Genomic DNA, 288,358 nt, shown 5'->3' with positions numbered 1-288,358 from the left:
AATGTTTAGCAGTTTCCTGACCTCAACCTAAGTAGATGCCAGAAGCACCATCCCAGCGGTAACCACCAAAATTGTTTCAAGGTACTCTCAAACCACTGCTGGTAGAGAGCCACTAATTTAAATTGATACCAAATATATAAGTAAGAAGTAGGAAGGAGAAAAAAAGTCAGAGGAGTATTGTTCCAGGAAGAAGAAACATAATGGGAAGTCCATGGTGCAGAAAAGAGCTCAGCATATTTAAATAAAGGAGGAAGGAAAATACTAAATGAGGGAGAGATCAGTGCAAAGTATGGCAAAAAAAAAAAAAAAGGCAGAGACAGGTTAAAAGAAGGGTCTTGTATATATTGTCAAGGAGCATAGAATTATCCTAGGAGAAACGGGAAGCTACAAGAAAGTTTTCAGTGGGAAAGTGGTAAGATCAAAAGATGCAATTCATATTTTTTAAAATTTTATTTATTTAATTTTTAAATTTTATTTATTTATTTTAAGTCATTTCTACATTCAACATCAGGCTCAAACTCATAATCCTGAGGTCAAGAGTTGCTTGCTTTTCTGACTAAGACAGCCAGGCACCCTGCAATTCATATTTTAAATTACCTTTCTAGGGGCTCTGAAAAGAATAAGTAAGAAACTGGGAATGGAAATGAGGAGTCTAGCCAGGGGCTATTGCCATTTTCTGGGATGGTGGCTAGAGTGGAGGATGCAGAGGTGAGGTGGTGAGAAGTAGACACAGCAAAGCTATACTTGGAAGAAGAAACACAGAACTTAGTGAATACATGATTGTTCAATGAAAGGAGGAATGAAAGGGAAGAAAACTATTTGAGACCTCCACTGATTTGTAAATGCATATATTAGATTTGTGTTACTTGCCTCAAGAATGATAAAGTTTTTGGTTGGTGTTAGTCCTATGCCTTTATTATATTAATATTAAAAATATTAAAAATTCAAACCTCTTCCATATGATAGTCCTGCAAATACAAATACGTATTTGTATTTGTAGGACTTCAAAGGACTTTGAATAGCTCAGTTCATGGCATAGCTTGTATTCTCTTAACCTACATCTGTGTGTCTATTCAGTCATAGCCTCTAAAAGAGATTGGTTTACTTTAGGTATTGTTCTAAAAAAATATAAAGGGCAGTAAAAATATTTCTAACAGACATACTGCACTATTCACACAACTTGAAGTTCTAATAATTAAAAAGTCACGATATTCAAACATGCTGTTAAGTTCTATTGTTCTTATTCTATAAATTTGCAATTGGAGCTAAGCCTCTAAATGTAATATTTCATACTTCTTATCTTTATGATATGTTGTTGTATCTGTCAGAGTTTAGTCACCAGGACAGAAACCCCTCTCTGCATCCCATGTATACATCATTATAATAAAGGGAATTGTAGATTTACATTAAATTGGAAGGATGGGAGAGTAAAGGTCAGCAAAGTCACCATTAACAAGCTAGCCTGCAACTTGCCCTCTGGAAGGGCAGAGAAAAGATATCATTATGTCCACCTAATTATTTAGAACCTCCTCTGAATTGGATGACTGTTATACATGTGCATGAAATATAAATATCTTCACATTCTGTTCATCCTGAAAAGTCCAATCATTTAGTAGATATAATTATCTATCTATCCCTCTATCATCTATTGATCAATTGATCTATATTTTCAAATATTGCTCCTTCCAAGTCTTATCTGAAGAAGTCAATATAAGATCATAGATATGGCAATTTCCCTTTCCTATACTCCCTTTGGCCAACCATGGAGCGCTATACTGCTGCACACTTAACTTCCAGGTGGTACTACTCTACCATATAGACTCTATATATCAGGCCTGATTTATTTTCTTCTATAGGTTATAGACCCCCTCACTATGTTTTTAATCATTCTTCTTTAAAAGAATCAATAGTCTTTTCTATAAATTTAAATAATAAGAAAAACATTATGTATATTCACAGTTACGATTTACTAAGTTCTTTGATCCTTTTTGTAGATCCATGTGTTCATCTGGTATTATTTTCCATCTGACTAAAAGAATACCTTTGTCATAGTGTGATCTGCTGCTAAGGAATTATTTTGCTTTGGAAATCTATTTTACTTTTGTTTTTTAAAAGATGTGTTTGATGGATATAGAATTTTTGGTTGACTTTCTTCTTCTTCAATACTTTACAGATGCTGCTCCACTATATTCTATCTTGTATTCTTTCTGATAAGAAATCACGATATGCCTTGGGATTTCTTAAGCCTTTTCAATCTGTTGATATATGTAATTTTCATCAATTTTTTAAAAATTACCATTATTTCTTCAAAATGTTTTTCCATCCTGTTTCCACCTGATGCTCCTTCCAATACTCTAATTAAATATCTATTAGGCTGTTTAAAGTTATCCTATAACTTACAAATATTCTGTCAATTTATTTTGATTCTTCTGAAGTTTTTCCTCCTCTACATATTTTATTTAAGATCATTTCTGCTGTTATATCTTCAAGTTCGGTAATCATTCCTTTATAATATCTAATCATCCTTTAAACTCATCTAGAATATTTATCCTCTCAGACTTTGTACTTTTCATCTCTAGAAGTCTGACGTGGGTCTTTGTATGTAAACCCATGTCCATATTTAACATGTTCAATCTTTTCCTTAACTTTCTGAACACATGGAACACAGTTATAATAACTGCTTTAATATCTTTGTCTGCTATATCTGACATTTATGTCAGGTCTGGGTTGGTTTTCAATTGACTTCAATTGTAAGGAATGTTTCTCTTCCTTACAGAATGAGTTTTCCTTTCTTTGGGCATGCCTCGTAGTTTTTGATTGGGTGTCAAACACTATGCATCTTACCTTACTGGATGCTGAATATATTACTATTTCTATTCTTGAGCTTTGCTCTGGGATGTAGTTATTTGGAAATAGTTTGGTTACTTTAGATTTTGCTTTGAATATGAGATCAAGACTAGTCCAGATCTAATTACTGTACATGATTAAGGCAAGCTCTTTCTGAGTTCTATCCAATGAACTATGACTTACGAATTTCCTCAGTCTAACTGATGGAAAAAATGCACCATTCTTGTCTGCAGTGATCCCTGGGTACTATTCTTCTAGCTATTTTTGGTAATTCTTTCCAAACCTTAGGAAGAGCCCTTATACAAATCTACCTACCAGTAATCTTCCAAATATTATCCAGATATCTGTCTCTATTCAAATTTCTACTCTCTAGTACTTTTCCAATGAACTCTAGTTCCCTTGGTCTCTGAAAATTCTGAGATTCTCTTCCTTAACCAGTGGGACTGCTGAGCCCTACTTAAATTTCCTCTTCTTGAGCCACAACTTGGTAAATATCTCAAGGTGGTATACTGGGTTAATCATAGGATTCATCCTATTCACTTCTCATGTCTTAGGTGTTATCAGCCTTTGTAGTCTTATCTCTAAAGTTTGGAAAATTATTGTTTATTTTATTATGTACAGGTTTTTACTTGTTTTAAGTGGGAAGGGAAATCTGTTCTCTGATGCTTTTCCTCTAAGATCAGGAATAAGACAAAGATGTCCACTCTTGCCACTTTTATTCAACATAGCACTGGAAGTCCTAGCCACAGGAATCACACAAGAAAAAAGAATAAGAGGCATCCATATGGTAAAGGAGAAGTTTTGACTGTCACTATTTGCATATGACATGATACTATACACAGAAAACCCGACTCCACCAAAAAACTACTGCAGGTAATAAATGAATTCAGTAAAGTTGTAAAATACAAAATTAATACCCAGAAGTTGATAGCATTTCTATACAATAATAGCAAGCTAGCAGAAAGAGAAATTAAGAAAACAATTCCATTTATGATTGCACCAAAATCAATAAAATACCCATTAATAAATTTAATCAAGGAGGTGAAAGACCTATACTATGAAAACTGTAAAACACTGATGAAGGAAATTGAAGACAACACAAACAGAAATGAAAAAAATTCTCGGTTCATGGATTGGATGAATGAATATTGTTATAATGTTCATACTACCCGAAGCAATCTACAGATTCAGTTCAACTCCTATCAAAATACCAATAGAATTTTTCACAGAACTAGAACAAATAACACTAAAAATTGTATAAAACCACAGAAGACCTCAAATAGCCAAAACAATCTTGAGAAGGAAAAATAAAGCTGGAAGTATCACAATCCCAAATTTTAAGATATTCTACAAAGCTGCAATAATCAAACTAGTATGGTACTAGCACAAAAATATTATACACATAGAAGAACAGAACAGGACAGAAAGCTCAGAAACAAACCATGATTATATGGTCAATTAATCTTTGACAAAACAGTAAAAAATATGCAATGGGAAAAAGAGCCTCTTCATAAACTATGTTAGGAAAACTGAAGAGCTACATACAAAATAATGAAATTGGACCATTTTCTTACACCTCGATTGTGCCATTTGTGACAACATGGATGGACCCAGAGGGTATTCTGGTAAATGAAATACATCAGACTGAGAAAGACAAATAGATTTCATTTTTGTGTGGAATTTAAAAAAATAAAACTAATAAACAAACTAAAAAGCAGAATCAGACCTATAAATACAAAGAACAAACTGATGGTTGCCAGAGAGGAAGATTGTGGGAGCTTGGGAAAATTGGAGAAAGGGGAGTGGGAGATATAGGCTTCCAGTTATGGAATGAGTAAGTCACAGGAGTATAAGGCACAGAATAGGGGATTTAATCAGTAATACTGCCACAGCACAGTATGGTGATGGAAAGTAACTATATTTGTGGTAACACAGCATAACATGTAGAGACATTGAATCACTATGTTGTACACCTGAAACAAATGTAACACTGTATGTAAGCTATACTCAAAGAAAATTTTTTAAAAAATCTATTCTCTGATACTCTATCTTGGTTAAAAGCAGAAGGGCCTGGGCTCCTTTCTCACTAGTAGTGACTGTAAGATATTGTAAATATTGTTCACCATTAAGGGAATTCCATCTGCATAATTCCTCTTCATCCATTTCACTCATAAAAATGCTGAAACATTCAGGACCTGGGACAAATCTTTGTACCTCATTAGTGAGAATACTCTTTCAAATGTTACATTAACCCATTACTCAAAGTTTTTCATGCTATAAATTAATACAATTGTCATATTAGCCTATACATTTGCACTTGCCATCTGTTTTTCATTAACAAAATTATCGCTTCACTCAATTTTTAAATAATCAAGTATACGAAAAATAGATAAATACACTCTGCTGTGTGGCAGGCATTAATGTTTCACTCTGAATATTTCTCATTCATCATGTCCTTGGCTTATGGCATTCCCTCATCCAATTATGTGTGAGTGGCACTCTATGATTATTTCAGGCATATTAGTGGTGAGTAGAACTGTTACATACTATTTCTAGGTTAAACATTTAATTGCCAGTGCAAAATCCAGGAAAGTTTCCTTTATCCTCTAGATTTTGAGAAAGTGGTTGTTCCATCAGCTGAAGTCCCTAAATAAATTAAATGAATAGTCACAGCTACCAACCCATGATAAACAAGCAACATGGGTATGAAATAAACCTTTGTTATTTTAAACCACGGATATTTGGTGTGTGTGTGATAGTATATTTTAGACTCTTCTTACTGCTTATAAAAAAATTGCAATAAAAGTTAAAGTTTTATTTGAATATCAAACACAATTCCAGTTTTCTCCCACTCTGTCTCTGGAACCATTTAACAATGGTTATAACTTTATGAGTCGTCTTCTTAGCATTTGTCTACCTTTATCTCAGTGCGTAAGAGGTATTTGATTAGTCTCATAAAAAATACTTAGATGTATTTCCACTGATACATAGAGAGCTAGTTCATCCCTTTTAACTGCCGTATAAAATCACGTCATAAAAATATGCTACATTTATTCTATCTTGATTATCACATATACCCATACCCTAAATGCCTATTGATAGACATGTAGTCTATTTTTTATTTCATCCCACTATAATAACAAAACATCATTCAAAATATCTCCTTGTATACACATGGAAACAGTCCAATTGGATTGTAGGGTGTACGTACATATATTCAGTTTTAAGGAATGCTGTTAAACTCTCCTACAATGTGACTGAACCACTTTATATTGCAACCACTTTTGTTAGGTTTACCCTATGCTTATTGTTCTGGTCTCCATTCTAGATAAGAACCTCATTTATTCCTCATACCAGAAAAAAAAGCAAATAAACCCTATTTCAATGGTGACTGCCACTGTATGTACACTGCAATACAAAGCTAAGTAGGGCACGGTTAAGGATCCAATCACCTCACAAACAGGATCATCTTGATTATTTGCACTATGATTTATTAGATAAAATTGGGCTATATTTTCCTTGAGTTCACTCATGAAAATGAGCTTTCAAATATGGTATAATTATCTATAATCTATTTTCTCCATCTTCAAACTGAGTAACACCTTATATAAAATGAGCCACTTAGTTGAAGGAGCCGTTCTGTATGCTACTTTGCATGAGCTTACACTTCATTGTTGTTGTATCGGATGATGGTCTTGCCAAATGCTAGGAAGAGTTCATTTTTACTGATAGAGTTTAATTTTACTGAAAATGGAGACCGCTTGGAAATATTCTAAGTTACTACACATGAAAAGGTATAGCATTACTGGAAATATTCTCTTATATTACCACATATGAAAAAGTACAACAGTATCTGAAGACAGAGTTGGATTAATTGAAAATATACAGTGTAAATGCTATGGTTTATATTTATTTATTTAATTTATTTATTTGATAGAGAGAGAGAGAGAGAGAGCACAAGCAGGGGGAGCAGCAGAGAGAGAGAGAGAGAAGCAGGCTCCCCACTGAGCAGGGAGCCTGATGTAGGACTCAGTTCCAGGCTGGGATCATGACCTGAGCTGAAGGCAGACACTTAACCGACTGAGCCATCCAGCTGTCCCTATAGTTTACATTTACAAAGTATTTTGAAAGTTTTAAAATGAAATATGAATGATAAGTCAATAGGTGAGATAAAATGGGATGGCAAGAAATACTTAAACGAAATGAGAGAAGTCAGAAAAAGAAGAAACAGGGACACCTGGGTGGCTCAGCGGTTGAGTGTCTGTCTTTGGCTCAGGGCATGATTCAGGGGTCCTGAGATTGGGTCCCACATCCGGCTCCCTGTAAAGAGTCTGCTTCTTCTTCTGCCTGTGTCTCTGCCTCTCTGATTCTCATGAATAAATAAAATCTTAAAAAAAAAAAGACAAATGCAACAAATAGAAAACAGCAAGATAGTAGATTCTAATCCAACAGTCAATAATCACGACAAATGTGAATGGTCTGAATGCACTTTGTTAAAAGATATTTTTAGATTAGATAAGAAAGCAAGACCTGAATCAATGTCATCTACAAGAAACTCACTTTAAATATAAAGTATACGGATTAAAGCAAAGGGACAGAGCTGCTATAGAAAACAGCTTAGCAGTTTCCTTAAAAAGTTAAACACAGAATTACTATATGAACCAGAAATTCCTCTTATAAATATATATTCAAGACAATAAAAAGCATATGTTCACCCAGAAAACTTGTAGACAAATGTTCATAACGGCATAATTCATACTAGCCTAAAGATTGAAACAATTCTAATGCCCAGCAACTGATGAATGGATAAACAATATGTGATATGTCCAAACAATAAAATATTTTTCAGTCATGAAAAGCAACAGAGTACTGAAATATGTTGGAAGTAGAAAACCCTACAATCAATTATGCTAAATGAAAGAAGCCATACATAAAATGTCACATAGTACATAATTCTATTCATTTGTAATATCCAGAATGGGCAAAACCAGAGAGGCTGAAAGTAAGTTAGGGATTGCCAGGCATTAGAGGAAATTGGAAGTTGGGATTGACTATCAATAGCTTGGAAGTTATTTTGGGGTAATGAAAATATTCTGGAATTAGATAATACTGATGGTCACACAGCAATGAATATATTGAAAACCACTCTTCGGAACACTTTGAAATGCTAGATTTTATGTTATATGAAATTTATTTCAAATAAAAAATGTTAAAGTATACAGACAGAAAAAGCTATACCCTGTAAACACAAATCAAAGAAAGCTAAAGTCCCTATATTAATTTTAGACCAAGCCAATTTCAGAACAAGGAAAAATTTCAGAGATAAAAAGGAACATTACCTAGTAACAGAGGCGTCAATTCTCCAAGAACACGTAACAATCCTAAACATGTATGCACCTAACAATATAGCATCAAAATGCATGAGACAAACTCTGATAGAACTAACAGGAGAAATTGGTAAATCCATTTTTATAGCTGGTGTCTTCACCACCACAAACAAGCAGGCAAAAAATCAGTAAGGATAAATACACTCTTGAACACCACAATTAACCAGCTTGGTATAATTGATATTCACAGAACACTCTAAACACCCACATCAAAACGCACACTTTTGTCAAGTGCATATGAAACATTCGCCAAGCTGGATCACATTCTGGTTCATAAAAATAAACCTTAAGCAATATAAAAGAATATAAATTATGCAAAAATGTTCTGATACCATAACAGAATTAAGTGAAAAATCACTACCAAGGCTAAAAAAGTACCAAAATACTTGGAAAACAAACAATACATTCCTAAATAACCAATGGGTTACAAAGGAAATTAAGAAAAGCTTTAAAATATTTTGAACTCAATTATAATGCAAATACAAATCAAAAATTGTAGGATGCAGCTAAAGCAAGTCCTGAAAAAGCTAGTAATAGCATAAAATGAATATATTTTAGGGATCCCTGGGTGGCGCAGCAGTTTGGCGCCTGCCTTTGGCCCAGGGCGCGATCCTGGAGACCCGGGATCGAATCCCACATCGGGCTCCCGGTGCATGGGGCCTGCTTCTCCCTCTGCCTGTGTCTCTGCCTCTCTCTCTCTCTCTGTGACTATCATAAATAAATAAAAATTAAAAAAAAAAAAGATCTTTATAAAAAAAAAATGAATATATTTTAAAAGAAGGAAGATCTACCAATAAATCATTATCCTAGGTTTCCATCTAGGAAAGCAAATGCAAGTTAATAAAAAGAAGTGCAAATTAAACAACACAAGCAAAAGAGAGAAATAGTAAAATGAGAATAAAAATCAATTACATTAAAAACAGGAAAATAGGGATCCCTGGGTGGCGCAGCGGTTTGGCGACTGCCTTTGGCCCAGGGCGCGATCCTGGAGACCCGGGATCGAATCCCACCTTGGGCTCCCGGTGCATGGAGCCTGCTTCTCCCTCTGCCTGAGTCTCTGCCTCTCTCTCTCTCTCTCTCTCTGTGACTATCATAAATAAATAAAAATTAAAAAAAAAAACAGGAAAATAGAGAAAATCAATGAAACTGAAATATTATTATCTGCAAAGAACAGTAAAAGTAAAACTGACTTCTAGTTAGGCTAACAAAGAAAAAAGAAAGAAAGACAAAAATTACCAATGTAAAATATAAAAGAGGGGCTATCACTGCTTATCCACAGACATTAAAATGATAATAAATATTAAGAACAATTCTATAACTATAAACTCAAAAATTTAGATAAAATGTAATTATTCTTTGAAAGATACAAACTACCAAAATTCGCTCAAGGAACAAAAAGTAACTTGGATAAGTTATCTAATTACATCTATTAAAGAAATTAAATTACTAATTAACAATTTTCTATTAAATAAATTAAATTTCTAATTAAAATTTTTCCAAAACAAATGAGAAAGAAGAAACATCAAGCCCAAATGGTTTCACTGCTGAATTTGTTCAAATACTTAAGGAAAACATAATACTAATTCTACATAATATCTTTTAGAAAATAGAAAAAAGAGGAATATTTTCCAATTTATTTTATGAGGTCATAGTTACCCTAATATCAAAATGGACTAAACCATTACAACAAAAGAAAACTAAAGCTAATATCACTCATGAGCATAGAAGCAAAGATCTCTAACAAAAATATGAAATAAAATTCAGTCATATATAAACAGAATAATACATCACGCCCAAATGGGGCTCATTCTAATAATGCAATGCTAGTTTAACATTCAGGTCAACCAATGTAATTCATTATATTAATAGACTGAAAAAGAAAAACCGTATTATTATATTAATAACTAAAAACAAATTATATTACAAACTTTAAAACTCTTTCATGATAAAAACTCCCCAAAATTTGGAATATAACTCCTTCAGTCTAACAAAGGATATATATAGAAAACCTATCATCATACTTAATGCCAACAGACTGACTGCTTTACCCTCGCCATCAGATCCAAGGCATAAATATCCTTTCTCACCACTCATATTCAGCATTGTACTGGAAGTCTTAGCTAGTTCAATAAGGTAAGAAAAAGGAAAAAAAGGTATACCTATCACAGAAGAAGACATAGACTCTTTCAGCAGACATGATTGCCTATGTGGAAAACACCAAAGAATCTACAAAAAACTTCTTGGAACTAATAAATGAGTTAAGCAAGGACTCAGGAAACAAAATCAGTAAACAAAAGTCAGTTGATTTCCTATGTACTAATATTAGTAATTTTAAGCAAAAAATTTATATTGTCAAAAATGAATTATATATAAATCTATCCAAGAACATACAAGTTCTATATGCAGAAGAACTATGATACTGATTAAATAAATCAAAGAACATCAAAATAAATGTAGAATAAATGTACATAGATTGGAAAAGTCAATATGGTTCAGATGTCAGTTCTTCCCGATTTGATCTATATATTCAACAAAATCCCAGTAAAATCCTTAAAAGCATATTTGCTGGCATCAACCATTTTTTAAAATTATGTGGGAAAACAAAGACACTAGAATAAAGAATTTTGAAAAGAACGATATTGAAGGACTTATTTTAACTAATCTCAAAATTTATATAAGCAACAGTAACATGGTGTGATATTACTAAAAGTATGATATGTATATCAATGAAACAGAATAGGAAGCCCATAAGTAGACTCCAAAAATACTGCCAACTAATTTTAAACAAAAGTGCAAAGGCAATTCAATGAAGAAAGGATTGCCTTTTCAACAAATAAGGCTAAAAAAAATCGAAAGCACATATCCATTTGGCTAGATTATGAAAGGCAGTTATTTAGCCAAATACCAACCTAGATGTTGCTATGAAGGTAATTTTTAGATGTGATAGACTTTGAGCAAAGTAGATTACCTTTTATAATATGGATGGGCTTCATCACTTCAGTTGAAGTCCCCTAAGAAAGAATTCTGCCTCTAGACTGTCTTCTGACTTAAAACTAAACATTAACTCTTCCCTGGATCTCCAGCCTGCCTGCCTTCTTTCCCTCTAGATTTTGGATTTGCTCATGTGGGCCGATTCCTTCAAATAAATCTCTTGATTGATAGATAGATACATACATATAGAAATATATGCATCCTATTGGTACTATTTCTCCAGAGAACTTTAACTGATATAGTTCACAATATAGCACCTGAGCCAGAAACTGAAAACATAATTTCTCACAATGGAACCCTAAGATTGCTATTTATCTGTACTGCTAGAAAAACACAAAAGTTTCTCAAATATGGGCAAGCTCTGAATTTCCTCAGTTACTCTACTTATTTTCACTGATTTCATATTCTTTCTCAGTCAGCTACCAAAACATGTGCATTTTTTTCTGTTGTATTTTGGTGAGAGATAAGTCAATATATTCCATCCAACTATTCATTTTACTCAAAAGCAGTAAGACTGGGTTGCTGGCTTAAATTTTATAAACGTTATTATGCCATATCCCTAGTGTTTCTGAATAAACCAGGAGTCAGACATATGCTACTAATGAAAGAGAAATGTTTGCCAAAGGTGAAAAGAGTGTATTCTCAAAGAATATCTGGAGGAAGAAACACAAATCTCTACTTCTCAAAATGTATATCAAAATCTGCATTCCTTAAACAGGTGTTAAGTTTCTAAATTCGTACTCTAGGTCTCTCCGAAAATATTTTATAGTGTTTTTGATTTATGCATTGTTAAGGGCAATAATATCTAACCTGCCCACTTCACACCTGGTGAAGCAGCTGCTGCAACAGTAAATGACATTAACTTCAGCTGCTGAATGGGCATTCGTTCTCAGGATGTAAATAAGAACAACCTAAGGAATAGCTACATACATACACAATGGGTCATAAAACTGAAGGAAAGTGATGGTCATCTGTTTTAACAAGATAATCTTAATCAAATTTCCAGAAAAGCCACAGCATAAGCAAACACTTAAAACCCTAGCAGAGACTGGGCGTTGTATGTGAGAGATGAATCACTAAATTCTACACCTGAAACTAGTATTACAATGTATGTTATATAACTGGAGTTTAAAAGTTTGGAGAAAGAAAGAAAAAGAAAAAGAAAAGAAAAAAAAAAAACCCTAACAGAGAAAGGCACCTTGCAACACTTCACATGATTGCTTTCTGAAGTCTTTAATCAAAGTCAAGTGCTAAAACTATGCAAGTACAGAGAAACATCATGACTGAACTACACCTACAGTTTCTAGATCCTCTCAGTTCTTGCCCCTCTATCTCAGCTTCTGACTTCTCCAAAGAAACTATACAAGACTTGGAGCCTGTTTGCTTTAGGAAAGATAAAATGAACCCAAATCCTAATCTATTTACAGTTTCCATAAAACCAAAGAGATAACAATTTCCCAAATTTAGATGCTACACTATAGAGATATAAAATATACCACATTGTCACTGAGGTGGTCAGACTTACTGGATAATAAGGCATGTGAGGCCAACACAGCTTTTTGGTCTTCCTATCATCTTTACTGAAGGAGTCCCAGAAGCCAGTCTGTGATCAGAGATGGGCCAGTGAAAGGAGGTACCCAAAGACTTTTCCCTCCCACACCTGGAACCCTGAGGAAGAATTAATAAAATTCACAGTAAGAAATCCAAATAACCAGGGAGCAAAAGGTGAAAGTTTGCATGCTTTTAATCGTGGTACCTGCATTCAATAACCCATCCAGGCTCATCATCCATTAGCGGGAAGTCTCAGGGCCTCCATTTCTTTATACTCTCATGTGGTAATTTCTTTGATGATTAGAATATGCACCCCAATGCCAGGCACTATTCCTCTCTCCCCAGATCTAGCCATCCTCCGTGCCTCACTGCTAATTTCTTCTATTCACTAAAAATGCCCCACCTCTTCATTACTAAGCTGGGCTTGCTTCCAAGCCCCGTTTTCAGTACTCTGTTCTTTCTCTATCATTTCTATTACTGAGAGGGGAAAGGATAATCTTTAGTTCTGGAGGAAGGAGACATAAAAAAAAAAGTCACTGAGCTGTCTGTTGGCAGCTTATTTTTTTCTTTCTCTACTGATAAACTCCAGATAGTTACTTTAAAAAAGAAAACATATACTTTATTTCAAGGATAAATCTTCTGCACTGTTTGCATATTTTTAAATCCCTATTATGCTCAGAGTTTTTTTTAAATTTTGTATTGTTCTTGTTTTGCCCCAGTGGGGAAGTGTATTATAAAGTTCATTTTTATTGCATCTTACTGATTAGGGGAATAATTTGTTTATTTGCTTGCTTGCTTGTTTATTGCAATTTGTGGGAAATGTGCCATTCTATCACATGTAGATTAATTAAATATCCCTGGACGCCTGAATGTGGCAAGAAACATTACTAAACAATGCGAATACTGAAATGTCAGATCCTTTGAATATATAGCAGTAATGTATCATACTGATAATTCCATTTTCCATACCTTTACTGGACAATTCAATTCATGACAGTGGAATTTTTTAAGACAATAATTCAAATCAGAAAATAAAATAACCAAGGTGATGACTGTAAATGTTTGCTGGGTAATGATTAGTGATTCCTGGCCAGCAAACAAATGTTCTCATCAGTATAATTCTCCTTTAGTATGGAACCTCTTTCAAGTTATTAGGATCCCTCGGTAAAACACAAATTGAGAAAAAAAAAAAAGAAAAAAGAAATTGGCCCAATTTAGCAACTGCTGTATATCATTATAGGCCTAGACAAAGTCATTAATCCAGAAATACCAATTATTTACAATTTTTCCTGAAATAATACTTAGAAGCAGGGCAACTCAGTTCTGAGACTCAGATTATGCATTTTACACATAATGATCATAATGACTGCTTACCTCAAAATTTATTTTGCAGATTAAGTAAATAAGCATACATATAGAAGAAACCAGAAATCATGGGGAAGTTATAGTATTTAAAATTATTAATATTATTCCCTTACTTTCCATTGAAATACTTATTTACTTTATATTTATACTATTTTTTACCATTAAGTGGAGTTTATTTTTATGCCATGCAATGCATCAACCCTTTCCTTTAGAGTTTATCTTAAGCTTTATAACTTATAATTATACTTGAGAAATACTTCCCTCCCAAAGCATTATATCATATTCCTATATATGTCATCCTAACTTTTTTCACTATCTCCATTTTAATATTTAAACCAGCTATAGTTTAATTTTGTTATGAGCTGTGTAGCTTTGTTATCTAAAATATTTTTCCCTGAAAATGATTAGCTAGTTGTCTTTTGTCAGGGCTAAAATGTGATCCCCACTTTACAGATGAGTAACAAAAGCTCAAGGAGGTAAAATGATAGACAGTGGTCTAAGAGCCAGCTCACACCTATTCTCAAGAACCAACTATAAGTAGCATTTCTAAAATCCATGTTCAGTAAGTTGGACATGATAGAAATATTTACACCAGGAAAATCAGTAAACACTACAAACCAGAGTTTTATTCCCTCCTTCCCTCCTTCCTGTCTTTTGACAGCCAGTTTATCAACATACCATTGGAAGGATCCTCATTCACAGTGGACCATGTGCTGTGCTAGGGCATTAACAAGATGATAATATAAACGTGGTTCATCTTCCTAAAGTATCATTTGATTTAATGGTAACTTAATTAACTATCAGAAATACAGTATATTGTAAAATAGAATATAAAGTTCATATAACTTTTCAAGATTTAGCTTGATATTACAAAAAGATAAAAATGTGTCCTTGTAGTAGACAGATTTCATTCAATAGCCCCAATTCACAATACAGAGATGAAAAAGAAGTGCTAACCCTCCTGTCCTTTAGGATATCTTGAGCAGAAAATTTGAAAACAGTAGACTAGAATATTCATAAAGACTAGTGCTTGTTCCTATAACCCCTAGCTTGCACTTCTATTATTTTAAGTGATTAAGCTGGAACAAAATTGCAGATCCTCTGGCAGCCCATTGGTCTTTGAAGCACAGTAGGCTATTTCCCATTGCCTCATTATCAGCATATACTTGATTTAAATAAAGCAGAAAACATATGCTGCTTGCCAACATACTCTAAATATCTAGAGTATTAGCAATCATCTCTGCAGTAGGCCACCTTTAAGATGACTGCCCATGATCCCCAACTCTGGATGTGTAATTGACCTTATGTAATTCCCAACTCTTGAGTTTGAGCTGGACTTATTGATTCACTTCTGATGGATAAAGTATGGCAGAAGTAATGGGATATCAGTTCTGCAACTAGATTTTTTAATAGTCTGAGGCTTGTTTGGGGCCCTCTCTCATTCTCTCCTGACTAGCTTTCTCTGAGATAAGCCATTTGCTATGTTATGAACTACAGAGAGATCCTTGTGGCAAAGAAATGACACCCTCAGATAACAACCAGAGAGAATCTAAGGTTTGCCAACAATCACATGAGTGAGCTTAGAAGTGGATCCTCCATGAATTGGGCCATGAGATGACTGCAGTCCAGCTGATACCTTGTTTGTAGCTGTGTGACAGACTTAAAACCAGAGACCCAGTTAAGCCATGTGAGAAGACTGCTGACCTGCAGAAACTAGGAGATAATGAGTGTTTGTTGTGTTAAGCCACTAAACTTTGAAGTGATTCGTTATACAGCAACAGAGAACTAAAACAGTCCCCAAAGGACTCAATTCATTGATGATAGTCTTGTAAAGCTTTACATATTAATAGTCTGATGGACTAATGATCCATCTCCCAAATGGATTCTAACATCATCCCATATACCACTTCTCTTTTGAGAGCTGTTTTTCATTTACTATTCTTGGTGCATAGAGATATCAATACTAACTTCTGGTTAGTGGATTCAGAATTTCATGTATTGTTTTTTTTTTTCTTCTGAATGATCCTATACCTTTTATCTTTGCGTTCCTCCTCGCATTCAAATACTTTCATTGGCAGCTTGAAACTGAACTTTTGTTCAGCCTGAAGCTATGGAACAGAATTATTCTTGGCACAATAGGAAATGGCCACAGGAAGACTGTATATCTGATGGAAATCTCATTAGCACCGAACTTTAACCAAACTGCCTTAGAGTCAGGAAACCAGCTATGATGGGTCTGCAAAGAGCAGGAAATTGTTTTACCTTGGCTGAAAATGCATTGGGCTGGGTGGGGGGGAAGGGGTTCCCAGAAAGAGAAATAGCTGCTCACAGAATGGATCAATGTATACATTGTACCAGTATGCATGATCCTACTCTTCAGAATTTTCATATTTTTAATCACTTTTTTCCTCTCCTATGTTTATTTTTTATTTTTTTTATTTATGATAGTCACAGAGAGAGAGAGAGAGACAGAGAGAGAGAGAGAGAGAGAGAGAGAGAGAGAGAGGCAGAGGGAGAAGCAGGCTCCATGCACCGGGAGCCCGACGTGGGATTCCATCCCGGGTCTCCAGGATCGCGCCCTGGGCCAAAGACCGGCGCCAAACCGCTGCGCCACCCAGGGATCCCCTCTCCTATGTTTAAAGGACTTTGCAAGTTCTCTCAGGTATACCTGGTTCTTCCTGATTTTAATGCTGTACACTTTGTGGTTTGGAATGTGGTTTTAAAAATTAACACTAGCCCAATTAAGAGTATACTTAGCTTGAGAAGCACTAAGAAGTGTGTAGAATTGTTGAATCATTACATTATACATCTGAAACTAATATAACACTATAATAATACTTGAGCAAACACACAGACACACACACACACAAACACACACACACACACACACACAAACTAGCACCAGCAGAACTTATCCAGTGGTGATTATCTCTCTTCTTGTACTATGCCACTCTGATTTATCACTGAGACTTACTGGGGGCACTGGAGGTTTGGGGAGTGCTTCAGGATTGGATGAGTGGATGCTAAGAAGGAAGTGCTGTCAGCTATTTCTTAAAGAGAAAACTGCTGTCTAGAACTTATTAAGTCATAGCTCACAGATTAGGAATATGGTTTTGGATTTAATATTTTCTGTCCCTGCCTTGCAATGAAAAGAGCATGCCAAGCATTTCCTTCCATTTTTTAATCCTTCACCAAATAGATTTTCTTCAGAAAGTCATCTCAACCCCCACTGACATTGATTGCAAAGACTGAAAATTCTGATCACTTTTGTCCCTCTGGCCTGACACTGTAGGACTGTTTGCTAAGCCCTACCCAGCCTCGGTGGCTGCCACATTTATTGATATTCTTATTACATAAAACAGTGCTATTAACCAGTCCCCTTGCCTAATAGATTCAAATGATCCTGACTCACTGTTGGTCATTATTAATGACCCTACCCTGGTCATTACTCCAGTGTGACCAACTTTTGCAAAGTGATCTTTAATTGTTACAGCTTGCCCTCTGATGTGTAAAGTTGAGACAGTGTTGAGAAGGAACATCTCTGACAATGTGCCTCCTCTTCCAGCTGAACTGTCCAGGACTAATACATCGTCTTCTTGTGAGTTGACAAAACTTTCTTGCATAGGAGGATAAATTTGCAGCTATTGCATATTCAGAGGTGTGTTTAAGCTGGATAAATGTTTATTAATATCCATTTTTACATAGGAAAGTTGGATTGTGGTGGAGAGAAGATCTAGGTTCTCTAACCACTGTATCCTTCTCCACCTTCAAAGCTCTAAGTAAATATCAGCTCCCTGTAAAACTGTACCAAATTTTCCTTGTTAGAAGCAATATCAATGTCTAAGAATTCCTTAACATTTTGGTTGTACCACTCTCATCTGAGAATACCATAGGCAGTTTGCATTTTAGCTATTTGTGGCATCATTACTTCCCTACTAAACCACTGATTCCTTCAAATCAATGACCAATATTTTCTTTTGTATTGCCCCACAGCTTCTCATGCAAAAACTTGTTCCAGAAGGCATTCAATAAATAATTCTGAATTGGATGAATGAAAAAAAATGAATGAAAAGAAGGAGGCTATACTTGACAAGGGAGGAAGGCACTGGGGAATGAGGACCAGGGGAATAAAGTAGTAGGTATTCTGAATTGAATCTTTGAAGGAGGAGTTGAAAATATCATATTAAGTGCCAGATGCTGGCAGAAAACAGAACCCAGAATTACACCTAATTTCATCAATTTAAAATATCTGATCTATTTAAAGTGGCGTATTTTGATATTTTTGCTTGTTTCATTTTTGTTACCAATAAAGCTGAGTGTGGCAGTTAATTCCTGGATCTGCCTAAGCCAGAAAGGGAAAAAGAACCAATTAGTAACTATAAAAACTATGGGTAATGGGTATTTATTTGACAGTTTCTGAGCATTAGAATTGAGCTAAGCTCTACAACAAAACCACAAAGTAGGTATATGATGTATTCCAAAGATTCCATATGCTATTATTATTAGCCTGTGAAAATAATACTGGAGATCAGTCCTTTCAACACTTGGATCTCTCTGGGGTTGCAATGTGGTGATGTCACTTCTCTACTGACCATCCCTCAGTTTCTAACAATGTAAGTTAGTGAATAAAGCACTGATTAGATTGGAGTATTACCTAATTGTGTCTCAGCTGTGTAACTTCTATTAAGTCCTTCTCACTTGTCTGCGTTTCATTTTCCTAGTTTCAAAATGAGGACTTAGGCTGGAAAATCCATTAATTTTTTTCCATCTAACATTCATTGGTTCTAGGATTTAGGAACATACGCACAAACGTGGACAAGACTTCTCACTCTATCTGGACGAGCCCCTTGGCTCTCCAGGACGCAGGGTTTATTCTGGGCTACCAGGCTTCCTGGACCACAGGAACCCCCTAGTGGCCATCTGGAGAACTCTCACTAGCCACCTCCCGGTTCCAAAACCTAGAGGGGGATTACTTTTTTTTTTCTTTTTTTTTTTTTTTTTATCTTTTTACTTGGAATTCAGTTGATATTGCTTTGTATAAACTTTTCTCACATATTTCCATTTTTTCCAACTCTTTTCCAATTTTCTTAGGAAAGAGTTTTCTTTCTTTCCCTACTCCCTATCCTTTATTTCATTTCCCTCGTTTTATTTATGAGATAAAAGAGGGTGACTGTTTCACTTTTTAAATAATGTCTTCTAAAACGTTTAATAACTTCCTTCTGATTATACAAATACATGCCTGTTTATTGTAGAAAATTGGGATATAATAAAATAAATTACCCACAATAATATTATCTACACCTATCACTAGAAGTATTTCAGGGTATTTCCTTTTACATTGTGTTTGTGTATATATATGTAAATAACTTTCAAAATATAATTTGATTATACACTTTTTTCTTTGTGACCACATTAATACTTTGTACTTTATACATAACACTTTATACATTTTTCCTGTTTTCTAAATCAACATAGATTCAACTCTGTATCTCATATCCCAAATATCTATATCTCATATCCCAAATCTAATCTAAATTTATCTAGGGGCACCTGGGTGGCTCAGTCAGTTAAGCATCTGCCTTGGCTCTGATTGTGATCACAGGGTCTTAGGATGAGCCCTGCATCAAGCTCATGGGGAGCCTGCTTCTCCCTTACCCTCTCTCTCTGCTTGCTACTTATCCTGCTTGTGTTCACTTCCTCTCTGTCAAATAAATAAAATCTTAAAGGAAAAAAAAAAAAAAGAAAGAAAGCCATCATCTTTTACCTGGATTATTTCAGAAGCTTCACATCTGATCTTCCTGCTGCAGATTGGACTATCCATAGTCTGTTTTCAGCGTAATAGCCAGAGATATTCTTTGTAAGCACTATTGAGTCAATTATTTTGTTAAAACTTCCAGTTGCTTCCATTTGATCCAGAATAAAAGCCAAAGTCTTCTCTGTAATCTGGCTGTGTTCACTTTTAATTCCCCCAGTCTTCTCCTTGCTTACTGGCTCACCCACCCCCACTCCTGCACTGGCCTCTTTATTGTTCCTAAGTGCACCACAGGATTTGCTCTTGCTCTTCTGTTTGCCTGGAATATTCTTCTCCAGGAGAGCCATGCAAATTGCTTTCTTACTTCCTTAAAGTTCTGCAAATGTCACCATCTCAGTAAGATTTTCACTGGGCATCATTTTTAATTTTTTCACCCTTATTGAGATATAATTTGCAAATAAAATTGTAAGAGATTTAAGTGTAAATGTGATGATTTGATATGCATACATCTTGTTAAAAAATTCCCACCATTGAGTTAATTAACAAACCCATCGCCTTGCATGTTTACCCTTTTTCAGGAGCCTCTTGTGTTACCATCTTAGTCCTTCATTCACCAGCCATTTTTTAAATTACAAGTATTCTCTCAATTCATCTTTGCTGTCCCTGGCAATACTATCTCTTCTCAGTTAATTTTTTGTTAGTTAATATAATAAATTAACGTTATCAATATAAATATAAATCTTTAGCATAATTATTATTCTTTGTTTTCTGTCTCTTCTGATTGGAAACAGGTAGAGAGAGAGAGAGAGAGAGAGAGAGAATGTGTGTGTGTTTTCCATTGCTTATATGTAAAAAATTTCTCATAGAGATGCCTGGATGGCTCAGGGGTTGAGCGCCTGCCTATGGCTCAGGTGGTGATCCCGGGGTCCTGGGATCAAGTTCAGCATCGGGCTTCCCGCAGGGAGGGAGCCTGCTTCTCCCTCTGCCTGTGTCTCTGCCACTTTCTCTTTGTCTCTCATGAATAAATAAATAAATAAAATCTTTTAAAAATTCTCACGAAGATTAGCTGATTTAGATTTGTATGTTATTCTTAAAAATATTAATACTTTAGTGCGTCAGGAACTTACGTTGCAGTATAATATGAAATAGAATCTTCCCTCAAACCATTTGATAATTTATCCCATCCACATTGAGTTGTGATACTTATTTTGCCACATAGTAACATGTGTCTTTTTGTTAATCTCTCTGGCCAGAATTGTATAAAGCCCATACTCTTAATGCTTATAATTGTAAAAAATGTTTCAATATATCATTGGGCAAGTTAACTCATCATTAGTGATAGTGGTGAGTTAACTTTCTCCTAAATATTTCCTCAGGTATTTTCATCACTGTATTCTTACAAAGTTAATTTGGAATTATGTTGCCTACTTCCAAAACGGCACTTTGATTAGAATTCCTTTAAAACTACAAATAATTTGCGAAGAATTGACCCCTTCAGGATTCAGTGGTTTTAACAAAGAATATGCTATGTTTTATTTCATTACATCCATTATCTGTTCCAAAAAGACTTTAGGTAGATTATATCAACTCAGAAACTATAAAAACATTAATAGGAGCATGAGGAAAATAGGACAAGAGGAAGAAAATAAAATATAAGATCTATTAGAAGTAAGTTCATGGCTCAAGATGCATTCCAAATGCTTCTGTCCTCTCACTGAAGAGGATTCACAAATCTATGTGTAAGCTCTAGAGAAAATATTGCAAAGGGGGAGGTCAATGGTTTCCCTAGTATTAAAAAAGTTTTGAAACCAGATATTAATTTCTCCCATAGAAGACATCTTTACTCTAGCTCTGACAGCAAAGGCTGTAGAGTTATAAATTAAATACCCTATATTGTAAGTAATCACATAGCATCAAAATTCACTTCACTTAAAGTTAACACTATTCAGACAGAATCAAAAGGATATGATCCACATCCAGAGCTCTTGGTGGGCTTTCTTAATACAGGGGAAGTTTTAAGATACCTAGATTATGAGGTGGCAATTAGTTTGAACTTATGTACAATATCTGATGAGTTATTGGCTGTAGCATAAACAATTCTGAGGATTCACAGAGACTTAATACAAAGGAGTTCTCAGATTAACGACTGATCGCTTGTGGGAGTTCAGGACTGAGTAAGCATCAGTCTATAAGCCACTAGTTCAACTTATAGGAGGAATGAGTATAGTTATAGTTTCTAGAAATCCTCTATAGGAGTAAGTTGATTAAAGATATAAATTTGCATATTAAAAAAAAACAAGGCAAACCCAAACTAGATAATTCAAAGAAATGTACACCTCGACATTTTATACTCAGAGCACTAGAAAATAAAGACAAAGAAAAAGTCTTGAAAGCAGCTGAAAGGGTGGGGATGCATTATATTATATATACTGGAATGATGATCTGAATGACTATGGATTTCACAACAGATACCACAAAAGACAGAAGACAAACATTTTTAAAGTGCTTAGTAAAAAGAACTATCACCTCAAAATTGTAGACATAGCAAAAAGAAAAAGAAAAAAATTCACCAAAAATGACAGCAAATAAAGACATCTTTCAGATAAAGAAAATTAAGGGAATTTGTTTCCATTGATCTTCCCTACAGGAAATGCTAGAGAAAGTTTTTTAGGTTGAAGGGCATGATACCAGAGGGAAACTTGGAACTTCTGAAATGAAAGAGGAATGACGGAAATGGTAAATATTTTGGAAAATGTTATATATTTTCTTTAGTTATTTAAAATATGTTTCATAGTTGTAACAAAAAATTATAATATCATCTGAGGAGAGAGTTTCAATGTATGTAGATACAAGACATTTGGAAACTATAATATAAGGGAGAGAAGTTAAGGGGCCTACAACATTATAAGCCCTCTATTTTTTGTTTGTTGTATTGCGATAATTTTATTATGACAAGTCACTCTTCCAGCATCAAGCATTTTATAAATTTATGACTATTCAGGTAACAGAAACCTTTGAAATATCAGTTCTTATGAATTATTGAACTACATTTGGAGGGAAAATAAGGATAACATTTGATTAGAATTCTGCTTGTTAATTATAAAAGGATGGGATCCCTGGGTGGCGCAGCGGTTTGGCGCCTGCCTTTGGCCCAGGGCGCGATCCTGGAGACCCAGTATCGAATCCCACGTCAGGCTCCCGGTACATGGAGCCTGCTTCTCCCTCTGCCTGTGTCTCTGCCTCTCTCTCTCTCTCTCTCTCTCTGTGTGTGTGACTATCATAAATAAAAAATATATATATATAAAAGGAAAGTGACTATCATCAATTTAGTGTTTTTTAAAGGTTTTTAAAATATGATAAAAACCACATGACGTTAAACTTATTATCTTAGCCATTTTTAAGTATACAGCTCAGTATGTGTTAAGTATATTCACATTATTGTGTAACAGATCTATAAAACTTTTTCATCTTTCAACACTAAAACTCTATATGCACTTAACATTTATTCTTATTCCCACCTACCTTTGGTAACTACCACTCTATTTCCTGTTTCTATGATTTTGACTGCCTTCATATGACATTTCATATGCATAGAATCATACAGTATGGTGTTTTGTGACTGATTTCTTTTTGGAGAATATACTAGTTTTGTCCATGTAGTAGCATGTGACAGGATTTCCTTCTTTTTTAAGTCTGCATCATATTTCACTGTGTGTGTGTGTGTGTGTGTATTACATTTTTAATCCATTCATCTAGATATTTGGGTTGCTTCTACATCGTGGCTATTGTGACTAATGTTATGATGAACACAGGTGCACATATATCTCTTCAAAATCCTGCTTTTAACTCTATTGGATATATGCCCAGAAGTGAGATTGCTAGGTCATATGGCAATTCTACTTCTAATTTCTTGAGGAAGCTCCATGCTGTTTTCCATAGCAGCTGCACCATTTTAAATTCTCACCAACTTTGTGTAAGGATTCCAACTTTTCTGCATCATCCCCAACTCTTGTTATTTTCTGTTCTTTGAAAGTGGCCATCCTATTAGATGTGAGGTGGGTTTTTTTTAAGACTTTATTTTTTAGAATAGTTTTTAAAAAAATATATTTTATTTATTTATTCATGAGAGACACAGAGTGGCAGAGACATAGGCAGACGGACTAGCAGGCTCCCTGCGAAAAACCCGATGCAGGACTCAATCCCAGGACCTTGGGATCACGACCTGAGCTAAAGGTAGATGCTCAACCACTAAGTCACCTAGATTCCCCTTTTTAGAGCAGTTTTAGGTCTATAACCAAGTTGAGGGGAATGTGCAGAGATTTCCCATATGCAGAGATTTCCCATATACCCCTGGCCCAACATATACCTAGGTTCCTCCATTATCAACATCACTCACTAGAATGGTACTTTTTTTTCTTTTTTCTTTTTCTTTTTTTAACCAAAGATGAATCTACATGGACATATCATAATTACCCAAAAGTCTACAGTTTACCTTAGAGTTTACTCTTGGTGTTGTATATTCTGTGGGCTTGGACAAATATATAATGACATATATTAGTCCTTATACAGAATATTTTCACTGCCCTAAAAATCCTGTATTAAGTAGTAAGATACTAACTTTAAGAAGACTATGAAAAGTTAGGTAAGTATATTTTAAAAATAAAGAAATCATTAAAAATACAAAGTGATATTATCTAAATTCCAACACATAAATTAAAATGTGGTAGTTTTTAAAAATTCAAGTATACAAAAGAAGATATGAGAGGCAGAACAGAGAAACAAATATCAGTGGAGAAAAATTGAAAAGTAACAAAATGGTCAACTTATTCCAACCACATAAATCATTACATTAATACAAATGGTCTAAACATTAAAAGACAAAGATTATCAGTCTGGATTTTTAAAAAGATTCAATGATAAACTGCCTATAAAAATAACTTAAATAAAACATAGATTAAAACATATATGTCATATTTATGGAAAATCAAAGGAACTAGACAGCCAAAAATTTTAAAATAAAGTTGAAGGATTCACAGTACTTGATTTAAAATTCATTATAAAACTGCAATAATAGAAAAAGTATGGTTTTGGCAAAAGAATGAACATATAAATCAATAAAATACAATAGAGAGTTCAAATATAGGCCTATATACAAAAGTACAACTAATTTTGAGGAAAGAACAAAGCCAATTTGATAAAGAAAGAACAGTCTCTTTTACAAATGGTGCTGGGACATTTTCTCCATATTCAGATGAATAAACCTTAATATATACTTATACCTTATACTAAAAAATGACTTAAAATAGGTCATAGATATAAATATAAAATATGAAACTCTAAAAGAAAATCTTTGAGATCTTGGATTAGACAATCATTTCTTAGACATGATATTAAATGTATAATATATAAGAGAGAAGTATGATTCATTGGTTTATTAAAACTAAATGTTTGGTTTGTGAAAGAGACATTCAAGGAATGAAATAAGAAGTCACAAACTCAGAAAATACTTTCAAATTATGTATCTGACAAAATATTCATCCAGAACATATGAAGAGCTCACAGAACTCAACAATAAGAAAATTCAGTATCAGTGTGCAAAATATTTGAACAAATAACTCACCAAAGAAAATATACAGATTGCAAATAAACACATTAAAAAGGTAATCAACATTATTACTCTTTATGGAAATACAAATTAAACCTAGAATAAGAATTCACTCCCCATCTATTAGAATGACCAACAAACACAAAGAAACAACAACAAAAACACCTACTGCTGGCAAGGATGTAGAAGAACAACTAGGTTTCTCATAAATCACTGGTAGAAATGCAAAATGGTACAGGAACTAAGGAAAATATCTTAGCAGTTCCTTATAGAGTTAAACATACAGTTACTTTAAACCCAGAAATGCCATTCATAGTATTTATCAGCATTTATGCAAATGAAATAAAAGCATGTTCATACAGAAACCTGCTGAGAAATATATATTTAGCAACTTTGCCGAAAACTACAAGCTACCCTCATGTCCCTCACCTGGAGAATGGATAATCAAATTGTGTTAAATCTATTTAAAGGAATACTGCTTAAGATTAAAAAGGTATGAAGTACTGATACCTATAACAACATGTATATATTTTAAATATATTATGCTGGGACTGAAAGAAGTTAGATTCATACTATTTGGTTCCTTTTATTTGACATTTTGGAAAATGCAAAACTGTATGGAAGAGAACAGACCAGGGTTAAAAAAGTAGGTCTGACTGTAAAGTGGCAGTCCAAGGACATTTGTAGGGGACAGTGTTGAGACTGTTCTGTTTCTTGATTATGACAGTGCTTACATGACTCCATGTGGTTGTCAAATTTCATAAAACTATGCGACATAAAGACTGAATTTTATTGTTTATAAATGTAAAATAAATTTTAATACCCCTCAAAATGTCTTGAGTCAGAAAATTGAATACATATTAATATATAGTGCTTCTTCTTAAAAGAGAATGAAAAATTCACTACCTTTAACCCTTGTTATTATTCTAACATTTCATCTTACTAAAGAAAAATAATAGGATTCTCATCTTCCTATTATAAAGACATCAATGTACATAGCAGTGTTGCTAAAATACTCTGTCAAAGGGATGGAGGTAGAAAAGATTATGTGCTTTTTGATAAATCTTTGCTGCCATGTGTGTGGTTGTTCTGTAAAGCAAGAGAATCTGCTATCTTGGTAGTTTTCTGAATAGAGTTGTCTAACAGAAAGAATCAATGAAGCTGCTGGCTGATTAATGAGCATGAAACACAGAATGCTGTTATCTTTATTAACAGTGAAAAAGTATAGACTTTAAGAATAAATAAAGCAAAACACATATATTATGTGACTTATTTTCTCTAGCCCTAACTCATTGTTTTTAGGAATCTACTTATATCTGCATGGTAATCAAAAAATAAACTTTAATAAATAATATATAGAGATTTTAGGAGGGGCTAGGAAATGAGGTTGTAGTATTATGGGGTCAGACTGAATCAAAATACTATAAACAATATCTGATATAATTAATGTTAGTCTTTGAACTTCTCAGTGTTTCTTCTCCTAAGTCATTATCTACTTTACTCCCATTTGTTTCTATTTCTTTTGTCCAGTAGAAGAAAATAAATACTTCCATTTTAGGTGTGTTATGGATTTTGTTAATTCCTCCCAAAAGCTACCAGTGTTAATGGAACAGGAAGCACCATCTAGGTCTTAACCAACTTGAAAGATATGCCTAAAATTATTTAGTCAGAAGAAAAATCATCAAAATGCATATATAAAAATAATACTCAACTGTTTCCCTACAGTTAATATTCTGTTCTCAATTCCTTTCAGCTCTTCTTCCCCTCAAGTCCAGGTTATATTGTTGAGGTCATATAAATATGAGAGATAAGAGGAATTGGTAGACTAAAACTTAAAACATAGACTTTGTATATATGCACAGGTGCATAATTTCTTTACTTTGCATCAGACCACTCTCTGTAAGCGCAGTTTATCTAGAAACAAACACAACATTATAATGACAAATTTTCTAATTTGAGTAATTTTCTGAGTACCTAAGTGCTGAACTCTAAATTTAGTTTGATGAAATAATAGGAGGATTTATTAAAAGTTGAACAACACGCCATTTTCTGCTTCTTTCTGATTCACTAGTGAGTGTCTCAAATATATTGACTCTTGTTTATGATGAATGTTAGTGTTTAGGATCCAGAACTCAAGGAGATAAAAATATGTGTGCCACAAGGGAGAGAAACATAAAAAGTAATGACCATGGAATGGGGGCACCTGGGTGGCTCAATGGTTGAGTGTCTGTCTTTGGCTCGGATCGTGATCCTGGAGTCCTGGGATCAAGTCCCGCATCTTCTCCCTTTGTCTATGACTCTGTCTCTGTGTGTGTGTTTCTCATGAAAAAGTGAACAGTCTTTAAAAAAAATAAATAACCATGGAATGGGAGAAAAGATGAATCCTTTAGGTCTAGGGGGATATGGGTTATTGGATAGCCAACCTAAAATCCAGTGTGCCCTGCAATGTCACCCTACCTTGAGTAAAAAACTCAAGTCTGCAATTCTTTCGTTCTCTAACTCCTGGAATTTCTGTTCACAACCTTCTTTCCTCAATCCCCTCATCACAGGGTCACTATCTTCTCTCACCCCATAATTTTGTCCCCAACCCCTATCCAGCTCCATGTTTATGATGGTGTATGTTAATGGAAAAGATTAAATATTTAGTGGGACATTTCTTTGATGGATAACTCTGAATATGTTTCCTATAGAAACATCGTATTCTTGTTATATTGATACAAAACTATATCTGGGATATTTTTAGACTTGGCCTCACCAAGAGATATAAATACCCTGTATAATATTTTCTCTCAAAGAAAAATGTCTTCCAACTTCTTTTTTTTTTATCTTCCAACTTCTGAACAACAAATTTACAATCAAACTTTTGGAACCCTACCCGTTATTATAGTAGCAATTTCAGGTAGATATATTTGTAACTGTGTTGTTTTCTTAATTACTGTAAATTTCTGGGCACTAGGGATAAGGCTAAACTTTGCATTAGATTAGTAAGGTCGAGTGTCTACTTTGTGCCATAAACCAGGCTCTAGATAAAAGAAAATTAATCACCATCAATTGTTTATTACATACAAATTTGACTGCGGTCTATACTGGTCCTTTTCCTCTGGCAACTTAAAATCAAATATAGGCTATCCTAATAAAGCCATAAAAGTCCATGAAACATGTAAACTAAATAAGAAGTATTTATCAGTCAAAATTGAACCTGAGTTAAGTGAGAGTTGATCTTCTCAGAAGAATAATCCCCAAAGCAGTCCAAAAGTTTACAATGTACCCCCTTACAACAGAGTCAAGGGCTGCACTGGGCTCTCCCTGAGGCACTTAGGTTTGCTCACCTCCCAAATAGGAGAGGACTTTGATCTAGAGCATCAGGAACATCAAGAGTCCAGTCCCAATCATAACTCTGCTCTGACCCTCTCACTATCCTCGACAGTCATTCCCAACTTGGAATTTCATTTTCCATTTTGGAAATAAGTTGTGATAGTTGATTTGACTAAAAACATAGAGAAAATCTGACCTCACACAAATATGTAATTGGAAAAGGGAGGAGTATTTTAGGAGACTTTTAAAGATAATTTGATGCCCACCAAAACTTGTAAGTGGTAGTTTCTTGAAACTTAGTTACAATATGGAATCTAAAACTGTATCATTATATACTCTATCACATTAAACTGATTTGTCTATCTTGAATCTTACATAAGTCTCTTATCCATTCAAGATTTGGTAACGGCACACGTTGGTCATTTGGAAAATACTGGATCGAGTTATGCAGACCTTCTATGCAACATTTCATCATACAATATAAAGAAATACATTTCTTAGTATTTCTACTATTTTTAGCAAAGTGTTTATGAGTTGGGAAGCTATCAAGTTCATGTTGGTAGATATAAATTTTCCAAAATTCCAATTCTCACTTAGAATTTCTAATTTTATCATTGACATTGTTTACAGTAATGTGCTGTAGTTTGTGCTGTAGTTTGTAATGGTTTGTGAGACCCAATTACCTATTCTCAACTCTATGTTTAGTGACATCAGGTTAGTAGCTTGAAATCAGACAGGTTCAGAGTATCCACGGCACAGAAACTGGCTATCAATCTACAAAATTGGGATCTTCTTTCTCCCACAAAAGGCTAGTTATTAAATATTTATCAGGACATTACTGGTTGTTTTCCTTGAGGAGACAGGTTTATATTTTATTGAAGATAAATTTCTGCCAAATATCCAAAATTCGAACAATGTTATGTTGTCTGAAAGTTGATATCTTAAAAAAGTTGTCCATGAAAAAGCCGTTCATTCATCTTACAATTCATACTATTGGGCAAATGCTTTTCCTCTGGACAACCATGTAATTTTTAGTATACAATATTATACTTTGAGAAGCATTATTTTAGACTAACAGAACCCTAGAAATTTTACTACCAATATACTATCACTTTCAAAGTCTAAAGAAAATAATGGCTAAAGAAGAAAATATTGACATTAGATGATAGAAGGAGAATTTAAGATGCAAGAAAGATAATAAAAAATAAAATGATAAGCATGTGTTAAGTGAAAATAAATATTAAATAATAAGCATGAAATAATTATGTATATGTTGAGGGATTAAATCAACAAGAGGGAACTAAAAATATTTAACTCAGGAGAGAAGGCAAATGAAAATAACATATTTGAAATTATTGATTTGTTTTTTTTCTCTGTCTGACTTATTTTATTTTACTTTTGAGTTTCTGTTTAAATTCCAATTAGTTAAGATACAATGTAATATTTATTTCAGGTGTGTAATACAATGACTCAACACACCCATTGCTCATCACAGAAGTGCACTCCTTCATCACCATTACATATTTTACTCATTCTTTCTTCTATCTCCCCCACTGGAACCATCAGTTTGTACTCTATAGTTAAGAATATACTTGTCTTCCTCTCTTTTCTTTTTTCCCTTTGCCCATTTGTTTTATTTCTTAAATTCTATGAGCTAAATCATATGGTATTTGTCTTTCTCTGATTTATTTCACTTAGCCTAATACTCTAACTCCATCCATGTCATTGCAAATGGCAAAATTTCATTATTTTTATGCCTGAATAATATTCCATTGTGTATATATACCACATCTTTATCCATTCATCAATCCATGGACATTTGTGCTATTCCCATAATTTGGCTGTTGTGGATAATGGTGCTATAAAAATTGGGGTGCTTGTAACTCTTTGAATTAGTATTTTTGTATTCTTTGAATAAATACCTAGTAGTTCAATTGCAGGATCATCAAGTAGTTCTATTTTTAACTTTTTGAGGAGTCTCTATAAATTTTTCTAGACTGGCTGCACCAGTCTCCATTCCCACCAATAGTGCAAGAGGGTTCCTTTTTCTCCACATCTTCACCAACACCTGTTGTTTCTTGTGTTGTTGCTTTTAGTCATTCTGTTAGGTGTGAGGGGATATCTCATTGTAGCTTTGACTTTCATTTCCCTGATGATAAGTGATGATGAACATCTTTTCACATGTCTGTAGGTCATCTATGTATCCTTTGGAGAAATGCCTGTTCTTCTGCCTGTTTTTAATTGGATTATTTGTTTTTTGGGTGTTAAGCCTTATAAGTTGCTTATATATTTTGGATACTAACCCTTTATTGGATATGTCATTTGCAAATATCTTCTCTCATTCCATAAGTTGCCTTTTAGTTTTGTTGACTGTTTCCTTTGCTGTGCAGAAGCTTTTCATTTTGATGAAATCCCAATAGTTTATTTTTGCTTTTGTTTTTCTTGCCTCAGGAAAAAAAATCTAGAAAGAAATTGCTATAGCTGATGTTAAAGAGGTTACACCCTGTGTTCTCTTCTAGGATTTTTATGGTTTCAAGTCTCATATTTAAATCTTTAATTCACTTTGAATTTTTTTTGTGTTTGGTATAAGAATATGGTTCAGTTTATGCATATGGCTGTCCAGTTTTCCCAACATCATTTGCTGAAGAGACTGTCTCTTTCCGTTTGGATAATCTTTCTGGCTTTGTCAAAGATTAATTGACCACATAGTTGAGAGTTCATTTCTGGGTTTCCTATTCTATTCTATTGATATATATATATATATCTATTTTTGTGTCAGAACCATACAGTTTTGATCATTACAGCTTTGTACTATAACTTGAAGTCTGGAATTGTGAGGCCTCTGGTTTGTTTTCCTTTTTCAAGGTTGCTTTGGGAAACTGTTGATTTGTTTCAGAAGACAGCAAGATATTAACTTTAGACTACAGTGTCAAATATGAATGCTAAAATTTTCTATGTAACCACTAAAATATTAGAAATAGTGTATATATTCTACATTCTACTCTAAGCGAAAGACATAAATAAAAAGAGAATAAACCAGGAAAAGGGGACTGAAAAAGAGTATAGCAATGTGCTTAAGAACATTTGTAATAAAAACTAATAAAAAATCAATTAACTTATCCTGTTAAAAGGAAATATTGAGGATTTTCACCTTTGTCTATGATAGATTAGTTTGTAAAAACCAACCTTTCCATGGAGAATAATTGCTGGATATAATAAAAATGAATGAACAACTGTTTTAACACAACAGAGAGCACTGTAGACACCTAGAGCTTAAGTAGCCCAGATTAGAGACAACGGAGACATGCTAATTTCTCCTTGAAATATTTTCCAGAAAGTAGCTGTCAAGCTAGAGACCCCCTAAAAAGAAGCAGCTTGAACCTTCAACATTCTCACAAGACTGGGGAAACAAATAGAGCTTAATGCTACAAAGACAAGAAGAATTTGAGGGACCAAGATCCTGGAGTTTAAGAAACTGCAAAGAATAAGGCTGATATTCTGCATTGCTTTTTCTCTTGATACATTTTCCAAATTCTATGCTTTACAAGAGATCTAAAAGCTGGGAAACCAGTTCTTCTGTGAAATTCACCATCTTGACATCTATTCTCTTAAATATATTGATCACAATTATTTTAAAGTTCATGTAGAATTATGATACTTGTGAACTCTAGTTCACCTGCAAGTCTTTCTATTAACTGATTTTCTTATTTGTTTGTTTTTAATCCTTTTTTGTCTCTTGGCTAGCCTCATACATTTTTATTTGAATACTGAACACCGTGTATGTAATACTGTAGGTTGTTGCTGTTTCTCTTCAAGGGGATTTAATTTTCTTTTGTCAGTCAGTTAGAATAGGGCCATATCCTACTTCTGACAGAAACATTTGCATATTGTTGAAAAATTTTAATCAACAGAAAGGTATAATTATAAACTCGCATATATCTAATGGCATTTTTTAAAATATCAAACAAAAAATAAACAGAACAAGGAAAATAAATCCATCATTTAACACTGTAGTTTATAGCTCAAGAAAACTAGACCCAGTAAGGACAAAAACTAAACAATAGAACTATTAAGTTTGAGCCATTAAAAATTATAAACATTGTGCCATATGTATAAGGAACCAGTACATGCACCTTAAAATTTTACATTTTTAACTGAACCTAGAAAATTTACTAAAATGACCATGCTTTAGGCCAAAGGCAAGTCCCAATAAATTTCAATTCAACAGATTATTTTTTTTATCAAAACACAAGTGATACAGAAATCAATAACAAATGTATCTTTAAAAACTATGCATATTTGGATATTTTACAACTTTCAGAGATAATTCACAGACAAAAAATCCATAACAAAAACTAGAAAACTATTCAGAGCTAAATAATGAGGAAAATAGAAAATCTCAATCTTCACACATATAAAATATGTAATAGTTAATTTTATATATCATCTTGACTAAGCTAAAGGATATTCAGATAGCTAACAAAACATTATATCTGACATTTCTCTGAAGGTGTTTTCCAGAAGAGATTAAAGTTTGAATTGGTTAACTGAATAAAGCAGATAGCCCTCTCTACTATGGATGGATATCATGCAATCCATTTCTGGCCCGAATAGAACAAAAAGGCAGAAGAGAGGGGCACCTCGGTGGCTCATTTGGTTAAGTGTCTAACTCTTGACTTTGGCTCGGGTCATGATCTCAGGATTGTCAGATTGAGCCCCTCATTGAGTTCCGGGCTTAGTGTGATCATTCTTAGTGCTTGAAATTCCTCTCTTCCTCTCCCCCTCCCCACATGCTCTCTCTCTCTTGCCCTCTCTCTCCAAAAATAAATAAATAAATCTTTAAAAAAAAAGAGGCAGAGGAGAGGTAAATTTGCTCGCTCTACTTGATCTGAGTCATCCACCTTCTCCCCTTGGACATGTAGTGCTCTTAGTTCTAGAGTTTTCAGACTCAACATCATCAGAACTTACCCCATCAGCTCCTCCCCAAAACACACACACACACACACACACACACACACACACACACCATTCTCAGGTTTCAGACCTGGTCTGAATGACACTTCTGACTGACTTTCAACCTCTATAATTGTGTGAACCAATTCTTTTTAATATCTGTTATTCTGTTTCTCTAATATATTATGAAGTTCATCCAAAGAAATTTAAGGAAGAAATTTTATAGACTTATAAAATAAATAAGATGTAATAAAACCTAATGAAATAGGAAAAAACAAAAAATGAATAAGATCAAGAAAGCTAAAATTTGGTTAATGAAAATCCCAGTGAGATTTATAAATCTCAAGCAATACTGATGAAGAAAAATTTAAAAACTACAAATATAAATATTTAAAATGAAAAAGAGAATAAACTTTTGTAGCAAAGATTTACAAAAGACAATAAAATACACTTAAAAATTCAGATCAAAATACATTCCTAGGGAAGAAAATAACTTCACTGAAACTAAGCATAGAAAAGGAGAGTCTTTAAACCATTTTTAAAAACTGAATAAGTAGTTAACATATACCCACAAATAAAACATCAGATTCAGATGATTTTAAGATGAATTATACCAAACTTCAAAGGCAGTTATTTCTATTGTCATACACAGTCTTCTAGAGGTTGTAAATTAAGGTACTTTTCACAATTCATTTTAAGAGGTTAGCATTATTTTGCCATCAAAATCAGATAAGTTTATAAGAACAAAAAAATTACAGACTATTCTTAATTACAAATATAGATTTGAAATCTAAATAAAATATTAATAAATATAATCCATAAGCATATTTGAAAAGCTGTATTTATTCTGAAAATGCAGATTTGAGCCAACCTTAGAGAATCTATATTATTCCTCATATTACATTATTTGATCATCTCAATAGATTCATGGGAAAATATCAATCCAATTAAACATTTGTTTCTGTTAAAAATTCTTACCAAACTAGGAATAGAATTTATTTCCTTAAACTAACAAAGGCTATCTTCAGAAACCCCAAAACAAACAGGATATTCAATATAAATGTGAAGGCAGTCCTTCAAAATCAGAACAAAGATAATAAGTCAACACCACATCCTACCCACATTGTATTAAAAATACTATATGGTTCAAAAGTACAGGAGAAGTCAGGTTCCTATAAGGAATAGAAGGGAAGTAAAGTTAAATTATTTGTAGTTGATATGAATTGTCTACATGAAAACCCCAAAAGAATAATATAAATGAACTATTAGAGCTAATAGTAGAGTTCGGCAGAAGACTAGACATAAGATCAATATATAAAAGTCAATTACATTCTTATGCCAATAGCAAGGTATTAGGAAATGTAATTAAAACAGAAGATATGATTTTCAATAGCAACAAAAGCTATAAGGTGTCTATGGTACCTAGGAATAAACTTAACAAAAGATAAGAACACCTTTGGAAGACATTAAAGACCTTAAAAAAAGAGAGAGACAGAGAGAACCAGAGCATGGAGATGGAGCTCAAAAAGATAAGGCTGGGGATGAAGTCAAAACCAGATCTTTATGGTTTGGGGGTCTTATTTAGTGGTTGCAAATCATTCTGAGGGCAATGAGTATCCACTGAAGGAATTTAAGTAAGGATAAATGAACTATGTTGGACTGTGATCATTCTGGCAATGGTATGAACATATTGAGAAGGGTAATGTTTGGGATAAGAAAGCAACTAAGAGGATTTATGAGCTAACCTGGTGAGATAAAGGGTGACCTAAACTAGGGAGCCCAGAAGGTCCTTCTTGGACTGGTCCTTACTGCCTTTCCAGCTTCATTCTTTATCAGCTTCATCTTGTACTCTATGCTCTGTTCTTGCACTTTAATGAGCTCTGCATGGTTTCGTTTTTTTAAAGATTTGTCTTATTTATTCATGAAAGACAGACAGAGAGAGAGAGAGGGGGGCAGAGACACAGGCAGAGAGAGAAGCAGGCTCCATGCAGGGAGCCTGATGTGGGAGTCGATCCCGAGATCCCAGGATCACACCCTGGGCTGAAGGCAGTCGCTCAACCGCTGAGCCACCCAGGCATCCCTGGTTTCTTATTCATCTAGACCTGTTATGAAATCCTGCTTGCAGGGACTCTTTTCAGACTACCTTTCCCTGACTTTGGTCTGACTGATCTTTGGTAAAACTTATCTCTCAAAGCTAAGCTTAGCTGCTACATCCAATTGAAAAATTTTCACTGCCCCTCCAAAGCTGAAGCAGTTTGTTCACATAATATTCTTTTCATATTTCTATTGTAATATTTAAAACAATGTATTGAGGGGCACCTCGGTGGCTTGGTCGGTTAAGTGTCTACCTTCGGCTCAAGTCATGATCTCAAGGTCCTGGGATTGAATTCCACATTAGGCTCTCTGCTCCGTGGGGAGTCTGCTTCTCCCTCTTTCTCTGCCCTTCCTCTGCTTGTGCACATGTGCTCTCTTAAATAAATAAATAAATAAACAAACAAACAAATAAACAAATAAAATCTTTAAAAAGTAATGAAATAAAATAAAACAATGTATTAAAATGGTCTCTTTATTCTGCTGCCTCCCGTATTGACTGAAAGCATCTCTAAGTCAGAAAGCTAAGTTTTAATCACCATTGTTTCTCTAGCATCTAACATACACTTGGGCTTCAAAAAATATTTGCTGATGTGTGAGATAGAAACTGGAATGAGCAGGGTTGAGCAGAAGGAAGGAAGGGAGGGAAGGAAGGAGGGAAGAAGGGAGACAGGCAAAAGGAAAGGAATTCTATCCATTGTTTGATATTTCAAGTCTTTTTAAGATCCCAAATAGAAGATTGGTGATAATTTTTTTAATGCCACTGCAAAACTTAATCCTGTCTGGAAAACATAGCTCAAGTGGTATATCGACATGCACAATATTAATCTTGGGTAGAAGAAGTGATAGGTATTGACCTGAGTGAAGGTACAAAGCAGAACTTGGCAAACTATAACCTATAGACTATATATGGTCTTCTATCTGCTTTGCATTTTAATAAAGTTATACTGGAACACAGTCACATTTATTCACTTATATATTACCTATGACCACTTTCATTTTACAACATCAGATGTTGTGATGTAGACCATATGATCCACAATGTCTAAAATATTTACTTCCTGGCCTTTTAGAGAAAAACTTGGACAACTCCAGAGTTCACATGAGCAATTGAGAGTTTCACAATTACAACTATCTCCTGATAGCAGAATAACACAAAAGAACTCCTGCTCTCTTTCAAGTTCAGTCCTTGGTTTAGTGGATTGGTTTATGCAACACAACAAAGCTCCTTGACGTAACAGATTATTTTATTTTAAAAAAATTAATGAGAGAAAACCATTGATGAGAGTTAATCGCTATCTTCTTGATATAGAAAAAGAATCTTTTCTTTCCACTGATGTAAAATAAGGTGTCAGATATAGTCATCCAACAAAGTCAACGGTTTTCTCTTGTCATTGTAGAATATTTTTCATGTTTATGAAAGATATGACTCGTAGTTCTAGAGGCTGCTTAATTTTTATTTTAGAAAAATAGCTGATCCTAGCTGAGGTTATAGAGTTCTTATTATCAAAGTGCTTCTTTTTACAAAGACTTTAAGAATATTTACCTTTTCTGGCTATGTCATATTTTTATCAACTATAGTCATTTCTCAAGGCACGTCTCATTACACAAATATTTCCTTAAGACAACTTGACTCAATCTAAATAAAAGGGCACTTCAAGAATTTACATATTTTATTGTGACTATAATTTACCATTTTCAAGAATTAATATAGAAGCCTAGGATGATTTTAAGATTGGAAAAGTCACACTTAGTACTGTTTATCAAAAATTGGAAAGTGAAGACTCTAGAAATATCATACTGATTAGTTTTACTTGGATGCTTCAAAAAATAATTGAGCAAACCATCAATTAATCATTCCAGTTACATAAAAAATAACTCCCTGGGATAAAAATTTTCATAGTTTTGTGATAAACTATTCCTTTTAGCTGTCCTTTTAGAGCTACAAAATTATATCTTTCAGTATTTCAACAAAAATATTGATATGTTTGTTCTTTATTGGGAAGATTTTACTTCATTTACAAATGTGTCTTTTTACATGACTTAAGGTCCTTCTAAAAAGTTGTGTATAGATAGAACTTCTTGGGGAACCTGGCTCAGTTAAGTATCTGTCTGCCTTTAGCTCAGGTCATGATCCCAGATTCCCAGGATGGAGCCCCACATGGGGCAACCCACTCAGTGGAAAGTCTGCTTCTCCCTCTGACCTTCCCCCTTCTCACGCTCTCACTATCAATCTCTCTCTCTCTCTCAAATAAGTAAATAAAATCTTTAAAGAATTTTTAAAAATAAAAAAATAAACAGAACTTCTAGTAACATCTGTCCAGAATACATGTGTTGTTTTTTTAAATCTTAGAAATCCAGATTAAAATCCTGGTTCATTCATTGTGTTTTAAGTGATTCCATGAGCTATTTAATCTCTCTGAATTTTAGTTCCTTGACTATAAAATGGGGATATTGATAGTACTTATCTCATAGAGTATTGTGAGGATTAAATGAATTAACAAATGTAAAACTGTATCACATTGTCTTGAATATGGTAAATGCTAAAAAATATGTTAATATTATTATGCTACCTGCTTTGGGAAATCTGACTATGTTTTAGCACAAGTAAAAAAATCCCCTTGGTAAAATCTGTTGTATCCATAAGCTTTCTCCTACTTGAGTGAGTTTTGGATTTTGTGTTTGGTATTCAAAATTTTTGTTTATTTTGATTTCTTGTTTTTAGTAAATTTGTGTTTTCTTAGTGGATTTTCTTAAGGTGAGCTAACTTTACTCAGTATTATCAGCAGACTGAGACTTGGACCATAATTACTTGGCATTACCTTTTTTAAAAAAAGATTTATTTATTTATTTATATTTTCATTCATGAGAGACAGAGAGAGAGAGAGAGAGAGAAACAGAGACACAGGCAGAGGGAGAAGCAGGCTCAAGGCTCCATGCAGGGAGCCAGACGTGGGACACGATCCCCAGACTCCAGGATCATGCCCTGGGCCGAAGGCAGGCGCCAAACCGCTGAGCCACCCAGGGATCACCCAGCATTACCTTTTAATAGAAATGTGAACCTACAGCACCCATGCCCACACTTCACTTTCCCATTTGGGGAAAGACATCCTTAATCAATGACAATATTTCTTTTTTTTAACCTAAATTCTAATACAAGCTCAAAATCCCTCTCAATACATCACCCCCAGAAGATAAGAACAGTAGATCAAAGATAATATATGAGCTGAAGTGTAGTTGGCATCCCTCATTTAGGAGACAGTTAAACTCATTATCTGTGTCTTTTATCTTCCAACATCTTCCATTCCTTTCAGTTCTTCTCTTGCATGTCTGTATTTTATCTGCCTAAGTCTTAGGTCTACCAGTGATTGCCACTGCCACTGATATTAAGTTGTTGCTCATTAAATCTCTATATTACTAGGAGCTGCCTAGAAAATCATAACTGTCCTAATGAAATTTATAGTTTAGTACACTAAATAAACATTAACAATTGTCACATTTAAAATTTTAAATTACAGTTGAATTAAATGCTATGAAGGAAGTCTATTAATAGGAGTCCTGATTAAAACTACTGAGTCAGAAAGGGCTTCCCTAAGATAGTTATGCTTGTGCTGAGGTGCAAAAAACGTATAGGACTTGAACAGAAGTAGGAGTTAGTGAGAAATAAAAATATTCTAGACAGAGAGCCCGGTATGAGAGCAGGTTTAGGGATAGGAGGAACCCAGCATATTTAGACCTGACAGGGCCAGTGGTAGAAACATGGATTGAGGATAAGAGGGGGAGATATGGTTAGACAGTCAGGCAAAGACCAAACCATTTAAGGGCACTGGGGATACATTAAGTATTTGTGACTTCATCATAACAAGTTGAAAGCACTGAAGGGGCTAAACTGGGGAATGGCATGAGTAGATTTGTGTTTCTAAATATCGTTATTTGAAGGTTACTTAGAAATTATAAATATTTTAAAGATTATTACCACCAAGGCACCATTTGGTAGACTGATTAAAAGTAGGCTACAAATACATGTAGAAACTCCAAATGGGAGGCTACTAGAGGAGTCCGAGTAAGAAATTATAGCAACAGATTATAGAAAGAAGTGGAGGGAGATGAAAGATATTTAAAAGAGAAAATCAACAGGACATTATTATATGTGACATGGATTGGTTATAAAAAAAAAAGAAGATTATGCATGAATCCTAGGTTTTGGCTTTTCTGGAATCAGGTACATGTGATGTCATTCACCGAGTTAAGAAACATTGTACCAAGATTATTAGGCTTAGGTGGAAGATGAATTCAGTTTGGAGCATGTTAGTTGACTACAGTTGGTTCAAGTGGTAATAAGCATGCAGCTGGAATACTTTCATCAGAAGCTCAAAGAAGAACTTTGACAAAGAAATATAACTTTGTTAGTCATTGATGTATAGTGGTAACTCAAGTCATATGTGTGCAAGTGATATTAAACAAAGAGAAAGTAGAATCTGGAATCAGAAATGGTCCTAGAATTCAAACCTGAGATTCCTGACAATTACAAGTCAGGGGTATAGGAAGAAGCCTATAGAAGAGATGAAGTATTTAAGGAATAGAAAAATAATTCAGAAGGAAACCAGAAATATTTAGTGTCCTGGTGGTCCAGAAACGACAGTGTTTCAGAAAAGAAAGCAAAGTTAAGAAGTGAGTTAAGGTGAAGGTTTAGATTTAAACATGGAGGTCACTGGGAGATCCTAAATGGGAGCTAACTGGGTTTGGAAACTAGATTAGGGTAGCTGAAATTTGTATGGTATGTGAGGAAGTGGCAATAAGGAGCATCAAGAAGAAAGGAATTGTAGGGAGGAAGAAGGCTCAGGGAGGCTTCGTTTGTTTTTTTCAGATGGGAAAGACTTGCACATATTCACATACTCATAAGAAAGAGCCTATAAAGTCAGAATATCTGAAAGTATAGTTGAAAGGAGAGGTATTAGATCACTTACGGTTCCTGGGAAGGAAAAGGCAGGTGTGGAAGTCGGAGAGAAGTGAAGGTGTTAGTTGTTGGGAGAAGGAGAGGTGCCTCCTCTAACATAAGATGAGAGAAAGAAAGGAGAATAGGACAGATGGAGGCAGATATGACAGCAAGAATCAGGGGTTACAGAAAAGGCGGAGTGTACAAATGCGAGATTTTCCTCACATGACCAGCTTGAAGTCATTATGGCTAAATTTGTGCTCCAGATATAACAGCATCCAACCCTCTACTCCTTTAAAAAATAAAATAATCAGGAGACTTGTTTCCTAATGTGCTCTTAGGATATCAGTAGAGCTAAAGAGTTTTAACATTTTGTAGATGCCTTAAACCCTCTACAAGGTACTCCAAATTACAGAGAAACTGAATCTTCTCCAAATTGGCAGAGAGGGGGACAGTGTTGGTATGGCTCTGCTTACTCTGTCAGCAGGTATAGAGAGTTTTCCTCCTTAAAGCAATATAGCTTGGGCTCAAAGGCCATATAAAGGTTTACTTTGCAGACAGCTTTTATGCAACAGTATTTTCCTTTGGAGTTAAAAAGATATGTACCTTTGAGACTTGAATAGAAATAGAGACATTATAGAGGCAACTTAAAACATTTCTTTGCATAGAGAGAAAGAAAGACGATAACACAAATTAATATTCACCTGAGCATAGCTATGGAAGAGTAACACCCCATTAATTTTAGGAAAGCTGGAAGTCACATCATTACCTCGTAGCTGCCATGCCAACATAGGACTGGCCTTAATAAGCACCACTGCAGACTCAGATTTCACCAGCCCCTCATGTCCTTTTACCTATCTCATCTCAAAATAACTGACCACAGTATGTTTCAATTAGAAAAACCTTCAGTGATCTCATTACCAACTCATTTCCTGCCATAAAATAGCTAGAAATTTAAGGAGAATAGTAATAGGTTTTCATATAGTAATCTCAGTGCAACCTCTAGAAAGAAAGGTCTCAAATATTTTTAATGCTAAGGAGATTTCTACAATTTTCATGCAAAGGAATAAGGGTGAGAGTTTCCACCTCCAAGAACCTGATGACAGAAACTTCCTCCTCTTCCTTCTGGAGTAGATCTTCCTTCAATGTCTAGTTAACACAAAAAATTGCATATTTATAAACCATTTTACTACATTATGGGCTATTCTCAGTACATAAATTAGATATTTAACTGATAAATAGTATCTCATTATTACTACATTCAGTCTGATGAAGTTTAACTCATTTAATTAGGCTCTTAATTTGTCTTTGCTCTGAATTTCAATCTCTGGTCAGCTAAAACTCGTACCAATTCACATAATCATTTGTTCTTGATGGCTCAATCTTGACTTCCTTCCCAACTTGAGATTGCTTGTTCAGTTACCCAGACCCTGACTTGGTTCTATCTACTTGATTTCCAAGTAAGTAAAGATCTTTCTGTTTAAGTTGTTTACAAATTACTTTTGCCTTCATATTGAACTGTGGGTCTGTGCAATCCCTAAGGAGTTGTATACTCTCCATTCTCTCTATTCTCTATATTGTCTCCAATTTGAAAAATGCCTACAGAGACCCAGTAGGTGTCATAAACAAGAGAAGTGGTCCAGATGAAAGGCAACAGAAGTCCAAGACAGCAGAGAGAAAATGTCTCCTGCACGTCACTCTCATTTCTTGCAGGGCAAGCATGAAAGCAACCTGCTCTGGCTATTTGGAATAGAATGCCACCTACTTACAGGAGTTGTCTTGGAATACTATCTGCATCCCAAAGAACTTTACAGTCTCCAGCGCAAAGCAAAAACCCCATGCTTTACTAGACCCAGCTAGCTCATTTTCAGGAAATCGAGATTAAGCACCTGGGGGCATTTTTTTTCTTGATAATCCCATTACTTATATTACACCAGAGAAGTTCCACCTTCTTTCACTATAATTGGCCCCTTGAAAAGAAAATGCCCATATTCTATACCGATGTACAGGCATTTGGCACCTTGTATATCTAAATCTGTTAATGAGAGTGAGGAAGTGCCAAGATCATTAAAATACACACGCAATCCCCAAATTTCACTTAGCATTTGCAGATTTTTCTGCTTGCTAAATCTGCTAAAAGTCCTATAGGCAACTTTATAGATCTGAGTTTTAGGTTTTGATGTCCATATATGTGCCTTCGAAGTGATAATGTGTGGTAGGATGATTCAAAGGCAGAAAGAGCCATAAAGATACCTGACTGACAGGTGGACATATCGCACAGAGGCAGCACCTAGTGTACTTCCCTAGGCAAATATTCAGGACCTTAAAAAGGCAGTAGGGACATTCCTCTAACAGAAGTGTATGGTTCTAGCTTTGCTTTTTAGATAGGAGGTGTCATGGTTCTTAAACTCAAAAAATCCAAAGATTATTTCTGGATTGTTTTCTCTGTCCTGAGATGGTAATTGAAATAGGCTCTGGACAAGGCAAATTTGACTGAAGCAAACTCCTGTCCTGAGTTTTCTTTGTGGAACTATTGAGCTCTGGACCAATTTATCAGAAGATATGTTCTTCAGCTTCATAGACATCTGTCCTATCCCTCTGCAGCCTCCCTCTGTCCTCAGGACAGAAACCTCAAGAGGATGAGGTACTCAGCTATCTGCCAGAACCAATAACTCTTCACATAGGTCAATGTTTTTCATATTATTGTGCCTCAGAGTTGTGGTGAGAGGGTAAATGTGCATTGGTTGCTGATTTTTCCTAAACTCATTTTATCAGTTAGGGATCCAAGAGAAAACAAATGACATAATGGAATTATACTAACTTAGGGTAACTTGAGAGTCTAATAAGAGACTTTTTTTTTTTTTACAAAATATGGTCAGGATATAGGGAAACCAGAAAGGATAGTGCAGGGCCCTGAGCCTAAAGGGGGAGGAGAACTTACCACCCTCAGCCCAAAGGCAGATGAAGAGAAGGAACATTTGTTCAGTTGGAAGGACAGTTAAGAAATGAGTTACCTGTTAGAAACTGAGACTTTAGGGGGCACCTCAGTGGCTTAGTCAGTTAAGTGGCTGCCTTTGGCTCAGGTCATGATCTTGGAGTGGTGGGGGGGCTCCCTGCTCAGTGGAGAATCTGCTTCTCCCCCTCCCTGCCCCTTTTTGTCACTCCTGCTCTCTCTCACATGCTCTCTCTCTCTCTCTCAAATAAAAATAAAATCTTAAAAAAAAAAAGCTGAGATTATAAATGGAGGTACCCACCAATTCCCATAGGAAAGAGATAGGGAAATGAATACCCTGACTTCACTTTCTTCCATGCCTCTCCTCCTTCCTTCTGGTCTCTTGCTGGTGCTACCAACTGGTAAAATCCAGTGTTTGATCTGAGTCCAGAAGACAAGAGCACAGCATGTTGGAGAATGGCAAAGAATGAATATGGAGAGGCAAGGAAAGACACCCAACACACTCACTCACTAAGCAGGGGGAATGGAAGTAATCTTACTCATGAAGGGTCAGTGTGATAATAAAACAAGACTGAAATTATAATGCCCAAATTACTTCAGAGCATTGGCAGTAAAATCTAAACCTAAACATGACCTTTCCAGGCTTTCTCTATAGGAAAGCCTTCAGAAAACTGAGGTCTCCTTTCCTTTGAAAACTGAGGTCTCCTTTCCTTTTGCCTTTGCCAAATGACTCCTTCAACTGGGACTGAGCACTTTGGGATTTTCTGAACCACATCAATCAGCACACATTAGTGACAGGTGTTGGATGGTACTTGGCTATAAGAAGAATATCCAGAGGCAGCTGATCTCCTCACATTGATGACAGAAAAGAAAACCAGGTGCACAACGTGTGACTATGGACAGTGATATATATTCTAACTTCTCTGTGTCTGACATTCTTTTTCACCTATTATGCCATCACTTACAGGTAATAATCAGTTTCATAACTTTATTCTTACATGATTGTTGAGTTTCCTATGAGTATTCTGGTTATTTTCAGGACATTTTTCCTTTCTTTTATTCTTTCTCTTCTCTACCTCTAGTGTTAAAAAGAAATGTTTCCTAAATTTTTATCTTCAAATAAAATAATGGGGGATGGCACTGACTGCCATTGGAAATTCTCACAGCTTTCCTTTCCCATCTCATAACGGCTCTCGTGCCTAACTAACCTCTTTGAGTTCTCAGAAAATAAAATGAGGTAATAGATGAGGACTAATTTTTTTTCTAATATTTTTTTAAACATTTGTCTTACTCTTATTCTTGTATTTACAGGTTTCTGTATTTTCCCACTATTTCTTTCAGAGAATTGACTGATTCCTATTTTATTTTTATTTGTATGTGAAGAGCTTCTTTTTTTATCTTATCTATTTTCATTGTTATAAAAAAGACATACAAGAATAAGCACATGTATGTAGTCACACATGTACATATATACACCTATTCACAGACAAGCAATATGCAGCCATTTGTATTCTTTCTGAATGTTCACACATAAACGTTATTGGAAACAAAGCCAATGAATTCACATCTAGAAGCAATGGTGAGAAATATGGTCACTGCTAATTTGGGAGGAAAAAATATAATCTGGCAATAAGTTCTCCTTAGGAAAGTAATGTTTTCTTTGCATTATTTTATTAATTGTCTCTTCATGAAGGATCTAAGAGTGCCTTACTAAATATTGCTCTCCTTCTCACTATAGAAAGTCTAACCATTTTAGAGGATTTGAGGGTTAATTTTCCACAATGCCAATTTATTTATTTTTTTCACAATGCCAATTTAAAAAGATAAATGACTTTCAAATGTATAAATTTCACTGTATATATTCTCTGTATAGTACAGAAGAAAATAATATACATTGAGTTCACATTAATGATTGTAGACTACTGTATCATTATGTAGTTTACCTATACAGGCTTTCACTAAAGATTGATATTTATATTTTTATTACTAATATAAACACCTGAATTTTTTTAAAGACTTTATTTATTTATTCTTGAGAGAGAGAGAGAGAGAGAGAGAGAGAGAGTCAGAGACACAGGCAGAGGGAGAAGCAGGCTCCATCCTGGGAGCCCGACGTGGGACTCAATCCCAGGTCCCCAGGATCACACTCCCGGTTGAAGGCAGGCGCTAAACCGCTGAGCCATCTGGGCTGCTCCAAACACCTGAATTTTGACTGCAGTGGCAAAGGCCATCTTCCAAGGTCAGAAATTTATCTACAAAATAATATTTAGAGCCTCTCTAAATATTAGAGAGGAACTCTTATAGTCTGCATCATCACTGAACCCATACTCTGAAGAGAGAACTATATTTAGTTCTCTACATTCAACACAGGCATAATTTTTATATAAAGTGATGTTTTGATGTTAAATTCCAATTTCCCCTCCCCAGGGATGGGTAAAACCCCTTGAGCAGGATACTTAAGAGCATAGTCCTTTTCTGAGCAAATAAGGATTCCTTTTCACATAGGTCTATTGATTCTCCTCCTTGTCTGTACTGAGTCTGTCTTAGGATACTGTCTTTTTATATCAAGTATCATTACCATCTAAAATAAATTTTTAATCTTTGCTTATACACTTCCTCAAAGCTCTTTTTTCAGTATAGAAACTTTTTTTTATTAAAAAGGTATTGCTTCCTTCCATTACATCCAAAATGTATACTTCTCATGACCCATTACACTGAAAATGCTACCCTCTTTGTGATGCACCGATGCTGTCTTTCTCCTCTTCACTTCGAATATTTTGTGTGCTAACCTATTTGAAAATTCCGTATTCTACTTGAAATTTCAAATATTCTGTCATAACATCTAATTAAAACTTGGTATCCATCTCACCTTCATCTTTACCTAATTGGTCAAAATTGTGAATACTGAAGTGTGTCTTACATCTGACACACAAAATCTATAGTACCGCAGGGAGGTATTAGCATTTGAATTTTATATATTTGACAGTATATCAGTATATACATTAAATTGATAAATATGTGGACTGAATGTCTCTTTTGCATTCAAGGCACAGATTTCCAATTGATCATTTTTTCTGTTAGATCCAAATATCAACTGATCAGAGTTATGAAATGAGACCCAGCTACAACCCAGATGTACTGGAAACACAATCTGCCTTGAGAATATTACATTTGTGACAAGAAATAATAAAAAGATACTCCATGTTACTATAAATACAACCATAAGGAAAACAATTAACTTGAAAAAAATATGGGGAAGGATAATAGGAGGAAAAAGATTCACTTCTATTACCCCAATGGATCTGCTACAGAAGACAGCTTACTTCAGGCTAAAAGTGCTATGTTAATTTATTATAATGAACCATCAATTTGGTCTAAAATTGCTTTAATGTGACTAAGGAAATATTATGGCTCATCACTCATTATGTCTAGCACTTAACATAGTACCTCACAGTGTATTTGTCAGTCATTATTCATTACTTCTGAGGTAATCATTTACATATTATCAACTGTAAACTCCAGTCCACTTCTGATTAAACTATGACTTCTCCCAGAATTTAGAAACTCAAAGATCCAGGAGTCTGAAATTGGACCAGAAATCTGTTGTGTCATAATTTACCCTTCAGAAGCTTTTAAAGTATAAAAGGGAAGCATATTTTTAATTTAAAAATTATTGGCTGCTTCATTGAATTAATAAACTATGAAGTTTTTGCCACCATTCAGACCACTTAAATGAATTAGCTTATGACAAAGTGATGATATTACCAAAAACATCTTGAAGAGAAAGATAAAAAAAGATACAAAAATTATCTATGTGAAGTTGTCAAGTGACCTGCCAGAACAGCAGAAATCTAAGTTCAGGATAGAAAGGAATTTCAAAACCTTTAACTGGTATCCTGAGATCTACTTTTCTACTTGATCTTAAAAGTCAGACTCCAGGGACACCTGGGTGACTCAGCAATTGAGTGCCTGCCTTCCACTCAGGTCCTGATCCCGGGATCTGGGATCGAGTCCCGCATTGGGCTCTCCATGAGGAGCCTGCTTCTCCCTCTGCCTGTGTCTCTGCCTCTCTCTCTCAGTCTGTGTCTCTCTATGAATAAGAAAATAAATCTTTAAAAAAAAGGTCAGACTCCAAATGATCAATTACTTGTATCCCGAAAAATAATTTTAATAATACTGATAGGAATATAAAAGAATCTAGCATCCATCATGGTAAAATTCAAATTGCCTGGCATTCAAACAAATGAAAATTATGACCCTACATGTAGCACAACTACACAAATAATTAAAAAGTAAGATAGTGGAAAAATATTAACATTAATCAAAAGAAAACAAGGTGGCTAACTTAATATTAGACAAAGTAAAGTACAAATTAAGGAATATCACCAGGAAAGAGGAAGTCACTTCAGAATGATCAAGGATTTGGTTCAATAAAACATAACAGCTGTAAACATTTATACACCTCATTAAAATGCATCAAAATAAAGCAAAGACTAATAGAACTACAAGAAGAAATAGACAAATCCACAATTATAGTTATATATATCAATAACCGTTTCCTAGTAATTAATAGAATGAGGGGACTAAAATCAGTACTGTGTAAAAGACTTGAAAAATTATATCACCTGTGACTTAATTGACATAGAACACCCCTCCCACCAACTTAAAACACATTATTCTTAAGAACACATGAAATATATTCCAAATAGGCCATGTTCGGGGGCATAAAAACATGTCACAATTTTTTTTAAAGGATTCATCTATGTTCTGTAACTACAATGAAATTAAACTGGCAATTAGTACTAGAAAGAACAATGAAAAATCCCCAAATACTTGGGTATGAAAAAAGGTCTCATGGGTCAATGAGAAATCAAAACTTAAAAGTATTTCTGAACTGAATATAAACAAAACATATCAAAATGTACAGGATGTCACTAAAATAGTACTTAAGGAATATATAGACAAGTTTAATAACAATGACCATAACTTGTACTACAGGAAATTAGAAAAAAAGATGAGCAAACAAAATACAAAGTTAGCAAAAGAGGGATGCCTGGGTGGCTCAGCAGTCGAGCATCTGCCTTCAGCTCCGGGCATGATCCTAGAGTCCCAGAATCAAGTCACACGTTGGGCTCCTTGCATGGAGTCTGCTTCTCCCTCTGCCTATGTGTCTGCCTCTCTCTGTGTCTCTCATGAATAAATAAATAAAATCTTTAAATAAGTTAGCAAAAGAAGTTTAAAAAAGAAAAATTGAAATCAAAATAGAAAATATAAAAATTATATAAGTAATAAATGGAAGTAAATCTGGTTCTTTCAGAATATAAATGAAGTTGACAAACATCTATAAAGTCTAATTAGGAAAAATACAGAGAATACACAATTAATAAGTAGGTGATATTTACGTATTCTATAGGTTGTTTTAAAAAAGGAAATACTAAAAACAACTTCATGTCAATAAATTCACCAAGTTAGATGAAATGGACAAATGCCTTAAAAATACAAACTGCTAAAGCTCACTTACAAATAAATAAACAACCTAAAAAGCCATATACTTATAAAAGAAATTGAATTTATAGTTTAAAAACTTCCTATATAGGAAATTCCAGGACCAGATGACTTTGATGGTGAATTCTAACAAATACTTAAGAAATAAATAATATCCATTCTACACAAACTCTTTGATAAATTCAAGGAGGAAGAATATTTCCCTACTCATTTTAAGAGGCCAGATTTACCCTGATAATCAACATCAGACAGATTACACAAGTAAGAAAACTACAAATAATAACATGGATGAATACAGATGCAAAATCTAAACAGAAAGTTATCAAATTGATTTGTATAACATACGAAAATAACAATACATCAGACCAAGCGTCATTTATCTGTGGAATGCAGAGTTGATTTCACATTCAAAAATCAGTTAATGGGGATCCCTGGGTGGCGCAGCGGTTTGGCGCCTGCCTTTGGCCCAGGGCGCGATCCTGGAGACCCAAGATCGAATCCCACGTCGGGCTCCCGGTGCATGGAGCCTGCTTCTCCCTCTGCCTCTCTCTCTCTCTCTCTCTCTCTCTCCCTCTCTCTCTCTCTCTCTGTGTGTGACTATCATAAATAAATAAAAAATTTTAAAAAATCAGTTAATGTGATTCATCATATTAAGTAACTTAAAGAGAAAAACCATAGGTCATTCCAATGGAAAATATCTACCTTATAGTGGTCATAAAAACCTCCAGCAGCTTGGAATAGAAGGAACTTATTCAATCTGGTAAGAGGTACCTAAGAAAACCTTGCAGCTAAATACTTGATATTTTTGTCTCAAGATCAGGAATAAGACAAGGATGCCTAGCTATGGCTGTGCTGCGGATTATAGCAAGTGCAACAACCGGGAAATAGAAATAAAGGGAATCCAGACTAGAAAAGAAAAAGTAAGATTCACAGATGACATGATCATCTATGTTGAAAATCTGGCAAGGATGAAGAGAAAGTAAAAACTTCATTGATTGCTAGTAGGAATGTAAAATAAAAATTTCTTTGATAAACAGTTTGAGGGGCACCTGGGTGGCTCAGTGGTTGAACATCTGTCTTTGGCTCAGGTCATGATCCCAGGGTCCTGGGTTCGAGTCCCACACCAGGCTCCCTGCATGGAGCCTGCTTCTCCCTCTGCCTGTGTCTCTGCCTCTCTGTGTGTCTCTCATGAATAAATAAATAAAATCTCTTTTAAAAAAGAAAGAAAAACAGTTTGAAAGTTTCTCTAAAAATTAAAAATAAAATTATTATTATTCAGTAATTCCATTCCTAAGTACCTACCCAAAGAAAATGTAAGCCTATGTCCAAAGACTTGCATGCAAATATCCATAGCAGCATTATACATTACAGCCTTAAACAAAAAGCAATCCAGTGTTCATTAACTGATGAATGGAAAAATAAAATATATATACCTATCAATAAAAACAAACTAATGATATAGACAACATGGATAGACCTCAAAAATATTACACCAAATGAAAGAAGCCCTCCATAAAATAGTACACCTTATACGGCTCCATTTATATGAAATGTCCAGAGAAAGCAAATCTATAGAGAGAAAGATTATTAGTTGCCTGGGACGAGGAGTGGGAGCCATGATTAACTACAAATAGCTACGAGGAAACTTCTTGGACTGATGGAATATTCTAAAATTGCATCATAGTGATAGGTGCACAACTCTGTAAGTTTGCTAAAAATTACTGAATTGTATCATTACAATGAGTGAATACTATGGTGTAATAACTACATTTTTTTAAGCCAAGAACCCACAAAATTGGGAGTAGGAGGTTTAGATAGATTAGGCTCAGCAGACTATTTATAATTGTTGATTTTAGATGATGGGCAATGGGGGGTCCATTCTACTATTCCTTTTACTTTCCTGTACATTTGAAATTTTTTAGACTAAAAAGTGAAAACAAAAAGACTAAATGATTAATAATTTGGTCTCTTGTGCAATTTATTTTATACAGTCTGACTGATCTGTTATTAGCATGTGCTATTCCTGCCCCTAAGTGCCCACATTCATTTTTAACCAATAACTATGTTGACTTAAACTTCCTAGTACTTCCTATTTTGGTCATTTATCATTCTTAATAAGTCTAGAGAGTCACTTTCAACTTAATTTCTCTCTTCAATTGTAAATGAGCCAAATGCCTGACTTTCATGCATTTCCATGTTTTGACAATCTCATTCAACATACTATGAGATTACTGGAGACTTGGGCATTGGATACTTTGTGCCAATGCCAAGGGAATGGAAACAAAGAAGCTGTTTTTCATATTGCTTCCTTGCTTTCTTCTAACTCTCCTTTTAGTCATTAACTACAAATTGTTTATGAAGTTATAACATACCTTAACGTAGGTTTGTAAGTTTTTTCCATAAGGAATTATGAACAGTTGATGCTACACTAGGGGCTCCTATGAAGAAGTGGCTGGTTTTTCTCAGTTTTGCCAGCAACGTGTACTGTATCCTTGAACAAGTAGTAATCTAACTTCTCTTTATCTGAGTTGTCTCCAATATTAGGACCACATTTCTTTCACCCTATTCCTCTTGTCTTGGAGATGAAATCTTAATAGATTTTTCTGGAGATATGACATTTATATCTAGGCTGTCACCTCGTTTCTGAAGTCCTCCATGGTTTTTTTTTTTTTTTTTCTGCAATTAGAATTACTCATTCTTTCTGAGTTTTAATATGACTTTGATTAATATTCATTCTCAAATCTATCTTTGATTTGTATTACGGGAAGATGATTTCATGCCTGTGTCTCCAGTTAGGATATGAACTCTTTGAAATATATGACTTTGGACAAACCACAATCTGTTAATCTTTGAATCCCAGAAGTTAGTTTAGTGATCTCTCAAAATGTTTGTTGAATTGAACTGGAGTTTCTTCTTGCCCAATGTTTACATTTGACAGATAAAGAAACTCAAGAGTAGGCACTATTTTTTCACCTTTTCCACATCATGGCACACACAGAAAATATTAACATTTGTGTAGCATACTAGGGTAATTGAATGAAACTGCTCCAAGGAAGAAGCTACTTTCCTGGAAGCTACAGCAGCCCCAGGCATCTGCGGACACTTAAAAGCTAAACAGATCATTATCTCAACTTGGTTATAACCCATTTACAGCATATCTGTGTGCCAAGGTATATCAGGAGGAATGGAGGTTCTGGTTACCTGTCTCAAGCTCATCCAGCTTCCTAGCTTCAATTTCCATGTTCAACTGCAGTTAAATGTGGAATTAAATTTGGATGGCAATAAACGCATTCCTGAATAGAACACTTCCTTTTTCATTCAGATGGTGGCCAACTCCTCCTGGCTAAGTTCTATGTAACACTCTGTGAACAAAATCATCTTAAGCTATGCTCTCCAAAACGCAAGTGGGATATTTTTAAATAAATATTGGGTTTTATCTTCTGTATCCCCAGATGCAATGCTTCCTTCTATCCATCCTAGTTTCAGCTCATGGATCCTTTCCTTCACTAAAAAGGTATTAATAAATTAAAATGATCTTTATGGCTGTGTTATATAAAGATGAATATAGTCCAGGCTGGATTCCTTTATATACCTTCATTATTACAATATATTTTTCTTACTTTAAAAGAAATTATAAATAAAATATTTTCCTGGGCCCTGCACACTGTGCCTAATGGAAAACTTGGCTCTATCCAGGCCATTAATGATTTCAGGCTTTGAAGTTCACCCACATGGGGACCCTTTAGTTAACCATCCCATGGGCTAAATTTCTGGATGTCTCCAGCAGCAAAACAATTGGTCTTAGCAATGATTAGACAGAAAGGTAGCAGAGTTGAATGTACAAGCAAGTACTGAAAATAATATATTCTAATAATCCTTACTTTAGGGCATATTAATGTGTCCTTGGGCAAGTCCATTGAATTTAGCCTAATTACCTTTGTTTGTTCACTTAAAAATAACTCATGGGAGGCTAAATTGGAATACTTTGAATCACTATATAAGGTTTCATATGGTGAATAAAGTTGCCTACCTGATTGCTATTGGGTAACTGACGCCTGTCACAGAAACTGAATACAAAATCTGAATTTACAGGCTGCATAGAATCTGATCTTTCATGCTTCCTACTTTCTAATTATTTTCAACTGGAAAAGGCTCTCATGTTTTCCAGAGAGCAAGTGGCCCTGAATTAGTGTAAGGCATGATAGACCAAGAGTAACACACTAAGTGGATTAGTTCCTTGTTCTTAGTTACATCATGAAGACAGAAAGCTCTTCCTTGCTTTTTCCTTTCCCATGGATTTTATTCAGAACTCTTTTCATCAGTGTGCCCAAGTAAAAACTGATGTTACATGAGGATTTTCTTACCTTCATTCAAATTCCCTTCTGAACTGTATTTCCAGGTGGGTTCAGATCTGATCAAATTCTAAAAGTCTGGGCTCCTGATAGCTCTTTTTCTTGCATTCTTTGATATGCATAATAAGGCCAAAGCTACTTCTGCTAGTTTCACAAACCACTAACCCCCATAAGGAATCGGATGATTGCTAACTTTTATGCCAGAAAGACTGAAGTATTTTTACACCAGCATTTAGCTCATTTATTTCAACGAATGAGCAGCTTTCCTCAGAGAATAAAGCACCTCTTCACTGCTGGGGTTTCAGATTAGGTAATGACTACCAGTGAGGCTTTCTCCACAGGAACTTTGTGTTTACTTCCTTTACAATGGCTCCCAGAAGCTGTTCAAGCAATACTTTTGCATTCGCATATGAAATTGGTACCGCAATCTCCTCTCAGGCTCAGCACGTGGGAGTGAGAGTGTGGGGTGGAACTGGTAATAAGAGAAGCAGCTACTATATTTGTGAATTTTAATTTATTCATTCAAAACATACTTATTGGATGCTTACTAAATACCAATCCTAGATACCAATACACAAAGCGGAAAGACAGTTTCTGTTCTGAGAGTTCACATAATCTGAGGGAAGAGACAATAAAAAATAACCTTTATATTGGAAAAAGATAAATGCTATGATTAAAATAATTAGAAAAAGATGTGTATGCTCTCCAGTAGAGAAATGTCAAGTTGGTGACAGTTTATGGTTAATATCCGATAAATTCAGATGATTTCCTAATTTGAGCTTAATATGTTTTCCTACTTCATGATTTCTATAGGTGGTAGACATTATTCTCTGACTCCTGCTTTGACTTCAGTCTTCTTGTTTAATATCATCTAAACTGATGTGTCCTAAATTCTGTTCATTTTAAAATTCATCTTTCCTCACCACCATTTTCTTACATTCCTCCTAGATTTCAAAAGTTAAACAGAAAAAAAAATGTGTATTTTAAAAACACAGATTCAAGGTATTATATTAGTTTCCTGTGACTGCTATAACAAATTCCCACCACAAACTTGGTAGCTTAAAACAACAAAAGTTTATTCTTTTACAATTCTGGAGGCCAGAAATCTGAAAGCAATTTCACTGCACTGAAGTAAAGATGTCAACAGGATTATGTTACTTCTGGAGGCTCTGAGGGAGAATTCATTCCCTTGCTTTTTCAGCTACTGGAGGCCACTTATGTTCCTTGGCTTGTGGCCTCCTTCTTTATCTTCAAAGTTCACCAGTGCAATCCCTTCTGACATTACATGGCCTTCTCTCCAGGTGTTTCTCCTACGCCCAACTAATGAAGACTACATGAGTCCACCTGGAAAATCTATAATAATCTCAAAATTCTTTTTTTTAAAGATTTTATTCACTTATTCATGCGAGACACAGAGAAAAAGAGAAAGAGAGAGAGAGAGAGAGAATGAGAGGCAGACATAGGCAGAGGGAGAAGCAGGCTCCATGCAGGGAGCCCGAGGTGAGACTCAATCCTGGGACTCAATCCCAGGATCACGCCCTGAGCCGAAGGCAGACGCTTAGCCACTGAGCCATCCAGGTGTCCCAATTTCAAAATTCTTAACTGCATCTACAAAATTCCCTTTGCTATATAAGGCAATATCCATAGGTTCCAGGGATGAAGCTGTGAACATATTTGGGGGAACAGTATTCAGCCTACCATAGGAATTGTAAACCCAAGGAATTCATGAAATGCATTCAGAGCTTGTTTCTGGGAGGCACATTTTATACCATCACCATACATGTTCCCAGTCCTCAGACTATTCCTGGACCTTGGTTATATATAAAAAAATATGCAACCTAACTAAAAGTGATCATTCTTATTAATATCTTGTAATGTGAAAATTCCACAATTTTTCCTTATTTTTATTTAAAATGTACATGAAACCTTCAAAAATGCAATTTGGGTGATTCTAGTTCATTGATGTTTAATTCATCTAAAATTTCACTTGCAAAAATGCTCATATTTTCACAAAACTATAGATGTTTCTTCCTCAATTCATGGTCTTAAAAAGTAAAGATGGTTGTTATTAAGTCATAGTTGAGAACCATGGAGAAACATATAGTTTCCAGTGTGTCATTTCTAGTGAGATTGATGTTTGCTCTAATTTTACATTTAGTCAGTCCTTAGTGAGGAGAATTTTTTTCTAAATTAAAATAATCTCAGAGTCAATAAAAGAGTGTTTGTGTGTGTGTTTTCAAATGGAAACAAAATGCCTCTTGGTTTTTCACTAAGCACTTGTTCATGAGGAAATGGATTTAACATGTTGAAACCAGCAGTGCTAAAGCTATTTATACTCCCTCCCTTCAGCATCTACATAACCTTGCAATGGAGAGATCAAGTTATGCAAAATGGTTCAGGTCTTAAGCATTCACCTTATTATCATTTCAATATCATTCCTTGTCTATTGATAAGAAGCATCAATAAAGGAGCTATGTATTTCTAGAAACTAAAATGTTTATTCCACACCACCCATGACAGAGAAACCTTAGTGACTTTTATATGCAGGACATTTGTCAAAGATTGGGATCATAAAAGGTCTCCAATATTTAGAATTAAAAATGACAAGCACATTCATGATTCCTTTAAGAAAAGACTGTTGCTTATATTGCAATACTTAGCATTTTCAGTCAGGAGACCCACCAATATTCAAAGTTTACTAAACATTGATAGTTTTAGAAATTTTTGAACTTTAATCAAAATTGACTGTTGCTATGACTATCTTAATTTTTGTCATTTTCTTTCTTGTATTTTAGTTCCAGTCTTTAGGGAGGCAATATTGGGAACTAGAGCAAAAACAGGAGGCTGGATGCCAGCTTCAGCTTACCTGACACCATCAGACAAGTTTTTCAGAAACAACATGGCAAAACATTCTTTCTTCCCAAAATCAATAATGTCTGGTGAGATACTATTCCCAGTAGGCTTTAAATACCTAGGGACAAAAGCCCTGTAAAAATGCAAAATATATGCATTTATATTTAGACTAAATTATCATATTTTCTTCATTTAATATTTCTTCTATTTTATTTTCATATATACATCAGTAAGTGATTTGTAAGGACCCATTAATATGGGGCCTTATAGTATTTTAAAAATAAGTATGCAAGAAAACACTGTATGGTTCATGTGCTGTTTTGTATTTGACTCATCAAGTCCTCAAATGAGTTGAGATGAAGCTTTACCCTCTTTTAGGTAATCAATTTTAGATGAGAAACGACAATAAAATCGCCTTGGCTTCAGATGTGAAGCCACAATTATTATTTCCTTCCTTATTACAATTTCATTATGGCTATCTATATCTTAAAAATCTGTCATCATAACACCAAGATGCCATGAAAGAGAATATGAGGTCTCTTCATTATTACCTATTATTAGCTCTATTGCCACCCCAACTCTTACAAATCGTATTGGTTGATTGATTCTATACCCTTAATTATGTGGTCACGTGGAGAAAAAATCATCATATGTATTTTTCTTTCACTACTCTTCCTACTTTCTTGCTTAATCCTAATTTAACACAGATTATGTAATTGATTAGATGTTTTAAGATGTTTAAACACACAACTAAGATTTCCTTCTCCCTCTTATCTCTTAAATTCTTCCTTAAGCAAGTATGTTTACATTGTTCATGTAAATACTTATATGTGCTAAGATAGAAGTATGGTGAATGTAATAATAGAAAGAACTCATGAAGAGATAATAAGAGAAAATGCAGCAAGGTAGTTACTTTCTGAGATCTGGGTTTTCAGATATAAGGAGGATGATATCTGCCTTATAGAATTGCTATGAAGATGAGATGAGATGTATTAAAATGCCTTATTAAAGTAACTGGACACGATCAAACCCTCAAAAGTAGTAACCTTGATTATTATATTAAGTGGTAGCACTATCAAAATCATTATTTTGGATTCCTTAAGTAAATGAGTGAAACAAATCTTGAGAGAGAAGGAAATGTGCCACCACCTAGCAAGTCTTTAGAACCTAATTATGATTGGGTTACAATAAAATTTATTAAAGTCAAGAGTCTTTGTTAACTACATGTACCATCCTTCTTTACTCCTGCAAAACTCAGATGTTTTCCCCCAAGACTCTGGGTACAATGGACAGGACTCTGAATTCGCTGGTTTTTATTTTTATTTATTTATAAAGATTTTGTTTATTTTTTCGTGAGAGACAGAGACAGAGGGACAAGAAGAAGGCAGAGACATAAGCAGAGCAAGAAGCACACTCCCTGCCGGTAACCTGATGTAGGACTCAATCCCAGGACCCTGGGATCACAACCTGAGCCAAAGGCAGACACTCAACCACTGGGCCACCCGGGCTTCCCTGAATATGCTGGTTTTTAAACAAACAATCACTGTCTTATGATAATCTTTTGGTCTTCTGTTAAGGAAACTGCAAGCAAGCATGTCACCTTGTCTTTTGTGCTTATTTTGTCTCCTTTATTTTTCAATTTTTCATGAAGGGCCTAGAGAAGGGCACTTGCACTTTTAGCCATTCATTATTCTGTAGTAATTTCCAAAACATTCATAGGAATATATTTAAGGAACTGAAGACAAGTGTGACTGAAGAAAGCCAGTAGGGTCACATCAGGACTCTTGGCTAAGAGTGAGAGAAACTCAAATAAGTTCTTATTTTTTAAAAAGATAATTTATTGGCTCTCTTAACTGGAAAATTCAAGAGCTGAATTTTGGAGTTGAGATTGTTATGGAAGAGAGAAAATTCTTATGGTGATTAAAAATGAGTATGAAAATCTGCATTAATATTGGAAAATAATTGTAAGCCAGTGAGAGTTTCTCTGAAGCAAGTAGGGTGGTCAAATTTGGAGATTTTTTTAAAGATTTTATTTATTTAAGAGAGGAGAAGAGAGAGCATGTTTGTTCATGAGTGGGGGAGGAGTAGAGGGAGTAGGAGAAGCAGACTCCCCACAGATCAGGGAGCCCACCACCAGCAGGGCTTGATCCCAGGACCCCAAGATCACAACCTGAGCCCAAGGCAGACACTTAACTGACTGAACCACCCAGGGGCCTCAGATATTTTTTTTTCAGTAAAGAAACATTGCATTTACTTAACAAATATTACTTTACAAATAATGTCCATGGCTGGACCATATCTGGTTGCCTCTCTCCATACAAGTCTGTGCCTTGTGCCTCTCTCCCTACTATGTGCATCAGGACTGACTCATATGAACTGTACTTCCTTATCTTCTACTTTCTGATTTGTTCAACCAATGTGAGGCACTGTCTGAAAGTATGAGTGTAGGAAGAGAGAATTCAGGGTATTTACTACTGCAGTTCTTCCATGGTCTGCCTTGAGTTGACTTAAGCTGTGTTCCTTGACCAAGACTTCAGTTTCTTTCAGATGAGTCTCTCCTACAGCTGGAGGTCTCAGAGGGTTCCAATAAACATGTAGCCTCTTTGTCTTTTCAAGCTTACAGATTATGGGAGCTTTCCACTTTTGCTAGCTTTTCAGTCTTTTGCCATTCTTTATTACTTTTCTTTAAGCCTGGCAACATATTTGTAAAGTACATTAATATGTTATTAACCTATTCTCAATAACCCTTTAAGACTGTTATATTTCCCTGCTAATTTCCAGTCTGACACAGTAATTTATACTAGGCCTAGGCCCTGAAAAAGAGCTTTTGAATGTAATTCTGTAAGTGGGTTGCTCTCATTGGATGGATACACTAACCTTATTGTAGAGATGGGCCTTACTGATCTAATAATGATGGGTGTTATTGATCTGTATTCTTCATATCTCTGCAATAGAATTGGACAGCTGTACCCTTGACATGGACTCCAGGTGAGCAGAGTGAACATCGTCATCTTGATGAAAGTATATGATGCTTCAAAAGCAGGGACCAATCACTACTGAAGCCACAGCAGTTTTGTGGGTTACATGTTTATAATCTTAGATCAAAGCTACCAGTATCACAGATCCTGCATATCACTTCAAGGCTCAAGAAGTCTTTAATCTCCAGGAGACTTTAGCCAACAAAATCATCAATTTTACATACCAATTCAATAAAGCAAGAGTTTTAAAAATTAAATAATTGCCCTTGTTCTGCAGTGGAGTGTATCTGAGTATGCAAAAAAAGATGAAATTTTCCAATGGTCAATTATGTAGAAAAAAGTGAGTCACATTTCTCTGAAAATGAGAGGAGAGGGATGTGAAGTGGGATGAACCTAAAAATCAGGTATAATGTCAACTTTGTTACAATCCTGATGTTTATATTTATATAACTTCTATTGGGCAAATCACTTAATTTCTGTCGTATCAGCTTATTTTTTTTAATTGAGAACTTAAAGAACCTGTAAGTTTGCTTTTGCCTTATACATTTCAAATTTCTAAGACAGTTCTTAATTCTTTTTGAAATTTCTGCTTTCTCAGTAAAGAGGTCTTCCAAAGCCTCAGGAAGTTGGTGAAGTCAATCAGGACTTTAAACACAGTGTTCCAAGTAGGAAATGGAATATAAACACAAGTTGAGTATCTCAGTGACCTTTGAAATAGTGGCACCATGCTGGTTGCAAAGTAATATCATATCACAGCACTGTCAAGACCATGAAACAAGACATTTAAGCTAAATACCAACAAATGAAAAAAAAAAATTAATTAAAAAATGAAGAGCACCACTGAGTAACTCCTGCACTACACTCAACTCAGAATCCAAATAGAAAGTTTTGGTAGTCACAAACTTATCACAGGCAATTTCCACCTCATGCACAGGGGAAGTATGAGTAGTCTACTGCAGGAATAGAGAAAAACAAAACATTTTTTCTAGCACACAAGTAGCTCCCAACATTGTTGGGAAACTCTCTGGGCCAAAAGAGAAAAGGCTGCAAAAAACGTAGGCCAATAGCCTTTATTTGCTATAGAATGTGCCAACTTCCCTTATTAGGAAGATGGTTTGATCAGGGCAAGTGTGTTAACCATCTGGGATCCCTTAAGGCCAATCCAGAAGTGGATGTTTTCTTCCCTAAAGTTAAAATACCTGGAGCTGGGCTACCAAATGGGTTATAATGGGAAAGGGGGCTTAAAATGCTTACCAGGTGCCAAGATATAGACAAAAATGGGGGCCAGAGAACCAGGATTATAGGGACAAGGAATGCTAGATTAAAATGGAGAAAAGAAGAGGGAATGTGAACAAATTCTGGAGTTAGAAAGTCATTACATGTGATAGACACTGGCATCATGTGTGTGTAGAACTCCGGCGTAAAGGGAAGGGATAAAGCAGTAAATATCACATCCCTTCACTATCCAAGTTTTGAAAAAGTTGAGAAATAAACTAATTCTGGGGGACAAATTATCACTTGTGTTAACCAGGGGCTAAGTTCTTTGGAGGACCTTTAGGTGGGATAATGAAGTAGGATTGCCAATATTGGACTCTCAAATTAGCAGACCAGGTACCCAGTTGCAAGCAATGCTAGACCACTGAGGGCCTCCCTGCATTGTGGAGATTTGCCCAAATAGTATGCACAGCATGGAGAAGTAGAAGAACTTGTCTTGTTATAAGTAGGCTTGGTCCCAGAGAGAGACAGATGGAGCAAAGCCGCTGGCCTATCTAGTTATCCTACCCAAGTTTGCCACACAGATAAATTTTTCTACTCCCTCAGGGCAGAGTGAGTAAAGCAGAGGAGAGAGATGTAGGTTATACTGATGGAGTTCTATCTATAGGAAGGAAACATTAGGAATAGTGACGGTACCTTCCCCAATGGCAGGGAGTGGCTGAGTTAGAATGCACTGGCTGGGGGCAAGGTAGAAAGAGCTCAGAAGATACAAGCATCAGCCAGGGAATGTAGAAGTCACAGTACTGTGCTCTAAAACCCGGAAGGAAACAGGTCTCATCCCAATCCAACATCCATGTAACTGACACTTTTTTTAAGAGCCTTGAAAACTGAACCAAGGATGAAAGAAAGAAAATGTCTTTTTCTTGGGAGACATTTTAGAAGAACCAAAACAAGAACATAAGTTTTCTAAAACTCTTATAACTAGAATATGAAACGTTTGGTTGACTTGATGTTTCAAGTAGAAGCTAACCAAGTAAATGAAGATCTGTTTCTTAACATATTGGCCTCAATCTGAGAATAATGAAATTCAGATACCTGGAGCTTCAGGCAAGGTCAAAGTTAGCATTAACCATCTTGTATGAAAATCTTTGACCCCTTTAGACCACGAGGTAAAATTTTACACAGTTTCACAGAGAAGAAAATCAGGTACTTTTTTTAAAGAAATATATTAAAGATAGGTATACAAATATTTTGTTTCAGATTTCTTTTCTGCTAAACTCACAGTAATACAGAAAAATCTGTATAACCATTCCTTTTAAAAGAAAAGGACATTTGTGTGTAAGTCAGTCACTTATTCACTATGCCACATGAGCAGTAAATACCAACCTCAATACTAGGTGCTTGTTTATACAAAGAAGGAAGAGTCTTATCTTTAGTTGAGCATATTCAAGTCAAAGAAATGGAAATATAAATCAGTGTAATAAAAAACTGCAGCTGAAATGATAGAGGGATATGTAGCATGCAATGGAAGCACAAAGAATAGAATAAAGAGAATTTATTTTAAAGTCTAAACTTTTAGAACTTTTCTTAGATATTTTATATAATATATAAATTCTTTCCTACCAGAATTTTATTTTACAAATCTTATGGGAACTGAGTTTACCCTATTTAGCTTGTAAATAAAAATTTATCTCTACCAACCATAATGTTTTTGAAAAGAAAGTGTAAATGATCGATATTAATTATAATTGCATGAATGATCACTTCAGCATTTCCCTGGGTATTACAGTATCGTGAAGTTAGGGATTAGGAGAGAAATACACTTGGATCCCAGAGCAATTAGAATAATATAACGATGGAATGATATGTTTCTGGAAGACACATGTTCCATTACGCTGGCTGAGAAAGAGTGACAAGTCCCTATAGAATCTCTACACTGACCTGGCAATAAGCTAATAATTCAATGAATCCACAGAAAGAACCTACTTTTATGATTTTCTTTGTGCTTTCTGAGGTATTTTCACTGAAATACAGGATGTCCCTAATCACATAGGTTCCTATGGAAATGACTGATACCATGACTGAAATACTGAGCCCATCTTTCAAAAAACAAAATTTTTCTTGTAGTGTCCACACTTGCAAGACTATTTATCTATGAAAACTTCTTTATAAAGGCTTATTCTGGATAGGAAAATGAATCTGTGTTAGTTTGCCTAATGAAGCATTCTATATGTCCCCTGTCAATTGAATAATTTATTCCATTCAAGCAGAGAAGATCCCATGGGATCTTGTTTGTCTTGTGATATGAACATAAGCCATAATTATGACACAATTGTCCAGTTCTGAAGAACTCAGTTCTAAAAATATTCATCTCTGTCAATAGGGGACCCACCTTAGGGCACAATTATCCAGCTTTATAAGGGCACTTTCATCATGATTCACTTTCTTTGTCCAAGTGGGTTTATACCCCACCTTTTAGTTTTGAAATGAATAACCTGCCCAATTGTGTGTTTCTTAGAAACAACTGAGATATAAACAGCAAGTAATCATCTATTTGACTTCCTTAGTTTGGTAAAATTCTGGAGACAATCACTGGCCTTAGTGTTAACAAATACACTGCAATATAGGGCATGAGATTGGAGCAAGCCCCAGTGAGGTCATGGGTGGCCCCACAAAGCCTGGTGTGGGAATAACTGTGGTACAAAGCATTCTTAAAAATGACAGGCCACTTGTCATATAGTTAGGACTAAACAGCATCAGGCTCTAGGTATAAAACTGGTGGTGAAAACAATTAGAAGCTTCAGCAAGAGCAGATAGAGAAAGAGGAAAGAATTCAGTCACAGGTTTGATTTGGGGCATTCATTAACAGTCAGTCTGATAAGGTCAAGCTTCACAGTACTCAAAAGAATTTAAATATAAGTAAACAATTACCAGTGTTGGCTGAAGATGATAATATGCTTCGAGGATAGAACAAGACAAAGGTAAAATTACTGTTGGTAGTACTGAGTATATAGGTAGTATTGAGGTTAGTAGTGAGAGTTCCAGAAATGAAATCTCTGGGACAGGAGAGAGGAACTAGGTCAGCAAATGTTATGGACTGAATATATATGTTTCCCACAAAATTCATATGTTGAAGCCATAATCCCTAGTGTGGCTGTATTGGGGTACGAAAGTAATTAAGGTTAAATGAGGTCCAATAGAGTCAGTATCCTTATAAGAGGCATCAGAGCTCGCTCGGACTTGTGCTCTCTCTCTCTCTCTCTCTTAACTTGTGCACACACAAGAAGGTGGTTGTTGCCAACTTAAGGGAAAAGCACTTACCAGACACCACCCCTGCTGGCACATTGATCTTGGACTTCTAGTGTCCAGAACTGTGAGAAAATAAATTTCTAAAAACCATCCAGCCTGTGGTATTTTGTTATGGCAGCCCACGCAGACAAAGCATTGATAGGCCAAGAACTTTATAAGGGGAGTTACATGATTTTAGGTTTTAGTGAAACCTGAAAGCTAAAGAATTTGATATTACAGCTTTAGATTTTATATTTCTCAATAGGATGTAAGCTGCAGGAGAGCAGGGACTTAGTCATTTGCTCTATCCTCAATACATAGAACACAGCAGGTGTTTAATAAATATTGGTTGAATAAATTTCACCTCACCAAAATTGGCTAGACCCACAATAAGTGCAGTTGGAAACAAAAGCAAAGAATAAAACAGCTCTGAGTACAGTATTTTGCACACAAAAGACATTGGACTGTGGATGTACCCCAAACAGAGACAGCTGCAGAAGCCATTACACCTTTTCCAAAGTTTAAGAATAAAAGTAATTCTCTAGAATACAAACAAATGCTTCTGAGCCCATTTGTTGGGTTTTGAAAGGCAAGAGGTAGAAAATGCTGTTGAAAGGCAGGATGAACACAATGGACTTCATTTTTCCGTGAAAATAGCCACTGAGGGATCATGACCCAACACTGAAAAAAAATGTAAATGGTATGTGGTATGTGTGCATGTGTGTGTGTGTGTTTCCATAAAGTGTTTATGAAACACCTCATAATTCACAGGTTGTTCACTGATGAAGCAAACTCAATCAAAATACAAATTATTAATATTGTGAATGCGATATGCTTTATGTACCTGTAAATGAATTTTTTAAGGAACTACAAAGGTTTAAGGAGCAAGCTCCACAGTATAAACCCAATTTAAGCCACTATTTATGTCCTGTATACTTACATTCCATTAGTCAAAGCAAATCCTAAACAATAAGCCAGAGTCAAGGTGTAAGGACATTTTACACATCAAGCCATGGGAAGAAGGCACATGTGCAATTGTATTATGGAGCAATAAAGTGTTGGAACCAATAATTAAAACTAACATAATTGGTATTTCCTGACTTACATTTTTTGAAAATCTTTATGATTAGTAGTGTTATGTTATTATAGTGTTATTTTATTTATCCTTGATTATTAAAGAGATTAACCACATTTTAATAGTTTCCTTGTCTTGTCGACAATCTCAAAACTTCGCGTTTGTGCTACTAAGTATCAAGTTGCTATAGATATTTTTATTTACATTAAAACCCATGGGCAACCCCGGTGGCTCAGTGGTTTAGCATCACCTTCAGTCCAGGGCATGATCTGGAGACCCGGAATCGAGTCCCACATCCGGCTCCCTGCATGGAGTCTGCTTCTCCCTCTGCCTGTGTCTCTGCCTCTCTCTCTTTCTCTGTGTCTCTCATGAATAAATAAATAAAATCTTTAAAAAAAAAAAAAAAAACCTCTTCCCTCTACCAGATTAAGGAACTGCTCTTTTTCTGTTTTCTAAAGTTTTCTATCTTATATTAATATTGGGGATTTTTGCAGATGTTGAAACAAAACTATAATTATTATCCTTTAAACTTTTAATGTGGTCAATTACACTGATATCCTAATATTAAGCCAAACTTTGATTTCTTAGATAAATTTGACTTGGCTGTAATTTCTTATTTTTTATATTTCTAGAGTATTTTTAATAATATTTTATGGAAGATTCTGGATCTCTTATTCATGACTGAAATTGGCCTGCAATTTTCCATCATCATTCTACACTTGTCAGGTAGTGGTGGCATCAAAATTATACCAGATGCAACAAACGACTTGAGTTTTTTTACATTATCTGGAAGATTTTGTATAAATTGGAATACTTTCCTCTCTGAGAATTTGGCAATACTCAGCCGAGAAATCACTGAATCTTGGATTCCCTTTCTGAAACAATTTTTGATTGTAAGTCCAATTCTTAATTCAAACTCAAGTTCTTTATTTCTTCTTAGTTGATTGTGGTAGCTTATATTTTTCTAGGAATTTATCTACTCTGTCTAAAATTTTAAGTTTATTAGCATAAAGTTTTCCATAGAACATTGTTACAATTTTTGAAGTCTGTATCATTTATAATGATGTCACCTTTTTTATTCCTGATATTTGTGCCTCTTTTTTTATCAGTGTCACTGGAATTTTGTCAGTTATCTTAGTTGGTGTTTGGTTTTGGTTTTGTTTTTTTTCCAGGAACCAACTTCTGTCCTTGCTGACCTTTTCAATTACAGGTTTATTTTCTATTTTATTAATTTGTCCTAAATTCCTTACTTCTATTAATTTTTAGTTATTATCCTAACATCATGAGGTAGATTTTAGTTATTTAATATTCAGCTATTCTTTTTTCATAGTGTATGCATTAAAGGTTATTTTTCTTTTAAATACTACCCCTTAATACATTTGAAAACGTATATTTGTATTTTATCCAATGTTTTGAGTAGTTTTCAAGCAGAGATTTAATATGAATCACTTGGCCCACCATTTTGCTTAAAGTAGAAATCAGTACTCCTATTGATGTAAGCACCACCTTGTTTCTGACATATCCTGTTCTTAAAATTGTTTAAAAATATAACATTCTTTTTCCAACCTTTCTTTATTTTTCCTAATGCCACTTTGATTTCAATAACTTAATATGTTCTGTTTCCACTAAGTAAGCCCATTACACTTCTTTCATGCTATAGAGTAGACTTCCTTTCTGATCAATTCTATCCATCAGCATGATCTTTTGGGATCATTACATAAAGGTCAGAAGAGAATTCTAGATTTCCTTGTACATATAAATCCCTTTAACATGTACAAATATTTTTGAATCCTTACATCCTGAGTTTGACTAATTCTCATCATCTTTACTGTGAGATTTGATGTATTTAATTTTAAATATAGAGCTTGCTTGGTTTTTCTTCTTACTCAGACTTTTCAAAGTCAACAAGCCATCATGCTTACCCAAAACATAGCAATCTGAACAAGTTTCAAAATCATTCTAAGCTAAAGATACAAGGAAATACAAATGAGTTAAACTACAGAATATGAATGTTCTTATCATTCTAGTGAGAAGAAGAATATCCATAGAAGAGGCAAGGAGAGGGGATCCCTGGATGGCTCAGCAGTTTATGCCTGCCTCAGCCTAGGGCGTGGTCCTGGTTCCTGGAGTCGCAGGATCAAGTCCCACATCAGGCTCCCTGCATGAAGCCTGCTTCTCTCTCTGCTTCTCTCTCTGCCTATGTCTCTGCCTCTCTCTGTGTGTCTCTCATGAATAAATAAATAAAATATTAAAAAAAGAAGAGGCAAGGAGAAAGAGCTGAGTTTAATAGTTGCATATTAAAAGCCTACTGTGACATACTTACATCTTAAGGAACCTCAGCTACAGATTGAATCTATTACCACCTGCCAATTATTTTCCTCAGATCTAAACCAATACAATACCAAACCCAGGGAACAGGGAAGGGGAGCTCAGGGAAAGCCTCCCTAAGGTGTGAGGAGCTTCCTGCATGTTCAAGGCAGCAACCTTCGCAGGTGGGACATCAGGAAAAAAAGATTAAAAAAATTATCAGTGGCACTTCACACTGTCAAATATCAAAAACTGGGACACATCAGTAGAACTGAGAGAAATATATCCAGGGCAATCTAAGTCTTCACAGTGTTGAGAGCAGCTGCTCTCTGCATGTCATGGTGAAACCTCAGGGCTCAATAATATCTACCAATGCCCAGAGAGCAAATGGGGTGATACTAGAAAGCTAAAACAAAACAAAAGCTCCACAGCTGCTCTAAACCCTAGCAGCTGGGACGTAAAGCAGAAAATTTCCCACATTTTCAAAAACTGGTAGTTCAATTGTAAAACAGGCAGATTTCCAGAATATCACCAGTGCTAGTATCCCAGATCTTATGAAAAGGAATGACCTGATCTTAGCTTCAGATGTTTAAAGTCAACGATCAATAAATCAAAGCCACAACACAGCTCAGATCCAACTCATCTATAGATTTGAATGCTTTAGCCACCTCTCTAGAAGACTGGAAGAAATGATGTGCCTATTCTACAGGTAAATATTATTTATTTCTGTCTCTACTTATATTTTACACAAAATTATTAGTATATAATAAAAAAGTATAGGGCATATGAAAAGAGAAGAAAATGAGACCCATGTTCAAGAGAAGAAATAGTTAACAAATATAGACCCAGAATTTCAAAGACGATGTAATTAATTGATAGGGATTTTAAAAAATGACTGATTAAAGTGCTATGGGAGCTAGTAAAAAATGTGTATAGGATGTGTAAAGAGGTAGATAATTAATCAAAGAGATAAAAGGTATATCAAAGCTAAATGGAAATATGATGAAAATTACCACATCCAAAATGAAACATTTAATGGACTTAACAGCAGAAAAGATCAGAAAACTTTAATACAGGTTATGTAAAAAGAATCCTAACTAAAACAAAGATTTTTTTTAAAGGAAACAAAACAACTGTGATCCCAAAATAAGTGAAAGGATGAGGGAGAAAATAAACAGTTGAGATAATGGTGAAAACTTCCAAAAACTGGTGACAGACATCAACCCATTCACCCAAAATTCTCAGTGAAGCAAACAGGATGAATACAAAGGAAAGCAGCATGATTACATTCATAAAAATTAAAGAACAATTCTTAAAAGTAGCCAGAGAAGAAAAAATGCAATATAAATGAAGAGAAGAATGTGAATGATGCCCACTACTATCAGATGACAATGGAATGATGTCTTTAAAGTGCTAAAAAGAAAAAAAAAGATAAAATTGCTGAATCTAGAATTCTATCTTCCATTAAAATATGCTTTAACTATGGAAACAGTATAAAGGTGTTATCAAGTTATCCAAGAACTAAGAGAATTTGTCTCCAGCAAGTTCATATTCTACAAAAAAAAATTGGAAAAAATTAAATAAGTTATTTAGGCAGAAAAGAATACCAGAGGAAATGTAAGATCTTCAGGAAGGAATGAAAAGTATTCAAAAGAATAGCTAAGTAAACATAAAACACTTTTTAAATTATCCTTCTTATATTTGTCTTATATTTATATATATTTTTAAATAGGCTTCACACCCAACATGGACTCCAATGTGACGCTTGAACTCATAACCCTGAGATTAAGACCCTAGCTTAGATCAAGAGTTGGATAATTAGCCAACTGAGCCACCCAGGTACCCCGATGTATACATTTTTAAAAGAATTGATTTTTTTTTCAAAGATTTATTTATTTATTTATGATAGACAGAGAGAGAGAGAGGCAGAGACACAGGAGGAGGGAGAAGCAGGCTCCATGCACCGGGAGCCTGATGCGGCACTTGATCCCGGGACCTCAGGACCACGCCCCCGGCCAAGGGCGGGCGCTAAACCGCTGAGCCACCCAGGGATCCCCAAAGAATTGATGTTTATTAAAAAATAGTGACAAAGATTTTTGGAGGTTAGAGTATATGTAGAAGTAAGCTGTAATAATAAAAAAAAAGAGAAAATGGTGAAAATAAATGGAATCATACTATCATAATTTTTATAAAATATAAAATTCTTATAAAATTCTTATAAAATATATTCTATATTCTGAAGTAATATACTATTATTATTTAAAGGTAGACTCTTACACTGAATGGTTCTTTTTGTAATTCCTAGAGCAACCACTAAACAAAATAAACATAGTTAAAAATGTCAGTACAACAGATAAAACTAGTAAAACAAAAAATATTATTTGCCAAAAGAAGTCAAGAAAAGAGAAACAGAAATAAAGCACAAATGAGATAAACAGGTAGTTATCTCTATCATACTAACATTAAAAGTAAATGGAATCACATTCCAATTAAACGACAGACATTACTACATTGTAGAAAGACAAGACCCCACTATATGCTGTTTACAAGAAATAAACTAAGTATTAAGGGCATAGACAGTTTGAAATTAAAAGTATGAAAAATACTCTCATGCAAACATCAGGCATAAAAAAGCTTGTAATTTCAGATAAAGGTGACTTCAAGACATGAAAATTCCTAGAAACAAAAAATGGGTATTTGATAACAAATAATTTATCAAGAAAACATAAAATCCCAAACATATCTGTATCAAATTACAGCAGGTACCCAAAATACATTGATCACATTTGATGGAACTGATGAAGGAAATAGATATATCCATAATCAAGGTTCAGAATTTCAGCAAATCTTTCTTAGTAACTATTAAAATAAGTAGACCAAAAAAAATCAGTTAAAATATAGAAGATTGCCAAAAAACTGTAAAACAATTTGACCCAGATTTGACAATTACAGAATACTACTCCCAACTGCAAAATGTACATTCAAGTACATCTGGAACTTTCACTAAGACCATACAGTGGGCCTTACACAAACTGCATTAAATGTTAGGTAACTGTAATCTCATAGGATGTATTCTAAGACTACAACAGCCTTATATCTAGAAATAAATTTATAATATATAGAAACTACATAAATTTTAATACCTAGAAATTATAATGAATGTGTATTTAAGTAACACATATTACTTAAAGTAATAAGAAGAAAGGTCTAAAAGCTAATATTCCACTTAAAGAAACTAGAAAAAGAATAAATTATATGCAAAGTAGAAGAAAAAAATTAAAATGACTGGAAACCACTGAAATAGAAAATGAACAAAAAAAATAGAGAAAATCAAGAAAGTGAAAGGTCAGTTTTCTGAAAAGATTAATCTAGGTAGAATGATTAGGGAAGAATAAGAGAAAATTCAAATTACTATCAGAAATAAAAAATTAAAATGATAAAGACATATCGTGGACAACAAAATAAAATGCAGACAAGTAAGATATAGCAAGCAGCAAATGGATGAATTTCAAAAACATTGTTAATTTAAAAAGACAGGCAAGTATGAATACTCTCCAAAAATTCCATTTAAATGAATTCCAAAATCACATAAAGTTAATTAATGATGACAGATATTAGAAAGTCATGGGGGTGAGGGGGAGGGAGAAATGATTGAAAGGTACATGAGAGAAATTTCTGGTGTCCTGGAAATGGCCCATATCTTGTTTTCTTTGGTGTTTACACAGGAGTATAGATTATCAAAACTGAGCAATTAAGGTACGTGCATTTTATGACATATTAACTATAACCTCAATTTTAAAAAAAAACTTAATCTCGGAGGTAGACTTCCTTATGTGCATCCTGGTGTAGAAGAGAGATTGAACTCTGTCATTGCCTTACTTTTCACCTCTTTATGATCCAATATTCCTCCTTTGCTTAGCTTTTCTCAAGCCACTAGCACTACATATCCTCCCCAAATATGATTTTCCCTCTACAGAAGCTTTTCCCAAAGTTATTTGTACATTCTGGAATACGGTCCTCCTTGACCTATCTAAATTCTTCTGATTCCTCCGAGCTCACTTCTAACCCCCCTTGAGTTGTACCCATCTATTCTTTCTGTTATTATTATTATGACTACTAATAATAATTAGCACTTATCAAGCATTTTGCATTGCTGCACCATTTTCCATTTCATGTTTAGTCACTTCTCCCAGCAAATATGAGAGATGCAACATTATCCCCATCCATATAGAATAAACTAATGTACAAAAACAATTTGCAGGGCAGCCCTGGTGGCTGGGCAGTTTAGCGCCGCCTTCAGCCCAGGGCATGATCCTGGAGACCCGGGATAGAGTCCCACATCCGGCTCCCTGCATGGAACCTGCTTCACACTGTGCCTGTGTCTCTGCCTCTTTCTGTGTGTCTCTCATGAATAAATAAATAAAATCTTTAAAAAAAAACATTTGCAAGATATTACACAAGAGAGAAGCAAAGCCAAGAATGTCTGACTATGAAGACTGTGCTCTTAAGCCTATTGTACTACACTCAAGCTTGTGCTCTTTTGGCACTTGAATACAGTGGGGCTTTTTTGTTGTTGTAGCTGAACTTAAGAACAGAAACCAGGGCTATTGTTTCTCTTTCTTCTCCTAAAATACTTGACATATTTGCAGTCACACAGCCAAGGAGGGAAATTGTTGCTGATTGATCGAAAATGAAGTTATTGTCTTAAAGGCTCTGGGGCTACATCTTTGCCTAATAAAGGAAACAGCCACAATAATTATGGCTAAAATAATGGGAGTTATGTTGACTTATAATTAAACTGCTGCCGATACTATCCACTTGGCTGGCATACCCTACATAAGGTATACCATGGTAATTATTAAAGCCAATATCTTACACATTAACATGAATATAGGATCATAGTTATTATCTGTACAAATATTTGGTATTCATTAGAGCTATAATGAAAGCAGGGCTAAATCACCTAGGTAAAAAGCTTTTAACACAAATTAAAGCTGGGGGTCTTTTATTATATATATTTCCTTGTATTTAAAAAAAAGTGACAAATGTTTCTTGTTGTAATTGGAGTTGGCTCTTGCCAAATTGGTTGAATGGAAATTCCGGGTCATCTTCTGTTTCTTTACTTATAAGATAAATATTGTCTTTCTGAATATCTCAAAGTGTTCTTATTTTATGCACCAGTGAATACTCATTGTGTGCAAGTTTTCTTCATCCGCCACTTCTGATGTTCTCAATATCAGATAACTACATTTATTTGTCTTTCCCTTGCACTCTGACTTCCAAGTAGCCATGGCCACTGAAACACTTACCAAAAGACTGGAGGGCAAAAGCAGAATAAAATCCAGAGCATCTCTATTCTTCTCTCTCTACTTCTAGTGACATCTCTGGCAAGGGTCACATATCCTACTGGCTCCAACTTCCTTCCAGCATCTTTCTACCTGCCCCCATGATTTTAATTCTCATAGAAAGATCTAGCTTCTGGTTTCCGGCAATAACACCTCTTCATCTTGTGTCTACAGCTCTGGGGTGGTGGTGCTATCCTGCTATTGCTCACTCTACATAGCTTCACCTTCTGCTTTTTGGTATCTTAGTTTATCTCTATATTTAAAAAATAGTAGATAACTAGGTTCCACTAGTTGTTCCCTACTTTAAATCTCTCCTTTTGAAAGACCTGGAAAGATGACTGTTTTCTCATTTGAACCTTGACTGATACACACATTAACTATTGCCTTTAAAATTTGTATTATTCAGTGTCCATATGTTACAGCAATACGTTTTCCAAAACTGCAAATATAATAGGAAAAACTTCTCAGAAAACAATTAAAAACATTTTATGTATACCTTTTTGTTTCCCGACTTGCTCATTCCAGATGTGATGGCAGCATCAACAACAACACAAGTCTCATTGTCCCTATTCTTGATAATAATACAAAGCTAAATATCATACTGATGAACATAATCACTAATTTCTCTATTTTGGTGCTTCCTCTTTACATGAATTTGTTAAGTATATTTCAATTTCTGATTGGATTTGCCAGGAACCTTAACTGATATGTTTAACACAATAAAGTATCAATTAATTAGTAGCCAGTAGAAGTCTTTCCTTAAATAAAATGAAATAGACATCTTTTCTTATGAGAGATGAAAACCAAAATAGTGCTTCAAAAAAGAAGTAGCCATACTTTTGAAAGATGAATCAGCCTAAAGCAGCATCTTTTTTTCCCTATGGATTTATCAAAAAATTAGAAAGCTCTGTTAAGTTATATAATTTTTACAGCATGAATCAATATTAAAAATTTGTACTTTTCTAAAATAATGTGTCATTCCTCTGTCTTGAAATAAGTCAGAATGTATTTTGTTAAATTAACAAATTGAGGACTCAGTAGGTCTCCTGGAGAGCTATGCCAAGAGGAGCCCCTGACACAGATACCTGGTGCTACACTGAATGATGTTGTCATGTCATAGATATGTGGCAATTCCAAGAAAGCCAGAATTGAAGTATCCTATATCAGCAGCAGCAAACTTCGAAGTGCTCTTTGTTTCTGCTCTTCTGGTATGAAGAGATGAGAGTAGCCACGTTTCCCACCAAAGCTAGCACATTCTCTGATAATCTGCCTGATGTATAGAAGTATCATTAGCCCAAGAGCAAGTTAAACATCCACAAAGTGGTCAGTGAAAAAAAGGATTGAACCCACTGCTACTATCCTTTACCTGAACAATTCTATCAATGTCTTCTATTGACAACCAAAAAAAGGAAAGGTAGCCTAACATGGACATAAGTGATGACTTGGAAAGAAGATTTAATGTCACTTAGGTAATAATGTGTGATCTTGGAAGACATATTTCATCCTTTGGACATGCAGTTATTCATCTATAAAGCAAAAAATCTATAGCAGCTGATTTCCAGGTCCCCTTTACCTCTAATATCTCCTGTTCTAAAATCTTCAATATTTTCTCCTTATTTACTGGCTAGACATGTGCAAAGGAAAATAAGAACAAGACTGTCAAGGAGTTATGATATGGAAAAAATAAAATTGTGGGTATTTTAAGGAAGCCAGAACTAATAGTGGAAACCCTAAAGGGGAAAAAAATGTTAAACCATGCAAAAGAAATGAAAGAAGAAGGGAGGAAGGGAGAAAGGAAGAAAGGAAGGAAACAAAGAAGGAAGGAGAAAGGAAAGAAGCAAGGGAGGGAGGGAAGGAGGAAGGAGGGATGAAGAATACTATTGGGATGTAAGATTGAGTGGGGCAAGAGTCAAAGTTGGTTCTCAGTCAGGTTGGGCAAAAAGAAAAGCACCAAAGAGAACTCAGCAAAAAGAAGATAATTTTCTAGTATTCTTTCTTAAGTATAATGGTCAGTATGGGACACCTGGGTGGCTCAGCGGTTGAGCATCTGCCTTCAGACAAGGGGGTGATCCTGGAGTCCTGAGATCGAGTCCCACATCGGGCTCCCTGCATGGAGCCTGCTTCTCTCTCTGCCTCTCTCCCTGTGTCCCTCATGAATATTAAAAAAAAAAGTATAAGGGTCAGTAAAGCCACCCACTTCATATTCAGTCTTGATAATGACAAATACATGCACAGAAGGCAATGACCTTTTTGTTTCTTTTATATCTCTCTATATTTTTTAAAGTTTTTATTTAAATTCCAGTTAGCATACAGTGTAATATTAGTTTCAGGTGTGCAACATAGTGATTCAACACTCCCATACAATACCCAGTGCTCATCACAACAAGTGCATGCCTTAATCTCCATCACCTATTTATTATGTTAACTAACTGGAATTTAAACAGGAATTTAAATTTTTTTCTTAAACAACAATGACCTTTTAAACCAGAACCAACAGTGACACAAACACTGTGGAATAGCTCCTTTTCCTATTTACTAAGTATATATTCTCATCCAGGGCCCATATTCTTTTCTTTCAGTCTAGTAGAAAGGAATTGCTTGAGCATCTCACTGTCACTCTCTAAAATATTTCCAGCCTCTTTTCCCTCATTTTTCATCTTATCTCTTTCCCAGGTAACTGGAAATTAACCAGCAGGAAAATCCATTCTTTTATGTAGTTTTGTTTAAAAAACAGAAAACAGTTTATCAAGTTGAGTAGGTTCCTTTGTACACTTTTATTTTATGAATAATTTACTCCTGAAGAATAATTGAGAAGTAACTTGTGAGAAAGAATGTCACACAATAAAGAAATCTGTATTTGGAGAGAAATTTACTTTGTAGTAGTGAGGGAAATTCGAGTTGTTCAGTATTTTGGTCAATGTATACAATTATAAAAAGTGTTATGGAAAAACCAAATAGCTTCCAAATTTCCCAGTACCAGCTCACTGTTTAATCTGTAAGGTCTTCTATGTAACCTTAAAACTTTGGGGGTCTTAACTTCTCATAATAGAATGGGGCAAGATACCCAATTATTTTGGCATAAATGGAGAACCCAAGGCTTTGGAAATAAAGTGGAGCTCCAAGATTCCAGTGAAAAAATGTGACTCTCCAGCATTTGACCACAAAGACCAAAGGAACATTCTATAGAATAATTTGTTATTTCTTCCCAAAACTTCTCTATCTCTTGACCAATTTACCAACCTTGAATGTAGAAAGTATCTGATAATTTAGAATCTGTCCCGGGAAGTATGGACTAATAACTAGTCCTGTAGGGTCAGGGATTGTCAATGCTAGATATATGATCATCAAAATAACAATTAAATATTTATATATTAAATATATGAAATATAAAAATAACCCAAAAGCAACAATAATAGATGTCATGACATCTAATACTTGAGAACTTACATGCATTACCTAATTTAATTTTCTCAATTTTTTTGAAGTAGGTATTATTATGGTACACATTTTATAAACAAGGAAGGCAAGACTTGGAGAAGTATAACAGCTATGAGTATGGTTTACTCCTTTCAGACCTCACTCTCTGGTATTGTTATTTTATCAATTATGTTATATTGAAAATTATTTCATATGTTTAGTGTATAAATAGAGGCAAGCTGAATATATTCCTGACTAGTCACTCTATAACTCAACTGAAAGATACCAGCTATCACAGTGGTGACTGATTTTTAAACAGCTTTGAGATATAACTTATATACCATACAATTCACCTATAAATAGGTATAATTATAAGTGTATAATTTAACATTTTTAATATATTCACAGGGTTATGCAATGGTCATCTCAATCTATTTTAAAATATTTTGACTTCCCTAAAAGGAATCCTATGCCCATTAACAGTAAATACCCATTCCTCTCCAACCTCCTTCCCCCACCTCCACCAGCTCTGAGCAACCACTATTTTATTTTATGTCTCTATAAATTTTCCTACCCTGTATATTTCATATAAATGTAAATATATAATCCACAGCCTTTTGTGACTGGTTTTATCTACTAAAAATATTGTTGTAAAGATTCATCTATTTTGAATTGTTTAATCACTATACTGTACACATGAAACAACATAACACTGTTAATTATACTGGAATTTTTTAAAGTAATAAATAAATAAAAATCCATCTATGTTGTAACATGCATCAATTCTTTGTTTCTTTTTATTGCAGAATAATATTCCATTGACTAGATATACAACATTGTATTTACTTATTCATTGATTAACGGGTATTTCAGTTGTTTCCATTTTTGACTATTATGAATTATGCTATTATAAACATTGTGTGCAAAGTGACATGGGTTTTCATTTCTCTTGGGTATATATCCAGGAGCAGAATTGCTATGCTATATGGTAACTCTATTTTTAAATTTTTGAGGGCCTGCCAAACTGATTTCCACAGCAATTGTACTATTTTACATTCCCATCAGCAATGTATGAGAATTTCAAATTCTTTATACCCTTGCCAAGAGTTATCATTATCTGTCTTTTTTTTATTGTAGCTATTGAGAATTTTTTCACATGCCTAATAGTCATTTATTTGTCTTCTTTGGAGAAATGTCTATTTAAATCTTTTGCCCATTTTAACAATTGCTATTTTATCGAGGTAAAACACAACATAAAACTAACCGTTTTGAAATGTATAGTTCAGTGGCATTTAGTATATTCATAATGTAGTACAAGAATGGTTTCTATCTAATTCCCCCTCAAAAAGCAATTGTGCAACATATATCATATTATTTGTATAAACTATGTAGACAAACTGGTATAGTATGGTTCAAGGCCCTAGTATACAAAATGTCCTTAACCAGTTAGAGCATTTCATGAACTCAATTGAAGAGCTGGCCAAAAGCCAGTAATGAAAATAGGTCCTTCATGGGAACATGTAAGATTTGAACAACTCAGCCCTGCTGGACTAATTCTTTCTCACACAACTTATATCCAAAATATATAAATAACTCTTAAAACTCAATGATAAGGCAAACAAATGGAAATGGTAAAAAGCCCTAAACAAGCATTCAGTAAAAAGATATATAAACAGATATATAATAAGCACTGGAAAAGATTCTCAGTATCTTTACTCATCATGGAAATGCAAATGAAACCACAATGAGATACCACTAGACATTACAAATAGCAAGTGCCAGCTTTAATAAGGAACACCTTGAAGTCTCATATATTGTTGGTGGGAATGTTAAATGGTGCAGGCACTTTGGAAAATAGTTAATATACACTTAACATAAAATCCAGCAATTCCTCTTTTAGTATTTACCTAAGAAAATTGAAAATATATGCCACACAAAGAACCCAATTGTTCATAACAAGTTGTATAATAGCCCCAAACCTGTCAATAATCTGAATGTCCATCAACAAGTGAATGGGTTTACAAATTGTGGTATGTTCTCACAATGTAACCCTACTCAGAAATAAAAAAGCTTGACTTTTACACAATACTGATACAGACAACATCATAAATGAATAACAAAAACATTAGGCTGAGCAAAAGAATACAGCCATGTCTGATAGCTTATGAAATTCTACAATAGGCAAACCAGTCTGTAATGTCAGAGAGATCAGTGGCAGCCTATAAGGCTGGAGATGGTAGACAGAAATTGACTGAAATACCAGAGAAGAATTTTGAGGAATAAACAAAATGTTCTACTTTGATTAGGGTTGTGGTTATACACATTTGTCAAAACTTATCAAATAGAAACTTTAAAATGATTGTATTTTTATGGTGTGCAAATATATATACAAGTACCTCACAAAAGCAGATTTGTAAAAAATGAAGCTGGATCACTAGATTAATGCTAAACTGCATTTTACCACTTGTCTTTGAATTATATAAGTAAATAAATCTCCTTACTTTTAAACCAATTAGGATTGATTTTCTGTTACTTGTTTCTGATTTTTTTTTTTTTATGATAGTCACACACACACACACACACACAGAGAGAGAGAGAGAGAGAGAGGCAGAGACACAGGCAGAGGGAGAAGCAGGCTCCATGCACCGGGAGCCCGACATGGGACTCGATCCCGGGTCTCCAGGACCTGGGCCAAAGACAGGCGCTAAACTGCTGCGCCACCCAGGGATCCCTGTTACTTGTTTCTAATACCATCTTTACTGATAACATCTCATCAATCATTAAGTAATATGAAAACATATACATATAGTCTAGTTAATTATTTTATGTACAAAGTTCATGTATATCAAACAATTAGGTCTTAAAAATAGTTTTCATATATTTTCACAGTTTCAACCAAAATTACACTTTAATCTACATTTTTTTAAAATAATTTATTTATTTATTCATGAGAGACACAGAGAGAGGCAGAGATACAGGGAGAGGGAGAAGCAGTCTCCCTATGGCCTGATGCAGGACTGGATTCCGGAACTCAGGCATCCCTTTAATCTACATTTTACCACATATTCTGTTCCTAACCAAAAAAGATACCTTCTTTTAAAATGTATTCTTTGGTAAAATATTAATTGTTGAATAGTATATATATGAAATTTGCCTTTAAGTAAATATTATGTAACTAAAAAAGTTACACATATATATTATGAATTTCATGACACTCTGATCTGAAATTCCAATAATATTTTTGACTTAAATATAATTAATCAAAATTACTAATTCTTAAAAATATGTAATATATAAAAAGATTTTACATAGATAATGATGGATAGATGGATAAGTAGAATTTGGGATAAATTTTTTTCTAAATTTGAGAAATGTTGATTTGTGGTATTAAAGAATCTAAGTATTATGGAAAAAAGTACATTGGGTTTTTTTTTTCCTTCCTTGATTGTTAGTGACAAAATGAAAAGACTGGAGCTCTTTCTTTTCACTCTTCCATCTAGTGCTCTTTGCTATCAATGAACTGCTTAAAGAAATAAGTAAAATGAAACATAAAATATCAATTGCGTAATCAACCCAGTAATGATTCATATAAAAGGAGTTTTGATTTATTCCTAAATGGTGTTCTTTATCTTTGAGTCTTTTTTTCCTCTTTTTATTTTTTCCCTAAAAACAGTACAATGGACAATAGCAACAAAGCTGCCATTTTGACACTTCATTTGAATTGGGTACCTACTTCTATTTCAACAATGTGTTAAAACACTTTCCAAACAAGTCTTAGAAACTGCTTCTTAAGTGATCCAATTTTTATCTAACCATGGGATCATCTTATGCACGAGAATAAAAGTTTTCTTTTTCCTTTTTCATTAATTAATAGACTAAGCAGATAGTCATGCCTGGCTAAACTAAGTTGCTTTATACTCTTCTTGTGTGATATAGTAATGGTGACGCTGAGTTCTAATTCAGTTGATTCATGCTATGAGCTGAATTATTTGTGTCTTCCCAAAATTCACATGTTGAAAACATAATACCCAAGGTAGACTGTATTAGGAAGTGGGGCCTTAGGAAAGAGACTAAGTCTTCTAAGAATGTAATAAAAGATGTCTGTCAGAGCTCCCTAGTCCTTCCAGCAGGTGGGGACACAGCTAAAAGTCAACACTATGCAATCCAGAAGAGGGCCTTCACCAGAAAGCTGACCATGCCACTCTGATCTCAAAATTTCCAGCCTCCAGAATGGTGAGAAATAAATTTCTGTTGTTTATAAGCTGCCCAGTCTATGGTATTTTGTTACCATACTAAGACAGTTGACATATTCCTACATCAATTCTCTCTTGCAGTAATTTTGCAATAGAGATCTCTGTACAACCACACAAAATAAATAAATGAATTCGTTTTTGCTCCATAATGTCTTTTTTTCCCATCAATAGGTTAAGGAAGAAAATTTTCTAAATATTCAGTAAAAACATGTCCTGAAATACAAGAAACTTACTAAACGAATATCCAATAAGTACTACAGAAAAATAAGAGAAAAAAGTGGTCAAAGTGTGGGATTCTGAATCAGGTATAGTTTTTTTTTCAAGTTAAAGGATCTAAGCTCAAAACGGTTTTCTGTGTAGTAGTAATATTACCATGGAGACACTTAACCTCTTTGAACTTTATCTTCCTAATCTATTAAGTAGACAAATGAGAGAAACTTTAAGGACAAAATTAAATTACAAATAAGAAAATGAAAATCTACTTAAGCAAACTGAATGAAATAACATGTTAGTGTTCAAAAAGGGGTAATTTTTATTCTAATTTTTATTCTTAAAAATTACTATTACTACTTGTATTTTTTTCTAGGCCCTAATAATACTATTTTATTTTCATTATTTGCTAAACTACTGAAGTGATGCATCAGAAATGGTCTTATGTGGATCACAGTCCACTGCAGAAATAAGAAGTGTTAATGGGTGTTTAGAATACAATGAGTGTATCTCTGTCACGGTATGAAAAATGTGCTGTGGTGTTTCAAGGGAAAAAGATATTATAAATGAGTTCTACCTCAGAGTGAGAGAAGGTAAAGGGTGACAGATGTTGCAAGGATGACAGAAAAATCTTCATTACTGTGAGAACATTCAAGTTTACTCATAAACTACCTGTATGGGTCTGTTCAATTGAGTCCCTCATTTTCCACAATCACCACTTTAAACTTTGTCCACCCCTCCTCACATCTATAGTGTCTCCTGTCAACTCCATATCCTCGACATGTGACAGTGCTTCATGGTTTTGGAGAAAAGAGAAGTCACCAGGTTAGAACCACATTAATTTCACTTTTCCTAATATGTGAAGCTGTATATATTGAACCTATCAATATTTTTTTCATTCCTGTTCATGTGTACTCTGGATCTCATCTCCCCAACCTTTTCAGGAAATTACAGTCTACTTCTCCTTCTCTCAACAGCTCTGTTCATTTGGATCCTTCTAGTTGGCTTTGACATGTTCAGTGTCTCCCATAGAAAAAATAAAATAAACCAACATCTCCAGACACTTTCTGATTTTCTCCCCTTTACAAGGAATCTTCTTTAGAGTTTTCCATGCTTAGTGATTCCTTTTCTTCACTTTTATTTGTCTTATTCTAGTCTGGCTTATGTCTCATCATTTCATGAAAACAGATCTTTTAAAGATTATTTATTTATTTATTCATGAGAGACAGAAAGACAAGGAGAGACACAGGCAGAAGGAGAAGTAGGCACGGAGCCCAATGTGAGACTTGATCCCAAATCCGGGATCATGCCCTGAGCCAAAGCCAGACACTCAATAGCTGAGCCACCCAGGCATCCCCAGATAACAAAAAAAAACTTTATTTGACTAAACCCAAGAAATATTCTTTATTTTTATTTTTTAAAGATTTTTATTTATTCATGAGATACACAGAGATAGAGAGAGAGAGAGAGACAGAGAGAGGCAGAGACATAGGCAGGGAGAAGCAGGCTCCATGCTGGGAGCCCAATGTGGGACTCCATCCCAGGACTCGAGGATCAAGCCCTGAGCTGAAGGCAGACATTTAACCTGTGAGTCACCCAGGTGTCCCACTGAGAAATATTCCTTACTTGACATCTGAGGAGCATTTGCCACATGGACAGTGCTCTTTTCCTTGAAACACTTGTTTTCTTGGCCTCCAGGGTACAACATTGCTTTTGTTTCATAGCTGATTACCTCTTTGTCTCCTATGTGGGCTTATTGTTGTACACTTACTTGGCCATTAAATATTAAGATTCTTGAAGTTCCACCCTCTTCTCATGTCACAATCCCCATAAGTGATGTCATTCATGTCCATGACTTTATCACCAATATAGCAAGACTCATATCCAACTGCATAGTCGGCATCTCCTATTAATTGTCTCAAAGATACATCAAATCTACACATCTAAAACTCAATTCATGTTCTTCACCTCTCACAAGTACTTTATAATCTACTTAGCATGGTGGTGTTCCAATGTGTGACAAACTATGAATAGCAATAAACCAAACACCTGCTTTAACTAACTCATCCTGTTACAAAATCAGAACAATTTTAGCTCCTAAATATCTCTTACTTCTGTATTTCTTTATTTCCACTGCCACCCCCAGAGTCCAAGCTGCCCTTACTTCTCACTCCAGTAACTATAATATCTTCTGTAGTCATTTTCTATTACCAAGTAACAAGTTAACACAAACGTAGTGTCTTATAACAACCTGAATCTAGTAGTTCATAACTGCATAGGTCAAATGTCCAGCATGGGACAAGAATAGATAAGTTCTCTGCTCATGGCATCAAAAAACTGAAATCAAGGTATCAAGGAGGCTGAGTTCTTATCCGTTGGCTCTGGGGGAAAACCTACTTTGAAGCTCATTCTTTGCAGAATTAAATTCCTTGTAGTTGTAGAACTAAGGTTCCTATTTCCTTGCTGCCTGTCAGCCAGGAACTGCTCTCAGCTCCTAGAGACTCACTTCATTCCTTTCCTTCCATCTTTACACCATCAATGGCACATAAAATCCTTCTTGTGCTTTGAATATCTGACCTCTTCTTCTGCAACCTGCTAGAGGAAATTCTCTATTTTTTAAGGTGATTTAAGTTCAACTCAGATCCACACAGATACTCTACCTATTTTAAGGTTAACAGATTTGGGGACTTAATTCATCTGTAAAATGTCTTCACAGGAATATCAAGATTAGTATTTGACTGAACAACTGGGAGAAGGTATGTGGACACCAGAGAACAAGAATTTTGAAGGCTGAGCTGCCTGGGTGGCTCAGTTGGTTAAGTATCTGCCTTTGACTCAGGTCATGACCCCAGGGTCCTAGGATCAACCCCTGCATCTGCTCCCTGCTCAGCATAGAGCCTGTTTCTCCCTCTCCCTCTGCCATTCCCCTCCCTTATGCTCTCTGGCTCTCTCTATCTCTGTCAAATAAATAAAATCTTAATAAAATAATAAAGGCAGTAGGGAATTTATATTTAAAAAAAAATAACATCGAAGGCCATTAAAAATTCTGCCTACCACAGTCTCTATACTTATTCTTATCCCCTCTTACAGTTCATTCATGCTTCAGCCAAAGTAGTCACTCAACACCCCATCCTTGACACTGAATATACTCCACGGGGATTTGTTTGTTTGTTGGTTGGTTGGTGGGGGCATCTCTGTAAAATAAAATGGAAAGTAAATATCTGAGTCTTTGTATAATTTTGGTCAAAGAAGCATAATATAATTTGCACACACATTTTGGATGATCATTTAGCCTAAGAGTCATAAGCAAGGATGAACTGCATCAGGCCCCCCAAAAATAGCCTCAAATATTAGACTACTCATTTTAGAATAACATGATAGTTCAATGATCTGAATTATAAATCTAATTTGAGCATTTAAGTAGACAGTTCTGGGAGCCACCTCAAGAAACAGTTTGTATAGACAACTCAGTGAAAGCTGAGTGGAGATTGGTAGAATAAAAAATATATATCGAACAAAAAGAGAGTTGAAGTTTTGCAAAAATATAAAAAATTCAAACATGTATATTTAGAGCTCTGTGATACAACAGACCTATTACTTCTCCCACTGACATAAGTTGCTTATGTCAATGTAAGTAAGTCATATTTTCATTAGCTAAACCATCAACCAATTGGTATGCTTACAAAGACAGTTTTTAAGATGAGGGAAAAAATATTTTACTTCTTCAAAAGGACAATTAATTGAAATGGGATTTTCATGTTATAGACATATAGCCAGTAGCTATATGGAACAGATCTGTTTAATTGTTATGGTGACCAAGAACAGTAGGGCTGCCTGCAAATGAGCTAGAACATTTACTGTCAACAGAAGTAATGAAGTATGGATGTGTAGAGTATGGGAAGAACAGCAAGCAGCTGGGATAAAATAGAAAAATATGAAACTTGGGAGGCTAGAAAGGCAGATTTGACGTGTATGGTGAAGAATTTCACTTTCCTTGAGTACTGGAAAGGCTTTAGTACAGGCTGAAACTTGGGCAGAAGTACAATGATTTCAAAGATCCACCACCTCTCAGTATGCTATGGCATCCTTTGCAGAGGCTCCTTGGGTGCAGAAGGACACACCATGTGGCTATACTTTAGTAGAGAAACCACACCTTCCTTCTCTGCCCCACTCCCACATTGCTCTTCTTTTTTTATGGGGGCAAATTGACTGAGCTAGTTTTTGTAGAATTTCGGTCAAAATGAACTGCTTTGGCATTAAAAAATCTGAGCTTTAGTTCCAGCTGCTCAGAAGAGTAGTAGAAAAGCCAAGAGCCTACCCCCTAGAGATACTGGTATTCTCTCCCACTGGGAAGAGGAGACCTTAGTCTCTTAGTTGGGCAGCCCAAAAAGATCATCTAAGTTGTTATCAGAGAAATTCTGACTACATTTCCTCATACCATGCTAACAGAAGTTTACTTTATTCTCCAGGTTAGGAGAACCACTGGAAGTTTCCAAACATAATCGAGTCTGTGTTTAAAAGAATAACCAGCAACAACATGAGAGGTGGATTTGGTAAAAGAACATACATAAGAGGTAGAGACACTACAAAATAAGCCAGATCGTGAAGTAGACAGATACACTAGAAAAACAGGATGGATTCTAGAAACATCCTGGATATCTGACAAAACTTGAACTCAGTCATCCTAATTTTCGTTAAACCACTACCCAATCACTCAATCAGTATTCCCATATATACTCTTCTAGAATTTACATTTATGCTTGTTGCCAGGACAGTAATATTATTAACAACCCAAGTAATTTTCTGGAACTCTTCCGCACCTAATTCCTTAGACATCAACCTACCCAGGAAGTATGTAAATAGAATATAGGTTTTATACAAGATCAACACCCAAATAAAATGTATATTAATTAAAGCATTTTGAAAACTGTAAAGCATTAAACAAATATGACAAGTTCCTGTTGCCTTATCTTCCATAGGCTGACTCAACCACCTAAACATGCAATCCCCAGAGAATAAGATCTACCTAGGGTGCTTTGACCTCTCTGAGTATCAGGATGGGCCCTGAGGTAGCCCAGAATACTGATCTTTATTGAAGGATAGTCTATTCTGTAGTCTTGTCCTTTGGTCATTCTACTTTCTTAGTAACAGGGGACTGTTCATTCTATTGGCAGGTTCCCAATCTGCTGGTAGAACCACAGAATCATTCAATTCAATCTGGAGAATTTTTATTAAGCATTTACTATCCATGCAGCATGACATACTAGACACAATGAAAGAAGTCATTGGTAAGTAAGTAACTATTATTATCCTCAAGTAATCCCTAATTCAGTTAGGAAGAGAGATATAATCAATTAAATGTAGAGTCAAAAGTGAAAAAAATTGAAAGTATATATCAAGTGCTTTGGGGTATAGTTTAGGTATCAATTGTTATCCTTTCTTTTTCCTGTAATAATTTTCCGGACAGCCTTATCAAAAACTAACATCTGAATTTTTATCAGAGGCAATTCATATTGAAATAAAATGAACTGAAGGAAACAGTGTAAGATCAGTTATTCCTAATATTATCAAAAACCAAAATTTCCAAATATCTCTATACAAGAGTAGTTTAATTTTACATTGTTTGAAAAAAATTTTAAAAATTACATTGTTTGGAAAACTAAGAATGACAAAAAAATTTGCCTTTAACTTGGTTAATAATTTACAAATTGAATTTTACATGCATCTATTAGGAAAAAAATGCACTGCAAAAAGTTTTTTTAATCGTTAAGGTATTTTCCTTAAAATAATGGACATTTAAAACTAATTACCTTAATTTTACTAATCATAGGAACATCTATTTATATTTGAGAAATCAAAGTACATGTATATGAGCCACTTTAAGTCTATAGAAAATATTTGATGCATTTAAGGGCTTACATTTTCTTTATAGCTTCAATGACTTTACAGGTTCCCAGAGATTTGAGGTATATAATTTGAGAGTCACTGGTCCAGGTGGCCTCTAGTTCTGAAAAGGAACCAGAACTCTTTGAATCTCTGGGGCACTGAAAAAGAATTAGAGGTGTAGGAAGCTAGAATTGAATTAAGAATAATCAGGTGTTTTATACTCAGGAAGTCTGTGTGGCTTACTGAGATGTTTTTCCCATATCTAAAGTAAGTAAGTCCCTAATGTAAAATGTTAAAATTAGGGGAGACATTAATGATTTTTTTCTTGGTCCTTCTTATTTTACAATGAGGAAACTGAAACTCAGAGAGGTTAAGATACTAAGAGTTACTACCAATATAACCAAAAGTATGAACTAGGTTTTTCTAATCTAAATATATTGTCTTATACAATAAACTAAATTAAAGGAAAATACTTTAATGGTTGAAAAGATTGGTTGTAGTGAATTTTTCCAGTAAATACATGTAAAATTTAATTTGTGACTTATTGACCAAACTAAAGGTAAATTTTAATGTTAATTGCACAGAAAAAAAGAGAAATTATAAAGAATATAAAATCTATATTGATAGCAATTTGTATACATATAAGTTTGGCTGGAAACTTGAAAATACAAATTAATACATTATCCTTTCCAAGAATGGGAACTCCAAATAAGCCACTAACAAATTAAGGCTTGTATCTTCCAAGAAAGATTTGTGAGTTCACTAAGTGTTTTAGGTCAGAATAATTATTCAGGAGAAAGGAATATTGGACATTACAGGGGCTGACACTTCATCCCTATTTCTACAATAATTACTTGGCTTCATTTCCTAAAGTCTTAGATGAGGAGCTAATTTCCTTTATGTTGTTCTGACCATAAACAAGATTGTCATTTGCTTCTGTTTAACAGTGATTAAAAGTAATAACCACTTACCTATGACTATTTAGTCAAATTTTGATCAAAATCACCTGTCACTGCCAATAATAGATTCAAAATATGTATTACATATTTTTACCCAGGATTCTATGTTGTGTTTTAAACAAGAAAAGAAGTCCTACTTTGCATGTCTTTAAAGAACACTCATATTCTTTTACAGAGTTGACCAATGCTAGGTTTTGTCACCAAGGGGCCAGTAAGTTCAAAGTTCAATAGGGAGAAGACTTTTGCATCATGCAAAAGAAAAAGTTGGGGCTAAGGGCCCTTTATAAAGCTGTGTCACTCGTTACAACACTGGGATGAGACCCTCCTTCCTAAAGCCCCCAGACATTGTAACTATTGAATAAAGATTACAAAATAAATATTTTAAATAAAGACATAATTTGAAATAGAACAGAAAAAAAACAACAAAAATTACAAACATAATAAATAGTTAAATCATAAATAGATACAGCTGAATAGTTTTAATTTTAGAAGCTAGATATTGAATTAGTCAGGTATAGAAAATATCTTGAAAATTAGGAAATATAGAATATATAAAGACAAAACCTATTATAAATTAGGAGGAGTCCCAAAAGGACTTGGCAGTGGGGAGAAAATGACAATGGGAAACAGAAAAATAAATAAATAAAACAAAACAAAGTATAGCTTTATCAAGTAAAAGTTCTAGAAATCTCAAGTTCAGACCTGAGAAAGAAGACTGTATAAAGGGGGAAATCATGGCAGTGTAAAAACTAAAGGAAAGAAAAAGCAAAATTCAGAGTATAAAGCACTGCCCAAATCCCTGCTAACAATGACACTATGAGCAATGGGATAGATCTCAAGGGACAGAGAGGAAAAGCTAATAGAGACATAGAGACCACAAAGGACCTCTACTCGACTTAGTGCTACATCCAAGAGTGTCAACGAACTCCAAGCAAGATTTAAAAATAAAAATAAAAGCTCAAAAAATAAAAAAATAATAAAAAATAATAATAAATAAATAAAATAAATAAATAAATAAATAAAAGCTCTTTTAGATATATCATACTTAAACTGCTGATAGCCAAAAATAAAGAGAAAATCTTAAAACAGCCAGAGAAAAATGGCATATTACATGAAGAATAACAATGATCATATAACATATGACATCAGAAACTCTCAAAGTCAAAAGATGTTGAAATGACATATTTATAGGCCTGAAGGAAAATAATTGTCAACAAAGATTTTTACATCCAGAAAAGATAAACTCTAAAGAATGAAAATGAAATGAATTAATTTTCATCTAAATAATAACAGATTTTATTGCTCACAGATCTACACTACAAAATATACTAAAGGAAAATAGTCTAGAAACAACTTGAGTCTGTAGAAAAAAAATTTTTAACCCAAAATGGTGAAGATGTGAATATATATCAATAAAGATACAGAAGATCAAATGACACTAGTAACCACATTTACCTAAATAGTAGCTATGCAAGGTAATAGATGTGTTAACTGAACTTATTGTGGTAATCATTTTGCAATACATTTGTATCCAATTATCAGGCTGTTTACCTTAAATTTACCCAATGTTATCTGTCAATTATATTTTCATAAAACTGGGGGAAAACTAACCACATTCACCTAATTGCCAATTATATAGCGCTATGCTCAACAACTGAAAACACATATTCTTTTCAAGTACTCATAAAATGTATATAAAAAGAGACCATAAAATAAATCTTAAAAATGTTTTAAAAGATTAAAAGTTTACACAATGTGTTCACCAAATGAAATGGAATTAAATTACAAATCACAAAAATGATACATCTAGAAAGCCCCAGATACCTGGAAATTGAACAACTTACATTTAAACAACTCAGCGATCAGAAAGAAATCACAAAGAAAATTAGAAGATATGCTGAACCACAATAAAAGCAAGACATATCAATATCTTTGAGATTTAGCTAAAGCAGTACTTAGAAGAAAATTTTAGTCATTGAATACTTATATTAAAAAAGTCTCAAATTAGTGATCTAATCTTCTCCCTAGAAAGTAGAAAAAGAATAGACAATTACACCTAAAGCAAGCAGAAAGGGGAAAAAAATAAATACAAAGGTAGAAACCCATGAAATTGAACACAGAAAACTAAAAACTAATCAATAGAATCAATGAAACTAAAGCTGGCTCTTTTTTATTTTATTTTTTCTTTTTCAAAGCTGGTTCTTTAAAGAGATAGTAAGAGAGGAGCCTGGTAACTCAGGAGGTTAAGTGTCTGGCTCTTGATTTAGACTTGGGTCGTGATCTCAGGTTTGTGAGGTCGAACCCCACAAGCCCAGCATGGAACCTGCTTGGGAGTCTCCCACTCCCTCTCCCTCTGCTGCTCCCCACCAAAATAAATAAATAAATAAATAAATAAATAAATAAATAAATAAATAAATAAAATTGAAGACCTCTATTAAAGCTCATCAGGGAAAAAATGCAAATTATCAATATCAGACATGAAATAAAGGAAATCACTACAGATCTTGAGACATTGTGAACAACTTTATACCAATTGATTAGAAAATTTAGATTAAATGAACAAATCCCTTGAAAGCCACAAATTATGAAAGCTCAATCAAGAAAAAAATACATAACCTTATAACCTGGATAAGTCTATACACATTAAAGAATGGAATCCGTACTTGAGAGCCTCACAAAGGAAATTTTGGCTCCAATAGGTTCACTGGTGAATTCTACAAAATATTTAAGGAAGAAATACCAACTTTACAAACTATCTTTATCTTTTAGAAAATTTAGAAAGAAATATATCCCAACTTATTTTATAAGGTGAGATTTTATCGTGATATCAAAAATCAAAGATATTATAAGAAAAAAAGAATACAGGACAATATCCCTCAAAAAATATAAATGCAAAAAATAAATATAAAATACACAAGTGTTTTAAAAAATTACAAAGGAACAGAAAGAATACAAATGAAATGAAGCTATTGGATGTCTAATTTCTACTGGAAGGAAGCAGGGTGATAAAATTACTCAGACACATGCACATGCTACCGTTCATAGAAAAGGAAATATGACTAAGAGGGTGAAACCAAGAGTGGATAGAACACAGCCAAGACCCTCTAGCCACAAATGAGCACTCAGAGGGCAGAACAGAAAGCTGTGAAGGATTATCTCCAAGTCTTGAAACCTCATCAAGGAACTCAGGCTAAATAGTTGTCCTGGCCAAATTTCAGAACTGCGTTGGACCAATGATTCCTTTTTACCTTCCATTTTGTTCTTTTTGATTTGAAATTCCTATAACTGTTAATAATACTCATCCTACAGTTATAGGTAGGGAGTGTTGGTTCATATAAGTTTTCTCTTTAGTTTCACAGGTCCACAGACAAAGATTAATTATGCCCCAGAAATTAAACTTAACGGATTATACCCAACAGCCTCATCTGCATATGATTTAGATGACTTAAATGTTGAGAATTTAGCCTTTGGAGCTAATGAGATTTAGAGGAGATTCTGGATGTGGGCCAATGCTGTAATGGGGTGAGACTTTTGGAATTCTTAGGAGGCAATGAATGTGTTGTGCATTTGGCAAGGGTTTGAATCTTTGGAGGCCAGATGGCAGACTGTGGTAAGCAGAATTCTAGGATACCCCCCAAGAATTTCAACCCCCCTGGTTTACATGCCCTGCATAATATTTGGGACCTCCAATATGATACATTTTACTCCAGTGACTACATTCTAGGCAGAGCTGACCTTAAGATAGGAAGAAGATATAAGTGGGTCTTGCCAAATCATATGAGCCCTTAGAAGTAGAGAGTTTTTTCAAGAATGTCACAGAAGAGACATTCAGATTGTCAAAGCATGAAAAGGATTTGAGATGTCATTGCTGGCTTGAAAATCAAGGTTATTAACATGCTTTACCTGGAGTGATAGAAAATGGAAATGGGGGATAGAATAGGAAGGGAGAGGAAGAAGGACAATTATATGATCCAATTACAGTAAAAGTATGTGTCTGAGAGTGTGGGTGAATGCACAAAAGATACATTAGAAAATTAACTAAAATCTTAGTAGTAATTATTTAGGGATGGTAAGATTTCAGGAGATTTTAACTTTCTTATATTTGTGTGTGTCATTTGAATACATTAATGTAAAGATATATTATTTAGGCACCTGGGTTGCTCAGTTGGTTATGTATCTGCCTTCATGTCAGGTCATGATCTGAGTTCCACATCTGCATCAGGCTTCCTGCTTAGTGGGGAGTCTGCTTCTCCCTCTGCCCTCCCTGCCCCACTCCTGATCTTTTTCTCTCTCACTTTCCTTCTCTCTCAAATAAATAAAATATCTTTTTTAAAAATAAGGTATTTATTTAATACTGAAGAAAATGTTACTGTTTTTACCATGAGGGAAATAAAATTCAAATATAATTGTTTTTAAAATAACCTACAAAACAGTAAATGTGATAGTACAAATAGTAAAACAAGATTGGAAGTTGAGGGGGTTAAGATGGGAGACAAGTTAAAACAGTTAAGACAGTTAAGAAGAGTGAAATAACAGAATTTAAGTATTCAAAGTAGCAGGATTCTCACTAATCAGCAAAGCAAATGCCATTCTGTATGAAATTCTGTAAAATAATAATAATAAAGTCAAACAAAAAAATTAGCAAAAGATCTAAACAAAAATTTTTCAGAAAAACAAAAACCAATAGCAAACAAACATAGGGCAACATGCTGGTAATCACATAAATACAAAATAAAACCACAATATGATACAATGTCATACCTGCAGACTAGCAAAAAATAAGTACAAATAAAGTCTAATAATACAAAATAGTTGATGAGATTGTAGAATAAGAACTCTAATACATGGCTAGAAAACGTGTAAGTTTAAGAACAATTTGGGGATAAGTGATACATTTGAAGAAGCATTTCCTATGATCTTGCAATTCTCTGTTAGAGACCATCTCACACATGTGTGCAAGGAGACATGTTCACAAATGCTCACAGCAGTACTATTTTTAAGAGAGACAAATTGTAAATAACCTAAATGTTCTTCAACTGAAGCCTGGATGAATAAATTGTACTCTACTCATCTATGTAAGAGTTGCATCAATATGGATGAATCTCACAAAATTTAATTTGAATTAAAAAACAAGTTATCAGAGAAACTACTATGAATAAATAAGAATGAAATCAGGATGGCATCCATAGGAACTTCCAACAATAGAGATACAATAGTATCTCTATATATTTTATAAAGATGTGACAAAATGTTATGATTGACAAACATGAGTGAAGGATAAATGATGATGAAGACAGCTCAAATTTTTCATGATGTAGAAAATCCTATAATATTATGAAAATGTATTTTCCAAACTTCTAATAATTTTTAAAATGGAAATATGTTTAAAACTACCTGACACATATTAGTTGATAAAGTCTCACTTTATTTTACTAATTGAGGATAATCTATTATTACTAAGCTGTCAAAGTTCTATTAGGAGTCATTTGTTGGATCATAATTTCACAAGGAACAGAACTAACACTGGGTCTGTACTTAACAATTGATCAAACCAAGGCACAGTTGAGCCAGTCATTTCAACTCTTTTCAAGATCAATACTGATCACTACCAAATTGATTGGAATACAAGGCCAGATATAGATTGTGAAGCTGGAGAAAACGACTGGTTCAATTTGATTCCATAGCAAGTATGGAAGGGGCCCAAGGTAAGTGAAACCACAAAAATCCTTCCAATGTGTCAGATGAATGAAATTAATTTAGATTCCTACTCTTCAACTTTTTTTTTTAATCCTCTACTTCTAGGGAAAAGTTTTGTTTTTAATTCCACCTTCTTGGGCTCAAAAATGACTACAGTATTTCTGAAGTTTTCCTGTACCCATTTTCCAAAGAGCAGGTCCAATCTATTTAGATAATACAATAATAGGGGTATAGGTTCTTCTATGCTGAATTAAGAATCAGAAAGTAAAATCTAGAGAAGGGAAATTTGGTAGACTCAGATGCATGCAAAGGGACAAGATTGTAATATACTGAAATTTTATAACATAAATCATATTACTATCAAATATATATCTTCTTGAAATCTGAAAGCTTTTATAATGAGTAGATACCTTTAAATACCTCATGATATATGAAAATGTTTATTTATTTCCATATTATTATGATTCATTACCAGAATTAGAATGCATCAACATTATGACTGATATATGAAGAGGAGACAACGAGTTTTTATGGACACTTAAAATGCAGAAGATAAAGATATTACTACTTAGACTTCTTTTGTTATCTTCTTAAGCCAATCCCCACATTGTCACATGTAATTGTGGAATGCAGTTAATTGGTGGTGAGTTAAGAGTGAAATAACAGAATTTAGGTATTCAAAGTAGCAGGATTCTCACAAATCAGCAAAGCAAATGCCATCCAACTCAAATAGTAGAGTTATACACATAATATCTGCTGTTACATCAAGTGTAGCAAGCAGCCTTCTGAAAGTCTTTTTGAAAACATCCTCCCATCCCTCAAGTTAGGGGAAAAAAAATAGAAGATCCCTACAGAGCTCTCACCATTATTAAGTCTCGGCACAACAGTGTGGGAGAGGTAATCTGATCACGCCTGCAAAGGAAAAGATGTAGAGCACATTATTCATGGATACCACCTGCTGGTAGACATGCAGAGTTGCTACACAGAGAAGGGCACAGAGGGGAAATACAGAAACAGAAAGACCAGAGGACAGTGAAGAGAGAAATTATATTTAGGAGAAAAAGTAATGAAACTGAGTAGGCTATACAGCAAGCTAGTGACAACATCCTATGCCTTCAAGAACTTTTTGAACAAATTTATGGATTTTAACTTTGAAATGTCTGTAGTGATATCTAGCAATTGGCTCCACTTTATTACTGTAGCTACTAATGATTACATACAACCCCAAGATTTATGGGCTATGAATTCTTACATGGAGAGCAATGATTCTCAAAGGGGACAATTTTGCTCCCCTCACCCCCATTGGGAAATATGTCAATGTCTGGAGAAAATTGTTATCACAATGCAGAGGCAGGGGTGAGGGTGGGGATGGCAGGACGAGGGCGGGGGGGGGGAGTTGTACTAATGACATTTAGTGAGTAGAGGCCAGGGATGCCACTAAACAGGACAGCCCCCACAACAAAGTATAATCCAGCCCAAGACAAAAACAGTATCAAACTTGAGACATGTTGACCTAGAGGAAGCAATTCAAAAATTAAAATATAGAAAAAAAGACTTTCTGGCCTGCTCTTTATTTAATAAACATTCATGTAGTGCTTATATGCATCCAGTGCTCTTCTAAAAGCTTTACAAGCATTAATGTATGTAATTATTAAAGCAATCCTAAGAGGTGTATATTAATAGCCCCATTTCTAAAATGGGGAAACCAAAACACAAAGGGGTTACATAGCTTGTGCAAGATGTGACAATCAGCAAGTGCTGCAGTCATAACTAGAATGCAGGGACTCTGGCTCCACAGTCCATTTCCTAGCTATGAAACTATGCTGATCACCTTTCCATGGACAAATTCTTTCAGCCTAAGGAGATAGCCAAAGATAGGATTGCCATTTCAGTTATTTTTCCTGCCCACCTTGGGGTCTTCTGTTAAAACCTGATGAAGTCAATGTATTGTCAGTCACTGTACTCTTTGGTGTCCCTGTTCCAAGGGAGGAGGATGGTATAGTGGCAGGAAGGAAGCCCTCTGGGTTTTGAAATTTAAAAGATTTCAGTTCAAACTCTACCCCTATGCCTTAACTCTATAGCTTTCACCACCTCTCTAAGCCTTAATTTCCTTCTTATACAACAGAATTATTAATACTTGCAGACTTTTTTCCAAGGAATAGTTATGTGCTGTGCATGCACGTAGAAGGAATTGATAGCCATAACAGTCAAAAAAAATGGTTATCATTATTTTTTCTATTTATTTATTTATTTTTAAAGATTTTATTTATTTATTCATGAGAGACACAGAGACAGAGAGAGAGAGAGAGACAGAGACACAGGCAGAGGGAGAATCAGGCTCCATGTAGGAAGCCCGACACGGGACTCGATCCCAGGTCTCCAGGATCACGCCCTGGACTGGAGGCGGTGCTAAACCGCTAAGCCACCCGGGCTGCCCTATTTTTTCTATTTAATAGACCAGAATTCCTTTCTAATATCCAACTGATTCCACATTCCTTCATCCTTATACTTCTCTATCTCCCTGCCCTTTCAAATCTGAATATCTTGTTTTAGAAAGTTTGACTCTCCTAGTATACCCCATTAAATAAAGTTAATACCTGCATTTTCTTGGCTATGTAATAATTGAAGTCACTAGGAAAATGCATATAGAAGTTCTGGTTTTGTGGCTATAGTTCCAGTCTCTTGAAAGCCTATTTGAAAAGAATATTTTTTTATTCACCTGTTGCTATGTTGATTTCTTTATTTTAGCCAGTTCAAATACAAATGCATGTCTCCTATATTATTCCTTTATCTGAAGCAAGACAACTCCCTGGTCTCAGATAGTAAATAACATTATAAGTGGTTCAATTTGTGTTTGCAATGTCAAATAGGACTCATTAGATTGCCAGTAGCAAAAGACCCACTCAAGCTAGCTTAGGAAGAAAAGGAGTTTATGCACAAATTCCTACCACTGGAAAGTTAGAAATATAGCTAGGTCCTAAGGTTTCAAGCATGGTTAGACAGAGGATATTGACTTTCTGGTCATCTCTCAGAACCTTCTGTGTCTACTGCTTTCTCTTTGGTTTCTTTAGAAAAGATAGGATTATCAATAGTTACCCTTATTAATGTTACCTACTTACAGACTAGTAGCTTTTGTTTTGTTTAATTTTGTTTTGTTTTGAGAAGCTTCCTTACTATCTCTGGCTGGAACTTGCCTGAGTCTCTAATTAGCCTGAATAGGTTGTCACCAAACATTAGTGGCCAGGGGAATAGATTACTTTGATTTGCCTAGCCTATGCCATGTTCTCTGTCCTTCCATAGCCAGAAAGGAGAGAGCTGTCCTCACATAATTACAAAAAAAAAAAACAAAAACAAAAACAAAAACAAACAAACAAAAAACAAAGAGTTTCCAACAAGAAGAAAATGTTTCATCACCAGAGGAGATTGCAAAACATGTGCTATCTGCTACCATCACCAGAGAGTTCAGGCTTGATTTGTAAGGAAATGAGGTTTGGTTCTGTATTTTCACACACTAGATTCCTATATCAGCGTTCTCATTCTCTCATCTTGAGAATTTTTCTTGATCCAAAAGATTAAATGTTGTACAACTACTTAAAGAACATTACTGAGAAAAATACATTTAACTGCTAAAACAGGGCTAACACTGATGGCAGAAATGGGAATGGATGGGAACCTTGTTGTCTAGAACAGCGGAGGATTTAAAAAATATGGTGGCAGGTAAAAAATTGTACCCAGATAAGCAGTTGCTATGGAAGAAGTTTAGTAAGACAAGAGTTGAGCAAACTGAAATATGTGTGTTGGCAGGCATCAGTAGTAAGACTAAACAAATTCAGTCATCCCACCTTTACTTGACTGTTTTCTTACAATGTTGCACCCACAATGGCTGGAGTAATAGAGGAAAACCTATAATCCAGACAGCAAAATTATGAAAGGAGGATATAGGAGGAAACTTTTGTCGTGCAGCCCAGAGTAGATTAGGAGACATTCTTTCAACATAAAAACATGGAAGAGAATAGCTCCTTAAGGGAAGCTGTATTTGTAAAGCTCTATCACCAGTTCTTTTATTGATTAACATAATAAAGAGATGAATGACAATCCCTATCTGGAACAGTAAAGGAATACTAGTCTTTCAAATCCCCCACTTGGGCAATGTCATCCTGGAGGTTTCTGTAGGTCCCCACCTCACTTTCAAGATCTGAAAACTCTTTCCCACTCCCTATCCAATGACTGAATTAGAAGTGACTGAAGAGCACTAACAACCCAGGCTAGATGATAGACTTTTCAGGAGGAAACCAAAAAGTTTAAAATCACAGAGCAGTTCTAGGGGCTGACAGAAAGAAAGGGTGATAAGGAGAATAATAAAACTAATAATGAAAGCCAAAAGACAGAAACATGGGAATAAGCTAAATGTGTGAGAGAAACCACTTCCGAAAATCCATCACCCTGTATATGTTGGAATATAACATTTGAACCTGAAATAGAAGACTATTCTCCTTAGACATTCTTCAGGATGACTTGCATATGCTGAGCTAAGAGTTAAGATGGTTTTGTGATCGATTTAGTCACTTGTCTTCCACAGTAAGGGAGCAGAGACCTAGGTGACACATTCACTTGAGACAAGTTTATTGAAAACCTGCTATTTGTGCATGCTAGCGTCTGTGTCAGCACCAGGAATATACAAATAATAGTACAATACATTGCTGACATTAGATAACAATAGCTCTGTAACAGTAGAATGGAAAAAAAGAAAGAGTGGATGAGACAATAGAGAGAAAGAGCTTGGAGAAGGGCTTTTGGCAAGTCATACATGGACCCTATGTTTTAGAAGCTAGGAAACTGGGAAGATGTTAGAACTCAAGTAATTAGGAATAAAATAAGGAGTTGCCATAAACAGGTGTTTAAAATCTAAAAACAGCAGAAGCCCAGGTACTAGAACTAAAGAGCCAGGGTCAAATCAGAACTAACGATAAAATTGACTTGATCTTTAGTGCCCCAGGCATAGATCTGTATTTCCTGAAATCTCTTCACTAATAAGATGCAGCAGATCTGAGAACCTAAAGATGAAGATGGCCCCACAGGTGATGATGGTATATGTAGGAGGAAAAAAATTGTAGAGACAATTACTAAGTATCTATTATGACTAGACCATGAATAGCTACCTATTCGTTTGGGTTCTTCTTTGATACTTTTTGTCTATATACTAATAATTTTTAAATATTAATCCTGGTGATCACAAGTGTGAAACTACTGAAATTCTTCATCAAATTCCCATTTTTTAGAGCATTATCTCTAAAGCATTTCAATGGAATTAACATAAATGGCAGAGAGTGTGTATCCATGCCTTTTGTTGGTTCTGATGCCCCGGCTCAAAGTGATCCTCTTAAGCATGAGAATTTTGTATTGCAGTTATTATTTATCCATATTTGTATAATTTGTGTTATTAAAACGTTTACCCCCAAAATATTTTAGCAACAGCTATACACTGTTTATTTTTTAAGATTTTATTTATTTATTAATGAGAGACAAAGAGAGAGAAAGGCAGAGACACAGGCAGAGAGAGAAGCAGGCTCCATGCAGGGAGCCTGATGTGGGACTCGATCCTAGGATTCCAGGACCATGCCCTGGGCCGAAGGCAGGCACTAAACCGTTGAGCCATCCAGGGATCCCTATACACTGTTTATTAAGCAACTTTGGGTACTACTGAAACCCTGCCATATGTCACCAGCGGAGACAGACTTAGTTTGAAAACCTGTTTTAGAGCAACAAAAAAATTATGTTTTGATCTCCAGGGGAATTGGTACAATGGCCACATTTGGATAACGTTACTACATGATGCTCCCTCCTTTTCACCTCCCTTTCACCCACACCATGATATGAACATTTTGAATATTCCTCAGAAGTTCATGTCATAATAGTTGTATGGGACCTTGATTCTACTGGTTTAAACAAACTCCTTCTCAAGAGGCTTTTGAATCTATTCTGATAATAAGTAAACTCCTTTCTGTTAGAGTTATGCCACAAATTTAAAGCATATCTTCCAGGAAAACAAACAAAAACTATTTTGTAATCTTGAAGGACACCTGGTTCTACTGAGATAAATTTTGTGATGAACGCTTTGAGGAAAAAAACGTCAAATGTGTTTTTGTCAATTATTAATTTATAAGACTGACTTCCATCTTGTATGCCAGACTGCTGAAAGAAGACTATAATTGATACCATGTAAGCTCAAGGAACTTTGCCTTCAGCCTCTGAATATACCATAATGCCTGGATTTCCCTGTCATATTTATAATTATGATTTCTTAAAGCCAAGAGATGAGAACCATTTTGACAGATGTTGGACTTTGTTGTAACAACTATCGAATAGAATGGTCTCTCAGCGGTCTTCTCGAAAAATTTGCCCTTCACTCTTTAATTTGGAGGCTAGGAGATAACAATAGATCATAAATAATTCCCACAAACCCAAGTTTTGAAAAATTATGAAAATAGCATGCAGCCATACTTTCAGCAGCTTACTGATTTCACTTAGGAGACATATCTCTGCATAAAGATTTCATGGAGTCAGTGCAATAGACTTCTCTAATAAAGCACTCATTTAATCGTGAGCATTGGTCATGAAGAAAGTTGGGACATGATACCCACAATATAACAAACTTCTTGCAGACTGTCACAACATTTCCCTTATCCTGTTTGCTTGAGAAATGAAGACAACCCTTCTGTCACAAAGATTAAAATGATCATTTTTATCAATATACACCCAAGTTTCAGTTAGGGATTGGATTCAGTGTACATATTTGAGACTTTCCAGTTCAAGAAGGGGATCCTGAGCTCACCTTCTCCTAGGGACACAGTGACTCTGCTGCTGCAGAACTACTTTCTCTGAAAAAACTACTAACCGAGCCACTCCTGGCATGAGGTACGCCAGCGAAAGTGCACAAAGATGCAGGTAGGAGAGGCTGAGACACAATCTTGCCATAACCCCACCACCACCGCGACCCTCTCCCGCAGCTCCCTAGCAGAGACCTACAATGGAGGAGGAAGTCACACCCCAGAACTTCTCACTGGGGAGCAAAGGGTTTGAACCCCACATCAGGTACCCTCAACTTTTAAGACCTGGCCCAAATGTCTAGTTTTGAAAACCAACGGGGGGGGGGGGGGGGGGGCGGGGAGGCTGAAAAGGGCCCACCCTGGGACTCACCAGCCTCAGGACCAGGTGTGGGAGTTGCTCTTAGGCTCTTAGGGAGAGGCTCTTAGGCTTGTCTGGGAGCATTGGCCTGAGGGACAGATGTCTGATTTGACACACTTTTGGGGGGCCTGCTGGGATGCTCTCCCGGAACAGAGGCCGGAGGGTGCCATCTTCAAGTTCTCCCTCCACCTTGCTCAAACAGGCTGGCACTTTTTTTTTTATTTTAACTCAAGATTTTTTTTTTTTCTTTTTCTTTTCTCCCTCTCTGTCCCATTGTTTGTTTCCAACATGTGTGCTCCATTTTCAGGCTTGCTGGCTCCCTCTCTCTGCCGCACTCCAGGGTGCCACTCTCCCTCGGAGGGGAGCTTTTTTTAAAGTATTTTTTTTATTTTTATTTATTTATGATAGTCACACACAGAGAGAGAGAGGCAGAGACACAGGCAGAGGGAGAAGCAGGCTCCATGCACCGGGAGCCCGACGTGGGATTCGATCCCAGGTCCAGGATCGCGCCCTGGGCCAAAGGCAGGCGCCAAACCGCTGCGCCACCCAGGGATCCCCAGAGGGGAGCTTTTACAGGTCTGGTGTCCTGAGCTTTATGGCTGCCACCTACCATCCAGGAGATGCCCCTTGCTCTCATAGTTCTGGTGGCCGAGGGGCTTGTAATCCTGGGTCCCCACGGGACTGTAACCATCAGAGACCATCTCGGCAGGCCATCACCTTTGGGGCACTGCACAAACTGAAACACCCCCACTCTTTCTGGAGAAAAGGCCTGTTCTCTCTTCCTGGAGCTTTGGCCTGGTGGGCAGGCTCCTGGTGTGGCACACCCCCAGGAACGTGAACATGAGCTGGTGCCCACTGGGCTTCAGGTTCTCTCTGCCTCTGGGCAGCTTGCCTTGGTCTCCTAGCCGAGAGCTTATGCACTGGTATGGAGACTCGATTTTTGCAACTACTGCCTGGGGAACACCTCTAGATCACCAGACACATCTGCTTGCAGTTGCACAGGACTATATACACTTGTATAATTTAAAAGCTGCTGTCTGACTGTCTGGCTTTCAAACACATACCACAATATAGTATATTTTAAAAACTCCAAATAAGAAAAATAATCTTCACCACTCTCAGTAGCAATCCTTGACTTTTTCATTTATGCCGCCCTCCAGTCTTTGTCCATATTCATTTTCAGAATATCTATTGGCTTTAATCTTCTAATATTGTAATTTCAAAATATAATATTTGCCTTAGAAAAGATCTCCCTTGAAGAGCTATGCGTAAGCTTTACCAAACACAGCATTACTTCCTAATATACATGTCATGAATAACTATGAATATCATAGGTTACCCTCCTTGTTTCTCTTGTGCTCTCCTTCAATATTTCATGGACTGACTTTGCTAATCAGTGCCCGACAAAATAAATATATTTATTTCTTCAATTGCTGCTTATCAAACTTAACAGATAGAATCACTGGTTTCCCATTAAGACCAAACAATTGTCATTTTATTTAAAAACAAACAAATTAAAAAAATAAAATAAAATAAAAACAAACAACTTTCTAACTTCAAAACCTCTGCATGCATTTCTTATAATCAACTGAGGATCTTTTAAAATCTCCTTTTCAATCTTCTGATTAAAACTTCCAAATATAGTATTAATACATCTTCGCAATAATTTAATTTAAACAACTTTTCCTTTTAAAATATACCACTACTTTTCCATTCCCATAAGACTTAAAGATTATAATCTTAAGGTAACATTAAAGATTTCTTTTAGTAAGCTGTACCTGATATCTATGTGAACATTTAACTTTTTCTACTTGGAGGCAGGGTAGGGATTGGTGAGCTGTGTGATTATTTATATCAGATTAATTCTAGTGTGTATCCTTCCTTTAAGTAAATGAATTAACCTTATTAAATCTTATTTTGTTTTACATGCACTTTGTGGTTTTGACTCTTTCAATTATACATACCATGTTATAACACATTAGAAAACTCTAAATAAGAAAAATAATCTCCCACACCAGCAATCCTTGACTTTTTCATTTACGCCCTTCTTCAGTCCTTGTCCACATTCATTTTAAGAAGTTGTCACAGAGCAGTGAACATTCCAGGCTCTATGGCAGGAATGTAAGGAAGTTAGTTTTCATCAGACTTCTTTGCATCATTCTGCTGAAAGTTCACGAATACATCTTTTAAAGACCTCTATTGTTCTTATCTAAAGAAATCTATTCCCATTACTGAAACTTACTTAGGAGGGCTCTTCACCCTTGGTTAATATCCATCTCCCCATCCAATGATGTCTCATTTCCCTTGTCCTGCATTTAATATCCTATCAGTTGAGTTTTTGTCTTTGTTTTTAAATAACATGGTTTGGGGACAGAACACAAGGATAAACAGGACCAACATGTTTTCAGTGATCGTCATTTTTCCCCCTATATTGTGAAGAAAAAATTCATGTTTAAAGGAAACTAATTTCATCTCTCCTGCTCTTGCCTGTGTCAGAAAGGGAGAGTTATAAAGGAAGATAGTTATTGTTATACCTATTAGGGTAACCATGATATCTGCTAGTCCTTTCTAATTATAAGTGGAAAATCCACTTAGATTTTAAACAAGTTCTATACTACAACTCTTTATGCCATCCTTAAAAAAAATCATATAGCAGAAGCAAATATCCCCTCAAAATTATTCAGACAAAGTATAAACCCAAGAATTGGTCACTATAATAACCCATTTTTTCTGGCATCTTAATTTCTCAATCAGATAGGACACAAAACAGAAAATATTATTAAGTACAACTCTAATTGCTTTTCACATATTGTAACTTTTTTAATATTCATAACAATCCAATGATGTAGATAATATTATTAATCTCACTTTGCAAATAATAAGGCTAAGGGAGAGGTTAGACAATTTTCCCAGTGCAAGTAATCTGGCTCCACAGTCTGTGGATTTAATCATTGCACATATTTCTTCTTTATATAATTAACATTATCTACCTTGTCTTCACATTCTCATTTACACATCCACAGGACTTGCTTGTATTTGAAAGTAGCTAAATATATATATAAGCAATGACACCTTAGAATTTTCTAAAATTTTTGAGCTAAAAAAAATTAAAGATTACATTTTCAATATTCTAGAATTTAAAAAGAATTTCAGGCAATTGTGATTCAACTTCAAACTTTTTGAGAAATGATCAAGGAGATTGATGATGTATAGAATAGTGTTTTTCTTTAATTATAGTCCTTCCTATACATGGTACAGCCGACAAGGAATTAAACTAGAAGTGAGAAGACTCTGCTCTAGCCTTGGTGTTGCCCCTAGATATCTGTGCTAGTTTAGATAAGTCACTTTCTTTTTAAATTAGTTTCTTAATCTAAAAAAAAAAAAAAAGTCCGTACAAAAATAAATGTTTTGCAACTTTAGCTGGATCCAGTTCACCATTGGATTTAAATATTTTAATGAGGAGTTCAGGTATTTTCCAAACACAGAAAGATGCCAAAGATGTCTCTTTACAGCTCAACTGCCAATATTATGTAGTACTGGGGAGTTTTCTTTACTTTCTAACTTTCTACCGTTCTTCCCTGGCCCGAATTATCCATGGTCTTATGCTTGATGAAGTTTACATCCACCTCATGGTCATGTCTCTGAGCTTTCCTACCCTGCTCTCAGGCTCTAGCAGTCTGCTTCCTTGCACTTTATGAGGATTCTATACACCTTGGGGCTATATATCTTAGCCTTTTGCCCTGTACCTAGCATTCATACACTATTGCTGTGTTTCACTGAAGGCCCCATGGGAAAGAATTTATGGCTATGTGTGGACTTGTTTTGTGACTCATGTGGATTTCTTTACATCCTCAGCTCTCTGAAGAGTTTCTGAAAGACTGACTATAATTTTATAGTAGCTTACATGACATGTTTTTGTTGTTAAGGATAGAAATGACGGTCTCTATCAATGCTCTACATCAGGAAATGATTTGGGATGGGAAAATTTTCCCTGCTATATATAGCATGACCTTACTCCACAATGTTAAGGGTCTGTGATGCAATTCTTCTATTGAGGCTCACTAGAGACTCTACACATTACATAGTTTGACAATATATCCCTGGTGCAAGGCTATAAATTGTCGTTCATCCCAAGTGAATGTGTATACTTCCAATCCTCTATCTGATTGGGATTGCAAGAAACATTCCTGTCAGGTCATCAGTCTCATACAATATACCCAAAACTGTATTGATCTAGTTTAATAAATACATTATCTGGCATAACAGCTATAATTAGGGCTACCATTTCGGTAAGTTTTTGGAAGTGTACCATTATTCACCATGGTTCATTCTGGTTTTTGCAGAGGCAATATCTGCATTCTTTAGTTTTCGAAAGTAACACCAATCTCTGCCTTTCTACCTAGGATGCTTCTAGTTTACTATCTTGCGTGGTGGGATAAAATTTCAGGGGCTTGCATGTGGCCTTTCCCACTCTAATGGATATTATTTCAAAGGCCAAGGATTCAATAAGGAAATTCTATCAACTACTAAATATATCCATCCTTTTAAGCATATAAATATTAGATAAACAATCACAAGGAGATCCATGGACTCATTGAATCTAATGTCAGATGGACTTAGGCCATGGTTCTATTGCACACATGGTCTCAGTACACTTTACTCAAACAAGAGAGTTGATATAGTGTTGCTGTGTCCTAGATGAAATCTCTGAGACTAGGTAAATTAGTTATTTTTGCTGTGCAACAAAATATTAGCAGTTTTAAGCAACAAGCATTTATTATTTTACATAATTTCTGAGAATCTGGAATCCCAAAGTGGTTTAGCTATGTGATTCAGCATTAGGACCTCTCAGAAGGTTGCAATCAAATATTGGCTGGGACTGAAGTAATCTGAAGGCATGATTGGGCCAGGAGATCTGCTTCTATGATGGCTGACTCACATGGCTGTTTGCAGAAGACCCCAGTTCCTTATAATATGGACCTCTCAATAGAACTATTTGAGCATTAACATAACATGGCAGCTAGCTTCCTCCAGATCAAGTGATTCAAGAGAAACAGTAAGGAATACTTTTACCCCTATATGCAAAACAGTATTTTTACCATACTTTATTAGTTAGAAACACATTACTAAGTGTAGGTGAATTAGGGGGGGGGGAATTTGGTTCCACTTCTTAGAAGGGGTATTTAAATGCTATGAAAGTATTTTAAAACTGCTCCAAAAGGATTTCAGTAGAAATAATTTAATTGGAAGACAATCTTAGGAAATACTGAAAAGAGAGAAGAAAGTAAGACAGAGATGGAGAAGGGTAAGTTACCACTGTAGGCAACAAAAGTGTAACAGCACTAAGAAAGTTGGGAAAATATGTTTCAGAGTTTTCCTACCCAATGTGTGAGAGAACAGAATATTTATGCAACAATTCTCATCAGTCATTGGTTGACATACATCATGTATGTTCACGATTCATGCCCAGAACTAGTCACTGGCCCCAACAAACTTTAAAGGAACAAGGTTGCCAAGAAGGGTGTTTCTGCCATATTCCAAGAAGAGAAATATCTGTCTGAAACAGAGGGTAACTAGATATTGGTGAACCTAACTGGTGATGACCACAGCTCTTAAAGATCAAAATCTAATCCTAAAAAGAGCAGGGCCTAGAGTTTTTGCCACAGTGAAAGACTGGAGAGATAATAGAATTGTAGGGTTGGTCCTGGGGGAAAGGGGATAAGGTTTAAAACTGGAGTTCACAGGGCCTGAGGGGAAGACATCAGATCTGGGAGTTTCCCTATGCCTCTGTCACCATTACCAGTGAGTCAGAGATCTAACACTTAATAGATTGACTCTTATCATCCTGGCACTCACTACATGTTTCCCATACAATTAGCCATATTATCTATTCATACCATTAAGTTGTAGTGCTCTTAATCCACAGCTGCATTCATTGACAATAGAAGAAGCAAGGCCTGCAACTCTGCCGAGCCTCTTCTGAATTCCCCAGGAGTATACCTATTTTCTATTATTAAGTGTGCATCCTTGATAATTATACAGGAAATGATAAGGAGGAGAGGAAGAGTTCCCAGCCATTGCACTTGGAAATGATTAAAGAGTGATGAAAACCATCTCCGTTATTTGCTATCTTTCTGCTAACCAATATATCTGGCTAATGTGATTCCCCATTCCCCACACCATGCTGGATATCTAAAAATGTATTATATCAAGGAAGTACATGTGTTAACCTTCTAATAAATAATCCCATTCATTTCCACCAATACTACTGGAGTATCTTCCAAATGAAATGTGAAGTGAAGATTCAGACCTTCTCTGATCATTAGAGATTTCATTACACTTGTCCATGAGATTGACATTGCTAACCCCAGTGCCTTGCTCAATTCAAAGGAAAGTAATTATATTTTGTCCCAATCCACCTTTTTGAATTTGTAATCTCAGAGGGAAAATGATCTCTTCTTCTCCACACATTGAGCAATGGTTTTGTGCATTTTCAGAGAGTTCCTATGTTTGTCAATCACTTCAAGTTTCACATAGAAGTCTTGACTTTTAACCAAGAGGGAAAAAAAAAAAAAAGATGAAGAGCATTTCCTTAAAGAAGCCATAACTTAGCAGTGTTGCCAAATTACATATTCAGTATTCATTTCTTTTTGTGTGTGCATAGATGGATATTACTAGTGTCCACATTACCATAGAAATAATTATCAAAATACAGTAAAAGATAGCATGTTTCTCTAATATGGGATACAGGGAATATTAGTCAAAGATCTAGCAGGTTCAGAGCATCTAGTCTTCTAATCAAAATAGAATTAGATCTTTGAAATAAAGTAGTGGGGCTAGACAGAAAATTGATCATTTTTAATTGACTACTTCATGACTTAACCTCAGTTTTTAGGTTTTGTCCAACTAGAAGTTTCCTAGAGAAGCTTCTGAGAAAGCAGAATTCATATTAGCCCATACTCTTCTCTGAGTTATTCCTCACACCATTTTTCATTTTAAAATATTATTCATCATATTAGGATGATAATCCTAGTTTAGGACGTATGGCATAGAGAGGGGAGATAAGGAAAGTTTGAAGATTGGCTATTAACCAGAAATTTTGCTTTCATATGTCATTAGATTCATCTTTTGTTTACATTATATTAATATAGGTCATCTCTTTTCTCTTGCCTGAAAACTTTCTTAAGACCAGAACTGTTTAGAAATATAATTTGGTGATGTGTTTCTAAAATTGGCTCTATCGTAAATATTCTTTGAATGGATCAACTTTTTTTTTGTTTTGTTTTGTTTTGTTGTTTTTTGGGGTTTTTTTTGTTTGTTTGTTTGTTTTCTAGGTTTGTAATGAGAGTGAGAATATAGACAGGGGAGGTGTTGGGGGGCATTCCTGGTTGGCTTGGTCACTAGAACATGTGAATCTAGATCTCAGGGCTGTGAATTCCAGCCCTGTGTTTGGCATGACCTACTTAAAATTAAAATAAGTATTTTTTTAAAAGGAGGGGAGATACTGGAAATATATGATAAGTATTACTGCCTGGGGTCTCACCAATCAGAATGCTGTTACGACCAATATAATCAGTCTATCTATATCTGTACCATCTGCATAACTATGCAGTTTGAAGATGGGGCCACCAGTATAAATTGTTAGAATGTAGGAATATTGAAGAAAACATGTATACATATGTTTTTAACATCTCAGCAAAGCTCTATACATGTAGGATTAAAAAGTATAATAATGTATTAAGATTCACATTCTCTTACCAAAAAGAAAGAAACAGTGAAAGAAAAAATGTTTTATAATTATTAACATGGAATAATGATCATTATTTCTAGTTCTCTTTAAACTCATGTTATAAGATTTTTACTTTGGGGGCATCTGGGTGGCTCAGTTGGTTGAGTGTCCACTCTTGATTTCTGTTCAGGTCATGATCTCAGAGATGTGAGATCGAGCCCCTTGGCAGGCTCCACACTGGGCTTGGTACATGGTTGAGATTCTTCTTCTCTCTCCCTCTTTCTCTGCCCCTGCCCCCAGCTCACACACACACACTCTCTCTCTCTCTCTCTAAAAAGAAAAAAAAAAGACCTTTAAAAGATTTTATTTTGTATGCAATACATATACCACTATGTATATGGTCCCATGTCAATAATCATTTTTCTACTGGATAACGGGATTTACATAGAAATGAGTTTCATATGAAAACTGATTTTGGTTTATTGCTAGCAATAGATAATTTGGTGAAGTCTCCAACTATGCATAGGGGCCACCCATGATGAAAAGGACTCATTAATGCCCCCTGAACAGTGTCTGAGATGTTTAGTACTTCCAAGAAACTATCCCAATTTCAAAACAGAAAAAATAAGGTGACCATGGAGGAATAAGATACATTTTGAAGCTATTTCAAAAGAGTAAGTGCCCTAAGCTTTCTTTTGTGTACTCAAAATAAAAAGAATTTATAGAATTTTTTAAGCTTTACATTGGATAAAAACAGGTCATAAGATTGCAAAGAAAAAAATGAACAAGAAATGAAAATGGTCACTCAGTAAACTCTAGGCAGTTTAAATTCTTGTTTGAGAGAGTAACCACAATTTCTCATTTGACCTTCCATCACTCTCAGTCACTCACCAGATACCTACAAGAAGAGAATATGCTTTGTCTAAAAGAGAATTTCACTTTGTGAGATCCTGAATAACTTGTGCTATATTCAATAGGCATGTAGAAGACAGAATGTGTATTCTGAAATAATGGCATATTTCATTTTCTTTCCTTCTTGGTAACTTTGATAGAACACTGGTGTATCAAACTCTTTACAAACAGGAAATTGATATTTACAACACTCTGGCACTTAGCTGTGTGTCTATCCAGTTAAGATGACAATTGATTTGAGTTGAATCACTGAACCTTTGTAAGGCATAACATTTATAGAATCATATTGCCATAAATACTGTTTTTCAAGACTTTTTTACTACAACTCAGTAAAAACTCCACTTCTCACCATGGCCCAGTAAACATATTCATATGCATGTATAAAACCAAAACAAAGACCCTTACTATACAGCTAATATTCTCTATTCTGTTGTAGTTGGGTCACTCTTTTTTGTTTTTTTTAAAGATTTTATTTATTTATTCATGATAGACATGGGGCGGGGGGGGCAGCGACATAGGCAGAGGGAGAAGCAGGCTCTATGCCGGGAGCCCGATGCAGGATTTGATCCTGGGACTCCAGGATCGCACTCTGGGCCAACGGCAGGCGCTAAACTGCTGAGCAACCCAGGGATCCCCTAGTTGGGTCACTCTTAAGCTGCTATATTTTATGTTTCAATTTTAATTGCTTGTCTAGACCTTACTAAATAGATATTGCAATCCATCTAAAGCTTGTGTTATTCAATTTGGGAAACACTGCTCTGAAGATCTCAAATTATTATCTAGAACTTTGTTCTGAATGGGAAGAAATCAAGAAAGGGAGCTTTCTCATAGAGACGATGAATTTTCTCTTTTAAAAAAAAAAGCACTCTTTCCTCGAAGATAACCTAGAAATCCAAGTGAATAGGTATGTTTCAGGCACAAGGACATGTCTAACTCCATGCCATTTGCCAATCTCTAAAGCTTGATGGCAAAAGTCCAGAACATCACAATGTTGTGAGCAGTCTACAGTACTACATTTGAATTTATCATGCAGTTCTTCTTTATTGCTTCTGGAAATGAAGTTATGCATTAAATATAGAAGGACCGAAAGAGGCAATTGCCTCTTTGCCTGGAATAAGGACTTGAGGAAGAACAAGGGGAATCTTAAGGTCTGGGAAATGCCAATATGAACCTGATATTGTGACATTATTATCAAAAGTGTGACATTAACATCAATGTCAAGTATGATAGGTGTTACTATAGATGGCTGATGGAGGCAAGATGATCTCATAGATCCATAAGCCTGCTTTCAGGACATACTTAGTACTATCTTTATGCCAAAAAAGCATATTTGGAGCATCTTCCTGGTGCCTAAAGTTGATTAGTATTTATTTCATTTGAATTTGCCTTTACTTTTTTCTAATGTTCTACTCTATTCTTTTTTTTTTAATTTTTATTTATTTATGATAGTCACACAGAGAGAGAGAGAGAGGCAGAGACACAGGCAGAGGGAGAAGCAGGCTCCATGCACCGGGAGCCTGACGTGGGACTCGATCCCGGGCCTCCAGGATCGCGCCCTGGTCCAAAGGCAGGCGCCAAACCGCTGCGCCACCCAGGGATCCCCCTTCTACTCTATTCTTATACAAGTTCCTAGGCATGCTGCCTCTGTTTTAATCATATATATATATATATATATATATATATATATATATATATATGCATATATATTCTTTTTTACTTACAAATTAAAGTTTTATGGCCTCTGAAGCCCTTCAGAAGAAAAAGCATGCACAGAAGACAATGTTTTTCTTCTCTTCCTAAAGGAAAAGCAACAAAACAGCATGACTAGAAGATTTTCCCCTCATTTAAAATATTTTTTTCTGGAAAAAATATTATTTGTAGGGTCAGTGTAAGGATTTGGTGGCATTGTTTATTTGATATGGTCTATTGTCTGGCATTACACATTATCTGCCTATGGTTTATATTCTAGTAAAAAGGGAGGAAAGGGATCAACTTTTTTTTTAAAGGGATCAACTTTTTAGAACTACATTATCTTTTTCAACCTTTTGAAGTTTTCATGCATATTGAAGAGAGAGCTTTTAGATCCCCAAAGGTTTAATGATGCACCCATATTAAATAAAAAGAGTCTTTTTCCTAGTAGGCTTAATGTGGAGAGAAAATGAAGAAACAAGAAAATTCAATAACAGAAGCTATACTGAATTTAATACAAACATATCCAGTCATTCCAAACAAATACATTTGATACACATGAAAATTCTAATCAACTGAAAATAGTTATGTGAACACTAAGATCATCTTGTTCCCCAACTTTATGCTGTCTTTGGGATAACCTAGGAAAGAATTAAAAAAGAAGGCACATATAGATAGATGGATAGGCTATGAATGTGCTCTTACCCCTCAATAAGATACAGAAACTGGATAATTTTACTCTTTTAAAATCATTTAGAAGACTGTCTCTGTTACAAATATGATTTATTTGCGATTAAAATTTTTATATCTAATAGGGTATAATTTGGTCAAATCAACCCTAAGCACATTTTTAAATAATCACTTATTCAACAAGTAACTTGATTTTTATCTCACTCTCACATCCAAATTTTTATTATACATTTGAGTGAAAGCTCCTCCTTATTGTAATAATATTGGAATTAATCTGGATAAGAAAAATATGTATTTGATGTGAATTTATACGTGAAATATATATATTCTATGGTGTGTGTGTGTGTGTGACTGTTACTTTTTAATGTGAAATGAGCAATCTTAAAAGATATCATTAGCAATTCTAATATTGCTGAAGTTAAATCTTCTCAATAGTAATATTGAGAGCCTTAGAGTTAACTGGATATTGAAAACAAACTTAATTACTTTAGTCTTAAAAGAGTCCCTACATCATTTCTCACAAAGACATTTCAAGTCATGTGTGACTTGGTTCCAAATACTATAGGTCTATATTATTAATCTTTGAATGCCAGACCAAAAATTAAAATTAAAAATCTCCCAACTGCAAACCTTTATCCTTAATCGTTAGCAAATATTTATGATATAAGCATAGTAGAATATCTAAGTTTGCTACCTGTTAAAATAGTTTGCTTAAATTATCGAAGTTTTGCTCATTTCCTTATTCTATGTAAACCAAACTGTTTATTAGTATCATCAAAAGACACCCATTGAATGAACAAGAAATATTAATATTCACATGCCATTTTGCCATAAAAGATCCATGGTCCAGGAGCTCTGTTCAGGCATTTCCATGTGATTTCTAAGAAGGCCTGTTTGAAGTCTAAGCAAATCCAAGTCAGTAGATATTAGAGTAAAATCTAAAATTCTATCTTTCCTAGTTTGTTTTTATTTGAGGCTAAGAATGTCATTTCAGTGCATTAGAGTGGCAGATTCTGGGAAGATGTAGAAATTGACCAAATAGGAACTCATAACCTGCTTTGACTTGAAGCTATTTGGGTCCATGGGGTTAGGAAAAAAGACTCCTTCATACAGCCCAGCCTAGCACTCTTGGATTTTGAGATAAAACCCTAAGTTACTATAAAATATCCCATTGCCTACTTTGTCTCCTTTGTGCTTGGATTCTTTTTGGGAGCTCAATGGGGACTAGGGATGTTTAGACTAAATATTATGTTTAGCATTGAACCCAAACATTATTATTCATCTGGTATTGTTTCAGTAAGACAGTAAGAACATGCCTAGGAATAGACATTTGGAAAATAAGTTACAGTGTAGAAAGACTCCTCTACCAAAAGTGGCTTCTTTTTAAATCTGAAAATGAAAATGTACTTTCCTAATATTAATAGCCTTGGGGATCCAGAAAATTCTGGGATTTTAAGATGTTAGATCATTTAAAAACTTGTTGATTGAGAGTCACTTGGAGGGAACCAGCATCTGGCCGTGGCCAGAACTAAGATTTACTTAGGGGAAATAGAGGAGACTTATTCTTAAGCCTCAGACCAAAGGGAAGCTCTTTTTCTTAGATCCCAAATCCCACAAGGAGTCAGCAGAACTCATACCAAATCCTCAGTGGGTATTGAAGGCTAGAATTTGTTTCTGGAGTGAAGGCAGCTTCAATCAAAATGAGGGGCATGGGCATTGGTTGGTGTTGGAGATTTTGCTAACCTGGTTTATTTTGTTTTGGTTTTCCCTATTTGTTCATTTAGAAAAAATTAGCCCTATGAAATCTCTTATTTCCAGACTGTTCTAATTACAAAAGAAGATACAGTAGAAAAAGAATATTGTGTTATAATGTTTTTTTCATTCAACAAATATTAATTGAGCACCTGGTACCTGCTAAAGTCAGAAATTCATTCATATTCCCAGAGAGTTTAGATGACTTCAGGAAATGAGAAGACAGGAATTCAGGAGATGCGAAGGAGTAGGGTTTCAACATGAGGCAAAGGATATATTGCTTCTCATTTGGCCCTGAGGAACTAAATGAGAAGCAATATATCCTGAGGGAAGTATCTAGGAGCATAGATTTTGGCAGCAGAGACTTGACAAGCTTCTTCAGGCTTCCAAAAGATTTTAGGGAAGGGCAGAAAATAGTACACTTAACCTCTTATTATCAGACTTCTCTCAAATCTCTCTCAACCTCTGGAAGATCGATAGCTGGAAAAGCTGAAACTAAAGGACTCTATATATTTTCTATATATTTCTGCTGTCTTAAATTATTTCTTAAAATAATACTAATGCTCTCTTAGCTATCAATTTCAGTCTGGATCTAAATTTTAATATGTACCAATTTGGGGAGATTCCTTTGCTCAGGGATTATTATTGTATAAGAGAAATAGTATTTAAAGTATAAGTTACAAAAAAAAAATAAAGTATAAGTTACTGCTTTTAGACTTTGGTGTCTTCTTGACTTCTGAGAATATTTATAGTTAAATCAATGTTATCATCCTGTGTTGTATGACATTCTGGAACCTAAAAAAGTTAGACTATATGAAAAACTGGTCCTGTTAGTTAACTATTGCTATACAACAAACAATCCTCCAACAACTTTTATTTGCTCATGACTCTGGATTGGGTATTTAGGCAGAGCTATCTGGGATAGCTTGTTTCTAGTCTATGAGGTGGCAGCTGGGCTCATTCGTGTGTCTGTGGTCAGTTGGCAGCAGGGACGTACACTGGCTGGTCCTGGATGGCCTCACTTTCACATATAGCTGTTGGCTTGGGCTTTCAGCAAAGGCATTTCAATTCTTTCCCACATGGCCTCTTCATATGGCTAATTCAGACTTCCTCACCCAGTGGCTGGATTTCAAGATGTGACAGCCCAATGCACAAATGCTCATCAAACCTCTGTTTGCACCACATATGCTGATGTTTAATGGAACAAAGTAAGTCATGAAGACAACTCCAGAGTCAATATGGGAAAGAAGACACAAGGGCATAAATGGTTAGAGGCATGACTCATTGGGGGCCATTAAAATAACAATATAGTTAACATAGTTGTTGTGGGAATAATTCCTCTTCAGTGACAGCAAAGAACTCAGATTATTTCTGTGCAAAATAACATGGACTAAACACACACACACACACATTCACTTGAATGAGGCTCTTTTAGGTAGAGCCAAATAGAATAAGAAGAAATGCTAAAGGGAAAAACTTTGAAATATCATTTCATTGTGAAAAAAAAAGAATGATGTGAGCAAATTTCTCCTTAGCAGAAAAAAAGTAAGAAAGTTGATTTGTCCTTCCCTATGGAAATAAGCATTTTCCCAATAATTAAAGAAGTTTGACAGTATTATTTGGCATGTAGTATTTATATCACCATGTATACCATTGTCTGGTGAGCATGACTGGACAGCAAGGAGAATTATTCAAGACAGGAGAGAAAAGAGATGACAGATTCTTGATTTGATGTCACCTTAGAGTTAACCTAATGTTTTATCTTGACTGATTGCAGAAACTTCTGAAAGAATTATAAAAGATTTGAGGGTGTGGTGTTTAAAATATGTCCACAAACTTTTTGATAGCCCTTCCTTCCAAATGGCAGTTTTATTTCCCTCTTCTTTAGTCTGGGCTGGATTCAGTGATTCACTTCTGATGAATGATGTATGGCAGAGGTGATGGTTTGTGATGTGCAAGATTGGGACACAAAAGACATTTTGGCTTTCTCCTCTTGGATCACACACTCTGGAGGAAGCAGCTGCCTTGTCATTAAGAACTCAAGTTGCTCTATAGAAAAGCCCATGTGGTAAGAGACTGGACCTACAACCAACAGCTATGTGAGGACACCATCATGGAACTGGATATCCCAGCTCCAGCCAAGCCTTCAAAAGACAGTCATACCACTTGTTAAGAGTGAGTGCAACCTTATGAGAAACTCTGAACCAAAACCACCCAACTTAGACATTTCCAGATTCCTATCTACCGGCGAGATAATAAATGTTTGTTGTTTTATAGTTCTTAAATTTGGGGGATAATTTGTTATACAATAGAGTAGGGAGGAGTTGAACTTCCTCAATCCATTAATCCCAAATGCATAAAATAAAGTACTTAAAAGTGCTCAAGAAAATAACCCCATGATGCAGGTAGGTCTTTGTTTTCATCTTTCCCCATGAGAGACAGCCTCTCCCTTAGCTAATCATAGACTTGATCTTTAACCCCAGAAATTAAGAGAAGAACTGATACATGCAGCATTTTGGGCTTATAGAGAAAGAAACTCCTCCTCAACCCCTCTCCTCCTTACTGTGCCTCAGTGATGAATCCAACTCTGGTGAAAAGTACTCTAGCGCCAATAAAGTGCATGTATTACACTGAATTCTGCAGAGAGGAAACACTGGTTAACAAATCTGGCACAGAAAGGGGTGGCCCCATTTAGATAATTCCCATGAAATCTAGATGGTGACCAGCTTGAAGCTTCTGCCACAAAATTGGGCCACGCAATCTGTTTCTTACTACTCTTTTTCTTTTCTAGCTACAAGTTTGAGATAAGCCCAGAACTTGTTTTCCTTCAAAAAACAAACAAATTCTAGCTCTTTCTCTCTCCTCCCTTTTTTCTTCTTCCTGCAAACTAGACTTGGCTTCTTGTTCCACCAGGAGAACACTTAGAATAGACTCTTTTGCACAACTCCATTCTAGGCAGTGGAGGCAAATACCAATCTCTAATCTCTTGCTCACTTGCTCATGTTCTCACACTCTTTTTCTCTCCCTCTCTCACTGAGCTTCTCTCTGACTGCTTTTTCTCAAACACACGCATGGGTGTTGCCATCAGTGCGATGTTCCTAGATTCCAATAGGAATCTGGAGGAGAAGTAGCCTACTCTGCATAAGGAAAAACAGCTTTTCTGTGAACTTTAGCTACCTATTTACAGCTTTACATTGGGTTCAAAAGCAAAAGCCCTAGCCAAGAATGAAATATCACTTTGCCTTCTTTCTGCACATATATGTCTTTGGGACTTTTAAGAAGAGGCAGAAACAGGGCTCAGATGTTACTTGGTTATAAATGACCAGGTTTCTTTAAATTCATATACAACTAAGTGAAGTGGTAATTGTTGGTTTGCATTATTTGGGGTATCAAATTAAGAAACAGAAATAGTGTCATCAGCCGAGACAGACTGCTTGTCATATAGTCAGGTTAATGCTCGTAAAATGTGAGGAAATACAGAATTATTCAAGCAAGAATTGGGCACTGTAATAGCAGGCAGTGTCAAGTTCAAAGTAAGGCACATTGGAAATAGCAATTTAACATCCTTTGTCCTGATTTTGTAGTTTCCATACCCAACTCCCATTATTTGAGGAGGCAGTTTTGCCTGAGTATGAACTGTGGAATTGGATCACAGCTGATAAGCTGTGAAATAATTTAACCACTTGGAGAAAGAAGAATAAAAAAAGACCCAAGAGTTATCACTGTCATGACAGCTTAACAAAATCTTCTGTTTGGTGTGAAAAGAACTTATAAAAAGTAAAACTCTAGTCAGTCTAAAGTGAGTATAATATATAATAAAAGTATGCTTTGAGTGTCTGGTAGATGCCAAATTCATTATATGATTATCTCATTTAATTTTCATTAAAAATGACTGTGAAGGTAGCAAATCTAGGTAGGCTCACTCCAGAATGTCCATTCCTAACCACCTCATTATTGTATCTTGAACAGGAAAGAATTCTGAAAATACGTACTATTAAATATAGCCAGATTTCACTCATGGGAATACTTAAGACCTAATGATTTCAAAGAAGAAAAATGAAGAATACTTATTTACTATGTCTTTTCCTGGCTACCAACCTAGTAATATAAGATTCATCTGTCTATCTCTTATTCTAACATCATGGATCACAGGAACTCCCATCTTTCCTTTGTGACTCAAAGCTGGGTTTCCAGGAGATAGTCTTCATGTAGATCAAAACTGCCACCTTCTTCCATGTTCAAAACACAGTCTCAGGTCACCATGGTCATTGTCCTACCTAGCAGTTCCCAGCGTCTAAGAGAAAATCTATACTCTGTACCCATCAATGTTGCCCAGTGAAGCCATTGTAAAATGCTCTTCCCTTACCTGCATCATGAGCAGATGGTTTTCCTATCCACATCAAATGTTCTGGCATTGAATCCACAAGATAACATTGCTCTAAGCCCTCAGCTTTGAACAGGAATATCAGCGACATCTGCTGTTTGACTCTGTATTATTTCCTTCTTGCTTTAGAACTCTGGCATTGAGCCTGAGGGAACTAGCTAGACAAATCTGAGTATCACCTCACTGTGACAAAATGTAAGTGTGCTCTCTTCATGTCATGAAGATATTTTTCCCTGGGCCTTATGAAAATCAGGGAAAGTTGAGCAGGCAGGTCAGCCCCCAGAGTGGATACTGGTTTTCTCAGGAACCAGGGTCCTTAGTACCTCATGGAAATAGCCCCTGGCAGGTCCATTAACCAACCCTCAAAACATGACCAGATAAAACTGAATCTGCAAGAGACAGAGGGTATTATTCTGGCATTCTGGATATGTTGTCATAGACACATCATCACTCAGTCATAGGATGGCCAGTATATTACAACCTATTCAAGTTTCCACTTATAAAATATATGCTCTAGGGGAACCTGGGTGGCTCAGTCAGTTAAGCATCCAACTCCTGATTTTGGCTCAGGTCACGATACCAGGATTTTGAAATCAAGCCCTGCATCAGGCTCCATACCAAGTGGAGAGTCTCTCTCTCTCCCTCTGCCCCTCCCTGTTCTGTGTGCTCACTCACTCTTTCTCCCCTTCTCTCTGTCTCCCTCTCTAAACAAATAAACAAATCAAATGCATGTTCTAGCTTTGTATCAGATAGTTTATGATAATATTGTTAAGTATTTTTTTATTATTAAAAGCTCAACAATTCTGTATAAATTACAATCTTTATATTTAGGAAATCTTCTAATTGAGCATATATTTGCAAGGCAAGTTTGTGGGGAAAGGATGTAAAATAACCTTTTTTGAATCAATTTGGGCTGTCTTTTCTGACATCCCTGGTACAAAAAACTCACCAGTAGGAAGAATGGACAAAAAACATAAGAAATATAACGCCCTTTGGGAAAGAAGAATTTGAGAACTTAACCTCTGTTCTCCAAGATTAAAATTAAGGAAAATTGGCAGGACAGACTGAGTTGGCCTCTCTGAGGTCCACTGGCAGTATGGATTCTAAAGATCCCCAAAAGAAGTGAACTAAGTGGGAAAGGGCAGTTTGGACTGTTGACATAGAACCTCGGGGTTCACAGGAAACACGCCAGGACTGGTTATAGCACAGTGAATCTGGAACTGGAAGCCCTTTGGGACTTAGCCAACTTGCTTTGGGAAAAAAATGGTTGAGCATGTCAGTTATTCTACATCAGAACCTCTTGGTACTGTGGTCACCACAAGGCTGGCAAGGATATATCTAGAGTGGAATTAGCATTCTAAGTCTTGTGTGGGACTTGTCCTGAACAGTGTCACTAGGTGCAACAAGAAGCAATAACAAGAGTAGACTCATAAACTTCCAGTTGTCTCTCAGTCAGTCTGGCATTTGGAAATAGGATTAAAATTTCACTCTATTAAAACTGAATAAATCCTAGGATTCTTGGGCAAATTTAATATAAAAGGATGCAAGAAACATTTAGTGGCTTTCTAGCAATTAAGAACATTTGGAACACAAATTTATAATAGGATTATTTATACATATATTCCCCCAAAATGATGAAATTTCCTTATATTGGCTTTTCTACTCACCTATCTTCCTGTCCTGGCTGCCTTACTCTTGTTCCTCAGGATCATCTCCCAAATGAACCACCTATACCCAAGTCCTTGTCTCAAGTTCTGCTTTAGGGGAACACAAACTAAGGCAAGGGCTTTGAGAAGCAACAGTGGAATAACCAAATTCAAAGCAGGGACAAAAGCTTGAGCAACAGCACAAAAGTGGAGTAGAGGGTGTTATCAAGATCATCTAAGTAAACTAGCATGGCTCTAGCACAGTCTTTGAAGTGAGGCAACAATGAAGAGTAGACTAGATAGAAAAATTTTGTGAGAACTCAAGCTAGAAAATTACAAACTGTAGAATGATTTGTATGTCAAACTGAAGAGTTTGGACTTTATTTTTTTAAACATGTAATGATTCATAGAAGGTTTCTGAGCAGTGAAATGGCAGTTCAGATGTGTATTTCAGGGAGACAGGTCCAACAGAGGTATGGAGGACAGAGAAAACTGGGGAAATAGAAAGACACTTTAGAAGACTACCACATGTTCCAGGGGAGAAAAAAAATAAGTCCTTGAATTAAGATAGTGGCAGTAAAAGTGGAAAAGAGGGTAAATATTTGAGAGCTATTTAAGAGATAGAATCAACTGGAAGGCAATATAATGTAATTGCTAATAGTGCAAACGCTGGAGTCAGAGTGCCTGAATTTCAGTCCTGTATCCATCACTGCCCAGGTTTCACTTGTGGCAGAATCTTAAACTTTCTAAACCCTAGTTTCCTCATACGTAGTGTAGGAATGTTAACACTAAATACCTGATAGGGGTATGGAGTATTAGTTGAAATAATGTTTAGTTCTGGGCAGTGTCTGGCAGACCATCATCATCAAGAAGATCATTATCATCATCATCATTATCATCAGCATTGACTGAGTATAGAAACCTTAAAAAAAATAGATGAGACAGTAGAGGATGAAAATCCAGAGGATAGGGCAGCCGGGGTGGCTCAGCAGTTTAGCCCCACCTTTGGCCCAGGGCATGATCCTGTAGTCCTGGGATCCAGTCCCACGTAGGGCTCCCAGCATGGAGCCTGCTTCTCCCTCTGCCTCTCTCTGCCTCTCTCTCTCTCTCTCTCTCTCTCTCTGTGTCTCATGAATAAATAAAAAAAAAAAAAAAAGAAAGAAAGAAAGAAAGAAAGAAAGAAAGAAAGAAAGAAAGAAAGAAAGAAAATCCAGAGGATAAAGACAGAGTTGTCATGGAAATCAACTAACCTGGGTCAAGTACTGGTTATTGAAAATGTGGGGGCAGGGTCTGTATGACAAAGGGTGGGGTATTCCATTAGAAGATAGACAAGTTTGGCAGGTTTGTATAAATAGTGTGATTTGAAAAAGGAATTATTTTTCTCAATGGCAGGTAACAACTTCCTAAACAGTTAGGGATTTCTTGCCATACTGCATTTAATCAATGTCTTTTTTTCTGAATTAAGTAGTCTTATAGATTATACTGCACTGAGTTTCTGCCATTGGGAAACCAGAACTTATATTATTTTGTAAATTGAATTATTTTCTGAAAGCACTAATTTGGAGGACTGAATACTAAAAATTCCCATCACTGGCTTGGAATTAACTTAGTAATTTTCTTATATTTTATATTAGTGTAACAGTGTGCTGGTATACTGACTGTGACAGCGTTGCTAATTGTCTTCCCCCAAATCCATTCTTTCCATTCACGCTTAGTAAAAAGAACCCAATTTTATTTGGATGACAATGTTACTAGCTAAAAGACAACATGTTGCATATTTTCTTGTGAAAATATATAGCTCAAGTTAATGAAATGTGAACAGAAGACTTGTGTCAGACTTCTGAGAAACTATAGCTTGCCGCTAAGGATGACAGAGCACCAAGATAAAGGGAGTTTAGATCCTTGATGATCCTGGAGTCATCACATGCCAGGCAGGTGCTGCCTACCTCTACCCATCACTATGAATGAGCTAGGACTTTCTTATGTGTTAAGGTCCTATTATTTTGAGTGTTCCCATTTTATATAACCAAATCTGACTCTAACCATTACAGGACAAATTAAATTGAACCATCATTGACTTAAGTTGTTGTCAAATGTTAAGTAATCTCAAGTTAAAACTGGAGTAGTTAAGTAGACGATTCAAGTAATTAAAATTTATAAATGGAGTTTATAGCTGAGTTTAATCCATGAAGATGAATATAATAATTATTTGAAAGCTGAGGAATGAATCAAAGTTAGGAAATAATAGGAAATTCAATTGTCTTGAATTTCGTCCACATTTCCAGTATTGTACACAGAGCATAAGGAACAAAGACAACAAAGTGTTTGGACTGTTTCCATACATAATTACCATTCTTAGGATAAACGGAAAATGTTCAAATGCAACAGAAGTGCAGAAATTCATTTTAATCTCCAATATGTACTGAAGCATCTATACTTTCCTTTTATCATTTTTTGAAGAAAGTGTGCCATTTCTAAGGTAATATGATTCTTAAAGATAAATCTTATGATAATCCACTATACATGCAATTCATAATAAAAGAAATAGCAGATTGTGAAAAAATCATGAATATGCTTGCTAAAATCTCTTCCCAGAATTTTGCTATAATTTGGCTATAATTTTTCTGTTTTATCATCTATGTGGGGTTTCTCACCTGATTGCATTAATTCAAGACTGAAAAAACATCGAGAGGTATTGATCACACAATATGGCATTTCCAGAAGGCAAGAGAGGGTAATAATGGAACAATAATAGGTGGGACAGCGAGTACAAATCTTCTTTGTAAATTGGAAAAAAATGAAAAAATAATAATTAATGAGATATAGGATGTAGGTAATCAGACTCAATTTCTGTCAGGAAATGGAGAAGGCAACTCCAAATAGCACGTTTCTTGGCAAAAAAAAGAAACAGATCCATTTCAAGTGTCACACTAATCAGAAAGTATCACTTGTAACCTTCATCTTATTTTGTTTTATGCTTTATTGCAGAGTAATTTATCTAACCCTACAACTTCAGTCATCACTTGCTTATAGATGAGTTTCAAATGTCTATCTCCAGGCATCACTTCTGCCCTAAATCCTAGATCTGAATACTTTTATCTTCATTTGAATGTCAGATAAGCATCAACAACACAAAGACATTAAAAATGGAAAGTAACTTTTTTTCCCCTGCCCTCCTCCCAACTCACATACTCTCTACGTTGGTTAATGTCATCACTTTTAGTATCTCTTTCTACCTACTGTCTCTCTCATCCCCAAATGGACTTAACCCTGCAAGGTTCCTTTTATTTATTTCCTCCTTTTCATTGTCATTGCTAATGACCTAAATTAGCCACCATTACCCCAATCTCTCAGACCACTAGATATCCTTATAACTGGTCTCCATCCTTTTCGTCCCTTTCCCCTTCAAGTACAGTTTATTTTCTAAAACCCAGATCTGACCATACTTAACCTCCTGAAAAAGCCTTCAATGACAATCCATCCCTTACCACCGTTATATTTTTACCTCCTGTCACTTATTTCTCATGACCTTATGCTGCGATGACATGAAGCAATTCACGTTTCCTCAAATAAGTTATGCACTTGGGGCCTTCATGACTTGCCTGGTGCTCTTTCCTCTGCATGAGATGCCTTTACTTCCCTTCTCTGCTGTTCATACTGCCTGTATATGTACATCTGTGGCACCTTCTTTGCACTTCCACATGACAATGAATTGATCTCTCTTCTTTGTGCTCTTAAAGCATTTAATATACACCTCTATTAAAACATTTATATCTTGTGTGGTACTTAATTGTTTACTTCCCTTTCCACCACTAGACTGTGAGCTCTTTCAGAGCAGAGATCTTATTTTATTCATTTTTATATCCTTAATATATAACACCCTATCTTGTACATAGAAGGTGTTTGATTTTCTGAAGTTGCTATAAAACATACAGTCATGTTACCCAAATAAAGGTTGTTTTTTGTTTTATATATTTTCCTTTCTCCCTGAAAAAAAAATTATCCATTACTATAGTTGTATTCTCAAAAGGTAATGATTTGAAATGAGCAGGGAATCAAACCTGGGAGATACTCAGATTACTGTTGCATTTACACAGCACATTTTAAGTTCACTATAGTGCTTAATAATCACCCTAATTATTTATTAAAATTTAACTCTCTTTTCCAGTTAATTAAACTTGCATTTGGTAAAGCTATCCAATTTTGGCAGATAAGCAGCTTTTCTATGCGTATGTATATGTGTTAAAGGCTGACTGGATACAATTTTTATAGCAGTAGAAGTTTCCAAATTCCTCATTCTTCTAAAATACATGGCAATATCACTTCTTTAATATAGGAGGGCTCTCCCAAGGAAACAGTGAGATCTATTGCCTCTAAAGGGGTAAGTCTTAAATAATTTAGAGAATTGTTATTTTCTTCCTTTATATATCCACATGCTTATAGATTAAAAGTACTTTAAAAAAACAAACACATAAATATTAAAAGACTTTAGCATGGGTTTTGGTCCTTCTAAATAATTTATCCTACTATGAGTAAATGATCTAGATTTTATCCTAACAACAAAAAAATGCAGAGCCCTTGTTACCTCAGACATTCCCATCTCAGAAACATACTAATTCCAACACAGTGTGTTCCTCTTTTAAGAGAAATTTGCCTTCCTCTCTGTTTTTGGATGCAGGTGCTATTTTTGGAGTACACAAGCAGAGGCAGACACATTTTACAGATGTGCAGAGTCTCTGGAACTGCTGATATGATTCTGGAGCTTCAATCACAAAAATATCACACTCCAGTAGGAGTCAATCTGCTCGTGCACCATTCTGTAAGTGGCTTCCTCTGGACATCCAAATTGGAATGGCATTGAAAGTCGATTACAAGTTCCCCTTTATTTAAGAGGGCTGTAATTTCTTTCTTTTTAAAATAGCTTTTATTATGTAATTATAGAATATTTTAAACATACCAGAGAAATACAGAAAATAACTTAGCCTTTCATATAACCATCATCTAGATTTGACAGGTGTTAATATTTTGTCATAATTTACTTTAGATTTTTTTTAAGAAATTAAACTGTTTGATATCCTAACTACCACTCCCCATCCTTTCTCCTTCTCTTTCATCTAAGTGGTAATACACAAAATAGTGCAATATCTAATTTATGAATGTACCTTATTATAATAAAAATATAAAGGGTTTCTTTTAACTAGGGACTTGACAATTACAAAAAAGAATGGATTCATTTAAATTTGTGAATCCATACTCTATAGTCTAGAGCAGGAGTTGGCAAACTTTTTAGGTAAACAGGCAAGATAGTAAATATTTCAGGTCTCTGTTGCAACTGCTCAACTCTGCTTTTGTAGTGCAAAAGCAGCCATGGATGACACACAAATGAATGAGCATAGCTGTCTTCCCATATACATTTATTTACAAAAACAGATGGCAAGCCAGATTTGACCTACAGAATGTTGTTTGCTGACCCTTGCACTGGATAGTCTAGATTGAGCTATTTAATCTTATTAAAGTTACCTAAAGCACAAGTATATTTAGAATAAGCCATAATTTTCACTGTAGTTCTTGTAATAACTTCTCCAAAAGAGATAAAAATTGTTTCCAATATCCATTCTCCCCTTCTTTTATAGCTATACAATTTTTAGTCCCTGGTGGTCTGGAATAAAGATTGATTTCCCCATTGGATTTTTCCCACACTTCTTTGTAATTTGTGGCCAGAGGACTAAGTGGTACCCAATAAGTACAAGAGTCACATGATAGCATCTGTGAACTTTCCTTAAAAGAAAGCTGGCGCATACTCTTTGATACTTTTTCCTATGCTCTCTGCATCCTGCTGCTTGAAATGTGGTTGCAATCACTGGAACGCTGTTTTAGCTTAAGAGGACACGAGCCTTACCCTAGGAATAAGAGCAACAAAATGAAAGGAACCCAGGTCATTGGGAACTTGATAGGACCAGATCCTATTAGCCATATTATCCTTCAGATGCCCATCTCATTACATTTTTTGATGAGAGAAATAGACATTAATATTATTAATCATAGTTATTTGAGGTTCATGCAGCCATACCTAATTCCTACTGATCACTTTCAGCAATAGACATCCTTAGATCCACCCAACATCAGTACTCTTGTCTAACAGAATCTCCTCCCTGCACATCCAGATTCTGCATTACTCACTTCTTTCACCATGGAACCAGCCTAGGGATTGATAATATTTATTTACTTTAGGAAGTTATACAAAATGTAAAGGCAACATCAGTCTCATCTCCACAACTGTTCAAAGCAAAGACCTAAAATGCTATACAGAAACTTTAGGCTTTATTTCCCTGATTCTGACTAATACTAATACCTTTGGTAGACTCAAATGGTAAAAATTTCAGCGTGCCTTGTTCTAAATGCTTGAACCTATTACCCTAAATAACAAACTTCTTTTAGCTATGTTGTCAGGTGTTATTTCTACACAGACTCTGCTATAATTGCAGTTGATGTCACTTGGGCTGCCATAGTTGTGGCTGAAAAAAAAAACAGATTCTAGAGTGAGCAAAACCTGTAAAGAGTTACCCCAATGCACAAAAACCATCTAATCTATACTTTGAACTTCCTATCATATGTCACCCTAAATATAACATCCTGGGTTTGGAGTAATTGACTTCATACCTGTTTTTTTATTATTCTTTTTTTAAAATTTTTATTTATTTATGATAGTCACAGAGAGAGAGAGAGAGAGAGAGGCAGAGACACAGGCAGAGGGAGAAGCAGGCTCCATGCACCAGGAGCCCGACGTGGGATTCGATTCCGGATTTCCAGGATTGCGCCCTGGGCCAAAGGCGGGCGCCAAACCGCTGCGCCACCCAGGGATCCCGACTTCATACCTGTTTTTATGTAAAACACTTTCACTCATCAGATCCTAGATGATGACTGGAAGAGGTAAGTTGCAAAGAGAATTACAATCCCAATTTAAATGTAATTTAAAATAAGAGAAAGATAAGCAGATACAATTAATATTTCAAGCATGGAAAAACTACTAGGGAGAAAAGAGCCAGAATGTTAATGTTGCTTATCTGTGACTGGTGAAGTTATAGGTGATTTATTTCTTCCTTTTTATTTTCTAAATATTCTACAACAAACATTTATTACTTTTGAAAACAGAAAAAAAAAGTATGATTCAAGTTCCTGAAAGACTCGATTAAATAAAGAAAACACGTAGAATGAAAAATATGAGGAAAATCAACACGGCACAGCAATTAAAAGCAAATAATAGATCAACAGTTCTCATTTATCCTCAATAATAGAAGACAATAGAGATTTAGCTCCCCTAAAGAGCAAATGACCCAATGTTCAATTTCACTTTCATTGGTTTTGGACTACCTGTGCAATTAACCTTCCAATCTTTTCTTCTCTGAGCCTATGAATCTCAGCTTCCCCCTCTGTGAAATTGTACCCATTGCTTAGAGCTGCCAAGGAACTGAAAATTGATATGAAAGCACCTGGATTTCAATTCCTAGCAGATGAATAATCAACTCCTATCTTTATAATAGCAGATGTTCAGTCAATTCATGAAATGCTATGTAAGTGCATACTGAGCATCAGTGCCCTATGGGAAACAAAGATAAATGGGAAAGACTTCACCCTGCACCCAAGAACATCACAATTGATTTAGAGGGTAAGAAATAATCCAAATAGTTACAATGCAATGCTCCTCATAAGAGAACACAGCACAGTGAAGTTCAGGGGCAAACTAAGAAAGTTTTTACAGAGCAGAGTATTCCAGTGTAAAGACATAAATAAACACTCTAGTAACAGGAATGAAAATTAGGAATTCTAAAGTTGGCTATTGCGCCAACCATGTGATCCAGGACAGGGTTACAAACCCTTTCTGAGTTTCAGATTCATCCTTTTTCCAATTAGGAGGATCTTCCCAGATGACCTCTAAGGTAACTTCTGCTTTTATAACAAACAACAAACACTGATATAGTATTTCATGTAAGAGTTGATCTAATTTCTTCATAGCTACCACTATAGCTACAGATACATACATATATATATGATAGTGTATGTGTGATACATAGTACAAGGACATATATATGTTTAATCTTCATATTAACCTTAAAATGCAAATGCAATTATTTTTTTGTCTTATTTTTCTGCTGAGGTACTGCATGAAGCATAGAAAGATACATCACCTAAAGTCACATGACCAGGATTCAAATCCAGGCACTTCCCAGTCAGTACCATCTGAGTGAAGCCTTGAAAAATGTTTATGGTTCTATTAGAAGTAATGAAAAAGGAGTGCTTTCCGGAGTGGAAACTCACCATGTTGCCAAGCAATAGAGCTTTAGGGAAGCAGCATGTGATCCAAAAAGAGTACACCCTCGGACCTAAACACAAGAGTTGGAATATTTGTTCATTTTGTGACAGTAATAAATTTCTTCAATACTCTAAGCTTTAAGTATCTGTAAATTAAGGATAACAGGATGTACCTTGTAGGGTTAAAATGAAGATTAAATACGATCATGTAAAATGCCAAACTCCATATCTGACACATAGTGGGTACGTAATAAATTGAAGCTATTACTACTAGTGGGTGAATAGCCGTGTGGCCAAAAGATGTCAGAATAGGGTTAGAAGTGGACAATGATAGGCAACAGAGGCTGGTAAGATCTTAAATGTCCAGAAAGTTTAGATTTTTTTATGGGTTACTTAAGTTTTCAAGGAGGCAGTTTTGTATGTCTACAGTCAGTATTAAACTTGAATTTCATGAGCACTCATGTGGTGGGCAGTAGGAAGATGGTCTTGAGAAAGGATCCTGTGCTAAATAATAAAGATGTATGGAAAATAATCCAAATCTATTCATGAGGACATTGACTCTGACCTCCCAGTTAACAGGACTGTTGAATTTTCTGGATAAAAAGATACATTATTATATTCTGGAACTGTCGATTCCTTAAAGGCTGAAATTATAGAAAGGAATTTTTATTTTATTTTATTTTATTTTATTTTTTTAGAAAGGAATTTTTAAATAGGAAATGATTGAACTGCCTTTATTTATTTATCATCTAAAAGTCAATGTCAAATCTATGACTTTTCATCTCGAGCAAATAAGGATGTGTCCAGGAAAAAAAAAGATGGGAGAAAAAAACCCATAAACTAAAAAAAAAAGAAAATAGTCTGAATTTAACCTACTTGGACAATCACAAGTTGAGAATGAATGTGGAGTCAGGCAATTCCACCAATAAATAATCAACACTTTCACTGAATATGGGCTATATGCCTTACACTTTGCTAAAGGCTTCACATGCTTTATTTTGATTAATTGCCACAGCATACTCATAGCTAAGTATTTTATTTATCGCCATTTTTCAAATGAGAAAACTGAGGCTCGGAAACAGTAATTTGTCAAGAATATTGAGATGTTAAATATCTTGAACCAGGTTTGAAAACCAATCTTGTTGCTTTATTATTTACTGCAAAATGATAACATCACTATCTGTACCACTTCTACCCACATCTTAACCATCACCACCACCACTGTCACAACCACTAGCAATATCACCATCACCATTATGACTACCACAACCACCTCTTCCTACATTATTATTACAATAAAGACTATCACCAATACACCTACAATCTCCATCACCACCAATACCACCACTAATACTTCACCAGCCATACTCCCTTCTTCTCTAAGGAAGACTACCTTTTTTAGACTGAATAGTCTTCCAGAAAAAAAAAGTATACTCATAATTTATATTACTTTATATATTTATATTACATCTCCTAAGAATAAATTTCTCTCCCAAATTTCCCCTACGTGAAGGGGCATGTCCTCATCAACAACACTCTTTTCTTAGAACAACTGTCCTATAAATGGTTGCTAAGATATTTTGAGATCAGGAAGACAGAATTAATCCTATTTCCAAAGCCATACAGTAAATGTATTCTATAGATAAAGAATATTTCTAAATTTTAAAAGAATAAAGTTTATAAGATGAAGGGCATACTAAAGGGAAATGATTCTGAAGCCTTACTACTCAAAGGACGATCCATATACCAGCATCATGGGCATGGGAGCCTGTTAGAAAGGCAGAGTCTCAGGCCCTGGATCTGATATATCGGAATCTGCATTTTAACAAGAGCCCCAGGTGATCCGTAACACATTAAAATTTTAGAAGCCCTGCCCTAAATCCCTTTAATCAAATCTATCATTCTGCATATAACAGTGGGTGATTTTTATTTGTCTGTTTTTTTAAATAGCTCAGTCAGCCTCATAAGAAGTAGAATAACGTTTATTTTTAAATAATAGTATACAGCTGTTTTTAAAAAGCTAAGAATCTAGCTGGCTGATCACTGATGGAAATAAAAACACATATTCTTTCTTAGAAAGGGGAAGGCAGGCTGCTATAAGAAGAGAAATTTTGAGTATATGGGGAAGCAGTATTAGAAAAGGGTTAAAAAAGCAAGGTAAAATATGAACAGTTATTTGAAAGAAACAATAACATAGAGAAAACATTCTTTAAATAGAACAGAAATAAAGAGGACATGGGAAAATGCTGCCCCCCTTTGAAGTAGAGAAGGGAAAGCTGGTAAAAGCTGACGCTAAAGTGGCAGAGGCTGTTAATGAGGTTCTAAAGACGTGTTTTTCACTCCCGCCCCGCTGTATCTAGTGATCTGTAATCAAATTAGTACTCTGTAGTCAATTTTTAAGAACAACAACCTCAGTGACTAGGGTAGCTTAAGAATCACCCCCGGGATGAAATACCTGCTCGCATAGCCCCTTCCTCTCTGTTAATCCTTGCTCCTGGCCATGCTCTTTCTCTTTATGCTGAAACTCGCCTTCATCTTTTTAGTTTCCACTTTTGAAACATGCGTGCACCCTCGTTATCATCTTCCTCTCTAAATAACATACGCAATTAAAATCAATTTTTGAAGTATGCTTAGATGCCTACCATGGGCCTATCCTTCTATCATTGAGAATCCAGATTTTAGGAAATTAGAGAGGCCCACCTAACCTGACGTAAAGCAGTCCATCAGATTCTTCATTCCTTAGAAATCGGCATCTCTATTGTCTACTCCTGTCTTCTCCTGCCACCCAGGATTGGTGCTCACCGGGCAGCAGATTCCAAATTCTATAAAAACATTGTCGTATGTTTAAGGCCTCAACGTTAGCAACTGGGTCAATTATTTTCTCTCCCTATTTTTATTTTGCCTTTAAACATCTTTTTCTCAGTGTTTTATCCTGATTTCATTTTATTTTCTACCCTTTACATGCCCTGGCCATGCAAATTATCATCAAAATAACATTTTTTGCTTAAACTGTGAACTGGAAAGAATCTGTTATAAATGGTTACACACAATAACCAAAGAAAAGTTGTGTGAACAATATATTCTTCTATTACATGATTTCATTCATGTATATTTACCATGTAATTTAAAATGTCACCTCTTATTTTATACTAAAAAAGGAAAATTCTATTTCTGGGGCACATAAAGCTCTGTATTTCTAACACTTGCCCACCCACACCAGAGTCTGTTAGTGCCAGAGTATTAGATTTCAGAGAGACGATAACTAGTAAAAACAAATCTCTTCCCAGGCAGAATTAATCCCCTCTCTTCTGAGCTCCCAGGGCACTGGAACATACTTCTGCTGCAGATCTTTGAATTATTATTAATTGTTTAAATGGTTTGACTCCTCTATTAGACTATACTGTGCCTCGAAGGCAAAAATCCACTGCAATTCATAAGGCTAGGTGTTCAGTTTGTGGTTGGCTGAAACAGAAATTAATTGTTGAAAGATTTTTTCGGCTGTCACTTAAAAATATGTGAATCTGTGTATAATTGCCTATTAAAATAATCTTATGCCTCACTATTTTTAATATATATGCATATATACATATATTATATATATATATCTGATACATATATATATCTGTGCTGGGTAATTACCGAATCAAGGCTAGTCAAATTGATATTAGTATATATATATATTTTTTTTCCCCTGCCTGTGTTAGAATCATTTCATAGAATCAAATCATTTAACTCATTGAACATCAGTCTCTGCGTCTATACGATAGGGATATTAACTGTACCTACTTCACAGAATTACAATGAGATAATGCATTAAAATGATTAATACAGTGCCTAGCATATAGTAGGTGGTAGGTGTTCAATAAAGCAAAATCAATAAAACTATTGATTTTTAATCAGAAAATGGAAATATAAAAATAGTAGATATTAAAGACAAGTCCAGTTTGGCTTTAGTTCTGAGACGAGTTGTATTTTTTCTTGTATTTTAGCACTCTGCCAACATATCCTGAGACAATCCAAGTCAAAAGGCTACTGCCTTTTGAGGGTCCTCTCTGATTTAACTTCAAATGGACCAGCCCCAGAAGATCTGAAATTACTATTACTATCCCACTTGGCACGTCCCAGATTCCTGATCACAGGCTAAATATGACTATTGCAGAGACCACTTGACAAAGTCATAAACACACACATATGTACACACACAGTTACAAAAAGAGTAGATTCCAGACCCCAGTGATATTTATTTTCATTTAATGGCTGGAAGGGGGAGTGAAACAACACTGTATGAGAATTTTAGAAGGGAGCTCAGAATGACTGGTTCCCTCCCATCTGCTTCGCAGTTCAAGGAAAGCCTTCCCTGAACATCCTAAGGCACCACCAACCCATGCCTGCCTTCTGCCTTTCAATCATCTTCTGTCCATGATTTGTATAGCATTGTCAGTATCTGAAATCAACAACTTATTCTTACTGTGTTTATTATCTATCTCCATCCTTCCATTAGAACATAAACTATTTAAAACTCAGTTATTCATTATTTATTACGTGAGTTAATGAATGGATATATCCATTGATATGCTTCTACAGTTTTTCTCTTGGTTCCTGAATTTACCTCTAGAATTCTCTCTAGAAACCAGAAAATATCTGGGTTATTTCCTGGCTTCATCAAAGATGGATCAGTTACTTTTCACTGGTACTACTGAATAGTGTATTCTCCTGCCATCCCCTCATCCCTTGAGTTATTTATTCATAAAGTTAACAGTTAACTCAAGTGAAGTTTTTGTAAATACAATCTAGAAAGAAGGAAGTGCTTGCTTAAACACTTCCTAGTTTAAGCAGAATTTGTTTTTTGTTTTTGTTTTCCCACCAAGAGGCGTATTTTGTAGAGAGACACAACTGTGTTACACCCTTTGAAAGATGAAAAGGGAAGAGAGACTTACAAGTGCATCCGCTCCTCTTTCTGGAAAAGAGGTGGAAAATCGAAGCAGGAGACCACCCTCTAGAGAGCTTGATCTATCCGGGGGAAGTTCAAATGGTTTCAAAAAGAAAATATTTGGTTTTTTTCTCCCATTTTTATTTATTTATTATTTATTTTATTTTTTAAATTTTTATTTATTTATTTATTTTATAAATTTATTTTTTATTGGTGTTCAATTTGCCAACATATAGAATAACACCCAGTGCTCATCCCATCAAGTGCCAAGGTAAATTATTATTCTCTCTGTGAGGATGAGGTCTGTAAATCTGCAAAGGGTAATATATAAAAGATAATCACCAGCTGTTGTCTGTTTGGAAAGAGGCTACAAGAGGAAGAAACAAATGCCCTACAGATTATGAGTTCCTTGAGAGCTGCAGTTTATAGATACATATATTTGGATCCCCCATGAGTGACTACCCCAAGGTGTTATGACATAAAAAATGTTAAACATGCATTAAATTGCCTGCATATACATGTGAGGGATTGGGCTGTATTTCAATGCAAGGAATAATCCCTGATTATGGAGTTACCTAAAGCTAGAAATCAGGTTCCTGAGAGAGGCTAGAAATCTTTTCTCCAAATTGCTTTTCAAAAGAGGAGAAACGCTAATTCAGTTATCTTGATAAGTGATTTCCACCCCCAAAATAACAAAATGGATACATTTTTCTATGCACGACTTTTCTCAGTCCCTCCAAAATATGACCTTCCCACACATTACCATATTTAACAAGAACAAGTTGTAGTAGACTTAGTTTTTAACAAAAAGGGCAACCTTCCTTCTACTCACTGCACATTCAAAAACATCACGATTTCATAGAAAAGTCACTGGCTTCAAGAACCAAAAGTGGAATTAAAGCGATATGGTCTGAACCCTAGTTTTGCAAATGAGTAACCCTTGTTTTGGAAAGAGAGCTGAAAGCCACACAATCTTTCTATGGTAAGTGGGAGGGCTTCACTTCCTCAGCAATGGGAATGGGGGGTTTGAGGATTGAAGTGGAGTTTGCATCTAAAGTTTGTTCTTTAGTTTCCAAACACGAAATACAAGGTTTACAACAGGATCCTCCCTACATTATTATCTGCCAAAAGAGGAAAATTTTTTAGAAGAGGGACAGAAGGGGCAATGTCTCATGAAGACAGAGAATTTTAAAGTCATAAGTGATCAGTGAAAAATATCAGAAATGTGTGTTACCACATTTTAAGTTGCTTATTCCCTGAATGTCCCTTTGAGGAAGTAATTTCATTTAAAGGCTTATCTCCAAATAAAAGGTATTCTATTTGAAGAGTGGCTTATTATAATCAAGAACCTGAGATACTTTTGATTGTGAGTCACAGAAATGTACTCTATTGTGCATGTTTGCACATACATACATATTTAGTACAAAACTAAGTTTCAAAAAACTGTGCTCACACTTGTCACAGGAAATAAACTCTAATATTTTCTGTTCTATTCCACTTCATTTAAAAAATATAGTTGTGCCCACTACATTGATTTCAGAACCCACGAATAGGCTCATGGTATTTCCAAAAATGCTGCTAATTACTCTTGCTAGACCATCCCCAGGTTAATACTTACCATCCAAGGATCTACAATAATGTTTCTGCATAGAAAATATTTTCATAGTGTTAAGACAGCTGTAGAGTTGAATTTCTGTAAATCCCAAGTGCTTCTAACAGGTGCAGACCTGCTTGGTGTTCAATAAACATCTGATACTGATAAAGTTAAGTTTGTCTTCTTCAAAGACAGGAGGGTCTCATCTTTCTTTCTTTCTTTCTTTCTTTCTTTCTTTCTTTCTTTCTTTCTTTCTTTTTCGGGTCTCATCTTTGATTTCATTTCTATCATGTCACCTTCCCTAAAATATCCTGCCTACAGAAAAACTCTCTTTTTTCTCCTTCTAACATTATCTCTAATAAAACTAGCACTTTAATCAGTCTAGGTCTTGGATGCTTATATGACACCCAGTTTAGAGTCATTAACGTACTTATGCCACTTTTCTCACGGATTTTTAGACCTTGCCTCTTAAGTTATGGTTGAGGGCCATGTCCCTCACATCTTCAGTAGCTTTACCAAACCGAGCCCATCTTGTTCTCAGAATACTGATTGTCAATCAGTGATGTAGGATGCCCTAGGATTAACCTCCAACAGAAAAATCTCTGTGCTTGCTCTGTCACACAATACAGAGGACAGCAGCATCCTCCACTCGGCATAAATCTTTCTGACTCAATGTTATTTCCATGATTTGGGCTACAGTGAAGAAATTCTCATCGGTTGGCCCCCAGCAATGGACTACAGTAGATACACAAACAACTTTAATAATTTTCTGCTTGTTTACAAAGTCATAAGTGATCAGTGACTTTGTTTTTTTGGACCAAAAACAGGGTAATTGATGTTCTGAAAGAGAATTCTTAAGGGAGGGAATACTCAGGTGTTGGCTGGTTAGTGGGAGCTGGAATGCAGGAATCTGTTGAACCCAGGACAGATGTCAAAGCACAGAATGAATATTCCTATCTAAATCCTGAATTCAGAGGTTTATTGCACAGGTTTTACTGTGTGTGTGTGTGTGTGTGTGTGTGTGTGTGTGTGTGTGTTTCTTTGCAAGATACTTCTCCCATTGCCTGGGTTCCTTTCCTAGTCACATTTTTTACTGCTAACATCATTCGCATTTAGATAACAGGAATAAAGGGACTGTAGAATATTCCCCTGCAGTGGGGCTGTGCTGTAGGGTTTGAATACATGGTGAGTCAGACACAGCCCTCTGGGTCACCAGACTGGAGGTGGCAGGGAAGAAAGGGGGGGGGGGTATGGAGGGAAGAGAGAGCCTGGAAAAACAAACCCCCTGGAAGGTCTACTTAGAAAGCTGATCTGCCCCAAACACTTCTATTGGGTCCCCTGAAGCCCCCCAAAACAAAAAGTAGGGCTCCCTGAAGTCCGCCTGGGATGAAGAGTGGAAGCTCAAAATAGGACAGAGACACACACACCTTTTGCCTATAGTGACTAACCTCTCCAGGGAAGGGATCAGACGGATGGGTGCAGGTTGCAGTCCCATTCACAGAGCACCTGTCTCCTGAGTGCTTAGGAGCAACTCGGACTGCCGGGCAAGTGTGCAGTACTGCCGTCTGGCTTTCTTCCCGTCCTATTATGTTGTTGTTACCATCATTTCTTTCCCCGAGCACCTGGTGACCTGGGTGGTGTACGGCCACCTTGCGGTCCCGGGCGCTTTCTTAGCCCAACACCCCTTCAACAGAGTTGGGGGAAAAAAGTGTCCGCTGCAGCCTTGCTCTGTCCGGAGGTGGGCTAGGAGATGCTAAGGGCTGCGCGTCCTCGGAGCCCACGTGCCCGCCTCCCTGGGCTCTCCAGCCAGCCTGGTTTGCGTCCTGCCTAGAATCGGATAGTCCCGGGCTCCTCCGGGCATCCAGGGCTTTAGGGGGGGAGAAAGGGGCGTCGCAGCCCCCAGCACCAAGTCTGGCGCTCCAGACGCCCGTCTTCCAGCGCCGTCCTCTCCGCGCTCACTCGCCCTGGGTCACTGCGCCCACCAGCAGTCCCCTGTGCGGAGGGCGCTGTTCTCCCAAATGCAGCCTGCGCCCCCGGCTCCGGACAGCTCTCCAACTCCCAACGCTCTCCCGGGGGGGCCGGGCCCCCACGGTTCCTCCTCTTACCTCCTGTCTCCCGGCTCCTTTTCTTGCCTCCTCTCAGCACCCCAGCTCCTACCAACCGTTTTCCCACCCATCCTCATCCCAGTTTCACTACCTCGCCCATACCGACCCTCTCTCCACGGGCTCTCAGGTGGCGCTGCGCCCCCCGACTAGCGGCCGAAGGCGCCGGGGTGGCACGGTGGCTGGGTGTGGGTTCTTTTGGAAACTCACCTCCCTCCGGGCTTTGCATCCTCCGGGGGAAGGGACAGGGCGCTCAGAAAGCTGCCTCCGGGGACCGGCTACGAATCTCCCATCCCAGACTGGCGCCCCCCACCCCCCATTTCTCCCCACCCAGGGTCTAACTGGAGCCCCTCTCCCGCTCCCCGCGTTTCCGCCGCGGTCTGGTCTCCGGGACTCGTGGGTGAGCCCCAGCGGGGACCCGAGCAGGGCAGCTGCCGAGGGCGTAGCCCCACTTGCGGGCCGGGGCGAGAGGGGCTGGCACCGAGGCGCTCGGAGCTCTCCTGCTCGCCCCTCCCTCTCCGGGGACTGGAGGGGGCTGGAGGGGGCTGGCGGGGGCGGGAGGGTTCGGGAGCGGGGGGGGGGGGGCTGGCGCTCATCAATTCCGCTGCCACCTCCTCTGCAGCCTGGGGGGAGGCGGCCGGGGGTGGGGCGGGAGCGCGGGCGAGGATTGAGACTTAAGTCAGGAGAAGTTTGCGCACAGCTCACAGCCGGGCGAGGGGAGCCAGGCGCCGGGAAGGTGAGCCTCCTGGACTTCGGGGAGGTGCACGGAGCGCACGGGGGAAAGCAGACACCTTTCCGCCCGTGATACAAGCAGGGTCTAGGCTTAAAGCATCACCTAGAGCGGGAGTGAAGTGTCAGGAGGTCGGGAGGGGGGCAGGAGAGAGAGGGCTCTGGACTAACGCAGTTTGCTCTCACGTCCAACTAGGTAGGAAAGCGGCCCCCAGACGCTGGGTGGGCTGCGCCGAGCGCGCGGACCTTCCTGGCTCGGAGAGGTGCGCCCCGTCCGCACCTCGCCCAGCGCCTGACATCTCCAGCTCAGGAGATGGGCGCCGTAGCTTGAGTTCCTGAGTCCCTGGAGCCACCACCTGCGACTGTCCTTCGCTTCTACTGAGCGGTGCCCAGCCGCCCTGTGAGACGATTCCAGGTAAGCAGGGTCTGGGGAAGAACGGAACTTAAAGCTTTGGGATGTTCCCGGGGCTGGTTCACATTGGGGGTGGGGCTGGGGGGGCACAAGGTACCCCCTGTGTTTTGATTGCAAAACTGGTTTGATTGTGGTGCTCGAGGTTCAAATGTAGGGTCAGCTTAGTCACAGTTTCCTCAGTTTACCCTTGATGGGAGAAAAGACAGTTGTCCTGGGAAGGTGCTACAACTTAGGATTTCATACTGAATACTTCAGGGGTTTTTTGTTTTCTTTTGTTTTTGTTTTTTGTTTTGTTTTGTTTTGTTTTGTTTGTTTTTTTGTTTTTTGGGGGGTTTTTTTTGGTGACTCACTGTGTTACCAATATCAGTTTTCTCTCAAAAGTTTTATTTTCCAACTTACTGGGTATGAAAATTAAGGGCTGAGAGTTGTGGATTTTTTCCAAAAGGTGTTTATTAACTAACAAACAGATAATATCGGCATCTATGTGATGTGTCGTGGTTGTTCTGGGTATTGGAAATGAGTACAGTGGTGAATGGCGTTGCTTGTTAAGTCATGTTTTACAGAGAATTATTTTCCAACAATCATTTATGCATAGCAGCCATTCTTCACACCTATTAGGAAAAATATGTTGTGTGCGTAGTTTCCAAAAGGGTACTCTTTTTTCATGATGCTCTTTCCAAGCCTGGGTGAAAGACATCAAGAAAAGCTCTAACAAATTAATTCTTCTCCCCCAAACAGTCATTTTTCTTGAGGTGCAAGGAAATCCAATCAAAGTCAAAAATCAACAATCCAGTTAAAATTTTAACCCATTATTCAGGCTTTACTTTGCAGACCTACCTAAGAAAAGTTCTATTTGAAAGCTCTACCTAACATTATATGGTATATACAAGACTAGAAGGCAGGGTTCCATTTGCCGATCTTCAGGAGACCCCCAACGATTTCGTGGCTCTGGTTAGCCTAAACCAAGAAATCTGTTCAAGGCTATTTGTTGAAATTATTGGGTGATGGAAGGTGAAATGTTCAAAAGAAATCAAAGTATGACCATGTAGTTATAGAAACTAACCTTTAAATAGCAGAGTCTCCAGATTTGAGTGTGTCTCAAATCATAAGAGAAAGCAAATATTGTATATATTTCAGCCACTTTGGCTTACCTGTGAAGACAAAGTAGGAATGCTTTTAGTATTGTGGGATTTATAAAACCTAATTTGTAATAGCATGTTGCTAGCCTACTATGTGTTCTGTTAAAGAATTCAGGTTTTAAAAGTGGAGATTGCTGTTTTCTACATTAGCAGTATGAAGGGAACTAAGGTGATTAGATTTGCAAACATCTTTGCAGTTTAAGTTGGTATTCTCAGTGGGCACTCATTTCTACTCAATATTTTAACATAGCCGAAAACATCCGTCAGCCGGGATTTGTTTTGGTTCAATGCCTCTAATCTACAGTTAATTTTAGGAACTATAGCCACAAGAATAATATTCAGTCATATTGTAAAATGCTCTAAGATTATTTAACTGACCACACCAATACCCTGAGTAAACATGAATAACTTATTCACAAGAATACATAAATAATCTTAAGAGTTGTATTGTTTTCATGATGCTTGGAGTTGAAGAAAATTAGCTGATATAAATACAGCTTCTGTTTCCCATTTTGTTATGTTTTTGAATTCCAGATAATGAATGATGATGGATGGATAAAGGTAGCATTTGCTTCGGTCAGTTAAAGAAATGGAGCTAAATCTTAGTTAGCATAGTAGTGTTGTGGCAACTCTGTTCTTGGTGAACTTCTTAGACTCTTTAAATGTTGACGTGACTGAAGATATTATCTACTGGTGGCTTTTATTACAGTAAAAATAAATTGGAAATAGGAGATGTGATATTTTCAATGATAACCTAAACCAGTGTTCTCAACTCAGGCTGCAAATTAGAATCAATGGGAGAGATTTCAAAAAAAAAAAAAAAAAAAGTCTGTCCAGACCCCTCCCCAAACCAATTAAATCAGAAAGAATATCTGAGGAAGGGGGTGGGGGGTCCATGTTTTTATTTTTATTTTTTTTCACATGATTTAATGTCCAGTCATGATTTGGAACCACTGATTGAAATGGTTCCCTTCGGATTTGGTAGAGCCTGTTAATTTGGGGGAGTCTTGGTGAAAATAAATGCCATATGTTCTATTGTCGGTCTAATCTTTTTTTCTTAAAAAAAAAATATATCTAATTTGATTTCCCAATTAGAAGAAAAAGAGGGTTGTTGTTTTTTGTTTTTTGTTTTTTTCCCCCTGATCGTAGATGTTTAAACCATAATAGCTTCCGGGAAAAACATTTTTTTTTTCTCCAGAAAGCAAGCTATTGAGCTTGAAGCTTACCTGACCATCCAGAAAATGCTTTAGTAAATTAGCTCTAGCTTTAAGAGATGTTGGGAATAATGCTTTATGAAATGTAGAATTTGATTTCATCTTTTCTAAGACCTGAATGATGTGTAACGTGCAAATATGTACCTTTTTGAAAGGAAAAAAGGAGAAAAATACTACCATTCTCTTTGGCACACCAACTAACATATCCTGGGTGCCAACTATGTTCTAGCATTTTCACATAAATTATTTTATTTAAGGCTCACAATAGCTTTGTGAGGTACCAGCTATTATTTTGATTTTACATAGGAGGAAATTAAGGACCCATTAGGTTAATGAACTTGCTCAAAGCCACAAACCAAACAGATTTAGCATGTATTTGAACCCGGGTCTTCTTATTCTAAGTTTAATACTGTTATAAAATATATATTTATATACTTTCTTTAAATTTAAAGGCAGCATTTTTTTAAAAAAAGCAATATTACTTAAGAGCACAGATTATAGAATGGTTCTGCTTATGTTTTACGCCTGGTTCCATCATTTTCTAAGAAGCTGTATGATTTGGGGCAAGTAATCTAACCTCCCCGTGCCTTTATTTCCTTTGTAAAAGGGGGTTTCTCCAATGATAATTAAATGAGTTAATATTTGTAAGTCACTATGGGTAGGTGCCTGGTACATAGTAAGTTCTATGTAAGTGTCATAGTTTTTTAAAATGTCACTCATTAAAAAATATTTTTGATTACTTATTATATTCCGAGCATTGTAAGCCTGGAGATACATAAACAAATAAGTCATTCCCCTATATTCAAGGATTTTGTGTCTATTAGAGAATGACCAATACATAAGTAATTGTTCCATTCTGGTGTGAGATTTTCTTCTAGTTTAATTATCATCAAAAGCATTATTTTGTGTGACAGTGGCATGCTTTTCAATGTTAATATGATCTTTCAGGGCTCCATATAATGAGTTTTATAAAACCAATTGATAATATGTTGTGTTGTCACAATGGTATTCATTTGTTTTCAATTCTGTCAAAACACAGGAATGAATATTAGCATCTGTTTCTGGCTCTACTTTATCAGTTCAGAAAACTGGTAATATGGAAAGGCTTGGGGTCTCTAAAATTTTATTTTAGAGATGAATAATTTAAAGGCAAAGAATTGATAGAAAATGTCCTCAGAACCTATTCTTCAATACTTCTAAGTGTCAATTTCTTGAATTGGTTTTCCCAAAAGAATGTTATCTGATCGGAATGTAGTTTGGATTTTTTTTTTTTTCAGAAAAATAATTTTAGGGTAGGAAGAGTTGATCAAGGACCACAGTGAGATGTCTGTAACACCAGGCTGGCTCGGCAAGAGTATCTCATCTCAATGGAGCTGGCTATGCTTCTTCTATCTCCGTGCCTGCGGCTCTACGCCGCTGCCCTGTGTTGCATGATACCTCCAGGGTACCTGTGAATACCCGAGGTCTAAGAGTCTGTCTTTGTTCACATGAAAAGCCTCTCTTTATTAAAAATAGTATATAAATTGGTATTCTTTGTAAAAGAAGAACACGGTATTCTAAACCTAAGAAGCTATTTCTCAAAGAAACAAAGTATCTAGCTCCGTGAAATATTTTTTTGCAATCAATATTTAACCATTCTATTTCATTGAAATTTCTGTTTGCAAATGTATGTCTTTCTTCTCTCTTACCAAGTCTCAAGGCTACTCCTAATTTTTCCTGTGGATGCTGCATTTTTCTTCCTCCTAGTTTCACTGCCACCCCTTTATTTTGAGCTTTTATTATTATTTTTAAGAAAATAATTAAATATTCTCCTAATATTTGGCCACAGTCAGCCTTTTTATGCATTCAGTGTTACACAACACAGTCAGTCTTATTTTCTAAGCTCCCATTTTGTCACTCTTGATTCATAATTATTCGGTAATTACTGAGGGACCATAAGACTTAGAGCACCTCTTTAGCCGGGCATTTAAGATGTTTCATGATATAATTCCATTTTCTCTTTCCCATCCAAGTAAAGTGGGAAACCATCGTAAAGTGGGAAACCATCACAACTCCTTATTTCCAGCTCTGAAGCTGTAATGATGCTGCAAAAATTGACTCCAGGTTTGGAGTCCATCCTTCACTTTCAACCCTTATGCCCTTGCCTGTCAACCTCAGTTTATATTCTGTTGCCTCAAAATTGAGGTGTGTAGTGGGGGGGGGGGGGTCCTTTACATCAGTGGTTCAGTGGTAAAGCTACATTGGTTTGGTTTTTACTTCTTCCCACAGCCATAGTCCCCCACCTTGCCTTCTACTTGTCTGCTGGTTCAAAATTCGACATTTCAAATCTTACCTTCCTCCAACCTGCAAAATGTCTCACTCATTCTCCTGTAGTACATCCAGCAAATTTCCATCCTTAGAGCTTTGTTCATATTTTTAAGTTCAGTATATTTTTACTAAGTGCCTGTTATGTCCTAGTCAGGGGATATTGTGATAAGTTACAGTTCCTGGCTTCCTGGGGACTGCAGGACACAGACAGAGCAAGAGACAGTTACACAACCGTGGGGTAAGTACTCCAATAATGACATGAATGTTCTGGAAGCAGGGAGAAACAGCACCCAGTAGGGCATCAGGAAGCTTTCTGAGAGAGGTGACTCTAAAAGAGACATGATTCGGCATTGATATAACAAGACAGAATGAACCAAGTAAAGAGATGAAGTGTGTTACAGGCAGGACATGAGACTCAAAAAAGTCCTGGAGGTTTGAAACAACATGGTGATTTTGGGAAGCCATGGGCACTTGGGTTGCCGCTGGCGAGGTTAGCAGGGTCACCAAGATCACCAACAGGCTTTCGAGCCTGTCTCTCTAAAGGATTTGCATTTTATCATGAAGACAGTGGGGCTTCTTGAAGGAGTTGAGGTAGGGAACTAAAAAATCCGATTTGCCGTTCTGGTAGATCACTGTGGCAGGAAGATAGGAGGGATATTAGATTGAAAGAGCAATGGATACAAATTAACTGGAAGCCGGGAGCCTTATTGCAGTAACTGAGGGGAGAAACAGTTGTGGGAGATAGAAAAGGAAAGAAAACAGTCGGGAGATTATTGTAGGGCTAGCTTTGGTGGAGGTGGGTAAATGGTAGAAATTGGAGGTTGCTATGAATGAGGGAAATAGCCAATAATATGATCAATTCTAGATTTCTTTCACAAATAATAGGAGAGATGGATGTCAGTCACATGGTCCAGACGAGGAGTATTTTAGGGATGGAAGGTAAAGAATTTAATTTGGAATGTGATGCGTTCGACTTACTCATGTGACAATTGATGTCCGGTAAAAGTAGAGACAGAAATTTGTGGCTCGAGACAGAATTAGAGATATGGATTTGGGAGACATAAGTCTACTTATCTATTTCAGCTGATGGTACAAGAATGGAGGCTTTCACCTTTGGAGAAGTAAAAACTGAAACGAAAGAGAAAGGAAGGGAAAAAAAAAAAGCCAGAAAAAAATTTTTAAAAAAGAAAAACTAGATACCTAAGAATTCCAGGAACACCAGTTTTTTGGTTTTTGTTTTTTGTTTTTTTAAATACAAGAGTCTGCAAAAAAGATGGAGATAAAAGGCTAGACAAAGGAAGAAACACAAGAGCAAGTGGTTCTGTGGAAGCCAAGGAGAAAAAAAATGGGCACCTAAGCAGGACATCACAAGTAAATCAAGTGGGATAAGAAGTGAGAGATCACAGTTGGATTTAATTAAGAACAATTTCAGTAGTGGGTTGAGGAATAAAGGAGAAGGAAGGAAATGGAGACACTGAGTGTCCACAGTAATTTCAGTCACTGTGACATGGACTGCTTACTTTATCTCCCTTCTTTGAAATTTTACAGTTCACTGGAGCTTAATTTAAATGCACCTTCCTTCTTTTAGCCTTACCTGGATAGCCAGTGACCGACCCGCCCCTCCCCAGGCAAGATATAGTATCACATCCTGATGTCTCTTTCCTTAGAGCTTCTAGAGGTACCATGCATACACACGTCTGTGCGTTTGTTTAAAGTATTCTTCCCTTTTGTCATTCATTCATTGAAAGAAACTCTCTTAAGCTCCTTATTAAAATAGCGTATTGAGGGAAAAGCTGGGTTTCATAAACCTCGTCCCTCTAGGATTACAATCTAGAAATCCCAGTATTTCAGCATCCAAATATTTTTCAGAATGTTTGTAGACTCAGAAGTTACATGGGTGAATTTTTTAGGGAAAAATACCACCTTTGAATCACAAATTATACTATGTTATACTTGTCTTTTGACCCTTTATTCTCCCTTTTCTATTGTGGAGGTCTGTTAATTTTTTTATTTCCTTACTAGGTTAAAAAGGACAGAGTCATCCTTTTATTCCATATTCCATAGCACAAAGGAGACTTCCTCTTAGTGAAATGAGTGAAACTTAATGTTGCCATAGATATGGTGCTTTTTTTCCTGAAATTATTTTTGTCACCTTAAGACTTAATTTTTTTCTTTTTAGGTATCAACTAGCTGTTAATCCAGAGATTTCAGCCCCTTCTCTCTAGTATCCTCCAAATCAGTAATCCAGCCACATTTCTTACACCAATACTCTTATTTCCGGCTTGAGTCCGTGTTGACTTGAAGAGCCGACTCTCTTTTCTTCAGCGAGCATTTAAAACATAATTTACATATTCAGAACGCAGGATTCATTTTAAGCATGTAGAACTGTTTTCCACTGCCCCCTTAACACTTTCTTAGGCACAAAGTATATACTCTATGTCTCCTGTGCCTCTTGTACTAGGCTGAAGCTAGTTAGCTCATATTTATACCTCTGTAGGCAGGGGGGCAAAAATGGGACTTTCCTTTTCATATTCCCAGTATGGACCAAAGCACTGGAAGCAATTAATCCTAAATTGTTTGAATAAAGCAAGCTAATATCTCTGAGACTTTAGGAATAAAACTAAAATAATAACAAAAACAGCTACAGTTCATTGAGCCCTGGCTGTGTGCTGGATACAGCAATGCTCAGTCATTATCATGATAATTTCATGGGATGGGATATTATCAAGCCCATTCCATGAGGAGAAAGTCTCAGAAGCTTCCATGATGCACCAAGGTTCACATCTCTGAAGCACCAGGGCTAGAATTCAAACCTGTTTACCTAATGCCAAAAGACTGTACTTCACTACTATAGTCAAATGACATTTTGAGGGTGATTGGGAGATCTTTTTATTATCATTTGTATATATTAATTAATAATTAATGATCAGAGCCTTCAATAACAGATAGGAGCCACTCTCTGTGGACTTTTAAGTGAATCTCTCTGGAACCTCTAAGTTCAGCTTCCCAATCCAGTAGGGCTGCAGGAGCTGTGGCTATAATACTGACAACGATGGCTCAGCTTTTTGGAATACCCCTGTAGTAGTCCAGGCCTATACCCTGTAATGAGAGGACATTCTACATGGCTACAGACATGTGCAGGAACATCCTCCACCACAATGAAAATGCGAAATGTGATGTAATTCTTGGGGTTTAAGCTTTCTCATCTGACCTAAACCTAGTTTTATGAAGTAGACATTAAATTAACTTATTATAAACAGAGATGAATTTGGTGTTAGCCAAATATGAAAGCTATATTTATCCTTTCCTGGAGCCCAAAAGTAATGACACTTATTGCAGGACTATCCTAGGGGGGGAAACCCACCAAACTCTTTGATAATAATAATTTTTAAAGGAAAGCTCTGCTCTTTGAGGAAATTTCCTCTCTAGCGGAATGTTCATAAAGTCAACTGGGGCAGCAAGGGGAAAAGGAAAGGCAAATCGCACTGCTGCCAAATTTAAATTTCAAATGGACGTGACTTTTACTTTAATTAACCCAAACTTCAGCATAATTATTTGTTTCTAACCTTAAGTCTGACAGACAGAATTCTTGCAAGCATGAAAGGTGTATTGTAGAAAATGTTGATGTTTACAGACATTGAGATGGGATCTCTTTAGCCCAAGATTCAAAGAAATTCATGACACAGAGAACACAATAATGCAAATTGCTTTAGCACCTCATTCCCTGGGCCTACTACAGGGCTAAAAGGTCAGGACAATATTAGAACACTTTTTCATTCCTAACATCATATAGACTGCAAAGATGGCATTAAGGCAAAATCCCAGCAAAGTGGTGAGCGATCATTGTTGCTCGAGGGCCAATTCAGGAAAAACAAGAATTTACTGGGTTGCTTTTCTTCCTATTCAAAATGAAAATAATTTTATTGCATCCAATGAGGAAAATGTATATTCTTGCAAATTAGATATATTATTTTAGTAAATAGAAGGTCAATGAGAAACTTGGCATTTCTTCTTAGCTACTAAAATATTAATAATCTGGGCAAATTTAAGGAGTAGCAACTTGGAGTCAGCAAATATCAAAACTGGAGATTATAGCCTCATGGAGCTGCATTTTAATTTGTTAAGGAGGCATTCCTCATTATGAGGTAATGTCACACATTTGTTTTGGTAACTCATATTTTATCCTTATTATTGATCAGGAGTCCAGTGCTTTCATGAAAGAGGAGACTGAGGTAGAGATGACATATTTCTCCATCAGCAGCTGACAGTGCTGCCTTGAGAGTTCCAGCTTTCGGACTCCAAGTCCAGTGCTCTCCTTGAAAGCCATGCAGAATTTCAGGGAGTCATGAAAATTTGCCAAATATATATATATATATATATATATATATATATATATATATATATTTGCATGAATGTCCTCATACATAACCACAAGGAAAGTTGAACACCTAAGAGTGACCCCCAAACTACATTGCAAAAGAGAAGCAGAGCCTATCCCTAGGGTCCCTCCCAAGCACTGCCTGCTTATTGTATTCCCATTTATTCCAGGAGCCTGCTTTCCTAGGAAAAGTCCCATTACTTGAGTCTTTTTCCACAACCTCCCCCTCGGCTCCTTTTTGCCTGACAAAATCAACTGCTTTTCTTTTACTGTAGTTCTATAAACACTTCTCCCTGCAGGTAATATAGGAGTGGAATAAACCTTTAATAAACCTTTATTCCCTTCAGGGGAATATATATATATATATATATATATATATATATATATATATATATATATATATACACACACACACACACACACACACACACACATATACATATACATATATGCATTATCAATGATTTAGGAGCTAATTCTTGAATCTGGCATTTCCTGCTGGGTGTTCTTTGATCAAATCAGTTTGGATTTTTATTCCCAAATTTGAAACTCTATACTACACAATAGCCTATTGAAAGTTGTGAGAAGTGGGCTTTGCTGCATACCCACCACCTGTAATGTAGCCCCCACAATGTCATCTCTTGCCCAGGCCACCCCAACAGACTCCTGCATCACCTGCTCACTAGCCCTTATGCCTCTCTCCCACACATTTTCTGCTCAGCACCCAAAGTGAATCCTCAGATGTAACCCAGATCAGGTTCCCCCTCTGTCCACAGCATTTAACAGCTTCTGGGGACACCTGAACCCATGCTCACACTAGTCACCATTGCCTCAGGTTCCTCTGTGACCAGGCAGCCACAGCCTCATTGTTCCAGCCTCATCTATCTGCACACTCACTCCACTATGCTGATCTTGATCCATCCACTGGAAGACATCATGACCTTTGCTTTCATCTGTGCCCATCCCTCTTTCTGGAATGTTCTTTCACCTATCTTCACAAGGCTACCTGCATCTCTTACCTCAGGCCTTAGATTAACTGTTACTCCCTCAACAAGGCCCACCACAGTCCCTACACTTTTTTAAATTATGTGTTGCCCTACTAATCTCTATCTCAACAATTTGTTTATTTCCTTCATAATAGTCAATAGAGTTTGTAAGCATTTACTTTTATGTCTGTTTCTTTTGTTTTTGTCACCTGCATTAAAATATAAGTTCCATGAGGTCTATCTTGTTGACTCTTAATTTCCAGTACTCTAAGTAGTTAACAAACTGAAGGACTACATCCTATCCACAGCATTTCTGAATTTATGTGACCATAAAACCCTTTTATGGTACACCAACTCTTGATATCCAGCTGAAAATCTTTGGAAAAACTGCGTTTTTGAAAGAAAGTGAAGATAAGAGCAAAAATTTTAAGGACTGATGCAAATGTAACTTGTAACCAATTTATACAAGGTAGATTCTTAGAAATTAAGTTATGGTGTTGAGATTGACAAGACCATAATCTAAGTAGAGCCCAATGTGAAATTTTGATCAATATCAGATTCCCAGCAGTGTAATTTCCAGTTTTTAAGAAGCGTATCTTTGAAAAACCTTCTAAGAAACTTGGATAAACAATAGATTTATTGAAATATTTTGATAATGGTGATAATGGTAATAGTAACACTTACATAGAACTTACTATGAGCCAGTGATGATCTTATATGTATTACGTAAATATATATAAAATATAAATGTATTATAGGTATTAATATATTTAATCTTTACAGCAACCCTTTCAGGTAAGTACTATTATTATCCACTTTATACAATGAAGAAACTAAAGCCCAGAGAGGTAAGTAACCTATGGAAGAATACACAGCTAACCCATGACAGCTTTGGAAATGAAATCAAGGAGGTATGGCTCCAGAGAGTAAGTAAATGCTAAAAGGCAAATGTGTTTATTATAAAATTATGTTAAAAGCTCAAAAGACAGGGGGTGCCTGGGTGGCTCAGTGGTTGAGCATCTGCCTTCAGCTCAGGCCGTGATCCCTGGGTCCTGGGATCAAGTCCTGCGTCGGGCTTCCTGTGGGGAACCTGCTTTTCCCTCTGCCTGTGTCTCTGCTTCTCTCTCTGTTTCTCATGAATAAATAAATAAAATATTTTTTTAAAAAAAAGCTCAACAAAGTTTGTTATTATGATATAAAATGTCATTCAATTTTGCATTTTTGCATATCTTTCAACAGCAATCCATGGATTTCTCTCTTTTTCTTAGAAAATTAAAAGAATTAAATAGTGGTTTTCCTAATTTATTTTAAATACGAATCTCTACAGTTGTCATGAGATGTACCTATGCTAATAGTATTCCACTCTGCCCTGTGGTTTACAAGAAGAGGAAATTGTACTTTGCCAAGTTGACACCTCATTCATAAAAAGCAGAGTCAAATTTAAAAACTTGATCTATTTTTATTATTTTAAAGGTGCAATCTCTGCTGCAAAAATGCAAAACAAGCCTTTTCACAAAATGTAGTTTTAAATTGAATTTCAAAACAATATTTTGATTACTTAACATGAAAACTAGTCAGAAACCCATGATATATATGGTCTTAATGATGTGGGGGAAAAAGTGGTCTAAAAATGGCAAGTACAAATACATTGAATTTTAATTAGTCTAAAAATGGTCAAGTTTCCTATTCACTCACTTGGAGATGATAAACTTTCCAAGATCTATTTTGGAGCATGCCAGTTCTTTTCCATGTGTTCTAAGTGGTCTCATTTCCCTATGCGATGACTATGTTGGCACTCTGAGTACTTGTGCAATGGGAGAGATCTGATCAGATACTCAAAAGGAAAATCTGTGTGTACTTCCATGTTCAAGACACTCAGCCATTTGCAAGTGGCTTTTATTTACCATCTCCAATCCATTTTAATTTATTTACCATATATGATGTTATTTTCTAATATTATAGTTTTCTTATTTACTGCTCTTTTTCATGCATTCTGTTGTGTAATGTGTTTTATTCTAAAGCTTTTCTCCCCTCCACTGTTACAGCTCATTTTAAGAATAATGAAAGAAAGAATGGGAAAACATGTGTGTCAAGGATATTTCACAGAATATTGATCTAGAACCTAACTGCTTCACATTAGGTTATCCAATTTCCCTGTGAATCAAGTCATTTTTCCAGCAGTAGAATATCATTTTAGAGGCCAGGAAATGAATGCCCCAGAAAGTGAGAAGCTTTTATCCTCCAAAGTTGTAGGAAAGTATAATCAAATTCATGGGGGAAAAAAAGAATAGAAGAAAAAAAATGTGTGTACAGCACAAAGAGATACTTTTATTTGTTTTACTTCAATCCAGCTGGGAAAAAAAATCTACTCTTAGCATTTCTTCTGTCAATTTGACATGATGCTATATTCTAAGCACTCAAGAAAAAAACACTTCAGGAGCTTTGTCCTTTCTCAATCTCAAAATATTACAGAATAATATTTATATTGACCTCAGTAATGCATAATATCCTCTCTAGACGGGAAAAACAAACAAAAATAAAAACAAAACAAAGGACTTGGTCTTTTTTTTTTAAGATTTTATTTATTTATTCCTGAGAGACACAGAAACAGAGGCAGAGACATAGACAGAGGGAGAAGCAGGGAGCCTGATGCAGGACTCAATCCCAAGACTCCGGGATCATGACCTGAGTCAAAGGCAGATGCTCAACGACTGAGCCACCCAGGCGTCCCAGCACCTGGTCTTTAACACAGAAACTCATCTTGAATGCTTTTGAAGATTGATCAGTATCCCTAATAGAAGAGGACGGGTCACCATTCCATTCAGTTTAGGTAACTCTCAAACAAGTAAATTAAGTCAAATCAATTCAGCAGAAGTCCGAAGTTTCATAAACATTGCATTATAGAATTCATTTATACCCTGCCTAAATTTTTCCCTTCCAGAAATCCAAAGTTGACAAACTTAGAAAAGTTATGATTCAGAGCAGACTGACTGGTGATAGCATGTTGAACCTCGAAAGATGAAACAGAGCCTACTTTCTTTGCTACTTCTCTCTTGATTTAACAGTAATGAATTTTTCTAAGTTCCTCCATGTAACAAGAACAATACATTTGAGCTCTTCTTCATATTTGTTAAAACAGCCCACCTCTTTTGAGGCACCTGGGTGACTCAGTGGTTGAGTGTCTGCCTTTGGCTCAGGGCATGATCCCTGGGTCCTGGGACAGAGTCCCGGATCAGGCTTCCCACTGGGAGCCTGCTTCTCCCTCTCCTATGTCTCTACCTCTCTTCTCTGTGTCTCTCATGAATAAATAAATAAAATCTTTTTTAAAAAAGAGCCCACCTCTTTTAACAAAGCTTCAGGATAAAACCTCTAGTTATAATAACACATCAAGGTTTGCCAATAAAAGTGATCTCTCACCATCAGCTTTACATATGCATATCCATTTCTAGCCTTCATCTGGATTTTTTAAGTTCTCCTCATGTTAATTTATGTTAATCTATGATTTACTTATAAATTTGAGGAATTTGAGGAAGAACATAATACCTCCCTATCATGTTTCCTCTTCTTCGTTATTTACTTGTAGTCTTCTAAAACAACATTGTACCATCCCCTACTCCACCTAGTACGCACATTCTTATAGATGATTAGAGCAGATTTTAGAGGTCCTAATTCAAGTCCTTCATCATATAAATGATGAGAGAGGACTTCTTCAGTATCATATAGGTATATTAGTTCCATCCCTTGGTGGATTAAGCAGTTTTAGATTTGAATAGAGAGATGTGTGTTAGAAAGAAAATAAGACATTCTTTATTGAGGAGCCACATTATAGCAATATAGGCTGAGTTTATCCCTCCTTTTGAATCTGTCACTGTCCAAAATCTCAGGCTCCACCCTAAATTAATTAAAAGAAGAGTCAGGATCCAGACATAACCACCATGGTAACTAGTGAGCAAGAGGTATGGGAGATACACAGCATCTTGGGTGACTCTCTGAGTTGTCCAGGCTGATGACCACCTAAAAATACAGATTTAGGTGGGAAAGAAAACAGGCTTGTCTGGTCTTAACATTACTCATTGTATCCAAGCTGGAGATTTTTTGTTGTAAAGCCTTCATCTTGTTTTCTTTGTTTTCTTTCCTCTTCATAATACTTTTAAGCAGAGCTCCAAAATAGACATCAATGAGTTTTTAAGTGACCATCATGCATGTGTTTTGCTTTTAGGATTTTTCAGTGTGCTTATTTAAAACTTAGCCAAGGTGATATGTTGATGAAATTGCCTTCAGATGCATTCAGGACTTTAAGGGACAAATAAATGGGACAGGTAACATGATAGCCTGGGACAGAGTTACAAGTTGGACACCAAATAGGGGTTGGGAGTAGTCAAAGATAGTCTGACAACTATGAATATGCTTTAGGGGAGTAGGCTGGGGAAATATCACAAGAAATAACAATGACTACCACTTATTGGGCTTCTGATAATATGCCAATCTGGTATAAACATGCATCATCTCATTTAAGCTCCAGAACAACCCTGCAAGCTAGTTATTTTTATTTCCATTTTGTAGCTGGGAAAACTGAAAATCAAATAAGCTAAATAAATTAATAATAAGAAATAAGAGTAAAATAATAATTATACTTGTTGATAACAATATGTTAATAAGAAGTTAATTTTAAAACTATAATTCTTGAGGGCTAATTATATTGGTTCCTGGATAAATTATCCCATTTAATTTTCACAATAATCACAGGCGTTATTATTATACCAATTTTACCCGGAGAGAATGGTGAGACTTAGGAACTTAAAGAAAGGTGACATATCTTGAAACAGAGGCAGGATCTAGGCCTGGACAGCCTAACTTTGGAGCCCAAGGTTTGAATTGTTCTTCTGAATGACAAAGAGCAAGCATGCATTCTCACCTAGGTCTCTTTGCTTCCCATCCATGATTTTCAGCATCCCACGTGGCTTTTAAGATAATGGTCTTCAAATTTGGTCTGATGACCCATGCTGATCTATGATGGAGTTTCACTGTTTGACAGAAAAAAAAAAATCAAAGATAATGTCAAGAGTTTCTCCTACTACTAAGTATATTTAGCTTAAGAGACCGCATTTTGTTCTGAGATTACATTCTTCCTTTTCTGGAGCAAAAATATTCCTTCTTTTTATCTAATGATGATGACAATTAATGATACTTATTAAAAAATTATTTATTCTAAAATTATAAGTTGATTGACCCTCTGCTCCCTCACATCAGGGACAATGGGCAAGGAATTGAATGTATTTACGAAATTTTGAATTGGGGGCTCTTTTAAGAAAGAAAAAGCATTTTCCCTAAAAGCTGTTAAGGAATGAGAGGTGGTACACAAAGCAAACTACAGATTTGCCCAAAACTAACCCTTATGTTAATATCACCTTATAGTTTTTAAAGAATTTACAAAGAAGCATGTTACTCTTAAAATTATCAGTGTATAAATACACTTTTCTAGAATAGCATGCTCTATATAATACCAATAAATTATTTTTGCTAAACCACAGAATACCCAAGCTTTGATGGACTAGTGTGTACACAGTCTAGGAAATGCTTTCGTATTCAGCATCTCATTTGATCTGTACACAAACTCCCAACACCTGTTGTCTTTGGGATACACAACAGGATATATTACTTATTAGTATCATTTGGCTTTTCTTAGCTTCAATTTCCTTTAAAAAAGGAATTATTTCTATCTCAGAGGACTATTTCATGGATTTTTTAGTGAAGTAGGAAAAGTTCCACACATGGTATAAAGTGTTTAGCAGTCAATAACTGCTATCTATTCTTATAATTATTATGATATTCATTTTATAAATGAGAAAACTATAACTCAAACTAAAATGAGCCAACGTGGCTCATCTGTTTAAGTAGTTCAGTAATGGAGATAGGCTTGAACCCACTACTGTCCATATCCCAAAGCATCTTTTGATTACTTCTCACTTGCAATTCTGTATGAATCCCAAACCTCCTTTTCACTATCCCACACCACAATTCCAGTAATGGTAAGAACCTAAGAAATCCCTTTGATTTAAATGTGCCTCCATCATTCTGTAGATGATGCTATCCATATGGACACAGCACATAAACTTCTCAGAAGGAAAATCAGATGAAATTTAAAATGATTTATTGTATATATCAGTCCAATAAAACTAACATTAGAACAAATACAAGTCGGAATGGAAATTGTAAAGATCATCAGATGATATGAAAAGTAAGATCCTACAGTGCATAAAGGAGGCAGTAGCTAAAGGTCATCAGTTTAATGGGAAGATAAAATTTGAAAGTGTATCCATAATTTTTATATCTATAAAAAGGGCTCACTGTGTGACTAGTGCACACCAGCAGATTTTTTTCCCTAAATAATAAGACACTGATAGTGTGGTGTTTTGTTTTGTTTTGTTTTGTTTTTGTTTTTGTTTTATTTAAATTGCCTGAAAAATGGCTACATCTCCCTGGGATAGAGAGCAGCTTTAATTGTCAATGGAAGATTGGAAAGGGGGCATTTGACTGATTCCTTAGTCAAAAAAGCTTTGTTTTCTTTACATTCCTAAAGAATAAGAAGTTTCGGTCTTTTTAAAGAGAAAGGAGAAGTATGACATATTTCAGCCCTCAGAGGCCAGCAAATGAGGAAGGAAAGCCAATTCCTTTTCTTTTCTTTCAGAAGGATTTTCTCTTAATATAGCACACTCTAATTTAGAATTCCATCTCATGTTTTGAGTTTATCAGAAATATGGATATTAAATAGCTTCTAATATATTCTAATATATTCAGAGACAAGTGTAGACTGAATATACACTGTGTTGTGAGAATGCATATCTTGACTTAAAGAATGTAACAATTGTTAACTGAGTTTCATATCTTCCTGTGAGTTAGGGTACAAATTTGCAGCAGAGAGCTGGTCACATGGTGTGTCAGCCACCAGACAGGGACGATAACAAGACTGTATCTCCATAGGGGAAGTTGAGAGTTATACTAAAGACAGGGATACCAATGAAAGTATGAGACAGCAGGAGATAATGTTTGAGAATCTAACCTGCTACACCAATTTATGAAAATGGCTTGAAAATATTTATATTCAAAGTCCAACATATTTCTTTAAAGATTAACATTTCTCCATTAAAAGGAATGAGTAGAAATATTCAAAAAAACCTTTATTTTCAAGTACCTGAGTATCTTGCAACTCATCATCTCTCCTAAAGTGACAAGGGGAGAGAGTCAGAGCATATGGTTTTGGGCCCTGCAGGCTAATTCAAGTAATGGAAATATTTTGGATGAAATAATCAACTTGACTTAAAATACCAATAAATTATTTTGCTAAGCCACAAAAGGATGGGGAAGGCACTTCTTTTTTGTTGTCTCTACTTTCATCACCTTTTCTTTACTCTTTTTTTTTTTTTTTAGAGAGAGACAGCGTGCAAGTACACATGCATGTGAGCTTGGGAGCAGGGAGGGGCAGAGGGAGAGGGAAGAGAGAGAGAATCCTAAGCAGGCTCTACTCCCAGAGCTGAGCCTAAGTCAGGGCTCAATCTAAGGATCCTGAGATTATGGCCTAAACTGAAATCAAGAGCAGGACGCTTAACTGACTGAGCCACCCAGGCACCCCCTACCTTTTTTAGTTTTGTAGTGAGAATGCTGAAGATCCACTTTTTTCACAAATTTCAAGTATATGATACCGTATTATTAACTATAGTTATCATGCTGTATGTTAGAAGGCACTTCTTAATAGGCAAGCTATGGAAAACTGTGAGAGCCTAGTTTTACTAAACAGCAATCATCAGGAATGGTTTATTGTCTTAGGGGCTGGGAGTAGGGAGCAGAAAAGTTTGGGTTTATTATAATCCAATTAAACAGTTCTGCTCTGTGGACTGTGCATGTGAATCCTGCTAAGAAGGAGGCACTATAGAAAGTACCTTTCCTACTAATTTTTAAAGTTACATTTTCTGCCACCCTTACCATATTTCTCAAATAATTAGTCTCAACTTCTCTTTTATCCTCATGACATGGAAGTTGATGACAGGGACAAGGATTTTATTAGTTGTCAGATTTTTTAACCCCCATCTCCCCTTCCTATTGCACTGAAACAGTAGTTCTCAAACTTCAGCCAGCAACAAAGACACATGGAGGACTTCCTAAAACACGGATTGCTGGCCCCAGAGTCTCTGATTCAGTCTAAGGTAGGGCCCCAAAATTTTATTATCTAATAATAACCAGGTGATGGGGATGATTTTGGTCCAGCTATCAAGCTCACAGATACCTCTCCAGTATCCATGTGTTCAACAGGATTTCTTCACCATCCCTTCCATAGTCAAAGGGTTTTCTTTCTTTTTTTTTAAGATTTTATTTATTTATTCATGAGAGACACACAGAGAGAGAGAGGGGGGGGGGAGAGAGGCAGAGACACAGGGAGAGGGAGAAGCGGGCTCCATGCAGGGAGCCTGACGTGGGACTCGATCCCAGGTCTCCAGGATCACACCTTGGGCTGAAGGTGGTGCCAAACTGCTGAGCCACCCAGGCTGCCCAGTCCAAGCGTTTTCAGTTTGACTATTTCATACCCATGTTTATCTAGCTTTACATCAGCCTAGGCATATCCCTGGCCAGTCTCAGCAGAGCATCAACAATATGAAGTTGTATTTTCAGTGAAGCATTTCAGATGTCTTACCTCTTCACTGTCCATGCTTCTGATCTTTTCTTTCCTTCCAATATTCCTATACTTTCCTTCTAATATTTCAGAATTCATATCAGAAATAGCTGGGTGAATAGGAAAAATGAGTTGTTTTTCTTGATTCCAGTTAAATGTTGATTAATATAATAAATCTAGTCTTATTTATTTAAAATACTATCAAGAATAGAAAGACCTATGAAATCTGCCCTCCCCTCTGAACATCTCACCAGAGTCTTTGAGTGATTCAGAAGGAACCTGAAGCTCTATTTATTTCAAATGGCATTTATATAGCTCAGTAAAGGTGAAAGTTCCAGGAAGTAGCTATTTGTTCTTCTTAAAACAAATAGCAGAGTAAATAATGTCCTTTTAACTAGTACAAATAAATACACAATTGCCAAACTTTTGTATACAAAGAAAAAAAGACTCTACCAATATGACTGTTTTTAAAACTACTACAGCTGGTGCAGTAATTATACAGAAGACAAGAACTGCTTTATTTTTTTCTATAAATTAGATACAGGATAATAGCTACAAGGGTGTTTATATTTTTGTTTTATGTTGTTTTCTATATCTGTTTAACAACAAAAAAGTTTTAAGGAAAGGCAAGAAGAATGTATGGCTGTAAAACAAACTACAGGTTTAAGTTTGTTTATTCACATTGCATATGTCGAGCGCCTACCTTGGACTAGGTGTTGTTTTAGTCAATGGAGACACAACAATGAAAGACAAACAAGGCAAGTATTCTAATGCAGGAGATAAGTGGTAAATAAATATAGCCAAAAGGTTAAAAGGAGTTAGGGTCTTGCCTTATGGAGACCAAAACATACCAAGAGACAAGTAACTAAAATACGATGGTATTGACACAGAAAATGATCAATCGGTAAATGGAATAAATGCAGAGTGCAGAAATACCGCGGAATGTGGGAGATGATGACATCTGCCTTTCACATAAGTGGTGATATAATGGGAAATTCAACCTGGCACCATGCTCAGAGACAAATAGTGATGCATTTCAGGTCTGAGCATAAAAATTAAAATTGTAAATGTCCTTGGAAGAATTTTAAGAATATATTTGTTCATAATCTAAGTAGTATTATTCTAAGCATTATGAAAAAGCCAAAAGCCCAAAAGTGGGGCAGGGGTAGTGAAAGATCTGATTATATCTAAATGCAAAATTTCTATAAAGCAGTAATTCCTTCAAATAAAATTATAAATAAACTAACAACATGAGAATAGTTTTTGCACCATATATTTATTTATGCACCATATATTTACTTATTTATTGCACCATATATTTATTGCATATGTACTCTGTACCAAGCACCATTTTAAAAATTAACAAACTATTATTTTTAAGACTCAAGAAAAACCTATCATGTATGTAGTCTTATTATCCTTATTTTATATATAAACACTCTGAGGATTGGAGACTTTAGATAAAATGTCAATGTCATCTAGTAAGAAAGAAACAAAACTGGGACTTAAACTCTGGTCTTCCTGATTCCATAGTTTGTTACTAAACATTGAGATACAAAGAGCTCGTATAAATCCAAAAGAAAAAGAAAGATAACTCAGTTTTTTTTAAAAAAATGACAAAATGTTATAAATCCAGGGAAGATGAACCAAATGGCCACGGTCATTATTGTAAGGCATTCAGCCTCACTAACGATCAAGGAAAAGCAGGCAATTCAGTATTACTTGTCAAAATTACAAATGCTCATATGCTCGGCCCAGCATTTCTATTTATTATCTACTGTAGAGAAATGGTCTTTCCGTATGTATCCTTCAGTACCTCTATAATGTTCCTTGCAATATTATTTGTAATACTTCAAAGATTGGTATTCCCTAAACACTAATCAATAGGGAATAGTTAAATATATTATGGCACAGCCATTCTGTGCAATACTACACAGCCATTAAAAAATAATGAAGTAGATCTGTATGTACTAACAGAGGAAAGTGTTTATCATATACTAAGAAAAAAGAAAGCTTCAGGAGAATATATCTAGGTATATAAATAGATCCTGTTTTGTAAAATTATACATTTTACTCACATATATGTGCATAGAAAAGTATGCAGAATGGTAAACTTCAAATTGTTGATAGTTCTTACTTCTGAGCAAGTATATTGGAAAAGTAGGATGGTTATAAGGGAGAACTTCAACTTACATATTTTAAAAACAAATCTTAAAAAGTAAAAACATACCAAAGACATTCCAAGTAAAAGAGCATATAGACTATTTCTTTTTGAGCAAGATCACTGAATGCAAGGAAAATATTTCCGATTTATATCTGACTGAAAGATTCCAATACACTTGAGTGCCACGTTTTTACTTTTATACTTTTCTAAGCCACTGATAATAAGAGCCATCCAAATTCCATTTCCATGTTCATCCTCCATCCCTACTCTGCTGTTTCAAAACAAGAGCTTGCCCTGAAAAAACAAAAACAAAACAAAATGAATGTAAGTATCCCTAAATATCTTGATGACTTAAGGATAACCTTAATGGATTCAGAAAGAATTACATGCCCGTGTTCATTTTCATTTGTTGTTTGCAGGGTATAGTGTTTGGTTAAGGTAAGCCATGCAGTATGAACTATCTGCTCCTAGCATTTGGTCATTCACCTCTTTTTTACAGATCAATTTGATTCTTTTCACCATCAATGAAAAGGACCCCAGTGAATGTGAGATGTTTTAATTAGATTAAAATTGAGCAGAAATACTTGCTCGTTCATTAATGAATAAGATAAACCTCCTCTGTATACCAATCAACCTCTAGTTTTGTCTCTTCACTGTCAAGTTCTTATTTATAAAGACCTATTTTCAAAGATTTCAGATTAGACATTAGCTTGATGTTTCTGCCTGTTTTAATAAATCTATGCTGTAATAAGCTTAGTGCTGTGCTTAGTCTGTGCCACTTTGGTATACTCATTGACTTATATCAAACTATTTAACAAGTTTGGAATAGAGTATTTCCCCTTTAATAAATGCCTATCCCTTCAAAACTACTTGAAGGGAGATATTATTCTAAATGCTTGTGTTTAATGTGCTCCATAAGTGATTTTTGCTGTCTAAACCACTATCAAATTTATTTGGGGCTACCAGCCGTAGTCCCATCTGGGCTATTCGAATGATCCCAAGAGTATGCAGGCCTGTCATTTCTTTTTTACAGCCAGTTTGAAGATAACAAGTCTATCTTTCTCCAGACCACCCACAGTCCCCAAGGGCCCTGAGCTAACAATGTCTGCTTTGCTTTGGAGCACGGAGGGCATGGGGCATTGCTGGAACCTAATCAGATCAAAATCCTCTCTGACTGTGAAGTTTCTGACCTTTCATTCATCCAGAAGTTTCTCCAGCCCCATGCAGAGTACTGACACCTGAGTAATAGTTCTGTTTGACATTCTCTGTCATCTGGCTAGGACCTGCCTATAAAGAAGTTCCCACTAGCTGTTGAGACCTAGCAAGATGGGATCTGGCAGTTATCCCATAACCACAAGGACCCTTAGTGTAGTTAAGTACAGAGACTCTGGAATCAAGTATTCTAAGATCAAGTCCTAACTTTGCCTGTTACTGGCAACGTGGCCTGAGGCAAATAATTTAACCTTCCTATTCCTCAGTGTTTTCATTCATTCAATAGGAATATTGGTTCCTACCTCTCAGAGATATCACATCAATAAAGATTGAATGAGTAAGGCTCTTAGCACAGTGTCTGGTACAGAATAGGTGCTCAAATATTAGTGACATTATATATTTTATAAAATGACATGTACTTATATTTGGCCTGGCAATTGGACTGACTGTTCACTAGCTCTGCCTTCAGAATTCTGCCACTTTTCCCTTAAACTTTCTGAAACTTTCTGCTCTTCCATAAAGTGTTCCTTAGCTGCAATTTTTAACCATCAGGGAGGACTGGGACCCCTATGGGATTATTACTCTCCGGACAGAAAGTACAGAATGGTTAAACTTTCTGCTCTTCCCAATAGATTATATAGTTCTCTTACACCCCTCACTCTCCAAGGTTTAGCCATCTTGTTCTTAGTAAAGGCCAATAATAAAGATCAATGTCTTTTTGGAAACAAATTATGACAGGGTCATCTTCATAATTTAGATCACTCCTGTCATCTAACTTCTCTCTCTTTTGATCTCTTTGCATGTAGATGTCCTTTCTTTAATAAAAGTGTGCATCTGGAAGATGATTTTTCATTTATAAGGATTAGGGACAGATCTCTTCTAGCAAGTGTTGAAAACCTTTCTTTCCAATCTCTAAAAAATAGAGTATCATGATAAATAAATATACTGTCAAACAGATAACTTCTAATAGAATTTGCTTCTAACAAAACACAAAAGCACATTTTTATATGCCAGTATTACACCAATATTCATAATGGTTCATTTAAAATGCACATCTTTGCATCTGAAAAAAATAAACAGATAAAACAAAAATCATGTGGCAATTTACCAAAGCTACCATGCAAAATATCACACTAAAGCAACAAGTGGAGTGGATGTGTCAGTTTGAAGTTTATCTTTGGATCCAGACAAGTTTTACAGTTAAAGTTTAGATTCAAATAACATGAATACATGAGAATACATGAACAAAATAGTTTTTTTTCTCACTTGGCTACTCCAGAGCTCTGTGTTGAGAAGGATACCATCTAGGCACAGTGGCATTGAATCCCATGCTAGAGGATTAATATCTATCATGGCTATAGGAGTGGAAAGGGATGGGATTTGTAACACGTAGTTACCTGCTTGACTTAGAATCACACATATTCCCTTAGTGCATTCAAAATATGATGTGCATTTTGTGGAAAGGGAGGCTGCACTGACACTGGGGAGGGGACAAGGTTTATTCTGAATCAGGCAATATTCAAAGCACTTCACATTGTATTTACTCATTGGGTCACTACAATAACCCTAAAAAGTAACATGTTATTATTAACCCCATTTTACAAATAGGGACATTCAGGCACAGAAAAACATTAGTAATTTGCCCAAGGTGATGCAGCTAATAATAAGCAAAAATCATTGGCAACACTGTCAGGAAGTCTGGATCCACACTCTGTCCATACTACTTTACTAATATGACTCCAAAGTTTTTTTATGTAAAAAACAATAGAAAGTAAATTTTCATAAATACCTTTCTACAACATGATTTTTATAAACCTAGCATCATAGAATCTTAGTGTGGGAAGGGATCTTACTGCTTATCTGGACTAAACTCCCACCTGTTAAAAGATCCAGTCCCTAGTACCCAAGCCCATCTTAGTATCTCCACGTTCTCCCCTTATTGAACAGCTCCCAAAACCCTTTGCCATAATGAGCCAAAATCTATTTCCCTGTGAGTCACACCTTTGACCCAACTTGTGTTCTCTATGGAGCAAATGAATCTACATCTTCTTCCACAAAATGGCAATCAACATCGTCAGTGAAATCTCTCCACCATGAGAAATTTGATAATCAAAGAGGTAAATTTGGGATCCCTGGGTGGCGCAGCGGTTTGGCGCCTGCCTTTGGCCCAGGGCGCGATCCTGGAGGCCTGGGATCAAATCCCACATCGGGCTCCCGGTGCATGGAGCCTGCTTCTCCCTCTGCCTATGACTCTGCCTCTCTCTCTCTCTCTGTGACTATCATAATTAAATAAAATAAAAAAAAAACAAAGAGGTAAATTTTAAAAACAACTGTAATTTAGTGAAAAGCCCTTTTATTTAAAAACTTTCTCCCTCAAGGGACACCCGGGTGGGGCTCAGCGGTTAAGCGTGTCTGCCTTCGGCTCAAGGTGTGATCCTGGGGTTCTGGGATCGAGTCCCACGTCGGACCCCCTGCATAGAGTCTGCTTCTCCCTCTGCCTATGTCTCTGCCTCTCCCTTTCTCTGTGTCTCTCATGAATAAATAAATAAAATCTTTAAAAAACAAAACAAAACAAAACAAAACAAAAAAACCTTTCTCCACCTAAACCAATACAATCCATTTCAAAAGAAGAACATGGTTAGGGTTTGTATTTCTATTTAGTAGATAAAAAGGGTGGACAGATTTTGCTATTACTGTAGAAATAGATTCTCTGTTTATCTCATCCAATGAGGAAGAACTTCTTTGGTTTTTCCCAAGGACTGACTATGATCCTCACTGACTATGATCCATTGTGTCCAACTGGACAAAAGTAATCCCTTTTTATTTGGGGGAGGGATGCTATATAGAGAAGGGAGCTCTACTTTAGCATTTCTTCTTATGATATCCTTCAATTGCTTGTTATTTGAGATTCACAAGTTCTCTTTGATATAACAATCTGTTAATGTGTTGTACTACATATATGAAGATAATGCTAATTATCAAAGATTAATTTTGAAATTAATCTAGTTATATCCTCCTAAGAGGATGGAAACAGAGAGAGATAATTACAAAGATGTGGTTTAATATAAAGAATTAATATCAAATTTGATTGACCCATACTTTAGGCTGTGAAAGTGACTTTCCAAAGATGGGGCTGAATGAAATATAGCCAATCAATTGATTAAAAAAGGTGTAGCCTTAACCTTGGTTTAGTTGAAGTCCTACTTACATGCCTAATCACATACATAACAATGGAGCTGAATCTTAGTTTTAAAATTACTTAAATGTAAGCCCTGAAACCGTGCAACCTTGCGAAAGGCATCAAATCAACAATCAGGACACCTGGATTCTAGCTCCAGCTCTGCCAATGGGTTTTGTGACTTTGGGTCACATGTTTATTGAGTACCTGTTTGGCTTTGAGAAATTGAGCTGAGTATGTTATCTCATTTAGTCTTCATAGCCATTTTGCAAATTAGATAATACATTTACCTTGTACAAATGAGGGAATTAAAACTCCAAGAGGCTAATTAACAATGGCCAAGACCACCCAGCTGGAAAATGACAAAGCTAGGGTTTGACACAGCCATTTTCTGCATTGAACTGTTCCTATCACTTAACATCTGGAGGCTTCATTGACTTCTTTGTAGAAGTGAGGTCCACAGGCTCTCTATATCCTTTGTAACTTTGATGTTCTTTGATTTCAGTGTAATTATTTAAATATAATGCCCTATTCTATTATTAGTAGTATCCACATCACTGCTGGCTGGCCTTTTTTTTAAATTTGTATTATCTGTATTAAGCACTTGTTTCAGTCAGACTTGCCAAATTATGTAATTTCTACTTGGGTTGACTTCATATGCCATATCTCCATCATTTAATTTTATACTTGTATTTGTGAAATAAAGGTAAATATTGTAGAATTTAGTACACTTTGCTGAAAGCAAAGGTGCTGGTACCTCCTGTCCCTTCCATCTAGGAGATACCACTCCACATGGATAGTTCTGTATTTGTTTATCCCAAAGGGTGAGGGGATAGAAGCACCTACAAGCTTTTGCCAAATTCCTCTTTACTTTCGCTGTCACTTCTGGCCCATGAAGTTGTTCTTGCTTGTGTGGGAATGGATGCTAAACTACCTGGCACCAAAAACTACTGCAGGAGGTTATTGTTGCTGTTGTTGTTGTGTTGTTGTTGTTGTTGTTGTTGTTGTTGTTGTTGTTGTTTGACAGTTAAAGGGCTGATTCTGAGCACATGAATCACGTTAGCAAACAGCCTTCAGCAACAAATGGGGAAATAGCCTGTTGTCAAATGAGTTGGAAAAGTTTGCCTGTATATAGGCCAGAGCTTTATTTCCTACCTAAGGCTTTCAGAAGCCTCACTGTTGAAATACATATTTCAAGCTCTTGAGTACATTTCTTGGGAGTTGACAAATTGTCCAGTAGGTGGCAGAGTGTTAACACTCTGTTAATGGCTTTTGGTGTTAAAAGAAATTTTCTTAAATCTGGTTGAGAATCTCAGGAAGGACTTGCTTTATATTTATGATGTTTAACATACAGGTATAATACTTATTTAATTTTGAGGAATACATTTCAAGATTACATTTTGAGCTTACATATCATTTTGGGGCTGTGTTTGTTAACTTTATGCACATTCTTATACCTTCTTCCTCCAAATATTTGTATTATACACTTCTAATTATTTTTTCTGTAGAAAGAAGTAGAAGCAGATACAGATTAAAGTGTATTTTTAAATATTTCAAGTAGTTGTTTGCCATCTTTAATCCATCCAGATACTGTACTTATCTAAATACCTTTCCTGGATTGCCCCATGTCCCACATCTCATTTTCTTATGTGTATTTAGCCCAAATGGAAGTTCTTGTTTATAGTAAATAGAAATTTTAAAGATACTAAAATCTGCCAACCTTGATCAAATTGACAAATTTCTTCATTAATTTGTCTTTAAGAGAAAATGAAACCACCTAGTACACTATTTAGTGAACACTGTCTAATCAAGTCATTATTTTGAGAAACAAAGCTAATTAAATATTCTGTACTGGGAAAAATAAAAAAGATTTTACCTCACGTTTTGACATAGTGTTGTATTTAGCTAAAGTGCAACAAATGATGAACTCTATAATTGTGTTCTAAAGCAAATCATTGCATTTAATTATGTTGCCAGTCTGATCTCTCTAGAAGATAAGATTTTTAGTGATTGAAACTGAATTGCCTATTTGCCCTATTTAAAGCACTGGTCCATCAGCAGCATGTGGAAGTTTGGGACAGATTAGCTCCTGGATAGGCCCTCTTGAATGTACTTGTCATTGTAATAATATTTAAACACTGTTCATGGTCTTTACATCTCAATTGAGTTACAAAGATAAAGAACTGCATTAGCTTTGCATTTCCCATTAACTTGACTTAATAAGGTCTTCGGCAAGGCTTCAGTCTGCAGAGGGTTTATCTAGTCAGATGGTCTGAATGAATTCTAAGATCAACCTCTTAAATTTTTTTTACTTTGATCTTTTCATCTTAATACCCTAACCACAAATCTTTTTCTTTTTTTTCCTAACCACAAATCTTAACCTTAAATTATTCCCCTGGGAAACTTTCTATGACAAAGAGTGAATATCTTTAGCCTCCAGAATAATTGTCTTCTACTGTCCATTTCCTAAGCTGGGTATTTTAAATGGTCAACAAACTGAGAATCTCAAGAAACAAACTGGAAAATTCAGTAGTTGAAAAGATTCCATTCTTTCTTTTCTACCAGATTTCCTCTTTTCCCTCTCCACCTTTCCTAGTTGAAGGAGGCGTAGAATTGAGAATTATGGGAATCCCCTAAAAAATGTTATTACCCTTAAATATAGAAACAAGAGGCCTAAAAGTACTTTGTTATCATTCAGTCTCTAACACTGACATAAATCTCCAGGTAAATCATAGTACTCATGTGGTGTGCAGTCTTGTCTCATTGTGCACTGGAGACAGAGCAGCAAGTGGTTCAATTAAAGTTAGAACATTCAAAGTAACATTTTGGCTAGGTTATATTATTATAAAAGTTTTAGATGGATTAAATTGGTTAATCAAACTGCACACTTCTTGTAATGAATCATTGGCAAATCCAATAAGGTTAACCAAAAGCAAGCCCCGTGTTCCCTAGATATAAGTAGAAGACTCCAAAGTGGTCAACATTTAGAATATCCGCTGTCACCCAAAGCAAACTTCCCACCCCAGAGTCTACTAAATCCTACTTCTTGTTCTCACATGTCAAACACCACCAAGTACTAGATAAACATGTTCTGATTTAAGATTGTAGTACCACATGAAGTTGAAGACTAGAAATATTTGTTTCTTTTTAGTTACAGGTTTTGAGTTAAGAAGGGCCTAGTTGAACCTCTGATCTCCAAGTGGAGTCTTTTGGTCCAGTGGAGGAATTCTTCTACTGCTCCTCAAAGGTTACCATGGCAGTGAGGGAGTAGGAGGCGGTGGGGGTTAATTAATTAATTATGGCTTACTTCAAATCCTTTGTTGAGTGAGGAATAATACAAATGTGGTTGTCTTGGGCAAAAACACACAAAATGGAAACTATTACATTAAATTATTATGCTCCTCATTTTTAAGGCACTGGAAACTTTAAGGATCAAAAATAATAATAATAATAATAATAACTGACATAATAATTACTGACATTTTTTAGATGCAATTGCTTAGCCATGGCCAATTTCCACCAAAGCAACTCTGCTTTTTATTCTCCACCTAAAATTCCACCAGAGAAAGAGCTAAGCAGCTAAAATAGTAAATGGATGTCATCCAATTCCTTCATTGTAAACATGAGAAAATGAAGGCACAAAAAGATCACGTGATCAGCTAGCCATCCCTCCTTAAATAATAGGTAGAAATTTAACAATTAGAAATTCTAAAGTAAAATTCTATTACAAATGCCTTTCTGAATGAGATGGATGAGGTATTTTGTTTGTGGGGTTTTATTTTTCTGTTTATTTTTCTGTTTTTCTTGATCTAATTAGTTTATATATCCATAGGCAGAGATTATATATTGATGGAAGTAACAGAGTTCAGCATCAATTCTACTCATATTTTTGGTTTTTCTGACTGAAATACTGAGAAAATTTATTTACATTAGAAAATAGAGTAGAGGAGTTTTATTATAGTTATTTCCCTTAGTTCTTTGAATTCTTCCCTATTTATAAGTAAAAAATCACATGATGATTGATCCTTAAATAAGAATATGTCTAATCATTTTTCAGCTTAACTTGTTTAGATCCTCCTACAGTTTTGTGAAAAGCAAAGAAGGACTCCACCTGACTTGCAAAAAGATTCATTAGTCAATCATTATAATCATTCTACCAACACCACACCAATATTTGGAGCCAGGAAGTTTCTTTATATTCCAAAGGATGCACTAGAGATGGGTGACAGGTGGGCTTTTGTGCTTTGTTTGTTCATTTATTCTTTTGGAAAATGTGATAAGGGTCTTTGGAAAAGCAGTTAGAGAAGAACTTGGCATACAAAAGACAAATTCAAAGGCCTGTCAGTCTCAGGAAAGGGTATGTATAGGGATTGAAAATGTAGGAGTTTATAGTCAAAGTAACTCGTAGGTGCTCCACCTTAGAAAGTGCTCAAGTTGGCAGGTTATGTGTATACTTATTTGAAGACCACTTAGGGAAGCCTCATGGTGAGCAGCATTCTAGAGCCAGAGAAGTATGCCCAGGAAAAAGCCATTTGCTCTCATAGTTAGCAATCAGGGCAATTCCACAAACTCCTTTTCTTGTAGTGAATTTTCCCTCACACAGTGTTATAAGGCCTTAATGAGATGGCACACCTGAAAACCCAGAGGAGAGGTCAAATAGATCCAGAAATGGCTGATTCCAGCCCATTAAGTTATTGGGACCAATTACTTGCTTTGAATACTCAGGGGTGACTTTTTAAATATAACAAAACATAATTGTATGGGATCAGCCAGTGCTGTGATTGGGAGAAGAGCATGCACATTCTAATTCAAATTCCAAATGATTGACCTGTGTGACTTCTAGTAGATCACTAAACTTCTTCATTTTCCTGTCCATAAAACAGAGGAGTTAATTAATTATGGCTTACTTCAAATCCTTTGTTGAGTGAGGAATAATACAAATGTGGTTGTCTTGGGCAAAAACACACAAAATGGAAACTATTACATTAAATTATTATGCTCTTCATTTTTAAGGCACTGGAAACTTTAAGGATCAAAAATAATAATAACTGACATAATAATTACTGACATTTTTTAGATGCAATTGCTTAGTACTCTCCGTTTATTTTTCTATATACTCAAAAGAGTTTTCTGCATCCAGGCGTTAGATATCAACAAAAAGTAGCACTACCTATCCTGCTATGTAAAACATAAACTTCAAAAGGAAATATGTTCTATAAATTAACACACATTGTCCTCATGTTGGACTGGCTGGGTGCCCTAACTATCAGCCAGAGAGTGCAAACTCTACCTTTTAATCCAAGTCAGCCTACTAATGCTTCAAGAGTAGAGTTCCCATAAGCTACATAACCATTCCCAAGGAGTCTGTACCATAAGATTAGGGTCTTTTTCCTTGCATCCTGGAAGTTGCTAGGATCAAATGGGAGAATTTCCATTTCTGTTCTGCACTTTCTTGTCTGGGGGCTGGCAGACTTGAGCTTCAGAGAGCTTGTCCTCTCACTTTACGGCTCTCTGAGAGAAGAGCATGAAAGCACATACAGCAGTTTATCCTGATGAAGAGAACCCAAGTCTGAATCTAGATTCTTCTCCACTCTAGGAGTATACTGTAAATTAGAAGTCACTGAGCTTCAGGACAGATCTTAGGGACCCACCCTGAAAAGCTCTGAGGCCAGACTGCCTGGGCTTGATTTCCAGCCTCTACCATTTACAAACTGTGTGGTTTCAGATAAATTACTTCTCTATAAATCAGTAACTCATCTGCAAAATGGAGATCATAATAATACCATCTTTCTCATAGTTTTACTAAAAGATAAGTCACATAAATAATATGACTACATAAATTATTGTTCAAACTGGTATATTTTTGTGACTGAATAGAGACGTTATTAATAATTACATCAGGATAACAGAAAGAATCCAGGGACTTCCCTGGGAAATATAGGATGCATAGGATTGCCCTATCATAAGACACCTACCATGATGCCTGGCATCTTCCTAGAATGAGCTATTAATATATACTACTAGATTGCCTGAGAGATTATGGTCAAAAAATTTCTCAGAATATGGCATTCTCTTCCATATGTATTTTCAGAGTTCTTTTGTAGCAGGGTTTTGTTGTTGTTGTTGCTGTTTTGGGTATGGTTTTTTGCTGTTGTTGTTTTGGTTTTTGGTTTTGTGGGTTTTTCGTTTTTTTTTGTTTTGTTTTGTTTTGTTGTTGTTGTTGTTTGAAACAAGGGGAAAGAAAGTGGGCTCATTTATTTAGCCCCTACCTGTTCTTCACTTTTTGCAAGAGAAATGCATGAAGTGTAGCAGGGAAGCTCTTTGTGTTTATTCCAATCCCCACCCTTGTCTGATGATGAAAGAGGGGTGATATGAGGTCGGTCCCACACTAGCAGCAGGACTAAGGCTTAACTTCAGGAAGTTGACAGTTATTTTTATTTAGATTTTTAAAATTAAAAACACTGTGTCAAAAATCTAGCAAAAATAATTGGTAATAGAAGCAAAAAAATTCCAGACTCAGAAGTCCCATGAAGTCATCTCTATACCTCTTGCCAGCATAGGGTCTTTTAAAAACATGTTCTCAAGGTCCTGGCCAGCCTAACATCAGCTGCCCCAAAGATAGGGCTTCTATCATTTCTTTGGCAAAACATCATCGAAATCCAGTAGACAAGATCTTCAGACCTGGATTTCTCAGTTCAGTATAATGTCAGTACGAGGAGCTACCACAATAAGTTTCTGGCAAATGCAAATTCTTAACCAATGTTTGCTTCATTTTGAGCCTGTGCATCTAGAAGCAGAATTTACAGTGCATAGTTCAAATTCTTTTAATATTTACCGTTGAAATTACCTCACCCTTCTAAGTCTAAATTTAACAAACTAGCACTCTACACTTGGCAAGAGGACAGGATTTTTAGGCTCTGTGACCTAAAAAAACAATGGCATACATGAAAGTCACATTTTACTGAGGAGCCGAATAGGTGCCTTTTTTCCTAATAATAATGTCAGGGCCTCCCAGTTTACAAAGTAAGCCAAGATACATTATCTCATGGGCATTTTATTCTTTCAGTTCCACCAATTTAACACGCAGCAGGTCCAACCTCGTGCACGAAGCAGCCTACAGAGAAAGCCCAGACAGCAGTACCATGCAGCATGTTTCCAGCCCTTCTCTGGCAGGCCAGGGAGAGTGTGGAACAGCTCACGAGAAGATGAGTTCATGTTCAGCCCTGGGAAAGCTGCACAGCAGCCTTTCCTGCTGCTCTGCATGAAATGAGCCATGAGCAGCATGAAATCACTGACCACAGGTGTAGAGATTCACAGTGACATAAATATCTTTGCTGTTTCGCAGTTGGAGGAAGGCTGTGGGAAGATTTGCCACAAGCTCCTCCTGGCTAAGTCTCCCTTTATAAAGAAATGGTCATTCAGGCCATGCCATTGCCAAAGAGCTTGGTGAGTCTTATCTCAACTTCCTATTAAGAGACTGATGAAAGACAATTAGAGAAAAATGAACATGTATCTCAGGCCATTCTAAGGAAAAGAACAAAAGAAAAAAATCACAAAGTGTAAAACAGGTGGGTTGGACCACAAACTCATGAGATCTTCTATATGTTAAAAAATATAATTCCATAGATAAAAACTTACAGACAAAGATGGAATTGTAATCTGTATGACAATTTTTTTTTTAATTTTACTTATTTATTCATGACAGACGACAGAGAGAGAGAGAGAGAGGCAGAGACACAGGCAGAGGGAGAAGCAGGCTCCATGAAAAGAGCCCGATGTGGGACTTGATCCCCAGACTCTGGGATCACACCCTGAGCCTAAGGCAGACACTCAACCGCTGAGACACCCAGGCATCCCTGTATGACAAGTTATTAATGACACAACCATATAAAGTGTTTTAAAATTCCTTCAAAAAGTGAGTGAAACTGATAGGAAAGTATGCAAAGAAAATGGAAAGCAAATCATTAAAGGGGTGGAAAAAGTCATAAAATATGTGAAATTCACTAATACCAAGAGATTTGTAAATAAATTTTTAAAATACATGTGCCATACTTGCCCATAAAACTGAAGACTTTTTTTTTTTTTTTTTTTTATAACCTACAGCCTCAACTCGGATGTGGAAAAAGGAGACTCTATATCACTTGATTTAAATTTTCAACCTTTCTTCCATTTTATTTGGTATCAGACTATCTTTTATCTGTTTTATTTATCCACTTCTGCATTTTATTTAGTTTCTTATCAATGTAAGCAGGATATAGTTGGATTTTATAACCAAGTTAAAAGTTAGTGTCTTTTAATGGAGAAATATATTCCAAATGTGTTGTCATGATTAGCATGATTGAAGTAAGTTTTGCTGCAAATTTTCCAGTTTCTCTCTACTCTGCCATTTTTTTAATGCAGTCTCTGTTTTGTTTAGTTTTAATTTCTATCAAAATTTAAAATTTGGAAGTCAGATAGTAATTACTATATGTGAATATTATTAATTACCAGTTCTAATAATAATAGACCATTAATGGAAAAAAGTACAGATAACCAACAAAAAAGACTAAATATAGTAGGTTTAACAGTTTGATAGACTGTTTTGTAATTACTAACGTTTTATTTTTAAAAAATTTTAGAATGGGGCAGCCTGATGGCTCAGCAGTTTAGCCCCGCCTTCAGCCCAGGGTGTGATCCTGGGGTCCAGGAATTGAGTCCCACATCAGGCTTGCTTCATGGAGCCTGTTTCTCCCTCTGCCTGTGTCTCTGCCTCTCTCTTTCTCTGTGTGTCTCTCATGAATAAATAAATAAAATCTTAAAAAAAAACTTTTAGAATGGAAAAAACCTCACAATATAATCAAAACTTGACAAAAAACTAGTACAGGATGATCCCAAATGTATGTGTGTGTATATATATTATAGTATTTATATAAGAAAGACTGAGAGGTAAATACATCAAAATGGCAACAATGATTGTCACGTGTTTATCAGGTATGGGTATTTTTTTCTCTACTGCAATTTTCTATATTTTCCAAATTTATATAATTACTTCATAGTATTTTTATAATCCCAAATCGACCACTAAAGTGAATTTTAACATGCTAACCAATAAACTTTTCAGAAAGCAAAAACAGCAGAAACTCTTCTAATGCCATGTAGCAGATTATAGGGATTAATTAGAAGTTCAGAGACCCAGTTTACAATGGATGGTCACAGGCCAACCCCTTTAAGAAAGGGTGGCTAGTTGTAGCCACACAGTAAGCTTGGTATTTGTGGATGGACAAATGGATGGAATGAAACTTAACCTGCACTCTGCCAAACTGTTTTCATATGTTATTATACATATGTCAACCTTGAGATGCCCTCTAGCCCATATATTAACATATACAAAAAGAATATAAAACACAATATACCAGCAACTGATTTTTTTAATTGTAAAACTACGTGATGGACTGTTCTAAAGTCAATTTTTAAAGCAAATACAGCAGGGAATGTATCTTTTTCCAATTTCTATAGCTTAGTTTCAATTCCATTGCCCTTTTATCTTAAAGAGAATCCCTGCTCAGTGCTCAGTTTCATCTTTCATTTACAAAGCCAAAATTTGATTTTGTTACTTTGGAGTTTATAATCCAATTTGTATCTATTGTTCAGCCCAGTGGAGTGAATTTACATGCCAATCATAGGTACAAATTATAAACTCAAAACATATCTGAAACTTCACTCTTTATAAGACTACAGTGAGTTTTAAGACCAAATCACTTGTCATTTTTTTAATAAAATAGAATTTTTGTCACTAATATTGAGCTATTTTTTATTGAATCCTTCCTGATTGATTATAAATGGAGAGAGAAGTTGAACTAAGTTGATTTATAAAGGGACACTAATATTTAGTATTCCCATTCTCTGTTATACCACTTAAATAATAATGAAGACATATACCTTTAGAGTTGTCTTAAAGTTTGAGTATACTTTAAAAACAGGACAATGGGGGGATAAAACAATACAAATTGTTTAAAAGGAATAAGAAAAAGTGAAGTCCATTAAGCACTTAAAATAAATTGATTACCATTGGGTACTAAGTTTGCATCTAATTTTCCTGTAGTTAAATACAGATAAATACATTGAATTACATAGAGATCAAAATAGGAAATATATTAGTAAAGATAAACTTTTTGCCAAATCTCAATTTAAACAAAATTTGATCATGTTTCCATTTATGAAAAATGTTGAGAGCACAAAATACTTTCAACCAATTTTACCAAAGATAGCATGACTGATTTAAGTATTTAAGTATTTAAGTAGAACCTTCGAGAGAACCATATCCTAACAGTTGACTCCTATCTTCCCACTTAATGTACTCATGGAACTTTTTCATAGGTACCAAAAATTCCCCAAGTCCAAAATTGAGCTACCTGCCCCTCAAATCCTGTTGAATTAATCGGTGTTTATTTCCCACAACAGAAACTAATTTGCAGTCACCTTAGCAACTGATGTTTTGTTGGAAGGATCACAGGCAGCTTAGAAACTGAAAAGTAACTGCCCCCCACTCTAGGGAATGAAACTAGACATTGAAAGTTTTGAGGAAGCCTTTCTAGCTCTCTTTCTAGCTCTCATCTCTGCTTTCTGCTCATCTGTTTCATTCACTGCAAACCTGTGATGTCCATGGTAGGTCCCTGAATTCTTAGAGCATTCATTCATTCATTCATTCATTCATTCAACAAATATTTACTGAGTACCTACTATGTGTCACACACAGCACTGGGTACTGGATGAACACTGGCCCCTTCCTCATGGAATTTATAGGCTATGAAGAATATATAAGTATGCATTATGGTAAATACAACAGAGGAAAGCAACAGGATGAAGAATAAGAGGAGGAGCTCAGGTGGTCAGAGAAGGTCTACCTGAGGAGGTGTTATTTCAGCTGAGTTCTCTGAAGGACAAGGAGTCAGGATTCTGATCAGGAATCGGAATATGTAGCAGGTCCATAATACATTTGAAGAATTGAAAGAAGGCCAGTGTCCCTCAAAACACTGAGAACATGAACTAGAAGAGTGGCTATGACAGAAAATGTGATCCATCTCCCCCTTCAAAAAAGGTGGTAGAACAGAGTAACCTGCACACCAGATTTGGTGCATTTTGTTTGGTAGAATTTTTTTTTAATTTTTTTTAAATTTATTTATGATAGTCACAGAGAGAGAGAGAGGCAGAGATACAGGCAGAGGGAGAAGCAGGCTCCATGCACCGGGAGCCTGACGTGGGATTCGATCCCGGGTCTCCAGGATCGCGCCCTGGGCCAAAGGCAGGCGCCAAACCGCTGCGCCACCCAGGGATCCCTGTTTGGTAGAATTTTTAATTATCTTTTTAAAAATGTTAATACATCAATCAGGGCAGCACTCCATACTTCACACTTATATCAGGCCAGATTCAAACATTTATGCTGCTTCGCCAGTCCCCAGGATTCAATTTGGAAGGTGCTGTAAACAATTGAACTGGCTGTTGCACATTCTGTTTCTGTGGATATGCAGAAACTCCCAATGCAACGTTTAAAATCTTTGAGATTCTAATATAGTTGAATGAGCTGAATAGAATCCTGGAGCTATAGTAGAATTCAGCTCGAGATGGTAATGAAAACTACAATGGTCTATTGCAGGTTGTCCATTTCATTTCTCTGGATAGAAAATGCTCCCAAATTATTTATATAATGAGATAACTTAAGGAAATGCACTTAAAGGCTTTCTATCTTTCAATCTCATACATATGTTCTCAGGATTGATTACCAATTTTTTCCTTCTTTTTCTACAAGGTTTCCATATCAGTATGATTAGCCACATCTGTTGTCTTGTTTCAGTAAAATTCTAATTCAATAGTAGTAGTCTCTACATCTAATCTAGACAAATAATATATTTTAAAAACTACCTGAACCAGGGCATCTGGGTGGATCAGTCAGTTAAGCATCTGCCTGCAGCTCCGGTCATGATCTCAGGGTCCTAGGAATGAGCCCTGCATCAGAGCTCCCTGCTCAGTGGGGAGTCTGCTTCTCCTTTTCCCTCTGCCCCCACCCCATGCTCAAGTGGTCTTTCTCTCTCTCTCACTCTCTCTCAAATAAATAAATAAATAAAATCTTTATGAAAGGAAAAAACTACTTGAACCGATATCTGTCAAATTTTTAAAACTAAGTCTAACACGCCTCAGCTAAGTGATAATCTTCCTATAAAACACTTAAATAGAAAGAATAATATTGCTTTCAGGATTATAGCTAATTATGCTTTTATTTTTAAAATATATTATTCATAGCTCTCCCTATTTCTGTATGCTGTTTAATATTTTTCTTTAGCAATGAAATTCTCATTATCTTCCCCTTATTTGTTCCTCCATGAGATTTTAGTGATACCTGGGATTGTTTATGACCATTTTCTATCAATGATTAGTTGTATGTTTTGGGAAAAAAAATATGGCCTGATGGTAAAAAAGCAAAAACATCCCACAGTGTTTTCGTATGTCTGTTAATTAACTCTTAGCAAAAATATTTGAGAAAATACCCTGAAATGACAGTTGTCAGTTATAACGTAAAAACAAAGAAAATGATACCCACCCAGACACTTTAAATGGTCGGAATCAAAACTGAGCTAAATTAGAAGCTCTTTATAAAACTAGTTCTAGCTCAATTTTTCTATGATATTTTGGATTTTTTTCTTCATAATTAGGATAAAGGACATAGTGCAATTCTTTAGGGCTTCTGTGGTCTTCCTTTAATGGTATCCTTTGCATTCTCATTCATTTTGCTGGACATTCAGTATCTGATATGGCAGGAGCAAATAGAATGAGGGGCTACCTTTATACCTAAATTATAGCCTAACTATACATTAGGTTCTCTGGGGAGGCACTTCTCAGTAGTCTCAGATGTTATTCTTCAGTGAAGTCAAACACAGTAAATGCTTTTCTTTACTAAATTGCTGCACTGAAGGGAATTTTTAAGTTAGTAGTAGCCAAAATATGTAGCCACAGCTCTAAAATATACTCATACACTCTACCTTTTCAAAAGACTTGGTTAAAATCACAGCTACTCTACCATGGGGGTGATGCATATCTTAATTTACATAGGCAAAGGACCCAGAGATACTTCACTAAATAGGCATTCTGCCATAGGCATTCTAACATTTCCTTGCTTTTTGTCCTCCTAAAAGATGGTGGCTTCTCAGAGAGCTTCATAAAGCTTAATCAACACTTCCCAATCTCAATTTATTTTAGTTTAATGTGGAAGACAGACTCTAGCTGTACCATTGGCTGATTATTTTTCCCCTTTTAAATGCCAGTCACTGAGATGGCAAAGCAAAAATTTAACTCTTGAGTTTGTTTTTCTTTTTTGTTTGTTTTTCATGGTTAATAATATGTAATGACTCATACTTAGAAATTTTATTAACTGTATTACACTGAGAGAGAATAGAACCTTTAAGTACAGACTGTGTTTGTACACCCAGCAAAGAAATGTCATGATTTTATTCTAGAAGAGCTTTCAGAAATATATTTTATTCTGAAAATTATGCAAATATATTAAGCATACAAAAATGCTTCAAAATATCTTTATGTACCACAGAAAAAGGTGACCATAAATTGTTTCCTAATAGAATTCTATGATGTTGTGTACAATAAATGACTAACATATACTCAGCTATGGCATTAGAAAGACCAGCTTATAATGCCAAATCATAATAAAAATCTTAAAGGAGGGATGCCTGGGTGGTTCAGCGGTTGAGCATCTGCCTTGGGCTCAGGGTATGATTCTGGGGTCCAGGGATCGAGTCCTGCATCGGGTTCCCTAGGAGGATCCTGCTTCTCCTTCTGACTGTGTCTCTGCCTTTTCTGTCTCTCATGAATAAATAAATAAAATCTTTTAAAAAAAAAGAAATCTTAAAGGAAGCATACAGAAAGAGAAAGTGGTCCATTTACCTATTTCTTTCTGTTATTTCTAAGTTTTTTTATTTGGATTTGAAAACCTCAAGGTATAATTTGTGATTTACCCAAATTTAATCATCATTCAAAAGCTTGATATGTAATATATTAGCTTTCTTTTCTCTTATTTTTTAAAGATTTTATTTATTCACGAGAGACACACAGAGAGAGAGGCAGAGACACAGGCAGAGGGAGAAGCAGGCTCCATGCAAGGAACCCGATGTGGGACGCGATCCCAGGACTCCAGGATCATGCTCTGGGCCAAAGGCAGGCGCTAAGCCACTAAACCACCCAGGGATACCCTGTATTAGCCTTCTATTGCTAGCTTTCTACTCTGCTCATGATCCTCCAAGGTTGAAATCATGGTATCAGCCCTGCTCTGGTCTCATCAGAGTTGGGGGTCTTCTCCCAAGGATGTTTCAAGGTTGTTGGAAGAATTTAGTTTTCTGTTATTATAGGATAGAAATTCCTGTTTTTTCAGTGGTTGTAAGATTGAGCCCTGACTTTCTTGCTGGCTATAGGCCAGCAATCCCTCTTAGCTCCTAAAGGCTGCCAGTAGTTCCCTGCCATGTGACCCCTGTCTTAGGCCCTTTTACTCTTCTAATTTCTGATTTCTAGAAAGGCTCATTTCCTTTGAAAACTCTTCTAAATAATTCAAGCCCACCCAGGAAAATCCTCCATTTGATTAAATCAAAGTCAGCAGATTTGAAACCTTAATTAGATTTGGAAAAACTCTTTAACTCTTGTCATATTACACAGTCTAATCATGGTACTGAATTAGAATATATTCACAGTCTTACTCACACTCAAAGTGCATGTATTATTCTAAGATAGTACACCAGTGGGGCAAGAATCTTGGGGGTATCTTAGAATTTTACCTACCATATGCTATAAAAGGCCAACATCACCAAGAAATCAAATAATTCTTAATACCTGCCATATTCTAGCACTATGCTATGCATTTTGTTTCTATTAATTTATTTTAATACAACAATTCTATGAAGGAAATTCTCTTATTATCCCTATCTTATAAATGGGAAAACAGCCTTTTTGGATGCCTTGGTGGCTCAGTGGTTGAGAGCCTGCCTGCCTGTGGCCCAGAGCGTGATCCTGGAGTCCCGGTACCAAGTCCCACATCAGGCTCCCTGCATGGAGCCTGCTTCTCTCCCTGCCTCTCTCTCTCTCTCTCTCTCTCTCTCTCACTCTGTCTCTCATGAATAAATAAATAGAATCTTAAAAAAAAAAAAAAAAAAAAACAGCCTTTTTGAGGCATTCACTAACTTGCCCAAGATCACAAGTGAGTATTACGGTTGAGATGTAATCTTAGATCAGATATGTCTGAGACCTGTGTCGTGTAGAAATGACTCACTGGATATCATTGGCCAAAGAGTACATTGTCATAGACTTTTAAGGAGAATTACTGATTTCAGAGGAACATTTTTTCCTTTAATCATGAATTTATCAACCAACAAAGATTTATTAAGTTCCTCATTTCCTGGGACACTGGGCTGAAAAATTAGTAGTTATACTCTATACTAGATCTGTGTCCTTGAAAGCCCATGATCAAAATATGAAAAACAATATACAATATAGTATGATTAACTATAATCATCATGTTGCTAAGAGGGTAGATCTTAAAAGTTCTCAATAGAAGAAAAAAATTGGTAACTATGAATGGTGATAGATGTTATTAACTAGACATGGTGATTATTTCACGGTGTATACAAATATCAAATCATTATACTGTTTGAAGCTAATATGTTTTATATCAATTTCATCTCAGTTAGAAAATGGGAGAAATAAGATAATCATATGCTTCCCTTAAATAGCAATTAATGGAATGCCTCGAATGCTTAAAACATAATGCACTTGCCAAATAAGTGGTACAGTCAATAAATGTAGACTATTATGAGCTAAAAATTTCACAGAAGACTTCAGAAAGGAAATGGGACTTCAGTGTACGTGATTGGGTTTTCATAAATACTTATGCTGGGTATTTGCATGAACTTTTTGCATATAAAAGAAAATTATCAGACACCTGGTGGGTCAGCAGTTGAGTGTCTGCCATCAGCTCAGGACGTGATCCTGGAGTTCTGGGATCGAGGCCCACATCGGCTCCTACATGGAGCCTGCTTCTCCTCTGCCTTTGTCTCTGCCTCTCTCTGTGTCTCTCATGAATAAATACATAAGATCTTTTTTTAAAAAAAGAAAATTATCTGGGGAGCCTTTGTAACACAACGTGTTGTAACATCTTGTAAACTAAATAAGGTATATAAGTTCTCTAAGTTTAAATTACCCTAGGAGCTAAGAAACACAAAACCTGGAGAGGACAGAGCATGGAGATTTTTCATCTGAAGCTCCTAGACTCTAGAGGAGTCTTTCTCAGAGGGTGGAGCAGTGAGCAGTCTTCAAACATCACTGTCACCTAGAGTTTGTTAACATGCACATGATGCTAGCTTTCCTCTAGTTAACATCTCAGAGAGTTGTTCTGAGGAACCCACTATCTAAACAACCATCTGAGGATATTCTTATCTCAATAACTGCTCTCCTAAAGGGGGCACATATAGGCTACGAGGTACAGTAGATCCTGAAACAGAACACAAAGTCTTGAACACTTGTGCCCATCTGCCTGGAGAGAAGCTCCATGGCTTCCATCAGATTCTCAAAAGGGTGTGTGATCCAAAAAAAAAAAAAAAAATGTTAAGAATCACTAAAATATAGGAAAAAAGCCTCAGGCATTTTCATGAAGAGAAACAGGATGTTCTCCATGTTAAGGTGATCAGAACTATCTAGCCCAGGATAGAACACTAACCTGAGGGTGGATCTGAGCATGCATTGATGGCAAATGGATGATAATGCTGACCACATGTTCACCATTTCTACTGAAGAAGAATAAGTATCATAAAACTATAGTGGGAGGAATTGAGACAGGAAATAAATACTTTTTCAGACCAAAACTGCTGGGAATACCCCAGAGGGTGGGAATAAACTAGATAATCACCCATCTAGAAAGTCAAACACACTAAAAGATTGATGATTCAGGTCTGTTTGCTTTTTCAGCAGAAAATAGAATTATGCATTTTTTACTGTTTTTTTGTTATGACAGTAACCACAATGGTCCTAATAAAGGAAGGGACTTTATGACATTTAAGGTATTTTGAATGTTTAGGTTTATTAAAAATTAAATTTAAAAAAAAAAAATTAAATTTTAAGTCAGTTCCTTATTATGTTTTCTGTGTCCTTCATTAATTATCCATTATCATAGCAAAATTATCAGTGCTACAATATAGTGGATAACTTAGTGATATTTTAAAAGGCATGTGTTGAGCATATAGCAGCTGGCTAATTTTCTACTAGAAAAAGATGTGAAAAGTTCTAACTCATTCTAAATAATATAAACATATATTTATCACTGGAATAGTATAAATTGTCTTGGGCTTGTCCTGGTCCCATAAAAACCAGTCACCTTCATTAATTTAAAAGAAAAATATCTATCAAACATGTTGTTTGACCTTATGTAAAAGAATAAAAATGTTGATTTTTCATTCAAATAGTTTGAATATATATATATATATATATTTGAAGAAGGTGATTCATTGAAAGAATTGCAAAGAGCTGGTTACATGACTGATAGAAATATTTTTGTTATTTCTTAAAATTACCAAAAAAAAAAAAAGATAAAATAAGAAGCTAATTACATAGACTAACCTTAAACTAGTAGTAGGGGAAAAAATGGAGAGAATATTTTCACTGTTATATTGAAAAGCTAAGGGATCCTACAAAGTTTAAGAAAAGGATGAGATAGATAATTATATCTGTAAGTTCTCATTTATATTTTAGAATGTTTGAAGTATAATTCATTTAATTGTATTAATATCAAAAAGAGAAGTTGCAAAGTGGAATGAAAAGTAGAAAATGTATGATATGGAACTAGACTAATAAAACCCTATACTATATGGTACACAGACACCCAGGACCTTATGTACTGCAGCAGAGTAAAGAGGCAATAATAACCTGTTCCAAAACTTGAGCTTTACTCTGACTTCTATCCCAGCTTTTGTCTTAATCTTTTCTGATACACTATGGTTCTGTGGAGTAACCTAATGAGTACTTTCTCCCTCAAAGTGCTGAATCTCCCTAAAGCACTGAACATATTAGAAAATGTTGTCAATGAGAAAATTTCACTTTAGCCTGAAACCTGGAACAGTTTAAGGGGGAAAAAAATCTTTTTATTGCTTCACTAAACTTTACATTACTTATGGCTTAATAAATGTTTTACAAATGCTAGTTTGAAGTGAAGAAAATTATTTCACAACTTTTTCTTAATATCAGCGTATTTCTTTCATTTATTTTCATAGAACTTCAAACTTAGAAAAAAAGTCATAAGGAATTCCTATATATCCTTTACCCAGATTTATCAATCCATTTTCTTATAATTATTTTTGGGGACATTTATGAGTAAATTGGAAATACTGTGCTCCTTATCCTTAAATACCTCACTGTGTATTTTCTAAAAATAAGTATATCCTCTTATAAAGCCACATATCAATTTTTCAAATCAGGACACTTAACAGCGGTATTTATTTAGCAATACTATTATTTTATCCACAGTCTGTATTTAAATTCTATCACTAATTTTTTTATATCAAAAATTATCCAAAAGAAACTTTTTGAAAATACACAAGAAAGTACAGAAGTTACTAAACATGTTTAAAAACAAAACAAAACAAACAAACAAACAAAAAAAGCTTTACTCTTAGGGGAAAAAAATGGTGCTCTATACTAGTCTCTGTAATTTTTAGAGATTTCAGTTTTTCATAATGTAATAAGAGCTCAGAGTTTTCTATACGGTTTCTGGTTTTTCTTTCCAAAACCAGTTAACCAGGAAACATTAACCTTTCTTAAACAGAAGTGCATGGCACAATAAGACAGATCTTTTTAAGCTGATCAATAGAGCAGGAACAATATTAATGCCTAGGACTGGTGACAAAGTATGCCACTCACTTCCATGAAATAGCATGTGTCTGTCTGGGGGCAAAACGCATTTAGTGTAGAAAACAGCTATCAGGATTTATTTTGCACTTCAAAAATGTCCTTATACTTCTTCCATGCACTCACCACCTAAAATCGATGACTAGAAGTGAGAAAGAAGTTCTGGACAGCCATACCCATTAACTTATTCCTTCTTAGACAAAAATAGCAAAATGCTAACCTGAATGAATTTTCTATCTTGGCACATGCACATAAACATAGACGATATTAAACAAATAGGTAAAATTATTCAACTCAACAAAAGTTTAAAAAGATTGAAATTTGAGAAGATGCAAATAACAAGTTCAAAGTTTTTTAAAAAATTGAAAATTCTGTTTCTAGTCTGAGAACTTTAAATATCATGGCATTAGCTAACAGATTTTGGTCTGCTTTGGTAGATCCAAAAGTCCCACATTTTTGGTAGATCCAAAAGTCCCACACTGTGGCTCAGTCTGCCTCTAACTCCATAATTAGGTTAGAGAAATGATCATACTGCTTCTTAGGCCAAGAGCAAGAAGTATTTACAGCCCTGAGTAGATAAGCCAACGTTATTTATTTCTGGTTTCCAATATGAAATTCTTTGTATTTTGAAATCCTTTGGCAATTTTTTGTATATCTCAAATGAGCCAAGGAGAGGTAACTTTTGGTCTCTGTGAGAACATTCATTCATTCATTCATTCACTCATTCAAAAACTGTAAACTTGAACTTATTGATGGAAACAGCAGCAAGATAATAATTACAATCTGTATACTAGCTTTTGGTTTATAAAATACCTTAGCATACATAATGTCATGTAATCCTCATACTTACTCCAGTAAGACAGAGATTCTCAATGTCTCCATTTTATAAGTGCTTACAAGAATAAAGTGTTAAACAAGACAGTCCTGTGCACTTAAGGAATTTAAGGTTGCATGGTAAAATACCCAGCTAGGTGGGATTTTTGTTAAATATGAAGAATAAAATTTGCATTTCAACTTATTTGGTATGAATTATCTAGTAGATTTCAGTTACACAATTACTAGGGTCTCGTATAAGTCATATATAGTGCCATATATGGTGATTAAATAAGCCATTAAAAGAAAGACTGATTAAAAGAAAGACTAATCATACTTGGAAGAATAGAGCATAAGTAGAGAGTTAAAAATTATAGGTCAGCTAAATAAACATCAGGAAAATCAAAGCAGACAACTACCAAACTTAAGAGCAATGATCCCCCGATTTTTTCTCAAAGAAATAACATAGCAAAAAAAAAAAAAAAAAAAAAGAGTACTTTTTGACTTTACTGGGCTAAGCAGGGACAGATTCTAAAATGTTAATAGCTTATCTCTGTAGATTTTAGATCTACTTAGCTACTAAACCTATGAGCAAAGGACTCATGTTTTTACTCTCCTTCAATGTGGGTGAACCCCAGTAAAAGAGTTTTTATTTGATGAACAGCTCTTTATTTCAGTGTGTCTTCCACCCTAACTTCCCAGTCTATGTCTCAGCATCCAACAATGGCAAGCCTTTTTGATCTTTTCTTCAGTATCCTCCCCCATTGAAACCTCACCTCTAATGTTTCATCAACACAAAAAACACAAAAGCCAATAGCAGCTTAGTGCTTTATCCTTATCATTCATCTTTGCGTTTCAATAGAGGTCAAAGGCCAATATTTCAATCGAAAACATGAAGCATAATTTGTTTTAAAACAAAATGCCAGGTTTTTGGAGGAAAGATTGCCAGGTTAGGAAGATGATTAGAACTTCCTATAAAAATAAAGTCATATTGGATAATTAGTGCTGAGCCATCTCTTGGGCATTTTGGTTAATTCAGGAAAAATGAAACTGTCTATCAGACACACTTTTGGCTTATTCAAAATGAAAATCACATAACTGAGTCCCATGGGAAAGAAATATTCAATTTAGATTACGTTTTTATTGAGTAAAATAAGAATAAAAATGAGAAAATCAGCAAACATTTTTATCCTCTAAAATGTTAGTTCCTGAGATGTCTGGGTGCCTCAGTGGTTAAGCCTCTGCCTTTGGCCCAAGGCATGATCCTGGAGTTCCAGAATCCTGGGATCGAGTCCCACATTGTGCTCCCTGCATGGAGTCTGCTTCACTCTCTGCCTAATTTTCTGCCTCTCTCTCTCTGTGTCACTCATGAATGGATAAATGAAATCATAGATAGATGATAGATAGATAGATAGATAGATAGATAGATAAAATGTTAATTCCTGCATAGAAGTATCATCTTTAATCCTTCAGACTTCATAAGATGTATTTCTAGGTATTGTCCCACTTCATACTTGTTGTGGGAGGTAAGCACCATCATAATCCTTGTTTTGTAAAAACTCAGAAAAGTAATTAAGGTTGAATAGGTAGTTATCAACAGAACTGAGGCTAAAATTAATTTACCCTGTTCAGTGGACTGTTTACTGAATGCCTACCATCAAGTGCCACTGGGCTTTCCTCTCTGCTTGGCCTTGCAGAACAAAAGCGTTTGTGCAACCCTTCATTACACTAATGCCATGAGTAGACCAAGGAGCAAGACGGCTTTCGCTCCTCCAATTTGCATTGTACCACAAAGCTCAGAAGCCCCAGCCTATACTGGGTGATCCTCCCTTGGCTGTGTTTCTTGAGTTGGATTGCATGTGCCTAAGAAAGAAACAAACAAACAAAATCAAAGCTCTGCTCTTTGATATGGATCTATATAGATCCTTTGGAGGCTTCTATTCTATAATTTTTCTTTCACCAGAAAGGTACTATTTGACATTGGCAAAACTAACTAAAGGAGTTGATAGTTAACCAACTGGAACATATCACATTCTTCCTAAATTTAAGGCCAGCCCTAATTTTAACGGTGATCCAAACAATTCTTGGTTCTCTGTGGCTCTTGGGTATACCAGAATCACATGAAGGAAAGCCAGAGCACCATTCTTCCCATTGGTTGGCACTATGTTGATCTTTTGTAAAGCATACCAGCCAAATAAATTGATCTTATATCTAGTTTGCCAAGCATTTCTGCATTTACCAGGAAACAGGAAATTATGGTTCACACCAAAGACATTGAATACTCACATCTTTCCTGAGATTTTTCTGCTTTGGATATGAGCAATCAAGGCTCTATGATGTAGATATGTATTAAATCCCTGCAAAATCCTCTGGGTCTTTTGGCAAGGAGCACCTCTGCCGTTTGTTTTTATTCTAAAGAATTGCATCCATAGGCCACAATCTGTCTACCATTCCAAAACCTAGCCAGATGGACTGTTAGCGGGTCTGTTCTAGTTTGGGAACCATTCCAACTCTGAAATAAAGTGCCTTAATAATTTTGTTCCGTGTGTATCAGCCATTGACTGAGGTTTTGGCCCACCACAAAGAGCAATTATGCAGCTTTCTCATTACTATCATTATCCATCTGTAAAGCGTCCTGTCAATAAACTACATTTTCTGCTGCTTGGGGTCTTTTTTTAACCTAGCCTCCCAAATATTACTCTACTCTGTCAAAGGTAAAAGGCGATGCAGCTAACAGCAACACATGCAACAGAAGGACTTATACAGAGAAATTAGTGACCAGTGGTTGCAGAGCAGGCTGTAAAAGACTGACAGGAGTTCTCTCCCTGTCTTCAGCAACATCCCACCTTTGGAGCTGAACCCTTCCAACAGCAGACATAATCTCTTTGGGTCGCATGGGAACAGCTATTTATTATAGAGCCTGCTCTTGTCTTTAGATAGACTTAATCATGCAGTATCTCTCCCAAAATTGAGAAAGAGAGAAGTTCTGAAGTAGTGAGAATATTATTTTACCACTACTTTCTTTTATTCACCTCACACAGTTATGATCATTATTTTTATATGGCTACCTGTAGTTAGTATTTGAGAGTACTTGCTAGTAACTATATTAGTAGAACTCATATTCTTTTTACAGTTTAATATATAAAGAGTTTTTTTTTAAATCTCAGAAAGAATGATATTTTTAGTTTAGTGTGAGTGTTAACAGTATTATGAGTTTGGTGATTTATTTATTCATTATATTAAATATTCTTCAGCTGTAATTTAAAAACAGCTGTGATAATTTATTGATGATGATTTCATTATATTAAAATTTTAGCTACATATTGAATTTTGATGAACACTTTGGCCACCATATTTTGGGGTTGTTTCAATTACCCTAAAACTAGAGGAGTCCTTTTTTTGTTTTTAAGCTTCCAGTAGCAGTGGCTTTCACTGTTGGCACTGTTGACCTGGAAACCCATACAAATAATTAACAGAATAAAAGAAGTAAGGATTAAAATAATGTAAATATAATTGTATGGCCACTTATATTCATACTGCTGTGATGTTCTGGGATTGCTTTGAAAAGTATGAATAAACTCAAGGAAAATAAATATTTTTCATATTGGCTCCCTAGATTGGTAATTTGCTAATTTCTCCATCTTCCAAGATTTTTAAAAATTTTCACCTCCATTTTGTGATATGTAAAGGCAATGTACACTAAAAGAAAATATTCCTGAATTCGTAGGGCATGCAAGAGGGACATGTGGAACACCAAAGGTGATACTTTGGCATCTCAGGTCCCTGCCAATGTGCAAAGACTTTAAGAGCAACTCGGTCTAGGTTCCCACACTTGCTGACTTCCATTCCACCATTGTGTAAAGCAGATTCTTCACACAGTGAAATCACCTTACCATCCACATAGTATTATGTCTATAAATTATTAAGTCAAATGCATTAATTCTAATGAATTCAAAATGAAGGAATTAAAGAATGAAACATCCTGTCCATGACCAAATGTTTTATAATTTTAACATAAATTGTAATACTTTAATTTTTACACGCCACTCTGTTCTCTCTGGAGAGCCCTTTTTCCAGACACCTCCAACTAGCTTACAGCAGGGATTCTCAAATTTTCACTTGCATGGGAATCATCTGGAGGGTTTGTAAAAAAGCGCTGATTGCTAGGCCTCATCACCAGTTTCTGGCTCAGTAGGTCTGGGGTGGGGCCAAAGAATTTGCATTTCTAACAAGCTCCCAAGTGATGCAGATAATGCTGGTCCAGGGATTACACTTGGAGAACCACTGGTTTAAAGGACCATCCATCCTGCCAGGATGGGATTTTCCATCAATCAGCCATTTTGAAAGCTCTAAAATAAAGATTTTCTTTTTTTCCAAGATTTATTGAGATATAATTGACATGTAACATTGCATAAGTTTAAGATGTACAACATGTTGATTAATAAGCAAAGAATTTGGGGATCCCTGGGTGGCTCAGCAGTTTGGCACCTGCCTTCGGCCCAGGGCATGATCCTTGAGTCTCGGGATCGAGTCCCACATCGGGTTCCCTGCATGGAGCCTGCTACTCCCTCTGCCTGTGTCTCTGCTTCTCTCTCTTTGTCTCTCATGAATAAATAAATAAAATCTTAAAAGAAAATAAGCAAAGAATTTATAAAAGAATTTAGGAAAGTTAGAGTGCCAACAGGAGATGCTTTGAATGGCATCTAATGCTATGTTTCTGGAGATTCAGAGCTTCTATTGATAGAAGGTGCTGCTCTCCTCAATCAAAGTTAACCACCAAACACCTGTGTGACTAATTGCCATCTGTGTTCTCTGGAACCTTGCTAATAGAAGAACATATCAGAGGTCTTTAATGAATTTTAAAATGCACCACTTGTGGATGATCTTAAGCACTTTTTATGTAAAGGAAATTATGGACCTCCTGTCTAATATGTTACACTAATCCAAATAAATGAAACTGAGCCAACTCTTTTGTATGATGTGGCATTAAAGTTAATTAAAAAGTGGGAATAAAGTCTATAGTTACATAATCTATACAGTTTCTAGAATGAAAAAACTGGTCCACCTGCTGAGTCCCCAGTTCAATCTAGCCATCACAGACTAAGGAATATGCTCCACTGGAAGGAGAGCACATATCTAATGTTTCTATGAAAACAGAATTAGTCATAGCTTAAACTAAGCAAAAATATGAATGTTTTGGTTTATAAATTTATAGCCTCTGTCTGCCACTAACTTCCTATGAGGAATACTTAGCCTCTCAAATACTGTATTTCCCCAGTTACAAAATGAGGGACAATTGTGTTGACCTGCCCCATAATTTTGTGAGAATAATTTTTAATGGAAAAGAGCTCCTTTCAGAATTTAACTTTCCAGAATAAATAATGGTCAACGTACATATTACTATTTTTGATCAATTTAATAAACCAATTTACCTGCGAGTTCATGCTCGCATGTAAAGTATCATAAGTGCTGATAGAGAGTAGTGAAAAAAAGAACTATGTTTCACATGTAGAAATATAGAAGTAGTGATATTTGTGAGGCCTTTGCTATTTTAAGGGGAGTACAAATTGAACCATTAATCTAAATATAGAAGAAAATGTTGCCTTCACATATATTAACATTAATTTTATTGTACTATATTTCCAATGACCACTCTAAGTTGAGTGGTAGTCACGGACTTTGCCCAAACCTTAGTCATTTTTTCATTCCTCTGTTCATCCATTGAACAAGTGCTAATAATTAGTGTTCTATCTGAACTATGGTTGGAACTCTGCCATGACCCTACATTTGAATCCAAGTTATATAAATCATAGGTACAAGATATTCAAACATGAAATCAAAATGGATAAAGAAGACAAATGAAAAGATACCTGTCATTTATGGAATAAGTGATTTAAAAATAAGTGAAAAATCAGATCAAATATGCAGTTTTGTGGTTCTTCAAATTGTTTTACTTTGAAACTATGTGAAATACATACTTATATCTTTATCATATATCCACTTGTCAAATTTCATTCACTTTATAGAGTTATCCATGCATGCAACAGGCATTAAAATAAACTAATTTATCTATGATCATATTTCACATGAAGGCCTACAGCTATAGAACACAACATTCCTCCAAGAGAAACTGGAGATCATCATTTCCTATAGAAATTAAGTCAAACACTCCTCTTTCACAAAATCTCAACAATAAAGTTGGAGATGTATACATATGTATCAGTTCCAGGCTAAGTTAACAACGTGAGAGTAAATCAGAAGCTTTATTCAGGGCAAGTATTTTAGGTAAAATAGGTATTATGAAACTCTGACTAGAACGTTTCAATGTGGTTTTTCTTTTAGGGTGTAATTTATTCTTTAAGGGCTATACATGAGTAAGATATAATTCTAATTCTTTTCCCATTAAAGTATTTTAAAATGAAATAGCTTTGATATATTTAATACATTTCAGAAGTTATTTATATTACATCATAAAATTTAAAGTTTCACAGCAGCTTCCTAGACATTATTGAGTGTTTGGTACTTTGGACCAAACACTGAGCAAGGTGCTGGTAATGCAGAAATGAATGGGGTCCAGAGGTATACCTGAAAGTGTTCAGTCTAGTGCTAATCTTTGTTAGTAACGTACAGAATTTATTGGAACATGGACTTAACTTTTGGTCTAATCACAGGTGTCAGGGTATATCCTGAGCAGTTCTAGACTTTTTGAACAAAAAAAAGGACCATATTTCGGGGCAGTAGACAATAGTATCTTATATTCTGGAACCTCAAATAAGCCAGTAGACCGCTATGCTTTTTTTAATAAGCTTACTAAGTCAAATTTAAAATGTTCACTTTAAGGAAATGAACAACAAAAAAATCCATATCTGTATAAAACTGAGCAGGTCTGTTTCCTGCAGATCCATTAGCTTTAATCATTTTGAACCTAAGATGGTATTTCCTTCCCCACTAGAGCAAACCTGTATGAAGTACAGAATTCTGCCCTCATGAAACGGGCTTCTATTTAGGGAAGTGCTTCTGTTGTTTAATGTTTATATTTTATAATAGCTATGGGCCATTGTTTTGTCTCAGAAGCCTATATACAGAGCTAAACCTAGGCAATGTTTTGAAGTAGGTATACTTTGTTTGGGGTGCTTTTTTCCAAGAATTATTTTCTGAAGATGTCTACCTACTTCAGTTGTTTGTCATCTTTAATCATAGAATCTAAAAATATTTTTTAGGTAAAAATGTATTACTTGTAAATCACAATGCTATATAAGTATAAAATGAATTTAAGGAATTAAATTTTCAAATGTTATTTTCATAAGTTTATAGCATTTATAGTTTAGAAGTGATTACAGTTTAAAACTATATGAAGACTTTTGGGACACCCTTTAAATAGATAGATAAACAATATTTAGATATAAAATTTAAACATATACTTTTTAATGAATTTTATATAATACATATTAACATGAAAATATATCATATAAATTTGCATAAATTTATATAAATACATTTTTATTTGAATTTGTGTAAATTTAGATTTATATGAATGGTTATTTTATTGTATATAAATATATGTAAATATAAAATGCATATCAATATTTTATATTTATATACATTCTTGAAATTCATCATTTGCCAAGCCATCTATCTGACAGAAAGTGAGGAAGATATGTTATTGACTGAATTTGAAGTTCTGCCAGAAGCTCTGGAGCTACATTTGTATATGATCACTCCTTATAAACAAAAATGCACTTTGTAATACAAATCCAAGTTTGGGGGAAAGAGAGTAGTCATGAAGAATAGATTTTTTTTTCTCACAACTATTTTATTCTGATTCATAGTTTTATGTTTTTGGAACAATTTGTTTATCTTGCATCAAAAGATAGCTGACCTACTGCCACATATTCTGGGAATTAATGACCCAAAGCTAGAATTTTGGTATCTTATGTTTGTTCATAAATTTACACTGCTAAACATTGACTTTCTACTCTTTAGAAAAAATTTTAAGTCATAAGGAGCTAAGCTGTTGAATAAATTTCTAAAACAGACACAGTTATAAGAACTAACATCTTGTATTCTCTATTGACAAATACATGGAATCATTTCTTTTTGCAATAATATAAAGTGTATGATCTGGCTAATTGAAATAAAATTTCATAAGTTTTCATCTTACATTATTTTATATTCTCTGCATATCCTGAAAGTCTTAAGATTGTTTCTGACCATACCTCAATAACTCACCTACAAATCTAAGCGATTCAAGATATTCATTATAAATCACAATCTTATTTTTTTCTTTTTCTTGTCTCTGAATCGATATCAGTAATACTTTATTTTTTCCCCTTTTTACTGTTTTATAGAGTGTATTGACGATTTATCTCTAAAGGACAATAACAGTGCGATGAATTGATACAAACAAAAGAATAAATGACAAAGGAGGTAGTGTCTCTACCATGCTCTGCTACTATTTAACAGTGTCATCTTGGGGAAAATTGCTTCATTGTTCAGGGTCCAAGTTTTCTCACCTAAACAAAAAAACAATCCAATTCACATAGATAGATGCTAAAGCCTCTTTCACTACCAATGAATCCTTTTGGAGTAGTGTTTTCTAACCTTTATATTGAATCCTCATCAAAATAGTTCATTGAGAAATGTCCATTGATTCTAATCACACTTCATCTGCCCTAGTTTATTTCCTATGTCTAGAAGTGACAATGAAAGCAAAAATGTGAATTCCAAGTTTGCTAACATGTTCACTAAGATTAAGCACTGATTTTTCCCTACACACAGTAATTCTTTTCCAAAGAGCACTCAGTCACTTTTAAATTACCTTAATATGAAACAAGTCACAGGACGCCTAGATGCCTCAGTGGTTGAATGTCTGTCTTTGGCTCAGGCCATGATCCCGTACCTGGGATCGAGTCCCACATTGGGATCCTTGCATGGAGCCTGCTTCTCCCTCTGCCTGTGTCCCTGCTTCTCTCCTTCTCTCTGTCTCTCATGAATAAATCAATACTATATTTTAAAAAAATGAAACAAGTCGCTAACCACATAAAGAACATTAACCAAAAGGAATATTGAAACCATAGTGAAATATTTTACAGTCAAAAAATAATCTGATAGGAAGCTAATACACATTCTGCAATGCATGTAAAGAAGGTTTTAAGAACACTTGTAATAAAGATGTTTCTGACAAAGCTAGGGAGGGAGGAAAGGAGGAAGGAAAACAACTTAAGGGTTAACACTGATTGACTATTTTCAATCTAATTACTAACTGGCCTAAATTCCTAAACTTTCAAATTGACAAAGTTACTGACTTAAATCTCTAGACTAAAATTTCCAACCTTGATACCAATGAGTATAGTGTGGTACTGATACCAGAAGGGTTAGTTAGATTGCCATGTGGCAAAGCAGACCCAACTTGAGTTCCTAGCTCCTGGTTCCTTTTGCTTTGTGTCTAGCATATACAGTATGATCTGCTCTATATCATCTTCTGCTCTCAACCTTAATTTAAAAGGCTCTCTACCTTTAATGGGATAGGTATTTCATGTTATTAGTTTGAACATAGTTATAAAAAATCCAGCCAGGTAGCTTCTGAGATAGCTTACAAATCCCTAGTAGCCTAGCAACTTCTGTTGTACTAAATCCAGATTCTGTAAGAAATGCAAATAATTAGAGAAAAGTACAGCACAGACTCAGTGCTAAAAGATCATGTTTTTAAATATTTTTTAATTGGTCACATTGGGAAGATAGGAATGTATAAAATGAGAAAGATAGGAATATTTAAGTGCTTTCTAAAAGAGCATTGTGACCAAAAAAGAAAAGAAAAAGAAGAAAGAAAAACAGATTACAATTTTCTACTTCATTGAAGCCAGGAAAATAAAAAAATTCGGCCTCAAGATCTGAGATTACTATTTGACCACAACACTTACCCAGTAATGATAATTATAATTGACATTTATGAAGCACTTTCTATGTGTTCGGGCACTTCTTTAAGTACATTGCAAGCATTAATTCCTTTCATTCTCCAAACAACCCTATAAGGTAAATGTTTATATTAGCCTTTTACTTCTTAAAATGCAGAGACTGATGCCTGCAGAGGTAATAGGACTTGACCTAAAATTTTCAATTTTATAGTAAAAACCAATAGGAACACAAATTTCACTTTCTTTAAAACGTACTTTATTGTGAGTGCCTTTGAAATTAGTTTTCAGAAAAAGCTTGTAGTCTCATTATCTCCTTAGCAACAAAGAGTTAAAGATACAGCTATCTATAAAAATTATACACACTCTCTGACCCACATACACTATTTTCATTTTTATTTATTTTGTTTTTCTAATATGTTGATAATTTTTTTAGATCAATTGCATTTATGAGCTCCTTGGGAAAGGAGAACACAATCAGTAAGTTTGGAAAACAACTTGGAATTAAAGGTCCTTATTTAATACTAGAAAGCATTTTTTTCCTCAAGCAGAAATAAACTTAATAAAATATATGAGATATAAGATTATAATTTGATTATAACTTATAAGATAAAATTATAAATATGTCTACAAAATACATTGGAAAAAAATAGACCGAAATATTGGAGGTGGTTGTGTTGGGGTGGTGAGACGCTAGCCAATTTCCTTCATTCTACATATATTTTCTGTTTTATTTAATGAATGGTTGTCACCTCTAGGATGAAAAATATTTAAGTATGGAAATAGGAAATGTAATTACAGAGTGCTATAGTTACAAATTTATCTAAAATAAATTTCTATAAAATATGGGCATCCGTTATAGAAATTTCTAGGCATTAATATGCATATTTGTTAGATTTGAAATCTCAGAAACAAATGACTTCAAAAAAAAAACTATCTCATTATCAAAATATTAGATATTAGAGCTAGATATTGGATTTTTAATATCTACTTATTGAAAACTTCTTAAATTTTATTTCACTATTATGGCTTAGACTTAAAAATATAGGAATAAATTCTGGTCTTGAAAAAGCAATCAAAGAGAATGTTTTGCATTGATTTTGAAATGTTATTTTATTCAAGGATCTCTACTAAGCATAAGACCAATAAAATAAGTCCTGTCCTCACAGAGCTCCCCATATAGTTGAAGACATGAGACGTATACCCAAATAAAAGCTGGAAAAAATTGAATACATGAAAGTGTTAGACTTGATTCATTGGTTCATTCAGCAAACATTATTGAATACCTAGTAGATGATGGGAACACAGTGGTCAACAGCATGCAGGCTCTGCTGTAGATAACATCATAACCAAGTAGAAGAGCTAGATAGGAAATACAGTGATTGTGAGACAAATATACTCATTTATCCATCCTTTTATCTCTAGTTCATTTTTAAAGCTTTCACCAAGCACCCTTTGTGCAGCTACCAAAAACAACACCAAAAACAAAAGTGAGGGCTACAGAAACATGTCAAAATTAAGTCCTTATGGAGAGGAATTTACTTTGTAGAATGAAGTAGACAACTATTTGAATTTTAAACTACTGGAGAAAAAATTCAAAGCAATTTTTCTAGGTTTTTAAGTGATAAGAAAGATAAATGAAGAACTGATTATAAATGAAGTCCCTGATTAAGCCAGGGACACATTCATGGATGAAGTATTCTCTAGCATTTGTTTTAACAAATAACTTCTAAATTACTATATTCTATTACATTTCAAAGAGATCGCTATTGTGAAGCAACATTTTTAGTAGTGTTAACTTAAAATATTAACATTTATAACATAATGGCTGGGTCATCCCAATTTTCTTAGCCTATTTTACACAAACAAACAAAATAGGAATAAGCTAATTAAAAATAAGTAGTTGATGATCCTCTATCCTTTGGTTTTTGCTTCCAAAAGGTTTGCAAGTGGCATAATAAAACACATTTTTAAAAAATTTTGCTGATATTTACTTAAACACCGGTCTTTTTTCTTAATCACTTGCATCTTTATAACCATAGGGGAAGGAACTGTACAAAACAAGATAGGATAATGGAGTTAAAGGAAGCATGGGCCACAGACAACCTGAAGGCTCCGCCTGGCTAGGCCTTGTGACCTTTCAAGCTCTTTGGGATTCAGTCTACTTAGCTTCAAAATGGGAAAATCTGAGGGAAATTGTAAAAAAAAATTACCTTCCTGCTTTATCATACTTTACTTTCATAAGGTACGTCTTTGACTTCTCTCCTTGCTTTTTTTAATTGGGTTTGTTTTGGGGTTCTTTTTGTTTGTTTGTTTTTTGAGAGAGAGAGAGAGTATGCAAGTGGGAGGGGGGAAAAGGAGAGAGAAATAATGTCCAGCTGACTCGCCACTGACCATGGAGTCCCACATGGGGCTGGATCTCACGACTCTGAGAACATAACCTGACTTGCCACAATCAAGAGTCAGATACTCACCTGACTGAGCCACCCAGGTGCCTATCCCCCTTTATTTCTCTATCTCTATTGCTCTCTTTCTCTTTCTGCCTCTCAATCTCATGCATGCACACAAAATGCACAACAAATATGGGCATATTTGTTATATGTATTACATATAAATACACACACATATATGTACCTTTATGTATATACATTCACACACATATATGTATCAGAGAAAACAAAGCCATAAACAGATATTTGAGGTTTATTTCTGACACACGTCCTATTTTATCATTTCTTGTAATGCATGGAATATCTCCTCAAAGAAAATTTAAGCCATACTTTCACTTCTAATGTCAGTTTTTAAGCGTTTCCAGTAAATGCCACCATCTTTAGTTAACATCTCCAAAGTTTTGGTAATTCACCAAAGTATACATAACTAGTTGTATTATTTCGTCAGGGTACCTGGGTATATCTATGTCAATTTAATAATCGGTAATCTGTCTTAACACTTTTTAATGACTCTGGACTTAATGAGATCTGTTTTTGAATTGCTAGAAGTGCAGTTTGAAATATTTCTGATGAATCTTGAGAATGATATATAGTATGTCATTCCAGAGAACTGCACTTTTGTTTGCATGGACAGACTGTGAAATTTTCTGTTTGAAAAATAATTAACATTTTATCAATACTGTAGGTCCTGAAATTAAAAGAACAGCAGGTATTTACAGATATCTTTGCTAGCTCAGGGAATACTGTGTGTGTGTGAGTGTGTGCGTGTGTGTGTGTGTATTTACACACACAAGCACTTCCAATCTCCAATTCTGAGAGTCCTTGAAGGACTCAGAGGAACAAAAACCTGAAGGAGATAAAGAAGTACTTCATATTCACACATTATCTAAAGCAAACAGTCGTGTTATATCCAGTTCAATGAAAGGCAATAAATCTTGTATAGTTTCAAATGCTTTACAAATCAATAAATGAATAGCAGCATTGAGAAGTTTAAAGTTATTTTCTTTTTATTTTGCTAGATTTACCACCTAGAGAATTATATGCTCAGGTTTTAAGTTGATGAGGTATCTGGCTCTCTCCATTATATGAGTGTTATGCTTTGTACTACTTCAAAGAAAACAATCCCTGCTCAAGTACACTACAAACATACATATACAATGTCTCATTAATATACTCGGGATGCTATCTTGGAACTGTTGTTTAAATTTAAAAAAAAAAAGACTATTGAAGGAAGAGAGGCAAAATTCACTGAAAATATAAACTCCAGGAATGCATTCATGGCTTTCTGATTTCTCCAAGTTGATCCTATAAAGTCAGAGCCTAGTCTCCTAACAAAAATTTAGCAGACTATTGCACCCTTCGGAATTTTTGATAAAGAGAGGATAATGATAATGCAGATTTGAGGTAATTGTATAATAGATCATGTCATAGATATGTATGGAATAGATTTGGAGAGATATATACAGCTTCATATCTATGCTTCCACACAGTTCTAAATGGGAAAGAGTCCCCAGCAATGAATTTATGTGGATACAAAAGGAATGGGTTGGGAAAAAAAACCCTAGAACCTAGGATGAAAAAAAAAAAATACATAGCCCTCTAATTTTGACTTGTCCACAGCAGATTCTCTTCCTTGCTTTCTGATTAGGGGATTTATTTTTTTGGTGCCATAGCTTTTTGTGGTTAGGTTAGAAACAGGGAGAGAGGAATGTGAATACACTTACTTTGATATATAGCCTATTCCTTTTTATCTATGAAAATGAAGTTTCTCCTACTTACTTATAGAATTTGAACAGTCTACTTTTTCTTATGTCCTGAGGAAGTGGTGGACTGCTGCTATACTAGACATAAATCTTCTCACTAGGTACTCTATGTTGTATGGAGGCTGGGTAGCTGGACAGATTTATGGCTTTGTGGACCTGCATAAAGTTGCCTCGCCCATCCAAGCTGCTTGCAACTTTAGCCTTATTGGCAGTGTGTCCAGTGATCAACTGGAACTTTGAAGTATTAGAACTTAAGGCCCTAGAGCTGTTTACTAAATTAGAGTTCAATGTGGCAAGTTATTGGGTTTCTTGAATGGACTTATATCTGCCAGGCCAAGTGTATAGACCTTTCACTGACTGTGAAAAAAGGGAAAGGAAATATGTCTGCTACACAGAGTGGGGGTGAGGGATGACACACGGTAATGTTTCTCCAATTCTATGTGTTCATTGTTAATGGGCTCCAACACCATGGAAAGTGGCTGCATAAAAAGTATAAGCATAGGGGCACCTGGGTGGCTCCAAGGTGTCTGCCTTTGGCTCAGGGCATGACCCCAGGGTCCCGGGATTAAGTCCTGCATCCGGCTCCCTGCATGGAGCCTGCTTCTCCCTCTGCCTATGTCTCTGCCTCTCTCTGTGTGTCTCTCATGAATAAATAAATAAAATCTTTTTAAAACAATTTTTTAATTAAAAAAAACGATAGGCATAAAAACACCAACCAGCTTGGGCCTTTCTTGGTTTAAAGTCAGTAGGCCTTAGAATAAAAGGGCTTGCTAGAAATGGCCATTCTGTAAGGCAGAAAGTGTAACATGTACCATTTAAAAAACAAATAAGTAAAAATTAGGCATCTTCTGTGGAAGAAATCCTATATTTCTTGCAGGAGTATTTGTAGCCATCATCTGCTCTTTTGGTGATAAACAAATTTTTATAGGATTAATTTTGTCTCTTTTTTATCTCTAGGTGAAATCATTTTGAACCAAGCAACATATTCCACTGAATGATTAAGTTATAGTGTCAGTGAAATGTAAGGAAAATATCTGGGCAATACTATACACATTTTTTGCATGTAATACTATAGAGAGTAAAAAAATAACTACTTAAACTGAATTCTCTATACATCTGTAATGTCACTGATCCATCGGATTGAATGATATTATCTTCCTTTTCTTTGTGAACCCTCTTTGGCAATTTTGATTTAGGATTTACCTTCATTTCATCTTTTGCATATTCAGTATTTCCTGCTTGAGAAATTAAAGGTAATATTCACAACTCTGATATTTTTCAACAAATGAGAAATAGTTGCTTCACCTTCAGCATTAATAACAATTTATAAACATACTTAGGAGGTTGTTGTACTTGAAGACCAGACTATATTGTAACAACTGGATTTGAAAATCTCTTTCAAAGTATTTTAATAATAATATAAATTATGATAATCTCATCACATTAATTGAATATTTAATAAGTGCTACGAACTGTTAACTCTTCTATATGCATTTATCTAATCCCCCAACTGTCTATAATATAAAGACCACCTTCACCTCATTGTACAAATGAGAAAACTGAGCAGTTAGGGAATTATTAGTGAGTTTGTCACACTAACAAATGAACAAGCTGGAATATAAAACTAGAAAGTCTAATTCTAGAATTAGAATTGCCATATAGAATCTTTTATTTAAAATTATTATATTGATGGTAGATATCAATTTTTATTTAGGCTAACTTATATTAATCATAATTATGACAATATAAAGAATTCTAGATAACATAACAATCAAATCTATAAAGATTAAATTCACAGAATGGATAAAGCAGAGGAAAAGACTGGTATGTAATAAGACTAGAAGTCTTTAAAGTCTATAGAAAAGGTCTTCATATAAGACTCTAAGAATATTCATATGTTTACTATTTTTAGTGTTTTATGTTTATACACTTATTTATCTAAAATTTATTTAGGTGTAGGGAATGAAAAAGAAACCCAGTTTTTTCCCAAATGGCTTTGCAGTTGTTCTAGGAACATTTATTAAGTAATCCATCTTTTCCCTACCAACATCAGATGCCACCTTTACCCTATAATAAATTTCCATGTGGATCTGGACTTATTTCTGCATTTTCTATATAGTTATACTGAAATAATCCCTTTTAAAGTCCTCCTTAGGTCAGTATTTTACTCAACAAGATTTCCTCATCTTGGATAGAAAATCTATCCTCATCATAGCTAGAAGATAGAAAGTAATCCTAAAAGGTCGATGAGTCAGGCTGTCTTCAAGTAACTATATACAGAGAAGTGTGAGGTGTGTGTGTGTGTGTGTGTACTTAATGTCTCAAATCCTTAAAGTTTTAGTGGCTTGAATATAAGAATAATTTAAAGTTGTCTTTTCTTTCAATATAGTTCCATCTGCTCTTAGTTTTTTATCTTCAATCTTTCAGAATTCTAAAAAGATAACAGCATTGTTATAAATTATCACACTGTATTTTAAATCTTTTTGAAAAATAGAAATAGCAATAATTTATGTATACTAATCATTCATAGTTTATCATCTTTAACTATTTAATCTTCCCGACTATGTGAGGAAGCATAGTTATTAATATCATCTAAATTTTATAGGATCGATACCTGTCTTAGAGATACAGGTCCTTAACCCAGGACCATATGACTAGCAAATAACAAAAAGAAATCCCAAATCAAACCCAGATCTTTTCAGAGTAATAATGCAAAGTTCTTTCCAGTACTTCAAATTTCCTAACATTAGAGGCATTTTCAGAGTTTGAGCTATGTGTCTGGCACTATGATAAGACATTGGGTTATAGGGAAAGAAATCTTCAGTTCTAGCTCCTTATCTTAAGGTGGAATGAGTCATGATGGCTTATCCTGATACCCTTTTGGAAAGTTTATAGTATCTTCTTCCCATTTCACGTTCTCCTGATTCTGATGAACAAAAAACATCCCAATGTCCTGCCCAAGTCTGTCCTCCTTGGACTTACCCTCATGCTCTGATTCATAACTCCATTTTACTGTCAATGCCACTATAATTTATTACATATAATAAATTTTATAATTTAAGCTCTACATCTTAAAGTGGTCTCCAGAAACCTATGATAATTTAAGAGTGATGCAACATAATCCTTTCTTTGAGGTCGTTTGTGTTTTATGAAAAACTTTTAGTAATCGATTATTGCTTTTTGTGTTATAAAAGAAATATATAGTTCCTTTTGGAAAATAGGTAACATTATGAGAAATATAACCTCCATCATCCTTCAATAAGATAAACAGTCTTTATATATATATATACACACACACACACATCTATATACATACACACATATACATGTATGATAGAGCGAAAGAAAATGGGCCTTCAAATGGAAAGATCTAGGTTCTAGTCCTAGCACTTATAAGTTGGGTAATTGTGCCTATATCTAACCTTTATGCATGTGGTAAAACATGAGCAAGTTCCACTTATCTAAGCCTCATTTCCTTATCTATAAAATGAATATATTTCCATTTACTATCCCCATTAAGTGTTGTTGTGAGGTACAGTAAAGATCACGTATGTAGTAATCAATGCAAAATATAATGTAGCATAAGATTCAGAGGTTCAGAGCAATGTACTCTAAGTGATGCTAATCTTCATATGAATCCTGCTTGTACCCTTCTGATCTCTGTTGGCACAGGGGATCTATCTTTGGTATGTAAAAAGATTGAGGTAGATACAAGTAAATATGCTAATTCTGCAGAAACATTGGGCCTTTAAAATAAAAATTCCATCAAACATATAATAACAAAGAAGTTTTCCATCTCCTCCCTTGTACTATGAGTTAACCAATAGTTTATTCTCATTATGTCAAAGGTGGGCATAATTCCCCTAAGACAGGTCCTCTTAGTTTTGGCCACAGCTGGAACTTACTAATTTTTTTATTAGGCCAGTATCATAGCAGAAATAACCCAGTCAGCAAACACTGTGGAGCAGATTAGATCTATAGGATGTCAGTATCATTTTCCCTGTTTTCAAGGCAAATGAAATCTCTCATGCCTTAGTTTCAGTGACTAAGACAAGAAGCTGGCCTTGTGGGTAGAGGTCAAGTGCAATTTGATAAGGAGCTTGGTCTCAAAATATATTAAAGATCAGAACATCATATAAAGATTAGGATGAAGTTTCCTGAGCTGATATAAGGACTAGATAATGTCAAGTTTCAAGAGACTGTAGGTATCAACTAATAAAGCCCCTTCATTTTATAGACGGGGAACTAGAGCAATGTATTGATTAGCCTGATATGATATAGGCACAGTAAGTGGTAAAACCAGGACAAAAGTAAGGATCAGTATTATCACTTGACTATTAATATTTATAACTCCTGTAGTTATTTACATTTTTAAGTTCCCTTCTAATTTTATTTGTAAATACTACTTCATGAGTACTTAGGGCTCTCCCTAAAAGGCTTTCTCCATCTGTCCAAAATATAGAACTGTTTCTACATAGGGATTATATACTCAAAGGAAGCCTTCCATAGAGAGGAAGAAGTAAGATAGGAATGCTGTGTTCTGTTGTTTTCACTGTCACTTTCTCTTTCTCCTTATTTCTTTAATTTAAAAGGTCTTTGCTCATTTGCTTCCAGGATGTCTTGAGCAACATGCCTTAATACTGATGTTCTTAGGGCATATGTCAATTACTCCTTCCTCTCTTCTTAGTCTCTCTGTGCCTCATTTTTTTTTAATCCGTAAATGGGAGTGACAATAGTATCTACCCCACCTGTTATTGTGAGAGTTAAAAGAGACATTTGTAAAGTACTTTGAACATTGCTAATACATTACAAATGCTAATAAAATTAGCTATTATTACTACCATTGTGATTTGCTAAATCCTTTCTTCAGTGTCAGTGAGATACTATTTTTTTAAGGTAGTAAGGCTGTTCACAGGGCACATGGAAAAATCTGGCCAAGTAGCCTCCATAGAACATTTGAGATTATTTAAAAGGCTAATTTAACAGTAGAATAGTTTTTAGATCCCATTGAAATTTGTTCCTTATCATTATAATGACCCAAAATGGTATAGAAGATAGTATGTATATGAATAGAACTTTTCTTTTTAATGTGTAAAATTTTATATTTGATTAAGAAAGGGGAAATTTACCAGGAATAGTCAAAAACAATCCCATAAATGTATGACTCTCTCTTAATAATCTTACTGCACAAAGAGATAAAGATTAGTATTCTCAATTCCATATGCTTTCTAAGGACTTTCTACTTCTCTAACTGTATCTGGGCCTTCTTTCCTTGACTTATTAGACTTTCTAGAGGATACATTCTTAAATTATAGTTTATTCTCAAAGAGAAATGGAACAGACTCAGGTCACAATAAAAATGTATCTATATATTGAATGCTTATTGCATGTCAAATGTTTTATGGGCCTAGCCTCCTTGAAGTTCACATTAACACTGTAAGACAAGCATTACGATTCCCATTTTTCAAATAAGAAAATGGAGCCTCAGAGAGATTGACTGACTTTCCCATGGTCACACAGCTCATAAATGCCATAGTGGGGATTCAAACCTAGTTGGTCATTTCCTAATGCCATGTGGAAACTTTAAGAGGTCTTATTGGAAACACAACATTCTAGAAAATATTACCTTTTAAAACATATATATAAATGTTAAGAATAAAACAGAAGAGAACAATTAAGATGGATGGAAATATAAAAACAGAAGAAATGTATTTTAAACCAGCTGTTCTGTAAGAAATCTGTGTTTCTGTATTGTAACGTTCAACAGAGTATTCCAGCAAATAAAAACATGCATACTTTTACTCTGAGCAGATGTTGTTAGAAAGATTTTTTTTTCCTTTTAGCTTGTATTAATATGATCAGTTTGCTCTTCCTTGAAAATAAATATTTTTTGTAACATCCTCTGTGAAATATCTGAGACTTCTAATGGTCTTTTGGGATTACTCATACCCCAATTTCCTTTGAAAGCAGTATTACTTTAACACCATCCAAAAAGCACAGTGAGAGGTGGGGAGTTAGGATCCGTATGCAGGTGAAGGCAAGTCTCAGGCTTTCCAGGGAACACAGAGCACTGGGAGGAGCAGCCTGTGTCCGGATTTGGGAATGGATATGTATTTGGAGAGTGTTAATGGCCACTCCTGGCCTTCATGGAGCCTCTGGTTAGCCTTAATATTTTGTTTGTTACATGGCAGGTTATAGATCTAACTGATCAGGCAGTTAGATGCCAGTTCCTTAGTAATTATATGTTGGAAGAAAAGTAGTTACCATAAATTATGTCAGTATTGCCATTTATTGAGGAAAAAATTTTATGAGTGCTATTTAAAGCAAGATGATTTTCTATGGAATCAAATGATACTCTTGTGTGTGTAAGGGACAGATGCTGCCAAACTACATGGAGCTCTTTAAGAGTTGCTGAAGAGCCTCTTCCACACTGAGAGTTGCTTTTTAATTAGAATTTTCAGGTTGTCTGTATAAGTCATAGTAATTCTTAGTATCAAAAATATAATTATCTTAAATATTTTAGGATCTCCAGCTGGATTTAATTAAGCAAGAAGGGACCCCCATGTTTATACTCACCAAATGATTGTTGATCCCATGTACATTTCACAAACAGTCTCATATTATATATATTTTTAAGGCTCTGAACTACTTTTATTACAAATTGTGGTACCATAAAACAAAAGAAATCCTTTTCTAAAATGAGGAAACTATTGTGAGGTACTGGAAAAATGAAAACATGGGCTGTAGAGTCAGAAAAACTTGGGTTTGAATTTAGACTTTACCCTTTACTAAATGGAAATTTTTGAATACAACTCTTAATCTCTCTGGGCTGCAGTTTCTTCCTCAATAAAATGAAGATGCCATGTCCTACACAAGGTTGTTGGAAGGTAAATAGCATGATGCCTGGCCATACCAGGTCTCCAACAGTTTTGAATTTAAGAAGATCATTAGCAAGCAGTACTCTATGATTCCTCCCCCATCTCACTTCATTCTCTACTCGCCCCCCACCCCCGAAGCAACTATTATTTGTCCTTCCAAAATATCTACTTACGGTCTCCATGATTTTCTTAAGTGCATGTGTTTGTGTCCTTAAGCAATCAATATTTTTATGCCCACCTCACATATTTTTCCACTTAACTTTCTCTTCTCATCTTAAGGTCATCTCCTCTGTGTAGTCCCGAGGCTCCAGCTCCCTGGCTGTCCTTGCTACCAGGGTTGCTTATCCCCAACCCATTCTCTGAAATAGAATCCTACCACTCTCCCAATTAACACTCTAGTGGGTCCCCAGTTCTCTTGGTCCAGACTTAAAGATGAAGAGTTTGATGCAACATAGGCAAACTGCAATGTTATTCATATCTTTTCTGAAAAGGAGTGAAGCTCCCTTGGGAAAGCCCTGTTACTCCTGATGGATGCCTCCTATTGGAATGTCTGAGCTCATGTTACTCTGAACCAGGAAAATGTAGACCAGAGAAATGCTGATCTACTCTGACTTCAAAATATAGTTTTTAAGGGAAGACACATTTTTATATCATCCATGCAAATAACTATAGCATACCCATGACTCTACTCTGAGTTCCACTCTGATGAGTGAACCTGTATAAATAAATGTCCTTGCTTATGACAGGGAAATTTATAGGGAGAAAAAACAATCCAGAAGCCTTTAGAAAAGACTTTTGGTTTTTCTTTTTTCTTTTTTTTAAGTTATAGATCATTCCAAATCATCTCTGAAAATCCCTTCTATATTAAAAAATTAGTAAAAGTATTATAAATATAGTGCCTAATTAACATGACTATAGGGAAGTTAAACTAATGATGTAGGGAAACTGTATGTTTATATTTTCAGACTCCACATATTCATATTTTCTAATTAGAATTAAATATTACTACTTTTGCCATTGAGGTTTTTAAATTTTGCAGTTACACTTTCATGATATACTGATACTATATATGTAATTTATTCGATGCTGAATCCTTAGGGACATACTGTACAAATGCATCACTGTTCCTGAAATAAATAAGATTCACTTAATGGGATGATTTCCACTGAGGAAATAAACTAGGAACTTCTGTATTTGGCAGAAAGTTAATCTCCAAATGTGAGTATTCCAAACATTGCTTTGACCAAAGTCTTTAGAAAGAAAATAAAGCCAGTTTTTGCTTTGAAAGCAGTTGACCTCCAAAGTTTTAGATAGATTCTAAATTGGAATTTTTTGCTGAGTTGTCTTGAAAGTTTTTTCATTTTGTTTTGTTTTTGTCATATGTACTAAAAGGTCCAAAAGGACCTAGGGCATTAGTTTATTTATATGATATGAGGTTAGGAAGCCTGTTAGCTCTTAAATATCCTATTAGGATCTTCTCTTACCCTGATAACAATATCACATTTCTAATAAATTGAGTCTCAGAGTTGCCAGCAACTCTTCAGAGAATGGCTCCCCAAATTAGATTTTCAGAAATTGCAACATAAGACTTCATTATTTCCTGCCTAAAAATGAATATCGCTGGGAACAACATAAGAGATTTGGGGAAAAGAATTTTGCCTACGAATCTATGGGATTCCTCCTTGCCATGCTTTTATCTGAACCAAGATGGTACCACTGTGCCTTGCTCTGCCCTTAGCTCAGTCTCAGATCTCCCACAGGCAGAGTCAAACTTCTGGAACCAAATCTTTATTCTCTCTCACTAAAACCAGGTCCTCTAGTAAAAACATTCAGTCTGATTTGCCGAAGATCATATTTCCTGGGTTGGTGGTTCTGAGAATGACACATTGATGCCCACTTACTTGGCTTAGATCTTCATTCTGTTTCCACTGAGTCACAGCCTGCCAGTGTGGTCTTTTCTTTGTGTCATACTCCATTTCTGCCATACAGGATTTTTATCGTAGAAGTTGGCTTTTCTATGATTAAGAAAGAGGAATCAGAGGATCCCTCAGTGGCCCAGCGGTTTAGTGCGGCCTTCAGCCCAGGGCGTGATCCTGGAGCCTCGGGATCGAATCCCGCATCGGGCTCCCTGCATGGAGCCTGCTTCTCCCTCTGCCTGTGTCTCTGCCTCTCTCTCTCTCTCTCTCTCTCTGTCTCATGAATAAATAAATAAAATCTTAAAAAAAAAAGGAGGAATCATGTGAATTTTCGTATAATTTCTTCCCTTAAAATAACTAGTTCCTTCATTTCAGTTAATGATTGTTTTGTTTCTAAAAATAAAACAGATACCAAATGCTTCCTGACAGAGTTTTTCCTCTCTTTTCTTTCTCTTCAGGTAGAGATTTTAAAAAAAGCGAAAGGCAGGTGTAAAATGCAGCACTAAAAGTTAGTTTTAGATCTAGCCAGACGTCTCCCTAGGAATTTAAAGGGATGTTTCTTTACCAAAACCTGGGCCACACCCGGTGAGTCAGAGGCTAGGACACTGGTGTACTTTTCAAGTTCCCCAGGTGATTCTAATCTGTATCCAGTCTTGAGAAACCCTGGAGTTCCCAATCACAACACAATCCTGAATACCTCTTGTGTCTCCAACTTGCACTTGCTACTACATATTACCTGTGTAACTTTTAATACTGTCTATACCATTTTTGTATCTGTAAAATGGAGATGGTGAGTAATGACAAGGGGTCTATCTTATTTTTTTTCCTCATGAAAACCACAAGCAAAACATTTATCTTCTATATAGCATTTCATTCTGTTTGAGGCTGTTATAAATGTGCATCATTTTGTTTAGGACGATCAATATATTGACTCCACTCCATTCACTCTAAGTATTTAGTTAATGGCTATTATATAATTTTATTTTAAATTGTTCATTCATTCATCCAACAAATATCCATTGGGTGTATCTCCTGATACTCCCTTATTTAGAATATACCCCCATCACAGAATCTTAGATCCAAGGGCTAAAAGGGACTTATTCTAATTTTCTTAATAGAAGATGGAAAAACTGAGACCCAGAAGGTATTGTGACTGATTCAAAACTAGTTACACTAGACTAAAACATCTAGTTAGTGGCATAGCCAAAAATAGACCAAATACTCTTACTTAATCTTTTACCTGAAGTCCTTGAGCCATATTTCAAGATGTCTATCTATTGTTGCATAAGAAATTACCTTAACGTTTAGTAGCTTCAAACAATAAAAATCATTTATTATATCTTACCATTTCTGTGGGCCAGAAATTTAGGCAGGACATAGTGGAAACAACTTGACTCTGTTCCTTGATGTCTGGGACTTCAGCCGGAAGTCTTACAGGTAGGAGACTAGAATCATCTGAAAGCTGTTTCATTACATGTGTGGCAGCTGATGCTCATCCTATTGATTAGAACATCTATACTTGGCCCTTCCATGTGTTATGTCCTGGGCTTCCTTACAGCATGGTGGCTGAGTCCAAGAGCACGTGTCTCAAGAAAAATAGAGAGCCAAGGAAAAATAGATGAGCTTGGAGTCCTGAAGAGTTACTTCTGCCACACTCTGAAGGCCAGTTCAGTTACAAAAGTACTCAGATTCGAGAGGAGGGACCATAGCCCCCACCTCTTGGAAGAGTGTCCACATCACGTTTTAAGAAAATAATGTGGGATGATGTACCTATCCTATTGGAGCCACCCTCTTTGGGAGGATACAATCTGGCACAAGTCAGAGATTATTTATGGGAGCCTGGTACAAGTTGAAAACCATGTCTATCAATTTTTTTATATAAATGAGGCAAGAAAGAACTCCATCGAGGATACATCTCTGAAAAGCCGAAAGCCAATCCTGCTTAAGCAATATATCCCTTCAAAAAAATCCCACATACACACAATACATACTCTCCATATTTAGTGTTCTGATTTTATGCTCTAGCTTCAAGCTCTGGCTTATTAATGCTATGTAAATGATAGTTAAGTAATACCCTTAAAAATGAATAACAATTTTCTCTTTATTATTTTCTACAGCATTTGAAGAATGACAGGGACTTTAGCCCCATCATATGGACTCTCAAGAATCCAGGAAATAATTACAATATATCTGGGCAATTGAGTGGAGTAAGGCCACTAAATGTCTCCTAGAACCTAGAACTTTCTCCTCCCAACCATTTATTTTACAACTTCCTCTTTTCTTCTCTGTATCTTTATATAGAATGTAGCTCTGAGAGGGAATTGCTTGTGCATTTCTTACAGTTTCTCTTCTAGTGCCAGCATAATCCTTAGTACTTTATGTATATATGTTGATATATGGCAATATATACTGAACCATTTTATCTTCTTTCAGAAACATTATAGAGTGTGTACATGCTGGAAAATATCAAAAGACTTTCTTCCTATTTATTCATGGGAGAGAAGTAGAATTTTATTGGCTTTATTTCCAATATGAATAAGTAGGTTCAAAGTCCAAACCCATGGGAAACTTATATAAATGTATATTAGAAAATCTCTCTATTTTAGAATATTAAAAAATGTGTATCTGAATGTTGAAAGACAAGAATTACTGACAAACCTTAAACCCCGTAGGATATTATTTTCCATTGTGGTTAGTGCAAAATAACTAGAAAAGTTAAAATGTTTTAAATCATATAGCTAATTTGATTTCATGATGGAAAACCTTAGTCTTACTTTTTATTTTTAAAACTTACTACAATGACACCTTGTTTTGGAAAATAGTCTGTTTTTTTCAGCCTTACATTTGCTGTTATAGTTGGGCAAATATCAACATAATTTAGTAGATTCAAATGGTTTGTCACTGTGGCTACTGACACCAGGAGCCACTGTTGTTATCTTATTTAATCATTGCTATATTGCCTATAATAAGTTAAATATATGCGTAAAGACAAAATATTAAAATATAAGATGAAAAATCTCTCTAATCCTTTCAATTTGATGTCAGTTATTTTGTTGTATAGGTCCCAAAAAAGGAATATCCTTATTAATTCATCCTTTCTAAACCACTAAACAAGTAGATGATCTAAGTCCTTTTCAAAATTTCTGCCAGTTTACTTTGGAAATTATTTTCTAATATTTTTAGAATGTAAAACATAGTCCTTGAATTAAAAATGTAGCTGGGACAGAGTCCTTGATTCAAGCACCATTAATTGAATGGCCCTTAAGTCAAACCCCCAACTGAAGAGTCCTTTAAAACTAACTTAATTCTAAAATACATTCCTAAAGAACTACATGTATAAAATTTTCCTTGAGGGGCACCTGCGTGGCTCAGTGATTAAGCATCTGCCTTTGGCTCAGATCATGATCCCGGGGTCCTGGAATTGAGTCCTGCATCAGGCTCCCCACTGGGAGCCTGCTTCTCCCTCTGCCTATGTCTCTGCCTCTCTCTGTGTCTCTCATGAAAAAATAAATATTTTAATTTTTTTCCTTGATGCTATAATATAAAGACAATATTGAAAACTTTAGACATTATTCAATCATGATAATTATGTATTCTATAAAAATGAAAATCTTGGATCATATCAAGTGTTTCTTATCACCTATTTACCAGAGTCCCTATAATGGTGTATTTAAAATTTAATGACCTGTTTGGGAAAATATCTATAAATGAAGATCACAAGGCGTTTTAGATGGTTCATGAGCTTCTTTCTTATAGCATTGATGTTTATGAACTTTTGGTCTATAATCACTGTCCACACTTTGATTTTTAGCATGAACTAAAGACATATTTTTCCTGTCAGTTCCAAAAAAGAATATGTCTATAAAAAGTACACATTTGTGTACACACACATGCCATGGAGGACATAAATGGATGGGACAAATGATTCTTGAATTCCTTTGCCATTCAAGTCCTACATAAACTGAAAATGTGAGGACCACATATCTACATAATGTCTGATTCCTAGTTTATCTGAAATTTTCACTTCATTAATTGATTTACTCTCTCTTGGCACTTATTTTTGCATAATGTAAGTGCAGTTTATTTGAAGTTAATCCTCCAAATATTCCTGGCTGCAGATTGCACAGGTGTATGTCAGTCATTTTGTGACTAGTGAGAAGCAGGAAAGTCATAGCCAGTTTTTTCCATATTGGGTACCTAGTTTGTTGAATTTTGAGCAAAGGAGCAGGGAAGAAGAACCTAAATTCCCAACTTTTAACCCAGCTCTGTGGAAATTAAAATCAGGGATGTTATTGCATAGTCACTGGGAACATGGAATACAAGAGTCTTAAGATCTGATATTGAATCCCAGATCTGTCACTTTCTTATCTACAAACCTTCCCTCTTAGGGTTGTTGAATGAGAGGAAAAGCCTTAAGCACTGCTCTTGGCACACAGTTATTAGCATACAAATAGCTCAATACAAGGGCAGCACTCCACCTGTGATGCCCTTGATTGACTTTCATTTCAAATTGGGTTAATTAAAAATATTTCAGGGACCCTACCCACTAGACCACTCAACTACTATTTACAGTTATAACTTTCATTTTGTTTATTCAATTTAATTCAATTTCATTAAGCCTTTGTCAGTGCACATGCCTCCTGATAGCCACACTTCCAATATATCCAACTGGAAAATATATCACATTTGCTTTGACTTGTTCCTCTCTTTTATTGAGTAAGTACATTGGAGATTTGCTTTTAGTAAAATCCCCAAAATATATAACTCTCCTGTCAGGATCTGTACACCTATCTTTCTTTGCATATATACCAAATAGGAATAGAGGTTTTAACTGTATGTAGTATCTATGCTTCCGTAACATTCTCTGAAGGTATCCTTTGACATATTGTAACTTGATCTGGAAATCATATGTTAGTCAAAACTTTGAAGTTTTGTGAGATTGGGAGCATCAATTCTTATAGATGAATATTGGGAAGAGGTAATTAACTTCATCTTATCTATTGCACAAGGGAATACAGACTCCATCAACCTAATTCCAGTTCTGTACAATGATGTAGGGAATAGTTTCTTTGTTTCTTCCACTTTTCTTTCTCAGTCATTGTTCCTTTCCTTGGAACCTGATTCACCTCCCAGGTTGTCTCAAAAACCCCAGTAGTGCATAAGGCCCCATAATGCACCCACCTGCCTTACCTAACCATGCCCCCTACTGCCTTTCAGTCCTGGCTTGCTACCTCCTACCCCCTGCTCTTCATTGCCCTGCCTGCTGGTTGTCCTTTTGAAATGCTGCTGTTACACTAATAATTTCTTAGTCAGATATTAACTGACTTATAACAGCTTAAGGAGGCATGCCTGGGTGGCTCAGGGGTTGAGCATCTGCCTTCAGCTCAGGGTATGATCCCATAGTCTCGGGATCGAGTCCTGCATCGGGCTCCCTGCATGGAGCCTGCTTCTCTCTCTGCCTCTGTCTCTGATTCTCTCTCTCTATGTCTCTCATGAATGAATAAATAAAATCTTTAAAAAAATAAATTTATAAAAAACAGCTTAAGGTTCCCCCTTTTACCACTTCCTTACCCTATTAGTGTATTCATTGTGTATGGTCAACAAGGAAGTGTTCTGCTTCCCCTCTGATTATCCTAAGGCTGCTTCCCTTTCATTCTCACTGAATCAACCTAATTTGGCTTATTGAGGCTTTATTCTTTTCTGATCATTAGCCATTTCCTAGAGGAGAAGTCCTTGCTTAGGAAAGTAAGCAAGGAAGCTGAGACTCTCCAAGACTTATGCTTCAGACACCAACTGGAATAGAAAAAAACCAATCACCATAGACAACTCTTTAGCCAAATTATTCAACAAACAACAGAGCCAGCTGGATAGTTGGTAGCATGTAGTAACAACAGTGCCCTATTCTTTCCTATAGGGCCATTTAGCAAGTTTCTTCTGTAGTATAGTGATTTTTTTTTAACGGACATTTAAGGAAACATACTAAGGTATATTAACTACCACCTCTGTGACTCCTCTTAAAGCCACTATGAATTGGTAATATAGCCCTAAGTGTGACCCCAAGAAACCCATGTCTCTTGGAGAATATGGCTAAGAAATTTTGAAATTGGTCTTTAATAAAAACTACTTCAGGTCCTAAACTAAACTTATGAGCCTTCTGAGAAAACCTGATTGTCCTTTGGTATACCCTGTCACAGTTAAGTGACACTCCCATCAGCTGTGCTCTAAATCTCAGAAACCGAGGATTTATCCTGCATACCTTCCTCACCCTCACTTTCCCCAATGTTTAATTCACAATCAGTCCTGTCAGTTTTACCTCTTAAATTGTTTCCAAATGGGCAATATCTCTCTCCTAGATAATTGCAATCACTTCCTTAACTAGTCTCTTTGCTTCTACTCCCACTCCAAATTTTCCTCCAAGTTATCTCCAAGTTACCAAATTTCCTCCAAATCATCACTCCTCCCTCTGCCCTCATTAGAACACTTTAAAGTCTCTTCCATAGGGTCGTAAATTATAGAGTCAAAGTCTTCAAGGGGCCTATATGGCATATTAGTTTTCTAGGACTGGCATAACAAATTACCATAGACTGTATGGCTTAAACAATGGAAATGTATTTGCTCACAGTCTGGAGGCTGAAAATCTGAGATCAAGCTGTTGACAGGGTCAATTTCCTTCTGAGGCCTCTCCTCAGTTTATAGATGGCCATCTTCTCCCTGTGTCTTCACATGGTCTTTCCCCTGGGTGTGTCTGTATCCTCATTGTCTCTTCTTTTTTTTTAAATAAACATATTAGTTTATTTAAATTCAATTACTTAACATATAATGCATTATTAGTTTCCAGAAGTAAAGGTCACATTGATTCATCAGTCTTACATGATACCCAGTGCTCATTTTAATGTCTATATTCTCAACTTCACTTTGAGTGCCATGTTGGTGAGGATCTCATATATTTTTGTTTACTGTATTTCCAAGGTCTACCACACTATGTGGCACAAAATAAAAGCTCAACAAATAGAATTTTTTGTTTGAATAAATGAAGTGAGCCCAAAAGTTTACTGTGTTCATGAAAGCATCTAACTAAGCAAACAAAATCAGCATAAGGAAATGATATACACTTGTTTCTACAACCCTGAGTAAGAAATCAGAGACTTATCATAGAAATCTCTAGTTGTGACCAAAATCTGGTATCTGTCCCATAATGATATACTTTATTTAGTTCCCACACAGGCAGTACATCTGTAACGATTGAGCGTTATTCATGACCTCTGGCCATTTGACTAGTTTCTGTTGAAAATTTTATTATGTTTGTTTGTCTTAGTTTATGATTCATTTTTGTTTTATGCTTTTTTCTTTTTGCGTTTTTATGATGATTTCAGCACTCACCACTGATATGCTTAATAACTAGGCAAAACCACCCTAGTGAAGCATTTTGATGATGCAACTGTTTTTGATGGTAGCTCAAAGCAGCTGTCACTGTACTTTCACTAGGAATTGTGCAATGTCCACAAGGAAAAGAGAAGAGCTATTAAAATATCTAATAGCCCTGATTGAATGTCTTCTATTTGTTGGCCACATTCTGGAGCTCTCCAGGAATGGATGTCCTCATGATACCTTCCAAACCATTCTCTAATGAAGCAAGGCATCTACTTCTCTCTAAGCAGTGTCATCAAATTGAGTTTTCAGTGTTTGGCATGCTGCCCTCCAGAGGGAAGAAGGGATCTTGCCCCTTAGGGAGAGAGAAGAGTACAGGATATATCCTCTATGTCCTAAGATCCTGACTACATTTTGGAATACAGGAATTTTCTTTCATACAGAAATCTCTCTTTCCTCCTCATTGTCCCAGATCACTGAGTATTGCAGTGCTTAATACTCAATTCTCTATTCGTCATTCTCCATCTTCATACTCTTGTAGAGTTGTTGGAAGTTAGCTTACAGTGTGGTTGTTCATTGTATTCATCCATAGTCCTCATCTTGCCCGAATTCCCACAAGTAGCTGATTGAAGGGCTGGGACCTGAATTCATATCTCCAAACTGGCAATTGCTATTACCCCCCAGCCCCACCCTAGCCAGTTATGTTATCTTTTACCATCATGTCAGTGATGAACTCTAAATGATACCAGTCATTCAGAGCTTCTTTATTTTTTTTTCTTCTGGTATCTTTCTTTTTATCATTTTTATTTTTCATTGTGGTAAAATACACATAACATAGAAGTCACCATCTTAACCATTTTTAAGGACACAGTTCCATGGCATTAAGTACACTCATCTTGTTTTGTAACCATCACCACCATCCATCTCCAGAACTTTTTTTAATCCTACAATACTGAAACCCTGGACCCATTAAGTAGTAACCTCTCCTTCTCATTCCCACTGAGGTGGTATCTCACTATGGTTTTGATTTGCATTTCCCTCATGATTAGGAATGTTGAGCATCTTTTCATGTGCTTATTGGCCATTTGTATTTCTTCTTTGGAAACATTTCTATTCAGATCCTTTGCTTATTTTTTTAATGTAGTTTTTTGATGGTGTTAAGAATTGTTTCATTTAATTTTGTTTTTTGAAAGTTTATTAACACCTCTCCCTGAGAAATGCCATGCTAAAAAATTCCATCTTAAGATATAACAAGGATGTAATTTACAGAGTTGCCAATGGAGTATATATAATATATTTTTTAGTCAAATATATATCACAAGCCAAGATATTGAACACTTTGAACATTTATCTATCTTTGGTCTTAAAACCTTAAGGGGGGGTGGGTGGTCCCTGGGTGGCTTAATGGTTGAACGCCTGCCTTCTGCCCAGGGCATGATCCTGGGGTCCTGGGATCCAGTCCTGCATCGGGCTTCCTGCATGAAGCCTGCTTCTCCTTCTGCTTATGCCTCTGCTTCTCTCTCTCTCTCTGTTTCTCATGAATAAATAAATAAGATATTTTTTAAAAAAGCCTTAAGGGCTGTGATAGATATATAGGCCTCTCTTATTTATAAGTATTATTTGAGTATCTGCCTAAGATGGCAGATCACAGATCACACATACAGTGAGAGAAAGGAAAAGATATTGCTGAACAGAGAAAATAATATGTGGTTAAAGAATTCCTGCTGGCATTCTTGAAGTATCAGATACTGCTGAGGTTAGATCCTATAACTATCTTATATGGTCTATTATTTTGCAGTCAGGCATTGCCTTTATTTCAAGCACAGATGTTGCAAAATCTAACTATTTTTAACTACATTTAAGTTATGTTATGGTAGTCTTCATTAGGAAAGGCAAATATGAAATGTAAGATAGGATATGTTATTTTTTTTCTCCTGCTGGTGGGAATTTCCAAAGAAGCAAAACAGCAATAAGGGGTAAAATGGAAAACTTGGGCAGTTTTCTATAATATAATCGAACAGTGTTCTGTCTTTGTTTGCAGTTGTTTTAATGGGTATATTATGACTATTCCTCATTGGCCACTGAGATTCATTTCCCTTTATAGTTTAGTAATTACATTTGTGAAATATATTTTTAACAGCTAATCACCATCAGGGCACTCTTAAGAGATGTAATTAGAAAGACCATCAGACATTCTGTCTTAAACGTATTGCTAATTTAGTACTAACTCATTTTTTTTTATTGCAAGGTGCTGTTAGTATTATGAATGAAGCTTTAATTATAGAGAATGGACCTCTCTGAAATGGCACTCCCACTTGGTTTAAGTGCCCTCTTTTAATCTGTGAGGTATTCCTTATTGGGGGTTATTGTCAAACTTTTTTTTAAGTATTCTTCCAGTTACCAGAAGACAGATTAAAAGCAGGGCCAAACAATTAAGGTGAGATGAATATAACTTTCCTTTCTCCCCTGTAAGCCTTCCTATTCTCTGCTTCAAAACTACACCACAGGGGAAAATCCCTATTAGCAACACGAGGTAAAGCCCAGAACAAATGCAAGTTAGTTTATTTTGCCTTTTCTTTTTTTCCCTTTTCTATATTTCAAAAGCAATTCCTCTGTATTATAAAAATTAGAAAATGCAGATAAGCAAAAGAAAATCACCTGCAGTCCCATCTCCTGGAGAGATTTTAGTATCATCTTTGCCATTACTCTGCTGTAAAAATTTGTGTAGTTTTCCTGGGTGTGGGTATGTATGTGTGTTTTAATTATTCACTTTTTCTATACTCAGAAAAGAATGGTTTGTTCCTAATACATTGACCTTAGGCATCGTGTTGTAAATTGCTTGAGTCAATGCGATGTGACTGAGTAGTTGTGTCTTACCTCATCTGAGCAAAATTTGAAAAGCCATTTTGTAGTTTGGCTCCTCTGGCAGGACAATCGCCTGCCAGGAGAACAACATGCTCCAGATCAATGCTACTCCTTCAGCCTTGGTCACAGAAAAAAAAGTCACGTGAAGCAGATCCACAGAGGGAGTTTCAGCTGCCCAGTAGCTCCATGTAACTTGAACAACAACAACAAAAAAAATCTGTTCTTTTAAGCCACTAGGACTTGGGGATTTTTTTGTTACACAGCAAATCTGACTAGTATTTTACATAGCTGCCTAAGACTTAGTTTCCACAGCTGCAAAATTACAATAATAGTATCTACACAGAAAATCTACTGAAAGGAAAAAGGAAGATAATATATTGATAGCACCTACTGCATAAGAACTCAGAAAATTAACTTTGTATATTTCTTCAAGCCTTCTTTCTATGCACATGTAAATATATATATACAAAAACAAGATTATACAGTGAATTCAATTTATAGTCCTTAAAACTGTTAATGTAATAAATATCTATGTAATAAGGTAATTAAATATTCTAATACAATTTTTAATGGCTGCATGGTGTTCCATAGTGTAGATGTACCAGAGTTTATTTAACAAATCTATTATTTTGAGCATTTAGATTATTTTCAAATTCCACCGTAGTACACAATATTATAATGAGTATTTAATTAAATATGAGCCAATTTTTTATTATATCTTTAGGAAAAAAATCATTGTCAAAGTGTCTCCATGTTTCAAGGATTTACATATTGTAAAACTGTTTATAGCTTACAAACTTATGCAGTTAATAAACAAAAACTTTGCCAGAAGATAGTCATATATCCCCATTAGTATAGTGCTTATAATATTTAAGATTTCCTGTGGTAAAATCCCATCAAGAAATTATTTTAAAATGCATGAACCCTATGTTGCAGTATTTTTTCCTGCTTCCACTAAATTATTTTAGCCAAAAAAGACATATTCTGACTTGTTCTCTAAGCATCTCATATTTATGTCGTTATAAGGAAAAGTGTGCTGAGCATGATACTATCATTGCTCTTAAATGGGGTGCTGTTGAATTTTGTGTCTTTGATAGTGTTGTGTGAAAACAGCAAAGCACATTTTACCATAGAACTCATTTATATGATAATCAAATTCTTCTATATTGTCTTCTTATAATAAAATAGAATTTTTGTTATTTTATTAAAGAAACACCAAGTGTTAATTTAAAAATAACTAAAGACATTTCTGAATGACTGTGGTAATTATCCTAGCCTTAAAAATAAATCAAGGAAACAGCTTCTAGACTATGTTTCCAGTTGTGCTATTGATTTGGTTTCTTGTTCTAGTAAATATTGCTATTCCATGTGGTCATGTGGTTTACCTTTCTGTAAACTGGGTATATATATATATATATATATATATATATATATATATATTGGTGAATGGGGTGGCTGGGCCTGTGCACTGTACAGCAATGTTTGTTCCCTGTTTTAAGTCTTGAATTTGTTATATACACAGAGCTCCATGAGAAACATCTCTGTTCTAGAGAGACAAATTAGAATTGAACTGCAATGAATCCAGTGCCACAAACTCTGAACTTCCATGGCATTTAACAAAGTATTAACTGATAGTAGTATGAGCAAACCCCTCCCAAAAGTGTTGCTTTTTATATTTGAATATTCCTTTGTTAATGTATTTAATAGGCTTCTCTTTATACCTTTCTAAATTATTTCAACATTTTACTTTCCAGTGCTTAATTAAGCTGATTATAAAACAGCAGTTGATATGGACCAGATGGAAACATTTGGCTGGATCTATTTCCCACAGTTCTTTGGTTTAGGAGAGCACTGGGATCAACATTAGCCTTACCACTGATACTGGGCTAAGAAAATCCTTTATGGATTGAGTATTTTGATTTTGATCTTAATTATCTTTGGCTACATAGACTGCATTTAATTCTAATAGAAGGAGAAAAATATAGTACTGCATTGTTAAATTGCATACTGTAAAAATATTGAGACTGTTAATCAGGGAGTATTAGTTGTAATCTACCCCAGTATTCACCTTAGTGGCCAACTCTGCCATTAGCACAATTCCCCAGAGAGCAACTTTTACATTGAAGCACTTGTGAATAATTGCTTCAATAAAGTTAGAAAAAATAATATAAATAATTTACATCTGTCTTTGAGCAGTAATCATTCCAAAGTATGATTATTAGTTTACATGTATGATTTAGATAAAAGTCAATATAGTCAATACAGTTGATCTAGGAAGATAACATTTATCTACTGGTTTTGTTTTGTTGTGGGATAGAGGGGTAGAGGGAGAGGGAGAGAGGAAATCAGGCTTGACCCCAACGTGGACCCCAACGTGGCACTCAATCTCACAACCCTGATTTCATGACCTGAGCCAAAATTAAGAGTTGGATGCCTGACTGAGCCACCCAGGCATCCTGTGTAATGATTTTAAAATGAGTAGCCATAAATCTCTTAATGCCTTTTAGATTTGGTTCTTGTTGAAGATTTTTGGTGGTAATAATGAATTGCTAATGAAAACTCAGAAGCCTTATTGGCCCATAACCATTCAACAAGGAATGTTCATCAAGAGACTCTAAAGGGAAATATATTGGGGTGCCTGAGTGGCTCAGTTGGTTAAGCATCTGCCTTTGACTGAGGTCATGATCCTAGTATCCGGGAAGGAGCCCATTTTGTGACTGAGCTCCACACAGGGTTCCCAGCTCAGTGGGTAGCCTGCTTCTCAATCTCCCATTGAAGTTCCTCCTGCTTTGCTATTCTCTCTATATATATCAAAAAAATAAAGCCTTTAAAAAAAATAAAGGGAAATATATTGTCATTATTTCAAATTAATTATTAAAAATGTAAGACAAATTAGAATTCTATAAAAATATAAAGTAAAATATCTATTAACCAAGAGAAAGAATGAAATATGCTTAAAATACTGAACAATCTTCAAATTGTCAATTTAAGAGACAAAAAATATCAAACTTCTATGTATTTTCCAAAGCAAAATTTCGCATACTTTTTAAAAGAAAAATTATCGACAACTTATTTTCAATTACCAAATATTGATTTTAAATGTACATATTTCTAGTCAGTGTGAAATATGGAAAGAGCATGGTTTTGAAGAACTGTTTTCAAATTTTGTCTCTGCCCCTCATTGAGAGAACTTTAAGTAAAGTCACTTAATATGTGCAAACCTTTGTTTCCTTATGCATAAAGTGAGGATAATGTTTATTTGCATTTGATATGAAGATAATGTAATAAATATAATTACTCAGTTCATTTTAGTTTCCTTTCTTCCTTTCTACCTATTCTTTCTTTAAAAAAAAAAAAAAAAAGTCCATTTTGGGAAGCCCAGGGGGCTCAGCAGTTTAGTGCCGCCTTCAGCCCAGGGTATGATCCTGGAGTCCGGGGATCGGGTCCCACATCCGGCTCCCTGCATGGAGCCTGCTTCTCCCTCTGCCTGTGTCTCTGCCTCTCTCTCTCTCTCTCTCTCTCTCTCTCTCTGTCTGTGTGTCTCTCATGAATAAATAAATAAAATCTTTTTTAAAAAGTCCATTTTAATACATGTTTTAATTTGGCTAAAAACTACTATACTATATATTTTGAGACACAATCAGCCATGATAATAATAGGTTTTCTTGATAAACATTAGGTTCCATCTGTATCTTTCCAAAGAACATCAAAACTTTCCTGAGCCTAAAGCCTTAAGCTCAAAGGTGTTGCAGTGGAGAACAGAGGCTAAGGGAAGAACTCTGTTACCCATCACCTTCCTACTAGCAGTTAGTTCAGGTCCCAGGAAGACCTGCCTGTGAGCTACTGTGCCCAATAACAACAGCAGAGCAGTGAATTTATATTAGTCAACTTACATTAGAGAAACAAGTTGCCAGTCAAGGTTCCTTGAGAGAAGTCACAGTCGTATTAGAGTAAACTCTTGGTCAACTCAGTTATTCCAATTCACTTCATTGGCATTACATGAATTCTAGCACTTACTTCTCCAGTGCTTCCTTTAGCTACTATCCTGAACACAAACTACCAGAGGGAGGCAGGGGAAGTATAAAGAGCTGTCATAGGGATCCCTGCGTAGCTCAGCAGTTTGACGCCTGCCTTCCGCCCAGGGCGTAATCCTGGAGACCCAGGATCGAGTCCCACATCAGGCTCCCTGCATGGAGCCTGCTTTTCCCTCTGCCTGTGTCTCTGCCTCTCTCTCTGTGTCTCTCATGAATAAATAAATAAAACCTTAAAAAAACAAAAGAGCTGCCATAGAAATTCAGTCAGAGATTGGGAAAATATGAATAGGGATTACTTATGGATAGAGATGATCTAGATGCCTCCCAGACATGTTCTGAATTCACTGAACTTGGCTTCATGCTTCTCAGTTATTATCCCATCTACATCCCCAAGCCAAATCACATGCATTAAGATTACTTCTTTGGTATTCCTAATTAAATGTATGATTGGCTAAGTTTTATTTTATGGACCATAACTTCTTTACATATATAATTTTTAAAAAGTGAATTGACAAAGTGAGTCACATGAAAGTTTTCTTTTAAAAAAGAAAATAGCTTTCATTAATAAAGCACATTACCATGTTGGCTTCACCTGAAATATTAAATTGCCACATTGAAATTGACTTTGACACCATCATTTTAGACAAGTTCCTTAAATCATCATCTTGAATATTAACTAATAGGGTCATGGTGGGAAACAATTGCTATGATGAAGACCATTTGCATCATCATGGCCAACATTGAGGGTTCCAGCTTGCCTAGCCATCTCTGATGTCATTAATCCCACTTAATCCCTATTTTTCAAGGGAATTCAGCTAATTTTACAGAAACTTTTGAACTGCTTACACAGCCATGCAAAATGGATAATTTTCAAGGTACTCAAATTTCAAGGAAATGGACCCTTAAATAATTTAATAGGAAGAAAAGGAAAGCTTTGTAATGGTTAAAATTATATCTGATATAGTGCCTTTCTCTATTAGTAAATATATGCTACTGGAATTGGAAAAAACAGGAGCAAGCTTGTCCCCTGTAAGGTTTTCAGTGAAATATCTTTGTGTAGAATCCCAGAAATGGTGAAGGGATTGGGAAACATGTATAAATAAAGGGGGCACCTAAGAGTAGCTCCCACTCAGGCATTCTCTGTACAACATAATGGCTCATAAGTGCAAAAAGTGCATCTGACTCAGTAAATATTTGATGAGTGAATTTATAAATACAATAATAGCTCTTTGCCTCATTCCATTCCACCTTCATTTCTGCAGAGACACAAACATACAGAGATACATGCACAATGAACACCAAGCTTATGGGAAAGAGGAGGAAAGTAGAGAACTCCAAGGCTGGCTTACAGAAGCTGGTGAACACTGGTACAATATAGCTTGTGGTTAATAGCCAGCAATTGTCCTGATTGGCGGATATGGAAGTAGCAGCCACTATTAAGGATTTTGAATAACACCCCAGGATATTCCTTTATTTAATCCACTTTATTTAGGCCTAAGCATCTTCTACCCTAAAATATCCTTGAAATCAGAATCAATTGGAAATTCCTAAAGGTGACTAAGAGGAACCAAACTGGGCAAGAGGATGAACTTGGATGTGGTTTATGTCTTTCCCAACTAAACTAGACCATACAGGCTTTACTAGCAGAAGGTTGAAGTCAGCTAGAAAAAAAACTTTTGATATGAGTTTACAGCACCCACTCATTTGGGATTATGATAGGCATTTAACCAGAGCTCTTCCACTAACCTTTTAACCAATTTGAGGGATATCGTTTCAGTAGGTTTTCATTAACTCATCTGTACAATGAGAAGTTTGGGAAATTTGAATTCTAGAATCTCTTCCAGTTCCAGCGTTCAGTGAAATCAGGCATATCTTTTTCTGAAAGAAGTAGTTTGTCAGAGGTGTATGATGACACAATAATGTGCATATAAGAACTAAATCATAAACCCACAATTTTGAATTCCTGTTGATATTTATAGAATGGTTTGATGTGTGTGGGACAGTGAATTCTACATAAATATTTTAAAGTTTGACTTAAAAGAGCTTATAATTTGAATCAACCAGTACAGCACCTCTCAGGAAGTCTCCTGGGTAAGAGAGAAGGAAACCTTTCACATATCAGTAAGTGAACCTTCAAAACAAAGCACAAACATATTTTTTTATTGGCTGTATTCCTTATGCTGTAATAGCACCAACATACTTAATCATCTATTCATCAGGGTTGCAGTAATCTAGACAAGTCCTGTCATTTCTATTCCAGTATAATAAAGAAATGCTAATAAATCTGTAACATTTGCCTGTAACTGTAGTCTTTTCTGCTAATAAAGAGAGAGCAACACACCTTTCATTCACTGAAATCAGTGGAAGTCAACTATTAGCCAAGCTTCCTTGTTCATTACTTGGGCGCTAATTGCATGTTTTTACTGGTAAAGTAATTGATAACAAGAGCTAACTTAGAATTTAGTTAAAGGATCCATTGCTGCAGTATCCTAACATAAACATATTTTTTTTCCAAAAAAGAACACATTGGTATTCCAACATTTCTCAAACCTTGTCCTGGTGAACTACTCTTTCCCTTTTTCTTTTTCTTTTTTTTCTTTCCCTTTTTCATTATTAAATGAGTCATCACAAGGATTATATTTTGGACAACACAATGTGGAAAATGCTATCTTTATTTTCTACTGGGATGTCAAAAAGACCCAATATTTATCTAATTGCTATGCTTTCTCTTTCTCCAAAATATTTTTTTATATGTTATTACAATTCAACTCACAGCCAATGTTGGAGTAATAAGAACCCTAAATTAGAGTCCATCTAATTTATAGATAATGAAATTGATGTCCAGAAAGGTGCAGTAACATGCTTAAAAGTCCATAATGAGTTAGAGGTTGTTTTAGGGTTAGAATATGGATTCCTTATTCCTTAGCCCAAGATTTTTTTTTTCCTTTACACTGCACTGACACCTCTTCCCATATTCACCATAGCTGATCTCAACAGAGACCATGAGCTTATAAAGTTACTAGCTTATACAGAAGCAGTGAGCATGTTAATTAAAATCATGTGCATTTTAAGTTCTCCGCATGGGCAACACTGCTGACAACTTGAATTTCATTTGTACAAAGCTGAGTGTATTCCTTTCATGTCAGATGGCAGTATATATGTAATGACCAGGAATATAAACTTCAGAACCAGCACAATTAGAGTTTCTTCAGTATATTCAGTGATTCCCACATCCTCATCTTTGCCCATACTGACCCTTTAGACTGGACTATTTTTCTTCCAACCTCTCATATTGAAGCTGAACTTTATTTTGAGATGATATTAAGGCACACATAATAAGTGCATGATGTGTTTTTAATTATATTGATTTGAATCAAACAGTTCCTATTTCTCTATCATGGCTCTATTGGAGATCCAGTACTAGAAAGTATTGATGAGGTCACAATACCTTTTCCTCAAATTGGTCTTAATTAACCAAATCCTATTTAATTATTCATTAATAATATCCATTTGAGTAATCTCACACTTTCAAACTGCACGTGATCCTGAACCATTTCTCCAAGATTTCCCACTGATTGATGTTGCCTAGCCAACTGCTTAAAGGCAAGCTATTTTTTCATTCAATAAATGTTTATTGAACACTTACTATGTCGGGCCATTGACAAGAGTCAAAGAAAAAGTCATTTTTTAAAATCTGACATCATTTTTATTCTGCTTTCCTTCTCATCTAGGTTCTTTTACATGATGTGCCAAACTGTTTATGAAATAAACAGCTCCCCATTGCAGAGACACCAGTTTTTACTAACTAAACTTGGAGCTTGGAATTAGATGAACATTTTAAACTCATAATGAGAAGCAAAAAGCCATTGTGCTTTGCTCAATACGTCAATATAAATTGGGTTTATGATGACATTATGTCTTGACAAATGAGTTCCTGTAGTAATGAAGAACAACTTTCTAATAGATCATATAATCAAGGAGTTATCCAAACATCCAAGGTATTGCTGAGGCAACAAACCAGCATACCCTGTGGTTTCACAAAATTTATTTAACTGTTCACTTGGACTATGTCTACAGAAACTTATTAGATAGATCTGTTTCCAAAAGAAATGTCAAATTTCAAATTTGAAACAGATTCTAGCCCGTAGGTGACAAAAGGCTATAACTATTTTGAGATAAGCAGTGCCTGTCTCTTTGCTACTCTTTGTGCATACCCTCACCCTACTTATGTTCTCATAGCCAGGGATTTAGGGGAGAGGTTCTTAACAAATATTGCTCCAAAGGAGCAATTGCCTCTGAGATGCCTTTTATAGCTTTGGGCTTTGTACCAACGCTAGGGAATATTTAAGACCTCAGAAATTCCACTTTTGCTCCATGGAGGAGAAAAAAGAAATTTTTAAGTAAAAGGGCAGCTCTTTCTCATGACTTGCAAACTTAATAGACTATGGTGGGTTAGAAATTGCCATTGAGCCAAAAGAGTATTTTCCAAAGTATATTCTGTAGATGGGTTAATAAATGTTATTGCAAAAAAAAATTTTTATCATAGTCAAACAGGTTTGGAGAATGAAGACAAAGTCAAACTAGTGATTTTGGTACAGGAAAATTAAATACTTTAAAGTGCTAATGTCTATAGTAGATCTCTAAGAAGAATATAGGAAATGCTTAATTTCCTAAACATTTTTGGCCATGGAAACTTTATTTTATGCTGCTTCTCATGGGATTACTGCTATTCTATGGAATACACTTTTGGAAATGCTGATCTATGAGAATAGACACATTATTTTCAGACATTGACATTTCATATTCTTTCCACAAAAAATAAATAAAAACAATATAACTTTACATGTCAAGGAAGTTTGTTCTCATTCAATGAAGATTATTCTATTCAATCATCATCACTGAATTAGTGATTTATACTCTGTGTATTAATAAAAGTGGTTTCCACTGACCTACTCATCCTCTGCGACAAAAGAATACAATTTTCTAGAGAAAAGATTAGTGATGAGTGCTCATTTGTAGATTCAAAGCAATGCAGATTCTGTTGTCCCACCCAGTAATTGAACCACTGTCCAAGATTATTTCATTTACATGTTCTAAATCAGGCTCCATAATCAAGTTTTTGGATTCCACATTCATCTGGTTTATATATGGGGCTCCATAAGAGTTTTTGTTTTTAGAAAAAGGTGACTAAAAGACATCTTGGAAACCACTGCCCTAACTAGACTGCTGGACAGATCCAGAGGGCTTGTTATGCTTCCCGTATGGAAGTATGTTCTTCTCCTACTCAAGGAGGAATGGCTAAGGAGTCTTTATAGACAAGAAACTGGCATAGAGGTGAAACTCCTTGACGAAAACAAAAGAAATAATAAAAGTAAAAGCAGAAATTAGAATCTCTTAACTCTACAACTATGACTCTTTAGGAAAAGAATAATGCTTACTGCCTTACCAAATTCTGACCCTACGTCATCCCTTAAACTAAGCAACCAACATTTACTGAGCACTGTGTTCCAGATTTCTTTCTGGGTTCTTGGGTTATAAAACTGAATAAAGTCCTTCTGAACCCAACTTACTGGAAATCCCATGTTAGTCTTTCCATCAAGTTTTTTCTTTGATTCCATCCTGCAGTTTATCCATTCTTTAATCATCCATTCAACTAAGCTATAGGTTAGCTCATTTTGGGTTTCCACATTCATTGTTCTTTTTAACTTTCTTCATTCTTTTTTTTTTCTCCCTCCTTGGAAGAATCTTAGTGAAGATGAATTACTTCTTCACCACTCTGATTCTACTCTTCTTTGCCATGAAGAAGGCATTCTTTTTCTTCCTTAAATTCATAAAGCCCTTTCTTCATAATTCTACTTATATGATCTTTCTCTCCTCTTCACAGATCACCACGAAATACTTCTCTCAAAGAGAGGCAAAGTACTATTTAATCCTGGAGAATTATAGCTGAAATTTTCTAACCAGAGTCAAGTTTGGTACAGCCCAGATCTGCTTTAAAGTTGTACATGAGAAATTTATTATAGTTCAAAATCATGCAAGAGTATGTAAAATTATACGCCTCTCAATTATTGGAAAAAGGAAAGGACTTTGTTTCTTGACTAAACTCCTCTGTCATTTCCAAATTTTCAATCTCAGATCCATGTTCATACTATTTTCATTCACCATAGTTGTTCGTGGTACAATCATAAAAGTAGTGTGTGAGGCTTTGAAACCACGGGGCTCCCCTTTCCTACAGCAAAATGACTGCAGCCTCACTCCGTTGTAGAGGAACAATTCTCCCACAGCCTCTGACGCTCCTCAGGGTGATGATACTGTGAGCCAAAACCTAGCAACTTATACTTTATAAAATATCAAATGACATCAAATATATGACATAGAACAAGCCAATTAATTGCCTAATCACCCCATATTCACCTTCATAGAGAAGCTGACTTCTCACTGTGCTTAGCCCTTGCATTTGGAATTAATGAGTAGGACTTTCATCTAAAGAAGAGATCGGGCTTTTCATTCTGGCACCTGTAACATTCCCCACATTTTGCTTCTCTCAGAGGCTAAATCATAGGACTACCATAAGCAGCTGACTTTTAGAAATCCAATGTATATCTATAATTTCCTTCTAAAAAAAGCAAGATCTAATTAAGGAAAGCTGTGTTAATTTCATGAGTACACATTAACACATTTCAAAAGTCCTACCTTTTAACCCAGAAATAAGGCTCATCCAATACTCACATAGTAATATTGTCAGTTAAGGGAAAAGACAAATTAAAAGCTCCTTCTCTTTCCCCTACTTTCCTTCCTGAATTCCTTCCCTATCCATCCTTATACCCATTCTAGCAATCTGGGTGAAAACTTTAGTTTCTCCTTCCTTATTTTCTCTTCTCTTACTGCTATGTAAATGGAGTATAGCTTACTCTTTTGGGAGCAAGTATATTAGGCAAACTGTTAGATACTAACTTAAGCCTAGCATAAAAAACTGTTATTTGTAATACAGCAGCATGTTTCTAACTATTCTATGCTTTTGGGTAGGAATGGTGAGCTGTTAGGTGACATACTTAATCCTTGCTATTGAAGCAATTTATTCCTAGTAGCAACTTGAAGTTTGTAGAAAATTTTGTAGGAAAGAAAAATACTCAAGGCTCTAAAAAGACTACTTAAATCAAAGATGGCCTTAAATTACCTAGAGGGCATGACTAATGATCCTCTACAAATCATAGACTGTATTTGTTCGTGTCCAATGAACCAATGAAGTGATTTCTTTTTGGATGTTTCCATTGAAATTTTCAGCAGTTCTACTGGTAACACATGCTAACTGAAGTCCACATTGATTGCTCTTGATGTCTCTGAATCCCTTATTTTTGTCCTGATACGTAAAGATGGCTGTGGGATTTCTTAATAGGAGGACTTTAGACAACAAACAGACACCAGTCATTCGTGGCTGAAAGGAAGGTCAATGGAACGCGTAACTGCATTTGCATCACCAATATATTAAAGATCATCTCCAAGTCAACTAGAAAGAACAAGAAAAACAAATTGACTAAGGTCAATATTAAAGCTCTATTTATTAATTTAAATGTCTTTGTTACTTGTATATTTTTCTAGGACTTAGAAGATCATCCTCAAAAACCAAAAATGAAGTTCACACTCACACGCCGGTGCTTGGTACTCTTCATCTTTCTAAATGTAAGTAAAACATCATTTAAGCTAATCAAGAATGCTGAAAATAGAGTGTATGAATGAATGGGTATTTGCAAGGGTAAACATCTTGTCAAAACCAAGTTCCACAAGCCAAGACTAAGTTCCTCAAAACTATCATTTTCTTTGTGTTTTGTTAAGAGATCCCTGCTCTGAACTTTCACAATTTAGATTACTATTGTGGTTCACTGAGAAATGTGAGCTTTGTTTACAAAAATTTAGCATTAACTTGAGAGAGATCTCCACATTATCTTAGAAATTAACATGGAAAGTCAATAATGTTCTTGGGTAAAATGTTTTTCATGTTAGACATGGATTTGAAACAATTTCAAAATTATGAGTCTTCATAGACCAATGTTACTCCATAACTCTTTCTCTAACCCTTTAAATCATGTCCAATTTATGTAGTTTTTATACCATTTTATTCCTAAAAAGTTAGCAAGTAGCCAGAACTGCAGTTATCTTAGAAAATACTCTCAAGGCCTATTTACTTGTGTTGATTTTGCTAACCCACCATCACATCAACTTCCACAGCACATGAAAGAGAGATGGGTAAATTTTATATAAACAAATTAGGAGTTGTCTTGATCCTTATCCTTTCTAGCACATCAGAAGAACATTGGCCAGTGAATTATAGCTGGTAATAAAAATCAGTCAGTACCTGATATTATACTCACCCAAATAAAACTTGTCCAGGGTTCCAGGATTTACATTATTAATTCGTGTGTTGTCTGAGGCTTACAGTTTTGCATAAACTGTTTCTCTTAACATATTTCAGGGGAAAATATTAGAAATATTTCACAAATGTTCATCTAATTTTTAAGGGAATTTTTATTTTGTAATCTTATACATCAAATAAATGGCTTATGGTATGATTGTTAAAGTAGCCTTTTTGTATCCACTTGGATATTGAGTAGAGTCTATTTTATTATGCAAGATTGTCATTATTTTAAACTTTAGATAAAATACAGTATAATTTGCTTTAAGTATAATTTAAGTGTAATTACTTTTAAGTAATCTAGTTAAATGCAGGTAACTTCATGTCATTGTAAATATAATAAAAACAAATAAATAATTACACTGTAAATACAGTAAAAAAACAAGAATATTGTAGGAACTACTAGCATATTTTAATTTTGTCTATAAATGCCTAAGGTTTATATGAAATTCTATAGTTGCAGAAATGGTGGTATATTCCATTCATAATTTATACTGTTCTTTTTAGAGCTTAAATAAAATCCTATGCAATCAATTATATGGAAATATTTCTAGATAGTTTTATTTCATAAACCATGTAATTATATTAGACAGTGATAGAAGAAAAACTGAAGTAGCTTACTAGATATAGATAATACAGTTTGGGCACTGCCATCTTTTTAATCATAAAGACTACAGCTCATTTTTGGTGTATTAAAATTAAAGTAGACCACTTCTATTCAAAACTTTTACCTAACATACCTTAAAATTCAGAGATTAAAAGAATTTCATGTATTTGAGCCATGGACAGAAATGTTTTATGGTTTGTGGGCATCTCTTTGCTAGCAAATGTACTGCACAGGGCACTTGAGTGGCTCTGTGCTCTCTTTGCTGTGACAAACAGGAATTACTTCTCTATCTTTTATTTGGATCATATATTTGATTTGAAGAGTTTTCCCATAAAAAATTTTTGAAATGTCAGTTTGCTTCTAAAACATTCATCATGTTCCACATTGATACTCCTCCCAGAAAAGTAATTTTTTAAAAAGTGGCATTGATTTTAATTACCATAAAATATTACCTCTTCAATATATTACTGTGAAAAACACTACCAGTATATTCGTTGAATTTTACCAACCTGATTTCCAAATGCTCTTTAAAATATCAGTTTGCCACCCCATTCCATGAGCCCCAATCTACATTAAGCAAAATCACCCACTCACTTCCTCTCCCTTATCTGCAGTAATGCAGTAGGCTTAGAACAGTGCTTGACACATAGTGAGCACTCAAAAGTGTAGTGATGATGATGATTATAACAATAATGATGAAGACATAGAAAAACTAGATTCTTCTGAGAAGCATTTTGTTGTTGCTGTTAATTAAACTGTATTCCCTAATTTGCTTAGAATTTATGCAATAGCTTTGTTATTTATATAACGCTTAAGTAGAAATTATCCTACCTGGAAGAACCATCCTACCTGGAAGAACCAGGGTTAACACTTTACAAAGTCCTGTTTTATCCTTCGTTATTTTGAAAGGTATAAGTAATTGAAAACTACAAATAACAAATAATTCCAACATCTACACAGTCATTATTAAGGATGGTGACATCAAAATCCTATTGGTTATGTCAATTTGTGGGTTCTAGAATCATGTTCCTTTTAGAGTAGTTCTATCTGTGGTAATCATTAGGAATTTTTCCCTTCAGCACTGCAGCATGGGTTCCCACGTTCGTTAGGTTTGAACCACTGCAGAGATGGACCATTTCTTAAAGTTTTACATAGAACAGTCCTGTAATTGTTTTGTCTCTGTGCTTCTAGAAATCACCTGTAACACAAAAGTAGCCTAGTTGTCTTATATCAAAGTAGGAATTGCTTTAGTATATGGCCATTCAAACCAGATTTGGACTTCATGATTAGTGTGTACGAAACCTAGAATGTAAGCCCCATGGGGGCAGGGACCTTGCCAGTCTTGTTCACTGATAACTCTCCAATACATAGAACAGTACCTGGCATGTGGGAAGCAAAGTATTTATTAACCAAAAGAACCAATGGTGTTTCAGCTGAGGACTGCAGGTATTGGTGGCAGCTTGGTGGCCGTATGTGTGGCGCCATTTACTTGAACCTTTAGGAGTGACATCACATATACGGCGGCTAAACTGCTACATAGGACAACAATTAAGAGCTTGTTTTTTGTTTTGCTTTGGAAAAATCATGTAAGGTGGCTTGCATGCAAATTTTGAACACCAGTCTTTATCCACAAAAACAATGTGCCCTTAATATCTCATCTCTATACTCATGTGAGCATAAAATATTTATTTATGCCCCCAAATATATATATATAAATATATATAAATATAATACTTATGATAAGTAAAATATCTTTAAGTCTTTCACATTGTTTGGTAGTCTTATCTAATCACTACTGCTTCTATTTTGCCTAATATTGCTGAGAACTATATACTACCTCACTAGCCATTTTTATTGGTACAAAATCATCAACAAAAAGTTTATATGTCCAGTGAACTTCATAAAATTTGTATATGTATTATTTTAAGCAGTAGTAACTCCATTATTGGAAATATATATTATATATATGTATATATAAAAGGGTTATCTATCTATATCTACGTGATAGACAGCATGCCTCAATGTGTCTGTTATTTTCAGAAGAAATCCACTGAAACATTCAGTTACCACTGGAAAAATTCCATCGTCAATGCTCACACACGAACCAGATGAGGAGCGGACTCAGATTACTATGGCTCATCTACGACAGACAGAAGTTCTAATTTCTCATTCCTTCAGTGTTGAAACAATCTCTATTGAACCAGGCTCCAAACCAAGTTCACTGGAGTTTGTTTCAATATTGCAAGAATGATAAGATTGATGCTACTATCGTCTACATGAACTACACCTGCTCTTTCAGATGGTCATATCTATACTGTTATTGATGTTAAAACTGCATTAAAACAAATAATACTGTAATTGAAAATACAAGCACAGGGTTTTCCTCTTGATATCCTTGCACATAATGCCTCCCCATGGCTTCCATGAATTTCCATCTAGCACAGGAACATTTCTTAGCTGGTTGCCCAGTCCATGTAAAGATAGAATTCAGAATGTTACTTCTGGAAGGAATGCCAAACTTAAACAAAATGGTCCCTAATGTCTCAAATATCTAATATAAGTGACAGAAAGTATGTATGTATATATATATAACATCACATTCCATCTTCTCATTTGATTTGAATATGAGAAAATGAACCAGAAATAAATGATATATCAAGTGATAATTCTCATGTCAATTAAAGATTCTAAGAATAGAGCTACAAGGAATCTAAATAGGTGCATAAGGTTAACCTATAATTAATATCTCTTATTGGGAGGCCACAATGATCTATTAAATACCATGCTTATATGATCTTCAGTGAGATCATTAAAACACACACAGATGCATACATTCATACAAATTTAGACTAATACAATCCAAAATAAAGCCTTAAAATGAAATCTCTTCAAAATATATACTTTTTACTCCCAAACCACATTCCAATTCCTGAAGGAATATCTGAGCAGTTGATGATTGACAGTTCTTTACCTTTAACAAAATTTCTGGTGTCAGAAAATATTTTATAATGTTGGTCTTTCTTGCTAGTCTGTAAGCTCCATGAGGGCAGGATCTATGCTTGTTTTATTCAGCACTGTATTGTCAGCATCTAGCATAATGCTTGGCTTATCGGGTTTAATGAATATTTGCTGATTTATTGGTCTTAAAGCCAGTAAGATAGAGTCATATGACAACAGAATGATGTTCAAATACATTGGTAAAGGATTTGTACATTTTAAATAATTCCTGTCTGTACATTAATTTCTCTTTTCTCTGTCATACATTCAAGAGGCATTAGGATTGGAAATAATCCTAATATTTAAAAAGTAGTATCAGCTGTATTCAGAGTAAGTGTCCATCTGGAGCTATCACAGTAATAAGTACTCACCCTCTTCTGTTGCAAGCAATTTCTACTTAGATGGCTTGCTGGCACCTTTAGATAAAGTACAAAAGAGAACTTACCTTCTTCCCATAGTAAGGTTTTCCTTTCCCAAGTTCTCCTTTCTCAGAGCACTCCCATTTTTTCCTACTATATAGGTTAAAATATCAGAGCTATTTGACTATTACTGTTCTCCATTCCTTATATTCAAATGTATGTTTTTATTATTTGAACAAGTGCTGAGGGTTGTGCTCCCCTGTTCCCTCATGCAGTGGTCTAGTCCATGCCTTCTGCTTCCTGGCTCCCTCCGCAGCTCTGATCTATGGACATCTCATGCCCACCACATGAATTTTACTAGCACTCTCCTTTCCCAATCTTCTCTGATCAAAAACCTGCATGACACCTTTATTTTGTCATGTTTTAATATTAGCTAAAATGTACTGAGCCTTGCATTGCACCATGCACTTAGTGTTCATCTTTTCAGGGCTCTATATTATCTGATTTTCCTTGACTCCATTTCTTACTAACCCCCAAAGATGCTCTCCTCCAAGAAGGATGGTTTCCATACAGTGTCTCACACATGGCATTTCCCACCTCTGGGACTTAGATGCATTCCTTTCCCCCTATCCAAAAAGCCTTCCCTCTCCTCTGCCTGTGCAGCCACTCAAAGTCCAATTCAAATTCAAATTCAAAGTCCCTGACCATTCTTATTCCATGCCCTCTGTCTGTTCTGAGTTTTTGTTGTATTATTCATTGTACAGTTTAGCATTTAGCCCCACGCTATCTTATAGGACAGGATGCCATGTCTATACAACATACACTGAAAAACACTGCAGTTCTGCTATGAGTAACCTGATGTATACAAGTCAACTTAATAAAAGTGAGTTTGTTTTAGAGACTGTAAGAAATAGAGGAAAGTACATTACACTATTTTTGCCACCAATACATTTGGGGAAACTTCAATCTTAGAATAATTTAGACAGAATAAGGCCAAATAAAAATGTGTTTAACAGGTGTGTTAGAGCAAGGAGTATTCTTAACTTCAGAAGAAGAATAGTCAGTGCAGACTGAAGCTTTCAGTCTTCTTCAAAAAATTCTCTATGCAGAACATGGATATAGAAAATAACAGATTCAAGCACCACCAAAAACATCATGGCCATGAAAGAAATTGAAATCTACATAAATACAATTTAGGATGATGTGTTAGACGGTGATCATGACCAATGCAGCCTGTACCAAAAATGCAGAAATGCTAAGAGAAATATTTAAGATTTACATTGATTTTCAGCAGTGAAATAAATTACCCTGTGTAGGTCATATACTGATGAAACCAATTTAAAGATATTAAGGCCAATTATCCAACTATCTCAGAAGAACAGATTTTTTTTGTTTTATGGAATAGCAAGTGAATTTTTGGCAGTGTACATAATCTAAGCACAAATTTTTAAAAAGCTGAAATAATTCAATATAAAAGCTTATTTATTGCACGAATATATCTATTTTTAATAGCATGACTCATGGTTATTAGAAGTTCCAAAGAAGGCAAAATTGATTTAATATTAGTGTTTTTTGGAAATCAGGTTATTTGTTTTGTTTACTTCTAAACTTTACAGTGATAATAAAATTAAAACAGTCTTATATGATAAAGAGGTGCATGAGTTTGGGTGGGTTCTATACATTTTCAGTAGTGAATAGAATGAATGCAAATATGAAATTTGCAGGTAGAAGTTGTAGATGAAGTATAAATATACTTTTTAGTTATGAAGAAAAATATCCTACATGGAGACCATCAATAATTGTTGCTCATGAAGGAAAATGTTTTCAAACTTTTTGATTGTTTCATTTTTTTCTATTACACCCATTCCTGCTCTCTATAAGTAACTGATTTTTCTTTTTAATACAGCACCCAACCCCAGTTCTTCCTGCTACTTCAAATGACACCTATCCTCCCAATATGGAGTCCGAGCCATTTCTATACGTCCTAGGACGAAAGAAAATGTCAGATGCGCAGTACAAATGCTATGACCGCATGCAGCAGTTACCCCCATACCAAGGAGAAGGTAAAAAGAAGGATGTATGCAAACATGATTTCAAACATCATTAAAGCCTTATTTTCTTCTGTGGATAAATATGTGTTGGCTAATTTTAATATGCCAGCAGTTTTAACAGTGGTTTTCAAGCTATGGTATGTTTGTGTATTTCATGCTAGAGACATGTCTACTTTCTTTACCCAAGTTCACCCAACTGGTTTTGGGCTAACAACTGAACTTCTTGACAAAATTATTACAATAACTCAGTATTCGTGCCTGGCAAGTAGGAACAATACAGGATTAAGTGATGGAGGAATTGGAAAATGACAGGAAGGGAAGTGGAAAATGGTGGGCAGAGAATTAGCCTCAGGTGAATCCTGTCAAAACCTTGTCTTGGTTGGGTTAATTAGGCAGTATCTTCCCTTAACTGTCAATTGGTTGGCAACTCCTGCTATTCCTTCCTCTTTTCTACCCACATTTCCCAGAGGAATTAGAAAAAGCTCTCTCCTAGGCAGAGGCATTGTTTACCTATCACCTTCTCTAGAATACTCTATGTGACTGTTCAAATGTTTTCAGGGCCAAGCACATTCTATTAGCTATAGAAGGCTATGTGATGGCCAGACATTACTACTTCCATTTCAGTTCTCTGCCCTGTCCCCTAAAGCATTTGAAAAGTCCCAACGAGATCTTCTACACCGTTGTATATTCTAAGATAACACTGCTTGGTAGGGTGGAAAATCTTCTAAGTATATTCTATTTCTACAAATTGTTTGCCTTCAAATAGTTAAAGTTTTAATTTCTAATTCCTATTTTTACCATTTTCCTTTATTTTGTTTTTTGTTTTGTTTTGTTTTTTACCATTTTCCTTTAAACAAAACTCAAGACCATTAAAAGACAGATACATGTTATTCTTCTGTCTATGGTAGTTTCAGTGTTTTTTAAGAACCTGAAAAGTCATTAGATGCAACTCTGCCCAAAGACAAACCATTCCTCTGAAGTAAATGAAACAACAAAAACACAAAATTTATTTTCAGAGGCCAGGTGAGAGCAGCCTCCTTCACTTCAGTATTAATCATTTTGGAAGCTTGAATTTTTGTACTATGATCATTATTTTAAGATTTTCTTTCTTTTCTTTTTTCTTTTTTCTCTCTTTTTTTCTTTCTTTCTTTCTTTCTTTCTTTTGACTGACTTCAAAGACTGAGTCTTATTCTTTTGAATAGCTTTATAGAGGCAGATCTTCATGTTTTAAGGTAGATTAAATTTTGAAAGCAGTGAGAAACCACTCAGAGCCAATGTTGATAAATACAAAAACTGCTCAAACTGAGCATTATTTTAGCCACTGACAAAGTGTGATTCTAAAATAATAAGACTAGTTATATAAGTGATCTATTAACTATCTACAAATGCATCTCCAATAGGAATTTTGAACAATTAAACTTTAAACCCTTGGATTAAGAATAGAACTATCCAAGGGATGGTGGCTTAGTCAGTTAAGGATCTGACTCCTGATTTCAGCTCAGGGTCCTGAGATTGAGACCCATGTCATCAGGCTCCTCGCTCAGCAGGGAATCTGCTTGAGATTTTTCTTCCTCCCTTACCCTCTGCCTCTTCCCTGCTCTTGTGCATGCATGTGGACTCTCTTTCTCTCTCCCTCAAATAAATAAATAAATCTTAAAAAAAAAATAGAACTATCCAAGGCAACCCCTCTTAAGGTTAATGGTTAGTAGCATCTATCTGTTCCATAGCCATATAGTTTGTTCAAGTTAAGCCTCTTATCCAGGGGTGATATTGCATATACTTTCACAAGATTTCTTTGCAGCATTTCTGGTGATACATTAAAGGAAAGATTTGGTGGAAAGATTCCATACAGATGACATGTATGTCTTTTGAAAAGCAAATGGAAAAAACTCTATAAAAATGTAAATTTGATTAAGAGTTAGTAAAGTTAATTATCTTTATTTTGTTGCTCTTGTTCTTTTTAATATTTTCAAGTGCAAGTAGAGAGCTCCAGAATAACTATTAAATAGTTAGATCCTATTGAACACTGTTAAATCCTGCTGATAATTCTGCAACACTTTCAAACTTTAATATTAATTTCTTTCTGAATAATCAGGTCCATATTGCAACCGCACCTGGGATGGATGGCTGTGCTGGGATGATACACCGGCTGGAGTATTATCCCATCAGTACTGCCCAGATTATTTTCCAGACTTTGATCCATCAGGTAAAATGTTTATTTTTATTTCATATTTTGCTATGAAGCTTTTTGAAGCTTTTAGAATTTTCAGGGTTCTGAAGAGAAAATCAGATATAAAAGATACCTATCTAATCATACTCTACATGTTTCAGCACTTTCTGAAGCATTTCCTTACTTGAAATATTACCCAGGTATAGAAATATTTCAAGTTCTCCTTATTTTTTAGGTTACATTACTGGTCAGTTGTGCACGTTGGTCTTAAATTCCAAATAAAAGTTAAAGTTTTACACATTTTAAATATTAATATTAAATTTTAATAAAATTTAAATTTATTTTAACTCCGTGAAGTTTTACTTAAATGTGGTTGTTTTTCAGTTTTCAATTGTCTCCTATTTGGTGACTTATGCAAATACTTGATCTAGACTTTGGGTATACTGGGCTAAGATAGAATGCACAATGGAAACCCTGACTTTCAGATTTTCCCAAGATTTGTTTCGTCAGTTTCTACCACCTTTCCAGGTCAACCAGCCCTTCTGTTTACTTTTGCTCACTGACGATGAATGATAGGAGCTTATACTGCGCATAGACCAAAAGTGAAAACATCACTTAAGAAAGAAAACAATTGGGCAGCCCTGGTGGCCCAGAGGTTCCTGTCAGGCTCCCTGCATGGAGCCTGCTTCTCCCTCTGCCTCTCTCTGCCCCCCAACACCCCCGTCTGTCATGAATAAATAAATAAAATCTTAAAAAAAAAAAGAGAAAGAAGAAAGAAGAAAGAAAGAAAGAAAGAAAGAAAGAAAGAAAGAAAGAAGAAAAGAAAAGAAAAGAAAAAAAGAAAAGAAAGAAAAGAAAAGAAAAGAAAAGAAAGAAAGAAAAGAAAAGAAAAGAAAAGAAAAGAAAAGAAAAGACAAGAAAAGAAAAGAAAAGAAAAAAGAAAAGAAAAGAAAACAATTGTCAAATAGTAAAATCTAGGCAAGAAAGTTTCCAGGATCTAGATTAGAGCAGAGCAATTACTCTTTCCCTGTGTCAATGTTTAAGAGACGCTTTTGGCGCTTCTAACAAGAATGAGATCCAAAATTCTACCCCATTAAAGCTGAGATAATGAAAATGAGATTACAGGGGGCTACTTTAAAACCAGTTCAGGCCAGCCACTTCTGAAAATTCTCATCGTGTAAAGAGGAAGGGCTGAGTGCTCTGCCCTGCTCAGCACTACATTCCTGTAAACTCTAACTCAGTGCTCTTTGATGATCATCTTTCTGGCTTTTATTGACTCTTCCCAATAAATGATGCTTTGTTCATCTTGATTTGACAACTACATTAGAGATAACTTGATTGGCATAAAGAGCTTTTCTGCAATTGAGGCTACAAGGCCATTCCAGAGCAGCAATGGGCTCTTGCCAAAGTGGTCATAATTATTGACTAAAAGACAAGTTTTTGGTCAGCAAAATAGGGATTTCCTGGCATAAATCCATTTTATCAGCCTGGTTTTTAGAAAGAACTCTCTCAAGTGGGGGACAAATCCACTTCAAAAGAAAAACACATCTTAAAAATACCTATATTCAACAAATTGAAATTCTTTAGGACTTCATTGACCCAACACTATATTTTAATGATAAACAAAACAGTTTAATGAAATGACAGAGATTTCATTTTAGACAAAGTGCTTGGTAAAAGGTAGTAATAGAGTGAATAACAGTGTTGAAATTCAAAAGAGGCTGGTAGCCTGAAGGAATAAGCTAGAATGTAAAAAGCACATTTAACAAGGAGGTACTTAAGGCATCAAACACTTAATCAGCGTTAATGGCACAGATCCAAGATGGTTAACAAATAGTTTAGGACAATGATTCTCAACCCTGCTACCCTTTGGAATGGGTGAGCCTTTTAAAAATGCTGATGCCTGGATACCTCTTCAGATAAGGAAATTTGAATCTCTGTGGATTGGGCCTGAGAATCTGTAAAAAGCTCCCCCATGTGGATCTGGAGTGAAATAAGAATGCTGTGTTCTTCATGGGGGCAGTCCAAACTTAAAACTATTTCAGAGCGAAATACCAGTATCGAGCACATGCAGAGTGACTCCAGGTTGTGAAGGAACACCAAGCTGTGTAGTGTGAGTAAAAGGGGATGTTTGGTTTGGAAAGGGAAGTTAGGGTAGTCATATCCTTTCTTCAGATGTTGAAAGATTTGCCAAGTGGAAGAGGACTCAAATCTTCTAGCTGCAATGGATAAGGAAATGCAGGAAATGCATTTCCAGGAAACCCCTAGATCCAGACTTTAGTAACATCAGAACAAAATAGTATCTTCTACAGTCTTGTAGAAGTGATTAGAATGGACTTTTTCAGGAAGTATACCCCTCCCTCCTCCATAGAATGTATTTTGCCTTATATAGCTAAATAACTCTGTTAAAACTTCCTTTTGATAAAATAATAAGCTACTTTCTGACAATATAATAAATATAAAATGCTTCAATACAAACCACTTTTTAGAAATTGCAAATAAGCTTGGAATGGTCATCATTGACTAAGAGCATCAGCAAAATCATTGACCAATTGTCAATACCAGTTTTTCTATTCTGTTTAGTCCTAACCCTTTTTTGAAATATTGTTGGTATCCAATGGTGATTCTTTAAATAGTTTTTGTCCAATGATTGTCTCAGCAAATTCACAATTAAAAATTTTTCTATTTAACTTTCTAACACATATACATTAAGCAATGATGATTCTAACAGGTTGCTTGAAAACATCTTTTGCTTGAAAAATGTGTTTTTTCATCTGCTTGAAATAATTGTTGGAGTACAATTTGGAGTACATACAAACGAATCTACGGTTCCATACAGTCAACCTAATAAATACATATTGCATATAAATGAAGGAAAGTATGGTCTTGCCATTCTCACATAGTTCCTATCTAAAATAAAAAATGTAAGGTTTGTTTAAAAATACTAGCTACGGTATAGGAAGCACTTTTTAGTGCGATGGACTTGAGAGTAAATCCTAGCTGACCCACTATCTAGTGACTTCAAACTCACTCTCTGCTTCCTGTTTGTAAAATAGAGATGGGAACATTTGCTTTATGTGGCTCTGCTGACAACACATACTAAACAAGACAACACATACTAAAACATCTTGTAAAATGCATGATTCGTGGTAGTGTCTATTGGCCTATATTCATATTCAAGTTCTATAAAGTGATGAAAAATTGTGCAATGGCTCTTAAGCTTTATTTTTCCTTCTTGGTATTTTGAGATAGTAATGTAATAACTGTTATGTTTCATTAACAGAAAAGGTTACAAAATACTGTGATGAAAAAGGGGATTGGTATAAACATCCTGAGAACAATCGAACCTGGTCCAACTATACTATGTGTAATGCTTTCACTCCTGAGAAACTGAAGGTAGGTTCTATTTCAAATCTCAGTATTGGGAGAGAATGCCATTATTTTTACACAGAAATGCATGCATGACTATAAAACACCTGCTACTGAAAAGCTAACCTATTCTATAGAAGGAAATCAGATCATGGCCTGTGAGTTCTAGGGACTCTATGAAGTAGCATTAGAGAAAATGATATTTTACTTCTTGGTTGGCACTTAGTGTCAAAGAGTTCCTCGAGCATATAGAATCAGGTCATTTATACTGAGGGAAATAGTGTCCATAGAAGAGATGATGGGATTCCCCCAGATGCTACACATCAGGCAGCATTTCCAGGGACTTTCTAAGATCTCTCTTCTACAGAAAGAGTTCCAGAATTATAGATTTTTTTCCCAAGTCACAAAGTTGACAGCTGCTCCCCCCTTCCCTGCCCCAAGAAGCCCATTATAGTTTTACTATCAGGACTTGAAGGAACCCTTAGAATAAAGGCTTCTTATCAGCCAGTTGATACAGGTGTGGCAGTTTAGTCTGTTCTGATTTGTTGGAATTTATATCTTAGTGCCTATTAAATATGTGTAATATCATCTCTGCTTGGAAGCATTTAAGCCAACGGAAAAAATCCAGATACCTACCTACTCTCCAAATGCATGAGAAATCTGAAAAAAAGAATCCCTAAGCCGACAATCAGCCTCTTCTCCCCATGTTGCTGGGAGAAACAGTGGATCAGTACTTAACCACACAGGCTATCCCTGAGCAGCCCTGGCATTGCAACAGAAATCTGTTGTTTCCTTCAAAGACAGCCTGTATGCTAAATAATTACTAAGTTGGAAGCTAAAAGCACATCACTACTTCTGTTAATTATAGAGCGGATTTAGGAGTATAGAAAATTTTCCTTTATTAAAAACAAAACAAGCAAGAACAAAAAGCAAACAAGATGAATAGGTAGCTTAGAGACCAGCTGACTAGAGACTAGGGGAATATCTTGTCACAGGCACAGGCTGGGGGCACCAAAGCCTGTTACCCCTTTACAAATTACTTAGTCACCCCTGAGAATCAGATGCATGTCTACATCCTAATGGAGAGCTATTTACTTAATAAGATCTGATTGAAACTCCATGTCACCAAATAAGGAATTCCTGAATGAGGGCTGATTATGATTTTACAGAAAAAAATAGTAAACTTGTTAACTGAATTGTTACAAAGAGTGCAGATCCAAATAAATAATTCTTAGTGCTGCCATATTTGTCATCTTCTCACTCTGGCCACGTCTGAGATAGTAATAAAATATTTTAAGAGTTAATGTTCCCCTCCACACACCTAACATAATGGTTGAAATTCTTTGCACAAATCTTCCAGCTACAAACAGGCAAAAAATATATGTTTTTCAAAGAAACCAACTTAGTATTTTTAAAAAAGTGTTTCTCAGTCTTAAGAATGACACCAAGAATGGCAACTAAATTATGAGCTGTTGGTTTAATCTTACACATTTAGACAACTTTGTTTCAGAAGAATAAATATTTTTAAAGTATTCTGGAGGCAACTGAAAGAAAATGAATTAAGTTATATAAAGTTTTCTTAGAAATAAATATACAGAGATAAAAATAAAGTCATGACAGAGGATAGAGTCATGGGTATATATCCAAATTAAAAACAGTATTTTAAATGGCAAGGGGATTCTATATGGTGAATTCCTTAAAAGGAAGAACTCATAGAAAGTGCCACTCATGGTTTTGTCTAGTGGGGAAGTTAGAAAAGTAGCCAGAAAGTGAATTGGTGGGAGAAAAGTTAGGAGATGAGTATTTGTTTCCTTGCAAAGATTCCTAAATATTTTCTAAGAAAGAGAGTATAAGCTATTTTGAAGTCCTTAACATCTCTAGCTATAAGCCAACTATTCCAACTTTGTAATCATTTGTGCAAGGATAAACAGGGTGCTATTAGGAGAGTAGTATACTGAAAGTGTCAAATAATATGTAAATACCCCATCAACTGGTTCAACAGCCACAATTCAAGAGAGGTTGATTAGTTCATTTTGAAATTTCAACGCCTAGAAAGGCAATATTTGTTTCTGTCCAGCAATAATGCATATCACCAAACAAAAGACTCTGCATGCTTTGAGGGCCTTTTAGCAGAATCAGTGCTTCAATATCAGGCTCTTCACAAGGAAATTGACAAGAATCAAATGTTGAAGCCTAATTATTTGTACATAAATGCCACATTTCTCCCAGGAATTAAAAAACTTCACAGAAATTATCCAACATATCTACACTGCATTTGTATCATATGCTCTGTTGATTACTAAGTGATGTCAGTTTTTGCTTTATGTTTCATGTGGTTTGAGTTTATATTATTAGGTTAATAGAAATTAAAAATCGTCTGTCTTCCTGAATTAACATCTGGACCTGGATGACACCAGTTTTCTTGTGGTTAGTGTTTACCAAGATCAGCTTTTCTCATCCTTTTATAGTCAATATTTCTGTATCCCAGTAGTTAATGATGTTTCTTATAAGCAGCATATAACTGTTTGAAAAATCATTGACTTTGACCAAATTATTTTAGAGATGAGGACTACTGAGACCTAGAGAGGTGAACAGACTGACTTATGAGAGTCACACAAAGATTTAAGGATGAGTACTCTGAGTAAGAATAGCTCTGATAAAAAAAAAAAAAAAGAATAGCTCTGATGACTCCAGTCTTAGATTCTTCCCACCCTATCATGCATATTCTAATATAACTGATAATCTTATAATATTTAACCTCTTAATCCCAAATATTATGATTCAATATAATTTAATTATCTGAAACATTTGTTACCATTCTGGTAGATTTTTTAAAGGACGAGAACAGTTGTTGATTTACACGAATATTAAAAATAGAAACTATTTTCCCTCCTCTACTATCATTTATTTGCCTGTTTATTTTTATAACTGTTCTGTTCTTGTTGTTTCAGAATGCATATGTTCTGTACTACTTGGCTATTGTGGGCCATTCTTTGTCGATTTTCACCTTGGTGATTTCGCTGGGGATTTTCGTGTTTTTCAAGTAAGTAGCCTCATAGCATCTGCTTTTTATTTTCTTCTTTAAGGTACTGAAATAAATGGCAAACTGCAAGAGTTAGGGGAAGGGTGATCCTCTGCAAACCACAAGAGAAATACAACACTGGGAGTTATGAAATAGCACGGAAAATGAAATTAATTAAAACATGCTTTTTAACCCCATCTCTGAGGAAAATAAGATGGATTCATATAATTTTCAAAGGCAGTGTGGCTCCTTCCCAGAATGAAACAGTCCTATAAACCCCATAAGTACATTGTATTAACATGTGGAAGGCTAGGCTCCACTCACAGTGGTTAAGGTTGCAAGAAGTATTGAGGAGACGCTCTTCTTTTACCTCTATCCTTAATATGGAGGCCATGGCCAGAAGCTCAAATGTACCTTGCCTAATTATGAGTTGTATCACAGGCAGATTTGGCCAGAAGAGAAGTGTTGCTATTTGGCCAGAAAAGAAGTGTTGCTAGTGAGACCAGAATAGTGTTTAGACATAGAAGGAAGGTAAGGCTCCCTTCTGGCCCTGACTCACTCAGCTGGGACCAAGGAGAATCTCTGGAAGAAGAGTCAAGTGTCAATGTTTTGCCCACGAAAACTGAACATTTTAACTGCAGTTATAGTCTAAGACACTGTGAGGAGTAAAATCCCAATGAGATTTCTATTCTGAGACCATGTCTATGCACTTGATTGCATTATCTATGGCAAAATGATTAAGCTGATATAATATTGATTTTGTAATAATGGAGAATTTGAAACTTTGAGTCTGTTTTTTTTAGGAATGACTTCATCATGCATGTGAGATAGTAATATATGTTAAATTCAGTCCTAGAAACATCCTAAATTTGGTGTGATTTCTTTAAATCAAAGGCATCATGAGTCACTATATCCCTTTCCTGAAAATTCTGACAAATTTCTACACTACTCTTTCCTTCAAGTAATACTTTCTGTAGCTGTGGTGGTATTATACAAATGGTTAAGAAAAGTTCCTTCATAGGTTCAGACTACAAATAATCCTCCACATTTTAAAGATGTGATAATGCAGGACGCCTGGGTGGCTCAGTGGTTGAGCATCTGCCTTCAGCTCAGAGCCTGATCCTGGGATCAAGGATCGAGTACACATGGGGCTCCTTGCACAGAGTCTGCTTCTTCCTCTGCCTGTGTCTCTGCCTCTCTGTCTCTCTCTCTCTCTGTCTGTCATGAGTAAATAAATAAAATCTTAAAAAAAAATAAAGATGTGATAATGTAACTAAATATACAGTGATTCATACATAGTATAACAAATTTGGTTTTTGTTAAGATATTATCATGATAATACTAAAGAAAATTAAGCCAAGAGGTATAAGCACTCCCTGAACACAACTACTATTTTTCCCTTGATACTTTTTATCTTTTTTTAAGATTTTATTTATTTATTCATGAGAGACACAGAGAGGGAGAGAGAGACAGAGACACAGGCAGAGGGAGAAGCAGGCTCCATGCAGGGAGCCTGACATGGGACTGGATCCCGGGTCCCCAGGATCACGCCCCGGGCTGAAGGCTGCACCAAACTGCTGAGCCACTCGGGCTGCCCTCCCTTTTTAATCTTTGTCTTCATCTTATACCATTATCGTATTATGTCTATATCTTACATAGTCAAGGTTCTTATTCTGAGCAAGCAATGTAACTGGGTAGAAATTTTTTGTTAAGTGATTAATAATAAATAAATAATAATTTAAATAAACAGAGAATTAGCTCCTTCCATATATGGTTTACAGGAGAAAGATATAAACAAAGCAACAAGATATAGGGGATTAATTACTAGAATTAGACTAGAAGAGCATTTTCAATTATAATCAGAATATAGCAGAGTAAACACATAGCATGATTAATCTTGGAATGTCTATTCATTTTTCAATTGCACTTGGCCACAGTGAATAAATACATCATCATGGCTCCCATACAACTTTGATTAAAAAGTCTGTCACTAAAAGTCTAACCTTTAAAAATTTTAATATAACCATAGAAAAAAATTGAAAGGAAAAAAATTGAAAGAACAGCCCCCAAATTTGTAATGATGCAACTAATAAATGTATTCAGGAGTTTAAAGATAAAAAATGTCAACGGTACATTTTTTAGTTCTTTATTTCTTTAGTCACTTAAATAAGTGATGAGATGTGAGAGCCAAATCAGCAAAGAAAATAAAAATATTACTTCAACATTCATTTCTATTTTAAGCCACTGAAGATGTGTATTTAAAAGTGCAGCGCATAAGCAAAGTAAAATATTTCTCAACTCCAGTTAGACCCAGAACAAAGTTAATCTGGCCAAACCTTCAAGCAAATTTGGGGGCAGACTGTCTAGAAAGCACCTAATTTTGTCCTACTGTCTCTCAGTTCCAAAAGCCTACCAAACAGCAACTTAAATCTTGGGAGGAAAACTAAGTCTTATTGATTTATAATCTGAATACAGTAATGGGAAAGCAGAAACTGAAATAGCTTGTTCTCCAGAGCACACACAACAAGAGACAAATAGGTTATGAAAAACATACATGCTGAGATATCAAATATTCAAATCTAAAAGCAGTCACATATGATTTTTATACTTGTTTTTAATTTTATCTTAAGCCTATCCAAACTAAAAATACCAAGGGCATACATTTTCTTAAAATTAATGTATTAAAAAATTAAAGTATGTTTCTGAATCTTCGGATTTTTTTCTATACATTTGCATTTCATAAATATTAAAAGCAAAAAATAAAAGGTAATTCTAATCTATCACTGGATTTTATCTTTTAATTAGCAACATTTTCCCAGAATTGTTTTCAGATGTTCAACACCACCCTTAAGGTCTTTACTGCTTATTACAATGGAAGCTTTTATGATTTATGCACTTAAATGGCATCGTCTGTGTGAAACCTGAGCAAAAATATAATCATCACTCCCTTGCTTAATTCTACATTCCCAGGCTTGAGTTATTTTTGCAAAATCCAATCAATTTCATAAAACTTTCATGAAACCAAAATGAGGAGTTACACCCAGCTCCACTTTTGAAACCTAATGCCCCATTCATAATCATCTCATTGAAATCTCTCTCTTAACTCATAAAATGTGCCTTATAGTGTCTATAAAAAGGAATAACCCTCCAGGTGACCCCCTCAAACCAGCAGGCTAAGAAAGCCTGCAGAGGAATTTAAAGTTACTAAATATACGGAAGGCTGTGGAACTGCCAATACTTTGCTGCTAAAAATCTGGGAAATTACTCATATATATATATATATATATATATATATATATACTCATTTTCTTTGCAGGAAAAATAGTTAGGAGCAACAATACGGAGAGAGATTAAATAGAAACATCAAATTTATTCAGCAAGACTCCTCACTACTAGATGCCAATAGTAAATGTCAATAAGAGAGTTAAGATGAAGATACCCTTAGGGAAGACTATCTTAAGAAAGTCACATAAGTTGCCATTTATTTGTCTTTGTTTCCTGACCATTTTAAGCAAATTTGCAATAAAATTCACTTATCCTATCAGTTCCACTTAGAATTTATCAATTGACATTTCTATGGAATAGTCCCAAATTACTAAATATCTCACTGTTTTCTCTCAAGAAAGCACAATAATCGAACATTCATTAGCATCCATTTTGACTGCTTGATACTCATGCCTTGCTGATCATCAAATTTTGAATATTAATTACTCTTGCCTGAAAGTTAATAAAGATATGTGTTGGAAGACAAGAGGTGTCTTTATTGCATTACATTGTCTATGTTACATTACATTGGCCATATCAGCACAAAAGGAGGGTTTCCACTGGGACTTGCAGAAGCAATACTGATTCCTCTCTACTTACTCAGTATTCACTATTATTCTCTGTCACATCTACATGGTGGATGGAGAGATAACACTTTATCTTGTACTTGTATAGTGGCCAATATTATACATCTCTGGTTGTCTTCCTATTGTTCCAGAGAAACCACTAAATCAATGGCACCAAAGATAGTCTCCTTTCTCCCAACCCACCCTTGACATGACAGGACACAAAAGATAACTGTTGCTCATGTCTTGGCAAACTGTTCATTCATAGAACAGTAGTAATAGGAAAAGAAGCAAGAATTTTGATTGAAAAGGAATTCCTTAAGTATAGAGATTGTGTGCTAAATCCAAAGGTTTAAAGTCTCTTGTTGGAGAGGAAAGATGTATATAATGCATTGGGTTTCAAACTTTTCTTGGAGTCTTAATGTGATCCATTCTACATTCCCTCCCCTCTCCTCACTTGTCTTTCATTGTAAACAAGATATGATAGCTAGGTAAAGGAAAATGTAGAGATACATTGAAACACATGACTACTTGTACCGATCACAATGGTTATCCAATGCATATTTTTGCATGCACCAATAAATTCAAATGACTTTTACTTGTTTCATGACTTGCTTCTTTCCTTACTTACTTTGAATGTGACTGTAATGACAATCTTATAAAGGACTAAGCACTGCTGTTCCTTATCCTATGATATCAAAATGGTTTATGCAATCTGCAAAACTCAGGGCAAATATAAATGCCTTCTCATACAAACACAGGCTCCCCAAAATCACACACATACATACATAGGGTCCCAATTACTTGAAACAAATTTTTAGTGTGGAAGATTTACACCAAGCAAACTAAAACCATGAAAATAACATTTAGTGTTATCCTTAAAATATGACATCTTGAGATTCATACCTAAGTAAATCATTATCTCTTCCTCACATTTGAGTGAGTTTGGTTGGGCCAAGACAGAAGTAGATTATGTTGTCTTATCTCTGCTATTAGAGATTCTATAGTACTTGGTTTCCTGCCATTCAGAGAGTAAGCAATGTTCTATCTATCTAAATACCTATTTCTTTTAATAAAGAGGAATGAAGTACAGCTAAGATCAGTTTTGTGGTATTTTCTACTTAAGACATTTCAGAGCTGACAGATCATGTTCACTGAAGCAACAAGATGCTTGCATTGAGAACTAAACACCTAGTTATTTATGTTAAGTTCAATTAACCTCTTTAGCATGCTATACCTCTCCTTCAGAACATTTATCATAAGAGTAAATAAACAATTATGTAGCATATAAGGTCCCTGAAGACAGAAGTGGTCTATTTTGTTCACCCATATCTCTAGCATCTACCAGAAGGTCTGAATCATATGGTAATGTGTATTGGATTATTAAATGGGTACACAGTAATATGTGTTGGATTACTGAATGAATTTTAATAAACTTAAAGTACCTCTAACTTGCTTCAAAAAGCTGAGGGTAAATGTCATCAAGTAAGTGTAATAAAATTGTTTAAACTCAATAAGCAGAAATTATATTGAAATTTCTAGACACAGAAACTCATATTATATACTAGTTATATTCTTCCTTTGGACCCTAACAGTTTATCTGGCTTTAAACCAGATCATTTTCTCATTATGTACATAATACTGCACTGGATATAGGTTTTCCCCACTGTTGAATAACAGCATAATGTCCAATATTAGTTAGTTAATACCTATAGCAAGAACTTGGCAAATGTTCAGTATGATACAAAGTATAAGATATGAGACAATATAGCATTCAATGTAATTCTCTGATATACTGGAAAGCTGTTTACTGGTCACAGCTTGAAGAGGAAAACTGCTCTTATGTAAAGATTTTTAATTTAAAAACATGAGTATCCAGCCCCGCAAGGTATCAGACACTGTTCTAGGTGGACAAAATGAATTCCTCTAGCATCCCCAATCTGGCGAGAGAAACAGAGAAAATAAGAGGCAATAAACAGATAGATGATATGTCAGGAGGTGGTGTTAAGAACAAAAAATAATAAAGCAGGGATAAAAGAGCCAGGAAGTAATAAGCTAAAAGTGGAGGAAGTATATTTTTGATTTACACAGAAGACTAAGCATTAACCAGTCCTTTAAACTGATGGTATATATCAGCAGATTATTGAACTCTTCCTGGTCAAGAAAAAACCAGGCATGAGAATAGCAGCCCTGTATGATGCAATCATCCATACTCTAGTTCTGGATAATGCCAACTGTTGTTGGTTTAAGCCGGGTTGAATTCAATAGAGACCACCGATATTCGCCCCCCCCACCCCCAGTGAGAAGAATTATAAAATGCCATTATGACTATATGGAAAATGACAGGTCACAGGTTTAATGTAGCAGTTGCAATATTGCAGAGTTTATGCAGTGTAAGTGGGTATGATATTTCACATAAATAATTTTTTTAAAGCCTTAAGTTTGCAACCTACTTTTATAGTACTATTATAAAACCAGTTAGGTTTGGTTTATTTAATGAAGTTTTCTGCTGCTAAATAAAGTAGTAAGTACATGGGTGTGTTCATGCCATGTGTCTGTGTGTGTGTGTGTGTGTGCGCGCGCGCTTGCGTGTGTGTGTGTGTGTGAATTCTTCTCTAAACCTTTCCTGGATAAAAAGTTCTGCATTGTATCCCTGCTCAACAAGTTGCAAATATTTAAATATTCTGTAGTAACTATTTACTAATGGCTATGCTTCCTAAAAGTTGAAAGATATAGCTACAATAATCAAAATATGCTCTAATAGTTACCCTCACTACTTAAATATACTTTTTACTGCAATTTATTATTTGAAACTTAGGAAAGCATTGTAAGTAAACCCAGAGCATTATCATATTTCATCTTTCCCCAGAATTCCCATTTCAAAATTCCTGGAATTCTAACTTCATTTCATGATTTTCTTAAGGAATGGTTACTGTGATCAACCATTGGCATCATTAACTGAATGTTTTAAATTTTCACATTATGCTAAACATTTTTTGACTGGATCAGTTATGGTAAATGTGAGATTTTTGTTCATCAAGAATAATCATTCCAATTTTGTTATAGCCATCCTGCAGGGCTTTCTCCATTTGCATCAAAAAGTGAAATAGGATATTCAAACTAATGTTTATTTATGTGACCATTCACACAAATACATATGTACAAGCTTATGAAGTGGAGGAGAAAGGACTGAAAAATCCAACAAATTGTTTCGTATCCAAAAGGTGGGAAATGGCTATGCCAACAAGTGGCAGCATTTGGATGGGTTTCATCAGATCCAAACCACAATATGCCTCATAATGAGATCAAATTTGAGCCTATTTAGAATTCTCTGACTGTGTCTGAGCTCCACCATCAGGAGGATGTGGAAAGGGAGAACCACAGCGTTGATTCTAGTTGGAATATGAGAAATAAGAAGATATTTGAAGAAATGACAAAAGGGAACAATGACAGAGACATAATAAAGTCTGTGTCTGATGGGTCAAGGACACGAATTCAGTACTTCGTTGAGGACAACCTTGGTTCTGACTTCATGCTCTGTTATCCCGTTTGCCACACAGTTTCTGCCTGGTTACATCAATGAATATTCGACTTTTCGTCTAAAGCACACTCCAAACCCTAATGGTTTCTCTTGTAAGAGTCCTTCTCTTAATTAATTTCACAATATGTGTTATAATTAAAAGTGATTTTATCACTCACTCTTTCTGTTATTGTATGAAGTCGCCCTGAGGACTGAAAACTATGAGCTACTGTGACTGGAAAACTTGTTTTAAAAATCAGGCAGAAAAGTGGTAATGAGTCTTAAAGATAGGACTAGCCTCACTTATTTCTATAGGTCTCTCATCTATTGCTAAAATAAATATTACAAATATTAGCAAAAAAATTTTTTCCAGGTACTTCAACATTTTGGCACTGGTTAATGCTTTCTGTTACCTTTTCTTCCAGGAGCCTTGGCTGCCAAAGGGTGACTCTGCACAAGAACATGTTTCTGACTTACATTCTGAATTCTATGATTATCATCATCCACTTGGTTGAAGTAGTACCCAATGGAGAGCTCGTGAGAAGGGATCCGGTAAACACTGCATTATTTGCTTGTTATTTATTCTTAAGGACATAGTACCTGTAAATAGTGAACATGATGCTGTTGTCTGACTTAACCAGCTGTTTACATGTGCTGCTATATTTACTTTTACAGTTGAGTTTTGCACTAAACATGGCATATCATTTCTATACAGTTATCAGAAGTAATTGCCATAAGCAGTAGTAAAGGGATGGGAATAATTCAGTCATAGCCAAATAAGAATTATAGAACAAATCATGAGTTTTTACTACTAATTAAAAATGTATTAACATCCTATGGGAAGTGAGCATGTCTTGTGAACATCAGACAGTTTGAGGTATACTAAGGCAATGTCGAAGTGTGTCACTAATGGGTTATGGGTATGCCTATATAGTAATCCCCTTAGCATCCTGGCACCAGGCTGGGCTTGTGCCAGTCAATCGAGCTATGAGTAGCTATGCATTTACTCTACTAAGCCACATAAATACTATCATATTTTATGTCTGCATGACTTGAAAAAGTTTTATATACCCTGAGCTGACTCACTCTCACCTCCCAGTCTCTGCTGATGATTCCCAATAACTATAACCCAGAGGGCAAGGAAGCCCTGATGGAGATGTACAGATGGGTTTCTCTGGGCCCAGGGCAATGGGGGCAGGGTGGAGAGTGCCTTTGAAAGCACTAACGGAAGCTATTTAGTACACAATGAATGACCAAGAGATATTTTCATTTTTGTTTCCCTGTTTAACTGTGTTATGCAAGCATCTGTAGATAGCCTCATCTTTCAAACTGGCATTTGACAGCTTTGCCAACCCAAAGACAAAAATGCGTGAAATCTGCCCAGAGCATGCATCCTGCGTGACAGTGGCATGGCATGGGAAAGCAGCTTAATTTGGCTTCTAATGAATCCACAGTGTTAATAATTTTTTGCAGTGTGAATATATCCAGAAAGATAGTATGGTCCATCTTTTAAAACCATGGCATCTGTTATCAGAGACAGTCTTATCTTATCTGCAGAATGTGACCTAATGGGTTTATCTTGATGAGTTTTCTTTCTTAATGTTAACTGATTTTAATAAAAATAATTTCATTTCATCTAGTCTTTCCAAAACTCCAGCAAAGGATAGATATTATTCCCATTATTAACCAAGTAAACTGAGGCTCAGTGAAGGGACAGGTACTCTGTATTGTGGTCATTTAGAGATGGGATTCAAACCAAAACGTGTCTCACTCAGAAGCCCATCCTCTCTTCTATATACCAATAGTGCTCTTGATGGATTTCCTTAGAAAGATGTGTTCTTAAAGAAATGGGCTCAGCCATTCCAAAATGATAATTGTCCATAATTGGATATATACAGTATGTTTAATTAGGGAAGCTGACTCCTACTAAGATGTAGAAGCAATTAACTAAGCATTTCTCAGCAGAAAAGACTCAAATCTTTGGTTTCTTATACCCCATTAAGTGTGGAAATCCTAAAAAAGTTACTATCTGCATGGAATAGGCTAGGACATGGCACTTTAGCACTTTAGTCATTAAGTAATCAATCATGGGAGCAGTGCTCAGTCATATTATGAAGTATTATAAATTCTTGAGTAGGCTCTCTCCCGTCTCTCTTGTGAGGGGTCTCATACCCATGTATCATTCCACCAGCCCACTCTCTGGCTCTTATGGAGAAGAGGGCTTCTCGCCCATTTTAAGACCATACTAAACCTGTTATCTTCCCCAAATAGTCTAAATTAAGGATTTTTCTGAATTTGCTATTGAATTACAGAAGCCATTTAACCTTATCCATCAATAAGAAAAATAAAAACTTCTCTGCTTACTTCTAAGAGCTTATCCTGGAGTCCCAAAAGAAGCATAAAGCTTTTAAAAATTCCCAAGGGTACAATATTGCAAGTGATTGCTCACAGGGTTGCTGCTAACTCTTGGCCTGTAACTAATGCCCTAGCTCTCTGCACTTGGCTTCCCTAACCCATCTAGTGTGCTCATTGCTCTTAACAGTCTTATGAGTTATCATCACTGGATGTTCTCACTTTCATAGGATACGTTAGGGACAGACATGCCTATATACTTTGCCAGTCATTATACAGGCTGCCTCCTAGCTACTACCAGTCAGCCCAGCTCTGTCTTGCGGCTTCTCTATTGCCTAGAAACCTAAAGCCTGTAAGCAGATACCTAGGGACCCAGTTCAACCCCTATGCAGCTGATCTCCTGGGAGAATATAAGTGTAAGAAGAGAGGAGCCAGAGAAATTAACAGGAAGTTTTCTTACGGAGGAGTGAGGGTGGCTCTGTCGCACACATTAGGCAACCTCAAAGTGACTTAAGTTTGAAAAACAGGAAAAAAAGCTTACCTTTATGGCATGACTAGCACCTGGTTTTGCCAATCAATATGTCAACCTAGCAAACGTTACTTTTAGCTACGCAAGAACAAACTCCCTAGGGAAAAATTGTAAAATCTTGAAAGGTAGAATTTAATCCAATCAATCAAGTGTTTATTGAGTGCTTAAAACTCAAATGTTAGTCTTTAAGGTAAACTAAATTCATAGAATTTGGGGGGAAATAGCTATTTATGATACCCTCATCACAATCCTTAGGAGTGGAACATGTCTCAGGTGGAAACAGCTTCCTATGTCTCACAACCATACCTGGGGGTAGGGGGAGGTCAGCCCTTTGTTTACCTATTTCCCAGTGTTTGTAGGGTTTTTTTTTTTTTAACAGAAAACAAAGGAGCAAAAAGACTGTGTGCCTGAAAGAGAAGCCTCCTCTCCTCTGAGAGCAGACAAAATGAGAATAAGCCATTAATAAGCCACCAGCAGTGGGAAACAGGGAACACCATAATATGTGAACACCCTCTGCCCTCTTTCACATTTCCAAAAGTCTTTTTATTCCATAAGACAAAATTTGGAAATTTGCATCTTTTACCAAACACATATAGTGTCAGCTAAAAACGAATTACTATAATGACAGAAATTAATTCATGTTTGTAAATTGTGAAGTATACACATGGCCCCCAAAAACTAGGTCATTTGTGTTTAGTACATCTTCTACTTGAAACAGTCATTGTTTTCCAGTGAGATATTGCTAAAATCTCTTCTCTAATTCTTCATATGCAAACAGCACAGGGCTGCTCTGTCTAAGCAAACAAAGTTCTTCAACAAAGGGCAAGAAAGAACCCTCAGGTAGACATGTCTTTTATGTTTTCATCCTTGAAACTCTTATTTACTATCTCCAAGAGAGAGACAGGTCTTGAAATTTATGTTGTAGCTCACCTTGAAAATACATATTGTCATAAATGCATTCATAGAAACCCAATCTCTTAAATATCATTTCCTATCCAGAAGACTGAAAGTGAGTTGCAGTTGAAACTATGAATTCAGGCATCAAGAAAGGAGAAATTTTTCCTCTTGTAATATATTTAAATGTATAGGAGATAAACAAGAAATAGGAAAAGTTTAAGAAGGAAAGCACCATCTTCCCTAAGAGTAAAGTTCTCCACCTCTAAAGAGAGACAAAATAACTTCTCAGCACTGAGAATCATGTCGTCAATATATTACTAAGTCACATGGAAAATTATATATTTAGAGTTTACTTTAAATGAATTACTTGAAATATTGCATTTTTTTTTAAAAAGTGATATTCCAGAAAACATTAGATTAAGGTTCTCTATAGCTAAGAAGAGTGGAGACAATAAAGACAAACCTAAGAAAAGAACAACAACAAAAAAAAAAGCACAAGTACTTTTTTGAAAAAAAGGATGTTATTGGACATTGTCAATTACAAATACTGATTGGAATTATAACTAACAAAAAAATATAACCACAGCCGTAAATTAAACCATATTTATCAGTATTCCATTTATCTGTCATTCGGGTATGTGTCTCCTTTAAAAAAAACAAAATACATAATTTTTAAAGACACTTTTTCTCTTAAGCAAACTAAAGGCAGAATTGTGGATTGTTTTTTCATTTTGACCCAATTCTCAGGTCACTGAATCAGCAGTTAAGAGGCAAAAAGATTTTCCTTCCAGTGCCCAAGGGAATATATTAAAAAGAAAGTTATTTCTTGTAAAAGGAGGCTGCATCATCCCAAATGCTGTTGCACTACTTCTTTAAGAGTTTATTTTGTTGAGGGCAAAATAAAACAATGTTCTCACTCCTCAGTAGGGAATCCCCATGGGTCATGGGTTTGTGGTCCCTTTCCCATCAAAGAAGCTAGTTTCTTCCCTTGGAAGTTTTTTAGTTAGGCAGATTCTCTCCTGTAAAACCAGGGGTGAGAATTTCATTCCTTGACATTCTTTTTTAAAAAGTTAAACTCAAAATAACTCATGGCATAAATAAGGACTGAATAGAGCCTCAGTTTATTGAGTGATGTGAAAATTGCCCATTGTCACTTGTGTCATTTGAGCATTTCATTTCCATAATATCTAAAATTTCATTTTCTTGTTCTATCTGCTTATTTGATGATCTTCATGTAGAGAGTCAGGAGGCAGAATTAAAAGCATTGTTCTTACTGCATCTAAAGGAAGCTGGCAGCATATTTGTCATTTGCTAGAAAGAAATGTCTCTTTGAACTTTTTATCTGGGTCTAAAAGGGACAATACATGGAGATTAGTTTTTACTGGAAACCTGGGCACTTTGCACTTCAAAAGCCAAAATAATCCAGTCACATTCTCTATAGCCTTTTATATAAGTAAAGTCAAATGAGTCCCAAGTTGTGAAAAACAAAGTCAATTTCTTCTAGTTCTAATTTGTTCAAGACAGTTGAATCACCAGACTATGTCAGAACGTCATCCTAGTCACAGGAAGATCAGTTTGGAATGCATGTCCAGAACTGAGACACCAGAGACAGATGAAACCTAGGATTGGAAACTGAACTCCTCCTCCCCACCCCAGAGGAGGCTGGTGCAAGGGAAGCCATCTCAGTGTGATAGAAGTGACAGGGACAGCAGACATGCTGTCAGGAACTCATACTCCTCTAAGTCAGAGTTTTAACATAACAGCAGAGTTTTTGAGATGAGAGAGATCAATGCAGATAAAAATAGACTGGAAATATCCACTTTAGTAGCCTATGGAAGAGATTAGACTGGGAATGAAAAAGTGTGATGGATTTGAGGGACAATGCAGAGAGAATGATGTAAGGAAATGAAATATCTTACTCTGGTTATTTTTGCCATTTCACTTACACATCAAAACCAATAAATGGTATTTTAACCAAGATCATATAGTGCAGAAAAGTAGGGAAGATTTCTTTATTTCTTTTAAAATTTGTTATTTATAACTGACTACTTTCCCATATGTATTTGTAGAATTTATTGCTAAAATGTCTATAAACATCAATCCCACCTCCAGTTTCTCTCATCTGCCCATTCTGGGTGGTCCCTTTGCACAGGAAATCAGTGACTTACAAATGGTACCTTGTGACATGGTTTACGTAGTGAGGCTTCATGTCAACATTTGCAGCTAGCTTCTCCTGCTTTGAAAAGGCCATCATGAATTCCTTATAGATTTGTTTTCATTCTCAAAAAACCTTCTAGTTGATTTAGAAGGAATTTTGTACCTTCCCTTGGCAGTACACTCCGTTGGTTCATTCCAAAAAGCTATGGAGCCAGTCAGTTTGATATTTGCTGTACTTAGTTGGATTGCTCCAAATATTATAGCATTGATCTTACTGATCTTACAGGACCTCAAATCCTTAGCTCTTCTACTTACAGATTATTCTGCAACATTGAGCAATGTACTTAACCTCATTTTTCTAATGTGTAAAGTGCAAATGATAATAGGCACCTTCCCTATAGAGACATTTGTGAGAGTTAAATGAAGTGATACACTTAAAATCTTCAAAACAGTCTGGCACATAAAAACTCTCAAATGTTAGCTATTATTATTTATATTATACTTGTTACCATTGTTGTTAGGCCTTAAGCACTTGTCATTTTCTCACCATGGCACCTAGTTTCATTTCTGTGTTATATAGCATAGATTTGGAAACTCAGAGCATTTGCAAAATACTGCTTAAACCCAAAAGGGACTAAGTGTAAAAGCAGAATACAGAGAATATTCAGAGGTTATTAAATTGGAAATAACCAAAAGGGCAGTGGTCTGAGAAAATAAAACTAAGTCAGTCATGGCTTGTGAACCTCTAGTGAAGAGTGACATAATATCGTCATTATACCATACAGAGAAAGACCCTTGAGCATAGCAAGCTGTTAATTTGTACTCCCCTGTCGCATTCATAACAGGTTTTTGTTTCCATCATGTGTATATCCTGCTTTTTGGTTTACTGTGGCTTTGTTTTGTGAACGCTTCCAGAGTGCTTCTTTTCCCAATTTGTGGGTCATCTTCCAAAGTAGGTAGGACTTTTATCTCCAGTGCCTTTCCCCCCCAAACCCACTGAATCATGAATATAGTTCCACAGATTCAAGCTTATTTTCTCTGAGGCTTTATCAGAAATCAACTCAGGATTGCATGATAGACTCACATTTAATTGAAAATGTTACATTCTTAAATTCCTCTGGAAAAAGGCTGCAGGACTTCTTATAAAGTTATCAAATGCTGACTTTCTGACGGGGATTTTTCTCCTTCATTCGGCTAGCCTTAAAGACTGTACAAGTTGACAGTTTTCAAGTTCATAGGAGTGTCTTTTGCTCCCTCATTTATCAACTGTACTGGCATCTTGACAAAAGATACTGTAATTCCTTCTCCTGAGGTTTTAGTATCCATGTGAATCAAAGCCAGGACTTGCCCAATTCATTGTTAGTCTACTGGAACATAGACAATTAGGATTAACAGCACCGGAAGGCCAGCAAAACAGAAATCAAGTACATTGAAGAAATTCCTTGTATACCCCTAAGTCCATTCAAAGAGCAGCCCCCAGACCAACAGCACCATGATCCCCAAGTACTTGCTAGAAATGCAGAATCTCAGATGGTCACTCGTGAGACCATCTGAATCATAATCTCTACTACTGGGGCCCAATAACCTGTATTTTGTCAGGCTCTCCCAGTGATTTTGATGCATGCTAAAATGAGAGAAAATCACCCCCACAGGATGATAACTACTGGGGACTCCTTTATTATTTACACTGAACTGGACATATTCGGAGGCTTGCATTATAAAATGCTGTCAGGAACTCATACTCCTCTAAGTCAACCATACCTACCCCTTTTATAATTTAATATTAAGAAGTAGATGAGGGGCACATGGGTGGCACTAGTTGGTTGAGCATCTGACTCTTGGTTCGGGTCAGGATCTCAGGAACCTGAGACCTGAACCCCACATAGGGCTCCTCACTCAGCACAGAGTCTGCCTGAGATTCTCATTCTCTCTCTCTCACTCTGCCACTCCTCTCCACCCAACAAAATAAATAAATATACCTTTTTAAAAAGGAGTCGACTAAGGGCATTTTCAAGCTTGTAAGATATATGAAGGCATGGAGAAGAAAAGTTAAGCAATATTCCTTTTCAGTTCTCCACCTATCAAAATAACCCTCTCACTTCAATAGAAGAGAGCTGGGAAAATTACCAGCCTCATTGAATGTCAGTCTCATTTAAGCCATCCTCTCTGGTAGACAAACAAAACATTTGCCTGTAAATTCACAGCATGTTCACTCCAGTTCCAGATAATTCAGGGAAGAGCATGGAGATGCAGCCTCCATTTCCCAAAAGTTTGTGCTGACACAAGACAGAATGATGTACACACCACGTAGGTACAAGAGGCAGAACAAGCCAGAGACACAGTGCCAGCTGGTACCTTGTTTATACACATATATATGTTGGCCTGCTTTTCCTGGAACATTCACAGAAGAACAAAAAATGTGATTTCCAGAAACATAAGAGACTCCAACAAAATTGACTAGACGATCAGAATCCTTTTTGTTTTGGCTTTTAGTTGTGATTAACCTCTCTCTCTCCCACAAGGATTTTCTTCTCTAGTTTTTACTCACCATTCCTTCCTGTCTCCTAGTTCTTCTGGGTAGTTTCACTGCAGTTTTCACTTGTGATCAATCCTGGTGGTCTGTGTGGAAGTGACTAGAACATGGACAAAGTCTTAATCCAAGCATTCACAGGAGATTACAATGTCCCTGCAGTCCTGACTGCTTTTTCCAAAGGAAACCCCCTTATTGACTCTGAAAGTATAAAATATCTCTTCCATTTCACCTGGGCCCAGAATGGCATGTTTCCCTGAAGAAACTGGAAGAAGCCCTTTCCAGTATTTCCTGATCCACACAACATCCTGAGACACTCTTGACTAACACAAAACACTTCCCTGGAGTAGTACTATTACAACTTCCCCAAAAAGTTCTAAAGAGAAGTTGCCCTGAAAAAAGTAATCAAAAATCTCCCTCATAGGAAGACAAAGAGACCTTGAGTATTTAGAGATATCATTTAGAAATAGAAACACCTCAGAAAAGAAAATTTACACTTTTGTGACTAGAGCAAAGTAAATGCTGGTCTGAAAAGCAGACATACTATAGGCAAGATCCTATACTATTGGATGAAAACAAGAAGGTGGAAACCTTCACAGAAACCTGAAATTTGAGGGCATGAGGCACCAGGCCAGAGGTAAGATACCTTTGAAATAAATATACCACATTCCAGAGAAACATTCTCATTTCTCCCTCTGAACTCCGCATATTTGGAATGTAGTTCAATGGTTGATATGTTGAAGAAACAAATGACATTCCTAATAGCATGAAATAATCAGTCACCTAATAAAGACATCTATTTAAAGAATATAGGGGCAGCCTGGGTGGCTCAGTGGTTTAGCACCACCTTTGGCCCAGGGCCTGATCCTGGAGACCCAGGATCGAGTCTCACTTCGGGCTCCCTGCAGGAAGCCTGCTTCTCCCTCTGCCTGTGTCTCTGCCTTCTCCCTCTCTCTCTCACTCTCTGTGTGTATGTGTGTCTCTCATGAATAAACAAATAAAATCTTTAAAAAAATAAAGAATATAAAGTTTTGGGGTGCCTGAGTGGCTCAGTCATTTCAGTGTCTGCCTTCAGCTCAGGTCATGATCCCAAAGTCCTGGGATCAAGCCCCACCTCAGGATTCCTCCTCAGGGGAGTCTGCTTCTCCCTCCTCCTCTCCCCTTTCTCATGCTCTGTCTCTCTCAAATAAATAAAAATCTTTTTAAAAAAATAAAGAAGGGGATCCCTGGGTGGCGCAGCGGTTTAGCGCCTGCCTTTGGCCCAGGGCGCGATCCTGGAGACCCGGGATCGAATCCCACGTCGGGCTCCCGGTGCATGGAGCCTGCTTCTCCCTCTGCCTGTGTCTCTGCCTCTCTCTCTCTCTCTCTCTCTCTCTCTGTGACTATCATAAATAAAAAAATAAAAAAAAAATAAAGAATATAAAGTTTTGTTTAAAAATTTACAAGTAATTCTTAAAGACCTAAAAAGAGAAACAGTATAGTGGAGTTGTATGATATTAGGGGTGTTGGGTATTAACATTTGCCTATAAAAATAGAATTCTCGGGCAGCCTGGGTGGCTTAGTGGTTTAGCACCACCTTCAGCCCAGGGCCTGATCTCGGAGACCTGGGATCAAGTCCCACATCAGGTTCCCTTCATGGAGCCTGCTTCTCCCTCTGCCTGTGTCTCTACCTCTCTCTCTCTCTCTCTCTCTCTCTCTCTCTCTCCCAATCTGTGTGTTTTTCATAAATAAATAAAATGTTTTTTAAAATGAAAAATAAAAAAATAAAATTCTCTAATAATCAAAATTATCCTCCAAAATCCCTTAGATCATGTATCAAGTACAATATATATTCCTGTTCATAAATGCTTGTGCACACAAAAGTTTGAGGATACTTCGGGTTGTTTCTCTGGGCATCTTTCTCTGTTGGGAATGTGGAGTTCCTTGCTTTCAAATAGCTTCCAGAATGATAAGGGACCACTCACAAAAGAGAGAAGATGGCAGTGATAAAATGTCACTAAATTTTTGCTAAATCTTTTTGGAAACTTTGTAAAAGTGATGTTTTAGAAGGAAAAAAAATCAATAGAAAAGATTAAAAATGCAAATCCTTGACTCTAAAAATGTAAAATAATTTACCTTTTTTTGACTTCATACCAAAATATTCAGATATCTCATCCTCCCCTAACATGTCTCAAGATACAATCACAATTTCAAATAACTAAGAAAGGAAAGTAAAACTCTTCTCGCATCCCTCATCTCATCAGATCTAGTATTTCCCATTTTGTTTGGTTCAATAGTGTTTACATGAGTGAGAAATAGACACACGTCCCATCATATCACAGAAAATGGGAACACTTGTAATCTTTTTCACATAAAACGAAAAGCTAATTATGAAAACTTTCTTCAATAGTAATACTTTAAAATGATCCTGAAATCAAAATTCTTTCTCACAGATAGGGGGCAGACCTATGAAGGGCCTGTAAAGAAGGACATTTTTCAATCATTTGAGAGCAGGTTTTCCCTTGATTTTCTGTTTTCTAAAGAAGTGCTGTTTGGAATGGTGGGGTGGACAGAAGAGATACTGAGTACATTTGACTCAGACAAAAGCTTGTTTTCTTTTAATTGAAATGATAAGGGAAGCAGCGAAAGACATACTTTTAAATAGGTCTCATATAAAGATGGCCATTGTAGAAAAAATGTTTCAATTGCATATATAAATAGTACTTCAGTGGAGAGCATCCATCTTCCTGTCACATGCAATTGAATTCAGCTGATAAATAAGTCTTGCATCTCTCCTTTATGAGAAAAAAAAAGTGATTATGGATTTTACATGTAATAAGCTCAAAGGCCTTGAAAAGTTCTGGATAATTTGCATGCAGTGTAAATAATTGAAAAATGTGAACCATTGTGGCAGAGTAAAAAGCAGGTGTATTATCAAAATTAAACTACCAGGTTTAGAGCTGACAGTATTTTTAAATATGTTATTTAACCATTATTTCAAGATGGGGAATGTATTAAGATAAACTGCAAATCATGAAGATTGGAAGTGTCTTCGGAAAGAGGAATCTGTATGCCCAGTTTGAAGAGCTCTGTGCAAAGAGAAGGACCTGCTTTTCCAGCGCTCTAGGGCATAAGTAACAGGGAATTTCTGACCTTGGCAATGCTACCTTCTAAGATACCAAAACTTAGAAGAACATGGCAGAGACCCAGGAGGGCACCCCTGCCAGGGATCCTGCCCAGCATTGTAAGGTTTTTTATTGATGTCAATAGCCTGACTCCTTCAGAAATTTGCAAAAACCATAGGCCTGTTAGGAAAAAAAGGACCCTAGAATTCATTTGTCAAATCTCGATTAAGCAGCTCTTTTTTGAAAATAATAAGCAGTACTTGAGAAATAATCAAATTAGGTGTTGAAATACTTTCAGTGGACTTTATAAACACTACCCAAAGCCATATTCATTTAAATTTAATTAGCATCTACTGCTCACCTTCTGTATAAATATTATTGGGTTTAAATTCTGAGGGTGGAGAGCAGAGAAACAGCAGAGACAAAAAGATGATCAAGCAGACACATATTTAACAGCAATTACATGTTCACTCAATATGTAACCTAAATGTCCATTAAGTAAAATTTAATAAATAAATAAATAAATAAATATCCATAAAATAAAATTTAATAAAAAATAAAAAGTTTAACCAAAACAAACCACAAATCTTTGTTATTCAGGGCTTGTTTTAAATGTCTTTTCCTTCCAGCGAAATATCTAGAGATTGACTTATCGATTCTTCTTCCTTGGCTAAGTAAAAATAGTTTTGTACCCTGCCTTCTGTGCTAAAATGAACTGATGAGAAAACATTTTTAGAAGCTTCAGGGAAACATAAATAATCATGCTTAATCACTGGAAATCACTCTGAACCTATAGCAAACTTTAAACTTTTTACTTTAAAGCACGACTTAGAAATAAACGTGGCATCTTTGACTTGACAGAACTTATACAGAAACTGAACCCATTCACCTGACTTTGTATTTTACCAATGAAAAGGAGATATTGCAAGGATTTTTTTGTAAAAGAGAAGAGTTTTTGGTCACATACAAAATGTTTATGTGAATGAAGTATGCACTGGTTTGACCCTTGCCAAAGATTTCCAGCAGAGAAAGCCCACTGTTGGCAGGACTTCTCTGGGCCTTCAAGACTCTAAGTTTCTTGGGAGTAGGGTAGGCATTTGACAACTTTAATCTTCCAGCCTAATGCCTGCATCCAATACAAGATTAATAAGTATTTGTTATGCCACCTTCCAAATCTGTATTTCCCATGTCCTCCATCCCCATTCCCTTTAATGTTTCAATCGCTCTACTCTAAGATTTCTATGAATGATAGAGTAAAATGTGTAATTCTTTCCAGAGGTATGGCATTTAAATAAGGAAAATAGTCTTAAGCTAAAGAAATGAAATTCTGTGGCATTTCAGACATTATGAAGATGGTGGAATAAGTTCTGGGAGGCAAGATGGTATTCCCTAGATCCCTTTTAGACCTGGTAACATACCCATAGGGCAAATGGTACCAAGAATGGTTCATGGTAGATTCTTCAGTGGCTTAAAAGTAGGATACAGACTGGTACCTACTGTTGCCTACGTTGCTTCCATAGATCAGTGCTGATTTCCTTTCTACTTCTCATCCCCAAATCCTTCCCTTATCCCCAGCACAACAGAAGAACACCTCAGAACACTGACTACCTGTCCTAAGGTTGGTTTTTCTAAAAGACAAAAAAATTGCAGAGCAGTTTTCATAGGGAGGCATTCTTCCCTCCATTGAAGGGGGTTGTTTGTTTGTGAGATTTACTTATTTATTTGAGACAGAGAGAGCGTGAGCAGGGAGAGGGGCAAAGGAAGGGAGAGAAAGAATCCCAAGGAAACTCTGAGCTGAGGGTATAGCCCGATATAGGGCTTGATCCCATGATCCTGAGATCATAACCTGAACCAAAACACTTAGCCAGTGGAGCCACCCAGGTGCCCCTCATTGACTGATTCTTAAACATATTGACACACAATATTTTCTACACTATACACATGAGAAGAATTTTCTTAAGTGTGGTTGGGAGATATAATTAGAATAAAATCCACAACTGATCATCAACATTCTATAAAACTTTGATGTTGACTTAATTTATTAGACTATAGAAAATCTTTGTTCTATAACAAAGAACAAAGACTATACCTTATTCGTCTTTTTAATCAAATTACTATAAAAGCTCTTTATGTCATTTGATGGAAAACATAGATTTGTCTAATGAGTGTACCTAATCAAGAAAACTGTAGGATCTCTTCTCTTGATACTGACATTATTGCTCAACAAATTTTATGTTCTATTGAAATATAATACAGGGGATCCCTGGGTGGCTCAGAGGTTTGGTGCCTGGCTTCGGGCGTGATCCTGGAGTCCTGGGATTGAATCCCACATTAGGCTCCCTGCATGGAGCCTGCTTCTCCCTCTGCCTGTGTCTCTGCCTCTCTTTGTGTGTGTCTCTCATGAATAAATAAATAAAATCTTAAAAAAAAGAAATACAATACAAAATTAAAACACTAAATGATGATACAATTCATCTGAAGACAAAGGGATAGTATTGCTTTTATTTCTTAGGACACATATCATTCAGAGTAGAATTATCTCTTTGTTGCCCATATTAATGAAGAAAATAAAATAGAGCATAATTCACAAATTCCATATAGCTTTGGCTTGGAGCATTTGTTCTTTTATTTGGGATTGATCTAGTTATAGTCGAATATAGATTATTTCTTGCAATTTGGGAAATCACTACTCTAAACAAAATTACAGTATTGTGACTGCTTCCTGAAAGAATAGTAAAAGCTATTTAGCTTATTTGATCTCAAAGTTAATATCTTATTACCTCATGCTGCTAAGCAGAAAATCATCCCAGAATGATGGAAAGGACTAACCTTAGACAAGAGGCTCTATCTGTCTATCGAATACTTGGTTTACTCCATCCTTGAGGGAAAGGTTGTAATCAAGCCAGAGACTATATGACTATACCTTATTCATCTTGATATTCACAGAGTTAGTATACTTCCTGGCTCATAGGTTCTCCAAAAATGATTGTTGAATGCAACTGAATGACCTTGAATATCTCAGGCATATGATTCTTCACTAGGAACCTACATTAGAAACTCCTAAAATATTTTGAAAATACACAACGGAGATGAGGTCTGGTTATGTAATATTTTGTAAGGGTTCTCCAGATGATACTGATAAACAACCCCAGTTATGAACCACTAATCTAAGTGGTGACCAGTTTTATAAAAATTTTAATAATCATCTTGATCATCTAGATATATCCAATTATGTCCATGCTATGTTGGAGGGGGAACTAATAGACCAGTGATGTCCAGAATTTTTGTAAACTTTTGAGCCATTTATCCTCAAAGAATACTTTACCCTGAACCCAAATACAACTGATTCTCATTATTCTCAGATTCCATGTTTGCACATTTGCCTACTTGCTAGAATTTATTTGTAAGTCCAAAATCCATATTCTCAGTGCTTTCATGGTCATTCATGAACATGCACAGAATAGCAGAAAACAGAGTCACTTGATGTACACATTCCCAGCTGAGGTTGAACAAGGCAACACTCTGTCTTATTTCATCTCTCAGTGTAAATGTCCTCTTCATGGTCTATTTAATGCCATGTTTTTCACATTTTTTTTTGCTTTTTGTTGGTGATTTCACTGCTTAAAATAGTCCCAAGCACAGTGCCTAAGTGCTGTCATATTCCTAAGTACAAGTAGTCTGTGGTGTATCTTAGAGAAAAAAATAGGTGTGTTTGATAAGTTCCCCTCAGGCATAAGTTATAGTGTTGTTGGCCATGAGTCCAATGTTAACAAATCAACAATATATATTAAATAAAGTATCTTTAAACAGAAACAAATAAAAGTTATATATTGATTGGTTTATGAAAATATTTTGACCAGAGGCTTGTAGGAACCTAACCCTATATTTTCCCTAGGAGCAGTGGCTCAGTATTTGCTAATTCAATTTTTGCAGTAACTTTGTAGAACATAACTATTGTGAATAGTGAGGATTGACTGTATATAAAACATGAAGCCAAAACTGCTCTGGATGACAAAAAGCCACATATTTGCACGAGGCTATCATCTTATCTTCTTCCTATCTCTTCCTCTACAAGTGGCAGCCACTAAGGCAACTACACTGGAATTCCTGATCCAGAAAGGATAGGGCTTTCAAATGAGAGTAGTCTTCAAGATGAATCCAGAATATTGAGTAAATTTCTTATTTCACCTATATTTTTGAGTCCTTGTGCACCTAGCAAGTATTTGCTAAACAAATGCAAACTAATATAAAATTAAATCAAATAATCAGGAAGGTATTCAGGTGAAAAGAAAAAGTCAGTGCCTTACTAAGCCAAATATAAATTACTTTGGGATTACCTGATGTTTTGAATCCTCTGCACTACTGTTCCACTTTGGTCAGAATCAGAAGTCGCTTCTGTCTCTGAAAATGCAATATTTGCCTTCTTGTGCACCCAGCTGGCTTTTCTCTGTTTTATGAGTCCCCAAAGGACTGAGAACATTGGATTTCAATAAATAAATAATTATAGCTATGCATTAAATAGAAATGTGCAGTCCTGAAAAGGTTAGTGCAGCACTGAAAGTCATGTTATAGCTACTTTACTTTGTAAAAAAGAAACCCTGATATCAGTCAAATTCAAAATGTAATAGGGAGCAACATAATGTAAAGCAGAGCAATTGGTAAAATAATAATGCAAATAATCATCCCTAAAACCTAACATCTTGAATGGTAAATGGTGTTGTCATTGTTGTCAGAGAAAGTTAAGCATAGCTAAATATCCTAGTGTAGTGATCCTCAACCAGGAACATTTTTCTCCCCAGGCTATATTTGGTAATGTCTGGCGACATTTTTGGTTTCATTAATGGGTAGGGGATGCTACTGGCATCTAATGGACAGAAATCAGGAATACTGCTAAATACCCAACAATGCACAGGACAGCACCCCACAACAACAACAAAATCATCCGGTCCAAAATATCTGTAGTGCCAAGATGAGAAGCCCTATTCTAAAGGTGACTATGAAATAATTTAGGGTATTCTCTTATCCAGTTTAGACAATGATTATTTCTATACAGACAACAATATGTGGCTGATCTGGTTCCCCCAGAGATGTGGCTCCTACATTTGCATTGAGTACTAAGCAAGGATGCTATTCCTAATCTCTGTGCACCAAACATGTGGATCGCTAGAATCCTATATAGAAGCTAAGCCTCCCATATGAAAACAAAATTACATCAGTTGGGTTCAGCATAGCTCCTGGCTCATATATGAGAAATTTATCACTTGGTTCTCTCCTCTGTATTGCTAACGAGACATCAACAACAGATCAATGAACTTTAGGAGCATCATTAACAATTTCTGGGTTATTTGCCTCATTAGCCACAGATAAAGGGCCATAAAAGTCATGTGAAAAACCCTTGGATGCTCTCAAAAATTATGGACCTCAGAAATATTGAAGGGAAATCAACCTGTCTAGTCTATAGAAGTCACCAGAATGAACAGGAAAAGAACATTTTGAGTACTAGGCTTCCATTGCCCTAGATGGCTATTTACCTGTAATACTAATGCTCTAGGCACTATCATTCTGATTTGTGGATATAGAAGGCAGCACATGTCCACAGATGCTTGGAAAACTCCTTCACACCCTGAATGTAAATACTTTGGCTTATTTTCACATTTACCCTCTGTTCAGTCATCCCCTTGCCAGTATCTTCCACTGACTTTCTCCATTTCTTTCTGACAGCTGAGCTGCAAGATTTTGCATTTTTTTCACCAGTACATGATGGCATGCAATTATTTCTGGATGCTCTGTGAAGGAATCTATCTGCACACACTCATTGTGGTGGCCGTGTTCACTGAGGAGCAACACCTGCGGTGGTATTATCTCTTGGGCTGGGGTATGTATTTTTTCCAGCTGAGTTTTGAGCCACCCTCACCTCTGTCTCATATTTACAGTCTTCTTCTAGTCTTGGTCTCAGAAAATGATCAGGGGTCTAGGTATTGTGAGGAATGATGGGACACAGGTGGGGGCAGGAGTTCAGTCTCCAAGAGAGCTTGGTAGAAGCCCTTTAACAAGTTCATATGGATTGTGATCAGCATGGAAGTCAGTGCAGAGAAGTGTGACTATGCATTTCTCTAGGAAACAAACCCAGCTAACAGATGGACAAATGTGTCCTGACTGAGAGAAGATCTGATGAGACCCTCCCTTCAGTTTTATTTATCACCAGTTTGTAGAGCAAAGGAGAGTTTCATATTTTGAATCCTGTATCTCCTCCATCCAGACCACCTCCCTTTCTCAATCCACCAGCAGGACTCCTCAGTGAAAGGTCAGGAGGAAGAATCCCACTGAACAATAGACCTAAATAGCCTCATGGGACTCCAAGTGGAGCCTACCTGACACCATAGCGCATGGCAATGACTCTGAAAGGCCCGTGGTTGGTTGCTTAAGTCATGGATGCTTCTGTACAGATTGAGTAAGGCAGGGTGCTGAGGTCAACGAGGCCATGCTGGAACTTCTCCCCTTTCTCCAGGGATGCTAAAGTCTAGCTCACTCTAACTGAAGGGAACTAGGTAGGTAGTGAGGCTGGGAGATGGAAAAAGCTCTGGGACAAAAATGTATGCTGCTTTATCAAAATGTGAATCTCCCATACCAGAGGAGGATCTTAAATTTTTTTTTTTTAATTTATGATAGTCACACAGAGAGAGAGAGAGAGGCAGAGACACAGGCAGAGGGAGAAGCAGGCTCCATGCACCGGGAGCCTGACGTGGGATTCGATCCTGGGTCTCCAGGATCGCACTCTGGGCCAAAGGCAGGCGCCAAACCGCTGCGCCACCCAGGGATCCCCGGAGGATCTTGACTGTAGAGCAAAAGGCTTGCCTTATTCTCCACTGACGGGGTGACTTTGGCCCTTGGAGCAGAAGCTGTGGATTGCCCTCAATTAAGCCTCCTCTTTAATGAAGATTTTGCAAAGCTTCTGAAAATATTGAATGAGGAGACAAGATAATCCAGGGGCTTTCTAAAAACTTCAACCTTTGTATTTAAACCCCTACTCAACAGGCATTGTCACCAACTGTATGGAAATATGTCTGGGAAGTCATGTAAGTGACCTAAAGTCTTCCACAATCTACACCAGGACTGGCCCTATGCAATATCTGTTCCATATATAACAAGTATATATGGATGTTAACAAAACACATGACCGAAAGCCAATAGGACAATCTATAATAGTGGGTTAGTGCAGCAAATATTTGGGGTGTGTCATCGATGAACTGATGATGCTGTGTCTCTTTGGTTGCAATTAGCAGAGAACAAGATTTTCTAATTTAAACAAAAAGAGAGAAATTATCAAAATCTAGACTATCTCATGAAGTCAAGGGCTGAAACAGCTCTAAGGCTACTACAGGGCTGTACCCTGGGACTAGAAAGCTGGGAGCACTCTCCCTCTGTCTTTTGTCTCTGTCTTGTTTTTGTTTTCTCTTCTACGTATCTGTTTTAACCCTTCTTTTTCTCTACAGACCATAGATCACAGGGTCTCTGCTCCCCAAATCCTAATGGTCAATACAAGCTACCCTAAATTTTCCTGAGCTCACGTTTTTCTTTTCAAGGTGCATGGAAACACTAGATGCTTGTCTTTAAGTCCCAATTCTAAATAGCCAGGACAAGAGAATCTGTTTGGTCTAACTGAAGTCAGGGGGCTAGCCATGGTTCAGTGAATCATGGCCAAGGACTTTGAGAGGGATATTATCACATAGTGCAAACATGTCTGGAGATGGATGACCCATCAAAAAAAAAATGGGAGAGGGGTCTCTGTGAACTAGACTGCTCATCTAGAATACACTCCAAACCACCTCACCACTATTCCCCCTTGGTCCCCTCATTCTGTTACCTTAACCATCCAGCAAGTTTAGAAAGCAGGCTTGTAACTATCCTGCCAATTTCACATCCAGTGCTAGGTTCCTTTGCTCTTCCCTGTCCTCAATCAGGTCAGAATGCAAAGATCAAAATGGCCTTTTATTATTTTTTTTCTTTTAGCTGCAGCCTTCCACAAGAGGCTGATCTTACCTTTCCCTGACCTTTTCAGCCTCATACACACCTTGTCAGAGATTTCTAGCCTTCCAAAGCTAATCGTACCAGGAGTCAACTGAATACAGTTTCATGTCCCTCAACAGTAATTCTGATCATCACAATGCTAATGATGGGTATTGGTCAGATGCCTTCCAACTGAGGACCTAGAAATAACATCCCACCCCTGATGTGACACACACACACACACACACACACACACACACCCCGCATTTCTTACTGGTGTATTTTATTTGCTTCTCTTAAAAATTATGGCATATTTCTTACACTGGTTTTGACTATTCAAAAACATCTATCTGCCATACTCAGAAAATTTTCCATGGAATAAAAAAGGCTATAAATTTCTTCCTGCCTGTGACATTCAGCAAAGATGAGGGCACCCTGGAAGGAACAATTTATAACCACTCTTTCCATTCTGATGCATTGTGAATTAGTTATAGAACTTTTGCTATCATCATAGATAGCTCAATGAAGATATCTGCTTAACACGCAAAAATAATTCAAAGGGAAAAAGGAACAAGATGTTTAGCTGTATCAAAAAGAAGGTAATAAAAATAAGGAAAAATATTTATGGGATACCTTAACCTTTCTTAATCAGAAAATACTTAAAACTTTATCAGAATGATTGAAGTGAGATCCCAAGGAACATTGCCCTCAGTAAGGTAAGTGGAATCATAAATTTAAAGGAGTGAGGATTTGTACTTCCCCCTAAATAGATGTTTGGAAAGACAGATAGTCAACCAATACAGTCCTAAAGGTAATTATTTTTAGCATGCCAAACCTAAATCTATCTTTCTCTACTTCTACGCACAGAGGCATGTGCATATGTACATGTGCACGCCCCAAAATTCTACTAAACTCTTTACCATCTCTGAGAACAAAACTAAGAAACAACCATGATGATGTATAGTTTTTAAGATTTTGATTTATTCATTTAAGAGAGAGCATGCACACAAGCAGGGGGAGAGGCAGAGGGAGAAGGAAAAGCAGACTCCCTGCTGCACTGGGAGCCCAACGTGGGACTCGATCCCAGGGTTCTGGTATCATGACCTGAATGGAAGGCAGATGCTTAGCCATCTGAGCCACGCAGGCACCCCACAATGATGCATTTTAAACCAACAGTTCTGTCTTAGCATTTTAGGCAAGCATGATCTTTGGATGGAAAGAAAACAAGTAAAAGTACAACTGAAATAACTCCTCAAGAAAAATAGTGTCACAGGATCTTTAAAGAATGTAATGGAGCAGAGAAGAAGAAATTTCCACTGGATAATAGTTTTATTGTGCTTTTGAAATTATTTTCATACCTAAAAAGTATGATAGGTCCTAAATTTTACAGCGCATGAAATAAGGCATAACCTGTGCTTTTAAAAGAGTCTGAAAGTGAGACAGCAGAAGATTTAGCCCAAGAAAGCTACTTCCTAAGACCTACCTTTGTTTGCAGGTGGTGTACATTCCATCCATTCATTTCAGCTGTGAATACTATTACCCACTCCGGGATCTGGAACAGATCCTAAAAATTATAAGAGACATTATGAACATCACCCTCTGGGAAAAAAAAGTATCTAGCAGTGCAATTCTCCCCAACAAAATAAAAGAATCTTCTTCTGGTAGTTGTTCCCTTACAAATCTGCACGGAGCCACTTACTAGTTGACTTCTCTCAAATCGAAGCAACTTCAAATAGTGAAGTTTAGTTCTCAGAAAAAATCATGTATTTTACAACCCTCTCCGGATTGATTCTTTGCCTTGCTGATTCTCCTCTTGTTATAAATCAAAGAAGGAAAAACCCCTCATGGACTTTTGCAAAAAACACATAGAATGTAACTAGTCCCCCTTAAAAAAAAAAAAAAAAGGAATCCTACCGAGAAGGGATTATTTTTACCCTTACTAACCAGTGAAAGGAAGGGCTGTTATGGCTCTTGGAGCTTGGAGGATAGGAAGAAGAGGAAGGGGAAAACAAACTGCATAAAAAGAGGCTTCATGCCTAGAGCAAGGCAACAAGCACAGGAATTAGTAGATACAGGGTCTGTGCTCCTCTGTACATTAAGAAACACGTCTTCCTCTCCATGAAATGATGAGGCGGGAGTGAGATCTTCATATGCTCCTTCTGTCTAATTCTAAAATGTATGTTTCAGAATAAATCCAGAGAACAAATTTCCATTTCTTTTTTTTTTTCAAATTTCCATTTCTAAAACCCAAGTGGGCAAATGATATGTTAGAACCTCTATGAATAAAATATAATTATGTTTTGGGTAAAGAGTCTAACTCAAAATACCCTCAGGTCAAGCATTTCATTACTGGCCCTATTAAATTAGATGTGGGGTCACTTCCCTCCATGATGACCCCACTAAAGTCCAGTCCACATGAAGTGAAGAGCTTTCTGGTCTCAACTAATAGTCGTCTTGTTGTCATCATCATCATCATCATCACCACAGACAGAATCAAGAGCATTTTTACTTGGTTTGACCAAAACTAGTTGGTGTAAAAATCAGGGAAGTATTTTGACAGAGATATTAAAACTTGCCACTATTTTTGAAAATAAACTACCATTTTCCATGCAATCATAGTTGCAGCTTCTGCCCAAAAAATCAGGTGTGATTTCTGTTTTTTTTTACATTTTTAGGGTTCCCGCTGGTGCCAACCACTATCCATGCGATTACTAGGGCGCTGTACTTCAATGACAAGTAAGTATTTTGGTGGTTTTTAAGTGAACATATTTGCAAATAAAATGCACTTATATTTATGTCCCTTCCCTCTTTTTTTTTTCAGCTGCTGGCTGAGTGTGGAAACCCATTTGCTGTACATCATCCATGGCCCCGTCATGGCAGCACTGGTGGTGAGAATTGTTTTTTATTTATTTTGCTGTTGTTGTTGAGAATTGCTTTTAAATCCATTATTAAGTGTTATCTTTTTGTGAAGATCTCTGTAAAGATGGCTCTGGGTAGCCTATGTATCATAACTTCAAAATTAGACTAATGTAATGGTAATCTATAATGAGATAATCTGTAACAATTCAATTTGAGGATCTTCAAATTAAAAAATAATTTTTATTTAATACAGTTGGGGAAGGGGCATAAGTTCATTTCTACACCCACCATAACTAAAATATAGCTTTCCTTAACCAACGCTATACCAAAATGCTCCTCACTAAAGGTAGAGACCAAGGGGCTGAAGAATGGTAAGAAGATGTTACTGCTAAAGAAAGTGAAAAACCACACAATCCCTCTGCCCCCTTTTCCCTGTTGTTTTTTTTTTTTTTCCCAAACAAAATGATCTTTCATTTCTTCTTTGGTGTGTGAGCTGTTGTCAGACCTGCCACTGAGCATGCACTTAAAAGTATTTCAGGCACTTCACATACATTGCCAGGCTGTTCCTAACAGCAGCACTTCAAAGGAGATACATCAGGACTACTTTTACTCACTGGGAAAACTAGACCCAAAAACACAAGAACTAACTCACCCCAAATCATGTGACTAGTGAAAAGTAGGGTAAAATATGACCATCTGCATCTATCTCCAAGCTCTTTGTTTTTACCTAAGGTTTACTATGTGCTGGCCAGCATCACAACTATCACATTTAATATTTAGACATTATTTGGCCCACTAACCTCAAAGGTGGGTAGGAATGAGAAAAATAAAAACAATCTGAGTCATAAACCATGTTCTGCTCATATTTGGAAGAAATATCCATTAGTAAACAACCAACTGAAGTATATCATCCAGCCTGACTTCCCACTGCCCCAATCTCTCCAGAGTAAAGTCCATTTCTTTTGCTCTCCTCCAGAGCAGTGACAAACTTACCACCCGACTGTCCTCACCAGGACCCGCTGATGTGGGTCTTGAATATTGCCAATACCTCATAAGAGTTTAGTAATTACTAAAGGTCTCTTTCCTTTCTTGAATTTTTTTGGGCAACAATGTTTCCTTCTATTCCAGGTAGAAAAATCATTCTAATCATTTAAAAATAAATCATCCATTAAATTTTAAAAACAACTCCGGTTTCAAAACGAATCTTCACAGCCGAAAATAGTTTGGGACGCACCAGAATGGCTAATATTAAAAAGTGTGACCATCCCAAGTGTTGGCAAGGGTAGAGAACAACTGGAATTCTCAACTAGAGCTGGAGGGAACATAAAATGAAGCCACCTCTTTGGAAGACAGTTTGGCAGCCTCTTACAAAGTTAAATATATGCTTGCCATGTCAACAGGCAATCTACTCCTGGGCACTTATTCAAGAGAAATTAAAACATATGTCCACACAAAGACTTGTATACAAATATTCATAGCATATTGATTCACAATAGTCAAATTGTGGCAACCATGCCAATTTCCATCAACAATAGAATGAATAAACAAATACGGTGTGTTATCCATGTAAGGGAGTACTACTCAGCAATAAAGATGAATGACATGCTAATATATACAACATGGATGAATTTCACAGATAATATGTCAAATCAAAGAAGCCAGACACAAAAGAGTATGTACTATGTAATTAGCGGTTGCTTGAGGTGGAGGGGAGAGGGTGGTTGACTGCAAAGGAACAGAAGAGAACTTTCTGGGGTAATGAAAATGCTCTTTGCTTATTTGGAGTGGTTGTTACAGAGACACATACATTTCTGTAAGCTTCTTGAATATAAACTTAAAATCTCCATTTTACTGAATGAGCCTTATACCTCAATGAAGTTATTTCCCTCAAAAAATGTTACAAAGAAGAAGGCTGGGTTATCTGTCTCCACTACATCAACTTTACAGATAACATTTTTTTGGTCTGCATTTCACTTTCAGTGATGTAGTCCTGCCTAAGAGGAATAACCCTTGTAATGAAATGACCAGAAAGCAAGATCTAAAAGTGTCATTTATGACTCTCCTTTGTAAAAATCATAAAAATCAAAGAAAAAACCGCTCTCATTAGAATTGCACCTAATCTATTTACCGCTACAGGAAAAAAAATATTTTATCATTTGGACAGAAAAAAAAAAAAAAGGAAATGTGAATTCAGGTCTGACAAGTCTTTTGTTATATGGATGCACCTGGCAATGCTGAGAGAATTACACCACCTGACAGGTCATCTCTCTTGACCTGCAGAGGTGACATCTGCTCCCAGAACTAGACTAACAGGAACTGAGGAAAGCGGGCGTCCTTAAGTCATTCCCACCTGGATGATTCCCTCATAAGCTCATGTCTTTGCAGGTCAATTTCTTCTTCCTGCTCAACATCGTCCGCGTGCTTGTGAGCAAAATGAGGGAAACCCAGGAAGCCGAATCCCACATGTACCTGAAGGCGGTGAGGGCCACTCTGATCCTGGTGCCCCTGCTGGGGATCCAGTTTGTCGTCTTTCCCTGGAGGCCTTCGAACAAGATGCTTGGGAAGATATACGATTACCTGATGCACTCTCTGATTCATTTCCAGGTAAATAAACCAGAGGTTTATTTATTCAACTACTTACTCAGCAGGTTAATGTAGGGTGAGCCATTTTCTAAGGCTCATCTGTGATTCGAAGGTAGATGTAACCTGGAAGGGTCTCCTTCTCACTGCCAGTTCCCCTCCCCCCTTTTTTTTGAATTTCAAAACTGGGGAAGGAAACGAAGGGAATATGAACTTTGAGAACACATCTTTCTGAGGACAAATGTTTGACCGAGGATGGACCCACAGCACAGTCCTGAGTCCTGAGGACAGAACTTCTATTCCCACTGTCCTTTCGGCTTTTCCCTCCCCTCGCCAGGATTTTGAGGGCCACATTTTCCCTTCATTAAGGGGAGTTTTGAAGATCAACATAACCAATGCCAATCAGTTTCCCAACCTGGATTGCTATCATCATAGTCATAAATGCCATGAAAACACAGGGCAGAGAAGCAGATGTTTCTATCAGTATGAAATGCCTCCACTGGACCCCAAGCTGGAAGCCATGTCCATCTTAAACTAGAATATTCTTATAGTAAAGCACTGAATATGAGTGCACTAGTAATTGTCTTTCATCGAGCCTTGACTTGCTATTGCAATAGTGACATGTTCCTCTCCAGGCTGTCTCTTTATATAGATTCCTAAACAACATAATGTACACAAAAATAACTTCAATTCTCTTTTTCCTCCTCTCTTTAGGGATTCTTCGTCGCCGTGATTTACTGCTTCTGCAACAATGAGGTAGGCATGCATTTCACATAACACCATCACTCATTGATACAAAGCCAAAACTTTACAGTTCCCAAAGGGCCTCTGTGCACACTTCATTTGCTCTTACTTCTGCAGTTGACCTCACAGGGTTTCATGACATGCAGGATCATGTATTTTTTTCACTATTTCAAGCTGAATCGTATCCAGTCAATGGGACGATTGTTTCTGTGGTACAATTGCAGATGTTATCCACACAGGCAGCTAAGTTCTGATTTCCTTGGATGGCATGTTAAGCTGGTCATTTCCTTGAGCAGCAACAGTGAAAGCTGTTCTGGAAGTCATGCTGTCATCTCTTTGGAAGACCCACTCCTCACCAGGGCAGAGCCAATATCCAGCCAGTATGAACTGGTTCACTGCTTTCTTTCCCTGGTGTCATACCACTTATTCAACATTTTGAAAATCCTCCTGAAGTTAAGAACCAAAAAGGATTCTCAAATAATTAATGTATTATCTGAATATTTAGATCAGTAAAATCTAGGGATCCATACAGCCAGTATTGTCAGGGCGTTTTAGCCAGAGTTCCATTTCTTCTTATGGAAACTTCTTGCCTAAGACCCCAACTGTAAAGCATAAAAATGGAGCTGCTTACTGTTGCTGGGAATGCAAACTGGTACAGCCCCTATGGAAAACAGTATGGAGGCTCCTTGGAAAATTAAAAATAGAAATATCATATGATCTAGTAATTCTACTACAAGATATTAACCCCAAGAAAATGAAAATACTAATTCAAAGAGATATATGCACTCCTATGTGTATAGCAGCTAGCTAAGATGTGGAAGCAACCTAAGTGTGTCCACTAATGGATGGATGGATAAAGAAGATCTGGTATATTCACACAATGGAATATTATTCAGCCACAAAAAATGAAATCTTACCATTTGTAACATACATGTTAATTATACTTGAATTAAAAAAACAAGTGGGGCTGTTTAAATTTGTACCAAAGAATATCCAGGGCTTCAAGAAACATGGTTGATAATCCCTCATTTTTCAGGTGAGAAATCTATACTCCAGAAGAACATATGACTTGCACAATGTCACAATCATAGTTATATAACCAGGACTAGAATCCAAATTTCCTGATTCTTAATTAAATGAACTAAATCTTCCACTGCACTATAATATATCTATGATTCCTTCCTGGAGCTTTGTAAGTATACATACTCTAGTTATATACCATATAAATTGTAATGTACAGTTAATTTTTATAATTTTACATTGATTCCTCTTAAGAATAATTCTTTTTATTTATTTGAGAGAAAAGGATTCGGGGTGAGGGCAGGGGGAGCTGAACAGGGAACCTGACTCAGGGCTCAGTCCCAGGACCCTGGGTCATAATCTGAGCTGAAGGCAGACACTTAACCAATTGAGCCACCCAGGTGCCCCTTAAGAATAATTCTATAACAAGGAAAATAACATTTGGTTAAGACATCAACAAACATTTTATTTTCCTGTTATAATTTAAAAGGTTTTCTAACCAGAATTAATTGATATTCAATTGATTCTCTGTTCTTTATTTCTTCAGTTAAACAGTGAGCACCTATAATATTTTGTTCTATAACCTGTTACTTATCTCCCACCTTGACATTGCATTGCAAGATTTCTGTCATTCTCCTTCTCCTTTATAATTTTATCCCTCCCTTCATCCATTCATCCATAAACTCATCCATAAACTCATTCCTTCATTCAGCAGAAATACATTGTGCATTCACTAGCACTAGGGCATAGACTGAAGGCCTGGGACAGAAATGAAAAGACATCCTTCTGCTGCCAGCTGTTAGTGTCTCTTTGGTTTTTTTGTTTGTTTGTTTTAAGATCAGCAAACACCAATAAATAAATAGGGCTTAGGGCATCCTGTCTGCATATCCGTTTCCGTGAACATGTATCTCTCTCTTTTGGGTTGTTTCAGGTGCCACACAAATAGATGTTTCCACCTAAAGCAATATCTATATAGGGCTAATATAAAAATCAGTTTCAGGAGGGGCATACCTTGAAAACATGGGAGGACCGCATGCATTTGCAAAAATACCTCAGCACTTACTGTGTTTTAACCATGAGGCTGTCTTTGAAGTGTCAGGCACAGAAAGCAAGCCAGGAAGTACTCCTAACAATTGAATGTTTCGAGTTCATTTGAGTATGTTATCTCTGCTTTTCGAAGTAAAGAAACCATCTCCATTTTAATTAAGATTCTGTTACGGGGGGAAGCTACAAGTGTGACATTTCTAATAAGCTAGAAATTGCATACTGTGCCAAATGTCACATCACAGCCCCATGCATCTGAGGCATGTGGCTCTCTGCTGGGCCTCCTGGGAGTCCCTGGCTTACCCCGTAAGCCAGCAGGGCACTCGCACCTGCAGGAGGTTCCTGCAGCTGCAGCTGCCACAGAGCTGTGACTGGGCTGTGCCCAGCAGCACACTGAGTTTTAGCAGAGATCTAGGAGGCCGCGATGTCAGTTAGACAGTGAAGATGAAGTTTTCATTTTTATTTTTTATCCGTTTGTTTTCAGTGATTCCTATTGTGGAAATGGGTCACATAGTGGACAGATAGACTAGAAGCAGGGAAGAAATTTGGAGAATTACAGCAGAAGGAACCAGGAAGCCACAAGGAGAGGATGTTTAGGGATCACATAGTTCCTACAAATCTTCCAAGAGTGTGAACACTGGAAGCCTTTCAGTAAATTATTAAGTATCTAAAGGACTTCAAAAAGATGGTGACAGCTAGAAAGATGCCGAGGGTTTCCAAGCCGCAGTTTAAAACTTGAGTGAGCACCGACAACACCGTGCATGTTCTCCCTGTTTCATGTTTCCTGCGATTGTCTGTGCATTGTGGATAAGATAAAATCATTTGTAGACCAAAGGAGCATGATCAGAAGGATCTCAAGTTAACAGTAACAGATTGGAGTGTATGGAAACTACAACTATTTTTCTTCATTGTAACTTATCTTGCTTTAAAGAGCCCATCCCACCAGATTCTAAGAGACAGCAGTCTCTTTCTAGAAAATATTTAGTTCCAAAGCCTTTGTCCAGATGTGCGGCTGGTAGCCCCTTTGGGAACCCAAGGTGGCTCCCCTCTCTTCTGAGGGCCCCAGAGATCTTTTTACTGTGTAGCCTCCTTGACCAGGCCCCTGCCCTATCCTTTTAAAAAAAAATTTTCTTTATTCATTCATGAGAGAAACAGAGAGAGAGAGAGAGGCAGAGACACAGGCAGAGGGATAAGCAGGCTCCATGCAGGGAGCCCGACGTGGGACTTGATCCTGGGACTCCAGGATCATACCCCAGGCCAAAGGCAGGCACTAAACCACTGAGCCACCCAGAGATCCCGACCCCCCGCCCTATCCTTTTTTTTTTTAAAGATTTTATTTATTTATCTGTGAAAAACAGAGAGAGAGACAGAGACAGAGGCAGAGGGAGAAGCAGGCTCCCTGCAGGGAGCCCGATCCTAGGACTCGATTCCAGGACTCCAGGATCATGCCCTGGGCTGATGGCAGATGTTTTAACTGCTGAGCCACCCAGGTGTCCCACCCTATGTCCAGATAGCTAATGCTATGCACCAGTTCTCTCTTCTAAGCCACCCAAGGAGCCCGAGAGTCAGCCTCCTTTCTTCACACTGTGAATCTCTCTTTAACCCATGTCATAGCCATTCCCACTCCACCGCTCGGGCACCAAGTTGGTTATGATTCCAAGCCAAATGTGTGACTTCTTTGTATGGCTTATCAATTTCTAGACCTGTACTCTCTGAATCAAAAAAGACTTGCTATCCTGAGGTGTTTCTATTACTACTGCCTTCTTTCTTCTCTCCACTTCCCCAGGTATTTCCACCATGAAGGGGAGATGCAAGGTCATTGGTCTCTGTATCTCTCTCTTCTCTTCCTCTTAGGATTGGAAGGACTTTGTACTCACCACTTCTCCTTCCTCTTTGCAGGGGACTCTCCTTATGCCATATCCTGCATGTTCTCTATACTATAGCTTTTAGTAAAATCCTATTTTCAGAGTAGTATGGTTTTCACTTCATATGCAAAGATAAGCTTTTCTATTAAGAAAATTCTTTCTCTTATTCAATAAAACCTGGTTTTTGCAGCTGTTATTTTTCTAGAGGGTCAAGAATGTCAGCTTTGAGACTTAAAGCTAAGCAATAATTTGCTCTACACCTATATTCTCAAACTTAGGTGCTTCTCAGGATCACCTGGAAAGTTTGTTAAAACAAGAGTGCTTGGCCCCTACCAGGAGAGTTTCCTATTCAGTAGGACAGGGATGGGGCCTGAAAATTTGGATTTCTAAGAGGTTTCCAGCTGATGATGCTGCTGCTGATCAGAGAACACACTTTGAGAACCTACTCTAGACAAAATCTAATTTGTTCTTCAAGCAATGAATGACCTTGACTTAATGAATAAGGGAGTTGCGGGGGAATTTATTTAGGAAATACAATAAATATTTTCAAAAATATTAACCTTATTGTAGATGGTATTTATCAATTGTTGTCTTCCAGAACAGGAAAGCTTCTACAAACACAGGAGAGTAGATAGTAAAAGGGAATTAGAAAGTCTTGATCTTACAATCATGAAGTACCCAATTACCTCCAACTGTAGAGCATGTAAACTCTGTAAGATAAAGACCAGTAAAGACAATGCTCCAAAAGGGTGAAAAACATATCAGTAACAACTTTATAAATAATATTCAGAAGTATCCCCTTCAGTATCTAATAGGGATCCAGTTTCAAAAAGTCATATAAAAGCATTTAAAGCATACTTCCTAGTGTTTTTAAAACTCATAATTTTTCATCTTACATTTAGATTGCAGCAGGTCTGTTGAGTTATGGCATCAACAAGTGAAGGTATGGGATCCCTGGGTGGCGCAGCGGTTTAGTGCCTGCCTCGGGCCCAGGGCGCGATCCTGGAGACCCGGGATCGAATCCCACATCGGGCTCCTGGTGCATGGATCCTGCTTCTCCCTCTGCCTCTCTCTCTCTGTGTGACTATCATAAATAAATAAAAATTTAAAAAAAAAAAAAAAAAAAAAAAAAAAAAAAAAACAAGTGAAGGTATGAGGGAGCAGATCTGAAAATCTTGGTATGTGTTTAATCAAAACTCCTAGAGATAAATCCCACCTTCCATTCAGCTGTAATGCTGGTGCTTGTACTGAACTTCAGGAAAACAAAGGCCAAAGATAAAAGCATTCAAGTCTAACCATGGAGATTCCGGTCTGATTTTCTTTTACACAAATGTAGAAACTGAGGCCCAAATATAACAACCTTATATAGATGGTTAATAATATAGCCAGGTGTAAATTATGTCTTCAAACCATCAGACCAGGGCTCTATTTTTAAAGTTGGCAATAAATAAATTGATATAATTAGGGAAAATGTAAAGTGGTCTGTGTTAATTGCTTTTATAATGAGTGATGAATCTATATAATTCAAAACTTTGTATATTATATTTATCACATTGGAAACTCCTAACATTTCTGATGCTTTTCAAGAGCAATGAAAAGTCTTCCTGGTTTGTTTGTTTGTTTGTTTTCAAACAGATCCATTGCCCTTATTCTTGTGATCAAAGCAGCATCAAGCTCAACCTGTGGTATTGTAGGAGATAATTGCCCTATTAAACTATAATTATTCAAGTGTCTTTTACATCCTGCTAAGGGCCTATTCTTATATGTGTGGTTTACAAATTGAAGCAGATTGCCATCTCCACACAAAAGAATAGATTATAATTCAGGAATGCAATTATAGAACTATGAACATTTCTGTAATAATAATATTAAAAACATAAAATAGGCCTCAAATCCTTTGGCCTCCTGCTGGGCAGGGTACTTCATTAATATGCATAGATACTCCAATGGGGATTATTTTGAAAGAACAGGTGAAGAAAAACAAAGACTGCTTTGTTTTGTTTTTTGTTTTTTGTTTTTTGTTTTTTGTTTTTGGTCTGCTGGGCACTTTTACAAAGTCACTCTAAACTTATACTGTGTACTTTGGATACCTCTAAATATCTGTGTAAATTTTATCTATAAAGACAGTGTTGGTATTTGAGAGATGCTGAATCCACGGAAACTATCAATTCCCTTTGTGTGGAGATATCGCTTTTCCAAAAATATGCTGAAGCAGTATATTTCTAATTCCTCAACTGGGCATTTTATGGTTCCTAGATTATAAACCTGGTATTTAAAGCATTTAAAGACCTACATTTAATAGACAATACAACCCAAACAAAACCATGCCATCTCTTGGGTAGTCCCGACAGAAAAATATCTTGTACAGAAATCCAAAGGAAATCCAGGAAGTAGCAAGCTTGGGCCATAGAGCACTCTTTGGAGACCTAGTTTGGAATGTGTGAGATCAGAAACTATGTGTGTCATTGAGAGGTCTTTTTATTTTCTTAGCACCACCCCCCCAAAAAAAGAATATGACAGAAGAGTTTCATTTTAGTCTGAAGACTTGAGGTCAACATCCTGCCATAATAACAGTACAATAATAGCAATAATAACAGTAGCCTCCCTGTATAGTACTTTAAAACTTAGATGCCACTTTGATATATATTGTCACAATTTAATACTTCAAACAGAAAGTGAAGTAGAAGAGTTGTATTAAAGAAAGGAATCTCAAAAAAAAAAAAAAAAAAAAAAAAGGAATCTCAGAGAGGTTAACAATCCTACCCAAGATTACAAGGCTAATGTGGGCAGAGTGAGTTCCTTGACCCAAAGCTCAGTCCTTTCTTTCCTGGCATCGATTGAGACCCGGTGAAATGATCCTATTGGTGGAAAATTAACAGAAAGGTGGTTGATGTTACCCAATGACAGTCTTCCTTTCTTATCCAGCTGGTTGCCCGTACAATGTAACAAGTGCCTGCTTCTGATCCTTTCCAAAAGTAGCAACTCATTGGAGTTCAAGAGCAGTTCCCCAAAACACTTACCATGGCATGAGAGAAGACCTAGTAACAGTTGTAGATGATCTAACATCCAATAGCTTACACTTCACCTCAGGAAGGAATTCAGGTTCTCAAAAAACAGTGATTCTAGGTCTCATATCAAAACCCAGTGTTTCCTGTTTGCATGAAAGAAAATTTCAATTTCTCCATTAGGTTTGTTCTAGATGGTTTCAGTTCCCCACCCTAGGACCACTGGATACCAATGCACTAATTTTGGTCATTAGTGATCACTTTCTTGGCTGAAAGAGCTATGAGTTCATTCTAGAATGGATGTTGACAATCAGTCAACAAGTATTTGTTGAATAACTAACTGCTATATGCCAAACAGCATGACATGTTCTGGGAATATAAAAAGAACAAGACATGGTTCTTGCTTTTAAGGATTTCAATGTAATAAGAGCAATAATGAACATACATAACTGCAACAAGTGCATAGAAAAGAGACTCCTGACTCTGGATCAGGGGGGTCAAGAAAAGATTCCTGGGGAAAGAGAGTTGAGTCCTGAAAAACAAGTTTTGGCCACAGTGAAGGGTGAGAGAGGGGCATTTCGGTCAGGAGGAGCAGTGTGAGCAGAGGAGCCTGATGGAAAGAAACAATATAGCTGGTGGAGAGAGACCAGCAGCTTGTTAATTTTTGGAGAATTCAGGTCAAGGCAATAAGTGGCTTAAAACCACTTTGGCAGAGGATTGGCCAACTCAGGCAAAAGCAGTAGGATTATGGGAATCTTCCACTCCCGCCACTGACAGCAGCTCTGTGCCTAGTGTCTAAGTGCTCTTACAGGACCCAAATCCCTTCTATGTGTGCCTGGCCTAGTGGCTGAAATGGAGGCATTTTTGGTAAGTAGCTCAAGGACAAAACCATCAGACCAAGATTTCAGGTCACTTTTGGGTGTGGACTGAACTCCTTCTGAAGAGAATAACCCAGATCAAGTTCAGCCCATTTGGAGTATGTCACCCGACTACTGTTTTGAATGGCAATAGCTGAGTCCAGGAAGCCACTGTGTGTAAAGGAGCACAGTGTTTCAAGTAGAGAGAATAAATGGGCCTAATCTTTCAGACTTTGTCTTCTCTTTGTGTCTTGATCTCTAGACAGAAATGTCTCAGAGGGTTAACAAATTAGTCAATGCTCAGTTATTCAGCACCTAATGTAGATAAACTGTCCTAATTGCTTTTCTTTTTTACTGTTTCATTCTTCCTCATTTCTGCCTCTTCCATTCCTCCAATCCATCCTGTCCTCTCTAGCTGTATTACAGCTTCTATTTGTACCTCTTCTACTAATGTGCTTAGAAAACCATAGGAGGGAAACACTTCCATGAATCAATTTCCAACCAGTAAATAGCCCTAATAAGAACTAGACCAGATAGGAGCCTACAGGTTCTGGATTATCATAAGGGAGATACTTGACTCTCTCAAATCCAGCCACCTTGACTGGAAGATCCTTGGAGGGGAGTCAGCATGGGGAGAGAATCACAGAAAAAGTAGGGATGCACCAGCATAGCATACTAGGTGATTTAAATAACCTCAGTAAATCTTACTCATAACTCTGAATTAGTGTCATCATCTCCTTTTTACAAAGGAGAAAAGTCTAAGAAAGAAAAAGGGGGGGGGGGGGGAACCACATAGCAAACAAACTGGGACTCAACTGCAAACAGCACAGTCTTTGGAGCATATGTGTAAACACTTAATGCCTATGCAATGACCACAAGAAACAAATCATTTCTCAATTTAGTTCTAAACTTAATGATGAGCTCTCTACAGTGTATGCTGTGGCCAAGCGGCATGGTCAGGAGTCATGGGCTTCACCTGGCCTTGTGGTCCCACCACATTTCCAATTGTCAGACCCTGGACACATTGCATAACCTTTGCCCCTCTTTGTAAAGTGAAGGAAACAGTAGTAGTGCCTTCTCAGAGGGCTGTTGTAAGGATTATATAAGTTCATACTAATCAAGAGCTTGGAAAATGGCACATGGTAAGCCCTCAATAAAATACCAGCTACAGCTACAGCTACAGCTTTTCATGCCATCCGTGGTCCTCTGTACATCTTTTGTCAATGTAAGGTTCAGCTGCATGGCACATAGCTTGACCATGGCACTTAAAGTATTGGTCTTTGTCTCTCTGAAATAAAATCAGATGGATACTGCTCTGCACTCATGCACTCATCACCTCCAAAAAAACCAAAAACACAAAACAAGAGTCTGTTGCCACAGTAATTCCAAATGGTCAGCTTACCAGTATTCCAAATTATCAGATTACCAAATTCCTCTGATTGCCACTTGCCATCTTGAACTTGACAGCTCCTCTGCTGTATGAAGAGGAACCTCTCCAGTTACAAGTTTCATACCCTCTTGTCTTCAGTGAATCATCTGACTCTTTTGCCTTTTTCTGAGTAAAATATTTAAAATGATATGACAAATACTAATAGTCATTTGGAAAAATTGTCCTGCTATGATACACAGAAAATGTATTTGCCAGAGAAATTATTCAGTCTTCTATCATGCATATTGCTTTATAACATTAATAGGCTGTGCTATCATTTATACCTTCTTTTCCATTCATGCAAACATGGCTCTTCACAGTCAACGTGTTACATGCTTTATCTCATGTCCTACTGTTTCCCAATTCCCCCTCCTATGCCCCCCTTAATGGATGGATCTTATATTCAAGTTTGGTAGCAAAATAACTGAAGATGTATTAATAAACAGATGCAAAGATTTTACATAACAGCTTGTCTCATGCACTGAGCAACAGAAACTCAGACACGTAGAGCAGATATTGTAGCAATACTAATTATTTTAGTCTTGTTCAGCTATAGAGAAAAGCAAGAAGTTGGGAGACGGCAGGGAAGATGCACTTAACAACTAAATTGAATTCAGTTCTGAAGAAAGCAGAGCTAGACAAGCAGCATTACTGTCTGTACAGGTTCTCCTCCACTGTGGTCATCGCCGTTTTCGTATTTAGAGCTTCCCAGCGTTAGCATCTTCTCCTTCTCCTGTGTTCAATAGAGAGTTTATCATATTTAGAAAGCAGTTCTGGTAAGTTTGTTTACATATTAGAAGTTTTTCCATAGGAAAGGATGGAAATTTTATTCCTAAAATCATGGCACTCCATTAACCAGAGTTCTGTCTGGCACACCCCCACCTCAAGCCTAGTTGAAGAAAGGAAAATCAGCAGTACGATGCCCTGATCTCAAGACCCGGGGCTGTGCTTTGGGTTACTTTTTTTTTTTTTTCATGACCAGTAATGTGTAGGTTTAGATGAAAGCTTCTGCCTTGTTGGAGATGGTAGCCGATCAAAAACTCTTTTCAAAATCTTTTCCTCTGATATGACATGTAGACCATATTTGGTCTAAACCAAGTCACATTTCATATCATTGGATATAAAGAGGTAAAGAAGAGACTTTTACTCAAAGGAGGAAACGCCCTCGCCAGTGGTGGCTGAGGCAAGCATCTCGTTTCTCCGATTTGCCAATTCTCCCAAAATGGTACGTTCTGCCACGGGAGCGGACGTACTGCGAGGTCCTTTGGCTCAGAATTGCGACTCGACCTCTTTCACCCTCGGATAAGCCCCAAGCACTGCGTCCATGAGCTTGGCTTGGGTCGTTGCTGACACTGATGCCAAAACAAGGTTCCCTTTTCTCTTCCAGGTCCAAACCACTGTGAAGCGTCAGTGGGCCCAGTTTAAAACCCAGTGGGACCAGCGCTGGGGGCGACCGAACCCCCGGCGCTCCGCGGCCAGTGCCGCCGCCGCCGCCGCCGAGGCCGGGGACATCCCGGTTTACATCTGCCATCAGGAGCCGAGGAACGAAGCCGCCAACAACCTGGGCGAGGAGGGTGCCGAGGTCATCGCTCTGGAAATCATCGAGCAAGAGTCATCCGCTTGAATGTGAAGCTAATGCAGCATCGTGATCACTGAGCCTTCATTTCCTGGGAGACAGACCGACCATGCGTTTAAAGTGATCCCCATCCTCCCAGGAGCTGAGCATATCATTTGTGAAGAATTATTAAGTGAATTTGTCCATAGTAAACCTGGAGAAAGTTATCCTTGGTACTATTGCTGTGGGAGACAGTCTAGGAATGGGGTCTCCCACTGCATCCCTTGTGAACTCCATCTTTCATCCGGGACTGAGATGCAGATGTCATAGTAATGCAAGCAAAGTATCCAAGAAAAACACAATTAAATTGACCTAGTTCAGAAACAGGGTGCTCCTTGTTAATCTTGAGCCATTTATAACTTTGAAAAATTAAAATCACGGTCACTATCTTTCTTTTTAACTCTAGACTTTGAATTAGAATATTTCTGTATTTGGCTATGGATCTGATTTTTAATTTTTTTATTTCAATCAATTCCGATATTACTCAGATGTTTTACCATCCACACAATGTAAACCACACAAATTATATGACCTCTGCAAGACCAAGTGGCTTTGACAGGAATGAAATTTTGTCTTCGAATGAAAAAAGAAATTTAGAGTCAATTTGCTCAAAACATTAGATGGGCCAATTTGTTAATTGGTTTGTTAGTATCATGTGCTCAGTGTGGCTTTGGATAGTCCTGTCCACTGAAAAGGCCCCATCAGCTGTGAAGAACTGGCCTGCATGCTGAATGTGCTCTAGTCGCGGACATTTATACGAGGGGAGGTCACAAAGAATCCATCACTAAATTTTTCACAAAACTGCCAAAAATATAATTTCTAGTGGAAGAGAATATTCTCTTTAAAGAGAGTTTTCCACTTTCTTAAGCTCCAGGATTTATAAAGCAAATCACTCTAAGGTTTATAAAGCAGATTACCTCTTGCCCTTGGGTGCTATCTAGCAGTAAAAGATAAATTTGCTTAAGACTGATAATTAAAAGACTCCATATAAATCCATTAACTGCCTTCTACCCAGCTTCAAAGCTTAACAAGATCTCGGTCTTTTCCAGGAAGATTCAGTAGGGCTAATGAGAAATCAGTTTGTAGTTGACCTCTTGTTTGCTGCTATTAGCAAAACAGGAGGAGGAAAAGTAACTGCTACAAGTTGAACCATCTACCAGTTCATTTCAAATAAAAGTAGAGGTTCTTATTAAAACCCAATACTATATCACCACGTCTCTCTTTACATCCTCAGTATAAAATCTTCAAACATCCCCAAATAAACCAGTTCTCGTTACTGGCACCTGAAGTTCATTTGTGAATTTGCAAGAGTCATCAGAGTTACCATCATTTGATTTTGTGCTAAATAGGAGATCCATTGAAACCCTCCAAATCTCAAGTCTCATCTATGTCGATGCCACTGCCTTTCAGAGGTGATGTAGTTGTGGAAAAACAAAAAGTTGATTTGTTCTGGTTACATATTTCGTGCACCCAAAGAAAATTATATTCCTTCAGTGAAAATGTATTTTGGATACTAAAGTGGTTTACATCTCCTTTACTGAATGTAAGGGAGGAATTGAAAAGAAGGTATTTTTCCAATCACAGTGTTTATGTAGTGGTGTTCCTATTTTCGTTTACAAACATGGAAAACAGAGTATTTGAGGCAGCTCTAGTACAAATGTGATAATATATTGCTAAATATTCTAGACATTATTGTGCTATTTTAGTAGGGGCTGACGAAACAACACAGCTTACCGTAGAATTATACATAGTGCCAAAATGATGTGAACTGCTTACGCTATGTATATGTATAAATTAATACAGAGTATGTTAAAAGCAAAAAGATGTATATGTGCATATTTTTCTAAAGAAATATATTCTCATCTTTCATTCATTCATCTCGTCTCCTGCTCATTCCATGTTCATCTTTTCACTTCAGACATGGGCAGCTAACATCCCATTTAGTTTGGGTAGCAGGAAGGGGAAAGATAATCCAAAAGTATAGGTTAGAAAACCATGTGCAAAAACATCAAGAATATTGTCTTTGTCAGTGTGATAATCTTTCATCTTCAACTAGACTATAAACTCCAAAGCACAGTTCTCATGCCCTTCATAATGCAAAAACCACACACAAC

General features: G+C 35.9%; 1 protein-coding gene across 2 annotated transcripts; it reads left to right on the top strand.

Moving 5' to 3' along the window:
• The first annotated feature begins 135,715 nt into the window (after positions 1-135,715).
• Positions 135,716-288,066, top strand: CALCR (calcitonin receptor). 2 transcript variants are annotated; one of them, XM_072764282.1, is made up of 14 exons: positions 135,716-136,409; positions 136,935-137,153; positions 226,915-226,995; positions 233,595-233,751; positions 235,835-235,945; positions 239,193-239,305; positions 242,230-242,321; positions 250,076-250,202; positions 266,941-267,094; positions 271,902-271,962; positions 272,048-272,114; positions 274,471-274,689; positions 275,380-275,421; positions 286,017-288,066. In XM_072764282.1, the coding sequence occupies exons 3-14, from the start codon at positions 226,945-226,947 to the stop codon at positions 286,251-286,253; spliced, it is 1,431 nt and encodes a 476-aa protein (XP_072620383.1). In that variant the 5' UTR covers positions 135,716-136,409; positions 136,935-137,153; positions 226,915-226,944; the 3' UTR covers positions 286,254-288,066. The 2 variants fall into 2 exon arrangements, with proteins under 2 accessions (XP_072620383.1, XP_072620382.1); XM_072764281.1 differs by lacking the exon at positions 135,716-136,409 and adding an exon at positions 136,600-136,745.
• The last annotated feature ends 292 nt before the right edge of the window (positions 288,067-288,358 follow it).

The sequence above is a fragment of the Vulpes vulpes genome, chromosome 7, assembly GCF_048418805.1.
Source record: "Vulpes vulpes isolate BD-2025 chromosome 7, VulVul3, whole genome shotgun sequence".
NCBI classification, from domain to species: domain Eukaryota; kingdom Metazoa; phylum Chordata; class Mammalia; order Carnivora; family Canidae; genus Vulpes; species Vulpes vulpes.
This window is presented reverse-complemented; position numbering and strand designations above follow the sequence as displayed.

Excerpts from the sequence above, each read along its gene's own strand:
- CALCR (XM_072764282.1), top strand. The coding sequence starts at position 226,945 with ATGAAGTTCACACTCACACGCCGGTGCTTGGTACTCTTCATCTTTCTA. Across the intron at positions 271,963-272,047 it reads GCGCTGTACTTCAATGACAA|CTGCTGGCTGAGTGTGGAAA; the intron begins GTAAGTATTTTG and ends TTTTTTTTTCAG. Across the intron at positions 275,422-286,016 it reads ACTGCTTCTGCAACAATGAG|GTCCAAACCACTGTGAAGCG; the intron begins GTAGGCATGCAT and ends TTTCTCTTCCAG.